General features: G+C 44.0%; 1 protein-coding gene across 16 annotated transcripts; it reads right to left on the bottom strand.

Moving 5' to 3' along the window:
• Positions 1-119,237: 119,237 nt before the first annotated feature.
• Positions 119,238-252,851, bottom strand: CNIH3 (cornichon family AMPA receptor auxiliary protein 3). 16 transcript variants are annotated; one of them, XM_055581982.1, is made up of 6 exons: positions 252,633-252,851; positions 194,609-194,677; positions 186,676-186,723; positions 137,349-137,461; positions 130,530-130,673; positions 119,238-121,890 (listed from the first exon to the last, which is right to left on the bottom strand). In XM_055581982.1, the coding sequence occupies exons 1-6, from the start codon at positions 252,711-252,713 to the stop codon at positions 121,863-121,865; spliced, it is 483 nt and encodes a 160-aa protein (XP_055437957.1). In that variant the 5' UTR covers positions 252,714-252,851; the 3' UTR covers positions 119,238-121,862. The 16 variants fall into 16 exon arrangements, 6 of the variants coding, with proteins under 6 accessions (XP_055437957.1, XP_055437961.1, XP_055437960.1 ...); XM_055581986.1 differs by lacking the exons at positions 194,609-194,677; positions 252,633-252,851 and adding an exon at positions 187,946-188,228; XM_055581985.1 differs by lacking the exons at positions 194,609-194,677; positions 252,633-252,851 and adding an exon at positions 187,589-187,939 and having other exon boundaries at positions 119,318-121,890.
• Positions 252,852-288,358: the final 35,507 nt, after the last annotated feature.

The following is a 288,358-nucleotide window of genomic DNA, read 5'->3' as shown; positions in this document are numbered from 1 at the left end:
AAGGAAAAAGTTCCCTGAGATACCTCATGGGAGAGTGCCTCCAGCCCACCTGAACACCTGCCCTAGACCACTAACAGAGTGAGAAATAAATGTCTATAGTGTTTGAGCCACTATATAACTGGATCCTTTGTACAGTGATTAGCTATCCAAACTACCACAATGAGATGTAATCTAGAATTGTTAAGTAACTATGTGGTCATGACTTTTCCTAATATCTGATTAAGTCTAAATTTTAAACCATTGATCTCCAAGGTGGGACTAAAGATTAATCAATATCCAAAAGGACAGCTTTTAAATATGAGAAATTCTATTATTTTATTTTGTATATTTTTAAAATGTACAGCATCAGTACAGTTTTATACACCTTGATGGTTGAAATTTTTTACTGATGCAGTGAACTATTGAAATAGCTAGCCCAAGTGGTCCTGATGCTGAAGTGGAGGTGAGTACTTATGATGGTTTTGCTTCTGTGATTTGATGCCTGTTAACATTCAAATTTCAAACTACAGGGACCTTTTCAGATGCCACTTGTTTTTCATTGACTGCTGGTTAGTCTTCACCTTCAATACTTCCTTTTTGCTACTTAGGTACTTGCATGCTCAGTCACTCAGTCATGTCTGACTCTTTGTGATTCCATGGACTGTAGCCCGCCAGGCTCCTCTGTCTATGGGAATCTCCAGGCAAGAATACTGGAGTGGGTTGCCATTTCCTACTTCAGGGGGTCTTCCTGACCCAGGGATTGAACCTGTGTCTCCTTCACTGACAGGCAAATTCTTTTCCACTAAGCCAACTGTTTGCAACTTAGGAGGAAAATAGAAAAACAATTTTTTTGCTTTTCCTAATTTGTTTAGCCTTCCTGGAGCCTTGAGGAAGTGTTCTTTTAGGAATCTGTGGCTGCAGCTCCTTTACAAATGAATATTTGTCATCAGGTGCTTCCATCTCCTTGACATTGTGAGCCTTCTTGTCTGACTTTTACTTGCACTCTCGCATGTGATTCTTTCTGAAAGGCTTCACCTGCAGTATGGAAGTCTGACTTTACTACAAGATTTTAGGTTCCCTGCTGCCTGGACTGCTACAATCCTCTGTAACTGTCTAAGTTTCCTACATGCTATCAAATATTTCAGCCAAACCCCCAGCACTTTTCTGATATTCTACTAGCATGCTCTTCCCTCCTAAGCTTTAGGAGAATTTTTTAGTTATTATCACTGCACAACAAATGATCTCCAAACTCAACATCTTAAAATAACATTTATTTTGCTCATGAATTTGCAATTTAGGCTTGCCTCTGATCCACTTGGTTTTGACTGGGATGATTCAAGGCTGGGAACTGGAATCTCCTTGAAACACAAGTGAAGGGGGCAGGGCACAACATTTAAAAGAATGGCAGAGCCATTGAGGACATGACAAAACTGGTTAAAACTGATTTAGGCCCAAGATGGCAGAAGATTCAACTTCTAGTAGGCCTTGAGCCTCATTACACACTCATTATAATACATCAAAAAAAGATGTCCTTTTCATTATAGGGGACTGGAATGCAAAAGTAGGAAGTCAAAAAATACCTGGAGTAACAGGAAAATTTGGCCTTGGAGTACAGAATGAAGCAGGGCAAAGGCTAATAGAGTTCTGCCAAGAAAACACACTGGTCATAGCAAACACCCTCTTCCAACAACACAAGAGAAGACTACACATGGACATCACCAGATGGTCAACACCGAAATCAGATTGATTATATTCTTTGCAGCCAAAGATGGAGAAGCTCTATACAGTCAGCAAAAACAAGACCAGGAGCTGACTGTGGCTCAGATCAGGAACTCCTTATTGCCAAATTCAGACTTAAGTTGAAGAAAGTAGGGATAACCACTAGACCATTCAGGTATGACCTAAATCAAATCCCTTATGATTATACAGTGGAAGTGAGAAATAGATTTAAGGGACTAGATCTGATAGACAGAGTGCCTGAAGAACTATGGACTGAGGTTCGTGACATTGTACAGGAGGCAGGGATCAAGACCATCCCCAAGGAAAAGAAATGCAAAAAGGCAAAATGGTTGTCTGAGGAGGCCTTACAAATAGCTGTGAATAGAAGAGAAGTGAAAGGCAAAGGAGAAGAGGAAAGATACACCCATTTGAATGCAGAGTTCCAAAGAATAGTAAGGAGAGAGAAGAAACCCTTCCTCAGTGAGTAGTGCAAAGAAATAGAGCAAAACAATAGAATGGGAAAGACTAGAGATCTCTTCAAGAAAATTAGAGATACCAAGGGAACATTTCACGCAAAGATGGGTACATAACATTTCTAGTATGGAAATGGTATGGACCTAAGAGAAGCAGAAGATATTAAGAAGAGGTGGCAAGAATACACAGAAAAACTATACAAAAAAAGATCTTCATGACCCAGATAACCATGATAGTGTGATCACTCACCTAGAGCCAGATATCCTGGAATGCGAAATCAGGTGGGCTTTAGGAAGCATCGCTATGAACAAAGCTAGCGGAGGTGATGAAATTCCAGTTGAGCTATTTCAAATCCTAAAAGATGATGCTGTGAAAGTGCTACACTCAATGTGGCAGCAAATTTGGAAGACTCAGCAGTGGCCACAAGACTGGAAAAGGTCAGTTTTCATCCCAATCCCAAAGAAAGGCAATGCCAAAGAATGTTCAAGCTATTGCACAATTGCATTCATCTCACGTGCTAGTAAAGTAATGCTCAAAATTCTCCAAGCCCAGCTTCAACAGTACGTGAACCGTGAACTTCCAGATGTTCAAGCTGGATTTAGAAAAGGCAGAGGAACCAAAGATCAAATTGCCAACATCCATTGGATCATCAAAAAAGCAAGAGAGTTCCAGGAAAACATCTATTTCTGCTTTATTGACTATGCCAAAGCCTTTGACTGTGTGGACCACAACAAACTGTGAAAAATTCTGGGAATACCAGACCACCTGACTTGCCTCTTGAGAATCTGTATGCAGGCCAGGAAGCAACAGTTAGAACTGGACATGGAACAACAGACTGGTTCCAAATAGGGAAAGGAGTACATCAAGGCTGTATATTGTCACCATATTCCAGGGTGGTTTTTTGCTTTCTGAGACAGTCTACACTCTGTATATGGAGGGTATATCTCTCTCAATAAGTTTATTTCTTACGTATCACTTCACCTCTTGCAGAATTCTTCTGTGCTAAAGGACATAAAGATCCTGAACTTCAGCAAATCCTGAGGCCAGGAGTGTAATCTCAATTAAAAACAGTGGGTTCAAGTCCCCATGTGAGTTGTGAGGTTTCAACTTGAAGATTAACTTATTCATGTGTTTCATAGTTAATGCTGGCTGTCAGGTTTGTTAATACTATTGGCTAGGGCAAATGACCTTTCTATGCGACTTGGGCTTCCTCAGAGTATGGTGGCCAGGTTCCAAAGATGAGTGTGTTGACTGAGTCAGATGGAAGTTTTGTCACCTTTCATGACCTAGACTTAGAAATGTTTCTTCCACCACATTCTACTCACTGAGGCAGTTGCGAAGTGTCCCCTTCCCCAACACACACTCTCCAGTTTCAAGGGGAGGGAAAATAGACTCCATCTCTTGGTGGGAGCACATACCTTTTTAGGAAATATTGTGCCATTTTAGGAAAATATATTTAGCCACAGGGATTCTTCTGATGGTGATGTTGTGGATTCTCCTGGTCAGGAGATTTTATTTCTTTACATTTCTATCCATGATAAGAATACTTAGTGCTACCTCAAATTTCAAATTTGGGGTTTTTTGCTCTTTGACTTAAATGTTTAACATTAGAATGAAAATCCTCAGTAACCTTATGGAGAAAATAGAGCACACGTTCATATGTTTTCATTTGCAAAAACCATTGTTTGTCAAGAATAAGACAAGATTCTTATCTTTTATGCCAGCGCAGAGCGTGATCTTACATTGATACTTATTCTGACACTGGTAGGAGACATGATTTTTCAAGAGCTTTCGAAGTAAATTCTTCTCTTGTTGTCTGCATACACATTTCCATCTGTTCATGGCTGACATGGGCGGCGGTCCAACTTCCTTGAAGGTCAGTTGAAGCAAACTTTTGTTGCAAGGCAGTAAACACTTTCACTTGATAAAATTACTTATAGAATTATTGGATGAATGCATTTCAGGGCACTTCAACCAACAGCTCTCTTGGATATGTTTAAAGCTTCCTACTGAGAATGAGGCAGCATTTCAGCACAGTCCTTAGCCGTGTTTGTGAAAGCTCAAGCTTTGGAAAGCAAGGAAACCTAAGCTAATTAACACAAGATCTGAAACACGTTCAAGATTGGCCAACATCACTGCATTTGACTCAAAACTAAAGCCTCCAAAGTACACTGTGAAATTGCAAGTAGGCTGTTTACTCCATGTGGACACCCTCCGGCTTTCTAACTTACTTTGTTGAACACTTCTGCTCATTAATCTCCCGGAAATGGATCCTGTTCCCAATTTGGACTCTCTTCATCCTGGTAGAAGACTCATTATCTCTTGCCTTGTTCAGTCACTTGGCTGGATCTTCTGTTTCCATGGCCAACCCATTCTCTGACACTGCTGGTTCAAAATTCTTCAGGGTTATGAATTAAAATTTGCATTTCTTTATCTTTGATTTCTTTACATTAAAGTGAAAAGCCCTTTATAGCTGGCTCCATACTCACTTCCAGCTTCATCCCCTCCAAAATGTATATTGTTCTCCAAGATAAACCACTGGGATCTGGCAACAAAACTCACACTTTTTCTCATTATGTTTCTGTTCCTGGCATTCCTCAGCCTGAAGTACTCTTCTCTCAACCTGTTGCTATGCTATGCTAAGTCACTTCAGTCGTGTCCGACTCTGTGTGACCCCATAGACGGCAGCCCACCAGGCTCCCCTGTCCCTGGGATTCTCCAGGCAAGAACACTGGAGTGGGTTGCCATTTCCTTCTCCAATGCATGAAAGGGAAAAGAGAAAGTGAAGTCACTCAGTCGTGTCCGACTCTTAGAGACCCCATGGACTGCAGCCTACCAGGCTCCTCCGTCCATGGGATTTTCCAGGCAAGAGTACTGGAGTGGGGTGCCATTCCTACCTATTTTTCAGAATCAAACTAAAATGCTTCTGTACATAATCGCTGCAGCTGGAAGGGATTTCTTCCTCCTTTGAATTCACGGACTTCATCATTTGCACCTCTCTAGTTACTCACACCTACCTTCTCTACCTTGTGTTATAATTATTTAAGAATATGTCTTAATTTACTTACTAGACCAGAGTTTCTTGTGGACAGAGTATACATGCCCGATTCACCTTGGAAGTCACCAAATCATCTAGCCCAGCATCTGACACATGAGGCTCAAATTCAACATTTAATCACTCCAAACCCATCTGTTTCCCCTCCAAATTTGTCCCTTCTCCTGTTCTTAAGTGATTCCATTCTTTTTCCATATTCATAGCATCAATCGCCCATCATACCAACCGCCTTTCTTATTGATTTTTCTTTTACAATCCTGTGCATTCATCTTTTCACTGCATTTCCACTTTACTGATATCTCCCTACTCAACTTTATGACCTAAACTTTGTAATAGTCTCCTAAGACATTTTGGCTTTCAGCATCTCTATCTTCAAACCTATCTGATAAAAAAAAGCACCAGCTTAGGGTCTTCGCTTGTGGTCCAGTAGTTAAGATTCCACCTTCCAATGCTGGGGATTCGGCTTCAATCTCTGTTGAGGAACTAAGATCCCACATGCCTCGGGGCAACTAAGCCTGTGTGCCACAACTACTGAGCCCATGCACCACAGTTAGAGAGCCCCACATGCCACAATGAAGAGCCCAAGCATGAAACAAAAATCCCGCATGCCACAACTGAGACGCCACACAGCTAAACAAACAAAAAGAGCGCCAGCTAAGTACCCCAGCACTACTGGTCCACACAAGCACCCTCTTCTCAGAAACTTTAGACAATTCCTGACGGCCCTCCAGGCAAGTCTGAACACCTTAATCGGGCATCTGAGAGTCCTCCCTTGTCTCACCCTGACTTTTCTCTCTGGCTTTACCTCCCTCCTTTCCTACACGGGATGCTTCTCTTTAACTAAACTGAAGTCTCCCTTCCAGGGCCCCTCTTCCAACACAGACTTTGTTACTGCCTGGATTCCACCTTGGCCTCTTAAAATCCTAACCATCTTTAATCCTGAGCCAAATTCCGTGTCCTTTGTAAGGGGCCTTTCCACATCCTCCCAGGCATAAGTTCTCTCTGGATATGCCAGCTTGCCATCTAGTGATTTTTTGTCTCCTTCTGCCTCTCAGAGCTCACTTTCTCCTTCTCTCAGGCCTTATCATCATCATAAAATTTCTCGTAGAGATGACCCTCCCAGCCAGCCAGCCCTTGAGGAAATTTTGTCACCATCTGTACTGACAAGTTAGACCTCTGGGACTATGATTATGTTACAATACGTCATTCTATTACAGTGCTTCAATAATTACTTATATGTTTCATATCTTATTCACTACACCATAGATCTTTGGAGTTTGCAACCATGGAAGGGGCATTTTCCATCAGAGGAAGCACAATGCTGTGGTGAAGATCATTCATGGTTTTTGGACCCAGATTAGTTGGGTTCAAATCCCAGTTCAGTTCAGTTCAGTCCTTTAGATAATTCAGCATCTCTATCTTCAAACCTATCTGATTAAAAAAAGCACCAGCTTAGGGTCTTCCCTTGTGGTCCAGTAGTTAAGATTCCACCTTCCAATGCTGGGGATTCGGCTTCAATCTCTGTTGAGGAACTAAGATCCCACATGCCTCGGGGCAACTAAGTCCAGTCACTCAGTTGTGTCCAGTTCTTTGTGACTCCATGGACTACAGCACTCCAGGCTTCCCTGTCCATCACCAACTCCTGAAGCTTGCTCAAACTCATGTCCATCAAGTCGGTGATGCCATCCAACCACCTCATCCTCTGTCATCCCCTATTCCTCCTGCCTTCAATCTTTCCCAGCATCAGTGTCTTTTCCAGGGAGTCAGTCCTTTGCTTCAGGTGGCCGAAGTATTGGAGTTTCAACTTGAGCATCAGTCCTTCCAATGAATATTCAGGACTGATTTCCTTTAGGATTGACTGGTTGGATCTCCTTGCAGTCCAAGGGATGCTCAGGAGTCTTCTCCAACACCACAGTTCAAAAGCATCAATTCTTCAGTGCTCAGCTTTCTTTATAGTCCAATTTTCATATCCATACATGACTACTGGAAAAACCATAGCCTTGACAAGACAGACCTTTGTTGGCAAAGTAATGTCTCTGCTTTTTAATATGCTGTCTAGGTTGGTCATAACTTTCCTTCCAAGGAGTCTTTTAATTTCATGGCTGCAGTCACCATCTGCAGTAATTTTGGAGCCCAAGAAAATAAAATCTGTCACTGTTTCCATTGTTTCCCCATCTATTTGCCATGAAGTGATGGGACTGGATGGCATGATCTTAGTTTTCTGAATGTTGAGTTTTAAGCCAACTTTTTCACTCTCCTCTTTCACTTTCATCAAGAGACTCTTTAGTTTTCTTCACTTTCTGCCATAAGAGTGGTATCATCTGTATATCTGAGGCTATCAATAATTCTCCTGGCAATCTTGATTCCAACTTGTGCTTCATCCAGCCCGGCGTTTCACATCATGTACTCTGCATATAAGTTAAATAAGCAGGGTGACAAATCCCAACTCCAGCACTTAACAATGATGTTACAAGGTATGACAATGTGATTTGGAAAAGTCACTTATGCTCTCTGTGTCCCAGTTTCCTCTTCTGAAAGATTTGGATAATAACAGAACTTAACTAAAAGGGTTGTGAGGACTAAAGGGGTAGAAAATACAAGACAAATGAGCAATATGTGGAATACAGAAAGCACTTAGTATATATTAACTATTATTAGAAATAGTACTATTTTTCATATTTGAAATAGTATTAGAAGAGATTTCCTAATGGGGGGCATGCATTTGTGAAGCTTTTGAAAAAGAAACTTTCCTGGGACCCACCCTAGGCCTACTAAATAAGAATTTCTTGAAATGCAGATTGGAGAAAACCAAGGACACATGAGAACTAAATACAATGTAGGATCCTGAACCAGAAAAAGACATTCATTGGTCAGTTTTCAAAATTTAAATAAGGTTTGTAGGTAGATTAATAGTATTGCATCCATGTTAATTTCCTAGTTTCAATAAGTGTGCTAAGGAGACTCATTTGGGAAAAACTGAGTGAAGAATATACAGAAACTCTATTATCTTTGCAATCTTTTTGTAAGTCTGAAGCTAATTCAAAATAAAAAATTTTTAAACTTTTCCAAGGATGGGGCATGTATGTTATCAAAAGGATCCATTGGTGGGCGATTTGATACACACACTTGCTTACAGCTGCCTAGAGCACAACTCTGCCTGCTCCAACAGATGAATCAAATGATTCATTCCATGTGCCTTGGATGATTGTTCAGTGTTTTGCAGCCCCTTGGTGATCTCCCCAGTGAAACTCCAAGCACCCAATAAACAGAGCCATTTAACTCTTTTGCTGCCCCCAAAGGACCCAGCTTAAGTACACTGTAGATTCAACAGTAGATAGCATTTGTTTAATTGAATTTAATCAGCACTTCCTTCTATGGATTGCCAAAAGAATTTTTAGTAGCTTTCCTAGGAATACTGACCTCTTTCCCAAGAAATAATGCTTCTTTAAATTCATTACTGGACCTCAGAATACAGATGAACATTTTTGGACTCATATTGCCTTCTGAATTTATGTATCTTACCTATAGAGAGTTCTGGAAGGAAACTGAAATGTAAAATGTTCAGTTTAGCAGTGTCTCTAAAGTGCTGTAAGTCTTTAAAATCTCAATGGAAACAGGAAATATTCCTTTAGAAAAATTGTGGACTTAATATCCCGGGGGGAATGCAGAGGGCCTGGGTTCAATCCCTTGTCAGGAAACTAGATGCCACATGTCAAAACTAAGAGTTCTCATGCTGCAATTAAGACCCAGCATAGCCAAATAAATAAATATATTTTAAAAAATATCGTAGGAGGTCATCAGAGGCAACTAGCAGCAGAGCACCACTTCTGATTGCATACCTGAAGCTGTCAAGTAATCCCAAAGTCCACAAGGCTCATATTTGGTTGCTCTAGAGTTGTCCACGCCTGAAAGGAGGCATTTAGAATTGATAGGGGAATTGGAAATGGCAACCCACTCCAGTATTCTTGCCTGGAGAATTCCATGGACAGAAGAGTCTGTGGGCTACAGCCCATGGAGTTGCAAAGAGTTGGGCACAACTGAAGTGACTTAGCACAGCACAGCGAAACTAACTGTATCCACACTACTCTATAGAGTTCAAAAGTCACTGGTACAGCATCCCTGATAAAGAATGACCCCATTCCAGCTCTAACACACTCAGCTCTGGGAACTCTTTATTTTCAAAGTAATCCAAGCCCTTTCTAGGATAGCTTTACTATGCCATCATTCCTATGTGGCATCAATATCAACCACTTACAGCCACATGGTTCTGTTCTTTGGAGTTAAATTTTATAGAACATTTACTGTGCTTTAAGATCTTGATGAGAATTGAGAATACAAAGGTATATGGCGCACATCTGAGATCTCTAAAGGTTACCATCACAAGGTCTGTCCATTTGGAGTAGTAAAACTATACAGAAAAGATTGGTGTGACCCAAAGTACCTTTTTGAAAATGGACATTGTGTGACACCCTGCCTTCTCTTCTCCAAACTAACACACTCATGAACTTGACAGGTCTGATTTTTCAATATTTCCCATGCCTCTGGAATAAAATCCTGACCTCTTACAAACTTCAGCTTAATAACCTGAGTCTCCAGCCTCAGCTCGACCTTCTCCCCACTGTTACATACGCTCCAGCACCCCAGTCTTCCTTGCTGGGCCACATTCCCATCCCAGGGCCTCTGTGTTTACTGTTTTCTCTGGCCAGAATTTTCTTAGCCAGGTCTTCACAGGCCAGTTGCTTTCTAATTCTTCAAGTCTTAGTTCAGAAGCCTTTACTTCCAAGAGGTTTTTCAAGAAAACTCTAAAATACTCCCCAAAATCTTACGCACCCTCCCTCATTACTCTCACTGCAGCACAACTTATAAAATCATCTGTTGATAGACTTTTCAACATACATACCATTGTTAGATTTAGTATTTTATGTTCCCCCAACTTGAATGAAATTTCCGCAAGGTCAGGGTCACACCTATGTTACTCCCACTGCACCCCTCTACCCACTTGGAAGGTGCTCAATAGTATAATTAATGAACCAGATACCCCTTGATCCAGATAATTCTTTCAGAGCAATCTCAATAAGTCAGGGGTTCTCCTGACAACATCCAGTGCACACATTAAGACTGAACATGATAGAAGAAATTGGAAGCAGTCTCCAACATAACGAAGATGCCAAAAGCTTAAGCCCACCAAAGCTGGACTGCAGCCTCCTGACACATTCCTACACTCAGTACACAGCCAGGGCAGCTCAGGGGCTCACTAGATTTGTTGCCTAATCACCCAAAAGGATGGGCTTCCCTGATGGCTCAGCAGTAAAGACTCCGCCTGCCAATGAGGGAGATTCAAGAGATGTGGATTCGATCCCGGGGCCAGAAAGATCCCCAGGAGAAGGGCATGGCAATCCACTCCAGTATTCTTGCCTGGGAAATGCCATGGACAGAGGAGCCTGGTGGGCTACATTCCATGCAGTTGCAAAGAGTCAGACATGACTGAGTGACTAAGCAACAACATCAACATCCAGCAAAAAAAGTGCAACCATCTCCCAGCAACACCTGCTTTCATCCACCACCTGCCAGCTTTCTGATAATGGCTTCTCCACCCTGAGCGCTCTTCATCTCATTACAACCATACCTTTAACTCAGGTTTCAAAGCTCTCTCCAGCTGTATTTGCCAGCGCACTTTTGGGCAATACTACTCACCCAAATAAAAAGGCAACAAAATAGAGCCCATTTTTTATGGTGGAGCAACCTCTCCCAGACCTGAAGACTGTGAAAAGAGAAGCTGTGTTTCTTCCTCATATTTCAGAAAATGGTACCACCATATCCCAAGTCTTAACAGTGGAAGGGACCAGCCTTCATTCTGAGTCTAGTAAAGACTCTGAGTGTTGACTAGAAATATCCAATCCTATGAGTAATGAGATAAAACCAGTCAATCCTAAAAGAAATCAACCCTGAATATTCATTGGAAGGACTGATGTTGAAGCTGAAGGTCCAATACTTTGGCTATCTGATGTGAAGAGCCTACTCATTGGAAAAACCCTGATGCTGTGGAAGATTGAGGGCAGGAGAAGAGGGCAATAGAGGATGAGATGGTTAGATAGCATCCATGACTCAGTGGACATGAGTTTGAGCAAACTCTGGGAGATGGTGATGGACAGGGAAGCCTGGCGTGCTGCAGTCCATGGGGTTGCAAAGAACTGGACGTGACTTAGCAATTGAAAAACAAATAAGGTTGTTAAAATTGTGAGTTCACATTTTGGCATTTAACCTAGAAATGTAATTGGGATGCCCAGAGCCTGTGAGCCCCACCAGCTGACTATTATGAGTCCTTCCACAACTGTAATGATTGTAAGACATGTCTGCAAGTCCTTTGGCCTGCTTGCCATCAAAACATGGGGTCTTGGGCCCCTTCCCTGGAGTCTGGGTGGAACTTTGTGACTGACTTGACAAACAGAATGCAGCAAAGTGACACTGTCACTTCTGACACAAGTTCAGAAAAGGCCCCTCAGCTTCTGCTGATCTTTCCCGGGAGCCTCAGTCCAATGCGACTTCCCAGGTGGAGATAGTGGTAAAGAACCCACCTATCAATGCAGAAGACATAAGAGACATGAGTTCGATCCCTGGATTGGGAAGACTCCCTGGAGAAGGGCATGGCAACCTAATCCAGTATTCTTGCCTGGAGAAATTCCATGGACATATAAGAAGGTTCAGGTCTTCTGAAGCCAACATGTGAGGAGAACACAGTGAGAAACTAGAGAGAAAGATATTGATTCCTGAGAAGCTCCCATTATTCGGATCCCAGCTGGTTAAGTCCTAGCCCTAGCACCAGAATGAGGATGCCACCAGGTGACTGCAACCAAAAGCAAACCCCTGAGCAAAATCTGCAGAGCAGAGCCCAACCAAACCCCAGTCTCAGGAACAAAATAAATGATGATCAATATTTTAAACCACTGTTTTGTGGTAGTTTGTTGAGCAGACAGCAGACACCAGCTCTTTCTAAAGGTACTTGGTTGATGTAAATTATTGCAAGGGCTATATCCTAATACTATCTCAAATATGGCTACAGCTCCTACCCTGCTGATAATTAACAAAATAATGGCTGCCATATGTTGTGCTCCTTCTGTGAAGGCAGACACTTACAAAAGTGCTTTCTATACATTATTTACTTGTGTTAAAGACAACAGGCCCAAAATGTAGTTGCTGATGGCTCAGATGGTAAAGAATCTGCCTGCGACGCAGGAGACACAGGGTTTGAGCCCTGGGTGGGGAAGATGCCCTGGAGGAGGTAATAGCTACCCACTCCAGTATTTTTGTCTGGGAAATCAGAAGAGCCTGGCTGGCTACACTCCATGGGGTCACAAAGAGTTGGACATGACCAAGTAACTAACACTTTCACTTCTTTCATACTAAGCCTCACGACACCAAAGCAAGACTTAAGAATTCATTTAATTACACTTTCAGCTCTCCCAGGCATGAAAGCTTAAACTAACCAATCAGAAATGACCTGGTCAGCACTAGTGAGGTCATCTGCCTCATATACCCCTGCCGTCCCCAGGGGAAAGTGACCTTGCCACAATCAAACCACCTTTTGCTGGTATAACTTTCTTGTCTGGCTCCCCTCTGCCTATAAGTCTTCCTTAGGTCCAGCTCCTCACAGCTCCTCTCTATCTGTGAGATAGGATGCTGCTGCCTGATACATATAACCTGGAATAAAATCGATCAGATCTTTAAAACTCACTCAGTTGAATTTTGTTATTTTAACACCTGAATTCTCACAAAACTTCTATGTGGTAGATAATATTACCTCCATCCTACAAGTAAGGCAGCTGAGGTTTTAAGACATTAAGTGACTTCTGCAGCGTTGTCCATTTATCAGGCATTTGTTGAGGGCCTCCATGTTCTGTATCTAGAACTGAGAAAAATGAGGTCAAGCAGACATGTCCCCACTTCATAGAACTTACTGGCTGGTGGGACAGACAGATATTGACTCAGATTCACACTAATTAATGCTTTGATAAGAACAAGGAGAGGTATATGTTACTATAGGAGCGTATAACGTAGATATCATCTGGGGAGTCAAAAAAATCTTTCCCAGGAAGAAGTCCTTAGCCATCGGGTAAAAACTGGTGGTAGGAGAGTCAGAGTACACTTGAGAAGCTAAGGAAGGCTCAGAGTGGGAGCCAGGGTGAGAAGTCTCTGGAGAGAAGGGCACATTAAGGATTTGGGTCCTAATTATAAGGCCCCCAGGAAGCTAAGGAAAAATTTTAAGCACAGTGTAATTTCTGTTTCAGAATTTACAATCTCATAAATCTAAATCTTACCAGGGAACTGTTGATTAGAGCTTGTCTGAGTAACGTTAAGAATACTTGTATAAGTAATATTTGTGTATTTGTAGGTCATGAGAGGGCTTCCCAGGTGACTCAGAGGTAAAGAATCCACCAGTCAAAGCAGAAGACACCGCAGACAGGGATTTGATCCTGTTATGGAAAGGTTTTAGAGAAGGCAATGGCACCCCACTCCAGTACTCTTGCCTGGGAAATCCCATGGACGGAGGAGCCTCGTGGACTGCAGTCCATGGGGTCGCTGAGGGTCAGACACGACTGAGCGACTTCACTTTCACTTTTCAATTTCATGCATTGGAGAAGGAAATGGCAACCCACTCCAGTGCTGTTGCCTGGAGAATCCCAGGGACGGGGGAGCCTGGTGGGCTGCCGTCTATGGGATCACACAGAGTCGGACACAACTGAAGTGACTTAGCAGTATGGAAAGGTTTGGGGTCTGGCTGCTTGTCGCCCAAAAGCCAATAAACAGGCAAGGTTGATGAAACAGAAAGTTTGCTTTATTTCAGATGCCATCAACTGGGGGTGGGAGACTGGACATCTGTCCAAAGGCTGACTCCCGCCCCCAACCCTGGCAACCAACGGGGCCAGAGCTTTTATAGACAGGAGGAGGGGCCACGTGCAGAAACAGCACAGTCAGCTCTGACAGTCATCTTCAAATTGGTCATTAGTGGTCTGACCAGCATTATCTTGATTGTTTTAGGTACAGTTAATCTTCAGTTCCAGGGTAAGTTTGTTTGTTTCTTTGAGGCTAATTCTTGGAACTGTGGTAGCTTATGTCATGGGTACAGTCATGCAGTTAACTTCTTCCGCCTGGGGTTTTAGTACCTATAAGACAGCTCATAGGATATGGCTCAGAATATTATCTATAACTCTTGAGGATGAGCTATAGTCCTTGCCTATATTTAATGACTACATTGCTATTATTTGGTCTCCCTTGACTGTTTTCCTTTGTTTCTGCACGTTCTCATTTCTCTGATTAAACTTATTCTTTGACTAAGGTTTTCCACTGACAAAAGCCAGGCAGAGGACATGGAGGAAAGGACCATAAAGTCTTGCTCTGTTCCAATCCCTGGGTAGAGAAGATTCCCTGAAAGAGGAAATGGCAGCCCCCTCCAGTATTGTTGCCTGGAAAATTCCATGAAGCAGACGAGCCTGGTGGGCTGCAGTCCATGAGGTCACAGAGTCAGACATGACTGGGCACACACATATACACCCCTCAAGTCATGAAAACTATATTCATTCAAGAAGCACTTTCCGAGAATCTATCAGAAAAAAAAAAAACAAAAAAACAGATTTAAGCCCCAGAAGGACATAATCAGAATTGTTCTTTTGAAAAGATTGCTTTGGTCTCAGTGGGGAGAAGAACTTGGAGGAGCACAAACTTGAATTCAGTGAATGTGCTGAAAAATCAGCTTAGTCACCCTGCCCTCAGAGTGACCTGTGACCCCACCCACTATGACAGTCTAGGCCACTGTGAGGAAGCCATCTGCAATTTTCTCCCTTCTCTCTGTATCCAACCCTTTCCTCCAGGTGCAACAGGCACACACACACACACACACACACACACAGAAGCTGGTTAGGTGTTTGGGTTTTCAGATGTGAAACTCCATATATTCCTACATGGATCTCAGCAAGAAAGCACCAACGGTGCCGCCTTCTACTGCTCACTTCTCACACTAAAGGCTTTGCCTCTCCCTAGCCACAGGCCGAGCTTCCTACATTAAGCAGTGACCTACAGTGCTAGCTCTGTGCTTGCTACCCAGGAGACATGAGAACCTCACTGTGTGTGTCAACTCCTCAGAGGGGTATTGCGCGCATACATGCAATAACCAGGTAAACGGAGGTCCACACCCAGATTCACACTTGCCTGAGCATGTCTGAGGACCTGTGGCCTGGGCCATCTGTGGGCTCTTATTTGCCTGAACGAACTGGCAAGGGAGGTGGAGGTCTGCATGGCCTGTGACTGTGGACAGGACTCAGGGGAGAGGAAGGGATGCAGAGAGAGACGGGGACTCCTGGACTCCCGGATGGAATCGCTGCAGGAAGAAGCCAAGGAGCAGTTTCCAGGGGGCTTCCATGTGACCCTCACTTCTGCTTGGAAACTGGAGTGATTTCAGCTCAGGGGAGGCTGCGGGTTGGACAGACGCCTTTCCTGGTGAGGCTAGGCAGCTTGGTGGGCCTTGGGAGACAGCAGCTTCTCCTGACATGGGCATTCCCTCTGAGGTGAGGGGGTGGTTCCTGCCTGGAGCAGTAACTGTGAAATAGGAGCCTCGTGGGCTAACCAGTAGGCTAACCATGACCTTGGTGGGTTCTCAAGACTCCTTAGAACCTCCGGGAAGAACCGATGGGGTTTTAAATAGAGCTGATGGTCTTCCCTGTGCTTCTGGGAACACAAATCAGGGAAATATTATTTTTGTTTCTCTCCACTGTGGGTAAATGAGGTCTGGAGAAAGTTGGACGACTGAGAGAACAGCCAAGAGCTTCACAACGCTTTGTTGGTGAGACATGAAAGAGAAAGAAATTGTAGGGACTCTTGTATCCCCCCATTGTGGGAAGGGACTGCAGCAGTGGGAAGACCCTCATCCCTTTTCTCCAGAAGACCTGCTGTCCATCACCCTGTGATGTTCAACTGATAAAAGACTTACCTCATGGCACCTGAACACAATGTCTGATGAGCAGGAGGGAGCAAGGGCAGGAAGCTGGCCAGGGGATGGGGTAATAGAATCCAAGGACGAATGTGACATGCTTTGTAGGGACTCTCTATTGAGGGAAGTTTAAAGACTTGGATCTGCATATTCTTTCTGGTTCAAAGTGATGGAAATCACATGTACTGAGTGGAGGAATGTTTGGATTTGATTTTTGAATAAATTACCGTGACTCAGTCCATCCTCCCAGGGAGTCATTCTAAATAAAAATCATGCGTGCAGAAATGAAAGTGACCCTTCCTAATATCAGCTTCAAGGGTTGAAAGGAAATGTATTTTGTACCAGTTTCCAGCAACTCTGGCTGGCTGTTGAGTTGATACCACTGATGAGGCCCTTCTATAGCACGACCTTGGGAAAAGGCAAGCAGGACCTTGGGAAAATTCTCCCTTTGGGAGAAAAATGAGCACGTCTGCCAAGGGAGCAGCTGAGCTTGGAAGGAGAGGGTGCTAGGGACTGACTGTTTGTGTCCCTGAAATTCATATGTTGAAAGCTTAACCCCAAGTGTGAGGGTGTTAGGAGGTGAGGCCTTTGAAAGGTGATTAGTGATGCCTTTGGGAGGTGGAACCCTCATGAATGGTTTAGTGTCCTTTAAGCTTTGAGTGTATGTGTGTGTGCTAAGTTGCTTCAGTAGTGTACAACTCTTTGCAACCCTTTGGACTCTAGCCCTCCAGGATCCTCTGTTCATGGAATTCTCCAGGCAAGAATACTGGAGTGAGTAGCCATTCCCTTCTCCAGGGGATCTTCCCAACCCAGAGATTAAACCCTGGTCTCCTGCATTGCTAGCAGATTCTTTACTGCTGAGCTATCAGGGAAGCCGCTTTTAAACTTCTTGCAATGTCAATTCCTTACTTGGGATTAGTGTCCTTATAAAAAGAGGAGGAGAGCTAACTAGCCTTCACTCTCTCTCTCCCTGCCCTGAGGTATGCAACTGGAAGATGGCCATCTGCAAGCCAGGCAAATGGCCCTCAGCAGACACTGGATCTCCTGGCACCTTGACCTTGAACTTCTCAGCTTCCAAAACTCTGGGAAATAAATATTTGTTGTTTAACACATTATTGACGTGGGGGATTTTTGCATAAACTAATGCCTGTGGCCATAATATGTGTCTGGTCAATAATGTGCTAAGCCACTCAGTTTTTGGTAATTTGTTACAGCAGCCTGAACGGAATCAGACAGAGGGAAAAAGAAATGTCACAGTGAATAGGCTGCTCAGGAAGCTTGTCCTAACCTCCCTCAAGATATGGAAGAGGCAGGGTTCCAGGCACAGACCCAGCCCCAGGAGCACAGAGGTAGGCCTGTAGTCTTGGCTGTTCTAGTAACTTTTCACACAACTCTGGGCCCTTGCTGCACAAGTCTCCTGGTCTCTGGTCCATGACTCTTGAAATAAATGATCACCAGCTTGAGTGCTCACTCCACCAGGCGGAGGCAGTGGAGAGCAGCGGGTGGGGAAACTGGCTTTGAGAGCCAGGGTGAGGGCTGAACAACAGCTCTCCATTCAACCCTGCACATCTCACACTCTTCATCTGCACTAACAAGTGAATAATAGTACACATCCAGCACAAGGAATTGTTCCTGGTGCAAAGGGAGCAGCTTATTTTGTGTTACATGCATAAATATAAAACTAAACTAACTGGGGAACTTGTGACAAATACAGATTCCTCAGCCCCTTGAGGTGGGGGATCAAGTGGACAAGTCCTGGAATCTGCATTTTTAACAAGCCCACACTAAGGGAATTCTAATGCAAATGATCCAGAGAAGAAAGTTTGAGAAACAGTGAAGTGAAATCCATGATTTTCAAACCTTTCTGAGACTGATCTCAATAAGAAACCAATTTTAAGACAATACACAAGGCTTTCACACACACACGATCAGAACAGAAGTTTCATAAAACAACATACAAGGCTCATCTTGGAAGGACTGATGCTGAAGCTGAAGTTCCAGTATTTTGGTTATCTGATGCAATCAGCCGACTCATTGGAAAAGTCCCTGATGCTGGGAAAGATTGAAGGTAGAAGGAGAAGAGAGTGACAGAGGATGAGATGGTTGGATGGCATCACCGATTCAACGGACCTGACCTTGGGCAAATTCTGGGAGATTGTGAGAGAGGCCTGGGCGATTGAACAACAAAGGTTTGTCTTGTTCACGGCACTCTAATCTACTTTGCACTGTTTTTATTCAATTTTATCTCATTTTTTAAAAAGCTGTCCTTGACTCACTAATTGCTTTTGCAAGTCACAAACTGAAAAACAAAACACTTAGAAAAAGATTTCTAAGTGCCCTCATTGGAAGGAGCACCTGATGGAGAAGGGGGCAGCAGAGGATGAGATGGTTAGATAGCATCACCTACTCAATGGACAAGAATTTGATCAAACTCCAGGAGATAGTGGAGGACAGAGGAGCCTTGTGTGCTGCAGTCCATGGGGGTCACAAAGAGTCAGTCATGACTTAGTGTTCTCCCAAGTCCTTGTGATAAAATCAAGATTAGCCATCCTGACATAAGTGTTCCCGCAGATGGGACAAAATGAAACAGAGGAGCTACAGTGAAGCTCAAAGTATTTGCTATCTGTGGAGAGAAAGAGAGCCCTCCTGTGCTCAGGAGGGAAACTTGGATCAAAACGAGGAGGAGGAGGAATACCCTGCGGGGGTGCCGTAGAGTGCGGAGAAGACAGGGAGGGGCCTGCCTACCCAGTGGGGAAGGGCGGTGTGCACTCTGACACCACTTCCTGGGCCCTTGAACCTTCATGAAAGTGAATGAGCTCACCCAGTGCTTGATTGGCCCTTCTGAAGGAGCCAGTTTGCATTTGTCTTGATAAAAGGCTACTCGGACTTCAAACAGAATTGCAGGAGCAGAGTCAGAGCGGAGGTAGAGATGCTGCTGCCTACCTGTGGGCTATTTTTTACTTCTTGGTGAACCGGACAAAACCTCCCATTTTACAGGTGGAAAAGTCGAGTCATCCTGTACTTTAGAAGCTTAATTTGGACTGAGAACAAAACTGTCCAAACCCTCCTCCAAAGCTTTCTTGGCCCCCTCCTAGGATGCACCACCCAGGGTGGAAGATGAGTTGACTGGGGCACAAGAGGGCCAAGGTCCCAGCCTGGACTCCCCAGCCTGTTTTTTGCCCTCCTTCCACTGGAGCGGGGTCTTCCCATGAGGAGAGTTGAGTGAAGCCACAGAACTGATCCATCTGCCTCATGTAATCTGGGTTTTGTGTGTCCTGACCAGGAAGAGGTCACACTTCTTTCAACGAGCAGGTGTGCTGGCACGACCACTCCCGCTTCCAAGTGCAGGACTTACCTGGTCAGGGAGGAGGGCAGGTTGACAGGCCCCTTCCAGCTTTGTTTCAGGTTCGCTGTGTCACACAGATAGGCTCCATTCAAAGAGCCAGCATTCAACAAAAGGACACAGAGAGCAATGGCAAGCAGCCACAGGGAAGTCACATTTGTAATTACCACTCACTCTCCACACCCAACCGGGCTGATGAAAACCTACCAAGATTCCCTCCTGGTACCTACCTGACGTGCTTATTTTGGTTCTTTGCAACAAAGAATTGCTTATTCTTCAGGCTACATTTCCTATTGTCATGTCCCATCGTGTTCAGGACTGCTTGCCTCAGTAACAAACTGCTGGGGTAAATGCAAGTGACTTAGAAGGAAAAAATTCAGTAATTCTTCTATTTATAGCCTAAAATGAATCCAGTGGAGTGTTCTCCAATTCCACTTGCCCTGGGTATAACAGAAAGCAGGAAGAACATCAGCACAGACAGCATCAGGCAGTAGCCAAAGAAGGAGAGAGAGAGAGAGACCCCGTGTGCAGGCAGTGGCAGGCACATAGGTAGGAGAAAAAGAGCTAAATTACATCTGCTGGATCTGCACAGTGCCTGGGACCTTACCCACTTTGCTTCATCTCATCCTCTGAACAGTTCTGTGAGGGAACTATTATTATCTCCATTTTCAAACTTCTAAAAGCTACATAGCAAGTAAGAGTAAATAACTGAATGTGGACTTGAATACATCCCAAAACGTATGTTGGGTTGACACTGCCACTCAGGTAGCCAGTCCTCCAACCCCACATGCACGCCTGACCTGGATCACCTGGACTCCTGCCGATACCAAATGGCCTGTGAATGAGGAAAGAGTTGGCCCACTGCTGCATAGCCCAGGGAACTCTGCTCAATGTTATACGGCTGCCTGGATGGGAGGGGAGTTTGGGGAAGAATGGATACTTGGGATGTACGGCTGAGTTCCTTAGCTGTTCTCTTGAAACTGTCACAACTTTGTTAATCAGCTGTACCCCCATACAAAATAAATTAAAAAAAAAAAAAAGAAAGCAAAGAGTTGGTCCAAGTGAGGGGAGGGCTCCTCTTCTCTTTGGCTCTCCTGGTCCCCTTAAAGCAATTTCATGTGTGGCCCCCATGGACATTATCCCTCAGATTCCTGCTTTTCAGTGGTCAAGTTGTCTAGACCCTCACGTAGCCTATACCAAAGGAAAACAGCATGTGGAATAGAAAGATCTGTAGTCCTTGCTGTCACTATGGGGTCACCTTATGACTTTCATGGGCCTTAAGCATTTTTGCCTTCGTGAGTCTCTTCCTCCATTAAAAAGTATTAAAAATTTTATTTTGCAAGTGTGTTGGTATAGAGACTCATACAACCCAGTTTGGATTTATTATTATATATATTCATTTATTATTCCTTCATTTTTTCCTTCTGATTTTTTGTTGAAGTATAGTTAATGTACAATATTATATAAGTTGCTGTTGTTTTAGTCGCTAAATCATGTCTGATTCTTTTGCGATGCTGTGGACTATAGCCCACCAAGCCCCCGTCCATGGGATTTCCCAGGCAAGAATACTGAAGTGAGTTTCCATTTCCTTCTCCAGAGGATTTTCCCAACACAGGAATCAAACTTGGGTCTCATGCATTGAGGCAGATTCTTTACAACTGAGCCACGAGGGAAGCCCCACCTTCTGTTTTTTAAAAGGAATGAAAAGGAAAACATTTCCACAGACCTCTGAAAGCGGGCCTTAGGCACTATGCTTGCTGCACCTAATGAATATGAGCTCCCTCTGTCAAAAAATAGCCAGGTGACCTTGAGTAAGTCATATGACCTTTACACGTTTCTACCTCCTCATCTGTCCTGAAATTCAGGAAATCAGTCCTGAATATTCATTGGAAGGACCAATACTGAAGCTAAAACTCCAATACTTTGGCTATCTGATGTGGAGAACTGACTCCTTATAAAAGACCCTGATGCTGGGAAAGATTGAAGGCAGGAGAAGAAGGGGATGACAGAGGATGAGATGGTTGGATGGCATCACCGACTCGATGGACATGAGTTTGAGTAAGCTTCAGGAGTTGGTGATGGACAAGGAAGCCTGGCGTGCTGCAGTCCGTGGGGTCACAAAGAGTCGGACTTGACTGAGCAACTATCTGAACTGACTGACCTCATCTGTAGGTCAGGTCTGTCTGCTCCACAGGGAGTGAGGGTGAATCATGGAAGATAATTGTGCTCAGAATTCAGCTTAGCAGAGTCTATCACTTATGCCCTGACAGTGAAGACAGTGAGGGGCTGCAAGATGTATTGAGACAGCTCGCTGAGTGGGACAGAAGCCAGAAGTGTACGTCTCATTCCAGGAGAGCTTGGGCAGGCCAGCTGGGTGTCCACAAACACAGCACAGCAAGCTGTGGTTGCCAGAGCCAGCAGACCTCCCTGATCCAGCAGCTACACAGAGTACATGCAGTTTAGATGCTTTGAGCCTATGTCCCAGCCCAGCAAATCTCACAGTCTAGTTCCTAAGTAGAACTTCAACAGCCAGACTCACTTCTGCCTGCCCATTTTAGCTGGGATGTGTTTCTCTGACTTCAGATCTTTCTTGCCTTTCCGTTTCAGCACCTGTTTTACCACCTCTCCTAACATTCTACTCCAGCTTCACAACTGTGTTTACATTTTGCATCTACACTCTTGGCTGGGGGCTTCCCCAGGCCAGTGAACCCAGCAGATGCCACTTTTTGACTCACAGAAACTCAAACTGTGCTCACAGGTGGCTTTGGCTGGACATGGCCTGACACCTTGACCTCTGTTGAGACCTTGGAGGGTAACATTCTGATTCCGACTACAGTTTTTGTATTTTTCCCAGTACTTCCAAGCAATTCTCCAACACCAAATGGGTATCCTACAATTCAACTCAATTCTGACACTGCTGCTGCTAAGTCGAATCAGTCATGTCCAACTCTGTGCGACCCCATAGATGGAAGCCCACCAGGCTCCTCTGTCCCTGGGATTCTCCAGGCAAGAACACTGGAATGAGTTGCCATTTCCTTCTCCAATGCATGAAAGTGAAAATTGAAAGTGAAGTCGCTCAGTCACGTCCGACCGTTAGCGGCCCCATGGACTGTAGCCTAGCAGGCTCCTCCATCCATGGGATTTTCCAGGCAAGAGTACTGGAGTGGGGTGCCATCGCCTTCTCCAATTCTGACACTACATACCTGGAAATAGTGTCAGATTCCCAAGTTAAGGGCTCAGTCCCATAAGGCTGTCCCCATCCTTCACTCTGATACGAGTTGTCACCTGTGCTCTGACCATAGATCAGAGGTTCCAATAACACCCTCCTCAAGTTTAATTAATTTACTGAAGTGGCTCACTCAGAAAAACACTGAACTCAGAGAAACATTTTACTTACTAGATTATCAGCTTATTATAAAGGGACATAACTCAAGAAGAGCCAGATGGAAAAGATACACAGGGCAAGGTACGGGGAAAGGACATGAAATTCACATGCCCTCTCCAGGCACACCATTCTCCTCACCTCTTCACATGTTCACCAGTCCAGAAACTCTCCAAATGCCATCTTTTGGGGGTTTTATGGAGGCTTCATTACATAGACACTATTGATGAAATCACTGGTCATTGGAAGTTGGGGGTGGGGGAGGAGAAATTTTCAACCTTTTAATCCCACACTTTGTTTCCATGCCAACCAGCCTTCACCCTTAAGTGTTTTCCAAAATCACCTCATTAACATAAACCCAGGTGTGTTTGAAAGAGGTTTGTTATGAATATCAACACACCTTTATTGTTCTTATGACTTAGGAAATTCCAAGAGTTTCAGGAGCTCTGTGCCAGGAACAGGGATAAAGACCAAATATTTATTTATTATAAATCACAGTATCACAGAGGGCTAGACCAGATAGTGAGGAATCCAGGGCAGGTGACACTCAAGTGTAGACAGCATGCAGACCTGGACCTCTGGCAGTGAACAACAGATCCCAACTGCAGACCAGCAACCTCCTAACGCCCATGTATCAGAGGATTGTTGAATAAATAACTCTCAATGAAAAATTAATCAGTCGACCCAAGAAAGAAATGGAAAAATTGTTTTGAGCCAAATTGAGGATTATAACCAGGGAATAGCATCTCAGAAAGCTCTGAGAACTGTTCTGCCTTTTTAGACATCAAAACACAGTTATATAAGTTTTTTGAGACAGAGAGCTGTACATTATATGACATATTATTAAGTTTACACAGTCCAGAGCTAAGTGATGTCATGGTCCCTTACAAGATCAAGAAGGAATGTTATCTTTTAAAGAGTTGTCTTGTAGATGTGAAGGAAGAAACAGACAGAACAGGCTCCATCTTGAAAGCAGGACTCCGTCTTGGGCCGGACTGTGGACTTTGCGCTATCTGCCCAGTATCTATGGAGACGACATACCAACTGGAAAACCAGGCCCCCTGGAAGGAAGAGCCCCAGGGCCCGTACCTAGACTCTCTGTTGCCTAAAAGAGTACCCTAATTATCTGTGTAACCAAATAGAATAATAAATTCTATTATGCTTATTGGGGTATGACCACAGGCCTATTGATAATTGTCCACTGTTAACTACCTAGGCTTAAGGCATACAAATCATGGGTTAACTTTGTATCTTTCTTTTCCTTTGTTCATGCTAGTTTCAGGGAATTTGGGGAGGTGGGTTTGGGCACATATACTTAGGGTATTTAAGGTTTTCAGAAAAACTGGTCGGGGTCCTTGGCTAAGAGGAGACTCTGCCTTGGGCCCTCCAGTGTAATAAACTGCACTCCACTATCTGCATTGTCCTTCTGAGTGAGTTTGTTTCCCAGAACGTGTGGCTACAACAGATGCTAGGAGAATGCTGCTGTTTATGGTTAAGCAAGTATTTCTGTCAATGGGGAGGTTTTGCCGATGCAAAATGCACACACACAATGCGCAGTAAAGGGCAGAGAGGAGGCCAAAGGGTAGAGAAAATGTTCTATGTCTAAATTTTTCTTCTCTTGCCATAAAATACATATTTTATTTCACAGGCAGTACTGTGGCAGGAAGGAAGACCCTTTCCAGGGTCCAAGAATGGGCTCTTGTCTAACCCTTGGAAATAAATTGCCTGAGGAGATACATGTGCTGACAAAGCAAGAGACTTTATTGGGAAGGGGAGCCTGGGCAGAGAGCAGAAGGGTAAGGGAACCAGGAGAACTGCTCTGCAGCATGGACATAGGGACTGGCATCTCCTCTCTCCTTTTGACCTTTTCCAAATTCTTCAGGTTGGTGGTAACTTGTTAGTTCTGCATTCCTTACAAGGACCTCCTGTTGTAAGATACCTCAAGAGAGTGGTTACTATCGGGCCTGGCCAGGGAGGGAAGTTTTGGTCACTGGTTCCCATAACAGTACAACAAAGAAGCATGCAACTATACAAAAGAATAAGAAAGAGCTCTGCAAACTGAATGAAGCACTTTCCAGGATGTGGTGCTAAGTGAGAAAAGCAAAGCACAAAACAGAATCTATAGTTTGTTATCTCTAGTAGAAGAAAAAATTGGTTAGAAACTCTACATGTATCTTCTCATTTGTGCAAAAAGAAAAAAAAAAAGAAAAAGAAAGACACATAGGAAGGGATAATCAGAAAATACAATGAAGTTCATTATCCACAGGGGATGGGAGGATGGGAATGGGGTGAAAAACATGGCGGTGCTGGGGGTTCGGGGAAGAATTAACAATTTTCTGAGGACACTTTCCACATCGCTTTGATGTTTAGAATCATGTTAATGCCTTATATACTAAAAAAATAAAAAATAAACAAAACCATCAGGGATTCTGGTGGGGAAATTCAAATGGAAAACAGAAATAAATGATCCTTCAGTTCAGTTCAGTTCAGTTCAGTTCAGCCTCTCAGTCGTGTCCAACTCTTTGTGACCCCAAGGACTGCAGCACGTCAGGCTTCCCTGTCCATCACTAACTCCCGGAGATTACTCAAACTCATGTCCAAAGAGTCGGTGATGCCATCCAATCATCTCATCCTCTGTCATCCCCTTCTCTTCCTGCCTTCAATCTTTCACAGCATCAGGGTCTTTTCGAATGAGTCAGTTCTTCGCATCAGGTGGCCAAAGTATTGGAATTTCAGCTTCAGCATCAGTCCTTCCAATGAACATTCAGGACTGATTTCCTTTAGGATGGACTGGTTGGATCTCCTTGCAGTCCAAGGGACTCTCAAGAGTCTTCTCCAACACCACAATTCAAAAGCATCAATTCTTCGGCTTTCAGTTTTCTTTACAGTCCAACTTTCACATCCAAAAATGACTACTGGAAAAACCATAACTTTGACCTTTGTTGGCAAAGTAATGTCTCTACCTTTTAATATGCTGTCTAGGTTGGTCATAGCTTTTCTTCCAAGGAGCAAGCATCTTTTAATTTAATGGTTGCAATCACCATCTGCAGTGATTTTGGAGCCCAAAAAAATAATCTCTGTTTCCACTCTTTCCCCATCTATTTGCCATGAAGTGATGGGACCGGAAGCCATGATCTTAGTTTTCTGAATGTTGAGTTTTAAGCCAACTTTTTCACTTTCATCAAGAGGCTCTTTAGTTCTTCTTTGCTTTCTGCCATTAGGGTGGTGTCATCTGCATATCTGAGGTTATTGATATTTCTCCTGGCAATCTTGATTCCACCTTGTGCTTTATCCAGCCTGGCATTTTGCATGATGTGCTCTGCATATAATTTAAATAGGCAGGGTGACAATATACAGCCTTGATGTACTCCTTTCCCAATTTGGAACCAGTCTGATGTTCTGGAAGGACTGACGTTGAAGCTGAAACTGCAATACTTTGGCCACCTGATATGAAGAGCTGACTCATTTTAAAAGACCCGGATGCTGGGCAAGATTGAAGGAGGGAGGAGAAGCGGACGACAGAGGATGAGATGGTTGGATGGCATCACCGACTCAATGGACATGAGTTTGAGCAAACTCCGGGAGTTGGTGATGGACAGGGAGGCCTGGCATGCTTCAGTCCTTGGGGTCGCAAAGAGCTGGACATGACTGAGCGACTGAACTGAACTGATGTTTCATGTCCAGTTTTAACTGTTGCTTCTTGACCTGCATACAGATTTCTCAGGAGGCAGGTCTGGGATTCCCATCTCTTTAAGAATTTTCCATGGTTTGTTGTGATGCACACAGTCAAAGGCTTTGGCATAGTCAATAAAGCAGAAATATATATTTTTCTGGAATTCTCTTGCTTTTGTGATGATCCTATGGATGTTGGCAATTTGATCTCTGGTTCCTCTGCCTTTTCTAAATTCAGCTTAACCATCTGGAAGTTCATGGTTCATGTACTGTTGAAGCCTGGCTTGGAGAATTTTGAGCATTACTTTTCTAGCATTTTTTGGCATTGCCTTTCTTCAGGATTGGCATGAAAATAGACTTTTTCCAGTCCTGTGGCCCCCGCTGAGTTTTCCAAATTTGCTGACATACTGAGTGCAGCACTTTCACAGCATCATCTTTTAGGATATGAGATAGCTCCACTGGAATTCCATCACCTCCAATAGCATTGTTTGTAGTGATGCTTCCTAAAGCCCTATTGACTTGGCATTCCAGGATGTCTGGCTGTAGGTGAGTGATCACAATATTGTGGTTATCTGGGTCATTGAGCTCTTTTTTGTATAGTTCTTCTGTGTATTCTTGCCACCTCTTCTTAATATCTTCTACTTCTGTTAGCTCCGTATCATTTCTGTCCTTTATTGTGCCCATTTTTGCATAAAATGTACCCTTGGTATCTCATTTTTTTAAAGAGATCTCTAGTCTTTCCCATTCTATTGTTTTCCTCTATTTCTTTGCACTGATCACTGAGGAAGCCTTTCTTAGATAAATGACCCCTGCTATACTTCAAATGAATAAGATAACTACACTGAAAGGGGGCAGAGGGGAGGGGAGTATAGAACTAACATAAGTAACTTAGGAACAACATATTTTGAAGAACTGTTAATAAATATTGTACTCTAGTTAGTAGATCTGTTTTCACTATTATATGGGTTACTAATTCTAAAACTACTTTAGCTGTATTAACATGAGGACTGAGCAAATAAGTAGACACATTGCAGATAATAAGAGAGACCGATTTCTCACTTTTGGGAACTTACATGTAAGTAAAAGAGGAAGGCAAGTGAACCCTGGCAGTATTGGAGGGAAACTGAAGATATCATTGTAAACTTGAGCTCATGGCTGTGTGTGCATGCACACACACATAGATACAGATGTGCTTTGTGTGTGTGTGTGTATGTGGTTATAGGTTACCCGCCCCCATTCTAAAGTTAGGATTCCTATGAAAGCTTTCATAAGCTGATTGCTATAAAGTGAAAAAGCAATTACCTTAGAACACATCTTGCTAATGGATACACAAAACAAATCAAAATAAAGTACAGATGCTCACAGACACAGTACAAAGCTACGGCTTTGATGCAGAGATGCTTGAGTGTAGTTCCTGAGGAAGGACCTTGTCGGGGTCATTCTCACTCCTCAGGGTGCAGGCTGCCTGTGTAATGACTGGCTGCAAAACAGTCCCTGAGCACTGTTTTCACATTTTTCTGTAAAAGTGAAGACTCCCTTCGAATTTCTATCAGGATGGGAAAACAGCTACTAGTGTAGGTCTTTTATACACGTGAAGTAGTATAAAGCGAGCTTTTGAAAAGCAGGAGATACCTCTGTGTGTGATGTGTACATATTTGTATGTAGATTGATAGATATATAAGACATGTTTTTTAGCTCTGTTCACTGAAGGAGCTTAAAAATAATGACACCAAGAAAAGGGAAAACCAGTGAGCATACCTAGGTCTTGATTTCACAATACCATTTTCCAATAAGAAGGACTAGGATCCATTGGAGAAATGGCTATTTCCGGGGCTAAGGCACTGAAAATAAAAAGTAAGTCTGGAGTATCTTGTGATGTAAGAAACCAAGGACATGTTCAAAAAAGGATGAGGACGTGCCAAAAGAACCTAGGAGCCCACTAGAAGAGGCTCCCTCCAGTCAAACATGGCACAATTTGAGCAGCAAAATAACGATGGATTATAACCAATAAAACAAAAGAATCTTCAAACACACAGTGACTTAAACAAATAGATGGGGAAAAGGACAAACTCTTCCAACCAGTAAAAACAGCAAAAATGCCACTTGGAAACTACCACAGCAGTGCCTGTTCCAGGCTAGAATCATTACTAAATGATCAGTGTAGGGGGAGAAAGCATGAGAAACAGGATATTTATATGGTTTCAAAGTATTTATCCACAAAATACTTACTAATCAGAAATGTAAAAAAAGTTACGATGGAGAAATCTGTAAGCACCAACTTAATCACATGATCAAAGAAAGTGAACATCATTTGTGATAAAAAAAAGAAAAGACATAAATGCGATCTGTGATCGTAGACCAGGGAAAGGGCATTTGTGAGAGAACTGGCAAACTCTGAATGAGATCCTCCCCTAAATTAGTAATAATGTTAATCGGTGACTTGTATAACTGCGTAAATTATATGAGAATGTCCACATACTCAGGAAAGAAACACTGAAACATACAGAAGTCAATACCCTAAAACATTTTGGAAAACTAATTGTGTGTGTGTGTGTCTGTCAGTTGGTCTGTCCACATGTCTGTGTGAAGATAGAGAACAAATGATTAAGCAAGTGTGGTACAATTTCAACATTTAGAGAATGTAAGTGAAGGGTATATGGAAAGTCTTTGAGTTATAGTTTTCCTAAACCTGAAATTATTTCAAAATAAACAGTTGAAAATATAGCATGAATGTGAGTTGCTGATATGAGCAACAAAAGGCATCTTTTGAAAGCCCGACAATTCAGACTGATCGGAATGCAACTTTTCAACTGACAGCACACAAGTGCCGCCTTAAAGCTGAGGTTATAATGTACTTTCTCTGCAACGCTTGCCATTTTGATTTTTTTCAAGTTTGCTAATGATAAGTCATATAATGTTCCTGTCAAGAAGCAAATAATCACAGATTCTTATTCGTGAAAAGGACCCAGAAGAACAATTAGCTCAATTTCTCATTTTAACAATGAGGAAACTGAGGCTCAAAGAAGCAAAGTGCTTTTCCAGAGTTGCAATGGAGCAGGAAGGTCACCATCATTCTAATTCAACAACCAAAGAAGCCGACCCATAGAGGCCGAACGCCGCCCATGCAGAAGAGACTGAGGCTGGAACCTAAGACCAGAAACTGACAGCTAGATCCCTCAGGTAAGGATGGAGGACCACTTTGGTTGGTCAAACTTCTGCCCTGGAGCTGCGGCATGATTGATGTTTTACCACAGTGATGGCAAACATAGTCATTTCTAGAAAGTTCTCCCCTGAAAGTCCTGCCTTGGGCGGCTCCCACCACGGAGTCCTTGGGGGAGGCACTGATTACTGGGAGCTGTGACAGACCTAGAGCTTCAATATAGTTGCTGACCAGGGAAGGCACTACCCCCGGGTATCTGGACCTAGATATTCAGGGTAGTCTGGATACACTGTGCTTAGCATATTCTATTGGCAGAGTAATGACCTTGACATCAGAAGACTCTGGGTCTAGTCCTGGCCTCACCACTGACCATGTAATCCATACAATATAACTAATCTGAGACTAAATTTTCTCTACTCAAAATGGAGATGTTTGCCCACTCTAGGTGACAGTGTTGGTATTCCACTCAGATTCTCTCAGAATGCTTTCCATCAGCTTTTTTTTTGCGCATCTCCTTATCAAGTACAAAGCAAGTAAAGACTCAGCCAGGAAAGAAGCAATGACATCTTTTTATTTTCAGGCAGTTTATTATTCACATGCCGCCCCTCAGGAGTGAGAGCCATAAATAGGGCCAGGTCTTGTGAATGCACAGGGTGGCTGACACCAAACACAAGCAGCCAGACAGCTACAGCGTATATAATGGTTTGCTCTGTTGCTGAGAAACTCTGTTATATTTTCAATTTTGGGTATATTATGATGTTCTGACAGCTTAAAAAAAAATTTTTTTCTGGCAGCAAAAGACTGTCCTTTCCTGGGCTGCTAATTCTTACAGACTGGTCAAAGGGAGTTTTTGATGTGCAGACTAAGCCATTCAAAGTCCCTCCTCCTCCAAGTGGCTCTGGGGGTTGGGGGCAGGACAATATTCCTCTGCATTATCATCCCAGAGCCAGGTGCCAGGCAACCAGGAAGTAATAGTGTTAGTCCCTCAGTTGTATCCGACTCTTTGAGATCCCATGGACTCTAGCCCACCAGGCTCCTCTGTCCATGGAATTGCCCAGGCAAGAATACTGGAGTGGGTGGCCATTCCCTTCTCCAGGAGATCTTCCCAACCCAGGGACCAAACCCAGATTTTCAGCATTGCAGGGAGATTCTTTACCATCTGAGCTACCAGGGAAACCCAGGCAATCAGGGGCACCCCTATGACCCAAAGCCTGCCCATATTATTCAGATTAGCCAATCCTAAGCTTTGTCTTGCCCTCCCCCAATAAAGGCTCTGCCCTAAACCTTGCCTTCACTCTATTCTGTCTTCTGCCTGCTGACCATCCTGCTGTCTTTCCCACATGGCGCTGCAGGGTGAGCCTCACCTGCTGTCTCTAGCACCTGTGAAGATAAAAAACTTTGTTTCTGAATCTCTCCTCTGTCTCCTCTTTTGGCCGCATTTGACTGACCTCAGGAAAGAATATGAAAACAGAAGCCCAGGTCCTACTGCAGCCAAGCTGTTTTAGAGCCAGCAGCTGTACCCCAGGTGCAGCCAGGCAGACAGCCTCCAACCTCATCAGAACCTGGGAGGCGTGAGCACTGTCTCCAGCCAGCCTCTCGGGGCAGAAAGCGGGTGAGTGAACCATGGCCTTGGACCTACTCCTCACTGGCCCCTGAGCCTCTCATGTTCTGGGGGGATCACAGAGTATTCTAGCAAGACTTAGATTCAGCCTTAGTTCAAGCTCTGCCTTTGTGGCTTCTGTGGGGTTGTGCACAGGTGCACGGGTGTAGGGCCCTGGGCCAAGCTGTTCCCTGCGCCCCCAGTTTTGGCATGCAAGTTGCTTCCAATAGCTGGTAACTGCTGCTCTTTTTCAAAGGACCATCCCCCACAGCAAAGAAGCAAGAAATGACTGGCAATCTATTCTTTTTCTGTCTGCACCCCCTGTCCCACCCAGGGAGCCCTTAGTTAATGACCGACATGCAGAAATTTGAAACTCTGACTGTCTTGCCCTAGAAAAGGAGAAGAAGTGGGGGGCAGAGCAGTGCAGGACAGGGGGACAGACGGCAGACAAGAGCAGGTGTGCAGGGGTCCAGACAGAGTGCTAGTCCAGGAAAAAGTACAGGCTGATTACACCTGCTTTGTGTCACCAAAAATAAAGTAGCTCATGGTACTGTCCTCATGTATGTGTGTGCTAGTCACTCAGTTGTGTCTGACTCGTTGTGATCTCATGGACCATAGCACTCCAGGCTTCTTTGCCATGGGATTCTCCAGACAAGAACACTGGAGACTGTTGCCATCCAGGGCATCTTCCCCACCCAGGAATTGAACCCGGGTCTCTTTCATTGCAGTCACATTCTTTACCATCTGAGCCACCAGGGAAGCCCCCTTATCTCTGTTATCACCAGAGAGATAGAATTAGATATCTGAGCCTTAAAGAGATCTTGGGAACTTGCCAAGGATCACAGAACTCACAAAGAGGAGGACCTGAAGCTTAAACCCAGGTCCCTTTGCTGGTTTGTTCTCTGATGTGATTCATCTGCTTTGCCCTCTTAAGGTTTGTGAAGCCTCCACCTCTCCATGCCAGATCTCCTCCACCATGAAGACAATTCCCGCTGCCTTCTCCCAGAATAATGTCTGTGAAGAGCTGCAGGGCTTCTGGAAGGACCCACACCACCATGTGCTTTGGAGGCCAGCAGGAGACTACCCACCCACTGGTATAACATTTTTTTTTTTAATTTCCTGCTGCTGAGGGCCTTAAAAGGGCTTCCCAGGTGGCACTAGCAGTAGAGAACCCGCCTGCCAATGCAGGGGATGTAAGAGATGCAGGTTCAGTCCCTGGGTTGGGAAGATCCCCTGGAGAAGGAAATGGCAACCACTCCAGTATTCTTGCCTGGAGAATCTCATGGATAGAGGAGCCTGGCAAACTACAGTTCATGGAGTCACAAAGAGTCAGGCATAACAGAACTGACTGAGCACAAACCAAGGCCTTGGACCCCAAAGGGCAGCAAAACCACAAGAGTATCAACCAACTTCCTCAAGAGTTCACTCTTGGCCAGAAACTCTAAGAGTTTTACAGATCTTAATCCATTTAACCCTCCAAAATCACCATGAGACAGACAGTTACCAGTTATCTTTTGCAAGAAGCAAAACCACAAAGTTAAGTCACTAGCTAAACACCACAGGGCTGGTGAGCATCAGAGCTGGACATACCCACTACCCTCTGACCCTAAGACCCTTTCTCTTACCATAAGGCTTCAGTGTCTCCATGACATGGTTCAATTCAGTTCAGTTTAGTTGCTCAGTCATGTCCGACCCTTTGCAACCCCATGGACTGCAGCACGCCAGGCTTCCCTGTCCATCATCAGCTACTAGAACTTACTCAAACTCATGTCCATTGAGTTGGTGATGCCATCCAACCATCTCATCCTCTGTCGTCCCCTTCTCCTTCTGACTTCAATCTTCCCCCGCATCAAGGTCTTTTCCATTGAGTCAATTCTTCACATCAGGTGGCCAAAGTATTGGAGTTTCAGTATCAGTCCTTCCAATGAACAGTCAGAATCGATTTCCTTTAGGATGGACTGGTTGGATCTCCTTGCAGTCCAAGGGACTCTCAAGAGTCTTCTCCAACACCACAGTTCAAAAGCATCAATTCTTCAGCACTCAGCTTTGTTTATAATCCAACTCTCACATCCATACATGACTACTGGGAAAACCATAGCCTTGACTAGACAGACCTTTGTTGGCAAAGTAATGTCTCTGCTTTTTAGTATGCTGTCTAGGTTGGTCATAGCTTTTCTTCCAAGGAGTAAGTGTCTTTTAATTTCATGGCTGCAGTCACCATCTGCAGTGATTTTGGAGCCCAAGAAAATAAAGTCTGTCACTGTTTCCATTGTTTCCCCATCTATTTGCCATGAAGTGATGGGACTGGCAGCCATGATCTTAGTTTTATGAACATTGAGTTTTAAGCTAACTGACATGGTTAGGAATCCTCAAATCCATTGTCTGTGGACTAAGGAAGAAATACCTACGTGTCATAGAGACTGATAACATAAATTCACTGAAAAATCATTAATAAATGCCTTGGAGCTATTTCATTAGCTCTAATCAACTGTGTACTAAAATCACACCAACAATGAATTAAAAATTTCTACAGTCTTTATCACACAAAACATAGTATTTAGTGCTGATTTGCCTGTCCTGCACCTCTGCTTACCTCTTGGTATTTTTGTATTGTTTTTTCAATCAAGTAAACTCCTAGTTAGTGGAAATACACAAAATATAGTTAGTTCTTCCAGCATCTTACCCTTCATAAACATTCCATAGATTCGGGTTTAGCTGATGGATTGGTTAGAATAGCTTCTGTAATATTTCTCCTCATAAAGGCCCATAGGGTGATTAGTCTCAAGTCTCCCGCAGTGGGTCATCACTGGGAGTGCCCTAATGCAGCCTGCATCTTTCTATCTAAAACCAGGCAGGATGGGGTGGGTGATCAGGAAAAATAACTACACATATGGAGTGCCAACTATGCGCCACACCCTGCACTCAGTGCTAGGAATACAGCAGTGAGAAAACAAAGCACAGAGCTCGTCAAGTGACCACAGATGACATTTCATTAAAACAACCACCTATAGGGAACATGTCATCATCTCCTTTTACGGATGGAGAAGTTGTAGAGTAGCAGAGCTTCAACTAAGATTTATCTCAGAATGTTTCAAATTGAGAGTTATGACCTAATGTTGGATTAGTGCATAGTAAAATTTACTCAGTGGGTCACAACTCACATTTATTTTAAAGGATTGGATTGGAATGGAATTATCAGAGCACTTAGGGGTACATAGTATGTAATAAAAGTATTATTTGCTGAGACTTCTGTTTCATTTATACACACACATATGAGCCATAACGTATTTCTTACTGTGGATCATGCCAAGAAAACATATAAAAGCCACTGGTTTGTTCAAATTCCAACATGTCCTCCTAATTTCTATATTGTCTCTCCAGAGGAATAAACTATGTAGCATATTCTGGGAGTCTTTGTAAACTTCTGTTTGGCTCTGATTATACTATAGAATGGACTTCCCCAGTGGTTCAGCACTAAAGAATCCGCCTGCAATACAGGAGACACAAGAGATGCGAGTTCGATCTCTGGATTGGGAAGATCCCCTGAAGGAGGGCATGACAACCTGCTCCAGGATTTTTGCCTGGAGAATCCCATCGACAGAGGAGCCTAGTGGGCTACATTCCATGGGGTCACAAAGAGTCAGACACGACTGAAGTGACTGAACACATACTTTGGAATATGGGATATGCTGGCATCTTCCCTGGTGGCTCAATCGGTAAAGAAATCGCCTGCAATGCAGGAGACCTAGGTTCAACCCCTGGGTCAAGAAGATCCCCTGGAGAAGGAAATGGCAACCTACTCCAGTATTCTTGCCTGGAGAAACCCATGGACAGAGGAGCCTGGAGGGCCACAGTCCATGGGGTTGCAAAGTCAGACATGACTGAGCGACTAACATTTTCACTTTCACTTGCCATGCTTAGGCAGTGTAGTTATGCCCCCATCATCCCTCCCACTGGAAAGCGTCATTCGGTCCGCCTGCAGAAGAACTCTGTCTCACTTTAACATTAATAAGCAACTCCTCCTCATCCAACTATTGTCTCAGTTGGTTTTACCAGCCTGAGATGCACAGTTAAGCTCCATGACAACCACAAAGATATGATGGATATCATCTAATTTTTTATCACTTAATAATAAAGCACTAATAAATGATACAAGAAAAAGGATAGATAATACCATGTAATACTCTTGAGTGCCAGAACCACAATAACATATTAACCACAGAAGTATCTGAGTAACCTCAAGTATCTGAGCATGTAGCCACCAAGACTTAAGAACACAGGTACAGGATGGTATCTGAAGTTCCCAAGGAATTATGTAGTCTTTACACCAGAAACTAGACTCCTCATTTTGGGCCTTGAGGAACTTGAGGCATCTGGCAGCTTCTCTTGTGCACGTAGGAGAGGATGGGATGAAGAGATGCAGTGGGTGGTTCTATGGAAACAGCATAGCACCACCAATGAGAAGACTGGGTCTAGTCCCAGTTCTTTCTCTCACTAAACATGCACTTGAGCAAGTCATTTAGTCTATAAGCCCCAATTTATTGCTTTCAAAATGGAAATGTAAAAGAATTTGCATTTTTTATGGAATTATGAAGATTAGTTAGGATCATATAATCCAACTATAATTTTAAAATCACTTTAGATTTAAGGACATGCATAGTGTGAAAATGAAGAAATAGAAAAAGATACTTCATGCGAATGATAATCAAAGGAGAGCAAGAATGGTTAAACTTACATCAGACAAAACAGATTTTAAGTCAAAAATGGTGACAAGAGACAAAGAAGGACATTATACAATGATAAGGGATCAATTCACTAAGAACATTAAACAATTACAAATATAAATATATATGCACCCATCATTAGAGCACCTAAATATAGAAAGCAAACATTGAGAAATATATAGAAATACAATAATAGTAGGAAACTTCGATACCCCTCTTTTACTAATGGATGGAAAGTCCAGGCAGATCACTAAGGAAACAGAGGACTTGAATAATATTAATCAGCAATTAAAAACCTCTCAACAAAGAAAAGCCCAGAATCTGCGGGCTTCACTGGTAAATTCTACCAAAAATTTGAAGAACAATTAATGGCAATCCTCCTCAAACTCTTTCCAAAAAAACTGATGAGGAGAGAACACTTTAAACACACTTACAAGGCCAGTGTTACCATGATATCAAAGTCGGACAAAGACATCAAAAGCATGGTTCTACTTATATGAGGTATCTAATATAGTCAAATTCATACAACCAAAGAATGGAATTGTGGTTGCCAGGGGCTGATGGAGAGGGGATGGGGAATTATAAATAAATGAGCATAAAATTTCAGTTGAGTAAGATGGGTAAGTTCCAGAGATCTGCTCTACAACATTATACACATAGATGACAACACTAGATGGACACTTAAAAATCTGTTGAGAAGGTAGATCTCATATTAAGTGTTCTTACTAAAATTAGATTAAAATAAATTTTAAATAAACATCATACAAGTGAAAGCATTTTGTAAATATAAGACAAGTTTCTACATTTAGATAACAGTATTTAGCATTTGTAAAAATAGTAGTAGTAACAGTAGAAAAAACAGTAGCACAAGTAGTGGCCGAACTTTCTACAAGTGCAAAATTTAGCAACAACAAAAATTTTTTAAAACACAATTTTAACACAGAATGTCTCAACTACATGAGACAAAACAAATCCAAAATAACTAAAGTATGTATAATAAAATATATTCAAAGGAAATATATCTAAATGTTAGCAATGATTGGGCTGGTAGTCTTTCTTCCAATTTCTATATTCCTGTATTTAAACTTTTGTGTAATGAATATATAAATATATTTTGTAATGAAAAAAATATTTATTAAAGATGGCAAAAAGATACCATTAACTTTTTAAATAAAGAGAACAAATGATTCCTGATTGGAAAGAGAGTTGAAAAGTTCTTTGGAAAATTCAGGGGCTCCAGGAATGGAAGACCCATGAAGTTTTCACTTGTCAATTTGCATTCATTTTTCCCAGAAAGAAGCCAATATTACTAACCAAGTCACTAGAGAGTTATTGATATTGCCATAAATAAAATTGTATTCATTAAATTGCACCATAATATAAATAAATTTTTCTTAGCTCTGTGACTTGAGAAGGACCTTTAACCGTGAGACTGCATTTCCTCAGGTTGAAAATGGCAGGAATTCAGTGAAGATTAAATGAGACAATGCATGTACCCCACTTGTTTCTCCCCTTCCTCGTCCAGCAAGGATCTTCTGATGTCCCTTTACTGTAATTCCTTGTCTTATTTGAGAGCCTTTACTCACAAATAACTGAAACCAACTGGAACCAGCTTAAAAAAAAAACAAAAAAGCAAATGTCCTGGAAAGACACAAGTGCATCTCACAGATGGCAAAGCAGAGCTCGAGACAGGCTTCAAGGCATCATGTGATACCTGAACCAAGAACCAGCAAGCTGCTGCGGCTCAGAGAACAGCTCTCATGGTCTGTCTCTGGGTCCACCTGTCTTCATGCTTTCATATTCTGTAACATCAGTTCCTACTTTCTCCCCCTGCAGTTTGACAGCGTCTGCTTTTCCTCCTCATGGCAGCCCACAGCTTCTGAGTTTACTCTCCTCACTGCCAGCCTCTCTCAGAGATTGGCAGGAAGTTGTTCACTCTAAGTCCTAATTCAAGGGAGGAAGTGGCTGTTGATTGGTCAACATGGGTCAGGTGTCCACTCCAGGTCCAATCAACTCTTTCGTTCATCTACTTTTTGGAGAATTGGACCCTCTCCTCAGAAAAATGCACACATATGCAATTTTTACACATAATTTCAAAGGATTCACAGAACTGAGGCATAACCATGAGCCAAAAACCCCAGGGAAAGAATCCTTGGTCAGTGCAGTTAACAAAACTCACTGTTTACCTCTTTTATATGTGAAAGAAATGAGTCACTAATATAATTTGCATAAGGTAAACATCCAAATTCCAGAGGCACATCTTATAACCAGATCATAATAAAATGCTGCTTGGATACAAGCACAGCAACAGCACTTATATTTTACTATTTTCTAACTGACTATGGCAACCACATGTCCTTACAAACCATTCCCATACGTGCTGCTTAGCAGAACACCCACCTGGAGCTCCAGTGAATAACATTTCCATGTGACTGTTTGGCTGTGTCACTTCTCCTGCCCCTACACTTATACACACCCACGCTGTCTTTTTAAGGTGCGTATAAATTCTAATCTCCTTTCTTTTCCTGTTTTCCACCTGGGTTCTGTGAGATATTGAATCTTGATTCATATAAACATATGAGCCAAGCTTTTCCATCTGTTTCATTTGTCTTTCCCACCATACTGCTCCAAGTTGCAAGCTTCTATCAGAATTTGAGTTGCAAAAACAAAGAAACAAAGAAACTATAACTCCAGAACTGATTGGAGAGAAGGAAATTATTAGCTTATTACATAAATATTAGGTCATGTAACTGAAAAATCCAAAGTAGAACTGACATTGGGTACACCTATACCTAGGGACTAAAGAAGGTCATTCAGATCAAGCCCATACATCTCTTTTCTCATCTCTCAGGTCTACTTTCCTCTTTGTTGGCTTCACCTCAAACAGGACCTATCCACAATGAACCCCTGGTTTATACTCTCCTTTTAGCTAGCATTCTAGGAGAAGAGCTTCTTCATCCCAATAGTTTCAATAGAGCCTCAGAACTGAGTCTCCTTGGGGAAATTTGAATCATGTGCAGATTCCTGGACCCATCACTGTGGCTAAGGAGATGGCAGGTACTCATTGGCCAGGCCAAGGTTATACGGTTATTCCTGGTACCAACTACCAGGGGGTTGACCTCACCAAAACCTTATGGACTGAAATGGTTCTCCAAGGGAAAATCAGAGCTATTCTCAGAAAAGGAGGGATAAATAGTAGGCAGGCGAAAAGTACAAGTGCCCATTACTTTATTAAATTAAATTGTGTGTCCTTTTTCTTCCATTCTCTTCTTAGTTTTATAGCATCTTTTTATACCCAAGAATAAAAACAGCTACATTGAAGTCCAGCATATGTTTTGAGGGTCTCTCCACTCCAATACGGTCCTTCTCTACTGTCAAGTATGACTCAATACTTGACAACCCAAACTCCTGGACCCCCAGGGGGTTGAATGATGGAAAGTGAATATAGCCTCAAACTCTCCATACCTCACACCCTGAGCCAGAACATAGTTTTTTTTTCAGTCTTAGGTCATTACTACTAGATTTATAATTTCAAGAGTAATTCTATATATGTGTGCCTAGACTTCACAATTCATGACTTAGGAAACAAGGCCATGTGTTCATAACCAAAGATAATTGGAAGGATGACCCAGAATTGTTTCTAGAATCCCAAAAAAGGGATTCTGATCAAGCACATAGTGTTCCCCAGTGGTTTTCTCATTGTGCAATAATCAATGTGACTTGGACTGTGTCATCTCTTCTCTAAAGCTTAAGAAGTGATTGAATTTGCTTTTTAAGCCCTATTTAATACTAACACTTGTCCTGCCTACTTCACAGTAGGCTCCAAGAAGCAAATGAGGTAATGTGTGTGGATGTACTTTGAAAATTATAGACTACAATTCAAAAGCAAGCTATTTTTATTATTTAACAATTAAAGTCATTTATTAAATTGTTCAATATTTATTTTCTAAATATTTACTGCTTTTCAAGCATCATGACATTTTCTAGGGCTATGAAAATGAATAAAATGACCTCAGAGATAGCACAAGTAACTACAGTACAGTGGGATCTGAGATGGGCACAGATGCTGCAGAGGCACAGGAGGAGGACCCAAGTCATCTTGGTGGGGGGTGGGGTGGGGGATGGGATTCACCTGAAAGGACATTTGAAAGAAGCATCCAATAATGAGTACCCTCCTGCCAACTAGAGCAGGGAATGAGAACGTTTTTGTTGTTCAGTTGCTAAGTTGTGTCTGACTCTTTGCAACCCCATGGACTGTAGCCTGTCAGGCCTCCCGATTGCTTATTATCTCCCAGAGTTTGCTCAAGTTCATGTCCATTGAATCAATGCTGCTATCCCACCATCTCATCCTCTGCTGGGAAGGAAGGTGTGTCTGACCAAAGACCCAGTGTGAGTAAAGACAGAAAGTGGACAAGCTCATGCCAGGCAGAGATTTGTCCAAGATCTCCTGGTGGTTTGCTGGTTTATCTATCTCTACCTGGGTATACTCATCATTCTTAATTTTCTGGTCTTTACTGGGGTTGTCACTATTTTAAATAACACCATAGCACTGCAGATGGTGATTGCAGCCATGAAATTAAAAGACTCCTTGGAAGGAAAGTTACGACCAACTTCAACAGCATATTAAAAAGCAGAGACATTACTTTTCCAACAAAGGTCCGTCTAGTCAAGGCTATGGTTTTTCCAGTGGTCGTGTATGGATGTGAGAGTTGGACTGTGAAGAAAACCGAGCGCTGAAGAATTGATGCTTTTGAACTGTGGTGTTGGAAAAGACTCTTGAGACTCCCTTGGACTGCAAGGAGATCCAACCAGTCCATCCTAAAGGAGATCAGTCCTGGGTGTTCATTGGAAGGACTGATGTTGAAGCTGAAACTCCAATACTTTGGCCAGCTGATGCGAAGAGCTGACTCATTGGAAAAGACCCTGATGCTGGGAAAGATTGAAGGCAGGAGGAGAAGGGGACAACAGAGGATGAGATGGTTGGATGGCTTCACTGACTCGATGGACATGGGTTTGGATGGACTCCAGGAGTTGGTGATGGATAGGGAGGCCTGGCATGCTGCAGTTCATGAGGTTGCAAAGAATTGTACACAACTGAGTGACTGAACTGAACTGAACTGAACTGATAGCTAAATATGTTTTGCCACTGATGGGGTTCAGAACATGTTATACTTAAATATGGCACCCCAGCATACTGACTATCTTAAGCTGCAGGAGTCAAAGAAAACAGTAAAAGCAGAAAGGTTGCTCTGAACTCCCCCACCACCCACCCTTCTTTCATAAAAGCAGGAGATAAATCTCCCATGTGAAATGTACCTTGCCTGTACCAGGAGAAAGGGAGACATCCTTATCACAAGAGATAGGTCAATTTAGGACCAAAAAGGCTGTAAAAACAAGTCTTGTGTCTTCATCATTTACTACCCCTAGCCCAAACCCCTCTGCCTTGTCAATTCTTCACATATTTATTGTTTATTTGTTTAAAAGGTATAAAATCTTCTTTATTTGGACCTATATCCTTGTAGGACTTCCATACATATGAAATTAAATTTGTTTTTTCTCCTGCTAATCTGCTTTCAGTCAGTTCAGTTCAGTTCAGTCACTCAGTTGTGTTCAACTCTTTGCGACCCCATGGACTGCAGCACGCCAGGCTTCCCTGTCATCACCAGGTCCCGGAGCTTGCTCAAACTCATGTCCATTGAGTCAGTGATGCCATCCAACCATCTCATCCCCTGTAGTCCCCTTCTCCTCCACCTTTAATCTTTCCCAGAATCAGGGTCTTTCCAATAAGTCAGTTCTTCATATCAGGTGGCCAAAGTATTGGAGCTTCAGCTTCAGTCCTTCCAATGAAAATTCAGGACTGATTTCCTTTGGGATTGACTGGTTTGATCTCCTTGCATTCCAAGGGACTCTCTAGAGTCTTCTGCAACACCACAGTTCAAAAGCATCAATTCTTAGGCGCTCAGCTTTCTTTATAGTCCAACTCTCACATCCATACATGACTACTGGAAAAACCATAACTTTGACTAGATGGACCTTTGTTGGCAAAGTAATGCCTCTGCTTTTTAATATGCTGTCTATGTTGGTCATAACTTTTCTTCCAAAGAGCAAGCGTCTTTTAATTTCGTGGCTCCAGTCACCATCTGCAGTGATTTTGGAGCCCAGGAAAATAAAGTCTGTCACTGTTTCCATTGTTTCCCCATCTATTTGCCATGAAGTGATGGGACAAGATGCCATGATCTTCGTTTTTTGAATGTTGAGTTTTAAGCCTACTTTTTCATGCTCCTCTTTCACTTTCATCAAGAGGCTCTTTAGTTCCTTTTTGCTTTCTGCCATAAGGAGGTATCATCTGCATGTCAGGTTGTTGATATTTCTCCCTGCAATCTTGATTCCAGCTTGTGCTTTATCCAGCTTGGCATTTTGCATGATGTATTCTGCATAGAAATTACATAAGCAAGGTGACAATATACAGCCTTGATGTACTCCTTTCCCAATTGGAACCAGTCCATTGTTCCATGTCTGGTTCAAACTGTTGCTTCTTGACCTGCATGCAGATTTCTCAGGAGGCAGGTCTGATGGTCTAGTATACCCATCTCTTCAAGAATTTTCCACAGTTTGTTGTGATCTGCACATTCAAAGGCTTTAGCATAGTCAATGAAGCAGAAGTAGATGCTTTTTTTTTGGAATTCTCTTGCTTTTTCTATGATCCAATGGATATTGGTAATTTGATCTCTGATTCCCCTGCCTCTTCTAAGCTTGAACATCTGGAACTTCTAGGTTCACATACTGTTGAAGCCTAGCTTGGAGAATTGTGAGCATTACTTTGCTAGTGTGTGAGATGAGTACAATTGTGCCTTGCATCGATTTAATAATTAGACCAGCCACAGAACCTAGACAGGAAGAAGGGAAATTTTTTCCCTCTCAACATAATCTGATATTTGCTGTAATCCACCTTTCACCCTTTAAAACCTTCCTTCTTCTGTTTTGTTTTGTTTTGTTTTCCTTCCTCTTCTCTCAGAAAGTATCAGTAACCATTTTGTCAGACCTGCTTTGAAGGAAAGATGAAATTTCTCAAACTGGCTGCAGAATTAACAAGTACTTTCCCCAACAGTTATTACCTTGATGCTGGGACTATTATTGACAGTCAATGGCAGCTAAGACTATCCTAATTGTGCCTTTTTAGTGAAAGAAATTAATTTCATGAAGATGTTTCCCTCCAAACTGTTGTTCAGTTGCTAAGTTGCATCCAACTCTTTGCAACCCCATGAACTACAGTGTGCCAGCAGAGCCATATCCCACACAAGCAAGTATATTAGTTATTTTCCCCTGAATAGATGGCAAATGACAGTGTTCATCATATTTGTTCATTGAATATGATTTCTAATTACACAGCCATGAGCAGGGCTCCAGTTTTCATTCCAATTATGTTGTTCCAGAGGAATTTTTCCATGTTTCTCTCACCTAGATATGAATTCTCTGCCTCAGTCTCTCTACCTACTATAGAAAATTGGCTGGACCAAACTTTGTTCTCACTATGGAATCCAGAAAAAGTGAACTTGTAAATAATCCTATTGTTATTTATAACTCACATTTCATCTCCAAGGAAGGAAGTCCCTCCTGCTCTTTAAAAAAAAAAAAGGGTTTTGATCTATGTGGATATCTTGAACCATAAAACTTTTTGTTGCAATCATGAAGCCAGGCCATGTTGTTTTATTAGCTGGATAAATGCAGCCGTCATATCTGGTCAGGCCAGGTGGTGTCACGGTGGAAGTGCTTAAGATTGCATGCTGCCTGATGCTTACTCTATCAGATGAGGAAAAGTAGATGAAAGAGAAAAATGAGAGTGGGGATCAGAAAACAGAAGCATTCCTGTCAGGCTACAATTTGGAAATAGGAAATAAATCTATCCCTTTTACAACCATCCACATCCAATTAGGAGAGAGGCAAAGCATTAAATCGCTAGGCACTTTATTTAATTAATCACAAGTGAAGAAGAAGAGAAAACAAATAAATAGAGCACGTGTCTTATTACCTTCATTACTCATCACTCTCACTGCAGTTTCGGCACCTAGTGCCTGCTGCTTCTAATGACATTTTAATGGCTCTTCACTCAGACAGTTTGGTTTGCAACAGTGGGAGAGAGTCAAGATTTTAGTAGCAAGGTGAGATTCCACCCATTATGAGGGGTTAGGTGTCCCTCAGCAGTGCCCAACCCAGCAGGACATTCTGGCATCCTACCTGCCACCCAGGGGCCACTCTCCAATTAACTCATGAACATTGTTTGCCCTGACATTTCATATGGGAAATGAAGATCCTGACTTCTGGGAGACCAGAAGGCCAACCAGCCAAGGAGGCTGGAGACAGGAGCAGGAAGGTGGGATCCAGAGTTTTGCGATAGCTACCACAGCACGTGCTAAGCAAGGTGAAGGCCCCTGTGGTGACTCTCCAAGACGCCGGAGTCTTCATCCTACACAGGAGTCTTCATGGATGTATCCACTCTTCCTTCAACAAGCTGAGGGCTTATCAGAGGGCATACCACATTAGATGAGGGAGTGACTGGAGAAACAGGAGACACTGCTTCCAGGGAATACGTGAACCTGTACAAGAGGAAAAAGATGTGCCCCAAATGGTGATAAAGGGGGAATCCCAGGATGCAGCTGTGCAGGTGACCAGGGGATCAATCAATTCAAGTCAGAGGTAAGAAACAGGGTGAAATTTTTTTCTGAGAAGATGAAGTTGCTAGAATACCCACTGTGTTTTGAATAATTGACAGATTTACATAACTGGGAAAGAGCTTGGGGACTAATTAGTGGTAAGTACCTTAAAACTCAGCAGAGACCATTATTAACACACACCCCACCCCCCACAACAACAAAAATAGATTCCAAAGGTTATGGCACAAAGGAAATGTAAATGGCTCAGCTGTGAATAGGGTTTACCTGGTCATAATAATGTAAATCCTGACTATTGATTGGATCAAAATGACCATATAACTACACTGGGAGCTTGTGGAGAAGGACAGTTGGCTTGCAGAAGGTGGTGAAAGCTTAAATTCTCTTTTTCCATAGAAGGAAGTCAATAGATAATGTCTGAAACTGAGAAATCAAGATGTAGCGGTACAGCATCGAGGTTAGAGAAATGAAGCTATACTTCACTTGCCAGAAAAAATCAGGTAGAGGAACTGAAAATAGTTGTTTCTGGATCTGCAGGAAATGAAGAAAGAGAAGAGTAAAAGAACCATGTTTTTATAGCAAGTCACATCGAACTGTTTGACTTCCTGCACTTTGTGGGTGTGTAATGTAGGTGAAGATAAAATGTTAAACAAACAAAACAAAAGCAGCTCTATGAGTCTCCATGGTGTATTTACCAAGTCCGGTTGCTAAATAAAATATGGAAACCCCCAATGACTTTGAATTTCAAATAAACATTAAAACTGTTTAAATTTAACTTATTTTGGCAATAAAATTATATATTTTTATGGTATACAATGTAATATTTTGATATGTTTACATTGTGAAATGATTATCGTGATCAAAATAATTAATATATCCAGCACCTCACATAGTTACTTTGTGTGTGTGTGTGTGTGTGTGTATGTGGTGAGAACACTTAAAATCTACTTGCTTAGCAAGTTTTAGGTATATGATATAGTATTATTAACTGCAGCCACCATACTGCACACTTAAACTTCAGAGCTTGTTCATCCTGCATAACTGAAACTTTGTACCCTTAACCAATATCTCCCCGTTTTCTGCACTCCTAGCCCTTGGCAACCACCATTCCACTCTCTGCTTTTACGAGTTTAACTTTTTGAGACTCCACATATAAGGGAGATTATGTAGTATCCAATAATTTGTTTTAATTTATTTTTTGGCCATGCCATATGGCATGCAGGATCTTAGCTCCTTGACCAAAGATCAAACTCGTTTCCCCTGCATCAGAAATTTTAACCACCGAACTGCCAGGGAAGTCCCCAATAATTTTTTAGTAGAAGCAATATTGAAAATATTTCACAGGACATACTTAAACTAAAAAATCATTCATTACTATCTGAAATTCAATTTTAATTGGTGTTCTATAGTTTTATTTTAACCCAGCAACCCTCATCGTGACAATATCTTAATACTAAACATCTTGTTCATTATATTAGAGGCCACTTTATAAAGAACCACGGTAGAAATTTCTTCAAGGTCTCAGTTCCAGAAAGAACTCCTGAGCAACATGAATGTATTGTTTTTACTTCTGGACACTATGAACTATATAGAAAAACTGATCTGGACTAGAGAATTGTTATCAAAAAGTTATTATTCTGGTGAAGTGTACTAAAGTTGCCAGAACCACCACAGATTTGGTTCTATTGCCTGGCCACGGGTAATAAGGAAGATGGCTACCTAAACAAGAGACAAATTGTATTACAAAAAAAAAAAAAAAAGAACAGAAATTAAATAAACAACAATGAAAACAAGCTCTCTACTTTTTTAAGCCAGTCTCTTTTGATGTCTTTGAAGAAGTTCCAGGGGTGGGTGGACCAGAACCTTCTTCAGCACTAGCTGTCTTAACAGTGGGGCCAGTGCTCATGGTGGTCCCAGGAGCCAGCCTTTGTGCCTCATAAGCCAACATCTTTCAGACAGCACCGAAATATATCTAGAAATAAAACCTTCCCCTTTCCTTTTCACCACGTGAGCATGAGGGATGAAACCCCAGCTGGCCACTCATTAGATGCCAGGGTTTGCTGCTTTCTTTCTGTAGGAAGAGTGTCTGTCTTTGGGGAGGTGCTATCCTCAGCTGCTGGAGATGGGGAATAAATTATCTCTTTCCTGACATCCTCTGCCAGCTTGTTAGCATCACTGACAACTGCTCAAAGGCAGCAGAGCAAGAGAGGTGGCAATGAAGTAGGGAGGGAAAAAAAAGTTGCCACTTTCAAGCTTACACTGGGCAGATTCTTATTTAGAGCAGTAAGTCAGCGTCAATTTTGCTCAGATGTTCACGTCTCCCTCTGGCTTCCTATACAACAACACAAAACGCAGCCTATGACCCTTATCCCAGTTGGAGCCATGTACCTGTGCTCTGCCTACATGCCGATGTGAAAGCATCGAGAAAGGATGAGCATTTCTGAACAGCTCCCTACAAATGCTAGAGGGCATGGTGTAGGGGCTAACGGGTACTCTCTGAGGTCAGAGGGCCTAGGGCTTAAAACCTGACTGGATCACTTATCTATTAGCTGAGTTCACTTTGAACAAGTAGCCTCTATAAGACTTTGTTCTCTCATCTGCAAAATTGGTACAATGAGTCCATCTTCACCCCAAGTTTACTGTGAGGATTAAATATTTTTAAAAAAAACTGAATGGTGCTTGGCATAGAGTAAAAGCTCACTGGATGTGCTTATTAACCTGCATAGCCAACCCTTTGAGCTGTGCAGCCCTCCTTCTCCAGCCATCCCATCATTACTGCCTTCTCAGCCCTACTGAGGGCAGCTAAATGATCAGTTCTCACACTCTGGGCGAGAGAAAACAAGGTGGGATAATGCTTGCTACAGCAGGAGTGCTAGTTGCAGGTCTCAGCCCAGCTGGTACGGCAGGAAGTTTCAGCAGTGGAATCACCAACGCCCCAGAACAGCACCCACCTTCCGGAACATACCTGGCAATGCGCAGATGGGACCTTCCTTTCTGAATCAGTGACTTGCTCCCAGGATGTAGGTGAAACTTAGTAGTCTGCACAGCCTTCTGGAGTTCATGGCAAAAGTTTGTCTGAGGCAACTGATTAGAGGCTTTGTCGGGGTGGCCGTGCAGAGAAAGATCAGGCAAGAGCATTTTCTTTTAGCCTCAAGACTCCTGCTTCAGGTGAGGGGGCAGGGCCAGAAAGGAAAGGCTTATTCTCAGATCCCCATTGGTTACCAAGCCCAGAGCTTCCTTAAGCTGTTTCCTTGTGGGTAGGAGATTACATTTTGTGCTTTCACCCCTTCTGTCTTTGTGATTACATCCTTAATTTTCAGCTGTGCACGTGTGTGACTGAAGACCAGCTTCCCATTCTCCACTGCTGCTAAATATGGCCCTGAGGCTAAATGCTGGTCAGTTAGATGGGGTCGGAAGTGCTATGGAGCAACTTTCAGGAACCTTCCTTGAAAGTTAGCTAACGCATGCTCTTTGCTACTTTCTCTTTCTTTTTTATTCTTGAGGACAAAATGTGGACACGATGGCTGGAGTTTAAGCCATTATGGAGTTAAGCCCCCATCTTTTGTTGGGGAAGAAGACAAATGCTGATGAAGGAATGCATGAACTGAAACAGTGTGGGAGCCTGGGTCTCTGAGGCTGTGAACAGCCACTGCGTTAGCTCTGGACTGTCTCCATTTGGACTTCTTTCATGATGGCAAGAACTAAACTCTCTTTTGAAGCCACTTCTACTTATATGTTTATTTTTGTTGTACACATTTGGACCTAATTCTAACAGATACATCCTTTTATTCTGAATTAATATAGAATCATGCACCAATAGAGGAGATGATCTGAATGGTAGTAGGACCAAACAGTTTTCATTCTAGACAAGCAAAAATATTTTTTTCTGTTTCAAATTACTTTGTTACTATTTCTTTGATATTGATTTTGTTTTTTTATTTTCTCTCTTTTCTTGTCTTCCTTTCTTCTTGTTTTTTCGGTGGGAGGTTCAGGTTTTTAAAAACATAAAATCTGTTTCTGTTTTTAAATTACTTGGCTATTGTTTCCTTGTTATTGTTTTTGTTGTTTATTTTCTCTCTTTTCCTGTCTTTGTTTCATCTTGTATTTTTTTTTTGGTGGGGGGAAGGTTAGTTTTGTCCATTCAGAACATTAAACAAAATTCCCTTGGCCCCACATCCCTTTATTTTCTATTTTATTTCTGAAAGGCCAGTTTTCTGTCTGGAGATGAATGTTTTATGATTTTGTCTTTATTTTCAAATTGCTGCCACTTGAAAGACATGTCATAAGTTTGAATTTAAATTAAAGGCTTTTAAAAATCTTTTCTCCCTGTCCTTTCTGTTGATATACTGGCATACTCCAGCATTTCTTTAGCAGCCTATAAGGAAGGATACTCTGTAGGGAAGAAACCACCCCGACCTGCTCAGGTCCAGCTGTGTCTGTTCAGCATTTGGACTTGGCATCTTCTCTGCAGCTTCATCATTGCAACCATCTACAACCACCCATGTTACTGAGCCCACTATGCTCTTACAGCCCAAGAAATCTACTCCCCTCAGTCATTCTGAGGCCCTGCCTAGTTTATATTGGCCATTTTCACAGCTGGCATCCGCTAAAGTCAGTCCACAAAAGCTAATTAAGCTAATTCATCACAATTATCCCAGTCACAGTTACTAGTCCGTGTTATATATCTCAGATCCCCAGGAAATTATGTCAGGATCATAAGAAATGGGAGCTGTTATCAAACTTGGGCTTTTTCATCTCCTTATGCTTGGATTTTATAGGGGCAGTTGTCTCAGGAAGCCTCTTGCCTCGTGTCTCATATACATGCCTGACTTTAGCCTCCCCATAAAAGTCACAGTTTGGGACTATGGGGGGGAGGGAGGAATTTGATGACTACCTGTGCTTCCCAAATTTTTTAGATGACAAATTCTTAGATTTCTGGATGACAATAATCACCTATAAGATCCTAAATTCTCCCAACCCAGCTCAGATCCACCAAATCAGAATCTCCAGGGGAGATTAGGGAAACACCGGGCAGTTAGGGAAACACTGATCTAGATCTTTGTGAGCAAAATTAACATAGATGTGACAAGGGAGCTTCAGAGTGTGGCTTTAGAGTTAACCAGACCTCACCACCTTTGTTTTAAGCAAGAGATTTAACTTTTCAACCCTCAATTTCATCGTCTCTAAAATGGAGGTAACAAGTCCAGCCCATCTGACTTGTGATGTAGATTATAAATAAGATCCAGGGACTTCCCTGGTGGTCCAGTGGTTAAGACTTCGCTTTCCAATGCAACGGGTGCAGGTTTGATCCTTGGTCCAGAACTCAGATCCCACATGCCCTGCCTGCGGCCAGATCACCAAAACATAAAATTGAAGCAATAGTGTAATAAATTAAATAAAGACATCAAAAAAAATTGTTTAAAAAAAAATAGAGAAGATCCCTGTGAAACAACTGATGCTTAGCAGGAACTCAATGGTGGCTACCAGCATTCTTATGGTGACAATGAGTTTTATGAGCCTGAAGAGGTCTTAATTTGCATTCAAAAATGAAGAGGACTTAAAACTTCACCCAGGAGACTGGCGTTCTTCTAACTTCAGCATACTGAAAGCTGGCTTGACAGTCAGGTGGGAGAGAGACATTTTTCTCTTCTAACACGGAAACAAGGTAGAAGGCAGGGTAGTTCTGTGATATGGTCAAGTCTAAAGAAGTCAGGCTTTTCATGGACATTAGTGAACATGCAGTCATGTCCAGCTCTTTTCGACCCCATGAACTGTAGTCCACCAGGCTCCTTTGTCCATGGAATTTTCCAGGCAAGAATACTGGAGTTGGTTGCCATTCCCTTCTCCAGGAGATCTTCCCAACCCAGGAAACGAACCTGGATCTCCTGCATTGCAGGCAGATTCTTTACCTTCTGAGCCACCAGGGAAACCCAGCACATTAGCTTGTAAGGTATTTTCCCTGAAGGCGGGTGGGTAGGTAATTTCTTGGTAGGGGGTAATTTTGGGTATTGCCTTGGTGGTGGTGGTTTAGTCACTAAATCGTGTCTGACTCTTGTGACCTCATGGACTGTAGCCTACCAGGCTCCACTGTCCATGGGATTTTCCAGGCAAGAATACTGGAGTGGATTGCCATTTCCTTCTCCAGGGGATCTTCCCTACCCAAGAATTGAACCCGGGTCTCCTGCATTGTAGACAGATTCTTTACCGACTGAGCTATGAGGGAAGACTTGTTCAAGCAGAAATACTACAGTCACAGAAACCATTTCCCATGTCATATATCTCAGATTTTAAACCTGGCCTTCCCTGGTAGCCTGGTTGATAAAGAAACTGCCTGCAGTGCAGGAGACCTGGGTTCAATCCCTCGGTCAGGAAGATCCCCTGGAGAAAGAAATGGCAACCCACTCCAATACTGTTGCCTGGAGAAACCCATGGACGGAGGAGTCTGGCCAGCTATAGTCCATGGGGGTGCAAAGAGAAGGTGTTAGTCCAAATTATCTTATTTAGCCTGAGCTTTTCTGCTGCTGGGCCTCTGACCCCTCTACAGGCCTGGCCTAAAAACCCTTCTTGACCTTGGTTTCCTCCTCCCCACTTACATACTGAGGTCCAGACATGGGAATTTGGACTCAGAAGGCTGGGGAACTCCTAGGGAACCAGGCAGGTCTGACTTTGCTTCTCTCCTTGGAATAATATGAAGACTCCGGGTAGATCTAAACATTATTATTCTCTCAGCCTGTCCTAATCTCCTGGCTGGCATGAAGTCAAACAATGGATAGTTATGACTGTTTAGTAGCAAAAAGACGAACTTGGGGACACTTGGCTAATTATGAAGCCTTCCATTATACACCCAAAGTACAGCAAAGAGTTGGGGGCAGGAAGAGAAGGGTGAATGAATGAAGAATTTTCAAAATTCTAGGCATACTGAGCATTGTATCATTTAGTTTTCATAACAGCCCCATGTAATGAACTTTAGTCTACACATTTACCAGTAAGAAAACAGATATATTTCACAAATTGCACAAGTCAAGCTAATTGCTCAAAATCACACAGCCAGTATGTTGAAGAGCCAGGGTACAGGTCTGTGAACATTTAATCCCAAACTGATGCCCTCTACTGTCTACCAGACTGCTTCTAATGACAGTCAAGAAAAGAAGAGAATTAAGAAATTCATAAACTAAAGTTTTTCTAAAGACATTCCTAGGACTTTCCCGGTGGTCCAGTGGCTAAAACTTCGCATTCCCAATACAGGGCAGCCCGGTTTGATCCCTGGTCAGGGAACTAGATCCCACATGCCACACCTAAAAGTCCCATGTGCCACAACAAGGACCTGCCACAGCCAAACAAATAAATAGAATAAAAAGGCATTCCTGTACTTGGTTTAGATTTCACCTGGTTTCTCTTGAAATAAACTGTGTCACCTCAACTCAGGCTTATGAGCCAAATATGTAGGACAATCTTTAAACCTTCAGCCAAAGTCTGTCTCTTCCTAAAAGCCCTTTTTTTTTTTTTGTCTCTAGAGCAGGAGTAGGCAAACATTTCTTTAAAGGGCCAGAGAGTAACAATTTTAGGCCTTGCGGTCCACATGTTTTCTGTGGCACACCACCTTTGCCTGTATAGGTGAGAACAGCCACAGAAATGATACACACGAATGAGCCGTCTGTGTTGCGGTGGAAGTATTTACACCAAGAGCTGTCGTTTGCCAGCCTCTGCTCTAGAGGAACAAGGTTCTTCCCTACTTCTCTTCCAAGCTTTTCTTTGTCTCATCCAAATCCCATCCAAGTGTGCTGACTATGAATACAGGCACAGAAACCAGATGTTAGCTGATGCACTCTGCTCTCTGAGATTAAAACGAAACCGCTTGCAGGGGTAGGCCTGCACGCCACCCAGTTTCTCGAGGGTAAATGAATATATACCCTGTGGTATGAAGTGGTTCAATGTATGGATCATCTTGCCTTCTCATATTTTCTATCCTTATTCTACACCACATCATGCCAGACATAGATCCTAGGCCTGTTCCTGAACACACACACACATTTAGTCATACAGAAATTTGTTCATAGCTGACAAATATCTATGGGGAAATGGATACTGAATTCACAGTGAAATAATTCAAACTATTTAACATTAAATGTGTTATTCTCAAGATTCCTCTGGCCACTTTACCCCTAATTTCTAGCTTCCTACCATCTTTTTGCTTACCACCTTCCAGATACTTCTCATATTTTGCTAGGCAGAGCTACTCCGTGCCCACTAGGCGTGGCTTTGCAAGGAGATGCCCTGCCTTCTCTTCCTCACTCTCCCTCCAGCCTCTGTAAGAGGAAAGGGATGTGACTTAGAAATACCTCCCCATCATCTCGAAACCACCCTCCTCTCTAAAACCAAAAGCTTCTTTACAGTTCTCATTTTAAGTGACATTTCCCCTACATTACACAAATTAAAATCACTCTGTAAGGATATTTTTTACTTTGAGCAAAAGAAGTAAACTCTAACATAAATAGGAGATAGGTGTTACTGAATGCATGCTGAGGAAAAGCTGAAGAAATGGTTTCAGAGTGGCAAACAAGACATAGCGCAGGCCTCAGTGGGCAGGAGCCTGTGGTCTCCATTTCTCTAATGTACAGCCACTAAATATGATACCAGAGGCTTTGACCCCGAGTGTCTCTGTTTCAGACTGGATTCCAGAAAGAGTGAAGCACTCTAACTGTCTGGACCACATATAGTTCTTGTGGTCAGGAGTCTGAGTACTGAAATGAGTAGCTGCATCAGAACCCATCAGATCTGGGAAGGCAAATTCTAAAGAAGGGATGCTGTGCCCTCCTCAAAAACAACCGAGCAGATATTCACTCTACTGTGTTTCCAATCAAAGACTTCTCAGCCAAAAGGACAGAATCACTAGTTCAGTTCAGTTCAGTTCAGTTGCTTAGTCGTGTCCAACTCTTTGCGACCCCATGAATTGCAGCACACCAGGCCTCCCTGTCTATCACCAACTCCCGGAGTTTACTTAAACTCATGTCCATCAAGTCGGTGATGCCATCCAGCCATCTCATCCTCTGGTGTCCCTTCTCCTCCTGCCCCCAATCCCTCCCAACATCAGAGTCTTTTCCAATGAGTCAACTCTTCGCATGAGGTGGCCAAAGTATTGGAGTTTCAGCTTTAGCATCAGTCCTTCCAATGAACACCCAGGACTGATCTCCTTTAGAATGGACTGGTTGGATCTCCTTGTTGGAATGCTCCAAATATGTGTTACAAGCAACTGTTAGGAGATCAAAACATTTGAGTATGAAATTCCCTGGAGATCTAGTGTTTAAGAATCAACCTGACAATGCGGGGGACATAGGTTCAAGCCCTGGTCTGGGAAGATTCCACATGCCTCAGAGCAATTAAGCCCATGCACCACAATTACTGAAGCCTGTGTGCCCTACAGCCTGTACTCCAAACAAGCGAAACCACCTCAATGACCCGTCCACCGCAACGAGAGAGGAGCCCCCTCTCGCCACAACTAGAGGAAAGCCCATGTGCAGCAACAAAAACCCACTGCAGCCAAAAATAAATAAATACATAAATAAATTGTTTTAATTTAGCTTTTTTCCATTAGCTACCTCTCACTTGCCTAGCACTGGTTAATGTAGTAAAGTTTTCTAAGGTACGCATGTAGCTGGTACCTAAATCCTGGCTCCCCCACTAAAAGTCTTGCTCTTTGACTTATAGACTCTCATTTATTCATGATTGCCCTACAAATTATAGATGAAGGTGTATTATTATGCCCATTTCACAGATGTGGACATTGTGACTCCATTTCTGCAACAGGTCACTGACACACCTTATTTGTGCCAGAAGTGGGATGTGAAATCGGTCTTTACTACTTCAAGCCCACACTCTTTGGCAGGATTGTTGTTAAGAGGTCTTTTGAATGTATAGGTCACCTGACTATCCCAGACCTCATCTATATAAAGTACATGACTCTTCGCCACCTGCTTACACAGAAACCACCCCCTTTGAATCCCCCTAGTCTCCCTCCTTCCCTGGGAGAGCATCTCATGAGTGCTCAGAAAACACTTGCTCATGTTCTCTGCCCCAGCTCCTCATTGAGGCTCCTGGCCCCTCTACTGAGGCTGAACCCCAGGAGGATACAAAGATACCTCTATAGAACTCAGGCCGCTTTCCCTGATAAACCTGGAGTTCTCAGGGTACCAGACACGCCCAGGGCGGTGGCAATCAGAAGCGGAGTAGAAGGACAGCCTCTTATCTGACTATGAGTTTTACTGTTTCTTCACCCCCAAAATATGCTGATGGCTCCCAGATAGGGACAAAGTCTTTCAGTGACACTAATCTTTCAGCTTCTGGCCCCAGCCTCCTCCTGCTCACCAGTTCCCAGTGCAGAGTCCTTGAAGGGTTTGTCTGACTGCCCAGGCCTCGGTCACGCATCACACACAGGCTGCAAAAAGGCCAGGGTAACAGTTGTCTAGATTTCTCCCCTCACACTGTGGAAGTCCTAAATATACAAGAAGGTTCAGAAGTTAGGAGGTCAAAAATAAATAAATAAAAAGGGCCAAGGTCCATTGGATGCCACATAGCCCCTCCACCATCACTCTCACCCCTGGCTCTATCACCAGATCCTCTTTACTCCTTTGGCAAAAACAGGCAAGCAAACCAAAAAAGTTTTAAATCCTCTTTGCATATGAAATTATGCAATTCAATATTTGGGAGGAGGTGGAACCCTACACACCAGAGGAATCAAGGTACTGCCGTTCTGAGGACAATGGGGAACTCAGTCATAATTCATTAAGGAGGACACAGTTGGGATACCAAGGAAAGATAAGGAAGCAGGCAGGGAATGAGGAGCCAAGGTCTTAAGGCTTAGAGTGGAAACTTTCTACAGATCAGCTCCTAAAACTTGTAAAAGAAAGACTTCATGCTCTAAAGTCAAATAGACCCAAGTTTCAAACTTTGGTTTCATCACTCTGTAAACTTGTACAAGTTACAATATCTCTGAGCCGAAGCTTCTTCATTTGCAAAATAATGAAACAGAAAATCGCTGACCAATTTAAATAAGATAATGCAAATAAAGTGGCTTGGAGATTGTCACTTAATAAATACTCCTTCTCCCCCTCCCCTCTGGGGAATTAAGATAAATAAAATTTTCATTTGCACAGTAAACTAGTTTGTATATTTCTTGCATGATTTTCCATATTTATAACTTTTTAATGAAAGTATTTTTAATATGGCTGTGAAAAAGCATCTATAATTACATTTAACAAGAATTTTAAATGACTATTTTTAAAAAAGGGGTTTTCTTCTAAGTGGAAATTGTAGATTAAAAGTCATGAAAGAGTAGTCTGTATAGGTGGCTATTTAAGTAAATTGTAATATATGATTTCTGGGCTTATAGGGAAGAGGGTAAATTAATTTTTGCAGGGTGGTGTTATTGGGTGCCTGCCACTAGGCTGGGTGCTTTATATTTAATCTTTATAGCAACCCTATAAGAAAGTCATTTTACAGATAGAGGAACTTGAGGCATTAAGCAATTTAGCCAAAGTCACAAAAGAGAAGTTTGTCTGACAACAAGGCACATCATGGAGAGTTTAGCCAAGTTACTTGACGGTATTGCTGCCTCTGCCTCCACCTTGTTCAGCCAAATAGCCTGCAGGGCCCTAAACTAACACGAGGCCTCTCATGCAAGCACAAGCCCTGGATAGCAGCCACAGAGTCACAAGTGAATGTTAAGTTCCTGATATGACTTCTCGACAGCCCTTGTGATCAAGTCTCCCCTGCCCTCCAGCTCTTTCCCTTCAGGTACCCCTTAGGTAAGCCATGCTCTCCCAATGGAGTTTACCAAAACCTTGCTCTTTTGGTTTGAACTGACCAATCAGGCCCTAGCCCAGGATCTCCAAAGCCCTACACCCACAGACCCTAATAAAGGCACGTGCCCCAGGTCCTGCCTTTCCCTCTAACTCTGCCTTGACCTCCCCATGTGGCCCCTTGCAGTGTGCCTGGTACTTCCTTCCACCCAGGAGGACTAAACCTCTATTTCAATTTCTCTTGTGGTCTGTTTTGAATTGAACTCAGCTCACTATGCAGCACCATGGATCCCACTTACTATATGCTAATTCGACAAAGTAATGACACACATACTCAGGCTACTTCCACTAATCCACTCTTGCTCCCTCAGACCGTGGCCACCAAACAAAAACAATAATAAGTGTGTCCAACCATCAAGTATTCACTAAGCAGCGGCACGGCAATAACAGACAGGTTGTCTTCTCACAGCCCCATAGCTTTGGCCAGCAAGGAGACAGTCAGTCCAGATAGATCTAGATGTTTTATTACGCCCAGCGCAGCAGACAGTGTAAGCTCCCTGTTTGCATCAGGTCGTTACTCCCCAAGTCCCATGAGGGCGACGCAGGGGCAGGCACACTTGAATATCATGCAAGGAGTGGGTGTTGACCCCCGAGGAACCCTGAGCTGCCTTATCCTTCCCTCACCCCACGCCCCTAGGAGACAGGCTATTTATTACCCTGCAATATAAACAAATCTTCCCTGAGAAGGGGAGAGAGAGGTCTTTATCTTTACTGTCCTGGACTCTTTCCATGAAAGGAAACATTCTCTCTACCCTCCTGGAATGTAAACAAATCTGAGTAAACTGGTTGTTAAAAACCTAGCTGAGAAGAATGTGAAAGATTCGTAAAAAATTGTCTCCCATCCCCCTAAAAATGTAATGGGGTGTTAACACACCACTCTTTTTTGTTTAATTTTTCCTTCATTTATCAAACAAATATTAATTCATTGATTCACTCATTCAAAATCTATTCACATATTACTAAGTGATTCCTACGTATACTGGTAGGTGTGCTGATTGCTGAGCATAAAGCCATAAGACAAACACATTCTTTACCTTCATGGGGCCAACGTTTTGATTGGGAGTCAAAATCTGTTTCCACAGCAATCTTTGGCAGGTGGTATTCACCAGGGCCGACCCAGAAAAATCCAGTTGTCTCTGAAAGAAGGCATGTGCTTGGTCACTCAGTCATATCTGACTGTGACCCCGTGGACTGTAGCCCGCCAGGCTCCTCTGTCCATGGGGATTCTCCAGGCAAGAATACTGGAGTGGGTTGCCATGGTCTCCTCCAAGATATCTTCCCAACCCAGGTATCTAACCCAGATCTCCTGTCTTGCAGGTGGATTCTTTACCATCTGAGCCACCAGGGAAGCCCAAGAAAGTAGGCATAGGCAGTAAAACAATTCACAAAATCTTTTCATAAGCACTAAATCAACCTACATATAGACTCATAATTAAAGCAAGGAACTGAATGTCAGGGCATATTGAGGTTCCTAACACATTCACTAAATATTCTGAGTAGATGGTGTCATTGTTGCTGGTGAGGAGACCCAGGTAAAAAGGACTGAAGAGCCAAGAAAAGCAATCATTTTCTCCTTAGAATTTAATCTTACCAACAAAAATTCTCCTATTTCCATAATAATTGCTAATTTGTTTGTTAGATAATATTTTAGTTTTCATTATATCTGAAAATAATATATGCTTATTGTTAAAAAAGAAACCCCCAAAACATGTAGGAAGTGTAAAGGAATGGGTTATCATGCAACATGATGCCACCCAGGTAAAACTATTTTAACTTACTGGAGCAGTATTTCCTTGGTTAACTCAAATTCACATATTCAGATATCTGTGGGGATTTTGTTTGTCTTTCTTTTCCTGAATTGGAGTTCTGTTGCATATAGAGTTTAGTTTATATTGCTTTTTTCACTTAACTCTTATAATAATATTCTTCCAAAACAATTTTAATAGCTACATATGAGTTCATCATATAGAGAAGCATTAATTTATTCAACCAGCCCCCTGCTATTGTACTATACCTTCTGTTTGTTTTTCCTTAGGATAAATAGTTTTTTTAAAAAAAGAATTTATTTGGCTACACTGGCGGTGACACTCAGAATCTTTAGTTGCAGTGCTTGGGCTCAGTAGTTGGGGGCATGTGGGCTTAGTTGCCTGAGGGATCTAGATCCCAGACCAGGGATAGAACCCATGTCCCCTGCATTGGAAGACAGACTCTGAATCCCTGGATGACCAGGAAAGCCTCTATCAACAGCTTCTTAAACACATCTTTCCCCACATCTCTCTGTTTAGGTCATTGGGATTGATTGCCAATAGTAAGATGATCACATTGAAGGGTGTGCCCATTATTGCCGAAACCCTGTTTTAGCAGAAAACAGAAACGCTGTTCTATTTTACAATTTACACTGGATTGTTTTGTTAAACTCAGCTTTTGAGGGGAGGTGGATGACAAGGGTGAGGAGGAAGAGAGGGAAAAGGATGCAGGAAAAGACAGATTCAGAGGCAGACAGCTCTCACATGTTTGTAATCCAGGAGCTTGTTCTTCCCAGAGTGCAGCGGGTGAGGGCGCTTATCCATTTTCCTGAATTTGGTTCCAGGAATAAGCTCTGGTTGACCAATGCTTCTGGACGCTTCCCCTGTGGTCCCCATCAGAGTCCTCAGTGATTTTCATAATAGATGAAGTCACTGACAAGTCTTCAATTTTAGAACTTTTAGAGAGTTCCTCCCCCTTTGCAGGGGCTGAGAAGTATCATAACCTCAGTCATGTTGCCCAAGACTAACTCTTTATATAATATCCAGATTACAAATGTAATTTTTCAGAGTGTCTTTGCTTTTGTAGATTTTTTAAAAAAATATTTCATATTAGCTTTAAGAATATTGGAAATGAAGACGATAATATGAGAAAATAGACCATCCATTGTCTTCACAATCATAGTCATTGTTAAGATTTCAGCAATTTTTCTTCCAGGCTGTTATTCATACTTTTTTTCCTTTTATAAAATTGTAGTCTTACTCAGCTTTTTTCCACTAAACATTGCCATGAGCGTTTTTCCATGATATTACATAACCTACAAAAACATTCATTTTAATGGCTGCAAGATATCCCAGTGAGAAGAGCCATAATTTCTGTTGCCATTCCCTGTGGGAAGGCACTTAGAATATTTCTGACTATAAATAATCCATGTCAACACTTCTGTGTATAAAGCTAATTAAAGCAATGTTAGCTTTGCTCTGAGATAGATAATTTTTAGATACAAAATAGTAATAATGGCTAATAAAAATACTGATGACTTATTGAGCACTCATTAGTCTCCAGGAATTTTACTTATATTACTCTTATTCACAATGACTTTTTTCAGGTAATAATAATAGCCCCATCTTGTAAATGAAGACACCAAGATTTAGGCATTAATTTATTCTAAGATGTAACGCTAAAGCTTAACTGAGATCCTTTCGTTTCTAAATCCCTTTCTTTCCATCCAAACATACTGTTCTTTTATTATATCAAACAGTGTAAGTATTTTTAAGGATCTTAACACACACGTCGTTTCCTACTATTTCTGCCATTTTTTGTTCAACATAGAAAGTTTTAATTTTCATGGATCTGTTTATTTTTTTGCACAACTAACATGGATAATAAACATGGATTTGTTTACTTGTTGGACCTAGAATGGTTTTTAGAAGTTTATTTTGTGAATGTCAGTCTTCCCCTCTATTCTAAGGTTGGAAAGTTGGTAAGTATCATTTTTTTCTGTAGTTTGAATTTTTTATATTTAATGACTTAGTCCATCAAAAAATTTAATTTAGTATGTATTCCACATACTAAAGAGAAGAATTTTTCTCTTGAATTCCTAATCACTTACCCTATGCCCATTTATTGCAGATATTCTCCTTCCTGTTGAAAGAGATAAGATGCCTATATGTAATAGAATGTGTTTCTTTGCTTTCTCCTTTCATTTATCCATTCACTCATTTAGCAAATATTAATTCAATGGCTACTCTGTGCCAGACTCTGTACCAGGTCTTGAGGATACATTCATAAAGATAGCAAATTTACTAAACAAATAAACCAATTATTAACTATACAATGGTGCAACCCACTCTAGTATTCTTCCCTGGAGAATCCCATGGAGGGAGGAACCTGGCATGCTATATAGTCCATGGAGCCGCAAAGAGTCTGACACAACTGAGTGACTAACGCTGTCACTAACACATTAATAGGTATAACAGCTATAAAGAAAATAGAGAGGACCAGGGTGGCTCACAGCAAGAGTACCTTAACTTATTCTTGCACAAATATCACACTTTTAATTACTGAAGTTTTCTTAATTTTAGTTTCTAATAAGTTAATATTTCCTCCCTAACTCATTGCTCTTCCTGACTGCTTATTCTTCCAAATGAAAGTAGGAATGATTTTTTTTCAACTTATGAAATTATCGCATTGTACTATTGAATTAAATAACATTAAACAGAATAATGAAATTGCAAGACTTGACATCATTATGATATTCCATAATTCTGTTCAGGTTTTCTTTTCTAATTCTCAATAACATTTTGTAGTTTTCTCCAATACATTGTTCAATTTTCTTGTTAAGGTTGGTTGCAGGCATTTCATATTTTTTTGCTATTGTAATCAGGATCCCAGTTTTTATTATATTTTATAACTTGTTTTTAATGTTTATAAAAGCAAGCTATTGATTTTTATATATTTATAATGCTTTCAGTATTCTACTGAGCTCATTAGTCCTCATATTTTTTTCCAATTTTGCTCCTTTCAGTTTTCTATAGATACAGTCCTATCCACAAATAATAAGCTTTTTTTTTTTTTTTTTTTACCAAATTGGCCAGAATTTCCAGAAAAAATAAATTAAAATGGTGATTATGGGTTTCCTTTTCTGTGCCTGGTTTGATGAAACTTTCATTATCTCACTGTTTCATAGGATGCTGGTTGATGGTAAGCCTGATACTTTTAAATCAGAATAAGAAATTATCCATTTATTCCTAATTTTTAAAAAGAGATTTTATTAGGAACAGGGATTTAATTTTATTATTTCTGTGATCTTCTGTAATTTTTTTTCCGAATGATCTTGATGTAGGAGATAGACAGGCCCCTAGGCTGGACAGCTGGTGTTCGTCAAGTGGAACAAAACTGAAGCTTTGTTCTCACCCAGACGCTGCAAGGACAAAGCTTGTGGCAGAACTGAGCTCTGCTGAAGTAAAGAGATAAGGTGCCCACTCCTGAGGTCAAGGAAAACTTCCCCGTCTACACATGCACAGGAAGGCTTCTTGGGAGACAAAATGGGAGGGGGCACCACCCGATAATAAGTGTGGACATGCACCCACGGGCCTCTATGGTGGGATCCAGTTTCGCAAAATGTTGCACACACTTCCTGGGGAGAGTCCTAGGACAAGTCAGATGCAAGAAAGAAACAAGATAATTGGCCAAAATATAAACAAAGACCCAGAAGGAGTGTGCTATACAAGTGATTTACATCACCTCCTGAGTTCCTCATCCAGGAAGCCTGCCCTCCTCTTCGGGTGTGTATTTCTGCCTAGCTTCTGATTTACTGTGCTCCTCTTCATTAGAGAGGACACCCATACCCTTTCTCTCTGGGAGGTATATTTCTGCCTTGCTTCTGTCTTAAAGAGCCTGTTTCTCTGTGTGGTCTCCCACTTGTGCTGTGTCTCTAATAATCAGCTTTGTACCTGTTTTTACAGTTTTTGTCTCCTTGAAACATTCTTGCTTTCAAATGGAGGAAAAACCAGGGAACTTTGCTTGTAGACTCTAGCCCCTGGGGGTCTCACAGTTAGGATTCCTGGTTTTCATTCAGGCTGCTGCTGCTGCTAAGTCACTTCAGTCATGTCCGACTCTGTGCGACCCCATAGACGGCAGCCCACCAGGCTCCCTCGTCCCTGGGATTCTCCAGGCAAGAACACTGGAGTGGGTTGCCATTTCCTTCTCCAATGCATGAAAGTGAAAAGGGAAAGTGAAGTCGCTCAGTCGTGTCCAACTCTTAGCGACCCCATGGACTGCAGCCCACCAGGCTCCTCCGTCCATGGGATTTTCCAGGCAAGAGTACTGGAGTGGGGTGCCATTGTCTTCTCCGTTATACTGTCTTACAAGATAGCTATTTTCAGCAGAGATAAAATCAAAACTTACAAGTTTTCAAGAAAACACGAGGTCATCCATATGAAAGAGAGAGTTGTAAATAACCACTTTTACCATATGGTTCATAAAAAGGAAGAGGGTACTTATCACCGTATAGGAAAACTAAGGAAGGAAATGCCTGGATTCCTCAGTCCCGGGAGAGGCTTGCCTCTCCTCTTAATTCCTGAATGTTCAGGAATTAATAAGGAACAGAGAATTCCTGACAGATCCAAAACAACACACAGGAAGCCTCCTGATAAATGCTTCCTGATAATAAATAAGTTTATTTGTACCATTTTTTAGATTCTTCATGTAAGCAATATCGTACGATATTTTTTTTTTCTGTCTGACTTACTTCACTCAGTGTAAGTCCATCCATGTTGCTGCAGATGACATTATTTCATTCTTCTTAATGGCTGAGTAATATATATATATATATATACACCTCATCTTCTTTATCCATTCATCAGTTGATGGACATTTATGTTGCTTCCATATCCTGGCTGTTGTAAATAGTTCTGCAATGAACACTGGGATACATGTATCTTTTCAAATTATGATTTTATCTGGGTATATGCCCAGGAGTGGGACTGAAGGATTGTATTGTAGCTCTATTTTTCATTTTTTAAGCAACCCACATGTCATGGCAGTCCAATGCAGGTTGTAAAAGAATTTCCAGACACAGTATTGGAGAAAGAAGCAAGTATACTAAGAACAAAGAGCAGAGATAACATGGGCATTGCAAGCACAGTGGGCTGACACCTCCTGACAGGCCAGGGAGAGCTGATGCTTTCTGTGGATTAGAAGCCAATTTTTATAGTCTCAAAACAAAGAAAACTCCTGCTGGAGGGTTGGAATTAGGTGACTGGTTAGGGTGCTACAGAGTAACTATCAGGGTGGGTGTTTTTGCATAATTTGGGATCAGAAAGCTGGCCAGTAAAGATCAGGAGGGCTTTTGGCAGTGGTTTCAGTGGGGTTCAGCCAGTTCTGGAGATGACCTTCTTTCTGGGCTCTGCTTCAGCAGCCTCAGTACAAAGCCTACAACCTGTGACCTTGGGATAGGATGCCACACTCTATATGGTTCTCCACAGTGGCTGCACGAATTTACATTCCTACCAACTGTGTAGGAGGGTTCCCTTTTCTCCACACCCTCTCCAGCATTTATTGTTTATTGTTTTCTTGATGATGGCCATTCTGACCAGTGTTATGTGATACCTCATTGAAGTTGTGATTTGCATTTCTCTAATAACGAGTGATGTTGAGCACCTAATGACTTTCAATGTAAAATAATTATTTCTTTAGTTCATAGCTGTTGCATTGGTCACATTTGGTTTGGCAATTTGGTGATTTTTTTTTTCCCCCATAAAGATGATTGCAACATTCTTGAGTACTTTGGTAGCTTTGAAAAGAGATTGGAACTGGGAGCTAGCCCACCTTGGAAGTGTAGGAACAGCACTGTGAATTCAAGTGGAATATGTTCAAGCTCCTGAAGAATAAACCCAAACTCCCACCAGTCATCTAAGTGAGGACCACTGCAGAAGGTTCTGTAATTTGGGGGAACATTCATTTTTCTGAGAGAATAATGAGTTGATTTGATAATGGAAGGGGCATGGTGGTTTTCAATGTTGTAGAGAATCAAAAATTTGGTGCAAGTCCTCCTCCTGGCATGAGGTGTTTTTCCTAGACTTTTATGTGGTTTGGTCTGGTAAGTTTGATGAAGGACATAGCCAAATACAATTTGAAAAGTAAAGTTAATCTTGGCCATAACTTTGGACTCTTGCAATTACACGCAAGAGTCTTGACTTGCTGATTTGCCCATCTCAATGACCATTTATTTGTGAATATTTATCGGTACTCTTACATGTCCTGCACTTGGCTAGAGTGTCTTAAAAAGGTAGGTTTTATTATAACTCAGGTATTGTGAGGCCAACAGATTAGGAGATGGCTGCCACTGTAAAATAATCTGTTACTTCACAGGGTTATGCTCCCTGCTTGTCATTTTTCCTTAGGATTGCTATGGCAATTCGGGACCTTTTACAGTTCCATGATGAATTTTAGGATTTATTTGTTCTAGTTTCATGAAAAATGTCATTGTTAATTTGATAGTGATTGCAGTAAATCTGTAGATTGCTTTCGTCAGTATGGCCATTTTAACAATATTTCTTCCAATCCAAGAGCATGGGATATGCAAACAGCTCATACAACTCAAGAACAACAACAAATCCAATAAAAAAAAAATGGGCAGAGTACCTAAATAGACATTTCTCCAAAGACAAACAGATGGCCAACAGGCCCACAGAAAGATATTCAACATCACTAATTATTAGAGAAATGCACATCAAAACTACAATAAGGTACCTACCACATTACATCAGTCAGAAGGGCCATCGTTAAAAAATCTACAAATAACATGCTGGAGAGAATGTGGAGAGAAGGGAACTCTCCTACACTGTTGGTGGGACTATAAATTGGTGCAGCAACTATAAAAAAAGCGCATGAAGCTTCTTAAAAAACTAAAATAAAGTCACCATATGATCCAGCAATCCCACTCCTGGGCCTATATCTGGACAAAACTGTTGAAGAAGGAATTCATAGGGCCTGGACTCCATCTTAGGCCTGTTCATGCTGATCATGCTCGGCCAATTTTCCAATGGACCCTGAACTCTGTGTTTAGTGCCTATGAAAACAACAACAAAAGGATAAGACCCCCTCCAGACAAGGGAACCTTGAAGATCGTATCTAGGTTACTCACTGCCTAAGACAAAACATACACTAATCACCCTTTCCTCCAGGCAGGCCATAAATTTTTCTGTATCTAATCGGAGTATAACCTCGGATTTATTGATTATTGGCTAACTATTTGTTTGAGCACATGAGCACATAGCACGTGAATGATGGGGTTATTGGGATTGTATTTTCCTTGGTTTATGTAAGTCTCAAGGAATTTGGAGTGGTGGATTCAGACACGTACACACGGGGTATAAAAGATTTTCACAAATGCTGGTCAGGGTCTTTGGCTAAGAGGAGACTCTGCCTTGGGCCCGCCAGCGTAATAAACTGTACTCCACTATCTGCATTGTCCTTCTGAGTGAGTTTGTTTTCCGGAACGCGTGGCTACAACACTATAATTTGAAAAGATACATGTACCCCAGTGTTCAGGGCTTCTCTGGTGGCTCAGATGGTAAAGAAACTGCCTGCAATGCAAGAGACCCATGTTTGATCCCTGGGTCGGGAATATCCCCTGGAGGAGGAAATGGCAACCCACTCCAGTATTCTTGCCTGGAGAATCCGATGGACAGAGGAGCCTGGCAGGCTACAGTCCATGGCGTAGCAAAGAGTCCATAGCAACACTATTTACAATAGCCAAGACATGAAAGAAACCTAAGTGTCCATCAACAGAGGGATGGATAAAGACTATATGGTAATATATATATATACATACATATGTGTGTATATATATATATATATATATATATACACACACACACAATGGAATATTACTGAGCTACCAAAAAAATGAAATAATGCCATTTGTAGCAACATGGACGGACCTATAGATTATCATGGTAAGTGAAGCAAGTCAGATGGAGAAAGGCAAATGTCACATATCATTTGTATGTGAAATCTAAAATATGACACAAATAAACTTATCTGCAAAACAGAAACAGACTCAAGGATACAGAGAACAGACTTGCGGTTGCCACAGTTTGGGATTAACAGATACACATTAATACATACAAAACAGATTAAAGACAAAGTCTTACTGTATAGCACAGGGAACTGTATTCAATATCCTGTAATAAAGCATAATAGAAAAGAACATGAAAAAGAAAGTATATATGTACATCTATATATATATGTATGTATGTGTGTGTGTGTGTATAACTGATTCACTTTTTTATATACCAGAAAAACAGGGCTGTAAATCAACTACAATTCAATAAAAAAATAAATAAAAAAAAAAGAATAGAGAATTGTTTCAATAAATAATGGTTAATCATTTATTCAGTTTTTAGATTATTTATTGGTTAAATACATGATTAAACTAAAAAATTGCAGGGTTTTTTCCTTACAAGTCTCCTTTGCCATTTGCAAGGATTATTTTATGATGCAGAACAGTATCAAGAAAACTGAGAACTTTTCATCTTGCTGAGATTGTTTTCATCAGCAGTTGAAAAGGAACACAGTTTCAAGGCTAAGCAACATAATTCCACTTTTTAGCACATAGAAAAAAAAATGTAATGGGCTAAGGATCTGAGAACTCACAGTACTGAAAGGAGAGGATAGCACAGCAGTATTAACAAATATATTTCAGGACATGAGAAGTTTTTCCACTTTGCACTTAAAAGCAATTCCAATTTTTACTGATGTTCTTAAAGAATCTCACAGAGGATATAGTTCTAAACCATAGCAACGTGTCTTAAAATCCTTTCTTTTTCTTCCCTCTCAATCTTGCTTCTCCAACTTGTTGTTCAAAGACTCTCTCTCCATTTCATTTCCAGCTCGCTGCCAACCCTCCACTATAACTCATCCAAGTGACTCTCAACTCCTTTGGCTCCCATCTTCCCCCCACCCCACCCCCCCCACACCCCCGACTCTTGGATCTATTTTTTCTCTCTCTCACTAGATATTTGCTTCCTTTTTGATGGAAAAGTTCTGGCCTCTCCCATTAGATGCTCCAGCTCAGGCATTGAGCTGACAAGTTCAAACTTTCTCTTAGAAGGGGAGGGGGAGGAAGATTCAATGATTCTCTTTCTTTCACTGTCAGGGGCATGGGGAAAATGCTGTAAATCTCATAATTTAACTTTTTCTTTGTGACTCTTATCATCATGTAGCAGTATCTTCAGGATCAAGCTTAGGGTGTAGATCTAGAAAAAATGGCCCACAGACACAATTGGCATGCTTTTAGTCTGGACCAGGGATCCTTAGGTGTGATGGGTGCAGGGGCCGGGAGAGGGAAGAGGAAAGTTGTTTATTTCCAGGAGGACTTTTTCAAATTCTCCATCTCCCTGGAAATCCTGAGTGCTTTCAGCTAAGAATCACCTTGACATCTCCTGCATTCAGTTTATCAGCCCTGCATTCAGTTTACCAGTAAATCCTGTTGACTTGATTTCAGAAAAGTCCCACATCTAATCACTTTTTAACACCTTTTCAGCCACCACTCTAGTCCAAGGTGTGATCAACTCCCACTTGGATTATTGAAGTAGCAAACCTGTATTTGTTTCCATTGCAAATTACCACAAACTTAGTGGCTTAAAACAGCACAAATGTATTATCTTACAGTTCTAGAGGTCTGAAATCCAAATTGGATCTCAGTGGTCTAAACTCAAGATGTCAGTAAGGCTGCTTTCCTTTCTGGCTCTAGGGGAGAATCTGGGTCCTTGCCTTTTCGAGCTCCTGTAGACCACTTGCATTGCTTGGCTCATGGTCAAGTCTTTCCCACACTGCATCATTTTCTCAATCTCCTGCCTCACTCTTGCACTTATAAGGACTTTTGTGACTACATTCGTCCAACCTGGAAAATCCAGGATAATATTTTCATCTCAAAGTCAGCTGATTAGCATTCATAACTCCACCTGCAAACTTAATTCCCCTTGCCTGTAAAATAACATACCCACAGCTTCCAGAATTAAAATGTGGACATCTTTGGGAGGATCTTATTCTGCTTACCACACTTTTAACTCATCTCCCAGCTTTCACTTGCCTCGTTTCAATCTTTTCTCCACAGCCAAAGTGATCCTATTGAGCTATTTATCACATCATTCCACTCTGCTCAAAACCTTCCCACACCTCCCATTTCATAATCCCAATACCTCTCAACATCACCAAGGTTCTTATTGGCTCTATTAATAAATTCGCTAATATTGAATAGTCCCTTCCAGCATTGACCCTACAGCATTGTGGAGAGGAGGACTGCGTTTTTTTGTGCTCATGTTTCGTTTAGAACGTATTTGCCTGTGTTCATCCGTGAGGTAGGCCTTTTGATTTCTCTGTTCTCTTCATTTGGGTTTGCTTTGTACAATAGGTAGAAGGCTACACATCTTCTGTAGCTCAGAGAAATTGAAACAGCATAGAAAACTTTAGCTCCTTAAAATTCTGAAAAAATTCTATGTCTTTTAATTTTTCTTAATTTAAGGAGCCTAAAACAATTGAGCATAACAAATATTAAGTAGTAAAGGGACCAAGTTTTATAGAGAAAGTATTTTTAAAATACATGTAATTTGGGCTCCGCTGGTGGCTCAGTGGTAAAGAGTCTGTCTGCCAATGAAGGAGACACAGGTTCAGTCCCTGATCTGGGAAGATCTCACATGCAGCAGAGCAACGAAGCCCATGTACCACAGCTGCTGAACCTGTGTTCTCGAGTCTGAGAGCCACAACTACTGAAGCCCAAGCACCTAGAGCCAGTGTTCGGCAACAAGAGAAGCCACCACCGAGAGAAGCCCACACAGGAGCCTGAGCAGCAGTGAAGACCCAGCACAACCAAAAATAAATAAATAACATTTATATTTTAAAAAATACATGTAATTTGTTGCCTTTCTCCAGGGTCCTTCTCATTCTGTTTATTCATTCATTCTAATCCAAATAGAATACAAAAACTTTGATGATGGTGCTCCTTTCTACCATGTCCAGGCCTATCTGATAATCTAAATTGTAACACTGCCAGGGTTTCAAGCTGATTGGTCTCCAGAGGTCTCTCTCTGTTAGCCAGGTAGCTGCCTCAGTTTACAGGCAGCCTGTTCACCTGGGTAGACTGAGGGAGCTATTTGAAGAGAAGGCCTGAGGTAAGTTTCTAGGACTCTGGAGTAGCTGGGAAATACTTCCCCAGTTCTTTCCACCCAAAGAGTCCCCTACATGCACCCTCTGACAGGCCAGACTGAAAATGGAATTGGTTACAATTCTCCCCACACATGTTAAAACACTTCAAGCCACCATGACAATATACCATAGACTGGTGGCTTTAACAACAGATATTTCTTCTTCACAGTTCTAGAGGAAGTCCAGATCAAGGTGCCTGTGTGGTTGATAAGAATGTTCTTGGCTTGTCGACAACTGCCTTCTTGCTCTGTGCTCATGTGGCAGAGAGAAGGGGCAAGCTCTCTGGTCTTTTCTTGTAAGGACTCTAATTCCATCATAAGAATCTCACCCTCCAGACCTCATCTAAACCCAGTTATCTCTCAAAAGCCCTAAGTCCTAATACCATCACACTGTGGGTTAGAGCTTCTGTATATGAATCTGGATTGGGGTGGGGTAGGGGAACATAATTCAATCTACAGAGCTTCCCAGGTGGCTCAGTGGTGAAGAATCCTCCTGCCAAAGTGGGAGCCGCAGGAGACGTGGGTAGGAAGACCCCCTGGAGGAGGAAATGGCAACCTACTCCAGTATTCTTTGGAATAATCCCATGGACAGAGGAACCAAGTGGGCTATAGTCCATGGGGTCCCAAAGAGTCGAACATGACTAAGTGACTGAGAATGCATGCGGGCAACAACTTAGTCCACAGCAGACAGCTATCTCTAGTCAGTAAGAGGTCATCTTCCACTTTAATCTGTGGAAGAATCAAATGTTGTCACCTCCTCCTACTCCACACACACACATACATACACAGCCTCTTTTATTTGAACTAAAAGCTGCTGACGAGTTTGCATACTGTTATTTTCCTGAACATCACCTCAGTCAATTTTCATAATCCACTTCTACAAGAAAGCCCTTCAGAAACTGCTCTCAGAAAGAGCCTAAACCCATTCTAAGAAGGAGTCCCATGTTAAATGCTAAATATGTAAACATGACTTTAGAACTGAGACTACAAGTTCACTCTGTACCTTAGAATAAGTCGTTGCTGCCCTGAAGAGTTGACGGGAGCAGTTCTGGAAGTCTTGACTGCCAAATAATGTGAGGGTCTTTGCTGATCCACTAAACCACATCATGGCTATGAGTCCTGGGTTTTCTTCTGTTTCAGATGAAGACTAAGAGAGAATTAGCTATTACGTGCTGCTTCAATGCATTCTCCCAGGGTTTGCTACAGAGTGTGGAGCATCCCTACTACAGTCGTGAAGGGAAGCATTCCAGGTCGCCCCCACCCACCTCACTCCCCCACGCCCCCGACACTGCCTTCAACACTGCAGCCTCAGAGGTGTATCAACCACACAAGAGGAAAGACAGTCAACAACAAAGCTCCCAGCCGGCCAGAGTGGCATGGACATTCATAGCAGTGACCATGGCATAGTTACCTAGATCAATATTTTTCCTCTCTCTTTTAACATCTCAAATCAATGAGAGAAGTTTACTGCATATCATAAAGTGATGGTATGACCAAAAGCCACATAAGACCATTAGCTCCATTTGGTTACAATGGCAATCTGTGTAAGACCTGATCCCCAGCCACAGGCAACATTCAGTAAAGTTGGGGAAACAAGAACAATACAACAGGAGATTATCCATGTAAGTATTTAGCATATCATATCCCGGGCACATAGTGTGGATTCAAAGAGCATCAGCTGTTAGTACCATTATGATCACTATTGTGAAGATGAGGTGGGGCTTCCCTGGTCCAGTGGTTAACAATCTGCCATGCAATGCAGGGGGACATGGGTTCAATCCCTGATCAGGGAAGTAAGACTCCACATGTGTCAGGGCTACTAAGTTCCCATGCCACAACTACTGAGCCCATGCATTCTAGAGCAAGTGTGCTGCAATGAAGACCCAGCACAGCCAAAGTAAAAAATAAAGTTAAAAAAAAAAAAAAAAGATGAGGCTGTGGTTAGAAGCAAGAGAACAATGTTGAGAAGCACTCATATCTTCACTAATTCCATGGTCACCATCCACCCTCCTCTCCCTCAAGGGCCAGGAGGGCTGAAAATGAGGCAGCACCAGGTATCCAGGGACAGAAACCAGGGACAGGCTTCCAGTCTGAGCTGTCTGGAGTATAAAGAGTCAGAAGACGGGACACTGAGACAAGACCTGAAGAAATGCCAAGAGTCAGGGCCAGGAGAGCCAGAGTAAAAACCCACATCCAAATGCTCTTTGTGAGCAAGAGAAGCTGGCGGTCAGGGGCCAGGTAGGCCAGAGTAGCAAAGAAGCCAGTTTGAAGCAAATCAAGGAGGATCCTGGGAGGCTGTCCAAAAGGATGCTGGAATAGCCACAGATCACCCTGACAGGCTGCCGGGCATGGCCATGTCTAACCGTCAGAAAGCTTATCAAGTGTACCGTAAAGAATATGATAGATAGGCTCTCGACGTGGGGGCCTGAGGTCGAGCAGCAGTGGCATCACCTGGAAACTTGTTTGAAATGCAAATTCTCAAGCCCCACCCCTAACCTGCTGTATATGAAACTCTAAGGGTGAGCCCCCTGGGCTTCCTTAGAATCCGTTTGCAATGCTGGAACCTCAGGAGATGCAGGTTCAATCCATGGGTCAGGAAGATCCGCTGGAGGAGGACGTGGCAACCCACTCCAGTATTCTTGCCTGGAGAATCTCATAGACAGAGGAGCCTGGCAGGCTGTAGTCCATAGTGTCACAAAGAGATGGACACGACTTAAGTGACTTAGCACGCATGCATGCAAAGGTGAGCCCAGGGTCTGCCCTCAGGAAGTACAATAAGACAAACTTTTTAAATCAGCATTTCTCTACTTTAGCTATACCCTAAGATCACCAGAGCAATCCATCCTACATCGATGATATCAAAATCTTTGAGAGATGGGGTCATGGGGCATTTATTTATCTGTTATTTTAAAAACGCCCTTGGCAATTCCAGGGGTAGAAAACTACTAATTTCAAAAAACCTTCCTTAGGAGAAATCCATTTATAAATGAAGGGTATTAATATATCATTGCTGTTCCCTGGGCGGATCGTATGTTCCAATTTTATCAGCCCTCTTCCCTGGGTTTCATATAGCCTTAAATGAGATGGCATATTGGAAGGACCTGTAACATTAACTGGCTGTAGTTGGTAAGGCTTTCTACCCTCCTGCCCAACAGATAACTCCTCAAGTGTCAGAGTTTAAATTGAGTAAGGGCACACTTTCCAGAAACCTGGGATCAACAGAATCACAATGCATGTGTCATCTCACAAATGACTGAGTAAAGACCAAATGTTTCTTCAACTGAGATGAAAATTAACTCTAAAGTCAATACAGGCTCATTGTGTTCATTGCAATGGAGTATCTGCTTACTGATTTCATCTGGGGCTTAAATTATTACAGTCTTCTCAGCATTTCAATCTTTTTTCAATTTTTTTATGCTTCTCTGCTGAATTTTAATCAGGGATGTTATTATGCCCTCTCTGGTTTTTCCTCTTTTCTTCTCTAAATTCCTTCTGCTCATCCCTCCTCCTTTTCACACTGAGAAACGCCACATACATTTCGTGTGAATTACAAGTCCTTGGGACTCTGGCAGTGCTTGTGTTAAGACCAGGGGCAGTTACCTCCAGCCATAATGGCTATAATAATTAGATGTAATTATTTGCTAAGTGTGCTTACAAATTTACCAGAGAGCCTAGATTAATTGCCATCCATATCTTAAAGCTTCCCATCACCTTAAGGGGCTACTTAATTCCTTCCTTCCTCTAAACTAATTAATCCACAAGCAATATGTGCTTAATAGTCTCTGAATAATTACCAAGCTGGTCTAGTCTTTGCTAAGCTCAGCCCAAGTGAGGCAGTCACACAGGGTCCCCAGGGCAGCAGCACCAACCCAGCTTCCTACACGTGGAGCTACCTCCCTGGCATCCTGCTCTGTTCGCCTCCTTGCAAGCAGATGAAGTCCCTCTCTCCGTAATAATGTTTCTGAATATTTATTTGCTTCTTTTTTGAATGAGGAGGCATGAGACATGGAAGCAGAAATAACCTTGCACTGCTACAAAGTGAGCTATTTCATTCCTAATTCAGTCTCTCATTGAGTGAGACAGGGGTGATTGAAGGAGGGCAGGAGGGAGGGAACTGCGCTGGCTGCCTTAACTCGCAAGCTGAAAGTGGTTAGGCGAGTGGTGTGAGGATTCCCGGCAGCAGCCTGTTTGAATGCTGTAGATTAACCTGCACCCACTTCCACTCCCCACCCACCCACCTGCGCCTTGCACTTCACAGCCATTGCCAGCATCCCCACATTGTAAGAAAAGCATGCCTCTTGGTTCACAAACACTTTTCGCTTCTCATTTTCACTGGGAACAATTAGGGTGACTTGACTTAGTAAGTTTCCTCTCCATCTTACAAATAGCAGAAATGAGGCTCCGGGAGTTTCAGTGACTTGCCCCAGGCAGAACTCAGACTACTGACTCCAGACTGCAGTTCCTTGGGGAAACAACACTGCTTCTCTGGGGAAACTTAAAATATTCCAGAAATACCTTCTGAGAGCTGGTGCTCGCCCACCCACAAATCTCCATGTTGAAAGTTCCAAACTAGAGATGTTCCGTTTGTCTGGGACCCGGGGTCTGAGTTAAAGTGTGCTACCCTTGGAAGGTTAGCACCTTCAGTTTCCATGGAACACTAACAAGACCTTGATTAAACTTCATGCTCAGAATGTTCCTTGCTGAGTGGAGACTGAGGGTCTAGGAAAGAAGAAAGCAGCTTTGTTGAGAACAGGAAACGAGAGGCGGGGTGAAGAAGGCCGGCCCCTAGAAAGCAGGTATGTAGTACACTCTGGGATGTGGGGTGGGGAACATGAAAGTAGACAGAGATCAGAGGTCAGAGAAACGGGAGTTATCCATACCTCGTAACTTAGCTTCAGGGCAGCCTCATCTCCTAGATGAGGAGTGCTAACACGTGCTACCAGACCTGAAATTGCTTCTCTGCTCAGGTCTAAAAGGCCAGGGACACAGCCCATTTCAAAGAGGGACAGAAGAGGCAATCGAGCAGGAGCCCCAGATCTGTGCTGCACTCAGATTCTGCCCCTTTCTTTTGTCCAAGGCTGACACCTTTCCCCATGCTTTTTGCTAACACAGCAGAAACCTGGATTTTGTCATGGGATGAAGCAAGGTATGAAATCACAAGCCATTTCATTGAGATTAGTCTCCTTTGAGGGATTCCTAGGTGGGTGGCACTAGAGGTGAAGTATCCACCTGTCAATGCAGGAGACATGAATTTGATCCCTGGGTAGGAAAGTTCCCCTGGAAGAGGACACAGCAACCCACTCCAGTATTCTGGCCTGGAGAATTCCATGGACAGAGGAGCCTGGTGGCTACAGTCCACAGGATCACAAAGAGTAGGACATGACTGAGCAATTAACACTCACATTTTCACTTTCTTTCAGGCTCCTTTGGAAAAACTTGGGATTTAAAACAGGTTAACACTCTTCTGCCAAATCCTTTGACTATGTGGATCACAATAAACTGTGGAAAATTCTGAAAGAGATGGGAATACCAGACCACCTGATCTGCCTCTTGAGAAATTTGTATGCAGGTCAGGAAGCAACAGTTAGAACTGGACATGGAACAACAGACTGGTTCCATATAGGAAAAGGAGTACGTCAAGGCTGTATATTGTCACCCTGTTTATTTAACTTATATGTAGAGTACATCATGAGAAACGTTGGCCTGGAAGAAGCACAAGCTGGAATCAAGATTGCCAGGAGAAATATCAATAACCTCAGATATGCAGATGATACCACCCTTGTGGCAGAAAGTGAAGAGGAACTAAAAAGCCTCTTGATGAAAATGAAAGAGGAGAGTGAAAAAGTTGGCTTAAAGCTCAACATTCAGAAAACGAAGATCATGGCATCTGGTCCCATCACTTCATGGGAAATAGATGGGGAAACAGTGGAAACAGTGTCAGACTTTATTTTTCTGGGCTCCAAAATCACTGCAGATGGTGACTGCAGCCATGAAATTAGAAGATGGTTACTTCTTGGAAGGAAAGCTATGACCAACCTAGATAGCATATTGAAAAGCAGAGACATTACTTTGCCAACAAAGGTCCATCTAGTCAAGGCTATGGTTCTTTCAGTGGTCATGCATGGATGTGAGAGTTGGACTGTGAAGAAGACTGAGCGCAGAAGAATTGATGCTTTAAAACTGTGGTGTTGGAGAAGACTCTTGAGAATCCCTTGGACTGCAAGGAGATCCAACCAGTCTATTCTGAAGGAGATCAGCCCTGGTATTTCTTTGGAAGGAATGATGCTAAAGCTCAAACTCCAGTACTTTGGCCACCTCATGCGAAGAGTTGACCCATTGGAAAAGACTCTGATGCTGGGAGGGATTGGGGGCAGGAGGAGAAGGGGACGACAGAGGATGAGATGGCTGGATGGCATCACTGACTCAATGGACTTGAGTCTAAGTGAACTCCGGGAGTTGGTGATGGACAGGGAGGCCTGGCATGCTGTGATTCATGGGGTCACAAAGAGTCGGACACGACTGAGCGACTGAACTGAACTGAACACTCTTCTAGTGTCCCCTTCAGAGATATATATATGTATATACACATATATACACCTGTACACCTGAATCATTGTAAAGCAATGTGGTTCAATTTTTAAAAAATAAAATAGTCTACCTTGAGTGCTCAAAAAACAAACAAATAAACAAACAAACTTGGTTAATATGTGGACAAAAAATGTCACCTGCCATATCAGTAAACAAAGGATGTAGCAACCATCAAGCCATCATGTACCGTAGCTGCCTCAACTATGCAACCTGAGGGGATTCAAGAAGAAGAAAAATAGGATACTGGCCCTCAGTAGTTAAGATGAATGTCAAAGCAATGATTTCAATGAGCCTATTGCAGGAAGGGGACCCCTTCCAAGGCAAGAGACTAAAGACTTCTTATTAGGAAGGGGCGTGCAGGTGGCAAGCAGAAGGGTCAGGGAAGCCAGGAGAACTGCTCTGCCACGTGGCTCACAATCTCAGGTCTGATGGTAATAGGGTTAGTTTCCCGGTTGTCTCCCGCCAATCATTCTGACTCAGGGTCCTTCCTAGTGGCATGCACATCATTCAGCCAAGATGGATTCCAGTGAGGAGGAGTCTGGGAAGTTTTTAGGACATATGGACTGGCATTTCTTCTCTCCTTTCCCAAATTTTTCTCATTGGTGGTAGGTTATTAGTTCCATATTCCTTACCAGGACGTCTGTTGTAAGATAACTGAAGTGAATGGTTACTATTGGGCCTGGCCAGGGCAGATGGTTTTGGTCAGTGGTTCCCCTAATAAGCCCAGACTCTTGCATTTTTCCATACATAGTAAAGCACTAAATTCATTAACCTGAGATGTCTGGTTTTCTTTAATTAGCAGTAATCTTTTTGATGCTCATTGCCTGTTTTTTCATTTGTTTGTTTGTTTGACTGCCCATATATCCTGGCTTCTCCCTTAACCACTTCGGAGCACTCTCTCAGAGCTATATGAGAGGCTGCCTCCCAGGCTTAAGCCCTCAGCAAGTTTTCATCAAACAAAATGTAATTCTCAACTTCAAGGCTGTAATTTTTTTTTTCACTCAACAAACAAATGAAAATGAAGTCTAGCTGAATATGACACCCCAAAAGATGCCACTTTGGCTTTAGAATTATTTTATGCTGAAAGAAGTTGAGAAGAAGTAAAAATAAGAACTCTCTGCCCTTCACACAATTTGCCTAAAAGCAGGACATAAATTTACCAACATGACCCCTTACCCTCTCTACCAGTAGGGACAAAGGTTAATCAACCCCCATCCCCAACAACTTGAAACCTTCATCAATGGAGAAGGCATGGGCCTAAATTTGTATTATTGTCTCGTTACCTATATTTTTCCTGGTCACCTCCTCAGATCCTCCTCCATCCCTACCACATACACACCTTTCTTTCCTTTGTCTTTAGTAGAAGATGCTATATAAGTTGCAGTTTTAAGCCACCTCTGAGAATCATTCATGTTCCCTTGGGTATCTCTCATGTATACGTGAGTTACACATGTTCTTAAGAACGACATTCAGCTAAGTAAATTTAATGATCTAGCAGGCTTTATTCAATAATTCATGAATCAAGCAGCCTTCCATCTAACAAATGGAATGAAGGTCTGAGGAGGTGTATGAAATGGAAGGATTCTACAGGCAGAAGAGGGCAGGAAAAGGAAGTTTCTAATAAACAAAAGGAGCTTAACTCGGTGCTCTGTGTTGACATAGAGGGGTGGGATTGGGGGGTCGGAGGGAGAATCTAGAGGGAGGGGATATATGTATACTTATAGCTGACTCACACTGTACAGCAGAAAATAAGACAACATTGTGAAGCAATTATCCTCCAATTAGAAAAAAGTTTTCACGATAAGCTTAAAAAAAAAAAAGCGGATTGTTTCAGTCAAGGTCACCTTCCTGATAGTCAACAGGCCTATCAGGGGATTGCCTCAGTAGTGCTGACCAGGAAATTCCAGACTGACCAGTTTAAGTTCGCATTCCTAGCAGAGGCTGACACTTCTATTAGGTTAGGTGTTAAGTCTTGATTTGCTGACCTGGGACTTAGTACAGGTTGACTCCATTTGGTGTTTGCTGTTCCTTTTCTTTGTTTCTTCTTTTTTAAAATAATTCCTCCCTTTTGATCAGACTCTCACTTTAACTGAGAGATTAAAATTAAAGACACTTGCATCACTCCCACTGCTTGTCTCCATTTCATATAGCTTTTACTGATCCTCTGTGTGGTAGTCACATCACATTTTTTGCTGAATCTCTGTGATCTTCATAGGTCAGGACTTCAGATTCACATTTCTTAAGTTGGTTATTCTCTTTGTCCCCTTTTTGACTTTTCAGCCTTAGAAAGAACATTTGCTTTGTGATGAGCACCGCCAAACACGCATTGAAAGCTTTTGAGAGAACACAATGCACTAGGGAGATGACTGTGATTGTTATAAGCAGGGTAATTCCGAACGTTTGGAGCACGCTTCAGAGCCATGGTCCCAAAAGCGAAACCAAAATCAAATAAGTTCAAGAAAGACCCTGTTGAAGGAGTCACCTTTTTAAGCCAGTGGCTCACTCGGTGATCTTCTGTACCTGAGCCTCAATTTTCCCACAAGTTTTAATCCAGGAGCAGCAGGTGATGTTGGCCACAGCACAGACATCTCTTTGCTCAGCTAAAAGATAATCAGGGATAATATCCTAATATTAGGTACAATTTTGGCCAGAGAGTCTAAGGATTTTTGTTCGGCAGCTCCTGCTTTAGCAGTAGATTCTGCAGTATCTTCAAGAGCTAAAGAAAGGTTTCTGGTCATAGACTTATTTTCGCTTACACCTAGCCAAAGCAACTCATTTTGAATCATGAATGCCTCTCGGTAATTTCCATTTGAGTCTGTGGCTTAAGACTGGAAAAGTAGGCTAGTAAAAGTCACAAGTGGTTTTATTCTTATTACCCTTGCCTTGTGTCCCTTTCTTTGTGTAGAGCCTGGAAACAAGGATCCTCACGTTTGGGGTTGTTAACCAGAAACAGGGAAATGGGCCCACAGAATCTCAGAGTCTGACACAAAAGGAGGCTGAGTTTATTCCAGATAAACTGAGGCACTGAAAATCTGGGTGAAATTTGTAATGGGCAGAAATACAAGATTATGATGACATCGGGAATAGACGAAAAATCGGTCATAGTGAGGACCACAGGGTCCTCAGCATCTTGGACATATCAGAGTTTCTTTTATGACAAAACCTGCAGTCTTGAAAGATTACCACCACCACCACCATCCCTTCCGGCAGTGAATGTACAGGGTGATGGCATTATTTTTACATGCCAATGCCAGAGTAAAGGAAAGAAAGAAAAGAAAAGGGTTTTATGTTTTATTAAAATGGGAAGTCTTGACCCAACGTCTTGTGTAGAAGCATTCTATGTCATATGTCAGCTGCTTCTCTTCCTCATTAAGCGGCTTGAAGCAGGACTTCAGTTTCCAGCCAGAGATTTAAGTCAAACGGCAGGGGTGAGAGCACAGAATCCAAGCCACTAGACCAGTGGTCTGTGACCAGGCCCTGACTCTCTGGCTTTGCAGAAAAAGAATTCCCACAAAGTCTGGAAGTAGTGAAACAAATAAAGTATTAGGAGGAAAAAAAAGAGTACAGTATGGGTGGATAGACACACGCACAGACTCAGAGGGAAAGTGAGAGTCTTGCCCTTGTGGTAGCTTGAATTACTTTTATGAGGGTGTGGCAGGGAGAAAGCCAATTCTGACTCCATGTTGGAAACTGTTTCTTTGACTTGCTTTCTGTTGCCTTTGTTATTATAATCATACTCAATGGCTTGCCTGGAGGACCCTGCCACTCTGCTTGACTGCCAATTAAAGTGTCTTTATTCAGCTCATAGAGCGATAGTTTGTCCCTGCCCATCTGTGAATAGAAGAAATGAACACATCCCTTTCAAAAGCTGGACATTCCCTTGGAGATGATTTACAAGACTGAAGACCCTTTCGCTTTACTTCCCTACTTCATCTCCCGCTCTATGCTGTCTTTTGACTTTCGTCGTTCCTTACTGCTTCTTTCTCTCTGATCTATAAAAGAACCTGGCATCCAGACTTCAATAAGATGGTTATTTTAAGGCGCTAGCCTGCCATCTTTTCGGTCTGCAGGCTCCCAGATTAAAGTCTCTTGCCTCAACATGTCGTCTGTTGGATTCATTGGCCCGTCTTGCGGTGAGCAGAATGAGCTTGGACTCAGTAACAGGGACGTTTCTTCCAGGTTTCCTTTGCCCATCATTTTGATTTGCCTGGTTCCGAGTCCGTATCTGATATACCTCAGGATCCTCCCATGTGCACACACATCTCTTAGCCAAGATGCGTTCTATTAAAGAGGCCTATGGATAGTGAGCATCAGTTAGAATCACTCCCTTTTTTACCTCCAAGAAGCCTTTCTGCGCATGTGTGGTCAGGGTGGGCTCCTGACTTCAAGCATGAGAAATATGTGGTTTTTTATCTTCCATCTGGGCAGGGGATGCTTCTTGAGTTCAAGGCTGACAGAGTTCAGTTCTTCAATACTGGCAGAAATAGTCACTGGTTTTCCCAACTGAAAACTGACAAGATATTTGAAAGGATTTTTTTCAAAGTAGCCTTGTGTCCAGAAACTGGACAAATGGAAAGCTGATATTCAGAACCTGATAGAAACTTTTCTTAGGCCTCCTCCCTTAAGCTAATAAAAGTGTGTACCCAGAGGAGCAAAAAAAGTCTTCCACAGACTTTGTGAAAAGATTTACTAAAACATTTCAAAGACAAAAGCTCTAAATCCAGGACATATGTCTTTTGATTTCCATCTTAGGTGGAAATCTTCTCTCTGATATAAAGAAGCAATTTGAAGATACTGTGGTTGGATGGGTGGCTCAACTTTTGATGGCATTTAAGCTGCAACCTACTTGTCCTTTTTAGCAATTAACCTGGCCTATTCATCTTAAAAGACTTGTAGGTATTGTAAAAAAAAATTCTGCCCTTAGGAAACAAAAGTCCTTCTTAACCGGAACTTCTATTCTTTTCCTGTGCCTTTCAGGTGTAAATATTCTACTTGATTCCTCTAGGAATTCTTATCTAGGTCATCTCTTTGAAATACCAACTTCAGGGAGGTAATTCTTATCAGAAGAAAAACAAAAGGGGGAAAGGTTATTTTGAAGCTTAGGTGAATAAAAAAGTCTGTCTTCCTCCAATTATTAATAAGCTTTAGCCATCTAAGCAGGTAACTTTTAATTATCTCATCTGCCAAAAAAAAAAAGAATTTGGATCCAAACTCTTTTATAACTGGTGAGTTCAGTATTGTTAGGGGAAGCACACTGATTGAAACCGCCCACCCTGGCCAGGCACCATAGTAACCATTTGCATAAGTTGTTTTATGACAGGAGATCCTGATAAGGAATACGGAACTAATAAGCCACCACCAAGCGGAAGAGTTCGGGAAAGGTTGAAAGGAGACACCGCGTGTCCGTCCACTTCCCAGAATCTCTCTCGCTAGCATCCATCTTGATTGAGTGATGCGTGCACCACCAGGAAAGACTGAATTAGAATGATTGGCCAAAGACCACCCGGAAACTAATCCCATCACCATAAAACCCGAGACTGCGAGCCACGCGGCAGAGCAGTTCTCCTGGGTTCCCTTACCCTACTGCTCTCCACTCGGGTGCCCTTTCCCAATAAAATCTCTTGCTTTGTCAGCACATGTGTCTCTTCGGACAATTCATTTCTGAGTGTTAGACAAGAGCCCAATTTCAGGTCCTGAAGAGGTCCGCCTTCCTGCAACAGTATTACTGCACCGGATCACAGCTAAAATTGGAAATCGGAAGCTATAAGGTCTCTGTTTTCTTCTAAATGTATGTTTATGTATATGGATGCGTGCATGGTAAGTCACTTCAGTCGTGTCTGACTCTTTACCATCCTATGGATTATAGCCTGCCAGGCTTCTCTGTCCATGGCATTCACCAGGCAAGAACACTGGAGTGGGTTGCCATACCCTCCTCCAAAGGATCTTCCTGACCCAGACATGGAACCTGCGTCTCTTATGTCTCCTGCATTGGCAGGCAGGTTCTTTATCACTAGTGCCACCTGGGAAGCCCATGTATATGGGCCCTCAATCTTTCTCAAAGTTGGAGAAGCTCTATTACAGTCAGCAAAAACAAGACTGGGAGCTGACTGTGGCTCAGATCATGAACTCCTTATTGCCAAATTCAGAAGAAAGTAGGGAAAACCACTAGACCACTCAGGTATGACCTAAACAAATCCCTTATGATTATACAGTGGAAGTGACAAATAAATTCAAGGGATTAGATCTGATAGACAGAGTGCCTGAAAAACTATGGACAGAGGTTCATGATATTGTACAGGAGGCAGTGGTCAAGACCATACCCAAGAAAAAGAAATGCAAAAAGGTTGTCTGGGAAAGCCTTACAAACAGCTATGAAAAGAAGAAAAGTTAAGGCAACGGGGAAAAGGAAAGCTATACCCATTTGAATGCAGAGTTCCAAAGAATAGCAAGGAGAGATAAGAAAGCCTTCCTCAGCGATCAGTGCAAAGAAATAGAGGAAAACAACAGAATGGGAAAGACTAGAGATCCCTTCAAGAAAATTAGAGATACCAAGAGAAATTTTCATACAAAGATGGGCACAATAAAGGACAGGAATGGTATGGACCTAACAGAAGCAAAAGATATTAAGAAGAGGTGGCAAGAATACACAGAAGAACTATACAAAAAAGACCTTCACAACCCAGATAATCACAATGGTATGATCACTCACCTAGAGCCAGACATCCTGGAATGTGAAGTCAAGTGGGCTTTAGGAAGCATCACTACAAACAAAGCTAGTGGAGGTGATGGAATTCCAGTTGAGCTATTCCAAATCCTGACAGATGATGCTGTGAAAGTGCTGCACTCAATATGCCAGCAAATTTGGAAAACTCAGCAGTGGCCACAGGACTGGAAAAGGTCAGTTTTCATTCCAATCCCAAAGAAAGGCAATGCCAAAGAATGCTCAAACTGCCACACAGTTGTACTCATCTCACACACTAGCAAAGTAATGCTCAAAATTTTCTAAACCAGGCTTCAACAGTACGTGAACCATGAACTTTTAGATGTTCAAGCTGGATTTAGAAAAGGCAGAGGAACCAGAGATCAAATTGCCAACATCTGTTGGATCATAGAACAAGCAAGAGAATTCTAGAAAAACATCTATTTCTGCTTTATTGACTACGCCAAAGCCTTTGACTGTGTGGAAGGCTTCCACAACAAACTGTGGAAAATTTTTCAAGAGATGGGAATACCAGACCACCTTACCTGTCTCCTGAGAAATCTGTATGCAGGTCAAAAAGCAACAGTTAGAACTGGACATGGAACAACAGACTGGTTCCAAATTGGGAAATGAGTACATCAAGGCTGTATATTGTCACCCTGTTTATTTAACTTATATGCAGAGTACATCATGAGAAATGCTGGACTGGATGAAGCACAAGCTGGATTCAAGATTTCCAAGAGAAATAACGAAGAACTAAAGGGCCTCTTGATGAAAGTGAAAGAGGAGAGTGAAAAAGTAGGCTTAAAACTCAACTTTCAGAAAACTAAGATCATGGGCATCCGGTCCCATTGCTGTGGCCATGCATTCTGGGAAACAAACTCACTCAGAAGGACAATGCAGATAGCAGAGTGCAGTTTATTACACCTGCGGGCCCGAGGCAGAGTCTCCTCTTAGCCAAGGACCGCGACTAGTTTTTGTGAAAACCTTACATATCCTAAGTGTAAGTGCCCAAACCCACCTCCACAAATTCCTTGAAACTAGTTTGAACAAAGGAAAAGAAAGATACAATCAAAATTAACCCGTGATTCATATGCCTTAACCCTAGGTAGTTAACAGTGGACAAATATCAATAGACCTGTGGTCATAGCCCAATAAGCATAATACAATTTATGATTCTATTCAGCTACACAGATAATCAGGGCATTCTTTTAGGCGACGGAAGTCTAGGTATGAGCCCTGGGGCTCTTCCATCAGGGAGGTCTGGTTTTCCAGTTCGTATGTTGTCTCCATAGATACTGGGCATATAGCTCAAAGTCCACAGTCTGGCCCAAGATGGAGTCCTGCTTTCAAAACGGAACCTGTTCTGTCTGTTTCCTCCTTCACCATCACTTCATGGCAAACAGATGGGGAAACAGTGGTAACAGTGAAAGACTATATTTGGGGGCTCCAAAATCACTGCAGATGGTGACTGCAGCCATGAAATTAAAAGATCTTGCTCTTTGGAAGAAAAGTTATGACCAACCTAGACAGCATATTAACAAGCAGAGACATTACTTTGCCAACAAAGGTCCATCTAGTCAAAGCTATGGTTTTTCTAATAGTCATGTGTGGATGTGAGAGTTGGACTATAAAGAAAGGTGAGCACTGAAGAACTGATGCTTTTGAACTGTGGTGTTGGAGAAGACTGTTGAGAGTTCCTTGGACAGCAAGGAGATCCAACCAGTTCATCCTAAAGGAAATCAGTCCTGAATATTCATTGAAAGGACTGATGCTGAAGCTGAAAGTCCAATACTTTGGCCACCTGATGTGAAGAACTGACTGATTTGAAAAGACCCTGATGCTGGGAAAGATTGACGGCAGAGGAGAAGGGGACGACAGAGGATGAGATGGTTGGATGGTATCACCAACTCACTGGACATGAGTTTGAGCAAACTCTGGGAGATAGTGAAGGACAGGGGAGTCTGGCATGCTGCAGTCCACGGGGTTGCAAAGAGTCGGACACAACTGAGTGACTGAACAATAAAAAAGAAAAATTAAGTGCTTAAATTAAGAATTTTTTTAACTTTTAGTAATATAACAGAAACTTAACCAAATGCTTTTCAATTTCATGTAATCTGGGAAGATATTCTGTATTAAATTTAGTTTTTTAAAAAAAATTTTTTAAATTTAAAATAGGTGTATCATAAGAATTACCAGCATTAAACATATTACTACATCCTACATTTGTGGACAAAAATCAAATATACTCATGTTATTGCTTACAAAATTTGTCAGCAAAAATAACAGCTTGAGACTGAAGCCCTGTAACTCAGATTAGAGCTTGAACTCACATTCTTTTAACTGAGATCACATATCTGGACTTAATGAAGCTCAGGTTCTTGATGTCTCATAGCAGAAAGAATTCAGTGAGAAACAAAGTAATAGGTAAGACGTAGATTTATTTAGACAGAAACACACTCCACACCCAGAATGTGAGATATCTCAGAAGGCGAGAGTGGCCCCAGGGTATGGGGTTGTCAGTTTTCATAGGACGGGGTAATTTCATAGTTTAAAGAATTGGAGGAGTATGTCAGCTCTTTGGAGCAAGAGGTAGGGATTTCCAGGAATTGGGCCACTGCCCACTTTTTGACCTGTATGGTCAGCCTTTGAACCGTCCTGGCACATGTGAGTGTATCATTTAGCTTGCTGATGTGTTACAGCGAGCATATATTGAGGTTCAAGGTCTGGTGGAAGTTGATTTGTCCACTATCTTGGACCTCAATTCAGTTCAGTTCAGTTCAGTCACTTAATCATGTCCGACTCTTTGCGACCCCATAAATGCAGCACGCCAGGCCTCCCTGTCCATCAGCAACTCCCGGAGTTCACTCAAACTCACGTCCATCGAGTCAGTGATGCCATCCAGCCATCTCATCCTCCGTCGTCCCCTTCTCCTCCTGCCCCCAATCCCTGCCAGCCTCAGAGTCTTTTCCAATGAGTCGACTCTTTGCATGAGGTGGCCAAAGTATTGGAGTTTCAGCTGTAGCATCAGTCCTTCCAATGAACACGCAGAACTGATCTCCTTTAGGATGGACTGATTGGACCTCCTTGCAGTCCAAGGGACTCTCAAGAGTCTTCTCCAACACCACAGTTCAAAAGCATCAATTCTTTGGTGCTCAGCTTTCTTCACAGCCCAAATCTCACATCCATACATGACCACTGGAAAAACCATAGCCTTGACGAGATGGACCTTTGTTGGCAAAGTAATGTCTCTGCTTTTGAATATGCTATCTAGGTTGGTCATAACTTTCCTTCCAAGAAGCAAGCATCTTTTAATTTCATGGCTGCAATCACCATCTGCAGTGATTTTGGAGCCCAGAAAAATAAAGTCTGACACTGTTTCCACTGTTTCCCATCTATTTCCCATGAAGTGATGCCATGATCTTCGTTTTCTGAATGTTGAGCTTTAAGCCAACTTTTCCACTCTCCTCTTTCACTTTCATCAAGAGGCTTTTTAGTTCCTCTTCACTTTCTGCCATAAGGGTGGTGTCATCTGCATATCTAAGGTTATTGATATTTCTCCCAGAAATCTTGACTCCAGCTTGTGCTTCCTCCAGTCCAGCATTTCTCATGATGTACTCTACATATAAGTTAAATAAACAGGGTGACAATATACAGCCTTGACGAACTCCTTTTCCTATTTGGAACCAGTCTGTTGTTCCATGTCCAGTTCTAACTGTTGCTTCCTGACCTGCATACAAATTTCTCAAGAGGGAGGTCAGCTCTGGTATTCCCATCTCTTTCAGAATTTTCCACAGTTTATTGTGATCCACACAGTCAAAGGCTTTGGCATAGTCAATAAAGCAGAAATAGATGCTTTTCTGGAACTCTCTTGCTTTTTCCATGATCCAGCGGATGTTGGCAATTTGATCTCTGGTTCCTCTGCCTTTTCTAAAACCAGCTTGAACATCTGGAAGTTCACAGTTCACATATTGCTGAAGACTGGCTTGGAGAATTTTGAGCATTACTTTACTAGCATGTGAGATGAGTGCTCTTGTGCAGTAGTTCGAGCATTCATTGGCATTGCCTTTCTTTGGGATTGGAATGAAAACTGACCTTTTCCAGTCCTGTGGCCACTGCTGAGTTTTCCAAATTTGCTGGCATATTGAGTGCAGCACTTTCACAGCATCATCTTTCAGGATTTGAAATAGCTCAACTGGAATCCCATCACTTCCACTAGCTTTGTTCGTAGTGATGCTTTCTAAGGCCCACTTGACTTCACATTCCAGGATGTCTGGCTCTAGGTGAGTGATCACACCATCGGGATTATCTGGGTCATGAAGCTCTTTTGTACAGTTCTGTGTATTCTTTCTACCTAGTCTTAATATCTTCTGCTTCTGTTAGGTCCATACCATTTCTGTCCTTGATCGAGCCCATCTTTGCATGAAATGTTCCCTTTGTATCTCTAATTTTCTTGAAGAGATCTCTAGTCTTTCCCATTCTTTGCATTGGTCGCTGAGGAAGGCTTTCTTATCGCTCCTTGCTATTCTGAACTCTGCATTCAGATGCTTATATCTTTCCTTTTCTCCTTTGCTTTTCACTTCTCTTCTTTTCACTGCTATTTGTAAGCCCTCCTCAGACAGCCATTTTGCTTTTTTGCATTTCTTTTTCTTGGGGATGGTCTGATCCCTGTCTCCTGTACAATGTCATGACCTCTGTCCATAGTTCATCAGGCACTCTGTCTGTCAAATCTAGTCCATTGAATCCGTTTGTCACTCCCACTATATAAAGTGTAAGGGATTTGATTTAGGTCATACCTGAATGGTCTAGTGGTTTTCCCTACTTTTTTCAACTTAAGTCTGAATTTGACAATAAGGAGTTCATGATCTGAGCCACAGTCAGCTCCCGGTCTTGTTTTTACTGACTGTATAGAGCTTCTCCATCTTTGGCTGCAAAGAATATAATCAATCTGATTTTGGTGTTGACCATCTGGTGATGTCCATGTGTAGAGTCTTCTCTTGTGTTGTTGGAAAAGGGTGTTTGCTATGACCAGTGCGTTCTCTTGGCAAAATTCTATTAGCCTTTGCCCTGCTTCATTCCATACTCCAAGGCCAAATTTGCCTGTTACTCCAGGTGTTTCTTGACTTCCTACATTTGCTTTCCAGTCCCCTATAATGAAAAAGACATCTTTTTTGGGTGTTAGTTCTAAAAGGTCTTGTAGGTCTTCATAGAACCATAGTCAGCTTCTTCAGTGTTACTGGTTGGGGCATAGGCTTGGATTACCTTGATATTGAATGGTTTGCCTTGGAAACGAACAGATCATTCTGTCATTTTTGAGATTGCATCCAAGTACTGCATTTCAGACTCTTTTGTTGACCATGATGGCTACTCCATTTCTTCTAAGGGATTCCTGCCCACAGTAGTAGATATAATGGTCATCTGAGTTAAATTCACCCATTCCAGTCGATCTTAGTTCACTGATTCCTAGAATGTCGACATCCACCTCCTGTTTGACCACTTCCAATTTGCTTTGACTTATGGGCCTAACATTCCAGGTTCCTATGCAATATTGCTCTTTACAGCATCGGACCTTGCTTCTATTACCAGTCACATCCACAACTGGGTATTGTTTTTGCTTTGGCTTCATCCCTTCATTCTTTCTGGAGTTATTTCTCCACTGATCTCCAGTAGCATATTGGGCACCTACTGACCCGGGGAGTTCCTCTTTCAGTACCCTATCATTTTGCCTTTTCATACTGTTCTTGGACCTATTTGGTTCTAATCCGTTTATGTCATGTCCTTGGGCTAAGTCATTCTTTTAAGGTTGTGTCCCGCCCCCTTCCCTCCTATTGCAGGATGATGACTGATTTTATGTAACTTCTCATGAAACATTTGTGAGTAGCTTAAACAAAATTATTGGAAATGAGTAGATTAAATAGATGAAAGTGGAACAAAATAATTTATAATTAGCTTTTCCATAATAGTGAGGTTTTATAAGCTCTGTCCATTTAAAAGTAATTTCTAAAATCTTATAAGTTGAAATCTAGAATTCTGCTTAGTTAAGTTAAATAATGGAAGCATTAAATATATAGATCATTTTAAAACAAGATAAAATACTGAAACATTCATAACTGAACATAAGTTTATCCACTTTTGGCTTGTTTTTTGTTTTTTTTTTTCCAGAAAAAACTAAAGATATTTGGGTCCTTTAGTAAACATGTTTGTGACACACTAAAAATTTTATTATGAGAAACTATACAAGATATTTATAAATCTGCCAAGCCACAGAATGCTAATATTACAGGCAGTTTACCGTTGCTTACTTCTTAATTTTTAATACTTAGGTTTTTACTTAATTCGGTTTTTAATGGTGGCGGTGAGAAGATACCCCTCGTCCAAGGTAAGGAGCAATGGCTGCGCTTTGCTGGAGCAGCTGTGAAGAGATACCCCACTCCCAAGGTAAGAGAAACCCAAGTAAGACGGTAGGTGTTGCAAGAGGGCATCAGAGGGCAAACACACTGAAACGATACTCACAGAAAACTAGTCAATCTAATCACACTAGGACCACAGCCTTGTCTAACTCAATGAAACTAAGCCATGCCCGTGGGGCAACCGAAGACAGGTGGGTCATAGTGGAGAGATCTGACAGAATGTGGTCCACTGGAGAAGGGAATGGCAAACCACTTCAGTTTTCTAGCCTTGAGAACACCATGAACAGTATGAAAAGGCAAAATGATAGGATACTGAAAGAGAAACTCCCCAGGTCAGTAGATGTCCAATATGCTACTGGAGATCAGTAGAGAAATAACTCCAGAAAGAATGAAGGGATGGAGTCAAAGCAAAAAGAATACCCAGCTGTGGATGTGACTGGTGATAGAAGCAAGGTCCGATGCTGTAAAGAGCAATATTGCATAGGAACCTGGAATGTCAGGTCCATGAATCAAGGCAAATTGGAAGTGGTCAAACAAGAGACGGCAAGAGTGAATGTCGACATTCTAGGAATCAGTGAACTGAAATGGACTGGAATGGGTGAATTTAACTCAGATGACCATTATATCTACTACTGTGGGCAGGAATCCCTCAGAAGAAATGGAGTGGCCATCACGGTCAACAAAAGAGTCCAAAATGCAGTACTTGGATGCAATCTCAAAAATGACAGAATGATCTCTGTTTATTTCCAAGGCAAACCATTCAATATCACAGTAATCCAAGTCTATGCCCCAACCAGTAACACTGAAGAAGCTGACTATGGTTCTATGAAGACCTACAAGACCTTTTAGAACTAACACCCAAAAAAGATGTCCTTTTCATTATAGGGGACTGGAATGCAAATGTAGGAAGTCAAGAAACACCTGGAGTAACAGGCAAATTTGGCCTTGGAGTACGGAATGAAGCAGGGCAAAGGCTAATAGCGTTTTGCCAAGAAAACGCACTGGTCATAGCAAACACCCTTTTCCAACAACACAAGAGAAGACTCTACACATGGACATCACCAGATGGTCAACACCAAAATCAGATTGATTATATTCTTTGCAGCCAAAGATGGAGAAGCTCTATACAGTCAGCAAAAACAAGACCAGGAGCTGACTGTGGCTCAGACCATGAACTCCTTATTGCCAAATTCAGACTGAAATTGAAGAAAGTAGGGAAAACCACTAGACCATTCAGGTATGACCTAAATCAAATCCCTTATGATTATACAGTGGAAGCGAGAAATAGATTTAAGGGCCTAGATCTGATAGAGTGCCTGATGAACTATGGAATGAGGTTCGTGACATTGTACAAGAGACAGGGATCAAGACCATTCCCATAGAAAAGAAATGCAAAAAAGGAAAATGGCTGTTTGGGGAGGCCTTACAAATAGCTGTGAAAAGAGAAGTGAAAAGCAAAGGAGAAAAGGAAAGATATAAACATCTGAATGCAGAGTTCCAAAGAATAGCAAGAAGAGATAAGAAAGTCTTCTTCAGCGATCAATGCAAAGAAATAGAGGAAAACAACAGAATGGGAAAGACTAGGGATCTCTTCAAGAAAATCAGAGATACCAAAGGAACATGTCATGCAAAGATGGGCTCGATAAAGGACAGAAATGGTATGGACCTAACAGAAGCAGAAGATATTAAGAAGAGGTGGCAAGAATACACAGAAGAACTGTACAAAAAAGATCTTCAAGATCTGGATAATCACAATGGTGTGATCACTGACCTAGAGCCAGATATCCTGGAATGTGAAGTCAAGTGGGCCTTAGAAAGCATCACTACAAACAAAGCTAGTGGAGGTGATGGAATTCCAGTTGAGCTATTCCAAATCCTGAAAGATGATGCTGTGAAAGTGCTGCACTCAATATGCCAGCAAATTTGGAAAACTCAGCAGTGGCCACAGGACTGGAAAAGGTCAGTTTTCATTCCAATCCCAAAGAAAGGCAATGCCAAAGAATGCTCAAACTACCGCACAATTGCACTCATCTCACACGCTAGTAAAGTAATGCTCAATATTTTCCAAGCCAGGCTTCAGCAATACGTGAACCATGAACTTCCTGATGTTCAAGCTGGTTTTAGAAAAGGCAGAGGAACCAGAGATCAAATTGCCAACATCCGCTGGATCATGGAAAAAGCAAGAGAGTTCCAGAAAAGCATCTATTTCTGCTTTATTGACTATGCCAAAGCCTTTGACTGTGTGGATCCAATAAACTGTGGAAAATTCTGAAAGAAATGGGAATACCAGACCACCTGACCTGCCTCTTGAGAAATTTGTATGCAGGTCAGGAAGCAACAGTTAGAACTGGACATGGAACAACAGACTGGTTCCAAATAGGAAAAGGAGTTCGTCAAGGCTGTATATTGTCACCCTGTTTATTTAACTTATATGTAGAGTACATCATGAGAAATGCTGGACTGGAGGAAGCACAAGCTGGAGTCAAGATTGCTGGGAGAAATATCAATCACCTCAGATATGCAGATGACACCACCCTTATGGCAGAAAGTGAAGAGGAACTCAAAAGCCTCTTGATGAAAGTGAAAGTGGAGAGTGAAAAAGTTGGCTTAAAGCTCAACATTCAGAAAACTAAGATCATGGCATCCGGTCCCACCACTTCATGGGAAATAGATGGGAAACAGTGGAAACAGTGTCAGACTTTATTTTTCTGGGCTCCAAAATCACTACAGATGGTGACTGCAGCCATGAAATTAAAAGACACTTACTCCTTGGAAGGAAAGTTATGACCAACCTAGATAGCATATTCAAAAGCGGAGACATTACTTTGCCAACAAAGGTCCATCTAGTCAAGGCTAATGTTTTTCCTGTGGTCATGTATGCATGTGAGAGTTGGACTGTGAAGAAGGCTGAGTGCTGAAGAATTGATGCTTTTGAACTGTGGTGTTGGAGAAGACTCTTGAGAGTGAGTCCCTTGGACTGCAAGGAGATCCAACCAGTCCATTCTGAAGGAGATCAGCCCTGGGATTTCTTTGGAAGGAATGATGCTAAAGCTGAAACTCCAGTACTTTGGCCACCTGATGAGAAGAGTTCACTCATTGGAAAAGACTCTGATGCTGGGAGGGATTGGGGGCAAGAGGAGAAGGGGACGACAGAGGATGAGATGGCTGGATGGCATCACTGACTCGTTGGACGTGAGTCTGAGTGAACTCCGGGAGTTGGTGATGGAGAGGGAGGCCTGACGTGCTGCGATTCATGGGGTTGCAAAGAGTCGGACATGACTGAGCGACTGATCTGATCTGAGGTTTTTAAGGGTTAAGAATTCTAATATATGAAGTCAAATATGCTAGAAATAGTTAGGGAAACATCTTTGTATGCAAGTAAAATAGAATGTGTGCTTTTGGTAAAAGAAATTATAAAGAATGGAGATGTATTTTGTTGTTGTTGAGAAGGAAAAAATCCTAAAGATAATTCCAAAGATTTTGTCTTATAGTGAGGCTACTTGTTTCAGAATGGGAAAGAAAAAAAAAACAGGATAAAATCTGAGTGCAAAAGAAAATTTTTAAAGGTTTGTGGAAAAGAAATCTTTGGAAAGGAATTTTAATGTGTAAGATTATAATTAATTAAATTAAATTAAATACTTTTTAATATCAACAGTAAGCTGGTACAAAATTAGAATTTTAGTTTTTATGTCAAGGATGACTAAGTATTGTTTCACAGTGACCTAAGATTCTGTTTGACTAAGTGCTTTAAAAGTGATATTTTTGACAGACTTCCCCAAAATATATTCTAAATGATGTTTTTTTTTCTTTTTTTTTCTTTTTATGCTGATCTAACATTGGGATTTTTTCCAGAAGGCCCCTAGAACATCTCAAGAGATTCGTTTTCTCTTCTTATAAAAAGAGAGATATTAAACTAATTAGGCTTTTTTGATATGTTACATTAAATGGGAAACGTTTTCAAATAAGGAATAGTAAGTTTTCTTTATGGTGTGTTCGTATAAGCATCTTCAAGAAGATTCATAGAAAAGAAACTGACATGTAGAGGTTTCTGATAACTTTAAGAGCATAAAACCAAACTGGGTAAGAATTTCCAGAACTAATGGAAAAACTAGATTCAAACAGAAAAAGAATTAATAACATGGAACTCAATTTTTATGACTTCTCGTTTGAAACATTGCTGGTTCTTTAATCCTTTGTTTTTCTAGACTTAAGTTTCCTTAAGGAAACATTTTCTCTTAAGCTACCTACAGCAATTTGGTAAAGTATACCTTTGTAAGCAAAGATGAAACATCAGCCTTCTACCTGATCACTCCAGAATTCAGAAATTCTTGGCTATTCTTTTCTTTTCATTAAAATATATGTGTGTGTGTGTGTGAGTGTGTGTGTGTGTGTGTGTGTGTTAGTTGCTCAGTCATGTCTGACTCTTTGCGACCTCATGAACTGTAGCCCGCCAGGCTCCTCTGTCCATGGAATTCTCCAGTCAAGAATACTGGAGTGGGATGCCATTTCCTTCTCCATATATATTTACTTTGGATCTTAGTTGCAGCATAGGTGATCTTTGTTTCGGCACACGACTCTATAGTTGTGGCACATGGGCTCTGGAGCTCGGGGACTCAGTAGCTGCTATGCACAGGTTTAGTGGCGTCGTGGCATGTGGGATCCTACTTTCTAAACCAGAGATCGAACTTTGTACCCTGTGTTGGAAGATTGGTTCTTAACCACTGGACACCAGTCAAGTCCCTTGACTTCTTTTCATGGCTGACATAGTTAATTATTTGCATAATTTCAATAAGGACCTCTTCTCCTTTAACAAGACACAGTTGGAAACATTGGCTATACCACTAAGGCTTTGGCTGGAATGTCATCTTTGAGAGATGTGGATAGACTCAGATATGACCAGACTGTTTTAAGGAAGTAAGATTGGCTTTTACAGAGACAATATAGCCCCCTATAGAAACCTGATACTTTGCTTAGAAGGCTCCAGCAAAGCAGTCTTGAAAAGACCTTATCTGGTTGATGACTGTTCTTGCTGCATTTGTGTAGATAATCAGGCCACGATTAATGGTAACAATTTACTTTTGCTGTAATTATCTTTTGTTTTAAAAAAATGAGGTCATTGTAGAGGGAAGAAATTGTGTTTGCTCCTTCGTCTATGTTGGATTCTGGTCATGTTGATTGCCTTTGAGGTTTTGCTAGATACCCATGACTGGACTGGACCCTGAATTCTAGTTTCCTCAGATATCTGCTTATAGCTCTCCAAATGAACATTTCTAATTTTTCCCCCCTTCTTGGAATCACTGAAAACAAAGCCTGAGCTTGACTTGTCTTGGAAGGGACTATGCCAGGTCCTTCTCACTACCCGGATAGCAGCTAAACTTCAGGGACTTGAACCTTAGGTAATGCACATCACACATAAAGAAGCCTCCACCTGACATCTGGTCTTATACCAATGTTGGAAGCCACCTGAGATCAGAATAACATAGACATTTACCAGAAAATCTCTGAGTCCCATTAGAAAGTTGAAAGTGAAAGTTAAGTCACTCAGTCTTGTCCGACTCTTTGCGACCCCATGGACTGTAGCCCACCAGGCTTCTCCGTCCATGGGATTCTCCAGGCAAGAGTGCTGGAGTGGGTTGCCATCCCATTAGTTATGAGAAAAACCCATTCAGGGGCCCTGCCTTGAGGTGATATGGGGTATCTGTAAGGCCACTAACTTGATGGATTGTTGTTTACATTCTCATAATCTCTTTAGAGTGAAAAGACAATTCAGACAGGATTACTAGGATGAATATTAAAGGAGGATAGAGGGGAGCAGGAGTTATGAGAATCTTATAGTCTTTTGTTTTAGATAGTCTTTTCTCCACTTTATCTTTAGTCTTTCATTAGCCATTTGTAATGACCCTTTCAATGAAGCCATTTTGTAATTTTAAGGCTTTAGGAATTTTCTGCACACCAATTAAAACAGAATGGTTTGATTTGTTTTGGGAAAACTTGCTCTCAAATATACTTCTTAAATGAATGATCTTGTCTGATTAGAATGCTCCCCATTACAGCCATTATAATTCTCTCTTTTTTTTTTTCCAGTAAGATTTTAACATTTCTCTAGATATTTATAACTTCCAGGACCACAGTTCTTTGACATGAAATAGGCAAGTGTGCCAAAGGTGCTGTGTTCAACTCTTTGGAATTTAAGAGTTCTATTTACTTATTTAGCTAAGACTTTGAGTCTCTCAGAGCCAAACTAATACCTAAAAGTGATGTGCTGCTGGGTTGGGAATAGTGTAAAGTTTTATAGTACATTTCATTGCACAGAAATTGTCTTGAGGTTGGTGAGTGACCTAGTGTTGATCTAATTCATTTTCCATGACAAACTTCTCCTAATGTGAGAGTTTTGGGTGGCAAGTTTTAGGTGGCAAGCACTTTAACAGTTTTTCAATGCTTGAGCCATGCTTACCAGTTTTTGCAGGTTTTTGTCTTCCAAGGTTTCCACTAGAATCTACATCCATAGGAGGAAATGGAAAGAAAGAAGGGACCCAAGCTATAACTTAGAAGAATAGAATAAAATCATATTTCCTTCCCTACAAAAGAAATGAAAATGTTTAAGCTCTCTCCCCTAACACTGGACATCTGGGGGTATCTTATGGAGGGTAGGGACTAGATTTTATTTCTCTCTGCATCTGAAGCACTGGCATGATGCCGATAGGCAATAAATGCTGTTGAAACATCCATTTGGTGTTGCTGATCCACGGTCCTTGTCTCATCTTCACAGTTCCTCAGGCTTTCTGTGGATCATTTGTGTTCTTGTGTGCATGAGTTCAGGGTCTGGGGGCTTGAGCCCTTCTCTAGGAGGAAACTGACATTCTCTGTACTGTTTACGGCCATTAGAATCTGATGCTTCCCTTGCTTCTGCTTCTTCCCATATAGCATCTTTTCCTTATGTTCCCAGTGTCTAAACTCTTTAAGTGCTTTCTCTAGGCAGCTCCTCACACTCTTACTCCCAGAATTGACTCTTCTCTTTCACCACAGTTATCTGAATCCTTTACTAATCACTCAGGCCAAACTGACAGTCGAGTGTCCATTTTTAAATGCTAATTGCTTTTGGGGTCTGAACCCCTTCAGTCAGTGGTGTGCTCTATTACCTTTGGTTACTTGTGTTCCACAAAAGCCCCGTAAATTTCCCTGTGCTCCCTCCCTCCCTCCAGCAGGGGGAACAGAAAATATGCTCAACTAGTAGTAACAAATTATTTTCATGCAAGGGGCTTACAAATGAGAAGGAAGTAAATACCATCACAAAACAGTTTTCAAAGCTGGGTCTCAAATCACCGAGTCATGTTCTTCTCTGCAGAGAGTAGATGGGACCTTGTTAAAAATTCCTATTCCTAGGCTTTGCTTCAGGGCCATCAGGATCTTTGAATGAGAGTTCAGGACCTGAGTTTTGACAAACTACCCCTGATGGTTCTTATGTTTACCGGTTTGAGAGCTATGGGAATAGTGTTTCAAGCCTGGGCCTTGGGACTAATTGGGTTTGATTTTTTTGCTGTTGTTGTTACTTTTCCTATATAATTTTTCAAGTTGATATGTTGTATTTCATCTTTATTCAGTTCAAGAAAGTTGGTTTGCTTGTCTCTTTCTTTTTCTCTTTTTGGCTGCAGCATGCAGGATCTTAGTTCCCCAACCAGGGACTGAACTTGCACCCCCTGCAGTAGAAGCACCGTCTTAACCATTGGATCACCAGGGAAGTCCCTGGTTTTGATTCTTGGCTTATCACTTTACTTCTGTGTGCTTCACTATATCTTATGTAAACTGGAGGCAAAAATAGTCCCCACCTCAAAGGATTATTGTGAAGATAACTGAAGAAATACACTTAGCCTGGAGTTTGGCATACTGTGTGTGTGTGTTCAGTCATTCAGTCGTGCCTTACTCTTTGCAACCCTATGGACTGTAGCCTGCCAGGCTCCTCTGCCCGTGGGATTTTCCAGGCAAGAATACTGGAGTGAGTTGTCATTTCGTATTCCAGGCGATATTCCCAACCCAGGGATCGAACCCACATCTCTTGTGTTTCCTGCATTGACAGGTGGATTCTTTAGCACAGTGCCACCTAGGAAGCCCTTGGCATAAAGTAAGTGCTCAATAAACAATCACTTTTGAAGACGGAAGTGCTTCTTTACAACCCTCGATGTTTCCTTCTGTGTGGAGGGAGCTCCGTTAACGTAACATTCTCAGCACATCTCCACCCCATCAGTCAAGGTGGAGAGGAAGGATATCACACTGATCAAAGCAGCAAGAGCACAGTGGCCATGCCTGGCTCAGTTGCTTCTTTTTCCCCTTAGGAATGAACTAGCCCAAAAGAGTACAAACCCTCCCTGTTCCTCCAGAGACAGACTGCTTTTGTACCAGAATTGAGTGCAGGGGTGTCAGAGAAAGAGGTGGGAATGGAAAAGGGGAAGAAGTCTATGTAATCCTGACCCACCCTGATTCACACTTCCCAGCCCCAGCTCTGCTAAACCCAGGGTTCAGTAGTAGGAAGCTGTAGAGACATGGCTCCAGTTACTGTCACTGCCGGTGACCCATTAGAGACTTGGTATTTCCCATCTCCTTGACTTTGGGCTTTTCTGGTTTAGAGGTCCAGCTTCCAGGTCGGGGAGGGGGTCCATTCCCACCAGAGAATATAACAAAAGAACCACTGAACTATAAGTAATGGCTACTGCCAGGTTACTTGGGGCTCACTGTGCCAAGGAACTTGGCAAGAAGTACAGTTACCATCTTGGCAAGAGAAATTGACCCTGGCCCATAGAAGGAGGTAGGGCTGCTGTACACATTGGCACAATGGGCATACAAAGGAATCTGGTGCCCAGGTCATCTGTTTTGCCTCTCTTGGCATCCCCTTGACCAATTTTCATGGTAAATGGACAACTTTAGCAACCATAGCCTAAGGAAGGCATGGCACCCAGAGAAAAGATCATCAAGGATGAGAGTCTCATCACACCACCTGCATAGCCACTTAGACCAGCAGAGGTGTTTTCTGAGGATGAGGGGGACAGTGAGTACCAGCTGTGGTCTCAAGACCAGCTCCTGTGATGATGGAGCTGTAGTTTGTCCCACTAATGTTTTCCTTCTATGCCTTTGCCAGGAAAAGAAGCCTGGAAGCATTATGGAAAAGTTGCTTCCAGAAATTGAATAAAGAAGTAGATTCATGTAGTGGACACTCTCATGAGTGGCCAGGATTTTCTTTGAGGACAAAACAACTATTCCCCCTCTGCTGTAGATGCTGCTGGTTGACAGCCCTCAGCCAATAGTCCTCTCTAGGGACTGTCTTTAACTGAATATCGCTATCTTCCAAAGTCACACCCTTTTCCAGGGGTAGCCTGAGTCCTAGACTGGCCTATATAAAAGTATAAAGACCAACTGTGCTCCAACTGAGACCTCTGAATGGTCCTTATCATTGCTTCTTTCCTCTCTGCCAACCCTGCTTTCTTTCCGTTTGCTCCTATGGTTGTAGATCACATGAGGATTCCCCAATAGACTTCCTGCAACCTAATCTCCAGCTCAGATGTTGCTTCCCACGATGTGCAACAGAAACCCATTTGCTCTCACTAAGCAATGTTGTCCAATCTAGTCCTTATCCACACTAAGATGCTATCTGGCCTACATCTACCCTACTCTGCCTGATTTCTGATTCAGAATCTGGATTGCAAGCACTGTTGGACTGCTTGAAGTGGACTTGCATGAGGGACTGCTTCAAAATCCCAACAGTCGGGCTTCCCTGGTGGTCCAGTGATTAAGAATCTGCCTTGCAATGCAGGGAACACCGGTTCCATCCCTGATCCAGGAAGATCCCACATGCGTTGGAGCAGCTAAGTCACAACTATTGAGCCTGCGCTCTAGAGTCCTCAAGCCACAGCTACTGAGCATGCATGCTGCAACTACTGAAGCCTGAGTGCGCTAGATAGAGCAGATGCTTCACAATAAGAGAAGCCACCACAATGAGAAGCTCATGAACCGCAACAAAGAGTAGCCCCCCACTAGTCACAACTAGAGAAAGCCCCTGTGCAGCAACAAAAACTCAGTGCAGCCAAAAAAACAATAAAATAAAATTATGTCTTTAATAAAAATGCCAAAAATCATTATTATCAGAAAATCAAGGAAAGGCCAGTGAACAGAGGCAAGCAGGACACCAGTGGAATCTCTGTCATATGGACCATCATTTATAGAACAAGAACCAGGCCAAGAGTCCAGGGTTCGGGAAAGTCAGGAATGGACTCAACCATGGTGAGAGGAATTTTTTTTTAATTTTTTAATATTTATTTTTATTTACTTGGCTGTGCTAGAACTTTGTTATGGTACATGGAATCTTTAGTTGTGGCATGTGGGATCTAGTTCCCCAACCAGGGGTCAAACTTGGGCCCCCTGCTTTGGGAGCATGGAGTCTTAGCCAGTGGACCACCAGGGAAGTCCTGTGAGGGAATTTAATTTCATGCTTTATCCTTCATAAGCTTTATCCTTCATAATCCTCCTCTTCACTGTGGAGCACCTTACAGTCAAGGATCAGACCAAGAATTTCCTGACAATAATAAAGGATGAGGTGTTCAAATGTGCCTGATAACTTCATCATCTGGCCAGCCATGAGCAGTAGGGTCTAGTGAGAAGAACACAGGCTTGGGACAAGAGTGACCACTGTCTGACTCCCAATTTCCCTATCATGACCCCAAACAAGCTGCTTAACTTTGCTGAGCCTCATTTCCTCATCTGCTAAATAAAACAAGAAGAACCTTGCAGAGTTGGTGGGAGGATTAAATAAGATAATGTATGTAAAGCTCCTAGCACAGAGCCTGGCTTTCAACACTGATAGGCATTTGAATTTTTCCATAAAGAGTTTTTAAGCTTTTCAATGTGATGAGTTATGACTGGTCTGTCCTAGCTGATTCATTTACCTCCCACTGTGCCATTTCTAAATAAGGAGACTATTTACACTTGGACAGAGCGAGACGTGAGTTTTTGGGCAGCTATGTAGGGCAGGGAGCTATCTAATGAGCATGGCTTATTTTTATCCACCACTTCTACATTTTGGACATCACCATTTTGATACAGTTCAGCCCTTCCGGTAAAATGATATTTCCTGCTCACCTGCAAAAGGGGAGTTATATAATGCCACTTGGTCTCAAAGGACAGAAGGCAATCAGCCCCAAACAGAGCGAGGTGTTGAAGCACAACTTAAGGGCATGTGAGATAAGGAGACCAGAAGGCCCGGGCTGGAATGGACAAGATGGTGACATGGCCAGGGCCAGGATCTTTGCTGGGACAATGCAAGAAATGAAGAAAGAAAGTTCCTTGGTTCAACTGCAATTCTTGAGTCATTGCCCCAGAGTCCATTGCAAGAAAACACAGATAATAATTCAGAGAAATACTTTACCACAGGAGGAGGAAATGCTGGAAGAAAATATCAAAGGGATTTGAAAAGCAGAAGTTCAAGGCTGTCACCTGGGAAGACTCACCCCTCTGCCCAGCCCTTTGGCGCCATATCCTTCAGGCTTCTGTTGACAATAGAATTTTTGTCCCCATATCCCTGGGCTTCAGCTTTGGAAAAACAAGAAGATTGACCTGACCAAGAGAGGGAGCAAGACAAGCAAGAGCTTCCTAAGGATCCTGGACTCCCAGCTCCACCTGAATTGGCTCCTTCAGAAGACTGAGGGGTCTTCAGACCAGACCCAACTGGCGTCTGGAGGGACAGGCCCATCCAACCACCTAGGGAGTGGCCTTGTCAGCTGCTGTGGTCTGTTTTTCTCTGTACACCAAATTTTCACCTGAACAAATCCAAAATTCCTCTGAATTTTGATTCTCGGTCCCCAACTTCTTTTCTCTTTACCCTTTTACCATTTCTCCACCTTCTACCATAGAAACTGTCTGAGAATAGAAGCTTGAAGTGAATTTTCTTCTCTGAAATCTCTGGGATGGTCTACTGGCTAACACTCATCTGATTGCACAATGGAAGGTTTTGCTCTGTGCTGAATGTATTCCCATGCACTGAGAGTGGAAAGGGGCTCAGGTGATCAAGAGGGCTCTGGTGACTATGTGTGTGTACGTGCATGCTCAGTCTCTCAGTCATGCCTAGCTCTTTTGTGACGTCATGGACTGTAGCCCACCAGGCCCCTCTGTCCATGGGATTTCCCAGGCAAGAATATTGGAGTGTGCTGCCGTTTCCTTCTCCAGGGGATCTTCCTGACCCAGGGATTAAACCTGGGTCTCCTGCATCGGCAGGTGGATTCTTTACCACTGTGCCACCTGGGAAGCCCCTGGTGACCCTGACCCTCCTGCAATCACAGCCCTGACCACCTACACACAAGACTGGCACCTAGGCTACCCTCAAAACCCTTTCCCTTCTGATTACATCAGTGTATGCATCAGAAGGGGCCCTTGGGCAAAACTACCTATGACAATAATAATAATAATGCCATCCATTGAGCACCATGACATGAAGGGCTTCTCATCCATTACATCCTCACAACATCCCTATGAAAGTAGATATTATTGTTTTTCCACTTAGCAGATAACTAAACCAAGATTTGGAAAGGATAAATAACTTGCTCAAGTTGTGTAGGTAGTAAGTGACAGAGCCAAGGTTGACCCTCAGTTCCAGCTGATGGCAGACCCTAAGCTCTTAACCACACTTAACTCTGTGGAGCCTCAGGTGCTTCTGAATAAAGGATCCAGGTACGTACTTCAGCCCTCATGCCCCTTCCTCCAGAAAGCTTTCCTTAGTCCCTCCCCTCCCACCCTCTAGCTCCTCTATTCCCAGGCCACGTCTTGCTCACAACTGCATTGTTTCATGGGCTGATGTGTCTGCTTCCCTCAGCAGAGGGAGGATCTTGCTCGGCTCTTGAAAGAGAAGACTATCTTACTCATTCTTATATCCTTGAACCCTGTGAGAACCTGACCCAGAGAGGGGCTGAATCTAAAGGCTTTCAGTTTTTCCCAGAGACTGGAGCCACCAGGTAGGCCCTTGAGGGGTGCAGGACTGAGGAGGTAGGTGGAAGAAGAAATGGGACTGAAAACCAATCCATCTGGAGCCACATCCACCGAAAGTAGGTTGTTGTGGTGGTTTAGTCACTAAGTCATGTCCGACTCTTTTCGACCCTATGAACTGCAGCATGCCAGGCTTTCCTGTCCTTCACTATCTCCTGGAGTTTGCTCAAATTCATGTCCATTGAGCCCATGATGCTATCTAGCCATCTCATCCTCTGTCGCCCACTTTTTCTCCTGCCCTCAATCTTTCCCTGCATGAGGGTCTTTTCCAATGAGTCAGCTATTTGCACCAGGTGCCCAAAGTATTGGAGCTTCAGCATCTGTCCTTCCAATGAATATTCAGGGTTTATTTCCTTTAGGACTGACTGGTTTGATTTTTTTGCAGTCCAAGGGACTGTCAAAAGTCTTCTCTAGCACCACAATTTGGAAGCATTCATTCTTCAGTGCTCAGCAAGTGGGTTACTTTTCTTAATGGCCACAAAGGTGCCCTTGGGATAGCTCAGCCACTCTGAACTGGGAATTAACAGTTTGACAGTTGGAATCCACATCATACAGCCCAGATGCTCCCAATCCTGTTTGTTTTAGGCAATCCAGTTGTGAGGTTTCATCACGGGGATATTATAGACTGAATGTTTGTATCTCCCCCAAATTAGTATGCTGAAATCCTGTCCCTCAATGTGATGGTATTAGGAGGTAGGGCCTTTGGGAGCTAATTAGGGTTAGATGAGGTCATGAAGGTGGGGCCCCCATGAATGGGATTAGTGCTCTTCTAAGAGTCACAAGAGAACTTGCATCTTTCTGCTCTCCACCCAGTGAGGATACAAGAAGTCAGTGATCCTCAACCCATAAAAGGATGTCCCTAGGGCTCAGTCTTGCAGGCACCCTGATTTCAGACTTCCAGCCTCCAGATTGGTGAGAAATAAGTGACTGTTGTTTATAAGTCACTCAGTCTATGATACTTTGTTATAACAGCCCGAACAGACTAAGACAAGATGTGATCTGAGGTGCCTAGTTTGGTTCAACCACTTACAGTTTTCAAGATAAATGTCCTGAGTAGGTCAAGTTTATTTTTCTCCATCCTGTCTGGGAACTTGAAGTCCCAGCAAGAGCATGTAGCTGTGAGTTTCCTGAAGCAAGAAGCTCAGGCCTGAGTCGCTCTCTCATCTCCTCTGACAGCCCAAACTTAGTTCCTTTCAATTATATGCATGAAAAATAGCATTTAACCTAGTAAACCCTCATCCCAGCGTAGTCTTACATTATTCAAAACCAGAGTAATGATCCTTTAAATAGAATCATAGCTTCACCTCTCTGTCACCATGTCCTTACCTTTCAAATTGAGAACCAACATCACCAAAAACAGAGACACTATTTTTAGGTATTTCAATAGTTTCTTATAAAATCAGCTAAATATAAAAGGTGCTGGTTATTCATTTGACTATTTGGGCCAACTAAGAGTGGTGGGTGTCTCCTGGACACCAAGATAAAATTCAGTCTCCAAAGCTCATTTCGGTTGCTGGGTTAGCCCATGCACCGCACGATGCAAAGCATGGGCTCTGGGGCCAAACTCATCAGCCAGGTGCCTGGCTTACACTGTGTGACCTCGCTTCCTTGACTCAGTGTCCTCACATAGGGAGGGTGATAGCACCTCGCCTGTAGGATTACAGTGAGGGTTTAGCAAAATAATCCCAGTGAAGTACTTAGCATGGTGCCAAGCGTGTAGAAATGCTTACGGGTAATCAAAACCCTTTTTAAAAAAATCATTCCTGTCTGAGATACAACTAAAATTATTCCAAAGAGATTGGGCCCTTTTAGAAATGTTATCAGCAGAGAATTAGTTTTGTGAATTGTCAGAAATGATGCCTGACACATCTGCAGAAGCCGAGGGACTGTAAATAAGTTCACCGAGTGAGCCTGAGAGACCCAGAGCAAAGTTGTGGCTCCGCCCATTTCCTTTTCCCAGCTGGGACAACTGAACAGAAGAATCAGTTCATTTATTGTCATCTTTCTCATGCCCAGCAGTTGCTCACTCTCCCGTTTTGTTCCCCAGGGTGACCTGCAGGCCTGGTAGGTGGCACCGTTGGTTCCAGCTGTGCTTGGATTCTCTGAGCAACCAAACCATGTGGTCTTGGGTAAATTCCCTATCTGTTCAACTCACCCATGGGACTGAGGGTCTTGGGGGTCATCTTAGGGATCCTGGGCCCCCCATGGGCAGTGGTAGAGGGGAGCACACCTGAGCCTGGACCAGGTGAGCTGCTGAGTCAAAACATAAGTACCAAGAGGAGGTGCTCTTGCCCAGGAAAGTCTCAGTCTGAGACCTGAAAGTGTTAGTCATTCAGCCATGTCCCATGGACAGAGGAGCCTGGGGGCTATTGTATAAGGGGTTGCAAAGAGTCAGACATGACTGAGCGTCTGAGCATACATCCTGACATATAGTTAATGTCTGAATCTTTATGACCCTATGGACTGTAGCCTGCCAGGCTCCTCTGTCCTTGGGATTCTTCAGGCAAGAATACTGGAGTGGATAAACATTCTCTTCTCCAGGAGATCTTCCCAACCCAGGCATCGAACCTGAGTTTCCTACATTGCAGGCAGATCCTTTACCATCTGAGCCACCAAGGAATCCCTTGAGGACAGAAAGTCCAGGGCAAACTGGGGTGGCTGGCCACTCGAGGAGAATCCTGAAGGTCCCCTCACAGGTGGTGCCTGGGCAGAGGCATCAGTCATGTCAGGATAGGCACTGGAGCAGCAGCACGACCCCAAACTTTATGAGAGTGTAGTCGCGGCCCTTCAGAGAAATCAGCCCTAGTCACCAGGCTCTGGTCTGGTGTAAGACCTTTGATATGCTTAAGAATAAAAATATCGTGTTTATTTCATCTTTCTGTTTCCTCCAGACTACCTGTCCCTTCAGGCTGTGTGCTCACCTTGAAATCCCCTTGTCACTCTGCTCTGAGCTCTCACCACGATGGGCCCTGGCTTTACCTTTTGAAGCCAGAGAAAAACCAAAGGTTCTGAGAGTCGGGTCCCAACTCTGGGTCAAAGTCTCATATTTAGAATACAGGGGGCTGTATGGGCTGCAGGTTCAGAGCCCATGAGACTCTAACCTGGCCTCATCTGAACCTGAATGTGCGTCAGAGCAACCAGTTTAGCTCTGGATTTGCTCAGAGGTGTGTCGGGGGTGAGGTGTATGACAGAAAAAGTCTTGCCCAGGGTGAAACCAAGTCAGAGTGGTGGGAATTTCTCCAGAGCACTCCTTTTTTGTCTTCCTTAGCATCCCATTCACCTTTACTCTCCAGGGTCTTAACAAGCCCCTGTGAGGGCACCTGTCCCTGTGAATCTCCCCTAAGAAGCCTCCCACCCCTCCCTCCCACTCTTCAGCCCCTACTATAAACTCCTGGTGTTCTCAGAGATTGTACCACAAAAAATGCACTCTTAATGATCATGAAAGCCTTATTGAAAAATCCATACTTACATTGAAGAAAGTAGGGGGAAAGTGCTAGAACATTCAGGTATGACCTAAATCAAATCCCTTATGAATATACAGTGGAAGTGACAAATAGATTCAAGGTATTAGATCTGATAGACAGAGTGCCTGAAAAACTATGGATGGAGGTTCATGACATTGTACAGGAGGCAGTGACCAAGGCCATCACCAAGAAAAAGAAATGCAAAAAGGCAAGATAGTTGTCTGAGGAGGTCTTACAAATAGCTGAAGTCAAAGGAGAAAAGGACAGATAAACCCATCTGAATGCAGAGTTCCAAAGAATAGCAAGGAGACATAAGAAAGCCTTCCTCAATGATCAAAGCAAAGAATTAAGAGGAAAACAATAGAACGAGAAAGAGTAGAGATCACTTCAAGAAAGTTAGACATACCAAGGGAACATTTCATGCAAAGATGGGCACAATAAAGGACAAAAATTATATGGACCTAAACAAAAGCAGATGATATTAAGAAGAGGTGGCAAGAATACACAGAAGAACTATACAAAAAGATGTTAATGACCCAGATAACCACAATGTTGTGATCACTCCCCTAGAGCCAGACATCCTGGAATATGAAGTCAAATGGGCTTTAGGAAGCATCACTACAAACAAAACTAGTGGAGGTGATGGAATTCCAGTTGAGCTTTTTCAAATCCTAAAAGATGATGCTGTGAAAGTGCTGCACTCAATATGCCTGCAAATTTGGAAAACTCAGTAGTACCCACAGGACTGGCAAATATCAGTTTTCATTCCAATCCCAAAGAAAGGCAATGCCAAAGAATGTTCAAACTATAACACAATTGCACTCATCTCACACACTAGCAAAGTAATGCTCAAAATTCTCCTAGCCAGGCTTCAACAGTACATGAACCGTGAACTTCCAGATGTTCAAGCTGGATTTAGAAAAGGCAGAGGAACCAGAGATCAAATTGCCAACATCTGTTGGATCATAGAACAAGCAAGAGAGTTCCAGAAAAACATCTACTTCTGGTTTATTGACTACACCAAAGCCTTTGACTGTGTGGATCACAACAAATTGTGGGAAATTCTTAAAGAGATGGGAATACTAGATCACTTTACCTGCCTCCTGAGAAATCTGTATGTAGGTCAAGAAGTTAGAACTGGATATGGAACAACAGAATGGTTCCAAATTGGGAAAGGAGTACATCAAGGCTGTATATTGTCACTCTGCTTATTTACTTCTATGCAGAGCACATCATGCAAAATGCCAGGCAGGACCAAACACAAGCTGGAATCAAGATTTCTAGGAGAAATATCAATAACCTCAGATAGGCAGATGACACCACCCTTATGGCAGGAAGCAAAGAAGAACTAAACAGCCTCTTTATGAAAGTGAAAATGATGGCTTAAAACTCAACATTCAAAAAACAAAGATCATGGCATCTGGTCCCATCACTTCAAGGCAAGTAGATGGAAAAACAATGGAAACTGTGACAGACTTAATTTTCTTGGGCTCCAGAATCACTGCAGATGGTGACTGCAGCCATAAAATTAAAAGATGCTCCTTGGAAAAAAACTTATGACCAATCTAGACAGCATATTAAAAAGCCAAGACATTACTTTGCCAACAAAGGTCCATCTAGTCAAAGCTATGGTTTTTCCAGTAGTCATGTGTGGAAAGAGTTGGACTATAAAGAAAGCTGAGCACCAAAGAATGTATGCTTTTGAACTGTGGTGTTGGAGTAGACTCTTGAGAGTCCCTTGGATTGCAAGGAGATCCAACCAGTCAATCCTCAAGGAAATCAGTCCTGAATATTCATTGGAAGGACTGATGCTGAAGCTGAAGCTTCAATACTTGGGTGCCTGATGCGAAGAACTGACTCATTGGTAAGACCCTGATGCTGGGAAAGATTGAAGGCAGGAGAAGGGGATGACAGAGGACGAGATGGTTGTATGGCCTCACCAACTTGATGGACGTGAATTTGAGTAAGCTCTGGCAGTTGGTGATGGACAGGGAAGCTTGACGTGCTACAGTCCATGGGGTCGCAAAGAGTTGGACATGACTGAGCAAATGAATTGAACTGAACTGAATGACTGTCTTAAGGCTACCCTTTCAGGTATCATTGCTATAGTTCATTTTCAGAGACGTTTGTCTGAACATGTATAAACCAGAAGAATTCAGAGAAAGTCCCATTATGTTGAATAAATTAAAAAAGACTTTCTTGTTTTGTTCCTTGATTATTTCATGTTAATTTTGTTTCTCAATGCAATTTCAAGGTCATTCAGGAAAAAGAAGCTTGTCTTATTTATCACACTCCCTATTTTTTTAAACCTTCAAAGCATCTACCTAGGTGTCAGAAAGCTAAAAAGGACTCAATAAATACAATCAGAGGATGTTGAATGAATTCTGAATACACCATGGCCCCACCATGACATCTCACACACCAAAGCTCAACAAGTGTTTGTTGAACGAATGGGTGAACACTCCTCTATCTCGGAAATGGATCCAACTTATCCAAATTTGCTATTCGCTGGCTTGGTGAATAAGAATTCACCAGAAACAATACAAATACAAATGTATGGAATGAGACAATAATATAATAGTGTGGGATGTAGCCCTTGGTAGTTTAATGATTTCTCTACTTTTTATGGGACAATTCTGGCTCATTATCTTCCCATTTATTGGCAAAGGGAGCTGAATGTATATTTGAAATACACATCCACCCTTCCTCTGGGATTTTTCCTTGTGTCAACTTTCAAAAACCACTGCTTCTTCAGTAGCTATAAGACAAGCCACAAGATGGCAAATTTTAATGCAAAAAAATAGTGGCATACATTTAAACTGCTGATATTCTGAGAAAAAATATTTCATAGTACTTTTCATTCTGTTAGCTGCTGTCTGCACATTGTGCAAATAGATTTCTATTTACTAATGGTGGCAATTAAGGCAAAGTCTTAAGCTTAACCAAATGATTGCTTACTCCTGCAGATATGCAAATCAACTTTCCTGTCATGATTAATTTTTCCATCTAGTTTGTTATGTGGTTCTCACAGCCTCAGAAGGAACAGCCTCTGTTCTATGATATCAATCTTCCTGGCCACATATGAAAGCCTAATTGGCAATAACAGAGAGATTCTGCTTTTAAAAAAAAAAAGTGAAAAGAATGACAGGAAAGTTCTAGCCAGGTAACCTTCAACATCACTGTTCTCAGTCTCTTAATTTGTAAAATAAGCATGCATGGATGCTGAGTCATGTCCGACTCTTTGGGACTCCATGGATTATAGTTGCCTGGCTCCTCTGTCCACAGGATTCTCCAGCCAACGATACTGGAGCCGGTTGCCATTTCCTTCTCCAGGGTATCTTCCCACCCCAGGATTCGAACCTGCATCTCCTGAGTCTCCTGCATTGGCAGGCACATTCTTTGACCACTGAGCCACTTGAGAAGCCAAAATAAGCATATGATTTTTCAATTAAATATAATCGTATGCAGTGCACTTAACCTTGACCATAGAGTGTAATTGCTCAAGAAATGTTAGCTGTTATAATAATAATTATAAAATATATTAAGAAAGTATACATCGTTGTTATTATTGTTGTTGCTAATGCTGAAGGGAAAAGTTTGTGGAACTGGAGCCTGAGATGACCATATTAGGCCTCAAACACGTGCAGAAAGAAAGGAACTAGAAAGAAGCAGGGATGAGAGAGATCACTGCTTCCTACCTTCCCATTTCGGCTTCCACTGGTTTCTTGCTCTCAGATATTCATGAAATTGAATCTGGTGCCTTTAAGTACATGCCCTGTGGAAGTCAGTGCCTTTTGACCAACTGACTTGGGGTACAAGTTGAGCCCCCAGAGAATGACTTACTCAGTGTGAGATTGTAGCAGTTGTGTGCGTGTGTTTGTGTGTGTTGGGGTAGAGAGGGTTGGAAGTCATACATTTTTATATCTTTAGGAGAAACACAAAAAGGGTGAGAGAAGGGAGAGGAAAGGGGTGAAGGTCAAAGTCTCCATGACATGACTCTTCCCTTTGCTTCTCCTCCATCTTACGTAAAGTTACTAAACTCACAAAATAATTGAGACGCATGAATTGGAGAGATGGAACCCAGTGACGGAGCAAGGATTTATTTTCATACTAAAGTGTTGGGATAAGGGCTGTCCAGGCAGCATGAAAGCACAGAACAGAGAGAAGGAGGAACAACAAACATCAAGTACACAAATAGACTACAGGAAGGACTTTCAGAGTTTCAAAGAGCTGTAACACTGAGGCTTGGGGCACAGCTGAATCTCTGAGAGCCACTAAAGACCCAAAAGGCATCTTGGATTGATGGATGGATGGACAGAGGGATTGATGGATCCATGCATGCATGCATGCATGCCTGGATAGATGCATGGATGAAGACAGAGGTAGAGAAATGTGTGAACTCCTTGAAGGCTGAGAGCAACAGCTTCATCTTATTCATTTTTGTATATTCAGTGTTGTACATGGCAGATATTTTCTAAATTCTTATGGAGTAGATGAGTGATAAACAAATGAATAAATAGATAAATTAACTTGCAAGTACTAATCTTTTAATATACATTCTATCTATCCATTCACTGTTATCATTATACTGAAACATATGAGTTTATTTTATAAGCTTACATATATTTCAAGGTTGAAGAAGATATTCCATCAGCTTAAGTATACTTACCATAAAGCAATCATTTAGTGCTTGCAAAAGACATAATCTTTCTTTCTGGTCCACCAGACAAGCACTTATGTTCCACCTTCATTTTCTGCCATCCATCTGGGGACAAGGCAGTGGGAGAGGAGATTGCAGAATGATGTGACCAGTTAATGCAGCAATACATCGCCAGCCTGAGCGAGGCAGGAGCTACTACAAAGGAGCTGACTTGGACTGTGAAGTGTATTCTGATTCTCTCTTTCAGGTTTCTCCAGATTTCTGGAACTGAACATACCATTCGGCTCTGCATATCTGAACAGCTCTCATCATTGGCTAGATGTGAGAGTCCCCTGACTGTGAAGTTCTAAATCAGGCACAGACTCTGCCGTCTCTACACATATCCACACACAGCTCTCTTGGTCTGCACTGGAGCAATATGGATCTGCCAACTGCTGCAGATTAATTTTATTTAGGCATCTTTTTCCCTAATCACACAGATAATTTCAATAAAAAAGAAATCACTCCAATACCAGCTGCTAGCCTCAGTGCAGTCCTGGTAATTATCACCTTGTCAGACCTTGGAATCCTCCTACATGCTATATCATGGTTCTGAGTTCATCTGAATTTATGCATTATTTGTACAGATAATGACACCTATCAGATCACCTTTTAACTTCATTTGAAATGAAATTAACTGGCAAAGAGATCATAATGACTTATAGGAACACATTCTAAGCCTTAAAATAGCAAACTGATTTCCTCTCTCCTTTACTTATTCTGCCTTTCCTTCACTTTTCTCTCCAATTAGCCTGCCACTTCCTTCATCATCTCACTGGAGTCTTAGAAGGGCAGGAAACTGGAGGGGCCAGATCATTTAAAAAAAAAAAAAAAGATGTTCACTCGTGTGTGTGTGTGTGTGTGTGTGTGTGTAGACAAGCTGCTGATTCTAATTTCAAAGGATGGCATTTTATATCTTCCTGCTCTATTTCTCCCCCTGTCAACACCTCACTTAACGCTAGTGAGCTTCTAGAAGGCAATCCTCAAAGATGAAAATCAAACAAAATGAAAATTATAAATAGAATTAACCTCTTTTCCCTTTTCTTTCCCTTTCCCTTTCATTGCCTAGAAATTAGACTTATCATTGCATAACTCTAGCCCAGAACTTTTGCCTCAGACCCCTCTGTCCTATTTCCTTTTAAATATCTCACCTCAATGACCAATTGATCTTCAGAGTCAACATATCTGTGGTGGGGATTGCTACACATTCACCAAAACCCACCTCAACTACATTTCCCAGTGTTCCATGTGGGTAGGGGTGGCTATATGACCAAGTTCTAAGCAAAGGAAAGTTGAGACGTGATATGGGTCAGTACCAAGCCTGACTGACACTTTGCAGAACCTGTCATGTGATACTGCCTGTTCTTTGCCCATCTGTTGATGGCATGGAAAGAATTCTAAAGACTTTGAATAGGTTGAGGAGCCACAAGATGGAAGGAGCCTGGGCCTCTGAATGAGCTTGTGGGAGGCTCTCTGGATGGGAACTCCTGCATTGAACTAGAATGTGAACCCGAAATAAACTTCAATTGTATTCAGGATTTATCTATTACCATGCTTTGGTTCCCTGGGTAGGTGTGGGGGGGTGACCAACCCCCAGCTCCAAAGTTGGTTTGGATGTTAACACTGATGATGCTACATGTACACAAGAGGGCATGAAGAGATCTATTAGTCACAGGTTGAATCTTTCAGGAGAAAGCGGGACAGGCTCCCAAGAAAGTCTACAGATGGCTTAGAAGATTGAGGAAGGGTGACTGACTCAGGCTTTTACTGTGGTTAGTGAATGAAACTAGGGAAGGCTCCCAAACAAGCCAGGTGTTATGTGACTGGGAATGCCATTTTGACATTCTTATCAGCTTGCTCAGATATGGGAAAAGGGGGAAGGCAGCTGTCAGCAATCAAACATCAAAAACAGAACCAGACTCTATTGCATCACAGCTGGAATCACCTTGACTTACACAACATCAAAACGGAATGCATTCTCATCCATCACCCAGCTCACTCCTGCCTTCTCTTCTGTTTCCCTTGAGACCAGACTTACCAACACCCCAAAAGTTGGACACTGAACAGAGGACAACCTTGGAGAAGTGATTGGCATGAAAGCCGTACTCCCTGAGCACTCACTCTGCTTCCACCTACTCCCATCCCCTCACAGCCCCAGCTGGGAGAATTTCCCAGAGATTGAGGGCAGAGCAGGAGCCATGAGGGCCCTGTTTCTGCCAGAAGCACCACACAAGGGCTGAGCCAATGATGGCTTTCTGACACCTGCCCGGTACCCAGGAGACCATGCTTGGCTTTCTGTATGTTCCTCCCCACAGCTGCTTCCATGAGCCAGAGTCTCACAAGCCAAAAAACAACAGTCAGAGAAAGACCTGGCTTTTTTCCCCCAAGGTTTCTCAACTGTTACAGGTACAGAAGGTGATGGAGTTCAGTGTTAGTCACTCTGTTACTCTGGAGACCCAGCTGTCTCTGCTCCTTTGAGTCTGTGTCTTTCAGTGATTTGGAGGAGAGTGAGCCCAGGGAGCTTTGCAGGGGTAAACAACCTGCAGACGCTCTGTCTGGGTCTTTGCCTGTTTTCCTGTTACTGAACCAGCAAGACCTCTCCAGGACGCGGGCCTCCCCGTTGTTTTAACACTCTTCCCTCCTACATTCCTCCCAGGACAGTGATTCCTACTGACCGTAGGACTTATCTCTGCCTCCTGCTGATTCCAAAAGCAATCCAAAATTCAATTTACTTCAACATATATTTACTATGGCCTGTTTAGGACTAAGGGTTTCCCAGGTGGCTCAGTGGTGAGAATCCGCCTGTCAATGCAGGAGACCCAAGAGACACAGGTTGGATCCCTGGGTCAGGAAGATCCCCTGGAGTAGGAAGTAGCAACCCAGTCCAGTATTCTTGCCTGGAAAATTCCATGGACAGAGGAGGCTGGCAGGCTACAGTCCATACGGTTGCAAAGAGTTGGATAAGACTGAGCAACTGAGAACACTTTTACGACTAAGCCTAACTCTGGAACTATTGAAATAAATACTTACCCTCAAAGAGTTTATAACCTACGTGATATTCAATTGAACCCTTTCAATTTATTCCTACATTCAAATTATTTGGATTATCATTAGTGTCATTGTCCAGTTTGGAGCAAGCCCAAACTTTTCATACTACTTGCAATGTTTAGTTCCATATGTGGAACCCATTCCATCCCATAATACATACTCATTGCTCTGTCACCATCGAGTCCAGAGAGCTCTGTCCCACACCTCTCTCTGAGTCTCTCCTGCTGCATTTCAGAGACTGTCATCCCTTGTGATGCTCATGACTGCAGGCTCTGCCCAGGTAGGTCTAGGAAAGCCTGCTGATGCACTCAGCCTAGTTTCCACGGGTACCACAGAACGTGTACCTTCCACATGACACCTCTTCAGAGTCCTCACTGAGAAGGAACTGCTGCAGCCCCAAATGAAGAATAAGGGGTGGGGAAAGACTTCCCCCCACCCAAATCCTACCATCTGCCCTTCTGGAGCCTTCGGTTCTTTGAAGAGAGTATCCTTGAAGCTTCTGTGCCCAGTCCTATGAAATGGATTCTAGGTACCCTGCTCGGGATGCATGCATTCCAGAACAGATCTGGTGCCTTCATGGGAAGTTCATTGGCAATAAATGTCACACGGGACAGAGTCGAGTGCAAAGCCCCACAACACCTGTTTCAGGATGACCTTCCACCTTCCAGGCTGATGCTGATCCATGAACCAGCACCCTTGGGTGCCCTCTGTTTAGCTCCCTAGAAAGTATCATCATCCAAGGGGTGCTGAACACTCGGGTCTAGAAGGCACTGGGTTTCTCGAGCTGTGAAGTTGAAGCTTGTGATGGAGCTTCTCCCCCTGTAACCCACACCTAGGTGGCATGTGTCTCAAATGAGGAATGTGATCAGGCCTCAGTTTCTTATTTTACCTAGAAGAGGTAAGTGCTACAGCCACCCCTGGCTCTTCAGTGCTAAGTTTTCCACTGCACTTGTAACCATGTTAGTTAGTTAGGGCTAGATACCATAGTGCAGTTATTTTAATCTAATTTGTTGTTGCTTTTTAGTCCCTCAGTTGTGTCCAACTCTTTTGCAACACCATGGACTGTAGCCCACCAGGTTCCTCTCTCCATGGGATTTCCCAAGGCAAGAATACTGGAGTGGGTTGCCATTTACTTCTCCAGGGGATCTTCCCAACCCAAGGACTGAAACTTTGTCTCTTGCATTGGCAGGTGGGTTCTTCACCACTGAGCCACTGGGGAAGCCCCATTTTTAATCTAATCGTGAAATATTAATCAATACGAAGAACTGCTAATTTTAAAGACTGGTTGCCCAGGCTGCAGGGTTCTAAGCCATCTCTTAGGTATCTGGTCCATAGGCCAGGCATTGGATTCTGCTGTGATTTCCAGCCCATGGAGAGGGATGTCTGTACCTTGTAGAGTCTAGAAAATTTCCTCAATTTCCTCAATTTTGGGCCTCTTCTGTAGCATCTGCCAAATTCTGTGGTGTAAATCCTCCCAGCATGGCTGATTGAAAGCTAAACTGGGACATCACTGAACACAAAAATGGGAGGAGGTGCAAACTAGTGTGCTGTTACACAGTGTTCCCATCACAGATGCAACTGACATCATCTCAGAAGCACAGATCACAGCAAAACGTAATAAAATAATTAGGAGGTGATGAGTTTTGACTAGATTTTACCTTTGTTTTGCTGCTGCTACTGCTAAGTTGCTTCAGTCATGTCCGACTCTGTGCAACCCCACAGACAGCAGCCCACCAGGCTCCCCCGTCCCTGGGATTCTCCAGGCAAGAACACTGGAGTGGGTTGCCATTTCCTTCTCCAATGCATGAAAGTGAAAAGTGAAAGTGAAGTCGCTCAGTCGTGTCCGACTCTTAGCGACCCCATGGACTGCAGCCCACCAGGCTCCTCCATCCATGGGCTTTTCCAGGCAAGAGTACTGGAGTGGGGTGCCATTGCCTTTAATTTAATGAATTTAACTGTAAACTTACATAACCAGTGTTAATGATAGCTGTGTTTAACAACCATTTAGCAAAATCCCTAAAAATGTAGTCATTGGTTCTCATAAGCCTGTATGAACCAACTCAAGCACACTACTAGCTGGGGAGGAAGAAAAGCTGGGCATCACAAGGTGTCCAAGTGGTCAAGTTCACAGCACAGGAAGACACTCCTGGGGCATTCAGAGCTGTCTCAGCAGAATTTAACAGGAGTAGAGAAGATCATAGCGAGGGTGGAGCAAAGCATGGATGATACTACTCTGTGGCTGTATTGACCCTGTATCTATTTCCCAGTTGTGAGTGGAGCAGTAATTGAAACCCAATCAGAGATGTCAGTATGAATTTTTTCTCCCTTGCAAATGCCACTATGCAAAATAACTGCATCGCATGCAGAGCTCCTGGCAACAAGACAGCTCCTGGTTCCTAATCAAGAAGACACTAAAGCCTGTCCCATCTTTCCCCAGAAACACCTGGCTGTGTCCTGAAGAATCACCTCTCCTCTCGGCTCACGCTTCCGTCTGCCAGGATGAGGGTATGTTCCAGGATGCCTCCTCAAACACCTACAGCAATAACAGCCTTCTGCCTAGTCCTCTGCAGCAGAGGCAGCCCTGAGATCTAAACTTCATTTGCCAGCACACGGTTTAGAACAGAGCAGCCCGAGTCCAAGAAAAGAAAAGGTTATGAAACAGATCTGTGCAATGACACAGCATGAGCGCAATTAATTGTTGTCAAAGCATTTTGCTGGCTGCATTCATCTCTTATGTAGGAGAACAAAACTGTCATAATGGTGACAACTTTATTCAACACTGGTGCAATTACGAAGCCTAAAAATAGGAAGGAGAGGGGAGATTTGCTTGAGAGAGCTGAGCTCTGTTACCCATGCCTGGGACGGTTCTGCTCCCAGGATGGAGGGTGGAGAGGAAGGAAGCTTAGATTCATTGAATGTTGCCATGTGCTACTATGAGAAACGTTTTACCGTCTTATGTGACATAATCCTCCCTTCAACTCTGTGAAGCGAGGAGGAGTGGAGCAGAGCTCTGAGAAGCAAGATCTGTTGAGCACCCAGTATGAGATAGGCTCTCTGTACACACTCTACATACATAATCACTTGACCGTAACCTCTCTCAAAAGGAGGTATTATCCCCACTTTACAGATGGGAAAACTGAGTCTCAGAAAGATTAAGAAAGTCTTACAAGATCCCATGCTCAAATGCTTTCTATTACAAAGTCATTTATTTGGGCTTCCTTGAAGGCTCCGATGGTAAAGAATCTACCTGAAATGCGGGCAACATGGGTTCGATCCCTGGGTTGGGAAGATCCCCTGGAAAAGGGAACAGATACCCACTCCAGTATTCTTGCCTCGAGAATTCCATGGACAGAGGAGCCTTGTGGACTACAGTCCATTGGATCACAAAGAGTTGGACACAACTGAGGGACTAACACACACCTAAAGTCATTTAGGGACTTCCTTGGTGGTCCAGCGGCTAAGACTCTGAGCTCCCGATGCAGGAGGCCTAAGTTTGATCCCTGGTTGAGGAACTAGATTGTGCACAACACAACTAAGACTCAGCACAGCCAAATAAATAAAAATAAAGATTAAAACAAACAACAGTCATTTACGGGGACTTGTTCACTGTGAAATCTGTGAAGTGAGCAGAGCCACACTTCAGGATAACGGCTCCTCTCTTCTCCCTTCTTCATCCCCTTTTCTACTCTCTCATTCCCTTGCCATCTCTTGCAGGAAGGCAAAAATGGCCGAGGCTACAAAGCCACACAGCGGTGGCAGATCCTTGACTAATACCCAGATCTGTCTGCACCCCCTAAGCATGTGTCCTCAGACTGTGCCAGACAAGCTGGAGAGAGATTTCAGCTTGCCCAAGACGCAGGCAGAGAAAGCAGAAGCAGAGGCAGGAACAGAAGCTGGGTGTTTCTGCCCCACATCTCTGAGGAGAAGGAACCCAGCCCAGTTCTGGGGGCCAGGCACTGCCACAGCTTAGGAGCTGCAGCTCTGTCGACTCTGGGCAGAGTCTGACCGAGAGCAGCTGAATCGAAACTTTCGGCTCCAATCTGATGTGACTTCTTGTTGGCAGTTTTGGCAGCTCTTGTGAGGTTCTCTTTTTAATGAAGAGATATTAGTCACAGTATCTTACGTACCTTTTCAGGTGAATCCCATGATCATTGGTGGAGCTCTTGCCGACGTCCAGAACCACCTGAGGTGTCTATCTGCGTTTCCTCATTTAACTCCTTCTATTGTCGTCTGAGAATGCTTAATTGTTCCCATTTTACAGAAAAGCAGAGGAACAAAGGGGATTGTCCAGATCACTTGCCTAATACATTGTATTATTACGGCTGCAATTCATTGGGCATCTATGAAGCGTGGGCACTGAACCAGGCACTTTCTGTCCACTGTCTCTCACTCTCACAGCTCCCCTAAGATGGGAGAGATCATAGCAGTTTTGCAAAGGAGGAAACTGAGGTTCAGAGAGGTCATCCAGTCAGGTTAGGATTAGAATTTGGAGCCCAAGGGCAAAAACTTTTTCTTTGTTGCACAATCTGTAAAAGCCTTGTTTTTCAACTTGGATTTTTGTGTTGATAAATTGAGCGCTTGGAAAAAAACTGGTCGAAGCTAGACTTGGGCTGGAGTTTACACTCTATGACTTCCTAGTAATAGTGACAGTCGCTCATTTGTTTAACCTCTATGAGCTTTAGTGTTTCAACTATACACTGGGGACAGGAAGAGCTCCTGCCACACAGCACTGTTGTAAGGATTCAGTGACACCTTGCAGGTCAAATGCTTTGCACAATGCTGGGCACAGGGCAAATACTCAACAGCAGTTGTTATCATGATTGGCCAGAGAACACGGCATGGAAAAGAGGTATCAGGTCCCGGCCTGACCTCCACTTAGGGGACTACAGATGGAAACATCAGGGGGGGTAGCTGCTGGGTAGAAGAATCTCCACTCCTTCCCATGGCCAGGTTACTTCCCTCCCATTGGAAGGCCTTGGCCTGGGTGGGCACCAGGCAGAGAAAAGGATGGTGAGCAAGACCCACCTCCTACAAAGAGTTGTTTACCACGTGCCGGGCACTCTTCTAGATTCTCTGCAGATGTGAACTCATTTAATCTTTATAATGTCAGTGCAGAGGGTGCCACTGTTCCCTTCATTAATGAAAGTGAAAAGTAAACTTAAATGACCCCCCTCCCCCGCCAGGTCCCACTCTGACCCTTAGGGCACAGCCACACCAAGCCTACAGCCCTGCCTCCCTAAGGCAATGGGCACCAGGTCATGGATGCCCCCCTGTGACGCTGTGCCCCTCCTCCTTGATGCTCAGACACATGCTTGGTAGGAAGAGCTCTCCATCACCCAAGGGTGACATTCATTTTGTGACTGATCCAGGGTGCTGCTTCTCCCGCTTCACCCTCCTTCCTCCTTTTGGTAATTTCTGTGGCATAAACGACAAGTGACAAAGATACTCAAGAAGGAAAAACTATGTGAGAAGAAGTAGACCTGGGCTTCAGTTCCAGCTGTAGCTATAGACACACCCCTTACTATTAAATAGCTCTGGGTCTCTGCAAGTGATTCATCTTCTGGACATTTTTCATCAATAAAGCAGAGATAATATCAACATCATGGTTTTCTCATGAGGATCAGACAGAAGCACATGAAATTTATAGAATAATGCCCAACTCCTCAATTACTAAGCTATTGTTATGATCTGGCCATTTATTTGTAGCCTTAAGCTCTGGTCTGGCTGTTCACCCAGGAAAGACTCATTTGCCCTGAGCCTCCCTGTTTTCCTGACCTGTAAACTGGGGGTTGAGAGCGTGCAACCTGCCTTGTAGAATCACTGTGAGAGTTGGGAGAGGTCTTGCATAAAGCTCAGCACACAAAACGGCTCCACCAACTGTGTACTTTACTCTGAGCTTATCATAATTCTCCCAGGAATTGAAAATTGGCTCAAACTCCCAACAACCACTGGCATTTCTTCCCAGTCACAACTCATGGGGGAGAAATATTTGGATGTTTCTCTTTCATAAACATAAGAACTGCCCAAGAGACATTTGAAGTTTTTAAAAGCTTTTAGACAACCACCTTAGAGAAGAACTGCCCACAATAAAGCAAGTCTGAGGCTGGCCCGTGGAAAAAAAAGAAAATCAGGTGCTTCCTCTATAACTCTGTTTTAAAAATCTTCTCCTTCTCTCAGAAAGTTCATGTTAATCAAAACTTAATAGGATCCTAGCTGCTTTCCCAGCTCTCAGGTGTGATGAAAAGAACATGGGGTTTAAGGTCAGACAACCTGGGGTCAAAGGCAGGTCTGGGACTGTTGTGTGAATATAGGTAAGACAGTTACCCTCTCTGAACCTCAGTCTCCTCACTTAGAAAACGGGAAAAAGAATCATATCAATGTCATAGGAATGTGAGGAAAGTCAAATGAGATGTGAAAACAGTCTGTAAAATGCAAAACACTATGAAAATGTGAATTGTTATTATTTACCGTTAAGAGAAATGATATCCTATTTAACGCTCAATCCCAGTAAACAGAGTCCCTCAGGAAGCCCCGTATCTCTGTGTCCTCCTCCTTTTTAAGTTGAAAGTTGCTATTTACATTTTAGCAGTCTTTTCACATCTGTATCTGCTATTATGTCATTTCAAATTGCTTTGGAAAGAGGCAAAGTATAAAAACAAACAACAACTCCCGGACCATTTATCCTCTGCTCTCAGTTGCATTTGCAAGATGGCGGTAGGATCAGATTTGCTGTCTGCAGCCTGGAACCCAGGACTGGTTTCTCTGGTTGAAGGTAGCCAGTTATCTCAGGAATCGAATCAGAAATGATACTAACCAGCCCTAAAGGAAACTCTCCACCCCAACCACAGTTACTCAGCCAAGGGGAAGACTGATCCCAAAAATATTGCCTTGAATCCTCTGGTTTCATACCTTCAACCTCAAAGCATAAATCTGCATTTTGTTTTCTGTAGAATTTTTAGAAGCAACGTGTCTTGTTGAAACTTTGCTTTCTCCACCTACCAGTTTACCATCTATATAGAGATGGAGCCAGCCTGTAACGGGTTTAAAATGAGACAGCCAGGTAGGCGAGACACTCAAGCAATCTCAGCGTTTTAAACACAGAATACATGTTACACAAACACCATTCATAAACCTGAGTCACAGACTTCAGATGGAAGCTGGTACATGTATAAATAGCCTGTGTATGTCAAACACAAGAAAAGAAGGGAAGCTGGGGGAATAAGGTCAAAATCATGGTGCCCAATTTAAACATAATAAAAATCTCAGCCTTGTCATTATTTACAACCCCGAGTACAACTCCTACCCAAGAAGGAGAGAATGTCGAATGGAAAATTCTAAATGAACTAATGTCCTCGTGTTGAACCAAACAGCACGAATGATGCAGCATCATCAATGTAGCTATAGTTATGTTGTCTCACTTCTCAGCAGCCGGATGCCCACAGCACAGAACTGCCACACCAGCTCTTTCTGGCCTTGGGACTGTTTGCGAAGCCTTAAAAGTTAGTAGTTTTGACTAGTGTTGATTAATTGACTCGCCTCCAATGGCCCTGTGATGGTTTGGGATGACAACAAAACAGTACAGTTTGTGGTGGCAAAGAATTAACACTTTGAACATGTCATCAGTATTTTAAAAAATCATTTTTCCTACAATTCCCCCCCTTCCCACTTCCCAGCCCCCACTCCTGATTTTGACCATAATTCTTTACCAACATACCGCCCCCAAACTCAGTTCCCAACATCACTGGGCTCTTACAAAGCAGAGCAGAAAAATAGACACCCTTGCAGACTCAAGGCTGGTTACAGCCCAAGGCAAGTCTGCACACCTTCCAGGCCCCGCCCATCGAAGTGAAGGGCGTGGCCAGGGCTTGGAAGAAACGCAAAGAGTCTCAGGTAAGTCCATGACATCCTTGAGATCTTCAATCTGTCCCACAGATGCAGCCTTGACTCTGGGTCACCCAGTTCCTCAGAGGGCACCCTCCAGCCTTCCAGCCATCACACCCACAGACCAGGAACGCAGCATGAACTTCAGGGAGCCTTTCAATAAAGGGGATTCAGGAAGCAGCAATTCTCCTTCAGAAGAGGTTTCGTGTTTCATCACCCCACGTGCCCCTGCTGCCCAGAAGGGATCTACAGGCCAAGTGTGGGGTGCGAACGCGGAAGACTGGTACACAGGGCGACAACACGTGTGACAGCGGGCTGGCTCGGCCGCTGGCTGCTGCCTGCTTCCGGCTCCCAATTCCGAGTATCTGCCCATCTCTGTCTGTCACATCCCCACACTGGTCCCTGCTCCCGTCACCAGCAGGATGGACTGCACAGCCTCGGGCCTCTCCCATCTCAGTCTCTGTGGAGTGCGTGGTCTTCGAGTTAAGAGCTCACTAAAGTGTAGATCATGCTGGATGCAAAAAGAAGAGGAAAAAAGACGGCATTAGTGGGAGCCCTCAAAGGACTTAGACGGCCCTTAAAAGAGGCACCTTCCAGAAGCCAGACCCCTGGCTTCTTTCTCATTCCTGTCACTAGAGTAACTTATCTGCTCCCCAAACTCTTCCCTCTTCTACTTCCCACCTCGTGTAACCATTGTTATGAGGCCACACTGTGCCCCTTGGATGAGAGATATGACTGCTCTGAGCGTCTCTCATTATTCTCAACAGGATAATGATTATGCCTGCCATTCCTCTTTTCTGCAATTGCAGGGCAGGTCCCCAGGGGTCTGGGGTACCGTGGATTCTTTATGCCACCAGCTGCCACATGCATATGTGATGGCCATGTCCAGGGGCTCCCAGATTATGCTGGTTAATATGTCAGTGCTGGGGAGAAGCTCACCATCATGACTGTAGGGACATGTGTGTGAACACAGGCCCTCTGGGCTCACAAACTAAATGAATTCGTAGCTGGTTAATTCCCCGGCCCTCTTGTTTTTAACAAAGTCCAGGCATTAAATATGCATTAAGAGCCATGTGTCCTATGGTGGTGTGACCACCGAGGAGGGGGTCACGCATCCCTGTGCTCTTAGAAAGGGATGCAAGCTAATTCTGCAACAAGGAAGAAGGTTCTATACCAAAATATACACTCTATCTGGCAGAAAGAAAAACAACTCTTTTACAATATAGAGAGAAGAAAGGAAAATCTAAGAAACAAAACCAAAGACAATGAAACTGAAGAATTTTGCTTCTAACCTTCTCCAGCTGCAAAGCCCCAACAAGGCCCTTCTGAGAAGCTCAAGTTCTGCCTTTGAGAATCTGGTACGCCTCATGCTCACAGAGCCTCACCGGTCAGGTCTGGAGCTAGAGCGGTCTTATTTGACATGGGAAAATACGGGGGTCAGCTGAAAAGCGGATCACTCAAGGTCACACAGCAAGGCGAGGAGCCACGTCCCAACACCAAAGCCAGTGCTCCTTCCGTTATAACACTGAGCCTCGCAGTATGTGTTCACTCACTTTCCTTCCCGCGTTCATTCAGTATTTATTGAGTGTCTCCTGAGTGCCAGTCCCTATTCTCACTGCTGGGAAACAATGATGGAGTATGCAGCCCCATCCACTGCACTGAGGGAGGGTGTAGTTAAGCTGTAGCAACAATAAGGATTGAGCAAGCACCTACTATGTGCTGGGCACAACCAGGGCACTGCAGATACAGAGATGAATGAAACAGATGAAGTCTCTGCCATCAAGTACATCATAAATAACATAACCAGAGTGAGAGAAATGAACAGGAGGGGAGGCAGGCACAACCCAGAGCAACTGGTTAGGAGGGTGGTGCTCCTTAGGTATTAGTATCATTCTGGTTTACACCCTTAATTTGAAAAGGCCTTTATGCCGAACAGGCAGAATCCTCACTGGACTAACCAGTTTCTGTTGGTTTTGATTTTAATATTAGCATTAGTATTAATATTCAGTCAGTTCAGTTGCTCAGTTGTGTCCGACTCTTTGTGACCCCATGAATCGCAGCATGCCAGGCCTCCCTGTCCATTACCAACTCCTGGAGTTCACCCAAACCCATGTCCATTGAGTCGGTGATGCCATCCAACCATCTCATCCTCTGTCGTCCCCTTCTCCTCCTGCCCTCAATCTTTCCCAGCATCAGGGTCTTTTCAAATGAGTCAGCTCTTCTCATCAGGTGGCCAAAGTATTGGAGTTTCAGCTTCAGCATCAGTCCTTCCAATGAATATTCAGGACTGATCTCCTTTAGGATGGACTGGTTGGATCTCCTTGTAGTCCAAGGGACTCTCAAGAGTCTTCTCCAACACCACAGTTCAAAAGCATCAATTCTTTGGTGCTCAGCTTTCTTTATAGTCCAACTCTCACATCCATACATGACCACTGGAAAAACCATAGCCTTGACTAGACGGACTTTTGTTGACAAAGTAATGTCTCTGATTTTCAATATGCTGTCTAGGTTGGTCATAACTTTCCTTCTAAGGAGTAAGCATCTTTTAATTTCATGGCTGCAATCACTATCTGCAGTGATTTTGGAGCCCAGAATCTATAAGATCTTCTAGAACTAACACCCAAAAGAGATGTCCTTTTCATTATAGGGGACTGGAATGCAAAAGTAGGAAGTCAAGAAACACCTGGAGTAACAGGCAAATTTGGCCTTGGAGTACAGAATGAAGCAGGGAAAAGGCTAATAGAGTTCTGCCAAGAGAACACACCGGTCATAGCAAACACCCCCTTCCAACAACACAAGGGAAGACTCTACACATGGACATCACCAGATGGTCGACATCAAAATCAGATTGATTATATTCTTTGCAGCCAAAGATGAAGAAGCTCTATACAGTCAGCAAAAACAAGACCAGGAGCTGACTGTGGCTCAGATCAAGAACTCCTTATTGCCAAATTCAGACTGAAATTGAAGAAAGTGGAGAAAACCACTAGACCATTCAGGTATGACCTAAATCAAATCCCTTACAATTACACAGTGGAAGTGAGAAATAGATTTAAGGGACTAGATCTGATAAACAGAGTGCCCGATGCACTATGGACGGAGGTTTGTGACATTGTACAGGAGACAGGGATCAAGACCAACCCCAAGAAAAAGAAATGCAAAAAAGCAAAATGGCTGTCTAAAGAAGGGACACAAAAAGAAAAGGAGAGAAAAAGTATTAATATTAAGTAAGTAGCCCCTATCCTGGGGTTTCCTGGGTGGCGCTAGTGGTAAGGAATCCACCTGCCAATGCAGGAGATGAAAGAGACTCTGGTTTGACCCCTGGGTTAGGAAGACCTCCTGGAGGAGGGCATGGCAACCCACTCCAGTATTCTTGCCTGGAGAATCCCATGAACAGAGGGGCCTGGTGGGTTACGGTCCATAGGCCTGCAAAGAATCAGACACGACGGAAGCGACTTAGCACACATGCACAACCCCCATTGCATGTAACCTGCAAAGGTCTCCTGCTCCACAAGGCAACCTGAGGAGGGGGTGGCACTGGATGCTGGGGTGGTTCACGTGGCATAGGGGGCAGAGTCCAGGCTCCGGGGTCAACTGCTAACTGTCAGTTAGGACCTTCGACACATTTCTTAATCTCCATGATGTCGTTAGGAACCCATCGGGAACCTCAAACTGTAAAATCCAAACCCCCTCCTTTACAGGGTTCCCAGTGGCTGTCACTCGAGTCCATCATTGTGCTCAGCTCAGAAGCAGCTCTCCGTGCATGTGGGTCCCCTTCTGTCCCTGTGAAAGTGGCCTGGGCTGATAGTCCTGTGCTCACCACAAGCCCTGGATCTAAGGAGGTGGGAGCCCCTGAGGCACAAGAAACAGGGTCTGTGAGGAGCTCTGAAGAGCACCAAGAAAACAGATTCAACAAAGAAGGCAGAACCCTGATTGCCAACCAGGGTCACAGTGAGGGGGAGAAGCAGTTGTTTCCCCTTTTGTTTTGGAAACAAAGTCATTAACAAACGTAACATAAAGGCAGAGTCAAACTGAACTAAAGGACAGACAGTCAGACAGAATGTCTGGAACATGGTCAGTTACAGGATGATCACAGCCATCTAACAGGCAGGAGCCCCAGCACTGCCCCCACAGCTCAGCAGACAGAGAGCAAAGTCATGAGGACTCCTATGCCTTCTTCCCTCCAGCACCTTAGGTTCCAGCAGTTACTGCAACAAAACTGAAATGAGGGAGCTGGATCTGCCATCCAGACTAAAGCGGATCCCCAGTGAACAGGGCAGGATGGGGGGAAAGTTCTTTCCTTGTTCTGCTGGCTTTGAAGAGGGACAACAGTGCCTCTGGGGACAGGCCCCTCACCTGTGATTCAGCAGCAGGGACTGCCCGCAGCCCCACAAAGAAGCTGAGCACACTCCAGCGAGGAAACCTAACCTCCCTGTTAGCCCAAGGTGAGCAAATCGCTAAGTCCATGAAACCTTGAGTCACCTTCTGCAGGCTTCCCAGTCTGAGCCAGCTTTCGTTAAGACACTTGGGCCAATCTGCTGGGCACCTTGGAAAGCTCCAGAGAGGCTTCAGAGACCCTTAGGCTCCTTTCAAATTGAAATAGGCAATGGACCAGGACATTCCATCCAGGAAGAGGACGGAAGTGTCACCCTGAGCCTGAACCAACCCTTGACTCCAACAAGACTGTGGTAAAAAAAAAAAAAAAAGAATGTGGTAGAATATTCTGAATCACCTCCAGGGCTGAGTTATTCCAGAAGGAGTTATAGATGCAGCGCTTCTGAGTCTTCTGGACCCTGAGGATGCAGAGACGAGAGGTGGACCAAGCAGCATCTCCAGGATGATGTGTAGCCCTGCAATTCTGAATCAGCAGATCTGAGACCAAGAATCTGCTCTATTAAAAAGCACACCCTTTTCACCCCCTGATCCTAAGGCAGAAGATCCAAAGACCACATTTCAATAAAGACTTTCCTAAAGATTCCCCTAAAGGAAATCAACCCTGAATGTTCACTGGAAGGAATGATGCTAAAGCTCCAATGCTTTGGCCACCTGATGGGAAGCGCCAACTCATTGATAAAGACCCTAATGCTAGGAAAGATTGAGGGAAGGAGGAGAAAAGGGTGACAGAGGATGAGATGGTTGGATGGTATCATGGACTCAATGGACGTGAGTATGAGCAAACTCCGGGAGATGGTGAAGGACAGGGAAGCCTGGCGTGCTGCAGTCCATGGGGTCTCAAAGAGTCAAACACAAATAAGCAACTAAACAACAACAACAACAACAAAGATTTTCTAAGAGCCACCAGTTAAGAGCTCAGTCTTTGGGACTGAACTTGAGAGGGACTTCCAGCTTTGTCACTATGAGCTGTGACTGTGGGAAAATGATCTAATGTCTCAGACTCAGTTTTCTCATTGTCAACATGAGGGCAATAATAACATTTAGCTCATACACTAGGCAATATACATCATGCACTTAGCTCAAAGCATGGCTTGGCTTTTTTAAAATTTTTAATTGGAGGATAATTGCTTTACAACATTGCATTAGTTTCTGCCATATATCAACATGAATGAATCAGTCATAGGTATACATATGTCTCCTCCCTTTTGAACTCCCCTCCTACCCCATTCCACCCCTTGAGGTTGTCAGAGAGCACTGGGTTTGAGCTCCATGTGTCATATAGCAAATCCCCACTGGCGGTCTATTTTATATATGATAATGTACGTGTTTCCATTTTGCTCTTTTGTCTCTCCCTCTCCCTCCCCATTGTGCCCACAAGTCTAGTCTATGTCTGTGTCCCCACTGCCGCCCTGCAAATGTGAACCATCTTTCTAAATTCCACTCTTTGTGACCCCATGGGCTGTTGTCTACCAGGCTTCTCTGTCCATGGGATTTTCCAGGCAAGAATACTGGAGTTGGTTGCCATTTCCTTCTCCACTAAATTCTACATATATGCATTCATATACAATATTTGTTTTTCTCTTTCTGACCTACTTCACATGGTATAATAGGCTCCAGGTTCGTTCACCTCATCAGAGCTGACTCAAATGCATTCCTTTTCATGGCTGAGTAATATTCCATTGTATATATGTACCACAACTTCTTTATCCATTCATCTGTTGATGGGCATCTAGGTTGCTTCCATGTCCTAGCTACTGTATATAGTGCTGCAATGAACACTGGGGTACATGAGCCTCTTTCAGTTATGGTTTCCTCAGGGTTCAGTTCAGTTCAGTCGCTCAGTCGTGTCCGACTCTTTGCGACCCCATGAATCGCAGCACGCCAGGCCTCCCTCTCCATCACCAAGTCACGGAGTTCACTCAGACTCACGTCCATCAAGTCAGTGATGCCATCCGGCCATCTCATCCTCTGTCATCCCCTTCTCCTCCTGCCCCCAATCCCTCCCAGCATCAGAGTCTTTTCCAATGAGTCAACTCTTTGCATGAGGTGGCCAAAGTACTGGAGTTTCAGCTTTAGCATCATTCCTTCCAAAGAAATCCCAGGGCTGAACTCCTTCAGAATGGACTGGTTGGATCTCCTTGCAGTCCAAGGGACTCTCAAGAGTCTTCTCCAACACCACACTTCAAAAGCATCAGTTCTTCGGTGCTCAGCCTTCTTCACAGTCCAACTCTCACATCCATACATGACCACAGGAAAAACCACAGCCTTGACTAGACGAACCTTTGTTGGCAAAGTAGTGTCTCTGCTTTTGAATATGCTATCTAGGTTGGTCATAACTTTCCTTCCAAGGAGTAAGCGTCTTTTAACTTCATGGCTGCAGTCACCATCTGCAGTGATTTTGGAGCCCAAAAAAATAAAGTCTGACACTGTTTCCACTGTTTCCCATCTATTTCCCATGAAGTGATGGGACCGGATGCCATGATCTTCGTTTTCTGAATGTTGAGCTTTAAGCCAACTTTTCCACTCTCCTCTTTCACTTTCATCAAGAGGCTTTTGAGTTCCTCTTCATTTTCTGCCATAAGGGTGGTGTCATCTGGATATCTGAGGTTATTGGTATTTCTCCCAGCAATCTTGATTCCAGCTTGTGTTTCTCCCAGTCCAGCGTTTCTCATGATGTACTCTGCATAGAAGTTAAATAAGCAGGGTGACAATATACAGCCCTGACACACTCCTTTTCCTATTTGGAACCAGTCTGTTGTTCCATGTCCAGTTCTAACTGTTGCTTCCTGACCTGCATACAAATTTCTCAAGAGGCAGCTCAGGTGGTCTGGTATTTCCATCTCTTTCAGAATTTTCCACAGTTTATTGTGATCCACACAGTCAAAGGCTTTGGCATAGTCAATAAAGCCGAAATAGATGTTTTTCTGGAACTTTCTTGCTTTTTCCATGATCCAGCAGATGTTGGTAATTTGATCTCTGCTTTCTCTGCGTTTTCTAAAACCAGCTTGAACACCTGGAAGTTCACGGTTCACATATTGCTGAAGCCTAGCTTGGAGAATTTTGAGCATTACTTTACTAGTGTGTGAGATGAGTGCAATTGCGCAGTAGTTTGAGCATTCTTTAGCATTGCCTTTCTTTGGGATTGGAATGAAAACTGACCTTTTCCAGTCCTGTGGCCACTGCTGAGTTTTCCAAATGTGCTGGCATATTGAGTGCAGCACTTTCACAGCATCATCTTTCAGGATTTGAAATAGCTCAACTGGAATTCCATCACCTCCACTAGCTTTGTTCGTAGTGATGCTTTCTAAGGCCCACTTGACTTCACATTCCAGGATGTCTGGCTCTAGGTCAGTGATCACACCATCGTGATTATCTGGGTCGTGAAGATCTTATTTGTACAGTTCTTCTGTGTATTCTTGCCACCTCTTCTTAATATCTTCTGCTTCTGTTAGGTCCATACCATTTCTGTCCTTGATCGAGCCCATCTTTGCATGAAATGTTCCTTTGGTATCTCTAATTTTCTTGAAGAGATCTCTAGTCTTTCCCATTCTGTTGTTTTCCTCAGGGTATATATGTGCAATAGTGGGATTGTTGGGTCATTTGATAGTTTTATTGCTAGTTTTTTAAGGAATCTCCATGCTGTTCTCCATAGTGGCTATATCAATTTACATTCCCATCAACAATGCAAGAGGGTTTCCTTTTCTCCACACCTTCTCCAGAATTTATTGTTTGTAGATTTTCAATGATGACCATTCTGACCAGTATGAGGTGACACCTCATCATAGTTTTGATTTGCATTTCTCTAATAATGAGTAATGCTGAGCATCTTTTCATGCGTTTATTAGCCATCTGTATGTTTTCTTTGGAGAAATGTCTGTTTGGGTCTTCTGCCCACTTTTTGTTTGGGTTGTTTAAATACTGGGTAAATGCAGCTGCTTTCCGCCTGCCCCAGCCTAACCCAAACTCCAAGGCAGGCCCCTCTTCCTCGCCCGGCTACTGCCAACCAGACCACTTTGAGGATAGTGCTGGGTACCTGGAGATATTGTGGCCTGCTGCAGATAGGGATAGGAGAGCAAAGTGACAGGTGAGACACCTCAGGGATGAGCCCAAAAGGACCAGGAAGGAGGAGGAGACATTTTCAGAAAAGGCACTTCCTGGGGAATCAAACCACAAGACAGTCTGTTTATAGCTATCCACTTCATTAGGATGTTCTACTCAGAAGTGAAGTGAAAAGAGGGGAGACTCTCGAAACAGAATTACAAAGTCAGAATGTTTTATTTAATTAGAGTGGTGTTACATAATATTGGGAGAATTGTGAGCATAAGCATTTAAGGACCCAAAATGCCCATTTGTGAAGCGTGACTGCCCCAGGGGGTCTCTGTTATGGTCCCCAAGAATGCTTTCACATGAAACTGGGGGTCAAGGGGCGATAAGGCTGTGCATCCATGGCCACTGGTGACCTGACTGTCTGAGCTGTGGAGCTGCTGGGGGCAGGGAGCCCTACGGAGGAGTAACCAAGTGCACTTTACCAACAATCTCCTAAGAGGGGTTGGCAGAATGTGTTTTCACTGTGTAGCTCAAAGGCTGCACCTGTCAGCTGGCAAGGTAGGACCTTGTGCCCCTCCCTCTCCTTCATACAGAAACTGTTAGTTGGCTCCAACCGTCCCTGACAGGCCAGGACTCCAATGCTCAAAGGCCTGATATCCCCTCCACTTGCTACAGGAGTCAAATCCATAAAGAAGAGCAGAAACTCACCAGTAAAGGTAGTAGAAGAAGGAGAGGAGATAGAAGGCCAGCTTACACCATGCCTCCTTCTGACAGTAACTCAAGGTATCTGCGTTCATGACCACCGGTGGGTCATAGGCGAGCTCGGAGCTGTCTGCTGGACAGTGGAAATACCTGCAGGGAGAGCAGACAGGCCGTCATCGGTTCTGAGACCTGGGAGGGACATGGGAAGTCACCCGGGCTGAGTCCTCCTGATGCCTGGCTTCCCTCTGAGGAGTCACTGCCAAGCAGTCATCTGCATTCTGCCAGAATCACTGCCCAAAATACAGCCCAGGACTCACTAAACAGTGGCTCAACCACTATCCTCCAGTAGGTGGTAACACCCGAATACGCAGATCCACCAGCGTCACATTCTCCCCACACACAGGTGATAGAAGGAAACCATGTCACTTGGGAGGTACCAGGAAGAGCCTCCTTTCTCCAGGGATGTGGGTGGGTGAGGGGTGGTCTGTGTTGTGGGCAGGGTGGGGGGGAGTCTGTTATGTGTACAGATCTGGGCATCACCAGGGGCACAGGCGTGTGTGGACGTCAGTTGCATCTCTGCCTCCCAATGTTGCTGTACCATAATTTTACCATAAATATTCATTACTTCGGATTAAACATTAATTCCTTTTGGATGATCCTCCTCCCAGACCCTCTTTTAAAATCCCAGATACTCTGGAAGCGACATCACATTCCCACTTGAGTGCGGAGGAGTTTACAGGTAATTTTCTCCTTGAGAGAAGGACAAAAATGATAAAAAGAACATCGGCCATTGCAGGGAGAGAGCTGCTCCAGAGGGAAACGGGGTGAACCCAGAGAGCGCTGGGAGGAGGGGGCAAACGCAGACTTGGTGTCATCTTCAAAACATCGCCTTGGCGCAGCGTGAACCCGCTGTGCTCACAGGAGGGGAGAGACTCCAGCTGTGCTGGGTGAGACCTCGGGAAGTGGTCAGGCAAGAGGTGAGTCCTGCCCCTGAGGCTGTCCATCTGTCTGGCCCTTACAAAGACACTGCCCCCAGGGTCTCAGCCAGCACCTCATTCAAAGCCAGGGAACAAAGTGCAGCTGAAATCACTCTGCAGCTGCTTTTTTGTCAGCCTGGTGAGGGAATCAGGAAGCCGGGTGCAAATTAGTGGCTCCTGTGAGGCTCTGGGTCCCGCTGTGGTCCTCGAGGGAAATGGAGGACCAGGCGAGGGGTCTGATGGGCTTAATCACACCAGCTTTGAAGAGCATCCCCGTAACGCAGCAACTCCCGGAGCTGGTATTTCAGTTCCCTCTTCATCCCCTTCAGAGGACTGCGCTGACATTATCTGTCATCCACGCTGTGCCGAGAGGAAATCACAAGCCAGATTCAATGACATCTGCCAGCCCTCCAGGCCACTCACCGCTCCTCTTCCTTGGAGCAGATTTCAAAACCTATTTGCTTTTGCTGTGGCCTTGTTCCCAAGTGACATCATTAAGTGGAGGCAAGGGTGGCAGGGGGGCTGAGTGGCTCAGGGACTGAGCTTCTTCAGGTCAGCCATTAACCTCTCTGAACCCCAACTTCCACATCTGTAAAATGGGACTGAAACTGCTTACTCCAAAGGGCTGCTGTGAAAACTGTGTGAAGTGATGGGTCCAAATAATCTCAAAGAACAGATGCTGAACAAAAGTCCTGCCGTTCTACTTGCAATAAAGCAAACTGAGAGCTAAGGCAGAGGGGGCTTTAACTGCCCTAGAAATATCGCTGGGCTGGACCTTCGGAGAGGAGAGGTGGGCAGAAAGGAAAGAGAGGGGGGTTCAAAGACTCTGATTTGTAAAGGACACTTCCCTTCCTCAATCCTTTTTCTTTCATTTTCTGGGTACTTACAAACTGCCAGAACTAGGCTAGATCTGTCAGGGATTCAAAAACATAATGCTAACTTCCTACTGGCAAGAAGATTGCAGTCACTTCCTTATACACGGAAACGTTCCAAGTGTAACGGCATGGCTGGCTCTCCCTCCCTTCCTTTTGGAGGGGTGATAGCCCTAAGAATCAGTGCACTAACCAAACTTTGGCAAATAAATCACATTTTTGATACCCTAGATTAACAACGAAGTGTTTGAAGAACTTTGGGATAAATGACTTTTAGAGGGAGAAGAGCCAGCCGTCAGGTGACAAGGACATGACCTGTGTTCCCTACAGAAATGGACCTGCCATGTCCCAGCTGAGTAATGCTGGGTTGTGACTTAACCTTGGTAAGTCTTTGTGACCTGTGTGTACAACCCACCTTTTTGTTGTGGATATTGGAGGAGGCAGACATGAAAAGTCTCTGGGTGGGTACGCAATCCATTTCAACACCATAATGTTTCTATTTGACTTCTCTTTAAATTCAGATTTTAGTAGGTTCAGTTCAGTTCAGTTCAGTTCAGTCGCTCAGTCGTGTCCGACTCTTTGCGACCCCATGAATCGCAGCACGCCAGGCCTCCCTCTCCATCACCAACTCACGGAGTTCACTCAGACTCACGTCCATCGAGTCAGTGATGCCATCCAGCCTTCTCATCCTCTGTCGTCCCCTTCTCCTCCTGCCCCCAATCCCTCCCAGCATCAGAGTCTTTTCCAATGAGTCAACTCTTCGCATGAGGTGGCCAAAGTACTGGAGTTTGAGCTTTAGCATCATTCCTTCCAAAGAAATCCCAGGGCTGATCTCCTTCAGAATGGACTGGTTGGATCTCCTTGCAGTCCAAGGGACTCTCAAGAGTCTTTTCCAACACCACACTTCAAAAGCATCAATTCTTCGGTGCTCAGCTTTCTTCACAGTCCAACTCTCACAACCATACATGACCACTGGAAAAACCATAGCCTTGACTAGACGGACCTTTGTTGGCAAAGTAATGTCTCTGCTTTTCAATATCCTATCTAGGTTGGTCATAATTTTTCTTCCAAGGAGTAAGCGTCTTTTAATTTAATGGCTGCAATCACCATCTGCAGTGATTTTGGAGCCCCCAAAAATAAAGTCTGACACTGTTTCCACTGTTTCCCCATCTATTTCCCATGAAGTGATGGGACCAGATGCCATGATCTTCGTTTTCTGAATGTTGAGTTTTAAACCAACTTTTCACTCTCCTTTTTCACTTTCATCAAGAGGCTTTTTAGTTCCTCTTCACTTTCTGCCATAAGGGTGGTGTCATCTGCATATCTGAGGTGATTGATATTTCTCCCGGCAATCTTGATTCCAGCTTGTGCTTCTTCCAGCCCAGCGTTTCTCATGATGTACTCTGCATAGAAGTTGAATAAGCAGGGTGATAATATATAGCCTTGACATGCTCCTTTTCCTGTTTGGAACCAGTCTGTTGTTCCATGTCCAGTTCTAACTGTTGCTTCCTGACCTGCATACAGATTTCTCAAGAGGCAGCTCAGGTGGTCTGGCATTCCCATCTCTTTCAGAATTTTCCACAGTTTATTGTGATCCACACAGTCAAAGGCTTTGGCATAGTCAATAAGGCAGAAATAGATGTTTTTCTGGAACTCTCTTGCTTTTTCGATGATCCAGCGGATGTTGGCAATTTGGTCTCTGGTTCCTCTGCCTTTTCTAAAACCAGCTTGAACATCTGGAAGTTCATGGTTCACTTATTGCTGAAGCCTGGCTTGGAGAATTTTGAGCATTACTTTACTAGTGTGTGAGACGAGTGCAATCCCTGACCTCGGACATGGGGTACCTCCTCTCGGCTGCCTCCCCTCGGGCATGGGGTCCTCCTGGCTTCTGCCCCTGACCTCGGACGTGGGGTAGCTTTTAGTAGGTTACCTTTACATAAAAGGACTTTCGTATGTAACTGAATCATCTTCATTCCTCCCTAAACCTGCATCCTGCTCTTGGTCACCTCCTAGCAACCCAGCCTTGACACGCCCCCTCTTCTTCACCTCCTGTTTCCAATTATTGGCCAAATTATGTCCAGTTTACCTCTCCAGACCTCTCCTCCTCTTCTCTCTCCATCCCAACTTCCATTACCTGGGGCAAGCCTTCATTCTTTCCACCTGGAATTTCACCAGAACCTCCTAATTAGATTCCGTCCTTAAAATTTCACCCTCCTACCCAGCCTTCCCACTGCTGTCAGGGTCACCATCCTAAAAATTGGATCCGGAAATGTCATTTTCCTCCTGGAAAGCCCCTGAGAGCGAGCCATTCCCTACAGAAGAAACGTTTCCAACTTCCTGCCAAGTCATTTCAGACCCTCCACACCTGATCCCCAGCTGCCAACCCCATCTCTGCTCCCTTTCATCTCAGGACCCCACAGCCAACCACACTGAACAACCGCTGCTCCCCAGAACACCAGGAGCTCTCTTACCTCTGAGCCTTTGCACAGGCTAGTCCCTTAACCTCGAATGTGCTTTTCCAGATTTCCCAGTGCTGTCCCTCCATTCCTCTACATTCTACCCATGCTCCTCATACACCTGGTAAGAATATATTTCCCTCCACCACTAGGGTATATATTCCTTGAAGGTAATATTATATTTTACATTCATCTTGGAATCCCCAACAGTGTCTGGCCCATAGTATGTCTTCCATATGTTTGCTAAATGAAGGAGTGAATGTTCCAGACGTGACTAAATACAGGCTATACTGTATGGTATAATGACAATGATTAAATGTTTGTGGGGGATCAAAAGTGTGGCTCATTTATCTGTACAATTGCATCTTTTACTACTTTGGTATACGCTTCCCCCACCCCCAACCCACCTTCTATACCCATATGGTGATTCTCTTTTACAAAAAGCCCAAATCATATGATCTGATGCATGGTCTTAGCAGGGAATAGAACATTTAAAATCAGAACTGTCCCAGAAAATGCAGCCCATCTGGTAGGTGGGTTATTTTTATTAAGATATAATTCATATGCCAAAAAATTCACCTTTTAAAAGTATACAATTCAGTGGTTTTTAATATACTCACAGCATTGTACAACATCACCAGTATCTAATTTCAGAACATTTTCATCAATTTTAAAAGAAAACAGTGTACCCATCAGCAGTCACTCCTCACTCCCACTCCCTTCCAGCCCCTGGCAATCACTACTCCACTTTTCATCTCTATAGATCTGCCTATTTTGGACATTTCTTATAAATGGCTTTTTGTGATTGGCTTCTTTCCTTGTGGGTCAGCTGGTAAAGAATCCACCTGCAATGTGGAAGACCTGGGTTCAATCCCTGGGTTGGGAAGATCCCTTGGAGAAGGGAAAGGTTACCCACTCCAGTATTCTGGCCTGGAGAATTCCATGGGGTCGAAAAGAGTATTCTGGCCTGGAGAATTTCCATGGGGTCGCAGAGAGTCAGACATGACTGAGCGACTTTCACTTCACTTCTTTCACTTGTAATATGTTCAGGCTTTGTCCATGGTGATGCACGTATCAGCACTTTATTGGTTTTTATTGCTCAGTAACACTCCATTGTAAGGATATATCACATTTCATTTGTTCATTCATCTTTTGATGGACATTTGGGTTGTGTCTTTGTTGTTGTTTAGTCGCTGAGTTGTGTCTAACTCCTTGCGACCCCATGGACTGTAGCCAGCCAGACTTCTCTGTCCATGGGGTCTTCCAGGCAAGAAAACTGGAGTGGGTTGCCATTTCCTTCTCCAGGGGATCTTCCTGACCCAGGGATCAAACCCACATTTCTTATGTCGCCAGCACTGGCAGGCAGATTCTAGATTGCTGAGCCACCAGGGAAGCCTTGGTTTTGTCTACTTTGTGGCTACTGTGAATAATCCTATCAGATCAGATCAGTCGCTCGGTCGTGTCCGACTCTTTGTGACCCCATGAATCTCAGCACGCCAGGCCTCCCTCTCCATCACCAACTCACGGAGTTCACTAAGACTCACGTCCATCAAGTCAGTGATGCCATCCAGCCATCTCATCCTCTGTCATCCCCTTCTCCTCCTGCCCCCATCCCTCCCAGCATCAGAGTCTTTTCCAATGAATCAACTCTTTGCATGAGGTGGCCAAAGTACTGGAGTTTCAGCTTTAACATCATTCCTTCCAAAGAAATCCCAGGGCTGATCTCCTTCAGAATGGACTGGTTGGATCTCCTTGCAGTCCAAGGGACTCTCAAGAGTCTTCTCCAACACCACACTTCAAAAGCATCAATTCTTCCATGCTCAGCTTTCTTCACAGTCCAACTCTCACATCCATACATGACCACAAGAAAAACCATAGCCTTGACTAGATGGACCTTTGTTGGCAAAGTAATGTCTCTGCTTTTGAATATGCTATCTAGGTTGGTCATAACTTTCCTTCCAATGGCTGCAGTCACCATCAGCAGTGATTTAGGAGCCCCCAAAAATAAAGTCTGACACTGTTTCCATTGTTTCCCCATTCTATTTCCCATGAAGTGATGGGACTGGATGCCATGATCTTCGTTTTCTGAATGTTGAGCTTTAAGCCAACTTTCTCACTCTCCACTTTCACTTTCATCAAAAGGCTTTTTAGTTCCTCTTCACTTTCTGCCATAGGGGTGGTGTCATCTGCATATCTGAGGTTATTGATATTTCTCCCAGCAATCTTGATTCCAGCTTGTGTTTCTTCCAGTCCAGCGTTTCTCATGATGTACTCTGCATATAAGCCTTTAATGCTGATCTGTGAGGGTTGAGGCTGTGGTTAGTGGAATCTATAGGAAGAACCTTCCCTTATTGGACTGCTACCTGAGAGCAGCTTGCAGAGAAGGCTTTGGGGTAAGGGTAACCCGGGAAGGGGTGAGAGGAAGGCACAGCTGGCTGGTCCATGTGGGGGATGTCATCTCTACATGGCAGGCTGCCCGAGCAGGAAAGGGAAGGATGGAGCAGTCCCAAGCTGACTTACCTCCAGAAGTGATAGAAGAGTAGAGGGACATTCAGCCCCAGGGTGAGCCACTCCTGAGCACACAGGAACATGATGCAGAAGAGGCTGTGGATGGAATATTCTGGCAGCACCAGCTGAAGAGGAAGCAGAGACACAGGCCTGAGTGAGAGGGAGGAGAAGTCCCACTCCGGCCTCTACAGCATCTGATGTCTGCCTGGATACTGCCTCCAATATACTAATGACACACAGCCCCTACCCCCACACAGCATCACAGAGTCACCGCCCCCGGCCCTTTCTGGTAAGTTCTCCTCTTTATGTGACCAGAGCCATGCTTTATACCTAGCCCTAAATGGACAGAGACCCTCAGCACCCTACATACCAGAACAGGGCACTTGCTTCAGAGGGTCACCCATGGATGACCCCCTAGGAAAAGCAGAAGAGGCCATCCAGCCCCTGTGATGTCTGACCCCGGGCAGGACCCAGTGGAAGAACACTGATAGGGTTTTCAGTGATTCAACAACTGCCCTGCTCCTGTTTCACATATAGAGACTCACAAACCTAAAGCAAATATTAATATGTGTGCATGCGTCCTAAGTCACTTCAGTTGTATCCAACTATTTAGTTCAAATAAAGGAGACTTGGGGAAACAGCATTTTGCTTGATGGTGGATGGATCCAGAAGAACCTGAAAGGAATGACATGTAATGATAAAAGAGGGAAACTTTAGCCTCCAGAGGGAAAAGAGTCCGGTCCAGATCAAGAAGGGTCAGACGGTAGAAGGTGACCAGCAGGAAGACTAAACCTCCCGACCCCAATCTACCCACACTGGTATAAATGGTAAAAAGAGCTCAACGACTGTGAACCACCCCCTCCTAAGGGTGGTTACATCTTAACAGAAAGTAAAGCTGAAACAGAAATCAAAGTGACTATAAAAGAGAAATCTGGTACCCAGGCAAGTAGCAAGGAAACCCTAAAACAGAGATATAAATGCACCATCTTTCTCACTCATAGAGGAATAAATATTTAATGAATGAGTATTTAATGAATGTATACATCTATGTCGGGACGGGGGGTGGTTAGTCTCTGGGCATTGTTTAGACCATGATGAATGCCTTGGTCCAGCTAGCATAGTCTAACCATCCTTCAAGACCTGTCTCAAACACCACTTTCTAATGGAAGCTCTGCCCATACCACCACACTGTCCCCTCCTCCCTAAAGGTCTCAGCCCCATAGTATGCTTTCTGACCCTCACCCAGGGGGATTCTCCACGTCCATGATGGAGTCATGACCTTCCTCCCACCTCTCAACACACCTAGATCTCTTCCAGGATCTACTCCACAAGTCTATAAACTGTCCTGGCCAAACTCTATCTTCTATTCTTTTCTCATCTCCATTTGCAAAGTGCTTTTTTGCACTTAGTAGAGACTTAGCAAGTATTTGACAAAATCAGTTGAACTGACCATGTGCACATGGCTGGAGCATGGCTGGGTGGCATCAGGGATGCAGCCTGTGGCCACAAACCAAAATTCCTCTGGATGGGAAACAAACTGCCTCTAACTGTCCCATCTGGGGGAAAGCACACAACCTCGGTCTCTTTCATCTCTCACTTTAGTCAGATTAGCCAACTGCCTCAGATGACAGATACAGTGAGGGACACGCATTTGGAATAAATACATGCAGAGGCACATGTGGAAGAAACGCATTTTGTAAGTGGCATCTTCTTTCTTCTCAAGTCCAGAGAAGAATGAACTGCATTGACCCACATCTTATAATTCTCAGGCAGTAATCCTAGAATCAACTTACAAGAGCCAGCAGTGACCTCAGTGGGTGAACTGGGCACAGCCAGCCCCTGTGAGCCTGGACCACCTGGTAGGAGGAGGTATGTCCCATTATTTCTCCTCCCAGGACCTTGCAGCCATCTTTACCAACCCCATCTGTGCCCAGCCAAGGCTCCTCCTTACCTCCTCCTGCTTAAAGAGAAAACCCCCCTCCTCCCTCCTCCAGTTCTCAGCCTGCCAGCTCCAGGGGGCAGTGGCTGTGACCTCTACTACTTACATCTCTTCATTTTTTAATCATCAATTTCAGACACTTATGCCGAGGTAATTAACATGTTAAGAGACAGCCACCACGGGCCTGGATCATCCCCGTCTGCAGCTCCAGTGACAAATCTCCGACTGATTACAGGCCCCCTATTCATCACCATCACTGCTTCTCTCTTCCGAGCTTGATTTATAGTGGAAGCTGCAACCTTCTGAGCAGGGAGGATTCGTCACTGTCACCACACTGAGGAGAACTGCTTAATGGAGGCCACCTGGGTGCACAGGGGATAAAAGCTGAGAATCCGTGCTGCTCTTGGTGGCTTCTCCCCGCTGCCTCTGCCTAACACTGAGCAGCACCCTTGCAGGTGGGACAGCAAGGGTGCCCTTTGTGTCCACGCACTGTTTTTCTCCTGCTTCCCCAGGAGGTCCCTGTTCTGTGGCGGGGACTGTTCCTCCTGGACCCAGTGAACCTTGGCCAGGCCACGCGCTCCGAGCCTGCACAGTGGGCGTTACTGCTGCCCCCCACCCCCCAACCCCCCCCTGGCTCCCCTCCACTCCCACCCCCCTGCCCCCGCCCCTCACACTTCCTGCGTCTGCCCTTGGGATGTCACTGGGTGGGGCTGAAGGGCTGTGAGCAGAATCGGCTGGAGGATTTACCAGCCAAGACAAAGTGCTCCGGGGTCTCTTTCTCTCCCCTATGACACAGCAAAACACACTTAGGGTGGGGGGTCCTCCATCATCCTGAAGCCATAAGTGAGGAGAGAGGTGCTGGGGCAGCCGGGGATGGACACCCAGCATGAACAAGAAAGAAATGCAGTTTGGAGGGTTTGGTTTGGTTTGTGTTTTTGTTGGGTGTTTGGTTTTGTTTTTTATGGTTGTTTGGTTTGTTTATTTGGCCAAGCCATGCAGCATGCAAGATCTTAGTTCCCTGATCAGAATTCCAATCCACCTGCAGTCTTAACCACTGCACTGCATTCTATGCTACTGAGATTTGGGAGCTGTTTCTTACCATAGCATCATTTAACCCATCTTGTCTGGTACAGAATGAGTAATCAGTGGGAAGAGCAAAGTGGTGACGCCTCCTGATGAGCAGCCCACCCTTGCTTTCACCAGCATTGGGTACACTGAGGCAGGGGCTGAATGATCACCAAGTGGGCATAATGCTTATTTTCCATGTGGGCTGTTTGGACTAGCTGTCCCATCCCAACCCTGCTTATCTCACTCTTCTACAAAGACTGTCCCTGAATCTCCTGGGCCAACTACAGGAACACTGAGGGGAGCATTGACTGTCCCCCCACCATCCTGAGTCATCCCCTTCAATGGAAAATACTGTTTCCTTCATAAGACAAGTTGTTGAATGGTGCCAATCTCATTCTTTCATACAGCAAACAGAGGAACTGCTTCACACAGGCCCCAGTCTATTGAATTCCTGTCTCATTACGCCTTGCTTTACAGAGTCATAAATACTAAATAAGTGGTCTCAATACAGGTATTGTGAGATTGCTGAAAAGACTGCAATTCACTCCAACCAGGGGGCTCACGGAAGGTTTCGTCATCAAGGCGGAATCCAGGAAACTTGAAAGGATGAGTAAAACCTAACCACACGAGGAAACTGGAAGTCAGCCCTCCAGGAACAGGAAATGATGGGACAAAAGAAAGAGGTGACAGTCACCACCTGGGCGGGTTCTTCACAAGCCCACCTAAAAGGCTACTTAGTCACCACTGAGTGGATTAAGGCCAGGCCTGATGCGAGCCAAGTTCCGGGTAAATGTTCATTTTATTCCCCTCCTGCTGGGACCCAGCTTTCTCATCCCCCAGGGCTGCAGCCTTGGTGTGTCCCCATCATAAACTGCAGCATATGGGCTGATCATGAGAGTACAGTGACACCACAGCCTCCTGCCACTCCACCCTGCCCCGATGCTCGCAGAGGTCAAGCATCAGGTGAAGTTCTCGGAGCACACTAGCAAAGCTCAGACACTTGTCAGTGAAGACCTCAAAGGGTTCACCCCCGCCACCACCACCCCCAGCTTCTTCCATGGCCTCTAAGAGGATGGATAGATGAGGATCACCTATCCTGACTCCCTGCCCAGATTCTAGTCCTCAATTTCCAGTTCCTGGCAGATGCTTCCATCCAGATAGTTTGCAACCACCTGGTGCTGAAAGCTCACTCTCCTCCCAGCACCTGTAAACTTTATCTCCTAAATGTCCAATTTCTGCTAACAATAGCCATCTCTGGCTTCTCTGTTTCATCCATTTCTCACCCCACAGTTTCCAAATCTTGCCATTTCTTCTTCACAGCCACTTGGATTTGCTTTCCCTTTTTAAATTTCCCCTACTGGTCTACTTCCCCTACTGGAGAATGGGCCCCAGCACATTCTCCCAAGGCTGGTGCAAGAACTTTCTAGCAGGTTTCTGTCCCTGGACACTGCTCTGTCCAGCAGAGCAGCTACCTCTTCTTCCTATATGTGCCACACTCAGCTCAGCTCTAAACTTTCATCCACCACCTATTTCCCCCAGGAATTTTATTTTCTTTCTACTTAAGCATCATCTCATTCATTCATGTATCCATTCATTAGCTGCTTTAGCCCACAGAGATTAGCACAGGAATGATGCTAAAGCTGAAACTCCAGTACTTTGGCCACCTCATGTGAAGAGTTGACTCATTGGAAAAGACTCTGATGCTGGGAGGGATTGGGGGCAGGAGGAGAAGGGGACGACAGAGGATGAGAAGGCTGGATGGCATCACTGACTCGATGGACGTGAGTCTCAGTGAACTCCGGGAGTTGGTGATGGAGAGGGAGGCCTGGCGTGCTGCAATTCATGGGGTCGCAAAGAGTCGGACACGACTGAGCGACTGAACTGAACTGAATAACCTTTACTCATGATGGGAGAATACTGTAATAATGTATCGATGTCTGTCTTATTTCATTGTGATGGAGAAGGGCCTGGGGGCAGGAAGAGAAGTTCTTCTAACCCCTAAAGGGAGAGAAAAGAGAGAGGGAATGCTTGGAGTTGAAGCAAAGGAATGAAGCTCCCTAGGGAGAGAGTGAATTCCCTAAGACTTGGGAGGAGGAGATGGTGAAGGTGGAGAGGTGGTACCAAGCATCCCTAGCAGTGGGATGCACTCCTGGCTCCCACCAGCATCCCAGTGGGGCAGGATTTCTGAGGGGCTGGGATAAGCCTGGCTGGGGCCAAACACCCTAAGAGCCAAGACACAGAAGCCACGGGGAAGGTCCCAGGGCTGCGTGTAGCTTGAAGGGAGTGTCAGCTATGAGACCACTCATCTCTCAATGAACCCTGTTGACTCAGACAATAAGCTTTTCTGCTGTGATCACATTGAGCTAAAAATATTAGCCCACTATCTCAACATGTTATATAAATTCTTACCAGTTACATAATGATCGACGGTATGATACTGAGAAAAACTTATTTCCCTCATCTGTAAATGCCAACATGTGCGACAAAGTTGCTAGAAGGGACTCAGGGTGTCCTGTGACAGCGCTCTCAAGGCGGAAGAAACATCAAAGCAAGAAAGATGTTGTTGTGGAGATGAAAGTGATCATTATCTTTGGTAACGGTCACATGTGAGCTATTTGCCACGCTCAGGCAGGTAACGTGTCAGTGAAATGTCCCAGAACCCAATTTGGTTTCTTGAGTCTCCATCCGATCTCCTCTGACCTTCCCCCGCTCTGATTAAACCAAGCTTCCAGCTTCACCAAATGGGAAGAAAAACCCACAGCTGTTTAGCAGCCTGCCCCAGTCCTCGCCTGTTTTCAACAACAACCCAGTTCCCTGTGTGTCTGTCCTGAGGTTTATCTTCCCCAGGAGCCAGTGACTATGAAGAAGAAGAAAAGATAATGTCTCTTTCATTTGATTGCCCAGCCCACACCAGACTGGCCCTAAAACAGAGATGCCCTTCTGGGATGAGCAGGGCGGAGGCAATCTTCTCATAGATGTCCAGCATGGGGATCTGTTCTCCAATTGTCCCCAAATGAACCATCGTGCACATAATTCACATGAGGAGGAGGAGACAGCAGGATAAGAGGCACAGGATGGCAGCTCAGGAACCTGGGATTTTGCTAAACTGGAAGACTATAAAAAAGCATCCAGGCAGTGTCAGGAAACCTTATTCTGTCTTAGTCCCTTTGCTCAAAGGAAGGCACTTTCTCTTCAGTTGCTCTGGGTAAAGCTCACCTGGCATGCTGCAGTCCATGGGGTCACAAAGAGGCGGACAGACTTAGTGACTGAACAACAACAGCAAAGCTCTCCTGGAGAGGGCGCTCCCCTGCAGCAGGGAGGCAAGGGCCTGCACCAGACGGGCCGAGGAGGGCCGCCCAGACTCACCAGTCAGCCTCCACAGAGGCAAGGCTTCCCTGCAGCCTCTGCTCCCTCCGGTGGAGGGCTGGCAACCACAGATGGCACAATTAAGGAGGAACATCCCAACAGCTCAGACTTGTGTTGGGCCAACTGGAGTGTTGCCTATTTGATGATGCTGGCATGTCAAGCTGTTTGACCTCCTGGATTCTGCATCAATGTTTATCCAGGATTTTTATGGGGAAAGCAGATGACTCTGGTACATATGCGACTTGGCCAAATAAAAATGCAATTAGAATTGTAATTTAAAGTCACCATAAAATTGGGGGGAGGGGATGATAAATTAGGAGGTTGAGATTAACAGATATACACTATATATACTTTACTATATATTACTAAATATTACTATATATTATATATATAGTATATATATATAGTATATTATATATAGTATATATAATATACTAAATATACTATATATTACTAAATATATATATATTTACTATATATTATATATATATTATATATATAATATATATATATTACTATATATAAAATAAACAACAAGGACCGACTGGATAGCACAGGAAACTATATTCGATACCTTGTAATAACATACAATGGAAAAATAATCGGAAAAGAGTATATGTGTTTTATATACATATATGTATAACATATATATTACATATATACATTACACAAACACACACTGTGTAATGCGTATGTGCTGTGCTAAGTCACTTCAGTCATGTCCAACTCTTTGTGACTCCATGGACTGTAGTCTGCCAGGCTCCTCTGTCCATGGGATTCTCCAGGCAAGAACACTGGAGTGGGTTGCCATGCCCTCCTCCAGGGGATCTTTCCGACCCACGGATCAAACCTGCATCTCTCACATCTCCTGACTTGGCAGGCGGGTTCTTTACTACTAGCACCACCTGGGAAACATATATATATATTTATAAACTGAATCTATATATAAATATATATATATGTATATTGTATCCCTGTGCTATACAATAAGGATCTTCATGACCCAGATAACCACAATGGTATGATCACTCATCTAGAGCCAGACATCCTGGAATGCAAAGTCAAGTGGGCCTTAGGAAGCATCACTATGAACAAAGATAGTGGAGGACATGGAATTCCAGTTGAGCTTTTTCAAATCCTAAAAGATGATCCTGTGAAAGTGCTACACTCAATATGCCAACAAATTTGGAAAACTCAGCAGTGGCCACAGGACTAGAAAAGGTGAGTTTTCAAGGTCACTTTTCATTCCAATACCAAAGAAAAGTAATGCCCCCAAATATTCAAACTACTGCACAATTGCACTCATCTCAAACACTAGCAAAGTAATGCTCAAAATTCTCCAAGCCAGGCTTCAACAGTACATGAACCATGAATTTCCAGATGTTCAAGCTGGATTTAGAAAATCCAGAGGAACCAGAGATCAAATTGCCAACATCCATTGGATCACAGAAAAAGCAAGAGAATTCCAGAAAAACATCTACTTCTGCTTTATTGATTATGCCAAAGCCTTTGACTGTGTAGATCACAACAAACTGTGGAAAATTCTTCAAGAGATGGGAATACCAGACCACCTGACCTGCCTCCTGAGAAATCTGTATGCAGGTCACAAAGCAACAGTTAGAACCAGACATGGAACAACAGACTGGTTCCAAATTTGGAAAGGAGTACGTCAAGGCTGTATATTGTCACCCTGCTTATTTAACTTCTATGCAGAGTACATCATGCAAAATGCTGAGCTGGATGAAGCACAAGCTGGAATCAAGATTGCCGGGAGAAATATCAATAACCTCAGATACACAGATGACACCACCCTTATGGCAGAAAGCAAAGAGGAACTAAAGAGCCTCTTGATGAAGGTGAAAGAGGAGACTGAAAAAGCTGGCTTAAAACTGAACATTCAGAAAACTAAGATCATGGCATCCGGTCTGATCAATTCATGTAAATAGATGGGGATACAATGGAAACAGTGAGAGATTTTATCTTCTTGGGCTCCAAAATCACTGCAGATGGTTACTGCAGCCATGAAATAAAAAGAGGCTTGCTCCTTGGAAGAAAAGCTATGACCAACCTAGACAGCATATTAGAAAGCAGAGACATAACTTTGCTGACAAAAGTCCATCTAGTCAAAGCTATGGTTTTTCCAGTAGTCATGTAGAGATGTGAGAGTTGGACTATAAAGAAAAGCTGAGAGCTGAAGAATTGATGCTTTTGAACTGTGGTGTTGGAGAAGACTCTTGAGAGTCCCTTGGACTGCAAGGAGACCCAACCAGTCCATTCTAAAGGAGATCAACCCCAAATATTCATTGGAAGGACTGATGCTGAAGCTGAAACTCCAGTACTTTGGCCACCTGATGCAAAAAACTGACTCATTTGAAAAGACTCTCATGCTGGTAAAGACTGAAGGCAGGAGGAGAAGGGGATGACAGAGGATGATTTGGTTGGATGGCATCACTGATTCAATGGACTTGAGTTTGAGCAAGCTCTGGAAGTTGGTGATGGACAGGGAGGCCTGGCATGCTGCAGTCCATGGGGTTGCAAAGAGTCGGACATGACTGAGCGACTGAACTGAACTGAAACTGAATCACTTTGCTGTACACCAAAAACTAATACAACACTGCAAAAAAAGAAAAAGAAAAAGTCACCATAAAATCAATCTGACAGATGCCAACTGTATGCACACCAGGAACTGCAGGCGTGGCTCTGTGCTCTTTGCTGCCAGCACGTCTCCCAAATGCCTGGGCCAAGTATTGCTTTGCCCTTGTCACAGTCAGGATCAGACCCTCACATCCAATCCCAGGAGACAGAGCCAGGCCTCAAGGGAACCAGGCACCAATCATTTCCCCCATGAGCCTGTTCTGCAGGAACACAGGGGAAATAAGGGGAGACAGTAAGAGAAGGAGACTCTGCCTGAGTGACCCAGGGCCTGGACACAGCATTTTCCCTCTGGCCTGTGGAGGCCAGGAGGTGAGAGGGCACAGAGGTGGGGAGGGAGTCACAGAGCACTACCTTCTATCACGGCGGGGCTTCCTCTGCAGGGCTCCCACTTTCCAACCCCACAGGGCCCTCTGGCTTCCTCGCATCCTCTCCTTCACCCACCCTTCCTGAGCATCTGTAATCCATACTGGGGAAGTTTCTGCTGCTTTCTTAGCACCCAGGGGCCTTGCTCTGAATGAGGAGAAGGCCACAGAGAGAGGAAAATGCCCACGGAGAGAAGAAGACAGTTCACACCCCACTGTCCCCTGCTCTTGGCCACCTGGAGGGAAGAAGCCCCAGGTGACAGCTCGGCCCCGAGGCCTCTCCTGGGACACAGCCATGACAAACCCGTTCCTCCGGTCACACGTGCTCTACACACCAGCCCTGCCCCTGCACACTGCTCTGGCTTCCCGCTCCCTGCCCTGATTCCTGGGAGCTGCCTGATCCTTTCAGTCCCAAGTGCTCCTGGGGGACCAAGTTCCACCCTGACTCCCATGGGCTCCAGGAAGCCCAGTCCCCGGTAGTTCCCCACTAACTTTGCCCTGTGCTGGGGACGCAGGAGGAAAGTAGGCATGACCAACACCATGAGGAAGAGGCCACTGCTCTACCAACCCGACACTCCCACCAGCCCCCTCTCTAGCCCATGTCTTCAAGCTTCACCATTATCCAGCAGTGATCCCCAAATGGTATGGTACTTCTGAATCACCTGAGGGTTTTGCTAAAATGCAGATGGCTGGGTCCCACACCTAGCGTTTCAGATTCAGTAGGTCTGGGTGAGGCTTAAGAATCTGCCTTTCTAACTAGCTCCCAGGTGAACCGCTGAGAACCTCAGGCCTCAGAGTGTGGTCATAGGACCATCATCAGCACCACCTGGGAGCTTGTTAGAGCCACAGAATTTAGGCTGCATCCAGACCGCTGAATAAGAACTTGGTGAATTCTAACAAGATCCCCAGGTGATCTGTATGCACAGTAAAGTCTGAGAAATGGCTGCTTACCACTGATTCCCAAAAGAGGGCCCTCCAGCCACCTGCAGCAGAACACCTGGGACGCTTGTTTCAAATGCAGATTTCTGAGTTCTACACCCATCTACTTGCTAAGATAAACTCTCTAGCCAAGAATCTGCAATTTTCAGAAGTATCCCAGGTGATGTTCTTAAACACTGGAGCTGAGATTCATAGCCAAGAGTTTGAAGAACACAAAGGGCAGAGGCTTCCATTTTCAAGACCCCGGGTTCCAGTCTCCCAGCAGGACGGTGACAGTCCAGGGCTCACAGAGTAATGCTCACTAACTACTGCTCATGGACTGAATCTGGGCAGGTAGTATATGCAGATAAGGGTGGTAGTGTCTGGCTCCCGGCTCTCCAAGCCACTGCCACGTGGGAGAATCCCCGTGAGGCTCCCTGAGAAACCAAGGCCGTGGTGTCTAACCTTGAAGGGATAGCCTTGTCATCTTCCGGGGATGGAGGTCATCTCTCCAGCCTCCTCTCCCCTCCAGAACCTCGCAGCCTCTATTTCCCAGCATCTTCTCTCTGTCCCCAGCAGGTGACCCCCTGACCTCTAATGTCATACACAATCTCCTCCTGCCCATCTCTGGCCTTCCTTGTGTCTCAGTGGACTTTCTAGACCTGGGAGATGACTGGTTTGTTTTAGGACCAAATCTTTGGGGTTCCAGTCCTGCCCGGCCCACACCTCCCAGCCTGCCTTTATCACCATTTTCATGCAGCTTCAAGACACACTTGAATTTCAAAAGCCTCTCTGCCAGTATCCTCACATGCTTGTTAAATTACTAAACTACCTATGAGCCCACTCAAGGAGGAGGTGAGAATAAAAGCACGCTCTCAAATAATGCCATATTTTTAAAGGGACAAAATTCTCCTACAACTAGCTGGCAATTCAAAGACATCTTAAGCTAACACTTGTAGCTACCCACTCCTTCCTTTCTTTCTCTAAGCCAGGGATGAGAAGAGTGGGAATTGTCGTGTTCAGAATACAGGGAGTGATTAGGCAAAAGTTCAGATTGTTTGAGAGGAGAGAGACAAACAGAAGGGAAAGTTCTAGAATAAAAAGGCCAAAGGCTTGATTGACAAGCCTTCCAGAGCTGAAGAGCTCCACTTATGCACTCAGTCAGTAAATATTTATTATAAGCCCTTGGATGCATGGATGCTAAGTCACTTCAGTGGTGTCCAACTCTGTGATCCTATGGACTGTAGCCCATCAGGCTCTTCTGTCCATGGGATTCTCCAGGCAAGAATACTGGAGTGGGTTGCCAAGCCCTCCTCCAGGGGATCTTCCTGACCCAGGGATCAAACCTGCGTCTCTTATGTCTCCTGTACTGGCAGATGGGTTCTTTATGACTAGCGCCACCTGGGAAGCCCATAAGCCCTTACTAAGCAGTGAATGCAAAGCAGTCTAGCTGGGGGAGACTGGCGTGTAAGCGAGCATGGAAACCACAGATTCTCCAGCACAACAAATGAGAGCTGAGGTATAGAGGCAGCATGAAAGCAGCACGAGGAAGGAAGGAAGGAAAGAAGAAATATCCACTCTGAATGAGGAGTGGAAGGAGGGCTCGCTGGAAGAGGATGGCCTCTGAGTTGAGATTTAGAAGATTAGCTGTATGAGGAAAAGCAGAATACTCAAGCTGGGAGCCAGCTGAGGTGTTAGATGATTAGATGAGAGAAGAGAGGAAAAGATTACTCTCAGAAATCTTCAACAGCTAGGTGATGAAATTTATTGAGATGAGTAGCATTGGAAGAGGAAATGTTTTGCAGGGGGCAAAATAAGGGCTCAGGACTGGCCAGTGTTTGAGAAGTCTGTAGGAGAGTTGAGTGTGGAGGATTGGTCCTCAGAAGAAGGAGTTGGAGATTATAGAAACACTGATGGTAAACGAAATTAGGATTGCCTGGTAGGAGAGTGCAGAGTGAGATGAGATCAAGAACAAAGTCCAGGTCAAAGTCCTTAGGTTCACCAATATTCAAGGGGTGAGCAGGCCAAGAAGGCTAATAACAAAGGGCAACCAGACAGGCAGGAGGAGGATCAGAGGGCGCAGGAGGAGGATCAGAGGGCACAGTGTGGTAAAGCCAGGGGATCTTGGTGGTTGGAGATGGAAGGAGAAATGGGCAGCCAAACACTGCTGGGGGAGATGAACATCATGGGAGGGAAAGATGCCCACCGGATTCGGGGACAGGGAAGCCATTTCATTCACTGTGAAAAAGAGCCTGGTGAAGGGCAATAGCTAGGCGCATGGGGATAAGGGCTTTGTTTTCGTCTGTTTTCAGGAAGGCACATGAGATAAACAAAATTTCCTATGGATATGGACAAGTTCTACAGTAATAGTGATCCCATCCTTCACCATATAAGGTGACATGAATCTCTGGATTAGCCCAAAGACTGAACAGCAGGTGGAAAAGGGTTTGTTTTTTTAATCAAACAATCAACTTTCAGGTGAATTTCTGGAATGCAGACAATCCATTTAAAAGCTGGCAACAGCCCATGCTTCTTCTGTAGCTCCTGCAATTCTGAGGAATAATGTTGCCGGGAGTCCTAGAGTAAGTGTTTGATAATAACTCATCCACGAGTGGATGAATGGGGTGACCCTGAGGTCCCTCTAATCACTTCTCTATGGAATTTCAATTGTGGCCAGCTCATTCATTCCATCCACTCATTCAACAGACATTATTCAGGGGCTAGCCTGTATCAGAGCCTGGGCCAGCCAGAACTTATACCACTTCACACAGCGAACGTGTGGGAGGCACAAACAAGTCCTTCAAAACACATCCTCCTGCCACCTGGGAAGTGCAAAGCAGGCAGGGCTCCACACTCCTTGCAAAGTAAGGATCCTCAGCGTGTGTTTACTTCCATGCAAAGAGCAAAGGAAATGGGCCAGTACACGTCTCCTCTTGACTTGTCACTATTTTTCACATTTTCCCTGGTGCCTATAAGAAATCTGTCGTGATAAGATGATTCGCAGTGAGTTTAAGGAATGAGGGGGTCTTAAGAAAGTATATATTTTTGCGAAGCTGTGCTGATAGAGAACTCTGGAAATGTTTGACTAAAATATAAGGGCTGGTGTTATCCTGTCTGTGACTCCCAAGCTGATGTCTGGAGGCTGCTTTAATTTCAGGGAGCCCAGGCCCTGTAGAGACTGCTTAGAACAAACACAACATCAATGCTATGTGTTTCAGACTAACTAAAAATTACACTGAAATGGAAGGATCAAAAGTCAGACCAAAGTACCAAAAAGACAGATTTCATACTTGGTAGAAAATAGCACATACTTTCTCCTTGCAATAAAGCCAGCTATAAGCATATATGCTGGTTGATATAATAATAACTAATGTTTATTCAGCCCTAGGGCTTCCCTGGTAGCTCAGATGGTAAAGAATCTGCCTGCAATGCAGGAGACCCTGGTGGGATTCCTGGGTTGGAAAGTTCCCCTAGAGAAGGGATAGGCTACCCACTCCAGTATTCATGGGCTTCCCTGGTGGCTCAGACTGTAAGGAATCCACCTGCAATGCAGGAGACCTGGGTTCGATCCCTGGGTTGGGAAGATCTCCTGGAGGAGGGCATGGCAACCCACTCCAGTATTCTTGCCTGGAGAATCCCCATGGACAGAAGAACCTGGCAGAACAGTCCATGGGAACACTAAGAGTTGGACACAGCTGAGCAACTAAGCACAGACCAGTACATTCGGCCCTAACCACTATGTTAAGTGTTTACTGCCTTATCCATTTATTCCCTGCAACAACCTCTGAAGGAGGAGCTCTTACAAGCTTCATTTTACAGAGCAGGAAACTGAAGCTCAGAGAAGTAACTTGATCAGGGCTATATGACCTTGGGCAAGTGGTCATATATGTGGACTGAATGTGGACTCGCAGAAGTAAATCCCTGGACACGTACACATCACATATATGTGGATGAGGCACTAGAGGAGGTCATCAAAAGGACAGGACCACCAGGTGACCTTGAAGCTAGATCTGAGCACCTGAAGGCTTCTCACCCCCTCGCCTGTCCTTGCAAGATACACACAGCCTCCTGTTGCCATAGTGGCAGCTGCACCAAGGATGTAGCCTTGAGAGGGCGTTAGCAAAGAGGCATCTGCGAAGGAAATCCCACACTGGCCATAAGATTCTTTGTGGGGAGGGGTGCCCTATATGTCAGATGATTGTGGACCCCTGCATGAGTATGAGTACACTCTGAAAATGCCACTGCTTTAATGCATCTGCTTGGAAAACTATGCAGAGCACACCATGGCAAAGAGAAGCAAATGGCTGCCCCAGTAAATGGCCTTTACTATGGGCAGGTCAGTGGCCCTCGATGCCCAACTACAGGCTAAAGCCTAGGTTAGAGAGTTGAAAAGAAGAGCAGAAATTAGGAAAAAAAAAAAAAAAACATGCAACTGTCTACTATTTTGCTAGTTTGGGGGCTAGCAGATAAGGTGGGAGAAAAGATTAGTAAATTGGAGACTTTAGTACAAGATTTTGCAAAGCCAGGAGGGCACAAGATGCCGCAGATTAATATCTGAGCACGTGTGACAAAATCTGGTTAGGATACTAGAGGTAGAATCCTTGGAGAAGCTGGGATGATGAAGGGGAGGATATTACGGTAATTGACAATAAAACAGACAGAGTGCCCCACGTCATCCAACTCCTAATACAAAGGAAATTTTAAATAGCAATTACCCTAGACTTCTGATAACAGATAAATACACCCCAAAACTCCTAGGAGCAAACTTGCACTCTTTCTCCATCTCTTGAAATTGTAAATCTTCTCATGTCTTTGAAATGTAAACACCCCAAAGGACAACTAAGTCACTGCCTACAAAGACTGAAGGAAAAAAAGGGGAGAAAGGTTTTTTAAAATATAGACTGCTGGGCTTTCTTGGCGGTCCAGTGGTAAAGAATTTGCCTTGCAGTACCAGAGACACCAGTTCAATTCCTGGCTGGGGAAGATCTCACAACTAAGAGCAACTACGAGAGTAACCCCTGTTCCCTGCAACTATCAGCGCAGTCAAACATAAATAAATATTTCTAAAAATAGAGTGATATAGAAGCTCCCTTGCCCAAAATCTAGTTCACAGCCTCCTTGACAGTATTCAGTTCAGTTCAGTTCAGTTCAGTCACTCAGTCATGTCTGACTCTTTGCGACCCCATGAATCGCAGCATGCCAGGCCTCCCTGTCCATCACCAACTCCTGGAGTTCACTCAAACTCATGTGCATCGAGTCGGTGATGCCATCCGGCCATCTTATCCTATGTTGTCCCTTTCTCCTCCTGCCCCCAATCCCTCCCAGCATCAGGGTCTTTTCCAATAAGTCAACTCTTTACATGAGGTGGCCAAAGTATTGGCGTTTCAGCTTCAGCATCAGTCCTTCCAATGAACACCCAGGACTGGTCTCCTTTAGGATGGACTGGTTGGATCTCCTTGCAGTCCAAGGGACTCTCAAGAGTCTTCTCCAACACCACAGTTCAAAAGTATCAATTCTTCGGCACTCAGCTTTCTTCACAGTCCAACTCTCACATCCATACATGACCACAGGAAAAACCATAGCCTTGACTAGACAGACCTTTGTTGTATTAGTCAAATATAAATCTTAAAAGTCTTCCTCACAAATACTGGATAAAAAGCTTTAACCATGTGAAGGAGAACCTAATTCATGGCTAAAGTTTTGGAATGAAAGCTATGGGGTTTCTGTATGTTTAGGTATCTGTGCATATATATGTTATACACATGTGATGTTTTTTATCTCTGGAAAGTATTATCAAAGTTATTTTATTAAAGAGCTCTATCTAATTGGCTTCAAGAAAAAAAATAAGCTTTAATATCAATAATGGACTTATATAAAACTGAAACTCACTTTTTCTTTCATCTGCTAAAAGGAAGAAGGCTTTTTGGACTATTGGCCTGTTTGTGATATGATTAGAAATGCTTTTCTTTACCTTTTAAGTAATCTGCCTATAAAACAAAGATTCTGTGTTTTATAAAAAATAATTTCCTGTTCTTTATCAGGTCTTGAGAAAGTGAAATCTTCTCTATTAAAAAAGCTAAGCTTATATATATATATATATATATATATATAAAACTATGTTACTCTGCATTTGCCTTTGACGTCTTAGTTGTCACTTTGGTTAAATGGATAACTAAGTGTTGTTTCAAAATGAACTCTGACCCTACTTAATCAAGCATTTTAAACCTTTTGATATTTTCTTACAAACTTAAATTAGGGCAAAATCTTTTAAATCCCAAAATCAAATTCTAAATGAAGTCTTATTGACTTCGAAATTACTTTGGGTTTATATTAGGCTTATTCGATATGCTAAGTTACATGGAAAACAATCAAATGAGAAATGACGCTAAACTTTCTTCAGGTTCTTTTATATAAATATGTGTCATTAATATAAATGTTCCTGAACAGGTTCTTCAAGGAGATTCACAGAGAAACTAAGATCAATTTGCCTTCATACGGTAGAGACAGCAGTGGAGCTTTCAAGCACTCCCACGAGGCACAGCATCATGATACAGGGCTGGCCAAAAAGGCCACTGGGATTTTTCCCATAAGATATTACAGAAAAACCCAAATAATCTTTTTGGCCAACCCAATATACCCGGAATGGTAACCCGAGACCCGGCCTGTTTTTCTTCCCCACATCAGTAAAATGTGCCTATTAGTGCTGACGTAAGGTTAACATATGAAGACTTGCCTCTGCTGCAGGCCATTCTGCAGGCTTTACTGGAACACCTGTGAGGGAGAAGATTAGAGGTAGACATGTGGAAAATTCAAGGTCCAGGTACTGCCCTAAAGGTTGGGGGAATCATTTGGTTAAAGAAGATGTTCATTGTCCCAGAAGTTGTAATTGATAAGATGCAAGCCTATTAAAACCCCTAAGAGCATGAAAAAGATGCAAGCCTTTGCAAGGATTTGGGTTTTGGAGGACTTCTATTCTCCACCTGGCACAGCACTTCCATCCCCGATCTGCCTGGGAAAGAGCAGGCACATGTGGGATTGGGCATCACAGCAAGAAGCCACCTTGAGAAGGCAAAAATTCTAAAGCTCTGGACAACTCCCCAGCAGGGCTACCATTGAGTTAGATATATCTATGACTCTGGAAGGTATGTTTGGGCGCTATGGCAGAGACCAGGGAAGGAGCGAGTACCCCAAGGATTTTGGCCCCAGCTTTAAAAGGGGGCACAAACTTGATCCACTCCCATAGAGCAACAGCTCCTAGCAATGTACATAATACTCCTCCAAGTAGAATGCCTCACATATCATGGTAATAACATCCCTTCCTATCAAGGGATAGATTGGAATATGTTCCACTGACCTACCTCTGCCATGGATCCCACTTTGACTCAATAGCATGCTTATTTGATGCAGCCCACTCTCTCTAAAAATGTAGGTGCTACTAAGCCCTGTAAAATATATATATCCTCCAAATGACCTCTATGCCTATAGCAGCCTCTATGGCCAACAGAGAATAGGTGAGTTTCCTGCTGATGCCTGGTATACAGATGCCTAGAAACAGGAATAAACCACACCACCAATAGGCTGAACTCTGAGCAGTTTGGCTGGTGATCACCCATGAGTCCAGGCTGTTAACAACCCAGGAAGCCAAGGGATAGATGATCATAAATAAACCCTTGTGGGGTCAGGATACCTGGAAAGACATTTGGGTTCATCTGCAAGAGCCTGAGGCATTTCTTAACTGCCCTCCATGCACCTGGCACTGACAGCCATAGCAACCAGAAAGTTGATGCCCTAGCTCGGGTATGAGCCCTAGCAACTGACTCTCCAGTTTATACAGCAGATTGGATACACAGAGAAGCTACCACAGCACACATTACCAAGGATGCCAGGCCACCCTTGAAATGACGAGTTTGATGCAGTAACAGCATGTCCTGTGTATTCAAAACTATGTCCAACTCAAGTGCCAAGAAAGTTTGGGGTCATCCACAGAATTCCCAACCATCGAGGGACTAGCACATTGATTATACTGGCCACCCCACTCTGAGACAGCATTCTAAATATGCCTTGGTTTGTGTGGACACTGCATCTGCCTTAACCCAAGCTTTTCCCTGTTGTCATGCAAATCAGGCTACCATCGCCAAGGAACTCAAGAAACTGAGTACCACGTACAGATACCCTCGTGGAGCAGTGATCAGAAGTCACAGTTCAAAGGTCATGATATGCAAGACTGGACAAAAGAACATGGCATTGAATGGAGGTTTCATCTCCCCTATAACCCACAAACAACGGGATTAACAGAAAGAAAATATAAAACATTAAAGCAGCAGCTAAAATTCCTAACAAGTAAAACTATCTTGGCTGAGTAGACTAAAGTGCTCTTCCAGGATTTAATAGATTTGAATGATCAACCAGTAGAGCCTGTTGCCCCATGTGCCAGACTGGGGACACCTACCAATGCACCCAATACTATAAAGACATGGAAATTGTAGCAAACAGCTGCCCTGACTCTCACCATGGATCGACATGCTATGCTGCTGAGAGCACCAAGCCTCATCACACCTAGGAAAGAAGTTACCTACTGGAATTTGCAATGAGATATCCCACTGGGATGGGTAAGGTACTTGGCACCCCCAGGTAAGGGATAACTCTAGTGGGATCCTGTTGTCCTACTGCAAGCTGGATCTGTAAAAACACACTACAGCTGGAACGGAACATGCACCATCTAAAGAGGAGAGAAAGTGAGGGTCTGGGTCTGGCATATCCCACTCACTGTCCACCTCCTCACGCCTGTCAGTTCTGCCTCCTTCAGCCGACATGTACCGTACATACAACCAGGTCAAGTCCTAAAACTGCCAATCTCTTTCTCCTCAAGGAGGGGACACACTCTGTTTTCCATTGGTATGATCATTTGGCCATTATCTTCGTCTCCTCTATCAGCCTAGAGGACAGTACAAAGTGTCTAGAAGCCTTACAAAATTCTCTGCTGCTGCTGCTGCTAAGTCGCTTCAGTCATGTCCGACTCTGTGCGACCCCATAGACGGCAGCCCACCAGGCTCCCCCATCCCTGGGATTCTCCAGGCAAGAACACTGGAGTGGGTTGCCATTTCCTTCTCCAATGCATGAAAGTGAAAAGGGAAAGTGAAGTCGCTCAGTCGTGTCCGACTGTCAGCGACCCCATGGACTGCAGCCTTCCAGGCTCCTCCGTCCATGGAATTTTCCAGGCAAGACTACTGGAGTGGGGTGCCATTGCCTTCTCTGACAAAATTCTCTGAGCAAACCTCAAATGATCTAAGCCAACAAAGTTTAAGCCTTCAAATAATTTAAGCCTGCCCTTAAATGAACACTGAAATGTCTTCAATGAGAAAAGCTGTCCTCCAAAATAGAATTGCCTTGGACATTGTATCATAAGGAGGCACCCATGCCATTATCTAAACAGAAGGTAGTGTGTTCATACCTGATGAGTTCGCCAATACATCATCACTATTAAATCACATAAAGACACAAATGAATGCCCTGAGTGACCCGACCCCAAGCCTAGGAGACTTCATAAATCAGTGATTCAGATCATACAGCTGTTGGTGAGGGGGAAATTTCCCTCTCTACCCTTCTCAAGTTCTTGTGGCTGGACTAAACATTTACACAAGACAGATTAACAGGAGAAAAAGAAAATTTAACTCATGTGCACAGAGGTCTTATAGAAGTGGGATCTAAGACGTGGCCAAAGCAGGTAGTTTTTATACTTTTCAGACCAAGAAACAGTAAGTGTGTATTAGTCACTCAGTCATGTCTGACTCTTTATGATCCCATGGACTGTAGCGCGCCAGGCTCCTCCATCCACGGGATTCTCCAGGCAAGAATACTGGAGTGGGTTGCCATTTCCTTCTCCAGGGGATCCTCCCTAGAGAAACAATAAATGAGGGAGGAATTGACAGAACAAAGAAATTAAGCTTTGGGTGCTTAATTAGTGAAGAATCTAAATTGTGTGGGCTTGGGGTAGTAAGTGAAAGCAATAACGAGGCATGTTTACCAGGCTTCTCAGCCCTAAATTCCCAGTCTCTGGCGATAATGGTGTCCTTTTACACTCAGGTGCACAGAGCTCACCTCTGACATGAGAGAAATTTCCTGCTTTGCAGGGAAACAGAGAGGGGTGAAGTTGTCCCTCTTGTATCAACCATTTCTTAAGTAACTTAATTTCAAAATAATCAATATGCCATTGAGGCATAGTCTGAGCTCCAAAAGGGCTCTTGATAACACACACACACACACACACACACACACACACAATGTTATTTAGTTTAGGAATCATTATCTTGATCTGTGTTTTCTCTTGCACTTGTCTGGACTGTGGCATCAGTTTTCAATGCAGCCAGACAGCCTCCCAACAAGCCCCTTCCATGCTGAGGAAAACCCTTGCTGACCACTCAGGGCACATTATGGAAAGGGGGACATACAAAATTGTAAGAGCCGGTTGTGAAAGAGGAAGTGATGGAGGAGATCAACTAGAGGGCGGGACCACCGGCTGACCCTTGAGCTGGCCCGGGGCATCAAGGCTCCTCACCCCCTCCCCTGTCCTCTGCCTTCTGCTCTCATAGTGGGGCCTGTTCCAAGAGAGAGCAAGGTGTTACTGAGACCCTGTGGACTGAATACATGACTAACCCAGTTAAGGCCTCTATATAAACTTTTAAGATTCTCGGGGTAGGTGTGGAGATCCACTCATCTTGTCTTCATACAGGACAGCCTTATAAGTAAGCTCCCTGGCTTATTAGACTTGCCACCTACCAATCTGGAGTGGGCTGCCTTTTTCTTCGCTCTCTCTCTGCCCTCCATATACAGGGGCCAGTATACGAACCAACGCATACTGAACAATCAACACAAGGCAAGAGCTGTGATGTCCACAAGACTCCTGAGAACCGTGCAAAGACTTTGTCATGACAATCAAAACCACACATGCCTCTCAGCAGTGACTCTTTTTTTCCTCCCTTTGACTTTTCAGTAAAACCAGAGATGGGTCTGGAAACCACAGGTACGGTGATGATATTTTAAATAACTGCAGAGGGAGGTCTCCCAGGCAGTGTCTGTTTGACGCCTGATTAACTCACTACTGAAGGTCATATTTCCCTGAAGATCCAGGGTTTAACACCGCTCCAGTCGAAAGAGGCATACAGGACAATACTGCTGAGAATGCTGCAAGAGGGGGAGGTGGAAGGAATTTTAGATTTAGCTAAATTAATTAAGGTTATTTAATGTTAATCTTTCAGTCAAAGCAACTGCTAAACATCAATGTGGCAGCTGGAAAATCGGAGAAGTTTGGAAACTTAGGCTAAAGCTTTCCAAAGTTTTCAAGGTGGCTGCCAGAGCAATCTCAGGGACCAGATACTGGAAGAGTTGAAACATTCTATTTTAAAAACAACCAGTTGTTCATCATAAAGCCAGAAATGATACAACCAAATAATAGGATACACATTGGAAAGTCTTACAAAGATGAACATTTTCTCAAAACTGAAACTAACTCCATCTGTGAGCAATATTTTGACCCTGGAAGCAAACAGATTTCAAAGTGACTCCCGAGAGCTTGGATGATAATCTGCTTTTTGCACAAAATATTGAAATTTAAAGCTCCTCTCTCCACTTGAACTTTCTTTCAACTCATGTCTGCATTTCAGGTTCCTCCTGCCCATCAAGTCCCATCTCACTGAAGAAGTCTCTCACATGTGCATGCATGCATTCAAACAACACTTGTTGAGCAATTTATTGAACTACTATGAGTGAGATATCCTGCCAGGTGATCCAAAGGTGAGATGACTCAGTGGCATGGTCCTGACTTTGGGGAGAGTCTAGAGGGGCAAGTCAGATAGATACATAAATACAACACAAGGCAGTGTAAGATCTGATCGTGCGACGGGAGGACCCCAAAAGTCAGTGGTTCTCAAAACTGTTGCACATCAAAATCCTATGGTAGAACGTCACAAAAATGCAGATTTCCAACCCCACTTCACAATCTGGATCTGGATATTTTTTATTTCTAAGAGGATTTTTAAAAAAAACTTTTTATTTTATATTGGAGTATAGCCAATTACCTGGCTAGCTCAGTTGGTAGCGTATGGGACTCTTAATCCCAGGGTCATGGGTCCAAGCCCCATGTTATTTTAGGGCTTCTAAGGTGGCTCAGTGGAGAAGGCAATGGCACCCCACTCCAGTACTCTTGCTTGGAAAATCCCATGGATGGAGAAGCCTGTTAGGCTGCAATCCATGGGGTCGCTAAGAGTCAGACACGACTGAGCGACTTCACTTTCACTTTTCACTTTTATGCATTGGAGAAGGAAATGGCAGCCCACTCCAGCGTTCTTGCCTGGAGAATCCCAGGGACAGGGGAGCCTGGTGGGCTGCTGTCTATGGGGTCGCACAGAGTCGGACACGACTGAAGTGATTTAGCATAGCATAGCAAGGTGGCTCAGTGGTAAAGAATCAGCCTGCCAATTCAGGAGTTTTGGGTTTGATTCCTGGGTCAGAAAGATTCCCCTGGAGAAGGAATCAGCAACCCACTCTAGTATTCTTGCCTGGAAAATCCCAGAGGAGCCTGGCAGGCTACAGTTCATGGGGCCAAAAAGAGTCAGACATAGCTGAGTGACTAAACAACATAAGCGATTAACAATGTTCTGATAGTTTCAGGAAGACAGCAAAGGGGCCCAGTCATACATATACATGTATCCATTCTTCCCCAAACTCCCCTCCTATCCAGGCTGCCACATAACATTGAGCAGAGTTCCTTGTGCTATACAGTAGGTCCTTGTCGGTTATCCATTTTAAATATAGTAATGTGTACACGTCGTGGATCTGGGTTTTAAATGCTATGCATCTGACTCTGATGAGCAACCAGGTCTGGAAACAGCTGCTACTGGTAACAGATGGAAAATTTACCCTCAGCCGAAATGATAAACATTTCACAGAAGTGGATGTGCCTTTAGAGTCTAGGGAAGATATGCACCTAAGAGGAGGGGGGTTACCTGGCTGGCCTGGGTTCAAGCTGGGGAGAAGTAGGACTACAGCCTAGAAAAGGCCCCTGAGAGGGCCAAGAAGACCAGGTGAAGGGGTCGGGACTGGAGGCAACAGGCAATGAGAAACAATCAAAGGCCTCCAAGGATGGGAGGGACACACATATGGCAATGTCAGCGGGAAAAATTTGGCTGTTATGACAGACAGATCAGTCAAAGTTGGCATCTGGTTTTAGAGAAATCTCTGATTATTAACAGTAAAGACATTAAAAAAAAAAAAAAAACTAAGCTGGTTGCAGTAGGAATGAAAAGAGATGAAGAAACAGTATTTAATGTCAATGTGCTGCTTTATTTCAAAACAGATTTGTTTTTAATTAGTCATGACATATTCATCTCTATAAAGCTATATTTAGTAACACCTAGGATCATGCTTCATTTACTTGTGTTTTTAAACACTTTTCTCTGGGTTTGTTCTATTTCCTACTTTGGAGAAAATGTGATTTTATCAACCCATCAATAGAGTGCCTCCTGTGCACCAGGACAGCATAGGACCACAGACAACTCAAGGCTGAAGAAGACGTAGCACTGGGCCCCAGGAAGACTGCAGCCAGGAAAGGAGTCAGATATGTAAATAAGACATCATTATGTAGGAAGACCACTGAAAGAGCCAGTCAGACAGAGACGGCAAACACTTCTTTAGTGGATTATTAAAGATTTCATGGAGGAGGCCACATTTGAGTTGAAACTGAAAGATAGCATTTTAGCCCACAGAGGACATCCAAGTGATGAAATAGTGTAAGACAAGGCACAAAGAAAGGAAGTCACAGTCTTATCTATCTATGGTACTCAGCACAACCCCCAGAACATAGTAGGTACTCAATAAATGGGTGAACAGATAAGTGAAAAGAAGTAGATTTCAATAAGGTTAAACGAGGGTGTAGGAAATCAAAGAGGGTCTTAAAAGAAATGCTAAGTATTGGTCATTCATTCTTTAAAGTTGGGACCCCAAGAAGACTTTGCTTCCCTGGTGGCCCAGTTGGTAAAGAATCAGCCTGCAATGCAAGAGACTTGGGTTCGATCCCTGGATTGGGAAGATCCCCTGGAGGGGGGCATGGCAACCCACTCCAGTATTCTTGCCTGGAGAATTCCCAAGGACAGAGGAACCTGGCAGGCTACAGTCCATGGGGTCGCAAAGAGTTGGACATGACTAAGCGAAAGCAAGAAGACTTTGGATAAAAAAGTCATATATGGTAAAGATTGGCTTAGATCACTCCAACGATAATGTGCAGAGTGAACTGAGGAGCAGGGCTAGGGAGCAGACCAAAGACCAGAGGGAAAAACCCACCTAGGAGGTTACTGCAATCGTCTAGCAAAAGAAAGGAGACCCAGAGCTCTTGAGGAAGTGGCCTGGGGAAGGAGAGTTGCAATTCATGAAGCACTTCAGAAACAGAATCCACAGACCAGTAACAGATGTGGTAGTAAACCTGAGTGGCATGAAAGCTAATGTCCCAATTAACCAAGGTGGTTAACCAAAAGAGTAGGCTGTAAATCTATACTAAGTTTATCAATTCAGTCGCTCAGTCGTGTCCAACTCTTTGCGACCCCATGGACTGCAGCACGTTAGGCTCCCCTGTCCATCACCAACTCCCAGAGCTTACTCAAACTCATGTCCATTGAGTCAGCAATGCCATGCAACCACCTCATCCTCTGTTGTCCCCTTCTCCTCCTGCCTTCAATCTTTTCAAATGAGTCAGTTCTTCGCATCAGGTGGCCAAAGTATTGGAGTTTCAGTTTCAGCATCAGTCCTTCCAATGAATATTCAGGACTGATTTCCTTTAGGATGGACTGGATGGATCTCTTTGCAGTCCAGGGGATTCTCAAAAGTCTTCTCCAACACCACAGTTCAAAAGCATCAATTCTTTGGCGCTCAGCTTTCTTTATAGTCCAACTCACACCCATACATGACTACTGGAAAAACCATAGCTTGGACTAGATGGACCATTGTTGGCAAAGTAATGTCTCTGCCTTTTAATATGCTGTCTAGATTGGTCATAACTTTTCTTCCAAGGAGCAAGCGTCTTTTAATCTCATGGTGGCAGTCACCATCTGCAGTGATTTTGGAGCCCAAAAACATAAAGTCCGTCACTGTTTTCACTGTTTCCCCATCTATTTGCCATGAACTGATGGGACCAGATGCCATGATCTTAGCTTTCCGAATGTTGAGTTTTAAGCCAACTTTTTCACTCTCCTCTTTCACTTTCATCAAGAGGCTCTTAGTTTTTCTTTGCTTTCTGCCATAAGGGTGGTGTCATCTGCATATCTGAGGTTATTGATATTTCTCCCAGCAATCTTGATTCCAGCTTGTGCTTCATCCAGCCAAGCGTTTCTCACGATGCACTCTGCATAGAAGTTAAATAAGCAAGGTGACAATACACAGCCTTGACGTACTCCTTTCTCTATTTGCAACCAGTCTGTTGTTCCATGTCCAGTCCTAACTGTTGTTTCCTGACCTGCATACAGATTTCTCAGGAGGCAGGTCAGGTGGTCTGGTATTCTCATCTCTTTCAGAATTTTCCAGAGTTTGCTGTGGTCCACACAGTCAAAGGCTTTGGCATAGTCAATAAAGCAGAAGTAGATGTAAGTTTATGGACAGGTGACAAAAGGGAGAACTCTGAGCCTTTCAATTCCTTTCTCTGCCCCAACCCATAAAATAGGAATTCAACCAACAGTTTCCACATCTTAGGGAAGTATTAGGGAGGAAGCGTGTGGCCTGGCTTCTCTTGCTTTGGGGACTGCCTGTCCCTAAATTTCATTCATTCTCTTCCTCCAGTCCTGCAAATTTGTGGTAGGTTTATGTAGCCAAGGTCTAAAGCCTGCTTAAGTAACAAGACAAGCCTTGAGCCCACCCCTCTTTGGTATTCATTACTGAAGGTGCTGGAATGCTACCTTGACCATCCATGGAGCTGGATGGATAGGACACTGTATTTTCATCCTCATCTAGACTCATGTCTGTTCTCAATTGGTTCAACCCAAAGAGGTGGAGAAGTGTGAGTCATTAGCACTCCTTGAGGTACAAGAAGTAGAACCAGGTAAAGATGCTCAATAGATGGCTTCAAATGCTTGCCTGGAATTCAAGAGGAAGACAGAGCAGGAGAAAAATGCACTTCCCATCTGAAGGCATCATCACTACCTCACTTCAGCTGATTGTTGCCTTAAGGGGTATGGTTCCAATACTGCCAGGTCCCTTGCAATTATTTTCCCAAAAGAAGCTGAAAATCCAGATTTTTGTATGAAATTTTCAGATTCTTAAAATATTAAAAGGGTCAAACAAAACAAATTGGCAGGCCATATATGACCCATAGACTGCTGACTGCAATTCCTAGTATAGAACAGGAAGAAAACAAGGTCAAAGGCAGAACATGAAAGAATGTCTGCATTTGGAGAGGGAAGAGGAGTCAAAAGGGAGTTAGAGATGAGTGGACACAAGACAGAAAGAAAATTAAGAGGGTCTTGTGTCAGGAAGTCAAAAAGAAGGAGTGTCTAGTAATGTCACACTATAGAAAAGTCAAGGGAATAGGAATGAAGAAGTCAATCTACTGGATTTGTGACATCATTGGTGACCTTCAGAAAATGAAGATCATGGCATCTCGTCCCATCACTTCATGGGAAATAGATGGGGAAACAGTGGAAACAGTGTCAGACTTTATTTTTTTGGGCTCCAAAATCACTGCAGATGGTGACTGCAGCCATGAAGTTAAAAGACGCTTACTCCTTGGAAGGAAAGTTATGTCCAACCTAGATAGCATATTCAAAAGCAGAGACATTACTTTGCCAACAAAGGTCTGTCTAGTCAAGGCTATGGCTTTTCCAGTGGTCATGTATGGATGTGAGAGTTGGACTGTGAAGAAGGCTGAGTGCCGAAGAATTGATGCTTTTGAACTGTGGTGTTGGAGAAGACTCTTGAGAGTCCCATGGACTGCAAGGAGATCCAACCAGTCCATTCTGAAGGAGATCAGCTCTGGGATTTCTTTGGAAGGACTGATGCTAAAGCTGAAACTCCAGTACTTTGGCCACCTCATGCGAAGAGTTGACTCATTGGAAAAGACTCTGATGCTGCGAGGGATTGGGGGCGGGAGGAGAAGGGGACGACAGAGGATGAGATGGCTGGATGGCATCACTGACTCGATGGACATGAGTCTGAGTGAACTCCGGGAGTTGGTGATGGACAGGGAGGCCTGGCATGCTGCGATTCATGGGGTCGCAAAGAGTCGGACACGACTTAGCGACTGAACTGACTGACTGACTGGTGACCTTCAAGATATCATTTTCAATTGAATGAAAGAAGCATCTGGCAAATTGCAAGGAATTCAGAGATAAGTAGGAGTGAGGAAGTGCCAGCAGGGGTGTTGATGACTTCCCAGAATTTGGCAAGAATTGAAAGCAGAAATGTGTGGGCTGGCAATATGAAGGGTTACCAAGGTCAGTGAAATTGTTTAGAACAAGGCAGACTAGTTAAAGATGGGGGGAAAAAGAGTTGGCTCACAATGAGAGAGAAAGAAGCTACTCCGGAAAGAGGGAACTAGTTTGGATATGCTCCAGATTGAGTCAGAAGGAGACTGAGTCAAGGGAACCCACGGAAGGAGCAGAGAGGGGCCTGGAGGTAGAGAAGGCTCTGAAAGACAATGATGGAAAGCAGAGCAGGAAAGAGACAGGAACCTGGCGCTGATGGGCTCCATCTACTCACGAGCGAAAGTGGTCACTGTTGAGAAACAGCAGAGCAGTTTGGACACTGAAGGACAGTGGAGAAAGCCACTTGCACCCAATGAGGCAGTGGTGTAGGGATAAGTCAGGGGCCAGCTGCAAGCAGTGAGGACCCCCTGTAGGGAGAGGCCAGCTGGGTACTGAGTCAGCAGAGGGGAACTGACGAGGTGGGACAGGCAAGTCTATGGGGCAAGGTGTTCATGCCTGCTGCTCCTTCCTTCAGGGCTACACGGCAGGCACTCAGAGAATACTGAAGAACAGTGTAGCCAGTCAGCTCTGTATCTGACAATCAGGGTCGCAGTTGTGCTGCTCAAAATAATGTGCATCCAGACCCCCTGGAGATCTTGTTAAAACCCAGACCAGGATCCTGTAGATCTGGGTGGGGCCTGAGAGTCTGAATGTATCACAGGCAGCTGTACCACAGCCAACATTGCTGGACTCCCACTGCTGGTTGGCCAATTCCACAAGGAGAAAGGAGAAAAGAAAAACTGCGTCTACGAACTTGATGGTGAACTGTCACTTGTCCACATCAGTAGAGGGGGTCCCTGTGATGTTCCAAAGAAGCACAGAGCCTTTATTCTAGATTGAGGAGTGGTTTTGTGATTGTTGGTTTTCATCCAACAAATCTACTCTTCTGATTACATCTTGTTTATACTCGCATTAAAACGGACTTCTCTTTCCCAATGGACTTCTCTTTCCCATGGTCAGAAGGGAGAGAGAGCCAACTGGAGTTTAGATACTGTGGTAGACAATAATGTGAAGGATTATCCATCTGTGAATGATGGAAAGTCAACAGGACTTGGAAATATGAAGTGAATAAATAACCCAATGAAATAAAGGTGGGTGGAGGGGGAAAGGACTCAGGGTAAAGAGGGGACAGAGTTAGCTTTCACTCTGCCATTTTGGGGGCACTACATCTCTGTCTGTCTGCACTTTCATTTATCTTCAGGGAAGGAGCTGGACCAGAATTCACAAAGGCCCTTCCCAGCTCTAACATTCTAGTATTCTAACCCAAAAGTCTGTGACTACTGGAGTCTCAGAATTGGGTCCAACTTCCATTACCATTCACTCACTGAGTACTGACTCAGCACCCATACAGTGCAGGCACCATGCTGGGGTCTAGGGAGTTCAATCTACAACAGACTCCGTCCCTGTCCTTCAGCAGCTCATGGTCTAGTCGGGGAGAGGGACATGCAATGCTGCCTGGTAAGCCCAAGGGTAGACATCAGCCCAGGGGCTGCAGGACCCTGCAGAAGGGGCAAGACTCCAACCAAGGGAGGAAGCAAAAGGCTTCCCAGAAATGGTGACAAGAGCTGAATTTTAAAGAATGGGTAGGTTCAGCCAAAAAAAAAAAAAGAATGAGCAGGAAGAGGGAAAGTGAACGGAGCTTAGTTGGGTGTGATTAGAGCAGGGAAGCAGGCAGCCTAAGAAGAACCACGCCCTCTGTAGAGACTTCTCCACCACCTGCTGCAGCTACTGAAGGAGAAATCAGACACACCCCTGCCACACCCACTTCGGTGAGGCTGCATCAAGCAATTAGACCCTGAAAATCCAGCACACAAAACACAGAAAGGGCACAGGAGATGCTAGGAGAGAAAGGAAAGGAGGAGATGAGGATGCTGGGCAACCAGAGAAGGTAGTGATCACAGGGGCTGGTGACTCCAGATCAATTAAAAATAAACATCGTGGGGCAGGGCTGTGCTCTGCGCAGCAGGCTGTAAACAGCAAGCAGGGCAGCCCTCTCTGAGGACTGAGAAGCAGGAAGGGGCAGCCTCCACATAAACCTTCCTGTGGGGAAATCACCTTGCATAGTCCTCTGGTGCAAGGCTCCTCAACCCTCCTGCTGCCCATTGGAAATGTCCGGCAAACTTTAAAAAATTACCCATATTCATAGATGCTTCCAAAAAGTCAGTGTCATTAAAAAAAAATGGAGAGTCTCTTTCAGATTAAAGGAGAAAGTGGGAAATATGGCAACTAAATGCTGTGCGTGCTACCTGATTGGGTCCTGGATGTTTTTTAAAAACCATAAAGAACTTATTGGGAAAAGAGAGGAAATGTGACTACAGACAACTGTTACTAATAGATAACATTATGATGACAATGGCCTTGGGTGTGATCACGGTAGTGTGGTTATGCTAGAGAGAGTATTCAGGGGTAAAATGTCATAACATGTGCAACTAAATGGTCCAGGGAAAAAAAAAAAAAAAGCTACATACCTAGGGGGAGGGGAGAACAGATACAGCAAACATGGTGAGTGATAACTTTTGGTGAAGACTACATTATAGGTATTCATTATACTACTCTTTTGGAGAAGGCAATGGCACCCCACTCCAGTACTCTTGTCTGGAAAATCCCATGGATGGAGGAGCCTGGTAGGCTCCAGTCCATGGGGTTGCTAGGAGTCGGGCATGACTAAGCGACTTCACTTTCACTTTTCACTTTCATGCATTGGAGAAGGAAATGGCAACCCACTCCAGTGTTCTTGTCTCCAGAATCCCAGGGACGGGGGAGCCTGGTGGGCTGCCATCTATGGGGTTGCAGAGTCAGACACGACTGAAGCAACTTAGCAGCAGCAGCAGCATACTACTCTTTTTAAAAAAAGTTTATTGGAGTATAGTTGCTTTACAGTGTTGCATTAGTTTCTACTGAACAGCAAAGTGAATCAGCTATACATATACCTATATCCCCTTCTTTTTGGATTTCCTTCTCCTCTAGGTCACCACAGAGCACTGAGTAGAGTTCCCTGTGCTCTACAGCAGGTTCTCATTATCTGTTCTATACATAGTATCAGTAGTGTATATGTGTCAGTCCCCATCTCCCAATTCATCCCACTCCCCTTTTCCCCCTTACTACCCATATGTTTGTCCTTTACCTCTGTCTCTATTTCTGCTTTGTAAATAAGATCGTCTACATGAATTTTTCATTATTTTACTCTTGAAACGTTCCCTTCCATTTGACATTTCTCCCTCCCCCAAGAAAAAAAAATGTTTGTAAGTTCCTATGTAGCAAATCTCACCACTATATTGGAAACTCAGAGGGTGGGGCCAGGGCCTCAGCATTTTATGAAACGCTGCGGAGAGGGCCTTGGTTCAGGCAGGCATGAAAAGTGCTGCCCTGTTTCTTCTTGGAGCTGGAAACACCTCTGACCTCTAAAAGCCTATGCATCCCAGCAGCTGAAAGGCTTTGCCGACTGTTGGAGGTGCTAGGAGATTTGGGGGGAGCTAAGGACCAGGTAGGTGTCTGTGCACCCCACCCAGCCCTGCACTAGGGAGGGCAGGCACAGGGTCAAGGAGGAAGTCGGCCCCAGGACCCACTGGGCCACAGCAGCCAGGCCACACAGTGAACCTGAATGCTGAACCCTGCCTGGCAAAGAGTCTCAAACTTGACTCGTATTATAATCACCCGGGGGGGAGGTTTTAAAAATCCTGACTCCCAGGATTTATGCCAAACCAATTAAGTCAGAATCTCTGGAGACGGAACCCAGGCATCAAAATTTCTTAAAACTCCCCAAGGATTCCAGTGTGCAGCCAAGTTTGAAAAACAGAGTACTTCGCAAACATTAGATATCACGGTTAATAATTATGTGGGCCTGACAAAGGCGGTGGCCAGCTACAGGACTCTACCAGCCCCAGCATCGGCCATGGGCTGGGTCAGCACCCCGGGGGTATTTCAGCAGAACTAGGTAAGCACCAAGCACACCCACACCCCAGCCCCCGGCCAAACACACACACACCACTTGTGTATAAAACACCTGAGTCACGGATGCTCTGAAGCTCCCTACGGCAGCCCGTGGGGCATTCTACCCATTCTGACTCAAGATGAGCAGTGGATGGCAGTGAAGAGCTGTGTGCCAATCAGGCCACGAAAGGCTGAAGTCAGAGAGCTTTGGCTTTTGCCGGTGGTCGAGTGAGGGCTTGGGCTGCTGTTCTGGAGGCAGCCGTGTGGGTCGCACTGGTACACATACTGCAGGGGATAAGGGGTGGGATGCAGGTGGAAGAACGGAAGGTCTGTAGACTGCGGGATGAAAATGATATCACCTACGGAGCAGGAGGGCAGCACATCCTCGCTTTTCTGGCCCTGAAAGAGAAGTGATGCACAGCCCCTTCTCTCCCAGAGACAGCGTTCCAAATCGGCATGAGCTGGAAGGCTCTCAAAGGTCCTGAAGGCTCTCCAGAGGGGACGTGCTGCAAGCGCTAACGTCAGCCCTTCCAACCAGTGTGTTTCTGCGGGACCAGGGCAGTGACTAGAAGGAGGCTGCTGGGGGAAGGATATTACCAGCAGCTTCTGGTGAAAACTCCCCTGACCTGTGAGGAGAGGGCCTCGAGGAGAGACGAAGGGATGAGGGGAGAGACAGGAAGGTGAGAGGGAAGAAAGGACCCTGGAGTCTGCAAGGATCGCTCTCAGAAGCCCTCCACCTGGCGGACCATGAGAAGCCCCTGGGCAGCTCTGGAAAACACCACTGCCCATGCCCCCTTGACTAATTAAGTGAGACACTCTTATGGGTGGACCTGGAATTTAAAAGCTCTCCAGGAGACTTCAATGTGCTGCCCAGACTAAGAAGCTCGGGTCTGTGAGAACGACTTCCTGACCACAACCTTTTTGGGAAAGTAATCCAGCAAAATTTTAAGAGTACAAATTCATATCCTTTTTAACCGGATAATCTCACTCCTGCGATATAAACACACAAAGGTGTTTATTGCAGAGTTACCGATATAGGCCAAATCAACAAAACTGAAAAGAGACAGAAAGTCCACAAATATGGACATGACTGAACAAACTGGGTGGACTGTGGTAAAGAATCCGCCTGCAATGCAGGAGATCCCAGTTAGATTCCTGGGTCAGGAAGATCCGCTGGAGAAGGGATAGGCTACACCACGCCAGTATTCTTGGGCTTCCCTTGTGGCTCAGCTGGTAAAGAATCTGCCCACAATGCAGGAGACCTGGGTTCAATTCCTGGGTTGGGAAGATCCCCTGGAGAAGGGAAAGGCTATCCACTCCAGCTAGCCTGGAGAATTCCATGGACTGTATAGTCCATAGGGTTGCAAAGAGTCAGACATGACTAAGTGACTTTCACTTTCACTGTGGAATACTATGAGAGTTTGTGATTATTCTTAAAACAGTTAGATCTATAGACTCTACTGATCTAGAGGGTTGTCCATAATAAAATGGTATGTGGGGGGAAAAGTTACAGAAAAAATTTTTTTCAATTATTGGGGGGAAAAAGGCAAAAGGCCAATTCTGAGTGAATCTGAGTGAATGTACACATATGTGTGTGTGTGCTTATGTGCATTTGTTTGTGTTTGTGCATGGACGTAGGAGCAGAGACCCAAGCTTTTAACATTAGTTATGTCAGAGAGTCAGGAATAGAGAGCAGTTGGGAGCTTATTAATATTTACTTCCAATTAACTGAGCATCATTTTCTAGTTAAAACAAGGAGATACAACATCTACAATTAAAATCATCAATGAAGAAAACCCACAGAGTGTCTGACTCTTTCAGGATCCTGTAGCCCGCCAGACTCCTCTGTCCATGGGATTTCGCAGGTAAGATTACTGGAGTGGTTTGCCATTTCCTTCTCCAGGGCTTGTTCTTGGCTCAGGGATTGAACTGGAGTCTCCTGCACTGGCAGGTGGATTCTTTACCACTGTGCCCAGGGGAAAGATGACCTAGATTCAAGTCCTGGCTTTGCATGTCCTAGCTTCAGTTCCTTAATCCCTCTGCCTTCAATATGCTCACTGGCAAAAGGGGACCGAAGTGATGCCTACATCAGAATGGCACCCACATCAGAGATGAGCATTAAGTGAGATGACCCAGGCAAGCACTTTGCACGACGACATCTGGCATATTCTAGGCCACATACAGTAATTTAATAAACATTGTTGTCATGGAAAAAATTGTCCCTAAAAATTGTCACTAAAGACCAATCTTCAAAGTCTAGGTAAGCTCACCTCCTCCAGCAAAGAAAAAACCCAAGCCCCCTTGTCACTCTCTGCATTGCTTCAACCTTCCCTAGAGCTGTGCATATCGTGACTTTTTTGTGCAGCCTGCACTACGGGTGGGCCATGTTCTTTACGACTTCCTCCAGCTCTGGAACGGGTCACACTGTCCTGCTGACAAGTGACAGCCTCTGGGCAGGGAAGTGCCTGGGATCTCCTGGGAAAGGATGTCCTACAAACAAAAAATAGTTACAATAATTATATAACTTCAGCCATCCTCAGTAACTGGCCCTTCTGTAAATGCTCACAATGCATATATGGATTTGGTCCTGACCCTGGGCCCGCTGAGGAGAAAGGAGCCAAAGCTAATTAGAATGATGAACAACCCCAGCCTTGTCCAGCGTGTGCTGAGTCAACTCTCTACGTTTGGATGACTGGCTGCACACACGGCTCCCTGCAAGGGGTGTGACAGTTCGAAGAGGCCAGGCCTTGTTCTTTCTGTTTGGAGCATCTCTCCTGGACAATGATAGGAGCACTTCTTCACAGGCTTTGCTCAGAACAAGCTTGCTTTTTATTCTGATAAACACCCAATAAACTCCAACAGAAAGAATCAGTCTTGCCTTCTCTTTCCCTGGATAACACTTGTGCATGATAAGAAAATGCTCCAGAAATCTAAACCCAGGGGCTCACCTTTCACTCTGCTATTTGTCAAGGAGCAGAATTCAAGGGAAGGCCAATCACTGCTCCTAACCAAGGGAATGTCACTGCCAAACTCTTCCCTGGTACCCATATGGATCCTGTGACAAGTTGAATTGTGTTTTCCCCCAAAATTCATATGTTAAAGTCCTAACTCCCAGTAATCAGATCAGAATGTGACTGGATTTGGGGAGGTAAGTCTTTAAATCAATGCGTGTGTGTACGTGTGTGTGCTCAGTTGTGTCCGACTCTTTGGGATTGCATGTAGCCTGCCAGGCTCCTCTGTCCATGGATTTTCCCAGGCAAGAATACTGGGGCAGCTTGCCATTTCCTCCTCCAGGGGATCTTCCCTACTCAGGGATTGAACCCACATCTCCTATGTCTCCTGCATTGGCAAGTAGATTCGTTACTACTGAGCCATCTGGGAAGCCATAGTTAAGGTTAAATCAGATCATTACAGTGGACCCTGTTCCAATATGACTGGTGTCCTTATAAGAAGAAGGCATTAGGACACAGACACAGAGAGAGATGACCAGGTAGGGACGCAAAAAGAAGTCAAGCCAAGGAGAGAGGCCTCAGGAGAAGCCCGCCCTGTTGACACCTTTGCCTCTTTCTTGTAGTCAGACTGGAGAAAGGCAGGGCACACACATGCTTGTGGCTGACAGGGGATCGCCTGAGCGGATAAATGCCGGTGGCCAGAGGGCGGTATCCAAGTGTGCTCTGCAAACTCCATGTATGGAACTGTCCTGGGAAATGCAGAGAAACATGCTTTTAATCCCTATTGCGTGGAGACATAAAAATTACTAGAAAGGGCAGGCATTTGAAAGTAGAGCTGGATTTGAATCCAGACCCAGCACTCCCCACCTGAGTGATGTAAGCCCTCTGGCCTCAGGTCCCTATCGCCACCTCACAGAGTTGATGTAAGAATAAACCCAAGACTGTGGGTAAAGTACAGAGCATATCCAGCCATTCTGCCAGCAAAGAATTACTGAAAAGGTGCTGTTTTCTAGGTCAGGTGTTAAGCAGGGAACAAGAAACAAGGGCCCCGTCCTCACCAACATTATAGTTGACTAAGGAAAACAAACATTTTACAAAGAATCGTCCTTCTGACTTGGCCCTCCCACACTGCATTCCTTTCACATTCACAATATTGGGGCTCGAAGTATTTCATCAATAACTGAATAACTTAAGTGTCAAATATTCAAAAACAATCCAATGTCCCTCATTTTTGGTTTTTATTAACAGGTGGCATCAACACTACCAAAAGGCATTTGAAGTAGCACAGTTATACGTTTTTGTGATGGTTAATACAAAGAGGATTATACAGACCCTCACAGGAGAGGCGTTGTTGGATATTTCATCAGTCCATCCTGCTGACGTCATCTGAACAGTGTATGCATTCCCGAGAGTGGGGGTCTTGCGTAAGTGGCCCCTTATTCAGTCCCCACCAGGACACCAGTGACACCACCTTATGCTGATGCGCTGAGTGGTAAGGGCAGTGATGTCACCACAAGAAAGGCCCCAATAGCAGAGCTGTTTTTGCTGTGTGTTGCCCGCCCACCTCCCTGTGCTATAATCGGGGACCATTGTCTTCCAGAATTTCATCACTGCTCGGACCATGTGGCAGACACAGAAAGGGAACAGCATGGCTTTTCTGTCCCTTTGTAATAATGGCACTTTGCATTTGTATAGCACATTTAACGTATTCAGTGCATTTTCGTGTCTATTGGCTGGTCTTATCCTAATGAAACAAAACCCCATGTGTTTTGTAATTGTCTGTGCCGTAGAGACAGCTTACGAATCAGTCAGTGAAATTGTGCTGGAGGAGGCCCGATGCCCCAAATCTCTTAAAGAATAACAAATCCCACAGAAGTTGCGAATGGAGCCAGCATGATAATGCAGCAATACAGCTATTCCGTGGGGAGCAGATGCATCTGGAGCATGGGAATCAATTCAGCACAAGCTGGGGAGCCCAGAGGAGTTCTCTTCTGAGTCTCAGGGCTCTCCCTGTGGGCCCTGCCTGGGTGGAGGCTGGTACCCGGTTCTAACTGTAGGGAGAGACAGAGACTGGGCAGCAACCACAGGGAATCAGAGACCATTAGGATTTGGTAACACTGGCACATTTTGTGGCCCAGAAACATGACCCAGAAATGTTTCTTGCTTTTTCAGCAGTTTGGAAAGGGCAAGAATGAGTATCTGGAAGGGTGAGCATTTCGGGGGCTGAAAACCAGAATTTTCACTTATCGCATTTTGCAAAAGGCAGCAGCTAGAAGCAAAGCTCACACGGAGAAAAACAAGTTGTCTGCCCGTTACTTGCAAGGCATCTCACACTGGGTTGAGCATCTCCCAGGAAGCAGGAAGTTAGGCCCTCACTCCTTTAGTCCACCTGGGCACCTGCTGGTAAATTATTGCTTTTACTCTGGTACCATTTAGAAAATTACGGCTCTCTAAATCATACTCTGGGGGACCAAGCAAGAGAAAATGCCTCCTCACCTGCATTGCTGAAGCCTGGTCTACCCTTCAACTCAGTGATCTGCAGCCTTGCTACACATTAGAATCACCTAGGGAGCTTTTTCAACACCCCCTCCACCCCTGCCAATGCCCAGGCTGCATTCCAGAACACTGAAACAGAAACGCTGGGGGTGGGATCCAGGAACCGTACTTTTTAAGCTCCCCAGGTGATTCCAGTGTGCAGCCAAGGTTGAGAACCAGCCCGCTAATCATCAGGTTGGCCAATAAGTTCGTTTGGGTTTCCTAGCCAATATAATGGAAAAACCTGAACAAACTTTTTGGCCAACCCAAAACAGCCATTCTTGTGCTCAGTGGGATGCTCTGGCAAGCGAGGGATGCTCTGGCAAGACAAAGCCTGTCACACCTGCCACAGACCTTTCTTTGGTCTCCTTCACTTGCCTTAATCCCATGCTCAGCAGTGAGAATTCTACTGCATACATTATGAAAATAATAATCCAAGCCATTGTGTGGTTGCTGGGCTCATGCTCACTAATCCATTTAGCTAATTAACATGAATCAGACACCATGCTAGGCAACGCAGCAGACACAAAAATTAGGAGGACACGATCCCTGCCTTCAAGAATCAACCGTGGAAGACAAGGTGTATGAGTGACTGTAATGCGAGGCATTGTGAGATTAGAGGTTTCAGACTCAGGCAGGAAATCAGGGAAAAATTGAGCTGGACTGATGTCTTCACAAGCAACACATCTCACAGATACACACACGCACAAACAATCATCAGCACATAACACAGGACTCCATACGCAGCAGGTCTAAATGAATTTCTTGAATGAATGAAGAAATTCAGATTGCTCTTACTGGCGCTCATCAAGGCCAATACCCAGGACTCCCTGGCTCCTTTCTCTACCCCCACCATGTCCAGGCTCCTCCAGGTACCACCAGACGTCACCTCAACCTCTAATGCTGAGTCTCTCTGCCCCCATCCCCATTGCCCACCTCACACTGCCCTTGGAGTTCCGGGGTGCCTGACAGTGGCTGGGTGCCCTGCACTGGCCACTCTGCTGACTGAATTTCTCCCAGAGACCAAGGCAGCTATCCTCCAGCATCCATTCTCCCTGCTCTCTGAAATAAAATCCCTGATCTGGAGCTAAGCATATAGCGCCCCCCCAACTTGCCCCCCACCAGAAAAGACCAGATACGGCCATTTGCCTGTGATCTGGCTGATGAATTCAGTGGAAGTGATGTGCACAGCTTCCAGGTCATGTCCTTCTCTGAAGCGGCCCTTTTCCTGTTACCCATCCACACTGCTGCTTGAAATGACATCATGGTGTGATGCCCTCATGAACCACATGGACAAGACAATGCCCTAATGATGGCAGAGCTCCGAAGGCAGGAGGAGCCTGGGTCCCCAGACACCTCTGTGAGGCACGGTCCTCTCCCATCCCACCCTCAGCCCAGACGAGTTCCTCTCAGACAGAGCAGGCTCCCTTGTATCTTTTACTCACAGTCAGACCTATAAACTGCTTTCCTGCCTCCATCACATCCTACAGTACCTGGAGTTTCTTTGTATATCAAAGAAAGGAAAAGGTGTGGCAGAAAACCAAATGACCTCTATCAGTATGGTCAATGACTTATGACTCCCCATAGCAGAACTACTGAGAATCCATAAATCTGCTTAGGTCAGCCTTCACGAATCTGCTTTGCTGATGAATTCGATAAGTTGACTAACCTCTTTTTTCTGGTCTACGTGGTCCATGGAGACTACAGAGGAAACTAAGTGATGGTCATTCTTGGTGAGTGACTCATAGAGACTGATTCCTGGGGTCAACAGAAGCTCTGTAAAAGGTGAGCAAGGTTACCAGCTCCCACAGACCAAGACAGCAAAATGCAAAGGGAGTGGAACCATGGGCTCTGGAACCAGACCCGTGAGCCAGCTGACCTTGCCATCAATCTACCATATTTCTGAAGGGAAGGGGTAAGATATCACTTTACTCCTGTTAGAATGACTAGCATCAAAAAAGATGAGATAGCAAATGTTAGAGGACGTGGAAAAAAGGGAACCCTTGTGCACTGTTGGTGGGATTGTCAACTGGTGCGTCTACAATGAAAAACACTCTGGAGGTTTCTCAAAAAGTTAAAAATGCAACTATCACATGAGTGAGCTCCAGCAATTCCACTTCTGGTATATATCCAAAAGGAAATAAAAACACTATGTTAAAGAGATACCTGCACCCCCATGTTCAGCATTTTTAACAATAGCCAAGACATGGAAACAACCAGAATGTCCACTGACAGATGAACAGATAAAGCAGTTGCATTATATATGTTTATATGTCTAGTCGCTCACTCATGTCTGACTCTTTGGGACCCCATGGACTCTAGCCCACCAGGCTCCTCTGTCCATGGGGATTTTCCAGGCAAGAATATTGGAAAGGGTTGCCATGCCCTCCTCCAGGATATATGTTTATAATGGAATATTTAGTTCAATTCAGTTCAGTCACTCAGTCGTGTCTGATTCTTTGTGACCCCATGGACTGCAGCACACCACACCTCCCTGTCCATCACCAACTCCCAGAGTTTACCCAAACGTCTGTCCATTGAGTTGGTGATGCCATCCAGCCATCTCATCCTCTGTTGTCCCCTTCTCCTCCTGCCCTCAATCTTTCCCAGCATCAGAGTCTTTTCAAATGAGTCAGCTCTTTGCATACAGTGGCCAAAGTTTTGGAGTTTCAGCTTCAACATCAGTCCTTCCAGTGAACACCCAGGACTGATCTCCTTTAGGATGCACTGGGTGGATTTCCTTGCAGTCCAAGGGACTCTCAAGAGTCTATTCCAACAACACATTTATTCAACCACAAAAAGAAGGAAATTCTGCCACTTGTGACAACATGAAGGAACTTGAGGGCACTGTGCTAAGTGAAATAAGTCAAACAGAGAAAGATAAATACCGTATGATCTCATTTTCATGTGTAATCTAAAAACAAACAGTAAGAACAACAACAAAAAACTAATAAAAAGAGATCAGATTTTTGATTATCAGAAGAATGAGAGTGAATTTGATAAAAGTGATCAAAAAAGTATAAACTTCCAGTTTATAAGATAATTAAGTAGTAGGGATGTGATCGGAGAAGGCAATGGCAACCCACTCCAGTACTCTTGCCTGGAAAATTCCATGGACGGAGGAGCCTGGTAGGCTGCAGTCCATGGGGTTGCTAAGAGTCTGACACGACTGAGTGACTTCACTTTCACTTTTCACTTTCATGCATTGGAGAAGGAAATAGCAACCCACTTAAGTGTTCTTGCCTGGAGAATCCCAAGGATGGGAGAGCCTGGTGGACTGCCGTCTATGGGGTCACACAGAGTTGGACACGACTGAAGCGACTTAGCAGCAGCAGCAGCAAGGACGTGATGGCATTTATGGCACAAATTGGGTTTCCCTGGTGGCTCAAGCAGTAAAAAATCTGCCTGCAATGCGAGAGATCCAGTTCCACCCCTGAGTTGGTAAGATCCCCTGGAGGAGGGAATAGCTACCCACTCCAGTATTGGAGAATTCCATGGACAGAGGAGCCTGGTGAGCTACAGTTCATACGGTTATAATGAGTTCAACATGACTGAGTGACTAACACTTTTCACTGTCATGGCACCAATTAATGGCCTCCGTATCTATGCTCATTGCCTTGGAACTCTGTAGTCCCTTCCACTGTGACCTTGGGCCTGGCCATGTGACTTGCTTTAGCCAATAATAAGACACTAGAAGATTTGATGTGGGCTTCCCAGGTGGCTCAGTGGTAAAGAACCCACTTGCCAATGCAAGAGACACAGGAGACGTGGGTTCGATTCCTGGGGTCAGGAAGATCCCCTGGAGGAGGAAATGGCAACCTGCTCCAGTGTTCTTGCCTGGAAAATCCCATGGACAGAGGAGCCTAGCAGACTGCAGTCCATGTGGTCAAAAGAGTTGAACACGACTGAGCACAATTGAGCGCAGGATTTGATGAAAACCAAAGCTTGAAAAAATGCTTGTGTATTTCTACTTCTCTTGCTTCTCTATGACACCACAAGAATAAGTCTGGAATAGTCTCTGGAAAATGAGATGGCCCACCCCAGCTGAGGGCATCCTAGATTAGCTGACTGCAGGCAGATAGATATATGAATGAGGCCCAGCCAAGACCAGAAGAACACCTTCTTCTCCCCACAAGCCCAGCCAAGATCAGTGGAACTACCAGATCACTCAAGGACTTACAAGAAATATAAATCATGGTTGACATGAGCAGCTATCATCGTGGCAATGGAGACCTAATAAGGACAGGGCCAACCAGCTCCCCCAGATTAGAGTGAGAAGCCAGGGCCCATGTGGGAAGCCTGGTGTGCTGCAGTTCATGAGGTTGCAAAGAGGCAGACACAACTTAGCAACTGAACAGCAAGAGTGTGTAAGGCAGCTGTGGTGAAGTCCTTGGTTTCTCCAGCTGTGGCCTTGGGAGTGGAGGGAAATGAGGACAGAGCTCTTCTCCAGCTTCTGGTTCAGCAACCCTGTGACGGCACCATTATCTACACCGCGAGTAAAATGTCCCCCCTTTCCCTTTGACTAACAAGGAGTCTGCCACAGAAGGCATCTGAAAATAAATTATACATGAGACACAGTTTCTGAACTAGTTGCAAGTTCTGTTCCAGGATATTTTTACTTTTCTTCAAACATTCCCTCCAGGGGTGAACAATCCCACCAAGAAATTAAATAGAATTAGAAAAGAGCCTTAAAGAGATCCACTTGGCCCCATCACGGTGAGCTAAGCCTATGATAGGGTCCCTGAGGCCCTCGGGAGCTTCGGTATTTGTATCTTCCCTTTAAAATAGCTGAGCAATATTGTTGTCGTGGTGGTCCTTAAGGAGTGTGTTTCAAAGAGAACTGACAGTTCCTCCTTCAATGTGGAGACTGAAACTGTGGACTGTGTCCAAACAGACTTGCCTTCAAATCCCAGTTCTACCAACTTATGACCTAAAACACTCCAGGAAACATGTACTGAAACTCTCTAAGCCTGATTTTCTCACCTGTTAACTGGGGCTGTTAATCGTGGCTACTTCACAGAAGTGTTGTGAGGATTAAGAGAGTCAATCCTTTTAAAGGCACACCGTAGTCATTCAAGAAAGGTAAGCAGTATTGTCACGCCTTGGACATTCCCCAAGCCACAGAGAATTCTCATCTGGAAAACTTCTGAGCCAAGGATGGTCTCTCCAAGGCATTCCACTCAACTGCCTCTGAGTTTCTGCATCCCTTTTCTCAGTAGTATGTCTCTCCATGAAAATACACCATTCCCTCCAGAGCCCTGCAGGAAGAAATACATTAACAGCTAAAAAGACTGGAAATCAAGCGAATCCCTTGTGGCAGGGAGTGCCAGTGATTACAGAAAAGGCATCACCTTTGCCCTTCTTCCACATAGTTAATGAATGACAAATTTTGTGCTCCAAAGTGACATGAGTCTTTCTCCAAGTTCTGGTATATAAATGCATTTAGTAGCCTCCTCTTAGGTCAAAGAAATTGGGACAGAGTTTGAAAGTGTCTATTTATAAATTTGTAGAGTCAGCAAATGGCTGATCTCTGCCACAGAATGAAATCTCTTAAAAAATAAAAAGATTCCCCCCACCACCTTATAAAAATGGGAGATGCTTATAGTAGTATCAGCTAGCTATTGTCATAATAATGCTGCATAACAAATCACTCCAAAATTCAGTGGCTTAAAACAACATTTATATGTGTTCATGCATCTAGAGGTTGACTGGGTGTCACATCACCTAGTTGGTCTGGCTCTGGGCTACAGGTAGGCTCAGGGCTGTATCTCATGCCTCCCATGCTCCTTGCACCAGTGGGCTGGCCTTGGTGATGTTAGAAGTGCAAGAAAGGAAGAAGAAATGTCCAGTTACTCTTAATGTCTCAGTACACACTCACAAGTCCTCTCTCATTCCAGTGGACACATCCCGTCACATGGCTGAACCCTACATCAGCAGGGAGGGGAAATCACTCTGCTTCCAGCAGGAATAACTGCAAAATCATATGCAAAGGTCATGGACACAGGCAGGGCCAGCTTCAGGACGTGCCACCCATGCAGATGTGCCTGGGCCCTACACTCAGGAGGAGGGCCCCACCTTTGGCTGAATGCTCTGCTGCCAGCTGTGTAAGATTACTAATAAATTTTTGTCATGGATCCCTAAATTTTCATTTTTTACTGGGCCTTGCCAATTATATAGCCAGACTTGAATATGGGGGAGGATAAAGAATTTGGAACAATAATGGAATCTTCCTACTTAACAAACTGACTTTGGACTACAGAAGTGTCATATTAATTCCCCAACTCCTCCAAGATCCTGCATTCAGCACCACATGGAAGAATTTCTGCAGTGAACCCGGGTTCACACCATTCGGCTTCAGGTCACACCATGATGCCCTCCCTAAGACAGAGGTGTGGTTCTGACAAGCATGGAACAGGGAGGGGCCTAAGTGGTCATCAGTTGTTACACTTGGGGCCTTACCACCACCTTATTCTTTCCAGAATTAAACTTGGAGCACCTGGCCCCCTGCACCAAACTGGTTATACTTCCCCAGTGAACTCAACCGGAGAAGGCAATGGCACCCCACTCCAGTACTCTTGCCTGGAAAATCCCATGGACGGAGGAGCCTGGTAGGCTGCAGTCCATGGGGTCGCTAGGAGTCGGACATGACTGAGCGACTTCACTTTCACTTTTCACTTTCATGCATTGGAGAAGGAAATGGCAACCCACTCCAGTATTCTTGCCTGGAGAATCCCAGGGACAGAGGAGCCTAGTGGGCTGCCGTCTATGGGGTCGCACAGAGTCGGACACGACTGAAGTGACTTAGCAGCAGCAGTAGCAGCAGTGAACTCAACACCCCCACCTACCCCCAACCCCCCTGCCCCACTTATCCTTTTTTTTCACATCCCACTGTAACTGCTCAATGGAAAGAGTAAAATTATCCATCTGTGAGAGCTTTTCACATCCACCACAGTCAGAAAACCTGCAGAGAGACTAGACATACTCTTGGGGAAATCAGGGGTGTGAAACAGAGAATCAAAGTTTTGTCAAACCAAAGGGACATCCCAAAGCCTCTCAGGCAGGTTCAGTCTAACTCAAAACCATCCCAGACATCAGGCTAACTTCATCTGAGGGAGGTGAACATTTCTTAGTCCCTGAGATGAACAACCCCAAGGTTAGACGACAGCTGCTTATGAACGAAGTTTCTCTTCATTCTATGCCACTCTCAGGCTCTCATTTAAGTTCATTTCCTCTAACCAGTCCCTGAACTTGGAGATGCAACAGGAGGCCCCTAGTCAATCTCCTCCATACAAGAACCCTTCCTGAGAAGAGCCGTCTAACCAACCTCTGCTCTCCATACTCCACCCGGCTCTCTACACTTGGCAGTGACCCTCAGAGGGACAGCACACCTGGTGGGGAGGGCAAGTGGCTCTTGGCACGAGAAAATGAATCATAAGCACAAACTGACACAAGAATCCTGCAGTTCAGACAATTACCCAAAGAACACATTTTCTGATAATTATAGAGCTAAAAATGGATCCACTCTGAAAATTCCTTCCTTTCTCCCGAGAAAGCTGAGGAGGTGGTTTAACAACAATCAACTGCTGAGATGCATCACAGTCCGGGGTACTTAAGAGACAAGTTTCAAGAAATTTCTTGGAAGGTACAGTTCCCAGAAGGTGGTGGTGCTAAAGAAACCCATTCACCCTCCCCACCTCCCCCAGCACGTGCTCACAGCTGGGGAATCTGAACTTGGAAGCCCATTCAGAATAGGAGGGAGGAGGCAGGCCTTCTTGCCCCGTGACTCCGCTTAAATGGCAAGTGACCCTCACCCCTACAAAATGCCAGGGGCTGTGGCCAGTCCCGGGTTACTTCAGCACCATGGGTATGCTTGGGGATGTTATAAGAAGTTTTAGGCAGCAGCTAAGGGTCAGGATAATAAGAGTAACATTTAGTACATGCTGAGTATTTATGAGCTAGACGCACATGTATCATCTCACAACTCCATGAGGAGGGTGATGAACTTATCACCCCCACTTCAGAGTCACACTGGGGCTGACACAGAGAATCCGGGCACAGGTGGGAAGTACCAGAACGCTGCACACTTTGCTACCGCCCTACATCATGTGCCCAGTGCCTGTCCAGAACAGGCAGAGAGAATTTATTTGTAAGGTTAAAATATAGACTACAAAGAGGGGAGAGGACAGAAACACAGAGGAAAGGAAGGGGATAGAACCTGGAGCTTAGAGACCTTCTGTGTCAATAATGAATACAGTAAAGAGTTAAATTCGATTTTAAAATACAAACCTGATGTAAGTAGCAAATGTGGTAAGATTTAAGTTTTGTGCTCTGTCATGGACACTGCTGAAATGAAGAAATGAAAAGACTATTACGGGATCTAAACAAGCTTCAGAGCTTTTGCACAGCAAAGGAAACCAGCAACAAAATGAAAAGACGACCTATGGAATGGGAGGAAATATGGGCAAATGATATGAACTACAAGGGATTAATGTCCAGAATATACAAACAGCTCACACTACGCAGTAGCAAAAAAAAAGTTTAAAAATGGGCAGAAGACCTAAATAGGCATTCTTCCAAAGAAGACATACAGATAGCCAACAGGAACATGAAAAAATGTTCAACATCGCTAATTATTAGAGAAATGCAATCAAAGACACAATGAGATATCACCTTGCATCTGTCAGATTAACCATCATCAAAAACAGAACTTTTCTACCCTGTTTGGTGGGAATGTAAATTGGTACAGTCACTATGGAGAACAGTAAGGAAGTTCCTTAAAAAACTAAAAATAGAGTTACCATATGATCCAGAAATCCCACCCCTGGGCATATCTCTGGAGAAAACCATACTTTGAAAAGATACATGCACCCCAATGCTCTCTGCAGCACTATTTACAATAACCAAGACATGGACGCAACCTAAATGCCCACTGACAGAGGAAAGGATATACAAAGAAGGTGTGTGTGTGTGTGTGTATACACACCATGGAATATTACTCAGCCATAAAAAAGGATGAAATAATGTTATTTGCAGCACATGGATGGACCTAGAGATTATCATACTAAGTGAAGTAACTCAGAGAGATAAAGACAAATATCATATGATATAATTTATACATGGAATCTAAAAAAATGATACAAATGAAGTTTCTAAGTCTCAGAAAACAGACTTAGAAAACAAATTTATGGTTACCAAAGGGGAAGGGGGGGGGAATAAATTAGGAGCTTGGGATTAGTATATATATGCCACAGTATTTAAAATAGATAACCAACAAGGGCCTACGATATAGCACAGGGAACTCTACTCAATATTCCATAATAATCTAAATGAGAAAATAGCTTGAAAAAGAATAGATACGTGTGTGTGTGTGTGTGTGTATATATATATATATATATATATATATATATATATATATATAACTGAATCACTCTGTTGTATACCGGAAACTAATACAACATTATAAATCAACTGTTTACTGAGCATGCCTGCTCAGTCGTGCCTGACTGTTTGTGACACTGTGGACTGTAGCCACCAGGCTCCTCTGTCCATGGGATTTCCCGGGCAAGAATACTGGAGTAGATTGCCATTTCCTCCTCCAGGGAATCTTTCCAACTCAAGGTCTGAACCCACGTCTCCTGCATCTTCTGCACTGGCAGGTGGATTCTTTACCACTGAGCTACCTGGGAAGCCCCCCAAATCAATTACATGCCAATATAAACTATTTTTAAATATAATTTCTCTAAAAGAAGCCACAATGAGTTATCACCGCATACCTGTTAGAAAAGTTATCATTAAAAAGTCTATAAGTAATAAATGCTGGAGATGGTAAAAAGGAAGAAGAGGGAATCTTCCTACACTGTTGGTGGGAATATGTAAATTGGTGCAGCCACAATGGAAAACAGTATGGAGGTTCTTTAAAAAACTAAAAATAGAGCTATCATGTGATCCAGCAACCCAACTCCTAAGTATATAACCAGGAAAAATGAAAACTCTAATTCAAAATGATACAGGTACCCTAATGTTCACAGCACTATTTATAATAGCCAAGACATGGAGGCAACCTAAGTGCCCATCGATAAACAACTGGCTTTGGAAGATATGGTATATATATATATATATATATATGTATACAATGGAATATTAATTGGTCATAAAAAATGAAATATTGCCATTTGCAGCAACATGGATAGACCTAGAAAATATTATACTTTAGTTGAGTAAGTCAGAGAAAGAAAAATACTGTATGATATGGCTTCTACATAGAATCTAAAAAATAAGACAAATGAACCTATATACAAAACAGAAACAGATTCACAAACATGGAAAACAAATGTATGGTTTCCCAAGGAGAGAGGAAGGAGGGGAAGGACAAATTAGGTGCACGGGATTAACAGATACAAACAACCAGGCATAAAATAGGTGAGTAACGATTGGCTGTAGAGCACAGGGCTGTAAGATAGGACCTTGGCAGAGGCAGCCACAGGCTACTGCCTTCTGTCTGGCTAGAGTCAACGGTCAAGCAACACAAAAAAGTGAGCAAGGCTCAAATGTGACTGATTGAGGTTACTGCTCTGCCAGAGAATTCAGGATGGTACATTTTAAAAGGGGGGGGGAGCAACTTGGAGTTGAAAGACCTTGGGTATCAGCCTTAAAAAATAAACTGGAGACTATGGAAGTGACAGCTGGAGAGGATTATTGGTGTCCAAGACATTCTCTGGGAAAATAATCTACAAATTCATGAATCACCCTTAAAACCAAATGCATGTCCAATTCTTTGGACCCTTTGGACTGTAGTCAGCCAGGCTCCTCTGTCCATGGGATTTTTTAGGCAAGAGTACTGGAGTGGGGTGCCATTTCCTCCTCCAGGGGATCTTCCCAAGCCAGGGATCAAATCCATATCTCCTATGTCTCCTGCATTGGCAGGTGGATTCTTTACCCACTGAGCCATCGGGGAAGCCCCTTAACACCAAATGTCATATGTTATTTTCTTAATCATTCTTTATTCCTTGGATCACTAGTATTTTCATTATCTGAGCTTACTTCCCTGCTGTGTCATAGCAGATGCGGAACCCTGACATACTGAGTTTCTTGAAAAACAGTAAAGGACAAGTAATTAGCTAGAAAAATAACTGACTTCTTGATTAAGATCTCTCTCCCAATGAAAGACATCATTATTGAAATATAGGGAAAAAAATCAAAAGCTTGCAAAATTGTTTCCCTTCCATCAATGTTGGCATGGCATTTGATTTCTCTCCTATTCACATAAAGCTCAAAAACTCCTTTTGGGTGGACGGGTGGCTTTCCTACAGCCTGTAGCCCATCCACTCTGAATAGAGATCAGGGATGTCCCTTGGCTCAAGGTAATGGACACTTAGTTTTACACGCAAGTTGCTATTCTCCACACTTTGCTACAAAAAGTACATGCTTTCCTTACTGGAGAGTGGCAGACTGATCTCTCTGTCACAGGGGTCTCCCAGCTACATCATAGAACCCTGCTAAATACTAAGCTTAAGCTGTACATGCATACATGAATACGCGTGCACACGTGTGCTTTCTGAATGCGCTGAGGGCAGCTGTGACCTGCTGACCATTCATTCAGAGAAACTCTCTGAATGCCTGGCTCCCCCTTTAATAACATCTCCCATCCCACCCCTCCAACACTCCTGATGATGCTGTCAATCAAACTGCAAAGCTGAGTGGCAGGTTGAAACCTCAAATGAAACCCAACAACCAGTTAAAAACTTGGCTGAGCCAGGCGGGAGCATTTCTGAGCCCAGCATCAGACAGGAACAAAGGCTGTGAAGCAGTTATCAGCTGTAAAGGCCATCCATCATCAAGCAAAGATAAAGAACCTCAAAATCCAACCAGAGGGCACTTGCAAATATCCAGTGCTGTCCTGACACTTTGATTGATGGCCACCCCTTTTAATTAGTGCCTCTTGTCTCTGGAGGTTTCCAAAGAACTCACTTTCTCCCACCTCCTTCTCCCCCACCATCATTTGCCTTCGTGGGGAGACAGGGACGGAAGCAGGCATTCAGCCCCACCAGTCCCTCTCACTGTGTGACCACCCGTGACCATGTGATCATCCACCCTTTGGCCTGGGGCATTCGCACTGACCTTTCGCAGAAGGAAGCATATTCGCTCAATGTTCCTCAGCCGTTCCCTCTATCAGGAGGCACAAGAAAGAAAAGAGAGGGCAGGTTAGGTCTTCTGCTGGAAAAACACGAGAAACCCCTCATTCAGCCCCTAGAGGAGGCAGAGTACACCACAGACCCTTCCCGGCCGTGACCTTCAAGCTCCGACCTTTTGCTAAGAAGAATTTCAGCTCATATAACTCAAGAGCAAAAAAAAAAGCTTACAAATAAACCAATTAAAAATGGGCAGAGGATCTGAACAGTTTTCCAAAGACATACAGACGGCCACCAGGCACATGAAAAGGTGCTCAATCTCACTAATCCCCAGGAAAATCCAAATTAAAACCACAATGAGATATCACCTCACATCCGTTAGAATGACTAGCATCAAAAAGACAAGTGATACCAAGTGCTGGTGAGGCTGTGAGGAAAGAAATGAACCCTCCTACACTGTTGGTGGGAGTGTAAATTGGTACAGGCACTATGGAAAACAGTATGGAGGTTCCTCAAAAAATTAAAAATAGAAGTACCACATGATCCAGCATTCCACTTCTGGATATATCCAAAGGAAACAAAATTACTATATTGAAGAAATATCTGCACCGTTATGTTCATAACAGCTTTTTTAGAGTAGCCAAGACATAGAAATAACCTAAGTGTCCATTGACAGATGAATGGATAAATCTGTTGTATACACATAAATAATGGTATATTATTCAGCCATAAAAAGGAAACCTTGCCATTTGTGACAACATAGACAGACCTCAAGGGCACTATGCTAAATGAAATATCAGAGAAAGACAAATACTGTGTGATCTCATTTATATGTGTAATCCAAAAACAAAACAATAAGAACAAGACAAACTCACAGAAAAAGAGATCAGATTTGCAGTTACCAGAGGTAGAGAGGGAATTTGATGATGGTGATCAAAAGTTAAAATCTTCCAGTTATAAGACAAATAATGGGATGTAATGTATAACATAACAACTATAGCTACGATGCTATGTGGCATATTTGAAAGTTGCTAAGTGAATAAATCCCCAAAATTTCATCACAAGGAAAATATTTTTCTTTCACATCTATACAACATGATGGATGCTAACCATTTATTTTACAATGTTAACCAATTATTTTGCAACATTTGCAAGTCAAGTCATTATGCCATACACCTGAAACTAAATATACTGCTATGTGTCCATTATATCTTAATAAAACTGAAAGAAATAAGAGTTTCAAGCTTTTCTCTATCGACCTTGTCACAGTTATTTGCTCTTAACCCAACTTCCCCAGCAAACAGCATGGGGTTCAGCTTTCTTTTCAGCCCAGCACAGGTTTCTTTATTTCTTTTTCCTACAACCTCCATGTCCCTGTAAGACAATCAAACTAAAGAATAGGGACCACGTGCTCATGAATGTCCTGAAGCCTGGAGTCAGACCCCCTGGAGGGCTTCCCATTCAAGTCTCGAAGAGCATATGTGCCTGATTAGTGTATAAGATGGGGAAGCTCTCTGCCCTTGACCTTATTTTTCTAAAGTGACTGTATTTAGAGGAAGCAATCTTCCCACTCATTAGACACCAGCAGTGCCCCCGGGCTAAGAATTTTCAAGATGGCCATCTCTAGAGTTTGGCTCACTGCCATGGAAAATTGCCCCAGGGGTGGGCAGGTGATGACACTCAGCTCACACACTGAATGTTGCCTCCCCTTTCCCGCAGTGACTTTCCCGATCTCTGAAACCACCCTGAACACAGCTGTGGCATCTCCCGGTGCTTCATTACCAAGGCAATTTGGTTGCGGTAGACGTGATGATAATGAGGCTCCTCCTGGATCCCGAGAAGACAGGTGGCTGGGCCACTTCAATATCTCTAATTAAATCACAAATATAGCAATTCCTGTGCATCCTTTAAGCCCAGAGGAAAGAGCCCACATCAGGACAAATTAGCGTCCACGTGGCTAGGAAGACAGACCACATCCTCCTCAACACACATGTGTGCTTGCTCGTGTACAAGCAAACACACACACACACAGCTGGGCATCGAGGCTGCCTAAACGGAGAACATGTGAAAAGACGTGAGATCCCAAGGATGAAAGGGGGGGGCGGTTCAGGACACACGTGAGCTCTTTCTCCAGCAAGCCAGATCCTCTGAAGGACATTTCTCCTTACTTTACAGGGATATTAAATGTCCCGCTGATAAAAGGAAAGGGAAAGGGTTACCATGGGAAACTCAGAGTAAAAACAAAGCATTCCTCCTCTTCCCACTGGCTGGAAGCGGGGGCTGGTGGTCAACCAAAGGGTCCAACAGTATTTAGAGCTTAAATCTAAACAACCAGTGGACCTCATGCGTGTCCATTTAGAAATACTCCACACCAATCAGCAACTGTTTGCACAAATTTGTCCAGGACTACAGTTAGCAACCAGTGAAGCAGCTTTGTCAAGTCACCTGAGCCCGAGATGCTGTTGCAGAGGCTCTATGGAGGCCCAGAGAGCTTAAGGATGAGTTAAATGAGGCATCCAAAGTTTAAGTTCCTGCCAGGGAGTAACATCATAAAATCCAGGGGGAAGGTGCCTAATACTCTTGCATTAGGGCTTTAAAAAAAATCAGACAGGAGTCCTTTACAAAGCTAAGGGATTTAGTTTGTCTATAAGATGTCTGGCCTTTGAGACTCAGACTCCTTAATTAATTCATTGACTGATTAGATGTGTGGCTTTATTTTTTTAAACGTTTATTGCAGTACAGTTAATTTACAATGCTATGTTAGCTTCAGGTGTACAATACAGGGAATCAGTTACATACATACATATATCCAGTCTTTTTTAAGACTTTTTTCCCACATTACTACAAATATTGAGTCCCCTGTGCTATACAGTAGGTCCTTAATAGTTATCTTTTATATATGAACGTGAAAGTCACTCAGTCGTGTCCAATTCTTTGTGATCCCATGGACTATATATAGTCCATGGAATTCTCCAGGCTAGAATATTGGAATGGGTAGCCTTTCCCCTTCCAGGGGACCTTCCCAACCCAGGAATCGAACTGGGGTCTCCTGCATTGCAGGTGGATTCTTTACCAACTGAGCTATAAGGGAAGCCTATTTTATACACAGTAGTGTATATACGTCAATCCCAACCTCCCAATTTATCCCCCCTCTTCCCCACCGCTGGTAAGCATACATTTGTTTTCTGTATCTGTGAACAAGTGTGGCTTTCATAATAGGAATAAAAAGTTGAGGTTCAGCTTCTCTGCTATGCAACCTCACCCTTTAACAGTCATTCATTCTTTCAGCAACAAAGTTATTAAGCACCTACTGTGTGCAGGTTCTGTCCTTGCACTGACCGTGTGCAGAAGCTTCCCATTGGACATACACTGGTCCTAATTTTCTTTGTTCTGCCCAAACTAAGAAAACTGTCAAGGTAAGATGGAAACGGGCATCACAAACCTGTCTCCTGGTTTCATCAACCCTCTTGCACCTTGGTGTTGAATTCCCATGATGGATTTGAGGGTCAGGACACAAGGAACTCTGGGTATTCTAAGTGAGCCACTTTCTCATTTGAGCCCAAGCCACCAGAAGGAAGCAAAACAGGTTCTTGACTCCCTGACATTCCAAACAGAAGCGCCCTCTCAGCCTAGAGCAGCACCTGGTCGATATTGACGGGCCAGGTGTGCGATGCTGGTGCCAACCACAAAAACATCCAGAATGAAAGGAGGCCCGGGGTGCAACCTTTCAGGTCTGGAGGAGCCAAGTTACCCCTGGGGGGTGGTGAGGCTGGCAGATGGAAACAAAATGAATTTTAAATAATGACAAGTTTCACAAGACAGGTCAGTTTTAAAGTAGATCTTAGGGATTCTTCCAACTTGCCACAAAACTCTGCTTCACACGGTTGACTTGGAAAGGGTAGGCTCTGTTTCACAGAATCAAGGGATTATAAAAACAGGTGTTTAAAGAATCAGATCTATCTCTTTTTCTACAACATAGAGTAAGTGGTAAGAACACAAGCAGACCTGGGTTCCAATTCTGACTTCACTGAGCATGAACTTTGAGTCCTTGGATAAGAGTCTAAATTGGGCAAATGAGGCCTGTCTCACAGAGTTATGAGAATTATAGGTTTTATATATGTGTGCGTGTGTGTGTGTGTGTGTGTCTATATGAGGCTTCCCTGGTGGCTCAGCAGTAAAGAATCTGCCTGCAATGTAGGAAACACAAGAATAATCTTTGGAGAAGGAAATGGCAACCTACTCCAGTATTCTTGCCTGGAGAATCCCATGGACAGAAGAGCCTGGTGGGCCACAGTCCATGGGGTCACAAGAGTTGGACATGACTTAGCAACTAAATCACCACTGAATATATATATATATATATATATATTTTTTTTTTTTTTTCTTCAGTTCAGTTGCTCAGTCATGTCAGAATCTGCGGCCCCATGGACTGCAGCACACCAGGCCTCCCTGTGCATCACCAGCTCCCAGAGTTTACTCAAACTCGTGTCCATTGAGTCAATGATGCCATCCAACTATCTCATATTCTGTCATCCCCTTCTCCTCTCGCCTTCACTCTTTCCCAGCATCAGGGTCTTTTCAGATGAGTCAGTTCTTTGCATCAGGTGGCCAAAGTATTGGAGTTTCAGCTTCAGCTTCAGCATCAGTCCTTCCAATGAATATTCAGGACTGATTTCCTTTAGGATGGACTGGTTGGATCTCCTTGCAGTCCAAGGGACTCTCAAGAGTCTTCTCCAACACCACAGTTCAAAAGCATCAATTCCTCGGCGCTGAGCTTTCTTTATAGTCCAGCTCTCACATCCATACGTGACTACTGGAGAAACCATAGCTTTGCCCAGATGGACCTTTGTTGGCAAATTAATGTCTCTGCTTTTTAATATACTGTCTAGGTTGGTAATAACTCTTCATCCAAAGAGCAAGCATCTTTTAATCATGGCTGCAGTCACCATCTGCAGTGATTTTGGAGCCCAAAAGAGTAAAGTCTGTCACTGTTTCCACTGTTTCCCCATCTATTTGCTATGAAGTGATGGGACCAGATGCCATGATCTTCGTTTTCTGAATGTTGAGTTTTAAGCCAACTTTTTCACTCTCCTCTTTCACTTTCATCAAGAGGCTCTTTAGTTCTTCACTTTCTGCCATAAGGGTGGTGTCATCTGCATATCTGAGGTTATTGCTATTTCACCCTGTAATCTTGTGCTTGTGATCTGGAATCTTGTGATTTCAGCTTGTGCTTCATCTAGTCCAGCATTTCTCATGATGTACTCTGCATATAAGTTAAATAAGCAGGGTGACAATATACAGCCTTGACGTATTCCTTTCCCGATTTGGAACCAGTCTGTCATTCCAAGTCCAGTTCTAACTGTTGCTTCTTGACCTGCATACAGATTTCTCAGGAGGCAGGGAAGGTGGCCTGGTATTCCCATCTCTTGTAGAATTTTCCACAGTTTGTTGTGATCCACACAGTCAAAGGCTTTGGCATACTCAATAAAGCAGAAGTAGATGTTTTTCTGGAACTTTCTTGCTTTTTGATGATCCAACTTATGTTGGCAATTTGATCTCTGGTTCCTCTGCCTTTTCTAAATCCAGCTTGAACATCTGGAAGTTCACGGTTCACATACTGTTGAAGCCTGGCTTGGAGAATTTTGAGCATTATTTTGCTAGTGTGTGAGATGAGTGCAATTGTGCAGTAGTTTGAACATTCTTTGGCATTGCCTTTCTTTGGGATTGGAATGAAAACTGACCTTTTCCAGTCCTATGGCTACTGCTGAGTTTTTCAAATTTGCTAGCATATTGAGTGCAGCGCTTTTACAGCATCATCTTTCAGGATTTGAAATAGCTCAACTGGAATTCCATCACCTCCACTAGCTTAGTTCATAGTGATGCTTCCTAAGGCCCACTTGACTTTGCATTCCAGGATGTCTGGCTCTAGGTGAGTGATCACACCATCGTGATTATCTGGGTCACAAAGATCTTTTTTGTATAATTCATCTGTGTCTTCTTGCCACCTCTTCTTAATATCTTCTGCTTCTGTTAGGTTCACACTTTTTCTGTCCTTTATTGTGCCCATCTTTGCATGAAATGTTCCCTTGGTATCTCTAATTTTCTTGAAGAGATCTCTAGTCTTTCCCATTCTATTGTTTTCCTCTATTTCTTTGCATTGATCACTGAGGAAGGCTTTCTTATCTCTCATTGCTCTTCTTTGGAACTCTGCATTCAGATGGGTATATCTTTCCTTTTCTCCTTTGCCTTTTGCTTCTCTTCTTTTCAAAGCTATTTGTAAGACCTCCTCAGACAACTATTTTGCCTTTTTGCATTTCTTTTTCTTGGGGATGGTCTTAATCATTGCCTCCTGTACAATGTCACGAACCTCCATCCATAGTTCTTTAGGCACTCTGTCTATCAGGTTTAATCCCTTGAATCTATTTCTCACTTCCACTGTATAATCGTAAGGGATTTGATTTAGGTCATACCTGAATGGTCTAGTGGTTTTCCCTACTTTCTTCAATTTAAGTCTGAATTTGGCAATAAGGAGTTCATGATCTGAGCCACAGTCAGCTCCGGGTCTTGTTTCTGCTGACTGTATAGAGCTTCTCCATCATTGGCTGCAAAGAATATAATCAATCTGATTTCAGTATTGGCCATCTGGTGATGTCCATATGTAGAGTCTTCTCTTGTATTGTTGGAATGTAATAAAACCCACCCAAAATTTAACAGTAATAACTGTTAAATAATAACCCTGTACTTTACAAGTGGACACCAAAGCCTGTTCCCTTGGTCTTTTAGAACCTCCCAAAGAACACAACTCTCTTCAGGGGGCCCACAGCTAAGGAGAACAGACCTCTTTGTCCCTATCACTAGAGAATTATGTCACTAAATGATGTCACTAAGGCCTTCCAGGTTAATATTAATATTCACACGGATATATACTATATATGTGTGTGTGTGTGTGTGTGTGTGTGTGTGTGTATAGTCACACTAGTAAATCCTGGCATTCACTCTACAACTTTTAACTGAAACTATCAATAGAACTATTCAAACAAAAACTTGCCTTAGTCCTGGAAACCAGGGCCTGGAGGGAAGTTCAACACAATGCAGGCTCACTGAGCTTATTAGACTGAGAGACAGACCTGCATGAACTATGAGCTCCATCCTTTGAGTTCTGGTCCAGAAGAATCTGGAAAAGGCTCCGTACAGGCCTGGCTGGTGCCTGGCTCTGGGACGTGGGCTGCACTGAGCCAAGGAGTGGATAGCCAGCATCCACCCGACTCTGCAGATACGAGGTCCTTTTCCTCTGCTCACATCGAGGCTTCTTCCTATATCCATTCCAGGCACGTGGAAGCAGTGGTCATGGCCTGACAAGCCAGACAGAGCAGCAGGACTCAGGGAGCAGCAGGGGCAGGGGGTTTCTCATATTCTGAACTGGGGCCAGACAACTGGACTGCATCAGGTTCCCAGGGGGAGGCGAACTGACCTCAAACCCAGACAGCCTCCCAAGATGAATGCTTCCTGGGTGATGGATACAGTGAAATGAGCTGCGCATGTTAACCCCCTGCCAGTTTCCCTCTGAGAAACCTGGCAAAGTACAGAGTGGGGATGACCACGGTGATGCTCCCACATCCGCCAACATGATGGACAGCCTGGAGCCTCACTCCCTGCTCAAGACCCACTAACACGGGGCCACGAGGAATCCACAGCCACGGCACACAGAGTTTTCCCACCCAGGTACTGGGACTGCTATACTTGACTTTTCAGGATAAGTTGAGACCTCTGCAGCCTCGGGGACTACCGCCCAGACATGGAGGTGCAGCCAGGGCCAAGTATGTGCTTCACTCACCCTACTCATCAAAACCTTACCCTCCTTCACAGGCCCTGGGTGGCCTGGAGGGACACCACCCTTCCAGTCACCAGCACCCACTACTTACCGCATGAAGAGGGTTGCACTGGTCGATGGGGCTCTTAAAATCCGTTCTTAACTCATCAAAGGCAATTATCTGAAATGGAAAACACAGAGTCAAGATGTTAGTACAAAGATGAGTCAGTTCACCAAGTGGAAAGCTTCCTATAGATGTGGTCCAAAATAACTCAGGAGGCAGGAGAGGGGTACCAATGACACAACACTGGCCAGGAATCACTGTCAAAGCTGGTGAGGGGCACCTGGGGTTGACTGTACTCTCCTGTCTACATTGTATATGCCTGAAAATCCCCTACATGGGGAATGAGAAGGATGTTGTTTAAGGGTACATATTTAAAATAGCAGATAAATAAGTCCTGGAGACCTAATACACTGTATAGTGGTAACAGAAAACAAAATTGTATTATAAACATTATACTTGCTAAGAGACTAGATCTTAATTGTTCCCAGTACTAGAAAAAATGGTAACTGTGATGGGCTAGAGGTGTTAAGGCAAAAGTGGCAACCATATTGTAACATAAATGTACCAAATCTATACACTGTACACCTTAGATGTACTCAATGTTGTATGTCAAATATCTCAATTTTTTAAATCCCCCAAATAAAGGTTTTTTTAAGTTTCTTGTGCTTCACAAAAATGTAGAGAAAACTCTGTTACAGTGAGAGCAGGCTGGGCTTTGGATAAAGGTACACACACACACAAAGTTAAAACTTGAAACCAGCACTTTCCATTTTCTCCTGAAGGAAAAAGTTGTTTATTTTTTACTTTTGTTTATTCTGGCAGAGATGCTGATTAGAAGTTCAATGGATAGAAGTCAGGCAAAAGGGAGAAGAGAAAATTAAGAAAGCAGAGTTGACAATACTAGGAACAACTGAATCTTTAGTCATCCAAAGGCTGGACGATCAGCTCCTGGACAATCAAGGTGTCAAGCTTACTCCATTGGACTTGAGTTCTCAAGGTCATTCTGGACAGAGGCTCAGAGGTCCCCAGAAAGCAACAGTTTCCCTATCTGTCTGGAGGGGAAAATATTAGAGGTGCCCTTCTCCAGTCACAGAATGAGGCATGACCCAGCCACAGAAAGAACTAGCTAGAAGGGACGCTTCCTAACCCCGACCACTTTGTCCCCCAGGTGTCCCCAGGGACTCAATAACAGAACAAAGGTGTGTACAGCCAGTAGGGTGTCCTCTCCTAGGGTGTGAAGGTCTCAGGACCTGTCCTGGGTTGCACACAAATGGACAAACCAACTCCCCCAGGAAGGCACATCCCAGGGGTCCCTGAACACTCGGGAGAATTGCTGAAACCATGTCCAAAACAGTCCCTGTTCCAGCAGCAGGGGTTGAGAGCAAGTACCGAGTGAGGGAAAATGACTTGTTTCCCTTAAAAAAGCAGGTATGATTTTAGCGCAGTCACATGTCATTTTGATTTTAATACTCCTACAGAATTAGTGGGGAATTCTAGGGTAAGCAGTATTAGAGAGACACATTTCTGTATCATCCCTTGCCAGATAGTTCATTATCCAGCTGATACCTGAAGCTTTAGTAACAAGAAACTCACCACTTACTGAAGATGCTCCTTCTATCCCTGGCTACCTCTAATTAATCATTATCTTCCTTAACTGAACTCACATATAATTCCCTAAGGTTTCCACCCACATGCTAAGCCAGTGTGAGCAAACCACAGCCCACAGATCAAATCTAGCTGGCCACTCATTTCTGCACAACCTGTGTGCTAAGAATGGTTTTTTACATCTTTAGAATAACAGAAAAATTAAAAGAATAATATTTTGTGACACATTAAAATTAGATCATTTCAAATTTCAGTGTCCATCAATAAAGTTTCATTGGAACATAGACAATGCATTCTTTTATACATGGTCTATTTTCTTGCACTACAATGGCTGAGTTGAGTAGCTGCAACAGAAACCATATGGGCAGCAAAGCTCAAAATAGTTACTATCTTGCTCTTTAATGAAAAAAACTTGCTAACCTCTGTTCTATTCTTTTATTTCTCCTCTGAGCTGCATGTTGTCCACATTTAGCTATTTTAATTTTAATTAGTTAAAATTAAATTTAAAATTCAGTTCCCACATTCTAATTGCTTAAAATCACATCTTTCTAGTAGCTATTAAACAGCATAGATTTAACACATTTCCATCATCACAGAAGGTTCTATTGTAATGCACTGCTTTAGAGACACAGAGGGTCACTGAATCCCTCTTCCACAAGGAATTCCTATCAGTATTGCCAGCTATGGTGAACCCAGCAAATCCTTCTTCAGGCTAAATCTCTCCAATCATTATATATATACATATACATATATATATATATATATATATATATTTTTTTTTTTTTTAAGTCGCTCAGTCGTGTCTGATTCTTTGTGACCCCATGGGCTATACAGTCCATGGAATTCTTCAGGCTAGGATACTGGAGTGGGCAGACGTTGTATTAACTGGCACTAAATTATCTCACCCTTCTGATTGTCCTTCAGTCACATTACAGTTGTAAACGTCTTTACTAAAACATGACTGTCAGAACTAAACACCATACTCAAGGTGAGGTCAGTTGGCTCAGAGAGTAAAAGCATCACTCACCTCCTCTGTTCTGTAAACTGTACCTCTGTTAATGTGACCTGATAGCATTAGCCTTTTTGTAGACACATCATATGCCTGGTTTCATACTGAACTTGTGTTACGTAACAGTCCAGGTCTTTTTTATGTGCTTCAGTTAAATTAAACCCACTTCATTCCACACACCCATTATTGGATTATTGGTCCCTAAAAGCGGTAACTGACATTTATCCCTTTTAACTCCTCCCTATTGGTCCAATGTGTTGAGATATGTCTCCAAACTACAAATGTTAATGATCATAATGTGCTCAACATCTACAGCTATATCCCCAGATACAAATTCAAACTGAGCAGAACCAAGGGCAGAGCCTGAAGATCACCCTCCTAGATCCCAGCAGGCTGACATAAGCAAGCATCCCACTCATTATGTACCTAATTATAAAGACAATTCATCAGATTTCATCTTGTCAACTAAAAATCTCTGGATGGCATTAGAACCCCATTACTGTTGATACAACATATATAAGCTCCCCAAAGATGCTGGTAGCCCATTCAGAAAAGGGATCAAGCCCCGCACATCACCGCTGTAACTGAAGACACAACCCGCGTGATTCCTGCCTCTAGCCCGCTCCCTATCTAAGTGAAGGGATGTGGGTCTGGGCTGAAGGGAACAAAAGCAGCTGATGCTTGAAGCAGCTAGACAGGAGCCCCAGGGGCTTTCAAGCTGCTGAGTTGAGTCTGACAGCAGGCAACCACAGCCCATCTCAGGACCCGACTTGAAGGAAGGTGTGAAAAAAGGAAGGCCAGAGTGGAGCTTATGCCTTCAAGCTCCATGAGATAACAATTACTTTATGGGCTTTCTGATAATGGTGATGGTAATGGACAGAAAGGCTTTCAGTATCCCCTCCCTTGCATGCATGCATGCTAAGTCGCTTCAGTCGTGTCTGACTCTGTGCGACCCCATAGACGGCAGCCCACCAGGCTCCCCTGTCCCTGGGATTCTCCAGGCAAGAACAGTGGAGTGGGTTGCCATTTCCTTCTCCAATGCATGAAAGTGAAAAGTGAAAGTGAAGTCGCTCAGTCCTGTCCGATCCTCAGCAACCCCATGGACCGCAGCCTTCCAGGCTCCTCCGTCCATGGGATTTTCCAGGCAAGAGTACTGGAGTGGGGTGCCATTGCCTTCCGCTAACTACTAACTAAACAATCCATCCATTCACTTGACATTCAGTGAGCACTTTTTACCCACAGGCAATGGGCTAGCCCCTGCAGGTACAAAAATCAACAAAATACAGCTCCTGTCCTCAACAAGTCTAGAAAAGAAGACAAGCATGTAAACAGATCATCATGCTATAATGTGATAAGTACTATTAACAAGACAACTATAATAATATCTACCATTTAGTGCATGCTTACATGTTGGGCTCTAGGCTTCACACTAAACATGCTTTTTATCATTTAAGTCTTCAGCCACCCCATGAGATAAGTACTAGTCTTGTCCCTATTTCAGAAATTAAAAAACTGAGCCCAAAAGCGATTAAATTACTTGTCCAAGATCACTGTTTTGGGGCCAGGATTTAAACCAAAGCCTCTCTGACACTAAAACCTATACAGTTACCATTAAGTCACCCTACCTCCAGTACACACAGAGAGAAGGAAACACAGTCCAAGGACAGGTGGGATGAGCACCTATCTCTGTGGAACAAAAACAAAGCTTCCCAGAAGCTGTGAGGTTTGGGTTACCCTCTGGGGAGAGCCTGGTGGGCTGCCGTCTATGGGGTCGCACAGAGTTGGACACGACTGAAGCAACTTAGCAGCAGCAGCAGTAGCAGCAGCAGCAGCTTCTTAGCACTAGTTCCTAGTTTCCCACTCCCAGACTCCTGGCCAGTATCTGAGAACAGAACACTCAGTACAGGATAGTGGAGCCCTTTGGTGCCACAGATTTCTATCTGGAGCCAAGCCATTAGCATCAGCGATGGACTGTGAGAAAAGCATGATGACGATGCCGTGATCAAAGGATGACCGGTTTAATTCAGCTGTATCCAAAGGCCAGCTTATCTGAGCCTCTGCTCCCCCATGCAACCCAGCTATATCATTAGCTTGCTCCTTTTTGTTGCTGAGTAGTATTCCACTAGAGAGATGACCAAAGTTTGTTTACTCATTCACCTGTTAAAGAACATGTGGTGGACTTCTCTGGTGGTACAGTGGCTAAGACTCCAAACTCTCATACAGGGGGCTTGGGTTCGATCCCTGGTCAAGGAACTAGACCCCACGTGCCGCAGCTAAGAACTGGAATGCCACAACCAAAGATCCCGAATGCCTCAACAAAGACTGAAGATCCCACGTGCTGCAACTAAGACCCACCACAGCCAAATAAATAACTTCTTTAAAAAAAAGAGAGAGAACATGTGGGTTTTTCCAGTTTTTTTACAGTTATGAATAAAGCTGCTAGAAACATCTGCGTAACAGTTTTCATGTAAACGTGTTTTCGATTTTCTTGAGTAAATAGGACATGTATTGCTGGTTCATGTGGTAACTAACTGTATGTTTATATAAGAAATGGAGAAACTGTTTTCCAAAGTGGCTGTACCATTTTGTATTCCCACTAGTAACATAAAAGAGTTCCAATCACTCCACATCCTCACCAAAACTTAGTATTGTAAGTTTGGGTTTCTTTTATTTTAGCCATTACAATAGAAGTGTAGAGATATCTCATATCTCCAATAATTAATGATGTTGAGCAATTTTTTATGGGCTTAATGGTCATATGTATGTCTTTTTTGGTGATGTGTGAAGTGTGTTCAAATCACTTGCCCAACTTTTAAAAAATTGATCTCTTTGTTTTCTTATTGATGATTTTTGAGAGTTGTCTGTATATTCTGGATACAAATCTTTGTCAGTTATGCAAATTGAAATTTTCAAAAAATTTTAATTGACATGTAGTTGATTTACTCTTGCCTGGAGAATTCCATGGATGGAGGAGCCTGGTGGGCTGCAGTCCATGGGGTTGCAAAGAGTCGGACATAACTGAGCAACTTCACTTTCACTTTTCACTTGCATGCATTGGAGAAGGAAATGGCAACCCACTCTAGTGTTCTTGCCTGGAGAATCCCAGGGACAGGGGAGCCTGGTGGGCTGCCGTCTATGGGGTCGCACAGAGTCAGACACGACTGCAGCAACTTAGCAGTAGCAGCAGCAGTTGATTTACAATGTTGTTAGTTCCTGGTTTAAGTGATTCAGGTATACATATATAAATATATGCTTTTTCATATTTCTTTCCATTATGGTTTGTTACAAGATATTGAAAATAGTTCCCTATGCTTTACAGGTAGGACATTATTGTTTATGTATTTTATATATAGTAGTTTGCATCTGCTAATCCCAAATTGCTAATTTATCCCTCTCCCCACTTTCCCTTTGGTAACCATAAATTTGTTTTCTATGAGTCTGTCTCTGTTTTGTAAATAAGTTCATTTGTATCATATGCAAATATTTTCTTCTTTTCTGTATCATGTCCTTTCATTCTTAACTGGATGTTTCTCAGAGCAAAAGTTTTTCATTTTAATATTTATCAGTTTATCCAATTTATCAGTTTTTCTTTTATTGATTGTATTTTTGGTGCTGGATCTGAGAACTCCTAAGGCCACAAAGATTTTCTCTTAGGTTTTTTTCCTAAAACCCAGAGTTTTCATAAGGGAAAGTTTACACTAAAAATTCCGTTTCTTTAATAGATTCAGGACTATCAGGTTATTTCTTATGAGCTTGGATAGTGTGTGACTTATAACTAGCCAGTTTCATCACAGTTGTCAAACTTATAGGTTGAATTAATATCAGAGCCACCTTCACTGCTTATTTCACTTTCTTGTATAGAGAATCTTCCTTCCTTGTTCTCTTGCCAAACTTTTGAGATGGAGGTTTGAGTGAACACAGAAAAGACTAGACAAGGCAGCAGCAGGACAGTGGGGACACAGCAAGACAAGCAGCTCTTCCACCAGCGGCATGACAAACATTCTGGCCAATCAGGCTGCCTACAACCTTGCCTGGGACTGCGCTGTGCAGGGGACGCTGCTCAAGAGGGAGAGAAGGTCAGATGCCAGCACCTAGTTGTGTGCAGAGTGGAGGCTCCAGGAGATGCAGGGCCAGGGGCCCAAGGAGTCCAAGCAGAGAAACACTCTGGATGCGAAGCTATCTCTGTGAACCTAGAGCTCTGTCCCTGCCACCACTAGGCTTAAGCTAACTCATTCCCAAAGGTCCTGACCCAAACCCTCCGGCTCTTCCCAGCACCATCAGGGCCCAGGATAATGACTCAACAATTTACAGACCTTTGGAAGAATTAATATTGTTAAAATGGCCATACTAGCCAAAGCAATCTACTGATTTAATGTGATCCCTATCAAACAACCCATGACATTTTTCAGAGAACTACAACAAATAATCCTAAAATTTATGGAAGCACTAAAGACCCAGAATTGTCAAAGCAATCTTGAGGAAAAAGAACAAAGCTAGAAACATAACCCACCCAGGCTTCAGATAATACTACAAAGCTACAATCATCAAAACAGCATGGTACTGGCACAAAAACAGACTCATGGGTCCATGGAACAGAATAGAGAGCTCAGAAATAAATCCTCACGCCTATGGTCAATCACACAAGACCTGCCACCATAAAATTCCTAGATGAGAACATACACAAAACATTCTCTGAAATAAACCATAGCAATGTTTTCTTAGAAGAGTCTCCTAAGGCAAAAGAAATTTTAAAAAAAGAGAGAGAGAGACCTAATCAAATCAAACTTAAAAGCTTTAGCACAGCAAAGGAAACCATCAGCAAAATGAAAAGACAACCCACTGATTGAGAGAAAATATTTGCAAATGATGTAACCAGCAAGGGATTAATTTCCAAAATATACAAAGAGCTGATACAGCTCAACACAAAAAAATCAAAAAATGGGCAGAAGACCCAAACAGACATTTCTCCAAAGAAGATATACAGATGGTGAACAGACACATGAAAAGATGCTCAACATCACTAATCACTAGGGAAAAGCAAATCAAAATCATAACTCATACCAGTCAGAATGGCCATCATTAAAAAGTGTTTAACTGCTGGAGAGGATGTGAAGAAAAGGGAACCCTCCTACACTGTGGGTGGGAATGTAAATTGGTGCAGCCACTATGGAAAACAGTATGGAATTTCCTTTAAAAAGGAAAAACAGAACTACCATATGATTCTGCAATCCCACTACTGGACATATATCTGGGAAAGGCAAAAACTCCCATTTGAAAAGATACATGAGCTCCAATGTTCATAGCAGCACTATTTATAGTAGCCAAGACAATAAAGCAACCTTAATGTCCATCAACAGATGAATGGATAAAGAAAATGTAGTGTATGTGTGTGTGTGTGTGTGTGTGTGTAAGAACTGATGATTTTGAGTTGCGGTGCGAGAGAAGACTCTTGAGAGTCCCTGGAGCAGCAAGGAGATCAAACCAGTCAATCTGAAAGGAAACCAACTCTGAATATTCTCTGGAAGAACTGATGCTGAAGCTGGAGCTCCAATACTTTGGCCACCTGATGCAAAGAGCCAAATCTTTGGGAAAGACACTAAAGCTGGGAAAGATTGAGGGCAGAAGAGGGTGACAGAGGATGAGATGGTTGGATGGCATCACCAACTCAATGGACATGAGTTTGAGCAAAATCCAGGTGGTGGTGAAGGATAGGGAAGCCTGGCGTGATGCAGTTCATGGGGTAGCAAAACAGTTGGATACGACTGAGCTACTGAACAACAATAAAACTGAAATAGACTCACATAGAAAACAAATTTATGGTTACTAAAGGGGAAGAGGGAGGATAAATTAGGAGTTTGGGATTAATATATATACACACTACTATATGTAAAATAGATAAAGAGCCTACTGTATAGCACAATTAAATTCAATATCTTTTAATAATCTATACTGGAAAATAATCTGAAAAAGTAAATATATATAAAATCACTTTGCTGCATACCAATACCAGAAACTTAACACAACATTGTAAATCAACTATGCTTCAAAAAATTCAAAAATTCACTCTGTGAGGGGCCTCACTATGGACTAGAGCCCCTCCTGTAGCCAGGCATGGGTTGGCCCTAACTCTAGATAGCCTCCATTCCATCAGTCCACATCCCCACGTGGGGTGAAGCCTGGCCCCACCTCAAGGGGCTGTTGTCATTGTTCAGTCACTAAGTCATGTCCAACTCTTCAGTGACCCTATGGACTGTAGCCCACCAGGCTCTTCTGTCCATGGAAATTTCCAGGCAAGACTACTGGAGTGGGTTGCCACGTCCTTCTCCAGGGGATCTTCCCAACCCAGGGACTGAACTCACAACTCCTGAATGGGCAGGAGGGTTCTTTACTGCTGAGCCACCTGGGAAGCCACTTCAGGAGGCAGGAAATTACAAAAGTCCTCTACTAAGCATCTCAGGAAGCCTTCTTTCTTTAGGCCCACCCTAAATTTATAATTAGGAGATTAAAAGTTACTTTGCTTGTCTGAAACAGTTATTTTGCTAAAAATAACTATACTCTACTATGGCAAAAACCTTCCTGGAAGAGTAAGAATGGAGAAAATTCCACCCCCATTAGCTTACAAGTCCCCAGGGCTGCCCTGTCAGAGAGTTTCGCGTTTGGAGAAGCCTCTTTTCTATGGAACATTCTCTCCTCTGTGTTCCTTCCACGGTGTCCTCTGGCTTCTGAAAGATCTTCGCGGGCTGAAGCCTCACAGTCGCACATTTATGTCCCATTATTTCCCGGCACCGTTTCATCTGCACAAGGACTCCGTGCACTGGATGAGGATGTGCCCCTAGTGTAGAGTTGGGGAAACCAAGCCCCAGGCAGAGCATCTGAATGAAGTGCTGGCCACAGCGCAGTGGGCTAGCCACAGCCCACGCCAGGACCCAGTTTCTGAATCCTGATCAGCTGATGCTCCATGCAGCACCATGCAGTTGTCTACATACTCCATGTGGTTGTCTCTCTGTGACTTGAAATCCTAAAAAGAAAGTATTGGGTTACTGAAGATGCCCCAAAGACTCTTCACTAAGCACCCACGATGTCCCTGACACTGGTCTTGGCTCTAGGATAGAGCAGTGAACCAGAAGACAAGGTCTCTGTCATCACAGACAAGGGCAGAAGACAGAATCAACAAATAAACAAACAAACAAAAATCTGAAAATGCCAGGCTGTGTGAAGAAAGAACAAGGTGATATGGAGACATAAAACTCGGAGGGTGGGGGTGGTCAAGGAAGGCCTCTTGGAGGAGGTACCATCTCAGCTGAGAGACTGAGTGATCAGGAACCAGACAGAGAAAGTTCCAGGAGAAGGAAGTTATTATGCTGCAGAGGCTCCAGGGGGGAACAAGGTCATCATGGGTGAGGGGCAGAAAGGCCACAGCAGGTAAAGCCCAGTGACTGAGAGAGACAGCGGGAGCAGATGGGGCCCAGAGCAGGACTGACCAAGAATCCTACCTGTGTGGGACTCAAATAACCCACTCCTCAAAGCAGACCTGAGAGGAGAGACCCCGTTCAGCCCAACTGCTCCGTTGGTGATGTGGCCTCTACGTGACTCTCAGAACTGAGTGCCTTGGCCGCTTGTGGTTCACAATCCAACAAAGGGGTGTGACCAAGAGGGATGAGACGAGACAGGTAAGTGTGTGAAAGCGGTGCCGTGTGTGCACACTGGGGAGCAGGTGGCAAGCTGATGATCTTCTGGTCCTTCCTGCGAGGCCGTTCAATCACTCAAATGTAAAGTCAGTGCTCAGAGGCAGTATGAGGAAAGACCAGGAATCCTGGCTAGTCAGACCCAGAAAGCCAGAGGGTGACTTTGGGTTAACCTGACCCGGAGAGTTACTGGACAAGAAGAGCTGTTCAAAGTTTTCTAACAGGAGGGCACATGGCCTGAGCCCCCTAGAAGTTCTGTCTACTGACCCATCTATCAACAGGGACAGTTCTTTCACCCAGGTATGTGTTCAGACTCTTGTCTGCAGTAGGGCCACCTGGGCAGACCTTCTTTTTTGATTTCTCCATGTTGTGGGCTGAACCTCAGAATGTGGCCTTATTTCGTTTTTGTTTGTGTTTTTTTTAATTTTGGCCAGGCTGCGTCCTTGCTGTGGCCTGTGGGCTTCTGTAGCTGCAGCACATGGGCTCAGTAGTTGTGGCGTTCGGGCTTAGTTGCCCCGTGGCATGGGGGATCTTAGTTCCCCAACCAGGGATCGAACACACGTCCCCTGTATTGGAAGAGATTTTCTTAACCACTGGACCATCAGGGAAGTCCCTGGGGCCTTATTTGAAAATAGAGTTGCTGCAGAAATAATCAGTTAAAATGAGGTCATACTAGATTAGACGCCCTAAACCCAGTGACAGCATCCTTATAAGACACAGAAAAGGCCACACAGAAATGGGGGCTGGGGATGATGCAGCTACAAACCAAGGAGCACGAGGGATAATCAGAAGCCGGCAGAAGCTGGAAGTCACAGGGAAGGATCTTGCCTAGAGCTGTCAGAGGGAGCGGGGACATGCCCTGACTTTCGACTTTCAGACTCCTGAACTGTGAAAGAATAAATTCCTACTGAGTCACCGGGTTTGTAGCAATTAGTTAAGGCAACCCTGGGAAACCAATACACTCCACTTGCAAAATATCTGAAATTGTTGCTGCTGTGACCTAAGATGTTTACCAGAAGAGAAGGGCATGGGGTGCTATCAGTGAAAGTTGGTTAGTGTGAAAGAAGCCAACAGAAGTATTTCCAACCCAAAATATATACCTTCCCTGGGGAAACAGGCATTTACACTCACCACACGCCTTGTAAGTTCCCTAAAGTCATGCTCAGAATATACTTCTAATTTAGAAAGAAGTCAGGTTTTGTTTTTTTTTTTAACTTCTTCTCCATGTCTTGTCCCAACAGGAGTAATTCCTTCAAACCACTGCCCAAGCCTTGGGGCCATTTTTGAGAGTCAGGAGTTCAACTGGATGGGAGAGAGAAGGGGGATGGGAACAGCTTTACTGGTTGTAAACCAGATGGCTTCAGTTTAGTGTTGGTTTTATGTCTGACGCTGGAGCAGCTGAAGCATCCTAAAGGTTCTATTCACGGATTCTAAACGGCTATGGGCAACAGTTTGCTAAGCCACACCTGAGCCCCCAGGAAGAAAGCAGGGTCAGCTCCACACTCATGGGTCCACTTCTGCCGGCCCCACAGCCCCCTCCTCACCATCGCTAAGTGAGCCACCATCGACTCCACGCCTCCTGCTGTCTCTTTAGAGGCAAGAAGCCCACACCTGGAGGAGGGCTCGGTGGGGTCTTGACCGCGCAAGGACTAGCTGTGTGACCTTGGGCAAATCTCACTTCACTTCTCCAGACTGTGGTTTCCTTATTCAGAAAATGGAAATAATAACCATCCCTACCTCTACACGGCGCCATGAGTGTGAAATGAGGTGCCACAGATCACAGCATCAGAGCAGGAGAGATAAAGATGGGGCTGGATGAGGAGTGAACTGCCGTTACAGAGAAGGCGCCACATGGTAGAATGGTTAAGCCTATGCCTGTGAGTAAGAAAGTCTCAGTTCAAATCCAAACTCCACCTCATCTATTCGTGAGACTGCAGGCAAACTGTTTAACCTTTCCAACCACAGTGCCCTCAAATATAAAGACGGGACAGTAATGGTTCCCACTTCCTATTGTGGCTGTGAGGACTAATGGAAATAATGTCCATAAAAGCACTGGGCACAATACCTAGTGGCAAGAGTAAATATTGTTATTTTTATTACTGTAGTTATTACCAACATGCAGATGCTAGGACTCCACTTCCCTGGCCTTGAGCACAGTTATTAACATCACAGTCTGGATCCAGAAAAGTCCAGCCACTTTAGGGGAAGAGAATGTAGGTAGGTGTGGAACCACTCTGAGGCTACACATGGATGAGAAAGTAGCAGGGCCCATCCTGTCCCCGGTAGGAGACTGAGCACTGGTATACTGGGAAGGAGGCTGGGATCAGCACATCAGCTGCGAAAGCAGACATCAGCCCCCAGACCAACCCCTGGACCCAAATGACGAGTACAACTTGGGGAACACAAGGACACAGCCTATTTGCCATTGCCTGTGCCAGAATTTGCAGACACAGTTGGTTTTGACATTGTTTCCCTGGTGCTCATCTAATTAACAAAAAACAAAGATGCCCCAGAGCCAGGTATGTCTGGCATGGGAGCCAAGAGAACAGGAGACCAGGCAGGCACAGCTGCAGCCAGGGGACATTCCAGAAGGGAGGAGGTCAGGAGAAGGCCCCCACGTTCTGCTAACTTGGGGTGGGCGAAGCAGCCCCTCTGAAGAACACACGCAGTGAGGGAAGGGTGAGAGTGGAACAGGGAAGAACAAATCCCACTCCATTCTGAATGTTTCTCTTACTTTAATCTTTGTATTCCACTCTGCTTTCACTACAAAAATGCTGCATGTAGCCTGGGATGTACAGGACAGCCCATTCTCAAGGCTCCGACCTTCAGAGGCATAACACTTTTCCATTCACACAGAGATAAAAAGTTGCAGAACAGAGAATATCATTTGTCTTGTTGGAGGTTTACCGGAAAGTCATGATCTTTATAAACACCTACAGGGACAGTTTCAAGAACAAAAGATTCTGACACAAAGAAGTCTGCGATAGCCAACCATACCCTCTCCTCCTCTAGTACAAAAGAAAGCTTGGATTCTAACTTGGGTAAGATGATTCTTTGGGGGTCTTCCCTGATGGTCTATTGGTTAAGACTTCACCTTTCAATGCAGGGGCTGTGGGTTCAATCCCTGGTTGGGGAGCTAAGATCCCATATGCCTTGTGGCCAAAAAAACCAAAACATAAAATGGAAACAATATTGTAATAAATTCAATAAAGACTTTTAAAATGGTCCACATCAAAAACAAATCTAAGGGAAAAAAAAGATGATTCTTTGGGACACTAGTCCAACATCTTCTCCATCTTCTGGCTTTTCAAATAAAGTCGCTATCCCTTTTCGCAAAGACTTGTCTTTCAATTTACTGGCGTGTCACACAGCAAGCAGTACAAGCTCTTCGGTAACAGGAAGGCAGCAGCAGGCAGCATTCTGAGGTCTTCCTGGTCTCACTCAAGCAGGCCACAGGCCCCTGTTCCACTCAGCCCCTAACCCAGCCAGCACCCACAGTACCATAACCTGCTATGTGATGCAAGTTGGGAACCACACAGTCTAAGTAACTGTTGGCAGCCTCAGGTTCCCCCTTTCTCCTACCATGCTTGCGCTTGCTCTGGCATCCTTGGTTCTCAAACTTGAGATTTCAGGAGCAATTTCTGGCTTGAAGGGTTTGGTGACCTTCCAGACACCTTTCTGGGTCTTGGCCATCAGCTTCCCACACAGCTCTTGGAATTGCTCCTCCCTTCTGGTTCCAATGTCCTCTGTTTCTTGGGGCAAGCAAGTGCCCCCTCCAGCCCCCAGGTCTGCAGTGCCCCACAGCCAGCGGGCCCAGTTCTGGGGGAGCACATGTCCAAGGGTAAGTGTGCACATCCATCAGGGAGGCTCTAACACCCCAGAGAATCTTCCAGGAAGATCCATCCTTATCACAGTTGTTGTTTAGTAGCTAAATCATATCCAACTCATTGCGACCCCATGGACTGTAGCCCACCAGGCTCCTCTGTCCATGGGATTCTCTAGGCAAGAATACTGGAGTGGGTTGCCACTTCCTTCTCCAGGGGATCTTCCCAACCCAAGGATGGAACCTGCATCTCCTGCATTGGCAGGCAGATTCTTCACCACCCAGCCAGCAGGGAAGTCCATCACTATTCATTCTTATAAATACTTACTAGGATCTACCATTTTCCAGGCACCATGGTAGGAGTAAGAGATACCATAAAAAGGAAGGCAGACAGGGCACAGGGCTCTCCCAGTGACCAAGGTCACTTGACCAAGGTCTCCTTGACCAAATTTTAGTCAGGCGCTTCTGAGTCCTCTTCTCAGCTAGGCTTCAGTCCTGGGCTCTGTGTCTATCCTTACCAAGTCTAGTTTTGCTAAGTTGGTTGAGAGAATCCCTACTCTAGATATCTGATCACCCTGGCCTGTCTTCAGTAAGAATGCTAGTAAGTCAGTTTAGTAAACCTCTCCACCCACCCATAAGGTCTCATCTTAGTGATTTTTCATCACCAACCCCTTTACCATGCTTATTGGCTACAAATCCCCATTGTCAGGGATTTCCCTGATGGTCCAGGGGTTAAGAATTTGCCTTGCCTGATTCATGCTGACATTTGGCAGAAACCAACACAATACTGTAAAGCAATTATCCTTCAATTAAAAATCAATGAATTTAATTAGTTTTTTTAAAAAAGAATTCACCTTGCAAAACAGGGGATGTGGGTTCCACCCCTGCTCAGGGAACTAAGATCTCACCTGCCACGGGGTATCTAAGTCTGCATCACAGCTACCAAGCCTGTGAGCCACAGCTAGAGAGAAACTCACCCACCACAATAAAAGATCCCATGGGCCACAACTAAAACCCAACACAGCCAAAACTAAAATAAATATTTTTAAAAATCTCTATTGTCCTTGTATTCATAATTGAGCCCACTCTATCTCCCTTATTGCAATAGCCCTGATTAAGCCTCCCTTACCACTTTAACAAGTGCCAGAATAATTTTTTCTTTAGCACTAAATTTATTCATTCTCATGTTAACTTCGAAAAAGCAACAGCCTCTGGGCACAACAGCCTATTAAGCAAAACATTGACTTTTCCAAATGTGAGTGTGAACTCTTTAATCAAATTAAAGGTGGGATATATATAAAGGGATGCAAGACCCCAAGCTCTAGGACAGAACTTAAATTTTTCTAAGTTGGTGGTGGTGGGTTGCTTCTTTTGGCTTGAGATCCTCAGAAGCAGAGGGTGAATTAACCACACTCCTTGGTTCATAACACACTGTCATCACGGATCTGAGCAAGGCCCTCTCTTACTTTACTAATTTATCTATTCGTTTCCTTTTCTCCCATTAGCCTTTCCTTCCATTAGAGGTGATGATCAGTTTATGTTTAATGGGTATCTTTCTCTTTGTTACATTCTTACAAAATGTGCATATGTTTGTGTACATATGTGTGTGTGTGTGTTTGCATGTGTGCTGGGTCTTCACTGCTGCACAGGATTTTCTCCAGTTGTGGTGAGCTGGGTCTACTCTTCGTTGTGATCTAAGGGCTTCTCATTGCAGTGGCTTCTCTTGTTGTGGAGCATGGGCTCTAGGCACTCAGGCTTCAGTAGTTACATCACACTGGCTAAGCTGCTGCAATTTCCAGGCTCCAGAGCTTGGCTCAGTAGTTGTGGTGCATGGGCTTATTGCTTCACAGCATGTGGGATCTTCCTGGACCAGAAATCGATCGAACCTACATCTCTTACAGTGGCACGCAGACTCTCATCCACTGTGCCAACAAGGAAGTCCCCTGTGTGTGCACATTTTTAATGTACCTAACTGTATCTCATTCTCTTGCTTACCTCTTGCACTTAACAAAGTAGCTACAGGGCTCCACAGGTATAGCCTCTACAGTTTGTCTATCTGTGCTCCCAGGGAGAGACACAGACTAATGACCTTTGCACATTGAATAATGCTCCAAAATCCCCATGCGTGTTCCCTTAGGGACTGGTCTGACATTTCCTCTAGCTTTATACCTAGGAATGGGACTGCTGCGCCATGAGGTTTATGGTTTGTTTTTTTTTTAAATAGAACTAAGTACTAAGGGGCTGCAGTCCACAGGATCGCAAAAAGTCACGCACAAATGAAGCAACTAAACACGCACGCACTCCTCCACCACCCTTCTAAGGGGCTGCACTCCCCTGTGGGGTGCTAAGGACTCTTCATTCTACCTGCCTGCCAACACTTAGCAGCATCCAGCTTTCCCCCTTTTGAAGTCTAATAGGTCTTAAGTGATCTTTTTGTTGTTTTAACTTGCTTTCTCCAGATAGAGCCTCTCTCCATATAATGGAGAGTGTTTTATATTTCTTTTCTGTAAATTGCCTGCTTAGCTGCTAGGCCCATTTTTCTATGTGGTTGTTGCTATTTTTCTTTTTGATTCGAACTTGTTGCTACTGTGCTGTAGATGTGAATCTTCTTTCAGTTTTAGACATATTGAATACCTCCTCTCATCCATCACCTATTAACTGTAGTATCCTTCATTGAGTGGAAATCAAATTTTCCCTTTATGTTTTATATTTTTTGAAGTTTTTTAAAAAAGAAGTTCTTCCTTGTCCCTAAGACACAAAGATAGACTCTTATGTTATTTTCCATTTTCTTTATGAGATTTTAATTCTCTAGTTAGTCCTTTCCTGTCCTCCAACACCAGTGACTTCACTTGTTGTTAAGTCACGTCTGACTCTTTGTGACCCTATGGACTGTAGCCTACCAGGCTCCTCTGTCCATGGGATTTCCCAGGCAAGAATACTGGAGCAGGTTGCCATTTCCATCTCCAGGGGATCTTCCCGACTCAGGGATCAAACCCACATCTCCTTCATTGGCAGGCGAATTCTTTAGCACTGAGCTACCAGAAAAGCCCAGTGACTAGGCTATGGAGAGTCAACTAAAAGGGATCAGAGTTATTAGTTCATTCACTGAATATTTAATGAGCCCCTACTCTGTGAGGCATTATGCTTGGAGCTGCAGACAGAAGAAAAAACATTGTCCCTGGAGCAGCAGATAGACATTAGGACATTGTCCTTGGACTCAATGACAGGAGTGGAATAGCAACTCCATGTGACATAATAGGAGATGAGAGAAATCCGGGAAGGGCAACCCTAACTTGAAGAGATTAAATTTCAACTTGCAAACTGCCTGGATGAGACTTGTCTCAGAAGGCATATGTAAATCATATGCAAGTCAGATGAAAATGACTATGCAAATATTTGTATATCCCAAGAATCGCCCAGAGAGGAACATCCTTGGGACTTTAGAATTCCTTTCCCAGTCTAATGTAAATCGGTGCAGCCACCAATGGAGAACAGTATGGAGGTTCCTTAAAAACCTGAAAATAGAGCTATCATGTGATCCTGCAATCCCACTCCTGGGCATATATCCAGAGAAAACCATAATTTGAAAAGATACATGCATCCCATTGTTCACTGCAGCACTACCTACCATAGCCAAAAGGTGGGATCAACCTAAATAAATGTCCATTGGCCGATGAATAAAGAAGATGTGGTATATAGATAGATAGATACACACACACATACATATGTACATATTAAGAAGGGCATGGTAACCCACTCCAGTATTCTTCCCTGTAGAATCCCACGGACAGGGGAGCCTGGTGGGCTGAAGTCCATGGGGATACAAAGAGACACAACTGAAGTGACTGAGCAGCCACAAATGCACATGCGCACACACACACACACACACATTATATATATGAATAATATGGAATAGTACTCATCCATTAAAAAGAGAATGAAATAATGTCATTTGCAGCAACATAGATGGACCTAGAAATTGTCCTACTAAGTAAAGTAAGCCAAAAACAAATACCATATGATATTGTTTATATATGGAATCTAAAAAAAAAATACAAATGAATTTATACACAAAACATAAATAGACCCATAGACATAGAAAATAAACTTATGGTTACCAAAGAGGAAAGGAGGTGGGAGGGATAAAATTGGAGTTTGGGACTATCATATACACACTACTATATATAAAGTAATAACCAACAAGGATCTACTGTATAGCACAGGATACTTACACTCAATATTTTGTAATAATCTATAAGGAAAAAGAATATATATACTCTTTAATATATATACATAAAATTAATATATATATATATAACTGAATCACTTTGCTGTACACCTGAAACTAACACAATATTGTAAGTCAGTGATACCTCAATTAAAAAAAAAACAAAAGCAGAATTCCTTCCCCAATCTAGAAGGATTTGTACCAGGACTAGAATGTTAGGCTTTAACAATCAAGTCCTCAAAACCAAATGTGGAATCAATCATGAAGAAAAAATTGATCAAATGCCCTCAACTCAGCCTCCGTAGTGCACCTAATGGGCAGACTCTTTCCTTGGAAAGCCATTTTCTGGGAGTCATTTCCTCCATAACTACACACACCCATGAATGAGTTCGGCGAAGGAAGGCTTAGCCATAACTCTCTGTGGAAACCTCCAAGGGCTTGCAACAACACCTCAGGTAGCAAATGCCTGCCGGAATGATCTTCTCCTGCAGAGACTTCCCCACCAGAGGAATACCTAAACACTTTATTTATTAAGGCTTTCAAAGCAGCACCATCTGCCTTGAGAAGTCTTAAGAGCCAGGCACTATACATTTAATAATTGAAATAATTCAATGGAAGAATAGCAACTACAGTATCAAGTGGGAATGAAACCAAAATGCCCAGGCCATGCCTCTGCTGGCACTCCTTCCAGAGCAGGGGAGAAAGCGGGTGGATAACCTCACAGCAAGGGTGTATCAAGACCCCACCTCCCCACCCTCACTACCTGCAGGCACATACAAGGTAAACAGCCCAAGCTCAGGGAAAGGCTACCTTCCTGTGTGGGACTCAGGAACTTGAGTTTGGGTCCGGGCTTTGCTCTTGACTATGATGTTGGGTAATCTCTTTGCCTGATCGTGCCTCAGTTTCCTTGTATGCCAAACCAGCACATGGGGGCAGATAGCATTTCTGAACATTGGATAGGAACAGTAAGCATGTCAGCTTTTTATAGGGACATTGTCAAAACACAAGCCACGCCCTTGATCTGCTAAGTCAAAATGAGAATAGCATGGCCAGAACCACTTGAAAACTACCTTTCTCTCTGCTCTAACGTGCTGTGTGAGACTTGGAAAATGTTATCACATCATGTACCTGCAGCATCCCTCATACAAGAAAAGCCCAGCATATTAGCCTCCTCAGGAACTACAGACATGGTCCTCAACTTTATCACTGTCTTTAACTCTTACCTGTAGATACCATTCCATGGTGCTGAGAGAATGGAAAAAACCTATAAATCTCTTTGTGAATGTGTGTGTGTGTGTGCTAAGTTGCTTCAGTCATGTCCAATTCTTTGCAACCCTATGGACTGTAGCCTGCCAGGCTCCTCTGGCCATGGGATTCTCCAGGCAAGAATACTGAAGTGGGCTGCCAAGCCCTTCTCCAGGGGATCTTCCCAACACAGGGATCAAACCCAGGTCTCCTATATTACAGGATCGAACCTGTGTCTCTCATGTCTCCTGCACTGGCAGGCAGATTCTTTACCACTAGCATCACCTAGGATGGGAAGCCCCTCTTTGTGAATACAAACAACCTTAACAAAGTTATTTATTTTTAATATTGGTTTCATTTTTTGGCCACACCAAGTGGCATGTGGGACCTTAGTTCCCCAACTAGGGATTGAACCCTCACCTCTTGTAATGGAAGCACAAAGTCTTAATCACTGGACTGCCAGCGAAGTCCCTTTTAACAGTAGTTTAGATCTATAAACCCTAATTTGAAAACATAGCTTTGATTTCAACAGTGAGCCTCCGCACATCCCACATACAGAAAGAACTCATGCAAAGAACCCCATTGGTTATGAGTGCCTCTGGGATTTCAGGATGAACTGCTCTGTGAGAAGAGATGCTGTTCTGTTCTTCATTGCTGTGAGATAATAGAAAGTAAATATATTGGTCTCTGCCCCTGTTCCTGGCACAGAGCTCCTAAAACTCTTATAAATTCCAAAGTGACTGGGAGCAACTTTCATTCTATTGAGGAAATTCTGGGTGGTCTCCTGGATGGGGACTGGCCACCAGAAAGACCAGGTCATGATTAGAAGCTTGGAACTTTCAGCTTCTCATTCTGCAGAGAGGAGTGAGGGGCTGCGAATGAGTAAATGATTAATGATGCCTATGTGAGGAAGCTTCCATAAGATCCGAAGAGTACAGGGTTTGGAGAGCTCACAGATTAGTGAAGACATCCACACTGGGAAAGTGATGCACTCCAGCTCCACACAGACAGAAGCACCTGTGCTTGGGGCCCTCCCAGAGCCTGACTTCTGTATCTCTTTATCTGACTGTTCATCTATATCCTTTATCATGTTTTTTAATAACCTGGTAAATAAAAGAAGTGTTTCCCTGAGTTCTGTGAGCCGCTGGGGCAATTAATCAAACCTGAGGGGGACGGGGTCATGGGAGCCTCCAGTTTGTAGCCAAGTGGGAGGTAATTTACATATAAACTGGGGACCACTACTTGCAGTTGGCATCTGAAATGGCAACCGTCTTGTGGGTTGTTGTTTGGTCGCTAAGTCACTGTGTCTGACTCTTTGCAACTCCATGGACTGTAGCCTGCCAGACTCCTCTGTCCATGGGATTTCTCAGGCAAGGATACTGGAGAGGGTTGCCATTTCCTTCTCCAGGGGATCTTCCCAACCCAGGGATCAAATCCACATCTCCTGCATCTCCTGCATTGGCAGGCAGATTCTTTACCATCTGAGCCACCAGGGAACCTCATCTTGGGGGACTGAGCCTTGAACCTGTGGGATCTGATACTATTCCAGGCAGTCAGTGTTAGAACAGAGTTAAACTGTAGGACACCCAGTTGATTTCTGCAGAGAATTACGTGGGATGTGTGTGGCAGGGGGCTTCCACACACTTGGTGACCAGAAATGAAGTTGTAAAGGAAACACAACAGAAGGAAAAATCTCAGTTTTTCCTTATACAGCTGCCTTCCCACCATTTGGATTAGGGCCAACACAATAGATGTTCAACAAATCTCTACCAAAAGGATAAATGAACAAGTTTACCCATCTTTGTATCCATGGCCCAGTGCTTGCAATAAATGTTAAATGAACACATGGACAAATAGGAAGCATTTTAAACTTCTCAAGACACCGACATAAATACTTCATTAATTGAGCACAACCACCCCTGGTGGCTCAGATGGTAAAGCATCTGCCTACAATGCGGGAGACCCGGGTTCAATCCCTGGGTCGGGAAGATCTCCTGGAGAAGGAAATGGAAACCCACTCCAGTATTCTTGCCTGGAAAACCCCACGGATTGAAGAGCCTGGTAGGCTACAGCCCATGGGGTCGCAAAGAGTCCGGACACGACTGAGTGACTTCACTTCTTTCACTTTCACCCACCCAATGCTTCTTGCAGACAAAGTGAGGGACATCCTTCTCCTACCCTCATATACACTTAAGGAAATATTATCTCTGCACCAAAGACAGAGCCCTAGGGAACTCCAGCATTCAAGAGGTCAGTTTCCTGAGGGCAATCACATGTCCATCCATCATGAGGCAGGTCCCAGGATTCGGAACCTCCATCTAGACCATTCTCCTCCAGACTCCCTAAGTGATTAACTGAATTTACCCATATTCAAAATGTGTAAGAATACTCTACCTTATAGGAAGTTATTTCAGATAGCTTATCAGAACTACCTAAAATAGTTTTAAAAAATGAGAATAAAAGTTAGATCCAGGAAAAAATTCAAATCTGAATGAAAGGTAAAAGTTGAGAGAAGGAAACACACACACACATGCGCACGCACACACACAAACATACACAAATTCTAGGATCCCAAAGGAAGCCAAATCAGGTAGCTTGAAAATTTGGATCTAGGCTTCCCAGAAATTAAGACACGAAGAGAAATCAGCTACGCAGTTCTCGATGTCCAGAAAGAAAAAGGGTTCTTCAGGGGAACCAAACTATCCCCAAGACTCACATCTAAGTTATTTATGGCACATATTTTAAGTCACAGCAGAGGGCACAGACAGCAAAAGGTAGACTGGCATTGGAGCCACACTCAATGATGGCTGAGAACTCAACATGAAGTGTGACTCAGTAAAAACAAGTCATACTGTCCAGATTTTGAATGTTCTGCAAATAGTCTTCCATGAATCTATCTCCCACTGAGGCATCTGAACAGATGGAGAACACGTAAGAAGAGGCTAGTTTTCCCAGTAGGGACCCCCACTGCAGGTATCCTGTGGTTCTCCTACTACATGGAGCTCCAGTGGCCACCAGCAACATTGACAATGACTTGTGAAAACCGAGGATTCTAGCCGGGTTCCTCTCTCCAGCCTGGATGTCCATTTTCCTTCCACCTGAAGGTGAGCTGTGCTGAAAAGTCTCCATCTACCCCTCTAGATCCCACTCAGCTCTCCTCCACCCTATGCTCAGTCACTAAGAAATGTACCACCTGGCTCTCCTTGCCCTCTGGCTTCTTATTACTTCAGGCCAATAGGAGGCACTGGCAGGGTACTTATTCCCCAGGTCCCTTCTTGCTGGACCTGCATTAGGTAGTGTTTCTGCCCCTCCACCTGAGGCCACAGGCCCCTCAGGAGGCACCCTCACCCCCACAATTCTCATGAAGTTCTGGCAACTGCACCCCACTTGCCCCTCCAGACTGGAAGTGGTAAGTTTCCCCTTCTGATTGACCCTGGTGCTTCACTATCCATGTTGGTTTCTTAACCCAACTCCTCTTCTGTAAATTTTAAACCATCCTTAATTACCCCCTCTGAAGTGTCATCTGTCTTCTACTGCAATCCTGACCAATATAGAGCCAACAAGAGACCTGAAGGTTAGGCCAGGTCTAACGTGGTCAAGAATCCGCCTGCAATGCAGGAGATGCAGAAGATTCAGATTGGATCTCTGGGTTGGGAAGATCCCCTGGAGAAAGAAATGGCAACCCACTCCAGTATTCTTGCCTCGAAAATTTCATGGACAGAGAAGCCTGGTGAGCTGCAGTCCATAGGGTTGCAAAGAGTCAAACACGGCTGAGCAACTAAATGCACACGCATATTTCTAAAAATGAAACAAGGAAACACTCTAGTACCAAAACATCTACTTAAACTCTTTCCTCAGTACCATTCCTTCAAATAAAGTAATTTGGCACCAAAACAAACAAATAAATATTCTAGATGCATTCCAGCATGTGAATCGATGATTAATCAAGTTCTCAATTCTGTATGACATACAGAATGGAATCATTTTGGCCTAGATAAATTTCAAAGCCAGTACTACTAGTTAACTAATTGCTCAGCAGAGGAATTTGTTTGTTTGCTTGTTTGTTTTTTAAATCTCAGTAACACGCCTGTGAAATAGCAGCCTTTGAATACAACAGCTTTCTAATGAATTCTCCAGGATGAGTTATTTGCAAAGTGTGCCCAAAGTAACTAAAGGAAGTGACCTGCTCTATGGAGCTATTGAATGTAACCAATTAAATTTTACAGGACATCTGCTGATGCTGGTTTTAGAACTAGGTTTCACACAATGACTAAAATAAGTGCCTATTGAGGCCACTGTTAGCTTATGACCAAAGTTAAAAAAAGAAAAAACTGTATCATCAGCATACAGAAAATCCTATTAAAAAAAAAAAAAAGACAAGCTCCATACTAAGGAGACATGCACCTAGATTATCCAAAAGCAACTTCAAATCTTTAAGCTTAGGTTAAAAAGAAAGAGGGGCTGGAACACAGCTGCCTTACTCTGTTCAAAACAAATATATGACCTAGTAGAAGCCTCTGGGTTCTACTGGTTGCAATAGCGTTAAAAGACAACAGTAACTGAGAGTTTATGTTGAGTTCATACAATTTCACCATGCACAGAGCAAAAGCCTTAGACAGTCTTATATTTTCTTTACCAGCTGCCTTCCTGAGAGAAGTGTTAAAAGTGATCAATAAAAAGATAGAAATATCTGAAACCCAGTTGCTCCCCATGTAAAATACTGGTTTAAGAAATGCAAGCCCACAACTTAAGGAAGAAAAACATAAAATGTAAATGAAATGTCTAATAAACTCAGTCACTTCAAATGATGAGGTCTTCCCGGTTTGAAACATGATTAGCCAAAAAATGATTTTGAAGGGAAATGTAACCTAATTAATAATTTACTTTAGCTACAGAAATGTGGCCACTCAACTGGGTAGGCACGAAATGTTTTCCCTTCCTCATGTTCCTTTCCTCGCCATGAGCAAAGGAAATTTCCAGTGATTCCTGCTTCTGCATCATTTCCACCACCTCTGTCCTCTCCACCCCCGCACAGCCAGAGCTGCTAAGACCTGCCCAGATAGGTTTGAGTGGAGAACAGAAGCTCACGTCCTCCTAAGCAATCCTCACCAGGGTCATGAAGCACATCAGCAGCCCCAGCCACATCAGCTGCTGCAACCTGGACTTAGTTTTGCTTCCCTGGGTTTGGTTTCTAAAGAAAGTCCAGAGCTGACTGTGTGGTGCAGCTCTGATGTCTTTCCTGTTCTTTCTTTGGGGACATGGTGTATACAACAAGGATCCTTCCTCAGCCACCCTGCCCAGTATAGGACTTGCTTGCTGTAACAGGAGTGTGCTTGCCAAGGCCCCAGCACTGCTTAGCCCTTGTCTCCCCCCTCCTAGGGGCTTTAATTCTGTTTCCTTACCCCACACCCTTTCCTCCTATACCAAGCAACTGGCTAGAGCCCAGCTGACTGCAAAAGGACTGATTACCTGGAACGGACACTTGCTCCAACCTCACTTTCAGCAACCTGCCTACAGCTGCTGAACTCATCAAACCTGTTGACTCTTGTGCAGCAGACCCTTGAGGACTGGAGCCACATTATTCCCGACCCCCTGATGTCGAGTCCAGTTCAGGCGTTGACCCCAGTCTCCCTTGTTGATCTGCTTCAACACAGACGTCATCTGCATGCTCCTATCTGATCAAGCCTCTAGCACACAGGGAAGAAAGGTCTGGGTGAGGTCACATGCCAGTTTTTTTCCAACCCTACAAAACCCGAAAATTAAAGGTCAAAATTCCATGCAATACTTCTTTGCAGAAATAGCCAACAGGGGCTTCCCTGGTCGTTCAGTGGTAAAAGAATCCACATGCAATGCGGGAGACACGGGTTTGATCTCTGATCTGGGAGGTTCCCACATGCCAGGGAGCAACTAAGCCTGTGCTCTAGAACCCATGATCCACAACAAGAGAAGTCACTTCAGTGAGAAGGCTGCACACCACAACTAGAGAAAAGCCCACGCAGCAACAAAGACCCAGGACAGCCACAAATAAACAGATAAATTTTTTTTTAATGAAAGCATTCATTAAAAAAAATTAACACAATATTGTAATTAGCCTCTAATTAAAATAAATAAATTTAATTTTTTAAAAAAATGAAGACGAAATAGCCGACAAGTCAATAGCATTAAAGAAGTTTTTCAACCTCACTGATAAGCAAAGGAATGCAAATGAAGGTAACAGTGAGATATTATTTGACACCTATCAAACTGAAAAAGAAATTTAACTATGATAAGTACACTGCTGTTGGAGAAGCAGAGAAAAAGGAACCCCCACCCACTACTGGTGAAAATGTGAACTGACACAGCCTTTGGAAAGCAATCTGATAACGTCTACTGTTAATGAAAACAAACACCTCCTTCACCCAGCAATCCTCCTTCTGGGGCTCTAGTTTCTTGAAATTAAGGCACCACTAGGTAAGACTAGATGTCCAAGCACTGTCTGAGACAGCGAAAAAACTGAAAACACAGTGAATGCTCATCAGTAAGAGAATGGCTGCCTAAGCAGTGATGGGTCCAATTCATGGCTTTTGACGCCGCCCCAAGCTGGAGCTACACAGATGAACTGAGAAGGGCTTCCTTGAGCTGTTACTCAGCAGGAAAAGCAGGGTGCAGAAAAACTTCAAACCAATTCCAAGACACTCCCTTAAGGAGTATTTGTGTTTGTATGTGATTACATGACCATGAAGAAATATATGGCAGATGCCCACCAGGCTGCCAACACCAGTGACCTTGAGTATGGGAGGTGACAGTGGTGGGGAGGGGAGGCAAGCGCCCACGGGTGGACAGAATAGTAGAACAAGAACAGAGGCGAAAAATAGAACTTTCTAAAGTGGAGATGAAAAAAATAGAATATATGATGTAATTTCATATAATTCCTTTTATGTAAAATTATGCTATGTGTGTCCATAAAAAGATACATGAAAGTATAGTCACCAGAACGCTAATACAGGTTATCACTGTGCGGTGGCCTTATACCATTCCTGCATCATCTGCATTTTCATTAAGTATGAATTATTCATATAGTCAGAAAAAATACCCTTCAAAGCTATTTTATGTTAATTTTTTATTCCCCTGCTTTTCTAATTCTACCATCACGCCAAACTCCCTACCTCCAGCCAAGTAAACCACATCATAGAGGATCTGCATTGGATTCAATTTGACCTGTGTGTGTGAGAAGAGAGAGAGAGAAAGTGTTCTCTCTCTGACTTGGGCCACAAGACCCCATCACGTTAGTGTCTACACTGAACACAGGCAGGTGGGTCCATATCTACCTAGTCATCTTTGCAGAAAAAGGGAGCCCAGATCTTAAACCAGGCTTGGGGCAGACTTGCCCGAATTCTAGCACCAACAAAGAGCCTCCTCTTCAATCACCATCCGAGGAGTGGGGTTCGAGCAAGTCTCCTAACCTCTTACTTCCAAGAAGAGAGTTTATGAGGCCTCTGGGACTTCCCTGGTGGTCCAGTGGTTAAGACTCTGCCTGCCAATCCAGGGGACACAGGTTCGACCTCTGGTCCAGGAAGACCCCACATGCAGTGGGGCAACTTAGCCCCTGCACCACAACTACTGAGCCCAGGCTCTAGAACCGTGTTCCGCAACAAGAAGAGCCACCTCAACCAGAGAAAGCCCAAGTGCAGCAATGAAGTCCCAGCACAGCCTAAAATAAGTCAAATAAATAAGTAAAAAGTCTAAGGCCTCTGGAACCCCATGTGAATAGAAAGTTTTTAGGAACAGCATGCCAAGGCTCTAAAAGAATTGTTTTTGTCATGGCTGTGGGAACAGTCCTTCCCTCCACCACCCACATTTTACCAACATTACAGTCTAGAGTCCCAGAGCCAAAAACAGGGCTACACACAGGGGCAGCAGGGTCAGGGGCCGCTGTCCAGAGTGAGGCGGCTGAGCCAGGTCATGTGGCTCTGGTGCTTATTTGCAAAAATTTACATGTGGATCTCAAGAGGCCTAATTCTAAGTTTTTAAAATCAAATTGCATAGTTTGTGCAACTGCTTGGAAGTGTGTGTTCAATGAACCGCCCTGCTTGGTCTGGATCCAGGGACACAGCAAGCCTGTTGAAAAGCACTACTTAAGCAGGGAGTGCCCCTTCTACACTCCAGAAAGTCCTCTGGGGGGAGGTTCTCCCACCCTTCCCAGCTCCCCACCTTATCCACCCAGATCCCCTACCCTGAGCCCAACCCAGAAGAGCTCCTTGACCTCAGAAGCTGGTTGAGGGTGTGGACAGCATGGCCCCAGGCCCCGTGTTGGAGGCTTCACCTTTTTCAGGACACTTAGGTTCTGTGCAAAGCAGAACTTCAGCCGCCACCCTGACACAAGAGCACTTCTGTAGATCATTCCGAGTATCAGCTGCAGGCCTGTGTGAGCATCTTGAGTGCAGGAAGCACACCTGTTCAACAAGCCCTTACCCACTGCTCCTATCTCCTGAGCCAAATGCCCATCTGACTCCACTCACCGCTACACCTCGCTCACTAAATTCCTGCCAATTCCCAGACAACTAAGATTCTGTTAAGCACAACATTCGCGTGCAGCTATCACTCCACCTGGCTTTCTGAACTCATGGAAATCTCCTGGATTTGGATTTGCAGTGAAGAGAGTGTGGAAGCAGTGAAGGGTAAGACAGAGCCAAGGCAACCAAACAGCCCTCTCAGGACTGCTCCACCAGGTGGCTCAGATTAGAGAACGGATCCAAGGGGATGACAAAGGATGAGATGGTTGGATGGCATCGCCGACTTGATGGACATGAGTTTGAGCAAGCTCCAGGAGTCGGTGATGGATAGGGAAGCCTGGTGTGCTTCAGTTCAAGGGGTCTCAAAGAGTTGGACACAACTGAGCGACTGAACTGAACTGAACCTAGGGATTTCCTTGCTTGGGCAGTTTCCCCCAAGTCTCTACCCACCCAAATGAAGCAAATAGAATGGGGGGGGGGTGGGGAGTGGAATGGAAACAGTGACAGACTTTATTTTCTTGGACTCTAAAATCTCTGTGCATGGTGACTTCAGCCATGAAATTAAAAGACACTTGATCCTTAGAAGGAAAGCTATGACACACTTAGTGTATTAAAAAGCAGAGACATCACTCTGCCAACAAAGGTGGGTATAGTCAAAGCTATGGTTTTTCCAATAGTTGTTGTACGGATGTGAGAGTTGGACCATAAAGAAGGTTGAGCACCAAAAAAAATGATACTTTTGAACTGTGGTGCTGGAGAAGGCTCTTGAGAGTCCCTTGGACTGCAAGGAAATCAAACCAGTCAGTCCTAAAGGGAATCAACCCTGAATACTCATTGGAAGAACTGATGTTGAAGCTGAAGTTCCAATCCTTTGGCCATCTGATGTGAAGAGCTGACTCACTGGAAAAGCCCCTGATGCTGGGAAAGATTGAGGGCAGGAGGAGAAGGGGACGACAGAGGATGAGACTGTTGATGGCATCACCGACTCAATGGACATGAGTTTGAGCAAGCTCCAGGAGATGGTGAAGGACAGGGAAGCCTGGCATGCTGCAGTCCACGGGGTCGTAAAGAGTCAGACACGACTGAGCAACTAAACTACAGCAGAACAATAGATTTGAGAAAACACCACTGAGAACCATAGCTTGGGGCTTAAAGTATTCATCCAATAAACTGAGCACCTATGTAGGTATATATTGGAAATTAGGTGCATGCTGGTATATTCGTTTCCTATAGCTGCTGAATCAAATGACCACAAACTTAGTGGCTTAAACAAATATGTATTAATTCACAGTCCTGAGGGCTGGAATTCTAAAATGGGTTACAAAGGGGCTAAAATCAAGTGCTGATAGTCCTGCAGGCTCTAGGGAAGAATCTGCTTCCTTCTCTCTCCCAGTGTCAAGTTGCCTGCAATCCCCAGCTGTGGGCTTCAGCCAGCCATGGCATCCCTCTGAACTCTGCTTCTCTCATCACTTCTCCTGTTCTGACTCTGGTCCTCCTGCCTCTTCTTAAAAGGAACTTTGTGATTACACTGGGCCCACATGGACAGTCCCCTCATCTCCGCATCCTTAATTTAATCACATCTGTGGAAGTCCCTTTTGCTATGTGAGGTAACACAGTCACAGGTCACAGGTCCCAGGGAGGGGACATGGACATCTCTGGGGCCTCTTTCTACCACAATCTGTGAGCACAATAAATATGGAAAGCCCTACCACTTACACACTGGCTAAGAAGGTGAGAGATTCTGTCTGCCTGCCAATGCAGGGGACACAGGTTTGATCCCTGGTCGGGGAAGATCCCACATGCCGCAGGGCAACTAAGCCTGTGTGCCACAACTACTGAAGCCAGAGCACCCTGGAGCCCATGCTCCACAACAAGAGAAGGCACAACAATAAGAGGTCCATGAGCTGCAACTAGAGACACCAGTGCAGCCCAAAATTAATTAATTTAAAAAAAGAAAAGGAAGACTTTCAGGGATTCTGAAAGGAAGAAACTCAAGGAACAAGGGACAGTGGGTTGTTCACAACTCAGGACAAATCAGTTCTCAGCCTGTTACTTCCCACATTTCATAGTGGTGGTTGGAGCTCACACCTGTAGAACGGCTGAGGGCTTTCTTGCTCCTCCTGCCTGCTGCTGCTGCTGCTGCTAAGTCGCTCCAGTCGTGTCCGACTCTGTGCGACCCCACAGACGGCCTCCTACCAGGCTCCGCCGTCCCTGGGATTCTCCAGGCAAGAACACTGGAGTGGGTTGCCATTTCCTTCTCCAATGCGTGAAAGTGAAAAGTGAAAGTGAAGTCCCTCAGTCGTGTCTGACTCTTAGCGACCCCATGGACTGCAGCCCACCAGGCTCCTCTGTCCATGGGATTTTCCAGGCAAGAGTACTGGAGTGGGGTGCCATTGCCTTCTCCGCTCCTTCTGCCTAAGAAGGAACAATTACCAACAATTACCAACAAGGCCCTGCTTCCTGGAAGGCCAGGTTACTGGCACTGAAAGCTCAATAAGCCCTCACACAACGTTCCTCTCTCTTGAGCCAAACGCCCCACCGTCTTACTCAGTTCTCCATCACACCCTGTGGGTGTGGACGCACACTGGTGATCAAAGTTGGATTTGAGCTAAGAGGAGGCAGAGATTCCCAGTTCAGTGATAAAACCATGAGGTGTGGGCCCCCACACAGCTGTGCTGGAGCTCTCTGCACCGGGAGCCCTGAGCACAGGCCTGAGTCCTGATAAAGTGCATCCTCGTTCCCCGGTGCACTTTACCGTTCTTCATATCCACATCCCAGGGAGAAGTGATGAAAAGTTCAGATACTCCCCCATCACTAGCTCCAACATCACCTCAATAAGGCAAATTTCTCCTCAAGCCCAAAAAGTGCTCTTAGCTTCTAGAGGACTCTGAAGAATGAGGATTGCCTATTACAATTCCTGACGCTACACAAACATCCGGTGAATGAATAAAGGAATGGAAAACATCCTGTCTTCACGCTCTTTCCCTTTGGTGATCTCATCTCTTCCCACAAATTCCACTACCATGTCTAGACTGATAACTCCTAGCTGGACATCTTCACTCTCTCCCCAGCTCCAGACTCAAAGTTTCCTTCCCAGGGTCCTTCAAAACCTCAAACCCAACATGCCCAGAAAAGAACTCATCAGCACACCTTTCTGAAACCTCCTCCTACTTTTGAATTCATAGCCCTCAGAGGGGCTCCAAGACTTAAACTACTTCTAACTCTTCTCTATTCCACCTGCCACTGGTCCCTTAAGCCAGCCTGACCCACCCAGACCCTGTCTGTACCTGCTCATTACACTGGTGGTCTGACCATCTTCCAAGATGTTTCCTCCTCTCTCCATCACCCCACTTGGTTCCAAACTTCTTTCTTTGATCACTCTGCTACCAAGCCATAAACTTCTGGCTCTGGGGGAGTCTCACCCCATCCCAGCCTGTGTCTTCTCCAGAATTGAGGTTAACACATATTCCCCCAGATTGTTTAAGACTGTGTTGTTTAAGAACGGCTTAAGGTTCTTGGCAAAATTGAGTGGACAGCACAGAGGTTTCCCCGCTGTCCCTACATATGCACAGCTTCCGCCACTAACAACATCCCCCAGCAGAGTGGTACGCTTGACGCATTATAAGCACCCACAGTCCACAGTTACATTAAGGTGCATGCTTGGCGTTGTACGTTCTATGGGTTTGGACAAATGTACAATGGCATGGGTCCACATTAGAGTATCAGACAGAGAATTTCTCTGCTCTAAAAACCCTCTGTGCTCTGCCTATTCATCCCTCCCCACCTGCAACCCCTGGCAACCAATGATGATTTTATGTCTCCATGGTTTTGCCTTTCCTGGAATGTCAGAGTTAGAATCGTACAGTACGTAGCCTTTTCATATTGGCCTCTTCCACACAGTAATATGCATTAGTCTCCTTCAAGCCTTGAGACTTCCCTGGTGGTCCAGTGGTGAAGACTCCATATTTCCAATGCTGGGGGCACAGGTTCATCCCTGGTCAGGGAAATATGATCCCACATGCTGCACAGTCTGGTCAAAAAAAAAAAAAGTTTCCTTCAAGTCTTTACATGGCTTGATAGGGCATTTCGTACAGGGTCTCCCAAGTTTTTCAGCTTCACTTTCTTCTAGGGGTTCTGACCCAGCTCACCACTTTGGTTCTTGCCATCAGTCTCAGGTAAGAACTTCCTGCCACAGGCTTGGCCACACAGAACCAAGTTTCTGCCAGCAAATGCTTAGCCAGTTTCTGCCTATTCCAAACCTCCAGGCCCAGGCACCACTGTTTCACCTCAGCGACCTTGCTTTGATCCCCAGCCGCCTTATCTTTGACTCCAAGATCCCTGAGGATGGGGCCTTAATCTTACATATTGTGTCTCCTCTAAGTTCAAACATAGTGACAGATAAACAAGTGCTCAATATAACTACGAATAGAATTAAATAAAACCGGTTTCCCTAAAGGGCTGCCCAGCTCAGGGCTGAAAATATCCCGCACATTGCCAAGAGCAAGAGATTATCTGGTCCATAAATTAAACATGGTCCATTCTTTCCTCACATCTCCCCACTGCTTTCTGTTCATTGGTCATTTCAGTCCTTATTAACTCCTTCAGGGAAGGATGACTGGGGGAAAAAAATAAATATACAAGCGCTACAACATAAACTCTTCCATTTGGGGGTGGGGGCAGTGGGAGAGGTGGAAATAATTGAACTTTGGATGTTTGTTCATGGCTCAAAGTGGTGAGGCAGCCACTGCCACCCCCGTGGCTACTGCCCACACAGGTTCTCTAACATGTTCCCATTTCCCTTAGCTGCACAGAGACCTCAGCTACCGCCACACAGGGGCTATTGACACAGGAGCCCCCGCCGTCCCCCTGCGCCTCCAGCTCAGATGTGTAGGCATTTGGCTGCTTAAACATCTATTGCTCATTTGAGTTTTCAGAACTGGCCTTTGCCTTGTTGTTCAGCCGCTCAGTCGTGTCCAACTCTCCGTGACCTTATGGACTGCAGCACGCCAGGCTTCCCTGTCCTTCACTATCTCCCAGAGCTTGCTCAAACTCATGTCCATTGAATCGGTGATGCCATACAACCATCTCGTCCTCTGTCATCCCCATCCCCTCCTGTCTTCTATCTTTCCCATCTTTCCCAACATCAGGGTCTTTGCCCACGGTCCAGATTTCCCAGTAGGCAAACCTTTGAACTGGAGGCTGCTCTGGAAAAAAAAACCTCAGCCCTCTAGTGGCAGTGGATAGGCATCACAGCATTTCAGAGAAAAAACATGGGTTTCAAATTGAAGGCAAGGCTGTTTTGAACAGTCAGGTGTCTTCAGGGTAAAGGATAGTCATCCACCTGCAGCAGCCAGGAGAAATGTAATGAAAAATGGATGAGAACAAAGATAAGTGGGGAAGGGTTATGTGGATGCTTTTTTTCTTCCAGAAACTGTAGAATTTGTTTCAACAGACACATGCTGCTGTGTGCCAGGCAGCATGTTGGAGTCAAGAGGTCCCCTAGACATCATTTGGTCCAACCCCACTCTCTCTGATATGCTGTAATCCATCTCCATAGCTGCCATGCTGGATATGAAATTATCCAGTAGAGATATTTACAGTCTCTTCTACACATTCAGTCACCAAGCACATGTTGAGAGCCTGCAAAGCAGAATCGACCCCACCTTCATGAAGAAAGTCCAGTCGAAGAGGCCCCCAGAGCCACTCAGCCTCCAACCCAGACCAAAGGCCCCACCAGCATTCACCAGGGTTGTACCAGTACCCACCTTCCAGCTATGGAAACCCTGGAGCTGCCTCATCTGGGCTGGATTCTCATCCCAGGTGCCCCCAACGTTGGGGGTCACAGAAGGGAGGCCGCCTGGCCTCCTGCCTCACCTGGTCCTGCCTCCTGGACTCACTGTCCTGCCTGGATCACTCCTGTCAAGCTGATGGGCCTGCAGGGCCCAAAGCAGGCCCAGTGTGGTTATTTAACTTCTTACTGCATCTTCTCCAGTTTCCTTAAGTGTGAATGAGCTCCATGTAGATGTGGCTGGAACCAGTGTCCCAGAGACACTGCAAATAAGATTCCCTGTGGAGGCAGCAACCAGCGCCCTGGAGTGCTACTGTTCCTATTGTGTATGTCTTCTCCTAGAGACTGCTACCTCCTTCAGGGCAGGCTGTATTTTCTTCCTCCCTATATTCCTGAGGCCCAGGACCCTTGGTAGGTACTTGATGATTGTGGAAGGGCTATATGCATTTAAGGAAAGGAATATAAAAGCTAAAACCAAAATGCACACTCTCCAAACGCCAGCCTTACAGCCACCAAGACCACAAAAGGCCTACAGACCGGTCCAAGCTGCCAGGTGGCAGCTGGCTGACACTGGCAAAAATAGGGACCCTTTGGGGGCCCTGCATCTTGACTTTTATGTCCAGCAGTATTGACAAGAGCTCTCGAGAGAGAGCGCAGAGTAGAATCTGCTCACACTGTCCTGACTACTCCTTCTGCCCACCTCTAACCTCATAGGCTCAGGCTTTTCTTTTTTTTTTTTAATTGGATTATAGTTGATTTATAATGTTGTGTTAGTTTCAAGTGTACAACAAAGTAAATCAGCTACACACATGCACACATCTACTCTTTTTTAGATTCTCTTCCCACATAGGTCATTACAGAGTACTGAGTAGGGCTCAGGCTTTCTATCTCGAGATGGATGACCTAACCACCTCTGCATTTTCTTTCATCAGAGATACTCACATGTACGTACAGTTCTAGGACTATGCTGTTGTTGTATAGTTGCTATGTCACGTCTGAGTCTTTTGCTAGAACAGGACATGTAGCCCACCAGGCTCCCCTGTCCGTGAGATTTCCCAGGTAAGAATACTGGAACAGGTTGCCATTTCCTTCTCCAGGGGATCTTCCTCAGAAATAGCAATCATTTTCTTTAAAAAAAAAAAAAATCTCTGCCTACAGAACACAGAGAGCTTGGCACAGTTACCCAAACGGTATAGCAGAGAGGTAGGGTAGCACATGGGAAGGAGCCGTATTCCGGGGTCAGACTGCCTGGAATCTCTACTGGCTTGGCCACGTATTACCTTTGTGACCACAGGCAAAGTTTTTGTGCCTCCATTTCCTCATCTAAAAATAGAACTAACAACAGGATCTGTACAAGAGGACCCTGTGAGGATTAAAAGAGTCGCTACAGTTAGGATGCTGCCTGGTGGACTAAGTATTTAATCAATATTAGCCATCATCACAGCGAATATCCTCCCATCCTCGCAGAGAACAGCAATCCAGGTAAAAGCTCATTCTCTAACGAATCCTTATATCCAAACTGAGCATGATCAGTCCTCCCACCCAAACCAGAATCCCCAAGGGCAGGAATTAATCTGAACTTCATGAACATTTCCTGGTGACTCACATGCACACTCAAATTTGAGAATATAAGAATATGAGTAAGTCACCTACATATAAACAAGTTCTGTTCCGAGAACAGTCAAGTTTGTTCATAAGTCCAACAAAGCTAGCCTAAGTAGCCAACTAACACAATCAACTACATAGTACTGTAATAGGTTTATAATACTTTTCACACAAACAATACATCAAAAACAAACAAAATATAAAACATTTTAATCTTACAGTACAGTACCTTGAAGTACCTTGAAGGCAGGAAGAGAAGGGGACGACAGAGGGTGAGACAGTTGGATGGCATCACTGACTCTATGGACATGAGTTTGAGTAAGCTCCAGGAGTTGGTGATAGACAGGGAGGCGTGGTGTCCTGCAGCCCATGGGGTCACAAAGAGTCAGACACGACTAAGTGACTGAACTGAATCATACCTCAAAAAGTTTCAGTAGTACAGTACATTAGCTGGCATATAGGGGCTGACATGGAGTGAACAGACAAAAGGAGTTACTGACTGGAGGAGGGAGAGGAGGTGGGAGATGGTAGAGCTGAAGGATCGTCAGCAACGGGAGACCAAGGGCAAGCTGTTAATTTCACCCATGCCTGATGTTGATGGCACAGGTTCTGGTTCCTTCCTGGAACCAAATGCATGTTCACATCATTGAAAGTTTGCAACTTGAAGGTTCTTATGTAAGGGACGTACTCTGCCTACAAGGGAGACCCCACATGGAATGACTGCAAGATGCAGGAGGAATGGAACCTATAGCTTTCATCAGTTTTACAAAGACAACTCAGTGTTCCATTCTCATCAAGTAACCATCATCAGAGAAGGAGACAGGGTAGGGGAAAGAGAGCAGACTAGACCAGAGGGCTCACGGTCCTAATCTCAGGTGATGTGAAGGGGAGTTAGCTGTCACCGTGAATCTCATGAATGCAATCCATTTATCTTCCATTAACTACTGGTGGGAAAGAAAAGTGGGGGCGTGGCAGCTTCGAATTTGGAGGTGGGGCAGGCCAATATCCTCCTCCAGGGAGAGCCCTATGGCCTCTGACAGCTGGCTGCCCTTCATCTGAGAAATGTGCCACTGCAGAGACCAGCCCAGAGGCCACGGCTGTGGAAACCGTGCCATCAGCAACGTTCCACTCAGATGTCACGATACTGATTAGTCACGGGGCTGGTGGTCCAAACTGGGGTCCTGGGCTGGTGGCTGGAAGAGGAAGCAAAGGCTGGGAGGTACCGGAAGGGCTTGCTTCTCTGTACACAGGCTTGGGGGATGGAGAGGCAAGGAGGAGCTCTCCCAGCGTACCTGGGAAGAAGACAGCATCACTGAATAAAAGCAGGACTCCAGAGCCCAGCTGGGGACGATGGAGGGGGATTCCTCCTTGGATGGTACATGGTCGTGTTGGGCACAGCCCTGAGAAATGACTGGGGAGCAGGGAGGCATGCCCCCCGGGAAGGGAATCTTCTCTGTCTTCCTTTCAAAAGTGCTGCAGGCCTACCCTACAGGTGAGGCTAAACCACTTTCGATGCAGCAGGTACCAGGCAGCCTCTGGGTGGTACCTGGGTCTGCAGAAGAAGCTGAGCCCAGGCTGCCCCCATCAGTAACTCTGCCACAACCACACTGTGCCCCCAAAGACTCTAATTGCAGCATCTTCATATCCCAATTGCACTGAGGGTAAGTCTCGGAGGCCCTAGGGAACTGCACTTGCCTGATCAAGGAAGCAAATATAGCACATGCAAAGTACAACAATTCGGTGTAATCTTCCCAGAATGTCACTATTTCATGGGAAACGTGACACCTCCAACTCCTCTTCACAATCGAGTGTTCCTTCTCCCTTCACCTTTGGATCTGCTGCTTAGGAAATAGCAAGCAGCAGCCTCCAGCCCACCCCTAACAGCCCTGCCCCTGAACGACCACTCAGGGTCCCTGAGCATCCCAGCAGATGGTGGAGGAGGTCCTCCATCGTCACCCAAACCTCTTGTCCCTGGGCCCAGTGCTGCTCCCACTCCACCAATTCATCCTCATTTCCCTGGCTCCTCCGGCCCCTGCCCGCTCAGGGCACAGACATTAATGAGCAGAGAAGAGCTGGAAAAGGCAGTGGGGATGCTAAGGGGTAAATAAATTATTCAGAGGATCACAGGAACCAAGAGACACAAAGGTTCTCCAGGAGTCTGAATCACCAGAGCGCACATGTGGCTTCCCCAGACAGACTTGACACCAACATCCTTTGCAAAGAAAGGCCTTTTCTAAGCAGCTCTCATCAATCGCTTCTGCAGGCACCTGTTGTTAAGGGCGCTGAACAGTGAGTGGGGCTCACTCTCTTAAGAGCTGAAAGGGGCTTCAGCTGTCACCGTGCCCATCGCCTCACTTTACCAATGGGAAAACCACAGCCCAGAGAGGTGGGCTGAGGCTGGGGAGGTAGGTCACTGTCACAAAGCAGAGGTGTTCAGCCTGTACTCAACACACGTGGAGAGTGAAAAGAAACTGCAGGCCTCTCAGTGGATAAGAATCTGCGTGTCAATGCAGGAGACACAGGTTCCATCCCTGATCCCGGAAGATCCCACATGCCACAGAGCAACTAAGCCCGTGTGCCACAACTACTGAGCCCCACGCGATAGAGGCTAGGAGCCGCAACTACTGAGCTCGTGTGCTGCAAGTACTGAAGCCTGAGCACCTGAGAGCCTTGCTCCACAAGAGACGCCACTGTAACGAGAAGCCTGCATACGGCGACAAAGAGTAGCCCCCACTCGGTGAAACTAGAGAAAAGTCCAAGCAGCAATGAAGACCCACCACAGCCAAAAATTAATAAATAAATTTAATTATTTTTAAAAAAAGAAGAAGAAACTGTAGGCCACAAAGCAGGCAGCCGATGTCACTCCTTTTCCTATTGAAGCCACTTGGGCCTGGGGCTGCTGGGTAGGGGTGGGGACAGGTGGACCCCACCAATGTCTGACTCACAAAAGTGTCAGATAAGGGGGCTTGTTGTATTTGAAAGTCCACTTCAAGAAGAGAACAGAGCAGTGCTGTTAATGTCCCATAAAAGACAGAGGTCAAGGATCAATAGTGATGATCAGGCCCCTTGCCGAGAGGGGAGAACAGTCAGGAGTTCACTCTGTTACAGGGGAAAGAAAATTCACAGACCAAACAACCGAGAGAATACATTTCCCCATCAAAACAGTCAAGGCTGGGGCTTCCCTGGCAGCCCAGCGGTTAAGACTCTGCACTTCCAATGCAGGGAATCCCCAGTAGGAGAACTAAGGTCCCACCTGCCACATGGCACTGCCGAAAAATAAATAAATAAACAAAAAACAACAACCCCAAAAAGTCATAAAAAATAAATAAGGGGCAGAAAATGCAAGTAGATACTTAAACATAAAGCAAAAACAAAACAGAAAAGACTGTTCTCTGTTGTGAAACAAGATATACCACCTGGAAGGCCTAGGGAGAACCTGAGTCAAAACAGAAACCAGCAGGTAAGAAGCAAATTCTGGGAAACTCCCTGGAGAAGGGAAAAAATGGAACTATAGAAAACATTAATAGAACTGCAAATAGAAAGATTACATGCTATGTGTAAAACAGATAGCTAGTGGGAAGCTGGTACACAGCACAGTGAGCTCGGCTCAGTGCTGTGTGGTGACCTAGAGGAGTAGGATGGGGGTGTGAGGAGGGAGACGCAAGAGGCAGGATATATATGTATACACAGAGCTGATTCTCACTGCTGCACAGCAGAAACTAACACAATTTATAAAGCAATTATCCTCAAAAAACAAAAAAGATTACATGCTAGAAGTGCACATGTGGGACCAAACTGAGAGTAAAGGAATGACAAGGTGATTAACTTTATTTAACATGGTGCTCTGGAAAGGAATCTTTCTAGAATAAGACTCAGAAGAGCCATGGACCATCAGGGAGATCCCATCCAGTGCCTGCTGCAGCTTCCTAATGCTGCCTGAACATTCAAGTCACCTGGGAGCTTTCTGGAAATTCCGAGTCCTGGCCCCTCACTGCTGAGAATAACATCCCAGGGTCAGGCATCTGTAGGAACCACTAGCCCAGGCACCTCCTTTCACAGAGTTGGAAAGTGAGGCCCAGAGCAGTGAAACGAGGCTGGTAAAGTCAGGAAAGGCAAAGAGGAGGCAAGTTCTGAAGCCCAGATTCACAAAGTCAGGCCTGACATGACACAGGGAAGAAAGGTCCGCAACAGGTGGAGGGAATTCCCCTGACTGTTGGGATGAGCACCCTGGTAGGCAGAGCACAGTTAGGGGTGGGGGGTGGAGCCTACCGGGTTTTCCACAGAAGACTGACCCCTTCCTCTCTGTCCAGCCGGGAGGCAGGGGCCAGGTTGAAGCCCCGTCACCATCCTCTGCCCCTTCAGCATCTCCCTGCGCCTTTCAACTGTTCAACATCCTCTGCAGACACCGCCCTTCCTCTTCCAGGTGGTTCAGCATCACCCAGACTGACTGTAAAGCCTCATGAAGCAGAACCTACACTCATGAGTCCTGGGTCTAAGATGGAGATCAGGCCCTCCTCATCCATCATCATGTTGGCACCCCCTCCCCAGACATGGCTGCAAAGCAGTCTCCCCATCTCACTCTGAAAACAGGGTTTCTATCTTGGAGACACTATGAAGTGAAGTGAAAGTCACACAGTCATGTCTGATTCTTTGTGACCCCATGGACTGTAGCCCACCAGGCTCCTCTGTCATGGAAATCTCCAGGAAAGAATACTGGAGTGGGTTGCCATTCCCTTCTCCATGGGACCTTCCCAATCCAGGGATCAAACCCAGGTCTCCCGCATTGCAGTTGGATTCTTGTAGCTTATTGCAGGTAGCTGAGCTACCAGGGAAGCCCAGAGACATAACACTAAACAGGAAATACCACTTGCTTTGTATGTCCTTCTTATTCATCCATTTGAAAAGCACTGATAATCACAAGCAATCCAATTTGTCCTCTGAAAGGCAGGGGTCACACGTGCTGCTAACCAAAGGGATCAACTGAAAATCTAGGACAGCAAAGGGTCTCAGAGGGCCCACCCTCACCCCAAAACACACCACCACAGCATTGTCCACACCCAGCTGGAAGGGTGGTGGTCACACAGTTACAGTGTGACCAGCAAGCCAGCCGTCACCTTGCTCAGGACTTTGTGTCCTTTAATACTGTCCTTTAATTTAATACTGACTCAGAGGAAGGGAGGAAGGGTGTGGCTTCACTGATGGTTTACAAAGACCTTCTCAAGGCAAGGGAGGGACGGGAGCTAAACAAAACCCTGAGAATGTATGACCAAGATGTCTTGCATGAAAGCTGGAGAAAACGTGATCCCAACTCAGGACACCATGAAGAAGAAAAGACTCCCCTGTTTGATGACTAGAGAGACTACAACGCAAAGAGAGATGAACTGACATGTCCGGTGGCTTGGGGAGAGGCACCAGGCACAGCACACATTATGAATCAGATGCTAAATCAGGATGACACGTGCAGCTGGGCCTTGTTCAGTTCAGTCACTCAGTCGTGTCTGACTCGTTGAGACCCCATGGACTGCAGCACACCAGGCTTCCCTGTCCACCATCAGCTCCCGGAGCTTACTCAAACTCACTTCCATTGAGTCGGCGATGCCATCCAACCATCTCATCCTCTGTCATTCCTTTCTCCTGCCTTCAGTCTTTCCCAGCATCAGGGTGAGTCATCTCTTCGCATCAGGTGGCCAAACTATTGGAGTTTCAGCTTCAGCATCAGTCCTTCCAATGAATATTCAGGACTGATTTCTTTTAGATTGGACTGATTGGATCTCCTTGCTGTTCAAAAGCATCAGTTCTTCAGTGCTCAGCTTTCTTTATAGTTCAACTCTCACACCCATACATGACTACTGGAAAAACCAAAGTTTTGACTAGACAGACCTTTGTTGGCAAAGTAATATCTCTGCTTTTCAATATGCTGTCTAGGTTGGCCATAACTTTTCATCCAGGGAGCAAGTGTCTTTTAATTTCATGGCTGCAGTCACCATCTGCAGTGATTCTGGAGCCCAAAAAATAAAGTCTGTCACTGTTTCCATTGTTTCCCCACCTATTTGCCATGAAGTGATGGGACCAGATGCCATGATCTTCATTTTCTGAATGTTGAGTTTTAAGCCAACTTTTTCACTCTCCTCTTTCACTTTCATCAAGGGGCTCTTTTGTTCTTCTTCACTTCCTGCCACAAGGGTGGTGTCAACTGCATATCTGAGGTTACTGATGTTTCTCCTATCAATCTTGATTCCAGCTTGTGGTTCATCCAGTTCAGCATTTCTCATGATGTACTCTGCATATAAGTTAAATAAACAGGATGACAATATATATGAGGCTGGGCCTCATAGACAGAAATAAGCCTCTGGCCACAAGGGGAAAAGACACCTCTTAATGTAGTTTTTAAAATATTTTTTTAATTTTTATTTTATTTAAAAAATATGTCTGACTCTTCACAACCCCATGGACTATAGCTTCCAGGCTGCTCTGTCCCTGGATTTCTCCAGGCAAGAAAACTGGAGTGGGTAGTCATTCCCTTCTCCAGGAGATCCTCCCGACCCAGGGATTGCAGGCAGATTCTTAACCATCTGAGTCACCAGGGAAGCCCCAGAGTATTTCATTTTCTTTTTTAAATATTTATTTACTTATTCATTTGCCTGTGTTGGGTCTTAGTTGTGCACGTGGGGTCGTCCATCTTTGCTGCAGAGTGTGAGATATTTTACATGCAGCACGTGGGATCCAGACCAGGGATGGAACCCCGGCTCCCTGCATTAGGAGCACAGAGTCTTAGCCACTGGACCACTTGGGAAGTCCCTAAAGTATTTTTAGTAAATGAAAAAATTTAAAACAACCCTCTAACTCACATCTTCCTAGAGCTACGCAATATCTTAAATATGGGGACTGACAAAATATCACGTATCCCTCTTTTCTTAATTCAGTTACCAGTGTTCTCTTTAGCCCACCTAGAAAACAACCAAACATCATAAAATCCGATAATGAGTTGTGGGGAAGTATGAAGATTTAGTCTGCACAGCTGTGAAGGTCAAGGCTGCTGCTGCTAAGTCACTTCAGTCATGTCCAACTCTATGCGACCCCGTGGACTGCAGCCCACCAGGCTCCTCCGTCCATGGGATTTTCCAGGCAAGAGTACTAGAGTGGGGTGCCATTGCCTTCTCCGGAAGGTCAAGGAGACACACTGTTATTCTCTATTTCAGTTGTGATAAAAACAGGACAGGTTTGCCTGATCAAATCCCCCTGGACTGGAGGAAGAACTGGCTGGGGAACTGGGAAATCTAGAGGTATGCTCTGGGCTTGGCCATGACCTCACCTCTCCACATTAAAGCACCTCATTCCAAATGTACAGACAGACCAGATGATCTTAGGTGCCTTTAGGTGTGGGGATTCCAGGCCTGGCTGAGTATATGGCTCCATCCCTTGTCATCAATGTAAGTCAAATAGAAAACAAACCAGCAAACTGTAAACGAAACCCACCCTACTCTGCCTCATTTCCAGACGAAGCAAGGTAGAGGGCGCCAAGGGGCAATGCATAGCAATTGACTCTTCCTAACAACTGGCTGCGGAGAAGGCAATGGCACCCCACTCCAGTACTCTTGCCTGGAAAATCCCATGGACGGAGGAGCCTGGTGGGCTGCAGTCCATGGGGTCGCGAAGAGTCAGACACGACTGAAGTGACTTAGCAGCAGCAGCAGCAGCAATAACTGGCTGAGCCTGGACCCCAGACTCTTTACTGGCTCAGGTTTCCACTTTTTTTTTTTTCTTAAATAAGATATTCTCCTTGAGGGACGTCCCTGGCAGTCCAGTAAAGACCTCACCTTCCGATGCAGCAGGGGTGGGTTCGATCCCTGACTGGGAAGCTAAGATTCCACATGCCTTGCAGCCAAAAAACCAAAACAGAAATGAGACTGTAACAAATTTAATAATGACCTTTAAGATGGTCCACATCAGAAAAAAAATCTTTAAGAAAAGCATTTTAACAAAAAGATATTTCACTCGGAGTTTTGATATAACAAAGGAAAAACTGAAAAATTAAGGGAAAACATGGACTAAGAAGCAGCTCCAGCAATCAAATTCTCCGTGTGGTCCTGCCAGCGTCTCCTCTCCAAGGTCAATGTCCTCGCCCCAGGCCCAGCGCTTCACTTGCCTCCCACGGCTCAGTGGGACTGACCTCTTGAAAACACCATGCTGGTCCTAGAGTCATTTCTCCCTTGGCTTTAATAATCCTGCCACATCAAACTTCATCGGTTCCTTCATGACAACCCTGAAACAGCGGAGCAGCTAATTTTAACAGAGGTGCCAGCGCACAACTCAGCTCTGAGCCATAACATCACCTCTCCCCTCGGGAGACAACTGATGCTGCCTCTCATTTACAGAGCAAAATAACTTACTCTGTAGAGTGGTGGAAGTTGCCAACTTGGCTAATTGTAAGAGAGTGACTCCTGGTAGGAATGCAGAGGGGGGCATATTAAGTGGTTCACACAGGGCTTGGGAGGGGGCCCTGTCCTGGCTCTGTATGGAACAGGGAATGGTAATTGAACACATCTGCTCAGCCCAGTCTAGATAGGGGGCCCTGGGGGGCTTTCATAAAGAGGAAGGCATTTGAGGGGAAGGGTTTGCTTTCCCAAGAGGAAAAGGAATAGCTGGGCCTCACTCTACCATGTATGCTCTAGAATTTGGGGCTAAACAGCCTAGAAGACACTAAACTGACAAGACATCACTTTTTTTTTTTATTATTATGTTTCTTTTCGGCTGAGTTGGGTCTTAGTTGAGGCACTTGGGATCCTCGTTGCAGAGTGCAGGCTTCTCTTCAGTCATGGTGCGCAGGCTCCAGAGCTCATGGACTCTTTATTTTGCAGCACTTGGGCTCTCGAGCTAAGACACGAGGGCTTAGTTGCCCCGCAGCAAGTGGGACCTTGGTTCCCCAAGCAAGAATCAGCCCTGCGTCCCCTGCACTGGAAGGTGGATTCTCAACCACTGGACCACCAGGGAAGTCTTGCTTCACACAATTGCTGTTTCTCCTTCTAGATGAGCATGTGCTTTGTTACATTCCTGCTAAGTCCTCATCCAAATGGTCTCTGTGAAAGCTGCAGGCTCCATCACCTTGCCTCCAATGTTTTAACAGTGAGATAACAGAGACTTTATTAAGAGGCAGTGGGCGGTCATTACCCAAGTCGAGGGGTTGGGGCGGGGGGGGCGGGGAAACACACTCAGGACCACGAGTCTAGTAAGTCCATCCTCCTGGCCAGCGCACAGCTACTCCTCATCAGGCCGGAATGAAGATAAATAATATTTTTTTCAGCAGCTCACTTAGGGTAACATATCACAGGGCCTGTGGCAACAAGTTAACCTTTACTTTAGAGAAAATGTTGCTTTCTCTGATTACAGGGGAGGTGACAGTTAAACTGAAGGGCTCAAGTAGTGAACATCAGTCACTTCTTTGGTCACTCAACATTCATACCCCCTTTTCTACACCAGTCTGATTTCCTCTGGAGAATTACCTCTCTCTTTGATGCAGAGCCCTGATGGCTCAGAGGTAAAGAATCTGCATGCAATGTAGGAGACCCAGGTTTAACCACTGGGTCAGGAAAACCCCTAGAGAAGGGAATGGCAACCCACTCCAGTATTCTTGCCTAGTAAATTCCATGGACAAAGGAACCTGTCGGGCTACAGTCCATGAGGTTACAAAGAGTTGGACATGACAGAGCGACTAAAACACACACACACCTTTTGCAGAGTCCAGGTGGGAGGGTAAACCCAGGTGCCTGTCTTTCTACTGGGGAGGCTGGGAGATCCCTGTGTTACTTCTACTCACCACTACAGCCCACAGGGGCACCGACCCAGACTCAGTCTATAACCCTCTCCATCCTTGGGAGTATTGGGGACAGAAAAAAGATGGGCAGTGATCAAAATCGAAGTTATCTTATTGCTTCAAGTCTAGCTTTGAAGGCTTTCTGTCCATCCTATGAGAATTCCAATTCCATTTCCATAAATTATTTCTTTGATTAAGGGGGACTGCCCTGATATCTCAGAGAAGGCAATGGCAACCCACTCCAGTATTCTTTCCTGGAAAATCCCATGGACGGAGGAGCCTGGTGGGCTGCCCTCTATGGGGTCACACAGAGTCGGACACGACTGAAGTGACTTAGCAGCAGCAGCAGCCCTGATATCTAAGAACCTTAACTAATTATTCCCTCCATAGAAATCTGACACTGAATGCCCAGGAAGGCCACCGGAAAAGAAAAACCATGACAAGAGAAAAAGAAGAGAAATACAAGATGCACGTAGCAAGTATGTGCTTGATGAGATGAGATGAGATGCATGAATCAGGCAATGGAAGAACCACAGAATTCTGGAGCTGGATAGGAGGCTAGACAGAGATCACTTTACTCAGCATCTTCATTTTACACACAGAAAAACAAGAGGCCTGGGGAGATGCGGGGACTTTTCTAAAGCCCAGAGCAGCTTGCTGAGAGCTCCACTCAGCAGCAGCTTCAGCCCCATTAGCCACCAGCCCCTTTCTAGGGCAGGCTTTATGGTTCTAAAACTGCCAACCAGTGAGAGAAAAGGATGTCAAGCCCAGACACATTTTTCTCCAGTCATTTTTCTCCAGTCAGCACATATGCTTGGTTGGCTTCAGTTCAATTTCCTCATCACTCTCCAGAACCTCCAAGAAAAATTATCCCAAAGAAGTCACGGTCTGGTAATGATGAAGTGGCTTTAGGTTCCTCGGCATCTGGCCCCGATTCCCAACTCCAGACAGCAACTCCACGTGCAGTAAGAGGCCGGCCCTCCTCAGCCACCACCCCTTACACACTCCCACTCACTGACGGGTAGGATGCCCTCCCTCCACCCCCCATCCTCCAAGGTAGCCTTGACGCCTCCGCAGTTCAGAATGCCTCTCAAAGATCTCCAAGCCCCACCCGATGGCCTGCTTAGGATAAATGATAAGAATAAAACTTCCATAGAGATCTCAGGCCCAGGACTTCACTGGAGGTCCAGTGGTTAATTAAGACTCTGCCTTCAGATGCAGGGGGTACAGGTTCAATCCCTGGTTGGGGAGCTAAGATTCCATATTCTCAGGGGCAAGAAACCAAAACATAAACAACAGAAGCAATACTGGAACAGATTCAATAAATACTTATAAGAAAAAAATATTTCAGGCAGGCCTAGGGGATTCACTGGGCCTATGGAATAAGGGAAGCATCATTTGTGTATCCAGTCCACGTAGAATTTAGAGACTGTTGGAGCATACCTGTTCTCTTTGGCCCTGGTCTGCCTACAGCTGCTCTGAAGCCTCCCAGGTGGCAGGTGGACATAAATCCGGACGTGCAGCTCCAAGTCCACACACACATGATCAGATCGGATCTCTCTCCCCCGACAAACCCGAGGGTGGGCTACCTCAGGCCGACAGCCAGAGCAGTGCCATGCCCTCAAACCCATCTTCCCTCACTGAGTCTCCATATCTGAGCCTTCCACCTCCCGGTTCCCATTCCTTAATCTCTGCATTCTGGAAAACTAGAATCATTTGGCTAGTTTCATACCCACAAATACCTGAATGCAGTTGCTGCTAATTCCTTTTCTCAGTAAGATTTGCAGAACACATTTCAATATTTTTTTTTTTATCCAAGATACAAATGCCTCTATTATATAGGGGACCATCTGGGCTGCTATTGCTAGCTGGCTATGTTGTTATCAACTCTTTTTTTAGGGTTCATGAATCAGTTACCAATAAGGAAAAGAAAGAAAAGGAAGTCAGCTCCAAGACTCTGCTCTCCTCCCCTGCATTTTTCCCCAGCAGGAGAGCTATATCCCATCGTCAAAATGGACCATGTGAACACAAAAACAGAAAAGATACCTAAAGCTAATGTTCTGGAAATATCAGCCCACAGTTCTAGATGCCCTGGGGGAGGGAGGTGGTGTCAGCTAACATTCCAGCACTCAGGCCCTCCAGCTGAGCTAAGAAATACTGTGCGGGCTCTGGCAGAGTAAGATCTATGCAAAGGAAAAGGAATAGAAGGAAGCTGCAGAGAAAGGGAAGAAGGAAGGAGGGAGACAGAGCCATCAAGGCCTGGATCCCTAATGCCAGGGACTCACCAACCACCACAGGCTCCAGCCAGCCCAGAGCAACCCGGGCAGTCCAGGGGCTGAGCTCCAAGTGCCAGGCCAGGGAGGGTGAAAATGAAAGTGTCAGTCACTCAGTCACATCCGAGTCTTTGCGACCCCATGGAGTATAGCCCACCAGGCTCCTTTGTCCATGGAATTCTCCAGGCAAGAATACTGGAGTGAGTTGCCATTCCCTTCACAGGGGATTCCAACCCAGGGATTGAATCCAGGTCTCCTGCACTGCAGGCAGATTCTTTACGGTCTGAACCACCAATATAAATGGGAAGCCAAAACCTGAAGAGGATGTGAATGGGGAAGCTGAGGAATGAGGGTGGGCGAGGGGTGAACCCTGGACTCATAGTTGCCTGGCCTGCAGTGTCTCCCTCTCCAGGAGGAAAGAAGGAAGGAAGTGGAAGTCCAGAGGAAGGAAGTGGGTGTGTCATTCAGTTGGAAACATGTCCGGAGTACCTGTCTATGGTATTTACAGACCTTGAAACGGGCCAGAGGTCATGGCTCCAGCCAGCCAGATGGCATCACAGAAGTTGGACCTCACCCCACAGGCAGTCCCAGGTGCTGTACGTACTCAAGAGCAGACCATGCAAACAGGCATGGGGGCCTTTGATCCCGAGGCTCTGGGTGGTAAGCAGCAGTCACTGGTTGTGTATGGATGTGTGGTTAACAGCTCCCACTAAGGCATTCCACCCCAACTGTGGGGACTGCAAATGGACACACAGGGATGCCCACCACCCACAGCCACCCTTACCCCCAGAGAGACAGAGGAAAGCAAATTCCATCCTCCCCAAATTTATGGCCAAGAAAAGGTGGGATCTGCATTGCTGTGGAGAATTTTTGTTGTGGTGGTAACTGTATGCACATGCACACAAGTGTGTGTGTATGTCTGTGTATTACATTTTTATAAATCTGGTTTGCCTTTTAAAACCACTTCTGTGACCCAAGACAACTTAAAGAAACTAGGAAATTAAGTCATCCTCCAAACTGTCTTCCAGTGAGCTAAAACCTCTTCATTTCCATGACCCAGCAGTCCCCAGTTTAGGGGCAAAATTGAACTTGAGTCTTCGGCCCAGGTAAAGTTGCCTGGTTCCCCTCCCTGGCAGCCACCAAAAGAAGTGCTGGGCCTTTGGGCTTCCCAGAGATTCATGAGCAGAAATGCAAAGGTTTAAATGAACAACAAAAAATTTTTGCACAAGATCCCTTTGTTCTCAACATCAGGTACATTTCTCAGTCCTCACACATCCAGGCTGAAAGTCTCTGGAAACACTGCTAGCTCTTCCTGATGAAATCCTTCGGAAGAAATGGCTGTGGTCATGGGGCCATGGCAAAACCCAAGATCCAGTAAAATCTATTTAAGGAGCATTTACAACTTCTCAATAAGGTTCAACTAGGACTCCATGCTAAGGCTTGAAGAAAGATTCTGCAACTATTTTATTCACCTAGAAGACTTGAGGATTCCAGAGTAAATGTAGCAAAACAGACCAGATTTTTAAGCAAGCAAATAAACCCAGGATGTTTGGGGCACTGCTGTTGGTCCATCCTAGAGCAAGGAGGACAGCAGCAACACACAGGGGCCAGAGGGTCAAGAAAAGGCAGAACTGGTGCCAAAAAGACTGAGGACCAAAAGTTCCTGGTTGAAAAAGTTCCTGCATTTCCACTTGTGGGTTATTGTTCAGTCACCCAGTTGTGTCCAATTCTGCAACCCATAGACTACAGCATGCCAGGCCTCCCTGTCCCTTACCATCTCCCAGAGTTTGCCCAAGTTCATGTCTATTGCATCAGTGACACCATCCAGCTGTCTCATTCTCTGACATACTCTTCTCCTGCCTTTAATCTTTCCCAGCATCAGGGTCTTTTCCAATGAGTCAGCACTTCTCATCAGGTGACCAAAATACTGGAGCTTCAACTTCAGCATCAGTCCTTCCAAATGAATATTCAGGGTTGATTTCCTTTAAGATTGATTGGCTTGATCTCCTCGCTGTCCAAGGGACTCTCAGGAGTCTTCCCCAGCACCACAGTTTGAAGGCATCAAATCTTTGGCGCTCTGCCTTCTTTACGGTCCAACTCTCACAACTGCATGTTGACCACTGGGAAGACCTTAACCTTGATTATATGGACCTCTGATGGCAGAGTAATGTCTCTGCTTTTCAACACACTTGTGGGTTCGGTTCAGTTCATTTGCTCAGTCATGTCCGACTCTTTGCAACCCCATGAACCGCAGCATGCCAGGCCTCCCTGTCCATCACCAACTCCCTGAGTCCACCCAAACCCATGTCCATTGAGTCAGTGATGCCATCCAACCATCTTATCCTCTGTTGTCCCCTTCTCCTCCTGCCCTCAATCTTTCCCAGCATCAGGGTCTTTTTGAATGAGTCAGTTATTCACATTAGGTGGCCAAAGTATTGGTGTTTCAGCTTCAACATCAGTCCCTCCAATGAACACCCAGGACTGATCTCCTTTAGGATGGACTGGTTGGATCTCCTTGCAGTCCAAGGGACTCTCAAGAGTCTTCTCCAACACCACAGTTCAAAAGCATCAATTCTTCAGTGCTCAGCTTTCTTTACTGTCCAACTCTCACATCCATACATGACCACTGGATAAACCATAGCCTTGACTAGACAAACCTTTGTTGACAAAGTAATGTCTCTGCTTTTGAATATGCTATCTAGGTTGGTCATAACTTTCCTTCCAAGGAGTAAGCGTCTTTTAATTTCATGGCTGCAATCACCATCTGCAGTGATTTTGGAGCCCAGAAAAATAAAGTCAGCCACTGTTTCCACTGTTCCCCCATCTATTTCCCATGAAGTGATGGGACCGGATGCCATGATCTTCGTTTTCTGAATGTTGAGCTTTAAGCCAACTTTTTCACTCTCTTCTTTCACTTTCATCAAGAGGTTCTTTAGTTCTTCTTCACTTTCTGTCATAAGGGTGGTGTCATCCATATCTGAGGTTATTGATATTTCTCCCAGCAATCTTGATTCCAGCTTGTGCTTCCTCCAGCCCAGCGTTTCTCATGATGTACTCTGCATATAAGTTAAATAAGCTGGGTGACAATATACAGCCTTGACGCACTCCTTTTCCTATTTGGAACCAGTTTGTTGTTCCATGTCCAGTTCTAACTGTTGCTTCCTGACCTGCATACAGGTTTCTCAAGAGGCAGATCAGGTGGTCTGGTATTCCCATCTCTTTCAGAATTTTCCAGTTTATTGTGATCCACACAGTCAAAGGCTTTGGCATAGTCAATAAAGCATACACCAAAAATGAAAAACAGGGTATCAAAGAGATATTTGCACACCCATGTTCACAGCAACACTATTCACAATAACAGCCAAAAGGTGGAAGCAACAGATGAATGCATAAACAAAATGTGGTACGCACATGCACTGGAATATCTTCCACCTTAAAAAGTAATGAATTGCTGTCACCTTCTACAACATGGATGAACACTGAGGATGTTACACTAAGTGAAATAAGCCGACACAGAAGGACAAATACTATGTGACTCCACTTATATAAGGTACATGTGCCTGTGTGCTAAGTCGCTTCAGTCAGAGCTGACTCTTTGCAACACCATGGACAGTATTCCACCAGGCTCCTCTGTCCATGGGATTATGCAGGCAAGAATACTGGGGTGGGTTACTGTGCCTTCCTCCAGGGGATCTTCCTGACGCAGGGATCAAACCCGCGTCTCCTACATTACAGGCAAAGTCTTTACTGTCTGAGCCATCAGGAAAGCCCCATACAAGGTGCTTAGAATAGTCAAATTCCTAAAGACAGAAAGTGACATGGCGGTTGTCAGGGGCTGAGGGGACGGGAGAATGGGAAGTTACAGTTTAACGGGTATGGAGTTTCAATGTGGAAGGATGGGAAATTCTGGAGATGGATAGTGGTGATAGTTGTACAATCACATGAAGAGACTTAATGCAACTCAACTGTAAACTTAAAAATGATTTTTAAATGGCCAATTTATCTTACCACAATAAAAAAAATTTAATCAGTTTGAAAAATGAGAGGAGCCAGAGAGAGTCCAAAGTAGAAACTGCAGGGCTAGGTGCAATCCCGTTTTCTCTCTCAGGTAACCAGGGAAACACAGAGAAGGCTGAGCAAAAGATAGCAACAGGACAGAACTAGAGGAAACAGATCGCTTGACCAGGCAGCCTGAGTCTAAAGCTGGGTTGGTGTAACTAAATGATGGAGACTTGACAGAAATCTCCAGTCCAACTCAACACACACTTAATCAGTTAAGCTCAGGTAAGCTTAGGTAAGACAGAGAGAAGACAGTCCCTGCCCTCTGTCTGCCTGTGTGTAACTGAGGCCCTTACAAGCCCTGCAGCTAGAGCGATGGAATTGTTTATTTGTGACGATGGCCTCAGGGTCAGGTGGTGATGGTTCTGTTCTCAGCGCCCCGACACAGACAGGAGTGCTGAGCCTGCAGTAAGAGGCCAGCCCCTCAAGGATGAAGCCAACCTCTGTGACAGCGGCACCTGGCTGGTGCTTCCCTTCCAAGTCAAGTCTCAGAGCAAATAGAAGGAGCAGCTGCCAGCTCACGGGCACTCATGGCACCCAGCCAGAGCGCCACCCGGCTAGGCCAGCTCCCAGGCCCTGCTCTCAAGGCCGGCCTCCACAGTCACCAGAGCCACAGGCTCCCTCTTTTCTTCAAAGAGTAAGTTCTTTTTTTTTTAATTGGGGTATAGTTGCTTTATAATGTTGTGTTAGTTTCTGCTGTACAATAAAGTGAATCAGCCACATGTATATAAATATATATATCCCCTCCCTCCTGGACCTCCCTCCCACCTGCCATCCACCTAGGTCATCACAGAGGACCGTGCTAAGCTCCTTGTGCTATCACTACCTACCTATTTTACACGTGGTAGTATATATATGTCAATCCCAATCTCCCAATTCATCCCCACCCCCCACCCTGTCCACACATCCATTCTCTACATCTGCATCTCTATTCCTGCCCTGCAAAGAGGTTCATCTGTACCATTTTCCCACATATGAGTTAATACACGATATTCGTTTTCCTCTTTTTGACTTACTTCACTCTGTATGACAGTCTCTATGTCCATCCATGTTTCTGCAAATGACCCGATTTCGTTCCTTTTTATGGTTGAGTAATATTCCATGATATATATGTACCACATCTCGAAGGGTGAACTCTTGAGTTAATGAGCCAAACGAGGCTACCAAAGAGGTGATTTTCATTCCTCCTTTCATGGCTAATCTGAAGACCACCCACTGTCAGCCACATGATCCCCATGGGGTCACCGTATCCTCCTAAGTTCTGTGAATGCATGACATGGACAGATAAGGACCCTCCCATCTAACAGTGCCTACTGCACTTCGAGAGTTCGGGACACACACGTGAAAGTGTCCTACACACACATGAGAAAGTGAGCTACATGAGCTTTCTTAGAAGCCTGTGGTAGGCTGGAGTGAGTAGAGTTGACAAGGTGAAATTTGAACGAGACAGTGAAAAAATATGCAGAATTTAGACCTAAGAGGCTAGAAGTCTTTCCTTGTGGAAAGAGGAATAAAATGCACATTTCCGGGAGGCAACAGAGTCTACCTGTGGAGTTGGGGCCATGAGATGGGAGGAGTGGGAGGCCAACTGCAGGTAGGCAGACACTACAATGCGGCAGGCCCCCAGCACCAGACTGCTGTGGACACTGTCCCAAGAGCTCTCCAGAGATCCCAGCCTTAGTCTGCAATCCCCGTGCCCTGTAGCAGGGAGTGTCCCAACCCAGATTCTCTAAGGCTCTCAATGCCTCTGACACTGTGCACAGAAACGTTGGTGGCTCCATTAGAGTCTAAGAGCTTAATCTCGGTTTAGATATCTTTTTTAGAGTTTTATAGTTTATATTTTGGCTGTATTTTAGTATATGTAAGAACGTCTTCAGGACTTCCCTGGCAGTCCACTGGTTGAATCTTAACACTTTCATCACTAGGGGCACAGGTTCGGTCCCTGGTCCAGAACTAGGATCCCACACAGCCAAAAACATTAAAAAAAAAAAAAAGTCTTCTGTTTGCCTTTCTACACCAAATTAAAAATATTTTCCAGCCTCATCATTAAGCTATATGAGGATTTACTGAGCCCCTTCTACATGGCAGGCACTGTTCCAGGCTCCAGAGAAACCATGATAAGCAGTAAGGGTCCCCTGCTCTTACGGAGCATCGTCCTGTTAGCTGTGAGGCAGTGGAGGAAGAACACAGTGGGGGATGAGAGAGGAGGGGAGTGGGGGAGGAAGGATGTGTGAACATCACATCTACGAGTGACATACCGCAGGAGATGGGGATGCCTCAAACACACCAGACAGTGGAGACCAGGTAAGGCAGAGTGAAGAGGGCAGCACCCCCATCTGGACAGATCAAAGCAGGGTCAAGGGACAGGCCCAGGCATCCAACCATATCACGTAAACCCATTATTTTCGTTTCCAGATGGATAATCTAAGAAACTGAGAGGTCTGCTCAGTTTCCTGTGACACAGGCTGGAACTGGCTGAAAGGCTCAATCATAAAGATATTTCACCTAGCAAAACTGCCCCTCAGTCAGCATTATTTGTTATCCTCTGTTGGGGCCTGTTAAAACTCTCCAATGGCAAAGGCTGCTGTGAATCCAAAGAAATATCACTGGAAATTAATTTTATTTGTATGCTGCAAAACTCGGTTTTTAAAAGTGACTCTAGATATTTAAAAAAAAATTTTTTAACTAAAAATCTGAAATAACTGGTATGAATCTTCAATCTTTTCAAAGAATGGTTTCATCTGTGTTTATATAAATGAGACAGTCTGCAAACAGGCTCAACCAAGCTGGAGCTGAGAGGGCTCTTGCGAGTAACATTGTTCATTTTATATTGGCTGGAAACAGACATCACTTCGCATCTGAAACCCTTTAGAACACTTTTTCCCCCTTCTAAACACCCAACTGCATTTTTAAACACACACACACACACCATGTTTGGAAGAAGAGACATCCAAACCTCTTCTGGATGATGACATTAGCAGTGATTTTGGTCCGTGACTATGTACCTGTCCTTTCAAAATTCGGGGCAATGAACTTGTATAAACAGAAAAAATATATATTTTTTTCAAAAAATGAAATAGAATTTTCTCTTTTTAAAAAGGATATACAGTATGTTTGGCGTCGTCTTCCTGTTGTTGTGACTCTAATCAGAAATTCCAACTCCAAATACTTCATCTACACATAAAAAGATAATTCTTTGGATAGGAATATTATTCACTATTATCAAAGCTAAACAATCCAAAGACAGTGATGAGAGTTAGAAAAGGGACATGGGCATAAGAGCCTGAGACTCAGCTAAACACTCCAATGCTCTAATGCATACCAGCTGTGTAACCTTGGGCAAGTTTCATAACCTCTTCATATAGTCTCTTCATCTGTAAAATGTCAGTTGCGAGGACAAAAAGGCTGCCTGGGCAATAAGGAACCATGTATCAGATGGTATGCAAAACCACACAGACAAAAAAATCCTCAGTTTTATTCTGCATCTTCCAAATGTAACAAATATACTCAAAGACGGTGGCTCATATAGCATAAATTAATCAGTAATGTGAAATCTTTCCATTTGAAAACAAATGCAGATAAATTTTCAAAATAAAAAGCAAAACTTGAAAGCTTTAAAAATTTTGGCTTTAAAATTTTCTTTTAAAAATACCTAGAGTCACTTTTAAAAACTGAGTTGTGCTATGACTGGCCACATCCATCCTTGCTTCCAGACTTCCCGTCTGGAAGAGGAGACAGGTAAGCAATTGAAGATACACCTGAGGAGTCCTCTGTAAGTCCCTAAGACTGGCCTACAACAAACACTCAGCAAACAGCAACTACTCTTAATGTCCCTAAGTGTGTACAATTAGGTAAGAAGAACCATCTTCTTCTCTTCAGTCCAGACATGGGAGGGGGACAGGTCTTTTAACTGCTGTAAATTGTTAAGTGCCCAAGTTATTATTTAGGATGTCAATATGTAGTAAGCAATCAATATGGCTTGTCAGATCAAGAAATGTATACGGAACATAAGATGCTGGAAAAAAGAAAACACAATATAACACAGACTAACTAAATTTTGGTTGAAATAATCATCACCGTATAACCAACACCCCCCCACACACAATGGGTACATAGATTGTGTAGATGTGTCTCAGATTTCCCCTTTCAGTGTTCAGGAACCAAAGCAATGCAGTGTGGCTTTGGATTGTTTTCTTTGCAGAGAGGGTGATGGAAAAGACTAGGAAAGGAAAAGGGGCTGAGACTTGGGAGTTGTTACTGTAATTTGAATTCAAAGAGCACAAACTCTTTTCATCGTCAGAAACTGGAATCTTGCCAGGTCAGGAAGGAGGTCCGGACCTGACCCAGACTTTGAACCTGACCACGTCCAGCTACCCCTCGACAGGGGGCTGAGCACTGGAAACCAGAAGAGTAGAGGCCAACATGGGATTGCAATAATGCTCGGTTTTGAGGCAAATGTCTATCAGTCAACCAGCTGCTCAGACCATCCATTTAATTAACCTACTCCTGAATTATTTATTATCTTCCAGAGTGAGAGAAAATTATTCTTTCTGGTTACCTGCTTTGCTTCAGGGGCTAATTCAAAGCTCTCTAAGCCTGATAAAGTTTGATGAAGCTCTCTGGTACCTGCCACCCTCTGGCCAAGGCAAAAATGTAAAGAAACAGCGAATGAAGTATTTCTTAAAAAGAGGGGTAATTAGTCTTCTAGAATGCAAACAACTCCCTTGATTTCAAGAAGTACAGCAAGCTCCTTTAAAGCACATTAGGAGAGGTCTGTTGCATGTTTGGGCATGATCTGTTCTGCACCCCTTTTTAACCTAAGTTGTGTTTTCCCTTAACGAGTGCCAGCAACTTCAAGGCTCCATTCTGCACTGTACGATAGAGCCAGCCTTCCCCACAGAGGAAGAGATGATGCAAAATCCCATCACTTCTCACTTGCAGGATTTTTGATCAGCCCCAAAATTCCCACGTATGAATTCCTTCTCTCTCATCCCTAGATTAATAGGTCAACTGATTCACACACTTACACCCTCTTAGACCTAAGGGGAAGCTTGGAGATCATCCAGGTCAACTTTCTCACTTTTGAGATGTCTTTCCTAAGCATCTTCCCTAGGATGACACAGTCAGAAGTCTTCCCCCTCCTGGGGTTCCTGCTCCTCCCTGTCAGAGAGCCTTGTAACAGAGGCTGCTCTAGCTACTTAGTTCTATTTTCAAAGAAATCCTCTCACTCTGGAAACCATTTGTACAAAACATCTTCATCCCACCCACCACGAAATTCTCTCCTGGTCTTCACTCCACCGGATGCATGTTCTCTGAGGCTCGCGGGAACCATGCCTCCAGGAACTCATCTCAGCATCCTTCCCTGGCACCTGACTTGCTGGGCAGCACAGGGGTGTTCCTAAAATGTGCGACGTTAGCTATTCTTCCCAACAAGTCTCTGATGGTGAGGGCAGGGAGCTTAAACAACCTCAGAGGAGGAAGCTCTGAGAGTAACTAGACGTGTCCGATGTTGTGCGGTCTCTGAGAGAGAACCAGCGTTCCTCACTTCTCTCTCCCTCCTTCTATTCAGAAGCACTCTGTCCCCTATTCCCACGACACACCTGCAGAGTCGGGACTCATCACGACTGCCCTCAACCTGATGCAGCCCCAGGAAGGGCAGCAGGCAAGTGTGTGCCCACTGGGGATGCCGAGGATCTCGCCAAAAGGAGGTGTGCCATCGCAAAGCCTTTCAGGAGTTGACTGGCTCAGACCCCAGGAGGGCAATGGAGGAAACTCTCCCCTCCACCTGTCTCTGCGAGACTTTCCGCCACAGCCTCATTCATGCGAGTCTTTCTCCGGTCTCCCTCCCCGGTCCTCGCTTTTCTCTCATCCTCACTGGCCCACCCCGTTCTTTGTCCACCTGCATCACCTGGTTTCCCTCCACTCCCCTTCCTGGCCCGGCCTCCTCTTACAAGGCGCTCCCGTTGTGTTTCCACTTTGCCTCCAGTTATGCGGAAACGCAACCCACCACAGATGCTGACATTTTTAATGTTTAGTTGTTATAGTTACTTGACTAACTGCCGGGCCCATGGTGGCGCTTCTCCTTCGCCTCCCCGCGGGCAGGAGAGGAGGGGGCACGGGAAGTGGTGGGGAAGGTTGCTGGGGCTGTAGACGCTCATCCCGGGGCCTGGGACACAAGGCCAAGCCCTGGCGAGGGTGCCCTGCCCCGCGGCCCGGCGGTCCCTCCGCCTGCCGCCAGTAGGAAGGCACCGAAGGCGCGCCGGCCTCGGGATGCTCTGAACCATCTCCCGCCCGGGACAACCGGGCGGCGGCAGAGGGTGCGCAGCGGCCGGCCGCCTCTCCGCCCACACTCGCGATGTGGAGAAAGTGAGGCGGCATTCCAGAGGACCTGGGGAAGGAGGCGGCCAGGGGCGCAAGAAAAGAGTTAGAAGCCGCTGCCGGTTACTCACGTGCCAGATGGCGAAGAAGATGAGGGCAGCGCACAGCACCAGCGAGAGCATGTAGCAGAAAGCGGCGAAAGTGAAGGCCATGGCCGGCCGGCGGGGGGCCGCGCGCACCCCAACACCAACACACCAAGCAGCGCCTAGGAGGCCGAAGTCCCTCTGGAGGACCGCACTCCCTCAAAAGGCGGGGGACAGCAAGGAGCTAGGTCTGCACCCTCCGCTCGAGGCCAGTGGCTAGGAAGGAGGCACGCCAGCGGAGAGCCGTGCGGGGCTGGGATAAGGGCAGGATTCCCGCAGGCTCCGGCGACCTGAGACACCAGCTCGTCCGTGAAAACAGGTGCGTCGCGCGTCGTTGGCGGGAACTGTCCCCAAATCGAAGAAGAAACCAAATCAATAGCGAACTTCTGCAGTTAGTGCCAACCAGCCAGCTTATCGAGACAACACGACGCGGGGGTGCGAGGACTCCTCGGAGGACCACGCGAGCCACGGAATCCCAGGGAAGAGCCCCCTCTGCTTCCCGCGTCTGAGCGGCACAGGAGAGCCGAGAGCGCCGCTCAGGACCCTTCCGCGCCACCTGGGCGCCAATCGAGAGCGTCCAGCGAGGTGCCCGGGAAGGGGGAGGGGGGGGACCCCCGAGCTCCTCCCAAATCCCAGATCCAGCAGAGGCTCTTTCCCGGGAAAACAGGTCTTTAGGTAGCCGAGAAGAGCGAGGTTTCCTTGGCCCTGCGCCCCGGATGCGGTTTCCAGAGCTGCCGTGCGCTCCTAGGCGCGCCAGGCTCCGGCAGCCCCAGGGCCCACCAACCTTGGTAATCCAAGTTCCCCGGAAACTAGGGGTGGGACTCTAGTGTCTCCTGTGTCTAAGCGGCACAGGAGCCCGGGCACACGGGCTCCAGCCCAGCAGGCCCGCTGGAGTGGATCTCAGGCCAAGAGCTGCTCACCGCGAAGCTCGCTCCACCTGCTGCTGCTGCCTGTGCCGCTAAGAGCACTGAAGCTGCGCGGCCCGGGTCCCCTCCCTCTTGGCGCCCCACCCTCGGCTCCGGCTCCGCCGAGCACGCCCTCCCCGGCGGGCGGAGACTGCGGCGGCGGCGGGGCCGGGGAAAGGTGGGCGGCCAAGCGCCTCTGGGCGCTCGGTCGCCGAGGCTGCCTCACTTGTGCGCGCCAGCCTCTCCGAGGAAACTTGAGGCCGGCAGCGCGGGTGGGGCGGGGCGGGACGGGACGGCCGTGCCGAGGTGGGGCGGGGTGGGGAGGAGCAGGGACTCTTTAAACACGTGCGTCTGGAGGAGGTGGGAAGCTGCGGAAGGGTATGTGTGTACCTCGCACCTAAAGGCTGCGGCTTCTCCCGGATCTCGCAGTTACTCTGGAGTGGGCATTGTAGAGGCTGAGGATGCTGATGTTGTGTTGGTTGGGGAGACAGGAAAATCTTTTGGACCCCAGGGTTGTCCAGTGGATTTTCCCAGCTATGGATTTCATAATGCTTCAGGTTGCGCTTGCAGCGCATCCCTGCAAATTCTCTGTGAGCATCTCTCCTTCGCATCCTTCACCCTCCCCCGCCGTCTGACCTTGGGATTGAGGAAGCTAGACTTTGAGGACTATTGTGGGCTGGAGATGCGGCAGCAATGGTTCGGTGTATACTGGCGTTGGTCTAGTGAACCTGTCAAAAGCTTGTGCTTTTGCAGTCAAACCCCATTCTAACTGCACCTTTCCTAACCTCTGTAAATCTCGGTCTCCTTATCTGCGTAAGGGTCAACATTTAATTGCCTCTGGGTCTACATACTTTGCACTGCCAAGTGCAAAATGCAAATATGGGGCTTCTTATTTAAATATATATATATGGGGGGGGGGGGTCTTCCCTGGTAGCTCAGCTGGTAAAGAATCCGCGTGCAATGCAGGAGACCTGGATTCGATTCCTGGGTTGGGAAGAAACCCTGGACGAGGGCATGGCAATCCACTCCGGTGTTCTTGCCTGGAGAATCCCCATGTATAGAGGTGCCTGACGGGCTGCGGTCCATGGGGTCCCAAAGAGTCGGACACGACTGAGAGACTAAGCACAGCACAGAGAGAGACTTTCAACATAGGAACAGCAGATTATTAAACCAAGGTTGAGGCCTGTCTGAATACAGGACACCCTCCCCCAAGCCCTGCAACTGCAGAGGTTGCACACCTGTGACTTCAGCCCTGCCCTGTGTTATATTTTTTGCCACTTTATCTTTCACCTAAATATGTCTCTGAGTATAAAGTTTCTTAAAGAAAATTTGGAAATACAGAGATGGAAAAAAATGAAGCAAATGCTATTTGCCACTCTCAGATGTCACTAACACAAAAGTGGTGTATTTCTTTCTAGCTCTGTTTTTTGCTGTTTATTTTATATCAGTTATTTCTTTTAATTGTTGTGATTATGCTTCATAAATTTTTGTAACACCAGAACAATACAACAATCTCAAAGGGAAATTTGATCATTCAAATATTTTGAGACCCTTAAGGCTGATCTGGGGAAGGAAATGGCAACCCACTCCAGTGTTCTTGCCTGGAGAATCCCAGAGACAGGGGAGCCTGATGGGCTGCCGTCTATGGGGTCGCACAGAGTTGGACACGACTGAAGCGACTTAGTAGTAGTAGTAGTAAGGCTGATCTATTATCTTTTGTTTCTACTGGTTCCTTCTTATGGAATCCTAGCATCTCATCTCTCTAATAATTTTATATTGTATGTCAAACTTTGTTTTGAGATGTTCTTTGTGGAAATTTGAGGTTTCTAAGATGATGTTATCCTTCTCCAAGGAAAATTTTATACTTCTTTTGCCAAGTGTCTGGGGGAAATGAGCACTCTAAAATTACCTGGATCCAGTTTCAGAGACTGAGATTTTGTGGACTAACCCACTAACTGTGATCTGCGTGAAGGATGTCTTTATTTCTGGTTCAGTCTTATTCAAGTGGAGCAATCATTTTAGATCCCAAGCCAAAGCAAGTGGGTTATCAAGTTTTAAACCATGGTGGTCCTTGGAGTCTGACTTTTGCCCCTACCCTGGAAAGCACTAAAAGCACAACCCAGCCTGTCAGCCACCTCCTCTAGGTTAGCAAATGTCTCTAGAGAAAACTGGCCCCAAGTGCTAGTCTGGCCTCTCTGGGTTCCCGACCACTCTCAGAACTTGGCCTCAGTAATTCCTTACTCCTTTGTTGAGTTTGGTGCTTTTAAAAATATATAAATATATATATATACACATATTTCATTCAGCTTTTAAAATTGTGTTCAGTAGGAAGATTGGTCCAGAGAAGGCAATGGCACCCCACTCCAGTACTCTTGCCTGGAAAATCCCATGGACGGAGGAGCCTGGTAGGCTGCAGTCCATGGGGTTGCTAGGAGTCGGACATGACTGAGCGACTTCACTTTCACTTTTCACTTTCATGCATTGGAGAAGGAAATGGCAACCCACTCCAGTGTTCTTGCCTGGAGAATCCCAGGGACGGGGGAGCCTGGTGGGCTGCTGTCTATGGGGTCGCACAGAGTCGGACACGACTGAAGTGACGCAGCAGCAGCAGGAAGATTGGTCTGAATTATCTAACCCAGCATTACCAGAATCAGAAGCCTGTACATGAAAGGAAAATTTAATTATCCTACCACTCTGACTTTCAAGTATCCATCCATATCACAGGCCCTATTTTTCTTGCCCGTTCCTCAGACGAGCTGCATCTCATTTTATCAGTTATAAAGTGGTATCTTATACCACTTTATAGTGGTAAAGGTGACTGCAGTGGTAGAATTTCAGAAATAAGATCCCAGGCAGTTACTGTTATTCAACAACTATCTAGTACCCATCTGTCGTGGGCATTCCTAAGGACCCATAAAGTTCCCAGGCTGATTGCTGAAGTAGTACATAACTCCTCCACAAGCCAATGTCTTTAAAAAAATAAAATAAATGTGCATGTGACACAGTACAGGAAGGCAAGGAATAAAGTGATTAGGAATGGGTGTTGAGTGACCAACTAAAGTGCTCTGTTCCCAATTCCAATGTGAGGGGTCTTCCCATATCACCAAGCAATCCTCAGAAACCACCTGGGCATCCTACAATTCAACTCAAATCTTAATAGCATCAGATTCCACAAGTTAAGGGCTCAGTCTCACAAGCCAGTCTCCAGTTCAGAAGCCAATCACACGATCACCTCTGCTTCTGCCAACTGGCAACTGATTGGAGGTTCTAATGATCCCTTCCTTGGATTTGATTAATTTGCTAGAGCAGTTCACAGTACTCAGGAATCCAGTTTACTTACTAGATTACCAGTGTATTACAAAGGATATTCAAGGATATGAATGAACAGCCAGATCAAGAGATATATAGAACAAGATCTGGAAGGCTCTCGAACTTAAGAGCATCTGTCACCATGGAGTTTGGGATGCACCACCCACAGTGATGTGTTCTGGTTCAGCAACCTGGAAGCTCTTGGCCATTGCTGACAAACTCAACCTCCATCCCCTCTCCCCTTGCCAGAAATCAGGGAGTAGGACCTATCCCACTGTCAGCAACTAATCATAGTTGATTCCCCACTCGACTAGCCCCCTTTCTTAGGAGTGTTCCAAAAGTCACATCATTAACATAAACCAGTTGTTGTAGAAAGGAGCTTGTTATGGATAGCAAGACACCATTTCACCTTTCTGGCTCTGAAGTGATTTCAGGAACTGAGGACAAGAGACCAAATATTATAACAAAAGATGCTCACACTGCTCTTATCTCTCAGGATATTTTAAGGGTTTTGGGAGCAGTGAGTCAGGACAGTGGACATTTGAATGACCAAATATATATTTCTTATAAATCATAATATCCTGCCAACCTATATTGTTTCAGCTGCTGTAGATATTTGAAAAGCCAATTACTTGATTTTTTTTTCCCCCAGCCTCTGTACAGGTAAGAGTAACCATTGTGACGCAGCTTGAACCTCTGAGATATAGACTTCTTTTTGCCTGGAATGCGAACCCAATGCCTAGAAATACACCAGCAGTCTCGTGATCATAAGAAGGAAATCACCTCATTAAGAATGGAAAAGCTAAAGAGACAGAGCAAGTACCATTGACAACATAGTTGGGCCTCCCGAAACAGGAAGAAAGCGGGCAGGGCACATCCTATAAATGAATGACATAGCCCTTGAGGATATGATATAAACTGGTTAGAACCAGCTAGGTCCAAGATGGCAGAAGCTTTGACTTCCAGTGGACCTTGAACCTCTTTATACAGGTTAGGTTAGCCTCCTAACCTCTTCCCAAGCTTATGTATATAGGTTAGTTTTGGTTTTCTTCCTTCTCTTATGAATAATAACATTTCAGTTTCTCAAGAGTGAAGGCATATAACATGTCCCCACATGACTGAAGACTTGGTTCATCATGAAGCTTCTTCCAACCCTCAGCCCTATCCTACTTCTTCCTCCCCTGACCCTCCCTCTCCACCTGACCCATAAGCATCAGTCAGAGAAACGGTCAAAGTTTAAAGAAGTATGTCTTTGAATCCATGGGAAGCTCAGTTAAGTGGGCTGTGAGCTCCTTCTATCCCATTACCAACCCCATTCCACTCATAGGAAAATCTGACCAGATTTCATTTAGCACAGAATTCAAGAGTATATCCTGGGACTTCCCTGGTGGTGCTGTGACTAAGACTCGGTGCTCCCAATGCAGGGAGTCCAGATTCAATCCCTTGTCAGGGAATTAGATCCGACATGCCACAACTAAATATCCCTCAATAAAGGTCAAAGGTCCCCTGGGTCGAAACCAAGACCCAGCCCAGACAAACAAATAAAATTTTTTGAAAGTATCTCTTTACTGGGGCTTCCCAGGTAGCACCAGTGGTAAAGAATATGCCTGCCAGTGCAGCAGATATAAGAGACACAGTTTCAATCCCTGGGTCAGAAAGATCCCCAATGGGAAGGCATGGCAACCCACTCCCATATTCTTGCCTGGAGAATCCCATGGACGGAGGAGCCTGGCGGACTACAGTCCATGGGGTCACACAGAGTAGGACACGACTGAGTGACTCAGCACAGCACAGGACATGTCCTCACTGTTTCACATAAATGAACTCTGCACCTTTCAGGGCTGGTGTGGTTACTCCAGTTACTCCTTTGCTTCCCAGCCAAACTCTGTCAGAATCCGAGAAAGCTTTGCCCATCCTCCTGTGTAAACCCCACTCACCAGCTTTTCCCCCAGCCACTCTGCAAATGCTCCTCAAATCCCTACCAGACAGAGTATATGCCCACTTAATCCACCTCACCAAGACTCTCTGTTTCTCTTTCTTTGGTGAATTTGGTTATTGGAATGCCCTGAGAATTTGGATTTTTTTAATGGCTTTTATTATATAATTTGTGGTTTCCCTGTCGGCTCAGTGGTATAGAATCTGCCTGCCAATGCAGGAGACTCAGGTTCAATCCCTGGATCAGGGGTAGGAAATAGCTACCCACTCCAGTATTCTTGCCTGGGAAATCCCATGGACAGAGGAGCCTGGTGGGCTACAGTCCATGGGGTCACAAGAGTCGGACACGACTAAGCAACTAAACAACAGCAACAACAAATTATAACATTTTCAAACATATAGAACAGCAAAGAAAAGAGCAGCTTGAATATTCAACTATGTATCACCTGGATTCAACAACTGTTAATGTCTTGCTGTATGTGCTTCCAATTGTCCCAAAATTGTATTTTATAGCTGGTTTGTTCAAATAGGGATCTAAAGATTTTCCCTTCACTCTTCATCTCTCAAAGCATTATAACCTTTTGCTTGCATATGGTTTATCCACCAATCCTTTTTTTTTTTTTTTTTTTTAAGTTGAATGCCTGCTATTAACAGCTCTGGGCTGAGCACAGTGACTTTGTTCACTGGTTTCCAATGTTTGTTGCTCTGCATGCCCTCAAAAATCTAAGTTAGCATTATCTAGCCTAGGAATTTGTCTACTTAATTTGCTTGGCACACATTCACACATGTGGAGAAGCTGGCTATCAATTGTAGACTCGTGACTGGTGGATGAATTGCTTCTTCATTTTCCTTAAAATAATTTAAATCCAATTAGACTTCCCTTCTAGCTTGTAGGACTAGTAGGAAATTCTCCATCAGCCTTCAGTGGGGTTCCCCCATGAGTTTGGATAGAGCTACTGCAGGGCTTACATAGCATCAAAGCACTGGGCTTTGGTCATCAGTCCAACTGGTTCCTGCTGAGACATCCTAACTGAACTGGTCGTGGGTTCTTTCACCTCTGGCCTTCTGTTCTTCCTAGGTGGTGTGTCTGGGAGCTCCTCTGCCTGGCTTTTCCAGCCACCCTGGGCACCACACTGCCATGTCTCTAAGGTCCCGCCGCTTCCATGAGTTGCTGGCATGAGCACTGTGTGGGTCTCCTCTCCTCTGGAACACGCACTTCTGCCTCTTCACTGTCTGCGGGACATTGCTTCCTGATTCCTTCTTGCTACCACCAAAGCCGTTCTCTCTCCTCTCTCATCTTTTCTCCTCAGGGACATCTCGCAGAATCTCTCCCAAATCAGGAAGAACCCTTGGCTTGATTTCAAAGACCTTCTACTTTCTGCTTTGCAATTTATTCAGCCAACATTCACTGGTATAACTGTAGTGATTGTGATACTCTTGAAAGATTTCTGTTCCAACTGGTAAGTAGAATGACAGTTAGTGCAGCAAACAGTAAAATTAATAAATAATTAAAGATTCTAAATTAAACTCATTCATTTGGGTCAATTGTCATAGGATGTCACAAGGACCATTGATACACGGGCCTCTCATATGCCTATTTATCACAAAGCACACCATGCAGTTGACATCCCTGTTTATCACTATACTGGAATCACGTGGTTGCCACAGATTCTAAATAGTTGCTACTTCAGTTGTATTTGTGCATAGTAATGTTTGTGTAAGTGGTAAATGTAGTGTTTCAATATTTATAAACTCAAGAATTTATCAATAAATATCTTTTAAAACTCTCAGAACAAAAAAGAGGACCAAGAATGGATACATTCATTAATGTTCCATTTAAATATCATACAACTCAATCTTCTGAGTCTGCAAAGAATAAACAATATTAATAATGAAATGTAGCCTAGAATACCTACTGTGTAGATTTCAAAATGACCTGAACATTTTTATACTGTGCAAGAACTGGTACAAGTTCACATAATACTTTTTATTTCTTTAATGCAAAATAGATTGTTTTAAAATATGAGTGGCTTATCAGTGCTAGGAATATAAATATAGGATGCAAATGGTGCTCTGAGTTGACTTAAAAGATTTAGATATTCAAAAGAGTGGCAATCGCGTTTTGCCAAAGCTTGATGTTCAATAAAAAGAATTGTAATTATTAATGAAATAATCAAAAGATCAGTTTCACACTATAACATATTTGAAAGAACAATATCTTCAAAATTAAACAAAATATTGATTAAATGATTTAAAATATTCAGGAAGTACCTTTTAAAAGATTAACTAGGGACTTCCCTGGTGGTCCAGTGGTTAAGAATCTGCCTTGCAGTGCAGGGGACGGGGCTTTAATCCCTGGTCAGGAAACTAAGATCCCACATGCCACGGAGGAGCTAAACCTGCACACCGCAACTACTGAGCCTCCACACTCTGGATCCTGTGTGCCACAACTAGAGACTGTGAGGCAACGAAAGATCCCACAGGATGCAGCCAAGTAAACACATAAATATACATATTTTAAGAAAAGATTAACACTAGCCAGCATGTGCTTGAGCATAATCAAGCATTTCCCAGCATGAAATATTCAACAGTCATTTTAAAAAGAACAGTATCTATATAAGAATACATTACATTCTAGATTTATGTTCCCACTTATTGGAAAACATATACCTACTGAAATGAGAAAACAGCTTATTTTAAAAGTTATAAATCAAAAAAGTAAAACATACACTTTCTATGAACCTTCAACTGTTTCATATAAAAGCATATCAAAATTTATTCTAAAACAAGAAATTTTAAATTTTGTTGATCTTGTGGAGTTAGAATAATATTTAAAATAATAACCAAACTTTATTGCCGATGTTTAAGAAAAACAGTGTCAATAAGACATAGTTTCATGGAAACATTTTGTTCAGACAGTACTAGTGCCTGTATGTTGGGGGAAAGTCCCTATTTCAGTCAAAATTTTAGAAATATTTCTAAATGTTTTTAATTTGACACTAAGTCATTGTATTCAATTACCCCTGGATGATGTAATGAAGGATGTAAAGTACTTAGTACTGATTTATCTTTAGTACTTATTTATCTTATAAATGGAAGTTTGTACTTCTTGACCACCTAGTCTCTATTTCATTTTTTTCCGTTCTGATCTTTATTATTTCCTTCTTTCTACTAACTGTGGGCTTTGTTTGATTACCTTTTTCTAGTTCCTTTAGGTATAGGGATAATTTTCTTGAGATTTTTTGTTTGTTTCCTAAGTTTGACCTGTACCACTATAACCTTACATCTTAGAACTGCTTTTGCTGCATCTCAGACTTTGGAACATTGTGTTGGAAAACTCTTCTATATGTAGTTGTAGTTTTGCTGTGTCCATGGGAGGAGACAAGCTTAGGATCTTTCTACTCTGCCATCTTGATCCCACCCCCGCAGAATTTAAAATTTTTATATTCATTTGATGTATCTTGTAAAATGAAAGTAAACATGTAGAAAAAAATTAGCCTTAATAAACCATATTCTAATAGTGATAGTCACACTTTCCATGACTTTATAAGAAATGTGTTTCTGTTAAATCGATTTAATTCTACAATTAATAAAAGTAATAAAGCCTATAAGGATAAATAAAGGAAGCTTTAGAGAAACAAAGAAATATCATATACCACTTGAAACAAAACAAATTATAAATTCTAAGAAGGCTGTTCAAACATCTAGGTAAATTATGTAAAGTGAGGGATGACAAGAGGCAGCAGTGTAATAAATTTTTAAGTTGTTTCTATTTATTAAATGGTGTCATTCTGCCAAATGATGTTTGCAAAACTCCATGGATTGAAAGTAATAAAAAATCAATCTGAATTATTAAGTATGTTATTTCATGATAACAGAGAGGCCTAGCCAGTCCCCACTTTTCCCCATACTTTGGGGGAGGCCAACTTGACTCTTCCAACCCCAGACCTATGGGTTAACTGCATCCAGCACCACATACAGCAGAGACAACACCCAGCTGAGCCTAGCCCAGGGCTGAGCCATGAGCAAAGAAAGAGTGGTTGTTGTTTTAAGTAACGAAGTTTGGGGGTTGTTTGTTTTGTAGTGATAGACCATTGCAAATGTTCCTTTATTCACTAAATGGCCTTTTTAATTTGGTGTCCACTGTAGATGGCTTCTAGAAAGAAGTGTGTAATGAAGCAAACTCCCTTATAGCTTAGGTAAGATACAACTCCAGATCTTATACCTGCATTTGCTCTGATTCCCACAGCCACCCAAGCCCCATTCCACAAGCAGAGGCACAAAGGCTCTGAGGTCTGGGCCAGGCTTGGGCTCCAGGGGTCAGTTGTCCTCAGACATCAGAATACTTACCACCCTGTTTGTGTAAAGGATGTTGTTGTTTTTAAAACATATATAAGATCCACCACTTTAACCATCTTTCAGCATTTGGTTCTGTGATACTGAGTACATTCACATTGTATACAACCATCACCACTATTCATTTCCAGAAATTGTTTTAACTTCCCACACTGAAACTCCACCCCCAGTGAACAATAAGACCCCATTCTCCCTGCCCCAGCCCTGACAACCACCATTCTACTTTCTGTCTCTATGAATCTGATTAGTCTAGATACTTCATATAAGTACAATTTGGAAAACTCAGCAATGGCCACAGGACTGGAAAAGGTCAGTTTTCATTCCAATCCCAAATAAAGGCAATGCCAAAGAATGTTCAAACTACAGCACAATTGCACTCATCTCACACGCTAGCAAAGTGATGCTCAAAATTCTCTAAGTCAGGCTTCAACAGTACATGAACCTTGAACTTCCAGATGTTCAAGCTGGTTTTAGAAAAGGCAGAGGAACCAGAGATCAAATTGTCAACATCCGTTGGATCATAGAAAAAGCAAGAGGGTTCCAGGAAAACATCTACTTCTGCTTTATTGACTATGCCAAAGCCTTTGACTGTGTGGATCACAACAAACTGGAAAATTCTTCAAGAGATGGGAATACCAGACCACCTAACCCGCCTCCTGAGAAATCTGTATGCAGTTCAAGAAGCAACAGTTAGAACTGGACATGGAACAACAGACTGGTTCCAAATTGGGAAAGGAGTACGTCAAAGCTGTATATTGTCACCCTGCTTTTTTAACTTCTATGCAGCATACATCATGCAAAATGCTCGGTTGGATGAAGCACAAGCTGGAATCAAGATTGCTGGGAGAAATATCAATAACCACAGATATGCAGATGACACCACACTTATGGCAGAAAGCAAAGAACTAAATAGCCTCTTGATGAAAGTGAAAGAGGAGAATGAAAATGTAGGCTTAAAACTCAACATTCAGAAAACTAAGATCATGGCATCTGGTTCCACCACTTCATGGCAAATAGATGGAAAAATAATGGAAACAGTGATAGACTTTATTGGGCTCCAAAATCACTGCAGATGGTTACTGCAGCCATGAAATTAAAAGATGCTTGCTCCTTGGAAGAAAAGTTATGACCAACCTTGACAGCATATTAAAAAGCAGAGACGTTACTTTGCCAACAAAGGTCCATCTAGTCAAAGCTATGGTTTTTCCAGTAGTCATGTATGAATGTGAGAGTTGGACTATAAAGAAAGCTGAATGCATAAGAATTGATGCTTTTGAACCATGGTGTTAGAGAAGATGCTTGAGAGTCCCTTGGACAGCAAGGAGATCCAACTAGTCCATCCTAAAGGAAATCAGTCCTGAATATTCATTGGAAGGACTGATGCTGAAGCTGAAACTCCAATACTTTGGCCACCTGATATGAAGAACTGACTCATTTGAAAAGACCCTGATGCTGGGAAAGATTGAAGGCAGGAGAAGAAGGGGATGACAGAGGATGAGATGGATGGATGGCATCACTGACTCAATGGACATGAGTTTGAGTAAACTCTGGAAGTTGGTGATGAGCAGGGAAGCCTGGAGTGCTGCAGTCCATGGGGTCACAAACAATCAGACATGACTGAGGAACTGAACTGAACTGAACTGAACCACACTGTCTTATAATTCAATTTTTAAAATTTTATTTTATTGAAGTATAATTTATTGACAATGTCACATTAGTTTCTGCTGTACAGCAAAGGGATTGAGTTACATATATATTGTTATATAATAATATATATGAATTATATATATATATGAGTTTTAGGGGCTTCTCTGGTGGCTCAGTGGTAAAGAATCACCTGCAATGCAAGAGACCTGGGTTTGATCCAGGGTCGGGAAGATCCCCTGCGGAAGAGAATGGCAAACTACTCCAGTATTCTTGCCCAGAAAAGTCCATGGATACAGGAGCCTGATGGGCTACAGTCCATGGTGTCACAAACAGTTGGACACAACTGAGTGACTAACACATACATATGAGTTTTATATATATATATGTATATATATTGTTTAATTCAACTCTTTACATGTTGAATATCTATCTCCCTCTATAAACTGGGACATCTTTGCCATAAAGATTTTCTTTATGTCAAAGATTCACAGACTTTCTTCTTTGAATCACCATATCCCTCCCAGTGTCTGGCATATAATAGATGTCTAGTAAGGATTCAAGAGAGGGATGTGCATGTGTGTGGATGGATAGATGGGTGGATGGACTGATGCAGGTACCACTGTCATGAGGCGAGTAGTTGACTTAAGTCTGCCCACTGATGACATGCAGATGGATCGAGTCTATTTCCTACTTATTTACCTAAGAGCACTTACCAGTCCAATTGTCGCCCAAAACATTGCACAATCCATGCCCGTAAGAATCTAACAGAGACGAACAGACCCATCTATGACTTTGATAAGAACCCTAACAGAGAAGTGCAAATACTTATAGAGACACCTAGCACGAGGCTTTGGACCTAGAACATGTTCAATAGGAGTATTTTTCACTGAATTGAATCAGACGACAAATGAGCCAGGAAGCTTTGAGCTTCAATTTCCACTTTGAAGCTATGTGACTTTAGGCAAATTAATTTATCTCATCACACCCTGCAGATGTGTTTCAGTTCTGACAAGAACGCCAGGTATAAGCCAGCTTGGCCTGTGCAGACAGGACCCAGCCTTTCACAGAAGCCACATTTTCGCCAAAATGGTGGGGAGAAGGACAGAGGGGGACCAGGGAGGACCAGGGGGACCGGGAAACCACAGAACTGGTTCCAGAGAGTCCTTGGGTTAGGGAGGGAGAGGAATGGGAAGCAGCTTCCCGCTCATGTTCTGAACTCACCGAAATGTCATCTTCCTGCCAACGCGGCCTTCTGTGGAAATTGTGATTTTGCTATTATTAGCTCTGTTAAACAGGCACTGTAAACAGATTGCAAACAATGAGCCTTTGTCAGAAACACCCCATTCTGTTCTTGGCCCTGGCTCCTTTCACACCTGGAGATACAACATCTATTTTAACAATACTGCTTAAGAGGCAGCTGTGGTGTCAGGGGAAATTGTCTTACTCAGAAACTGAAGAGATTTCAGGAGGCGGTTAATGGTACATGCTGGAGTCTGCCTTTATCCTCGTAAAGCACAAAAGTGGATGCCTCCAGACAGGGCCAGCGTTACTACTAACATGGAAACTATGTGTTGCCATTCCTGTTTTTCCATTTGCTAATTCAGATAGATTTGAGGGCCTGAGTGTTTCCATCAGATGTGAAATATCTTCCCATGCTTCCCACCTGCTGTGAGCGGGTGTGCTGTCTTTAATAACAATTTCAGGCGTTCTGCAGAAAATCTGAGGCTACTAAGTTTAGCCCCACAGCTAATGAGTCTGTAACTCACAAGATTAATGCTAGACCTAATTTTATGAAGTCTGAATATCACTGTCATGATTTCCTTTCTTCAATGTGCTCTGAGAGTCCCGTCTCTTCTCCTCGAAACTTTCCACACCTCTGTGCTCTACTGGCACTTTCATTTTTATTGATTAAAGCTGTGAGTCACTTATTCCATTTTGTCGATTCTTATAAAGGATATCTGAAACCATTACAAAGATCAGAGTGTTTGTAAACATACATGCACACACCGTCATGCACGTACTTGGAATGAAGTTCTTTCACTTTTGGACAAAACAAGTCCTTGAAGCGTCATCTGAATGAGCACCACATGTGACAATGGCCCCACCAGATAACAATAGCAACTGTTTATGTGTTCTGTGAAAGTATTGATATTCTTTGAAAATATTCTGATATTCTGATATCTGATATTCTGTGAATGTATTGATAAATAGTGGTTATTAATAATCAGTGCTGGGGAAGTGGGATGAATTAGGAGATGGGGATTGACATACATACACCAGTCCTGGGTGTTCTTTGGAAGGAATGATGCTAAAGCTGAAACTCCAGTACTTTGGCCACCTTATGCAAAGAGTTGACACATTGGAAAAGACTCTGATGCTGGGAGGGACTGGGGGCAGGAGGAGAAGGGGACGACAGAGGATGAGATGGCTAGATGGCATCACGGACTCGATGGACGGGAGTCTGAGTGAACTCCGGGAGTTGGTTATGGACAGGGAGGCCTGACATGTTGCAGTTCATGGGGTCACAACTGAGCGACTGAACTGAACTGAACTGAACTAAACTGATGCACAAAATAGATAACTAATGAGAACCTACTGTATAGTACAGGGAGCTCAGTGCTCCATGGTGACTAAAAGGGAAGGAAATTCAAAAAAGAGGGGTGCCAGATCCTGAGCAAGGACTTGCCATGCACTCTCTCCTCTCATTCCCACACTCTGTGATGTGGGTATTTATCGTCTCCATGTTATCAATGAGAAAACTGAGCCTCAGAGAGGTCAGGCCCTTACCTAAGGTCACACAGCAGACAGCAGGGTCTGCTAGGATCCATGTCCAGCTCTGACTCTAAAGCCCACTCACTAAGCCTCAGAGGTAGAGGCTGAGGGATGTGGACCTCCTGGATAGAGATTGAGGAAACCTGGCAGCTCAGCCTCTGAGAGTGAAAATGGGCTGTTGTACAGTTCAGGGCCAGGGAGCCTCACAAACAGAAGGGCTCCAGCTGGGACTGTGCCAACCTTCATGTCCTGGTGTGCAAGGCAGGGAGCAGATGCCAAGACAGTTAGACCAGATTAGCCTATGGTCTCTGCTGATCCTCTGGAACAGGCCTCAAAGAAACCCATATGCCCCAGTGAGACCAGTCTCCTCCCATATGCCATCTGGAAGGCCCAGAGGTACAGAGAAGTTAAGTAACTTTACTAACAACATGCAGCTAGTAAGTGGAGGAGCTGGGATTCAAACCCAGGCGAGCTGGGATTCAAACCCAGGCAACCTGAGCACAGAGCTGGTTTTCGAACCCTGCACTTCAAAAAAATGCCTGGACTAACTGCCTCAGATTAGTGCAGGTCATAAATGACTTCACAAGGGAGAAAAATCAAATCAATAAAATTAGAAATGAAAATGGAGAGATCACAACAGACAACACAGAAATACAAAGGATCATAAGAGAGTACTATCAATAATTATATGCCAATAAAATGGACAACGTGGAAGAAATGGACAAATTCTTAGAAAAGTACAACTTTCCAAAACTCGACCAGGAAGAACAGACCCATCACAAGCACGGAAATTGAAACTGTAATCAAAAATCTTCCAGCAAACAACAGTCCAGGTCCAGACGGCTTCACAGCTGAATTCTACCAAAAATTTAGAGAAGAGCTAACACCTATCCTGCTCAAACTCTTCCAGAAAATTACAGAGGATGGTAAACTTCCAAACTCATTCTATGAGGCCACCATCACCCTAATACCAAAACCTGACAAAGATCCCACAAAAAAAGAGAACTACAGGCCAATATCACTGATGAACATAGATGCAAAAATCCTTAACAAAATTCTAGCAATCAGAATCCAACAACACATTAAAAAGATCATACACCATGACCAAGTGGGCTTTATCCCAGGGATGCAAGGATTCTTCAATATCCGCAAATCAATCAATGTAATACACCACATTAACAAATTGAAAAATAAAAACCATATGATTATCTCAATAGATGCAGAGAAAGCCTTTGACAAAATTCAACATCCATTTATGATCAAAACTCTCCAGAAAGCAGGAATAGAAGGAACATACCTCAACATAATAAAAGCTATATATGACAAACCCACAGCAAACATTATCCTCAATGGTGAAAAATTGAAAGCATTTCCTCTAAAGTCAGGAACAAGACAAGGCTGCCCACTTTCACCATTACTATTCAACATAGTTTTGGAAGTTTTGGCCACAGCAATCAGAGCAGAAAAAGAAATAAAAGGAATCCAAATTGGAAAAGAAGAAGTAAAGCTCTCACTATTTGCAGATGACATGATCCTCTACATAGAAAACCCTAAAGACTCCACCAGAAATTTACTAGAACTAATCAATGACTATAGTAAAGTTGCAGGATATAAAATCAACACACAGAAATCCCTTGCATTCCTATACACTAATAATAAGAAAACAGAAGGAGAAATTAAGGAAACAATTCCATTCACCATTGCAACGGAAAGAATAAAATACTTAGGAATATATCTACCTAAAGAAACTAAAGACCTATATATAGAAAACTATAAAACACTGGTGAAAGAAATCAAAGAGGACACTAACAGATGGAGAAATGTACCATGTTCATGGATTGGAAGAATCAATATAGTGAAAATGAGTATACTACCCAAAGCAATCTATAGATTCAATGCAATCCCTATCAAGCTACCAACGGTATTCTTCACAGAGCTAGAACAAATAATTTCACAATTTGTATGGAAATACAAAAAACCTCGAATAGCCAAAGCGATCTTGAGAAAGAAGAATGGAACTGGAGGAATCAACCTACCTGACTTCAGGCTCTACTACAAAGCCACAGTTATCAAGACAGTATGGTACTGGCACAAAGACAGAAATATAGATCAATGGAACAAAATAGAAAGCCCAGAGATAAATCCACGCACATATGGACACCTTATCTTTGACAAAGGAGGCAAGAATATACAATGGATTAAAAACAATCTCTTTAACAAGTGGTGCTGGGAAATCTGGTCAACCACTTGTAAAAGAACGAAACTAGAACACTTTCTAACACCACACACAAAAATAAACTCAAAATGGATTAAAGATCTAAACGTAAGACCAGAAACTATAAAACTCCTAGAGGAGAACATAGGCAAAACACTCTCTGACATACATCACAGCAGGATCCTCTATGACCCACCTCCCAGAATATTGGAAATAAAAGCAAAAATAAACAAATGGGGCCTAATTAACCTTAAAAGTGTCTGCACATCAAAGGAAACTATTAGCAAGGTGAAAAGACAGCCTTCAGAATGGGAGAAGATAATAGCAAATGAAGCAACTGATAAACAACTAATCTCGAGAATATACAAGCAACTCCTACAGCTCAACTCCAGAAAAATAAATGACCCAATCAAAAAATGGGCCAAAGAACTAAATAGACATTTCTCCAAAGAAGACATACAGATGGCTAACAAACACATGAAAAGATGCTCAACATTACTCATTATCAGAGAAATGCAAATCAAAACCACTGTAAGGTACCATTTCACACCAGTCAGAATGGCTGCGATCCAAAAGTCTACAAGTAATAAATGCTGGAGAGGGTGTGGAGAAAAGGGAACCCTCTTACACTGTTGGTGGGAATGCAAACTAGTACAGCCACTATGGAGAACAGTGTGGAGATGCCTTAAAAAACTGGAAATAGAACTGCCTTATGATCCAGCAATCCCACTGCTGGGCATACACACTGAGGAAACCAGAAGGAAAAGAGACACGTGTACCCCAATGTTCATCACAGCACTGTTTATAATAGCCAGGACATGGAAGCAACCTAGATGCCCATCAGCAGATGAATGGATAAGCAAGCTGTGGTACATATACACAATGGAGTATTACTCAGCCATTAAAAAGAATACATTTGAATCAGTTCTAATGAGGTGGATGAAACTGGAACCTATTATACAGAGTGAAGTAAGCCAGAAAGAAAAACACCAATACAGTGTACTAACGCATATATATGGAATTTAGAAAGATGGTAACAATAACCCTGTGTATGAGACAGCAAAAGAGACACTGATGTATAGAACAGTCTTATGGACTCTGTGGGAAAGGGAGAGGGTGGGAAGATTTGGGAGAATGGCATTGAAACATGTAAAATATCATGTATGAAACGAGTTGCCAGTCCAGGTTCGATGCACGATACTGGATGCTTGGGGCTGGTGCACTGGGACGACCCAGAGGGATGGTATGGGGAGGGAGGAGGGAGGAGGGTTCAGGATGGGGAACACATGTATACCTGTGGTGGATTCATTTTGATATTTGGCAAAACTAATACAATTATGTAAAGTTTAAAAATAAAATTAAAAAAAAAATTAATGACTTCACAGTTCAGAGAGGGCGATGGCTGGGAGAGAGGGGAAGCTAGGTGGAGAGTTGATCCTTTAGCCGCGCCTGGAAGAGCAGGGAGGCAGGATTTATGGAGGTGATGGAGTGGAGGATGCCAACCTGTGTGCTATTTCATTAATCACTGAGCAGATTAGCTTGGCTGTGAGTTTATTAATAGAGGAGTGAGGGGGGAAGCCTAATTAGAAAAGTAGGTTTGGTGGCCTTGAGTGCCAAGCTGGATTAAATAAAAACAAGTTCAAGAGAAGTTTGAGTCTACCTTTTCCAAGTGCCTCCCACATCATATTTCTGTACAAACAACTCTAGAAGAGGTGCTGTTTCTGCACAAGACCCCTGTAAATGTTACGGGGAGATGTAAGGCATAAATGAAGCCTCAGAAGTCCCCAGAGGCTCTGAAAACTGCCACCACAAATTCAGCCAGTACCTACCACCTGGGAGGAGAGATGGAAGGGAAGAGCCAAAGCCATGGAAAGGAAGACTCTGCGGCATAAGTACACCCTCACGTTGAAGATTAAATGGACAGGACTCCCCTGATGGTCCAGTGGTTAAGACTTTGCACTTCCAATGCAGTAGGCAACAGGTTCAATCCCTAGTCAGGAAACTAAGATCCTATATGCCATCTGGTGCAACCAAAAGATAAATTTTTTAAAAAAAAATTGTTTAAAAGATGGAAGCAGTTACCCGGAGATGGGAGGAAGTTATAGAGGTAAAACAACCCCAAAGAACAGGTAACCTCAAAATCTTTCAAATGGCCAATTGTAGTATTTAGGCCTTCATTATTTTCCCATTTGTTTAACAAACATTTATTCATGGTCTACCGTCTGCCAAGTACTGTGTTGGCATTTAAAAGCAAATATGCTGATATACTGGTAATTCTCAAGCCTCCAAGCAAAAGAATAAAATTCCACTGGCAAGCCTCCATTTGGAGTTGCCTGAAACCACTCCTCAACTCCTGTCCGCCCCCAGTGCCACACTGAGGTGTAGAGGTGAGATGGGAAGACTCAAAGAAATACCCCATGGAGCTCCCTGCAGGGGTTAATAATCAGCCACCTGTTGCTTTGGCTAAGCCATGAAAAAACACACCATGGGAAAAGAATAAAAGCAAAATATACCCATACAGTATAATCTAAACAAAAGTACATCGGGTTGATTAGTTGGGGTCATTGTGCCCTGCTAAGCTAAGGAAAAACATAGTGAGGACCTTGGAATTCCGGATCAGCGCAAGTTCAGAACGCTGCTTGTGCACACACCAAGATGTTTTCCCAAAGCATATGCGGGTTCATGACCTCCAGCTGAGTGATACCCCTTGTACAAGAAAATAACAAAGATAGTTCAAAGTAACCAATAAAATGAGAGACATGACCAGGGACATAGGAGGCTGATTTTATCATAGCACAGCAGATGCACTTTCTGCATGCCAAGACACTAAGTAAAAGTCATGTGGCTCCGAGGAACAGGGCTCTTGATCCAAGAGGTCTTCAGTCCCCTGTCCCATCTGTAAAACTTTAATTCTGTCTCTAGTTTCTTTTTCCCAAACTGTGTGTTGACCACTTTCAATCCCTACCTGCTGTGCTGGCCTCAGCAGCTCTCTAACGCAGGCCAAGGAGTCCTTCCCCGGGGCTGGGCAGCTGTGTGTGTATTCTGGGTTAAAAATCTTCTCTCCTCCCTGAGATAACTTGAGTTTGGGGTAGAAATATCACTTTAAGCTATAGAGCAGCCATCAGAGATATGTGTCCAACTGTTGGCAAAAAAAAAAAAAAAATCCAAAAAGCAATCCTGGCCAAACCCTCCAAGAGTCAGCTTCGAAAAGGGGGCAGCCTGCAGTTTATGGGACAAAAATCACTTTTGCCTGCACATTGAAAGGTATATAACTCGTTTTCATTTAACCCCATCTCCTCTAAGCAGACTAAACCGTTATTTTGATTCAGAATGTAGACTTATAATAATGAGATCTGTTATACCTTCCAAGTGCCCCTGAACAAGATGTGAGCACAGAGATGCTAGGAATTCAGTGACCCTCTGTGGCAGAGCCTGTGAAGAGCAATGCACTGAGTTTCCGTCCCTGAGAATTATTCCATTGTTCTAATGTCCAGGCAAAGGTGAGGCAAAAGCAGATCCAAACTCAGAAAAGGAAGTTTGGGCATTTTCAAGGTTTCTGAACAGCAATGATTGTGCTCACTCAGCCACTTTCATTACCAGAGCTCAGCCTTTTTAATCAATTCTCACAGAGATCTGGAAAACTGATACACAGAATGATCCCATGTAAAATGCCCCCCCTCCCCGCCGCGCAAAAAAAAAAAAGGATCAGGAAAAAGCTAGTGGCTTGGCCCAGGGCTTAATGCTAAACCAGCTTCAGAATCGAGAACAGAAGTTTCTAGGATCAGCCTTTACTCTCCCAGTAAGTTCCACAACCTGAGAATCTGGCCAATAAAATTCAAAATCTTTCAACACTCAGAATCAGCAGCATCGAGTCAGAGCTAAGAAATAAGTAAGTGTTGCCTGGTGCTGCCAGCAAAATAAAGAAAGTGTAAAAATCTAGTTAATTACTCAGGACATGTTGGCAGACACCTCTGCTTGTCAAATTCCTGGTTGTCTGTATGGTTGTTTACATCTGCATTAATTTGCACTTGTGGAAGTTTTAAATACTTCTTAAGTAGCAGCAAAGATATTACCAGAAACTGTGCTGTTTTAGAAAAATTCCTCTCCTCCATTCCTGATTTATTCACAGGTAGAGGACACGTTGCCATAGACCCATGACTCTTGAGCTTGGAGAGATCTTAAATGGATCTCACACTCAGACATCACAGCTAAAGCCACTGCCATCCTTCTGGCTCTGCCTGGACCATGAACTTGATCCCCAGACTTCTACTCTTGCAGTGCACAGTTCCAATGCAAAGGCTCTAAGAAAATCTAGACACTCATTAAAACTTGAAAAAAAAATGGATGAAGGTGATCAGAGGTTAAAACTTACAGTCATAAGATAAATCTGTTCTGGTGATGCATTGTACAGCATGGTGACTATAATTAACAATACTGTATATACAAAATTTGCCAATATATATGTTAAAAGTTTTCATCATAATAAAAAAAATTATAACAATGTGAGGTTGACTGATATTAACTAGACTTACTGTGGTGATCATTTCATAGCATATACAAATATCAAATCGTGATGGAATGCATCTAGAACTAATATAATGTCAATTACATCTCCATAAAACTAGAAAAATAATTAAAAACTAAAACTTTGACAAAAACATATTGAGGAAAAATTTTTTTAAATATCATTTAATCATTTTGAATGTTTTCATTCATTCAACAAATGTTTCCTGAGGACATATTTTGCGTCATAGTGTACCATTAGGTTTTGGGGACACGTATTCAAAGATTTATCACATCACCTCTGCCTACAAGGAGTTCACAGTTTAGTGAAGGAAACAAACACGGGGAGAAAAACACAGTGGAATAGGTGTGTACAGTGGAGTGAGTGAAGTTGACATTTACACACTAAAACTCAAATATGCAGAAACTAGAAATATACTTTCTATAAGTAGTCTTACCTTATGCTCAATCCCCAGTGACAATACACATACACAAATATTAAATTTTTCAGTAAGAGATAACTCAGGCCCAGGGCTTCCCTGGTCGTCCAGGGTTAAGACTCCATGCTTCTGCTGCAGGGGGCTTGGGTTCAATCCCTGGTTGGGGAATGAAGATCGTGCATGCTGCATAGTGCAATCAAAAAAATAAGAAAAAAAAAAAAACCCTCAGGTTCTTCTAGGTTAAAAACATTACTTTCAGATAAAGAGTCACTCACTTCCCAAGCTCAAATTCCCTTTCAGTTTTCTTCCCCTTTCCAAAGGAGCTCTAGTCTAGCCACACACCCAATTCCTTCTCAATATGGCACCAGGTGCAGCAGGAAACTTCCTAACCTGTTGGTGTCCTCTATTGAGGTCTTTCTGGTCTCCTCTGGACACTTATTTCTTACCCCAGTGTCCACTGCTGTGACTGACCTCTCTCAGTGCTCTGGGTTGCAGTGCTCCCTGCTAGGGCTGAAGTCCTGGGTATCTGGCCCTCCTCTCCGGCCTCCCTTATCCCATCCCTGACTCTTCTCTATCTTTGGCTCCTTCAGCCTGTCTATATTCCCACTCAGGCCCATGTAAATGCCAAGTCTCATAAGCCACTCACCTTGGTTGCTCTAATAAGCCACATTGCCCCACGGCTCTGCATAGTAGTCATTTCCTAGGGCTGCCAGAAATCTGGACTCAAAGCCATGGCCCTCCGAAGTCCCTGCAGGATGAGCCTTTCATGCCCCTTTCAGTTTCTAGCGGATCTCAGTGTCCCTTGGCTTTCAGCAGCAACACTCTAATCTCCACCTTGACCTTCACATAGCCTTCTTCCCTGTGTCTTTCTCTGTCTTCTCTTCTTATAAAAACACCAGTTATCAGATACAGGGCTCCTAAGAGATTTGCAGTCTCCCAGGGGAGCAGACAGAGTATTTGCTCTAATGTTCCCAGAGTTCCCAGATCACCTGGTAATTACTCAATTCCCTCTAGAGGTTTGAGGTCCAGATCTTGAGCCCACTTGGGAGAACCAGATCATTCCCATGTAAACTTCCCTCTTTGCCTACTGTTTTCATTTACATTGTACACTATACTCTGAATGCTACTGCCGCTTCTGATCACCAAATGCAAGGTCAGGGATAGGGAGGGTGGGAGGATTTCCACACATCAAGCAGTTCTGCAGAATACTGCCAAATGCTTTTTCTGCAGCTGTTAAGATGATCATTATGAGTTTTAAACCTTCATTTCATCCTTCTGCAGACACTAGCTGGGTGTCCTACAATTCAAGTCAATTCTGACACTATTTACCTAAAGATAGTGTCAGATTCCACATGCTGAGGCTCAGTCCCACAAGCCTTCCCCATTTCAGATGGGGAAGTCTAGATGCAAGTCTATAAATTGTTACCTGTGCTTCTGATCAATAGGCTATAAATCGGAGGTTCCCATGACCCTCTCCTTGGGTTCAATTAATTGTCCAGAGTGGCTCACAGAACACCAGAAGCCAGTTAACTTCCTAGATTACCGGTTTGCTACAGATCAGATCAGATCAGAGCAGAGCAGTCGTTCAGTCGTGTCCGACTCGCAAGAGTCGGACACGACTGAGCGACTGCTCTGACCCCATGAGTCGCAGCACGCCAGGCCTCCCTCTCCATCACCAACTCCCGGAGTTCACTCAGACTCACATCCATCCAGTCAGTGATGCCATCCAGCCGTCTCATCCTCTGTCGTCCCCTTCTCCTCTTGCCCCCAATCCCTCCCAGCATCAGAGTCTTTTCCAATGAGTCAACTCTTCGCATGAGGTGGCCAAAGTACTGGAGTTTCAGCTTTAGCATCATTCCTTCCAAAGAAATCCCAGGTCTGATCTCCTTCAGAATGGACTGGTTGGATCTCCTTGCAGTCCAAGGGACTCTCAAGAGTCTTCTCCAACAAACAAAAGCATCAATTCTTTGGCGCTCAGCCTTCTTCACAGTCCAAACCTCACATCCATACATGACCACTGGAAAAGCCATAGCCTTGACTAGACGGACCTTTGTTGGCAAAGTAATGTCTCTGCTTTTGAATATGCTATCTAGGTTGGTCATAACTTTCCTTCCAAGGAGTAAGCGTCTTTTAATTTCATGGCTGCAGTCAACATCTGCAGTGATTTTGGAGCCCAGAAAAATAAAGTCTGACACTGTTTCCACTGTTTCCCTATCCATTTCCCATGAAGTGATGGGACCGGATGCCATGATCTTTGTTTTCTAAATGTTGAGCTTTAAGCCAACTTTTTCACTCTCCTCTTTCACCTTCATCAAGAGGCTTTTTAGTTCCTCTTCACTTTCTGCCATAAGGGTGGTGTCATCTGCATATCTGAGGTTATTGATATTTCTCCCAGCAAACTTGATTCCAGCTTGTGTTTCTTCCAGTCCAGCGTTTCTCATGATGTACTCTGCATATAAGTTAAATGAACAGGGTGACAATATACAGCCTTGACATACTCCTTTTCCTATTTGGAACCAGTCTGTTGTTCCATGTCCAGTTCTAACTGTTACTTCCTGACCTGCATACAAATTTCTCAAGAGGCAGATCAGGTGGTCTGGTATTCCCATCTCTTTCAGAGTTTTCCACAGTTTATTGTGATCCACACAGTCAAAGGCTTTGGCATAGTCAATAAAGCAGAAATAGATGCTTTTCTGGAACTCTCTTGCTTTTTCCATGATCCAGCAGATGTTGGCAATTTGATCTCTGGTTCCTCTGCCTTTTCTAAAACCAGCTTGAACATCAGGAAGTTCATGGTTCACATATTGCTGAAGCCTGGCTTGGAGAATTTTGAGCATTACTTTACTAGTGTGTAAGATGAGTGCAATTATGCAGTAGTTTGAGCATTCTTTGGCATTGCCTTTCTTTGGGATTGGAATGAAAACTGACCTTTTCCAGTCCTGTGGCCACTGCTGAGTTTTCCAAATTTGCTGGCATATTGAGTGCAGCACTTTCACAGCATCATCTTTCAGGATTTGGAATAGCTCAACTGGAATTCTATCACCTCCACTAGCTTTGTTCGTAGTGATGCTTTCTAAGACCCACTTGACTTCACATTCCAGGATGTCTGGCTCTAGGTCAGTGATACCATTGTGATTATCTGGGTCGTGAAGATCTTTTTTGTACAGTTCTTCTGTGTATTCTTGCCATCTCTTCTTAATATCTTCTGCTTTTGTTAGGTCGATACCATTTCTGTCCTTTATCGAGCTCATCTTTGCATGAAATATTCCTTTGGTATCTCTGATTTTCTTGAAGAGATCTCTAGTCTTTCCCATTCTGTTGTTTTCCTCTATTTCTTTGCATTGATTGCTGAAGAAGGCTTTCTTATCTCTTCTTGCTATTCTTTGGAACTGCATTCAGATGTTTATATCTTTCCTTTTCTCCTTTGCTTTTCACTTCTCTTCTTTTCACAAAGGATACTAAAGGGTATGAATGAACAGATGAAGAGATACATAGAGTGAATCTGGAAGGATCCCAAACACAGGAGCTTCTGTCTCCACAGTGTGGGGTGCACACGAATGTGTTCTGGTTCACCAGCTTGGAAGTTTTCGATGTTTGCGGAGGCATAGTTCATAGGCATGGTTGATTAAATCAGTAGCCACTGATGATCAAAGTCAATCTCCAGCTTCTCTGCCCTCCCCAAGGTAGGTGGTGGGATTGGAAGTTCTAACCCTCTAATCACATGGTTAGCTGCCCGCCAACCAGCCCTCACCCCTAGATTAGCAGGGGGCTTTCCAAAAGTCACCATATTAATCTAAACTCAGTTGTGGTTCAAAGGAGCTTGTAGAGACTCCCTGATGATCCGGTGGCCAGGACGCCACACTCTCAATGCAGGGGGCTGGGGTTTAATCCCTGGTCAGGGAACTAGATCCCACATGCTGCAATTAAAGATCTTCCATGCTGCAACCATGACCCGGGGCAGCCAAATAAATAAATACTTTTTAAATAAATAAAGGAGCTTGTAATGAATAAAAAGACATTTATTTCATCCTTATATCTCTGAAGCCATTTCAGGAACTGAGGACAAAATATGCATATATGTATGTGTGTATATATTATAACATAAAATGTTCTCATTGCTTGTATTGCTTAGGAAATTTCAAGTGTTTGAGGAGCTATGAGCCAGAAAATGTGGATAAAGGCAAGACACATGTCTTTTATTATAAGTTATAATATCAGCTGCCCCATTTCTCCGCTCTCCCCGCTCCTCAGGCACTGGGGAGCAGGGTGGGGGAGAGGGGAGTTTCCTTTTTTCTATGAGGTGAGGATTTCCTTACCACTTATCCTGAGCTCCTTCTATATTCATAGTAAAAAAGTCCACGATCTGCAGAGGTTCAGACTGGCTCCCTCCTATTAAGCAAGGGCCAAATGTGAGTCTCCAGCCCTTTCAGCAAAGTCTAGCCTTCAAGACTACTGCCTGGTTATAGATTCAAAAACTCTAATATGAAATTTAGAACTGAACCATGATCCTCTGTCATAGGCTATCCCCCCAGCCCCCCCTCCCCACACCGCCCCCGCCACCCCCCATCCCCGCAGCCTCTCTTGAGACGTTGATTCAGTGTGTGTACAGCTACAGGACAGCTGTATCTGCACAGAAACTGTACAGAAGCTCAGGACATTTAGTCATGAAAAAACTGAATTTTAATTGAATATCATTCATATACTACCCAGCACATCTACTGTATGGGCTATGGCAGCACATATATGATCCCCTGAAGGAACTGTGTCTTATCCATCTTTGTTCACAACATCAGCATCATGCCTGCCACATGGTAGATGCTCATTATGTGTGTGTTGAATGACTATGGGGGTCTGGAAGGCTTCATGTTAGAGGCAACACTGAGTCAGGCCTTGAAAAATAGCTGAGTAGGATTTTGACCAAGGGACATGGGCAGGAATGACATGACAAAGGGCAAAAGAACAGAGGCATAAACGAGAGTGGATCTTCAGGAATGATGAGGAGTCTGGCATGACTGGTGGGTGGTGGCAGGTCAGGCTGGAAAGCTCAGTTGAAGCAAATTCTAAAGGACATGAGTGATATGCCACCCACTGAGTTGAGATTTTTAGTGGGAAGGAAATGGTGTTGCAGACTGAGAGTAGAGGGTGCTGCAATATTGTTCATGTGAATTATCAACCGAAAAAATGTACAACGTGAGGGCCGTGAGTTAAGATTTATTTAAGGCCTAATGAAGACTATAGCCCGGGAGACAGACTCTCAGATGGCTCTAAGAAACTGCCCCAATGAGATAGTAGGAGGTCAGTATATATGTGATTTTGGCGATGGGAGTTGCATGCAGTCAAGCACACATTTTGGCAGAAAGTTGCTGCTAGCCACAAGGAGCAGATGTCTCCATTAATTGTTTTAGTGCTTTTCTGGATATGAGGAGATGCAAGAATCTGGGTTCATAAAATCTTCTTCTGAAAATATAACTATCTGAAGTCCTATTCTGCCAGTTTTTTCTAGAGCACAGAGTGCCTCATTTCTGATCTACACTCTGAACTCCTTTCAGTGGGTGTTGAAGGTCAACAGCTGCAGTGCCTAGCAACTTCATTCTTGTGGAACAAGGTGGAGAGTTTGACAATTTTTTATTGGCAGAATTAATGCTTTGTTGGTCTATAACAGATTACAGGAGATGCCAGCAGGCCTGGGGGTTCTTCCCTGACCCACTGAGACTGATGTTAGCAGATGCAGCTGTGTTGTTCCCACTCCTAATTAAGTCCCATGGTCTTATCATCATAGACTTAGTGCTGGGTCAATCCGCACTGACATTCTGAGATTCCCATAAGGCTGAAGGAAACACCATGCTGGCAACTAGACCACCAACTGGAAATATTTCAAAGACACACATTCAACCACAAAAGAATGCTTCATTTTTTTCAAAAGAGTCAGTGCACTGATTGGAGGAGCCAAGATGGCGGAGGAGTAGGACGGGGAGAACACTTTCTCCCCCACAAAATCATCAAAAGAGCATTTAAACATCGAGTAAATTCCACAAAACAACTTCCGAATGCCGGCAGAGGACATCAGGCACCCAGAAAAGTAGCCCAACTCTTCGAAAGGAGATTTTTAATTTTAGCCTTTTGATATATGTTATCAATTTTGTACCTATAGTTTTTTTCATAATTGCTGTGACTTTTTTTTTTTCCTCTGTTTCTTTCTCTTCTTCTTTTATATAACATCGTATATCTGCAATTCCAAACTCTACTCAAGATTTTTAATTTATGCTTTTTGGTATTTGATATCAATTTTGTACCTGTATTTTCTTTATAATTTTTGCGACATTGTTTTTGTTGGTTTGTTTGTTTTCTCTCTTTATTTTTCTTCTTCTTCTTTTTTTTTTTTTTTTTTTTTAACGTTGTATTTTTGAAATTCCAAACTCTACTCTGGATTTTTAATTTTTGCTGTTTGGTATTAGTTATCAATTTTGTACCTGTAGTTTCTTTATTACTTTCACGACCTTGTTTGTTTTTCTTTGTTCGTTTTTTCTCTCTTTCTTTTCCTTCTCCTTTTCATTAACATCGCATTTTTGAAATTCCAAACTCTACTCTAATTTCTAATTTTTGTTTTTATGTATTTGTTACCAATTTTGTACCTTTAAGAACCCAATCTTCAGGACCCATTTTTCACTAGTGTACGAGATTACTGGCTTGACTGCTCTCTCTCCCTTTGGACTCTCCATTTTCTCCACCAGGTCACCTGTATCTCCTCCCTAACCCCTCTCTACTCTACCCAACTCTGTGAATTTCTGTGTGTTCCAGACGGTGGAGAACACTTAAGGAACTGATTACTGGCTGGATCTGTCTCCCGCCTTTTCATTTCCCCCTTTTATCCTTCTGGCCACCTCTGTCTCCTGCCTCCTTCTTCTCTTCCCTGTATAACTCCGTGAACATCTCTGAGTGGTCCAGTTGTGGAGTGCACATAAGGAAGTGACTACTGGCTAGCCCACTCTCTCCACTATTGATTCCACCTCATCTCATTTGGGTCACCTCTAACTCCCTCCTCCCTCTTCTCTTCTCCATGTAACGCTGTGAACCTCTCTGAGTGACCCTCACAGTAGAGAAACTTTTCATCTTTAACGTAGATGTTTTATCAGTGGTGCTGTATAGAAGGAGAAGTTTTGAAACTACTGTAAAATTAAGACCGATAACTGGAAGTAGGAGGCTTAAGTCCAATCCCTGACTCCAGGGAACTCCTGACTCCAAGGAACATTAATTGACAGGAGCTCATCAAACGCCTCCATACCGACACTGAAACCAAGCACCACACAAGGGCCAACAAGTTCCAGGGAAAGACATAACAAGCAAATTCTCCAGCAACAAAGGAACACAGCCCTGAGCTTCAAGATACAGGCTGCCCAAAGTCACCCCAAAACCATAGACATCTCATAACTCATTACTGGACATTTCATTACACTCCAGAGAGAAGAAATACAGCTCCATCCACCAGAACATCGACACAAGCTTCCCTAACCAGGAAACCTTGACAAGCCACCTGTACAAACCCACACACAGCGAGGAAACGCCACAATAAAGAGAACTCCACAAACTGCCAGAATACAGAAAGGACACCCCAAACTCAGCAATTTAAACAAGATGAAGAGACAGAGGAATAGCCAGCAGATAAAGGAACAGGATAAATGCCCACCAAACCAAACCAAAGAGGAAGAGATAGGGAATCTACCTGATAAAGAATTCCGAATAATGATAGTGAAATTGATCCAAAATCTTGAAATTAAAATGGAATCACAGATAAATAGCCTGGAGGCAAGGATTGAGAAGATGCAAGAAAGGTTTAACAAGGACTTAGAAGAAATAAAAAAGAGTCAATATATAATGAATAATGCAATAAGTGAAATTAAAAACACTCTGGAGGCAACAAATAGTAGAATAACAGAGGCAGAAGATAGGATTAGTGAATTAGAAGATAGAATGGTAGAAATAAATGAATCAGAGAGGATAAAAGAAAAACGAATTAAAAGAAATGAGGACAATCTCAGAGACCTCCAGGACAATATTAAACGCTACAACATTCGAATCATAGGGGTCCCAGAAGAAGAAGACAAAAAGAAAGACCATGAGAAAATACTTGAGGAGATAATAGTTGAAAACTTCCCTAAAATGGGGAAGGAAATAATCACCCAAGTCCAAGAAACCCAGAGAGTCCCAAATAAGATAAACCCAAGGCGAAACACCCCAAGACACATAGTAATCAAATTAACAAAGATCAAACACAAAGAACAAATATTAAAAGCAGCAAGGGAAAAACAACAAATAACACACAAGGGAATTCCCATAAGGATAACAGCTGATCTTTCAATAGAAACTCTTCAAGCCAGGAGGGAATGGCAAGACATACTTAAAATGATGAAAGAAAATAATCTACAGCCCAGATTATTGTACCCAGCAAGGATCTCATTCAAGTATGAAGGAGAAATCAAAAGCTTTTCAGACAAGCAAAAGCTGAGAGAATTCTGCACCACCAAACCAGCTCTCCAACAAATACTAAAGGATATTCTCTAGACAGGAAACACAAAAATTGTGTATAAATTCGAACCCAAAACAATAAAGTAAATGGCAACGGGGTCATACTTATCAGTAATTACCTTAAACATAAATGGGTTGAATGCCCCAACCAAAAGACAAAGACTGGCTGAATGGATACAAAAACAAGACCCCTGCATATGTTGTCTACAAGAGACCCACCTCAAAACAGGGGACACATACAGACTGAAAGTGAAGGGCTGGAAAAAGATTTTCCATGCGAATAGGGACCAAAAGAAAGCAGGAGTAGCAATACTCATATCAGATAAAATAGACTTTAAAACAAAGACTGTGAAAAGAGACAAAGATGGTCACTACATAATGATCAAAGGATCAATCCAAGAAGAAGATATAACAATTATAAATATATATGCACCCAACACGGGAGCACCGCAGTATGTAAGACAAATGCTAACAAGTATGAAAGAAGAAATTAACAATAACACAATAATAGTGGGAGACTTTAATACCCCACTCACACCTATGGATAGATCAACTAAACAGAAAATTAACAAGGAAACACAAACTTTAAACGATACAATAGACCAGTTAGACCTAATTGATATCTATAGGACATTTCATCCCAAAACAATGAATTTCACCTTCTTCTCAAGCGCACATGGAACCTTCTCCAGGATAGATCACATCCTGGGCCATAAAGATAGCCTTGGTAAATTCAAAAAAATAGAAATCATTCCAAGCATCTTTTCTGACCACAATGCAGTAAGATTAGATCTCAATTACAGGAGAAAAACTATTAAAAAATCCAACATATGGAGGCTGAACAACACGCTGCTGAATAACCAACAAATCACAGAAGAAATCAAAAAAGAAATCAAAATTTGCATAGAAACGAATGAAAATGAAAACACAACAACCCAAAACCTGTGGGACACGGTAAAAGCAGTCCTAAGGGGAAAGTTCATAGCAATACAGGCACACCTCAAGAAACAAGAAAAAAGTCAAATAAATAACCTAACTCTACACCTAAAGCAACTAGAAAAGGAAGAAATGAAGAACCCCAGGGTTAGTAGAAGGAAAGAAATCTTAAAAATTAGAGCAGAAATAAATGCAAAAGAAACAAAAGAGACCATAGCAAAAATCAACAAAACCAAAAGCTGGTTCTTTGAAAGGATAAATAAAATTGACAAACCATTAGCCAGACTCATCAAGAAACAAAGGGAGAAAAATCAAATCAATAAAATTAGAAATGAAAATGGAGAGATCACAACAGACAACACAGAAATACAAAGGATCATAAGAGACTACTATCAACAATTATATGCCAATAAAATGGACAACGTGGAAGAAATGGACAAATTCTTAGAAAAGTACAACTTTCCAAAACTCGATCAGGAAGAAATAGAAAATCTTAACAGACCCATCACAAGCACGGAAATTGAAACTGTAATCAAAAATCTTTCAGCAAACAAAAGCCCAGGTCCAGACGGCTTCACAGCTGAATTCTACCAAAAATTTAGAGAAGAGCTAACACCTATCCTGCTCAAACTCTTCCAGAAAATTGCAGAGGATGGTAAACTTCCAAACTCATTCTATGAGGCCACCATCACCCTAATACCAAAACCTGACAAAGATCCCACAAAAAAAGAAAACTACAGGCCAATATCACTGATGAACATAGATGCAAAAATCCTTAACAAAATTCTAGCAATCAGAATCCAGCAACACATTAAAAAGATCATACACCATGACCAAGTGGGCTTTATCCCAGGGATGCAAGGATTCTTCAATATCCGCAAATCAATCAATGTAATACACCACATTAACAAATTGAAAAATAAAAACCATATGATTATCTCAATAGATGCAGAGAAAGCCTTTGACAAAATTCAACATCCATTTATGATCAAAACTCTCCAGAAAGCAGGAATAGAAGGAACCTACCTCAACATAATCAAAGCTATATATGACAAACCCACAGCAAACATTATCCTCAATGGTGAAAAATTGAAAGCATTTCCTCTAAAGTCAGGAACAAGACAAGGGTGCCCACTTTCACCATTACTATTCAACATAGTTTTGGAAGTTTTGGCCACAGCAATCAGAGCAGAAAAAGAAATAAAAGGAATCCAAATTGGAAAAGAAGAAGTAAAGCTCTCACTGTTTGCAGATGACATGATCCTCTACATAGAAAACCCTAAAGACTCCACCAGAAAATTACTAGAACTAATCAATGACTATAGTAAAGTTGCAGGATATAAAATCAACACACAGAAATCCCTTGCATTCCTATACACTAATAATGAGAAAACAGAAAGAGAAATTAAGGAAACAATTCCATTCACCATTGCAACGGAAAGAATAAAATACTTAGGAATATATCTACCTAAAGAATCTAAAGACCTATATATAGAAAACTATAAAACACTGGTGAAAGAAATCAAAGAGGACACTAACAGATGGAGAAATATACCATGTTCATGGATTGGAAGAATCAATGTAGTGAAAATGAGTATACTACCCAAAGCAATCTATAGATTCAATGCAATCCCTATCAAGCTACCAACAGCATTCTTCACAGAGCTAGAACAAATAATTTCACAATTTGTATGGAAAAACAAAAAACCTCGAATAGCCAAAGCGATCTTGAGAAAGAAGAATGGAACTGGAGGAATCAACCTACCTGACTTCAGGCTCTACTACAAAGCCACAGTTATCAAGACAGTATGGTACTGGCACAAAGACAGAAATATAGATCAATGGAACAAAATAGAAAGCCCAGAGATAAATCCACGCACATATGGACACCTTATCTTCGACAAAGGAGGCAAGAATATACAATGGATTAAAGACAATCTCTTTAACAAGTGGTGCTGGGAACTCTGGTCAACCACTTGTAAAAGAATGAAACTAGAACACTTTCTAACACCATACACAAAAATAAACTCAAAATGGATTAAAGATCTAAACGTAAGACCAGAAACTATAAAACTCCTAGAGGAGAACATAGGCAAAACACTCTCTGACATACATCACAGCAGGATCCTCTATGACCCACCTCCCAGAATATTGGAAATAAAAGCAAAAATAAACAAATGGGACCTAATTAACCTTAAAAGCTTCTGCACATCAAAGGAAACTATTAGCAAGGTGAAAAGACAGCCTTCAGAATGGGAGAAGATAATAGCAAATGAAGCAACTGACAAACAACTAATCTCGAGAATATACAAGCAACTCCTACAGCTCAACTCCAGAAAAATAAATGACCCAATCAAAAAATGGGCCAAAGAACTAAATAGACATTTCTCCAAAGAAGACATAAAGATGGCTAACAAACACATGAAAAGATGCTCAACATCACTCATTATCAGAGAAATGCAAATCAAAACCACTATGAGGTACCATTTCACACCAGTCAGAATGGCTGCGATCCAAAAGTCTACAAGTAATAAATGCTGGAGAGGGTGTGGAGAAAAGGGAACCCTCTTCCACTGTTGGTGGGAATGCAAACTAGTGCAGCCACTATGGAGAACAGTGTGGAGATTCCTTAAAAAACTGGAAATAGACATGCCTTATGATCCAGCAATCCCACTGCTGGGCATACACACTGAGAAAACCAGAAGGGAAAGAGACACGAGTACCCCAATGTTCATCGCAGCACTGTTTATAATAGCCAGGACATGGAAGCAACCTAGATGTCCATCAGCAGATGAATGGATAAGAAAGCAGTGGTACATATACACAATGGAGTATTATTCAGCCATTAAAAAGAATACATTTGAATCAGTTCTAATGAGGTGGATGAAACTGGAGCCTATTATACAGAGTGAAGTAAGCCAGAAAGAAAAACACCAATACAGTATACTAACGCATATATATGGAATTTAGAAAGATGGTAACAATAACCCTATGTACGAGACAGCAAAAGAGACACTGATGTATAGAACAGTCTTATGGACTCTGTGGGAGAGGGAGAGGGTGGGAAGATTTGGGAGAATGGCATTGAAACATGTAAATATCATGTATGAAATGAGTTGCCAGTCCAGGTTCGATGCACGATACTGGATGCTTGGGGCTGGTGCACTGGGACGACCCAGAGGGATGGAATGGGGAGGGAGGAGGGAGGAGGGTTCAGGATGGGGAACACATGTATACCTGTGGCGGATTCATTTTGATATTTGGCAAATCTAATACAGTTATGTAAAGTTTAAAAATAAAATAAAATTAAAAAAAAAAAAAAAAAGAGTCAGTGCATATCAAACTGCTGAATCATGTAGCCAGATACATACATATATATCTCAAATGATAGATACTACTCATCAAATTCAAGTGTTGCAGTCCTGTTGACTACAATGTGAATATTTTTACCAGTCTTCGTTCTATGACCAAAAGGATCATCTTCCCAAAAAGGAAGGATCTACATCAGCACTTTTTCTCTGCCTTTTAATGAAACATTGTTTGCTCTGACATGAAGGATTTGTGATAAAACCAGTGGTTTTTTCCTCTAGTCCCCAAACAAGACTTAAATTCAATTTGTTTAAGATCAAGAAGTACCTTACTATCTTAAATATCACCAGGCATAACATTGTCTCTGAATTTCCCATTATTCTAAGGATGTCCAAGGACAAATAATCATATGGGGATTGTGAGCCTCTATACAAAATAAACTTGAGATTTTTTTCCTTAATGTCTTTTCTCTGTATATTTTAACTCTTTTAAAGAAGACAATAGGACAAAAAAAGAAGCTGGAAATTATTATAATAAAATGTTTTTGAAACCTTGAGTGAGGCAAGCAATAATAGTGTACAAAAAAAAATCCTTTTTAAAAGTTGCCCACAAAGATCTCAAAGAACTAAGGATTCAGTGGATTTATTTCCCAAGAAAGGGTAATAAGTGAGGCTAAGGCACTTGCAAGTGATTTGGAAAAACTAACGTGTTCTAATTTGAAAAATATATAAATAAATAGTGATGTTGATGAAAAAATTAACCTGTCAATCTAAGAAACAAATGGAAAATTTGAAAACAAACTTATGGTTACCAGGGGGAAAGGGTAGCAAGGGATAAATTGGGAGGCTGAGATTGACATATACA

This window comes from Bubalus kerabau, chromosome 5 (assembly GCF_029407905.1).
Source record: "Bubalus kerabau isolate K-KA32 ecotype Philippines breed swamp buffalo chromosome 5, PCC_UOA_SB_1v2, whole genome shotgun sequence".
In the NCBI taxonomy this organism is placed as follows: domain Eukaryota; kingdom Metazoa; phylum Chordata; class Mammalia; order Artiodactyla; family Bovidae; genus Bubalus; species Bubalus kerabau.
This window is presented reverse-complemented; position numbering and strand designations above follow the sequence as displayed.

Coding starts and splice junctions, on each gene's coding strand:
- CNIH3 (XM_055581982.1), bottom strand. CDS start 252,713: ATGGCCTTCACTTTCGCCGCTTTCTGCTACATGCTCTCGCTGGTGCTG. Junction 186,724..194,608: donor AGTGCAACCCTCTTCATGCG/GTAAGTAGTGGG, acceptor GCCTCCTGATAG/AGGGAACGGCTGAGGAACAT. Junction 130,674..137,348: donor CTCTTCTATCACTTCTGGAG/GTAAGTCAGCTT, acceptor CTCTCCCTGCAG/GTATTTCCACTGTCCAGCAG.